The sequence below is a fragment of the Periplaneta americana genome, chromosome 6, assembly GCF_040183065.1.
Source record: "Periplaneta americana isolate PAMFEO1 chromosome 6, P.americana_PAMFEO1_priV1, whole genome shotgun sequence".
NCBI lineage: Eukaryota > Metazoa > Arthropoda > Insecta > Blattodea > Blattidae > Periplaneta > Periplaneta americana.
Window position 1 is genome coordinate 144,003,429 of NC_091122.1, and position 288,358 is coordinate 144,291,786.

A 288,358-nucleotide genomic window follows, 5' to 3' on the forward strand; every position below is an offset into this window, starting at 1 on the left:
TCTGATCCATAGACTAAAGTAGGTCGTGTTAAAATGTTGTACATCTTTAATCTTGTATGTTTCTGTACTAAATTAGGTTTGAAAACTGAATTGATAATGCCGATAATTTTTACAAAATTAGTTATTTTAGAGTCGATATCCTTTCCTTTTTCATATGAAAGACGGTACCCTAGATAGTTAAGTTTGTTCACTTGTTCTAGAATTCTGTTTTCAATACAGATTTTACCCTTACTGGATATTTACCTTTAAACGCCATAACTTCTGACTTTTCTACAGAAAAGGTCATATTATAGTCTTTTGCGTGTTTAATGAATATATTGACTTTTGGAAATCATCTTCTGAAGTGGCCAATAGTACCTGGTCATCTGCGAAGAGTATTGTATCTATTTTGTTTGGGTTTTGAAAATGCCATTTACATATCATAGAGTTCATGTAGATTGTAAAAAGCAGAGGCAAGAGAGGACATCCCTGTCGTACACATCTGTTAATAGTTTTAAAATCAGTTAGTTGATTATTTACTCTAACGGAATTTCTTGTACATATTATAAATAGATTGTAATATTTGGTTTGGGATCTCGTTTTTTTTTTAATATAATTAATAATTTTTTCTGTGTTTCATTTGTCTAAAGCTTTTTCATAATCTCTGAAAGCCGTATGTAGTCCTATATTAAATTGTCGTCGTTTTTCTAATATAATCTTTAAAATGAAGTAAGAATAATATCATAAATTAATAATTATAAAGCTGACGATAAAAGAAGAGTAACAACGTATTAACTTAGGCCTAAATATTATCACCGTTTACAAGCATATGATATTCGACCAATTGTAAAGCTCTATATAGGCTACTCAGACTATGTCCTACAATAAAGTCCAGTCTCGTAATTGGCATCGGATTTATTTTTTATTCGGTTATTTAACGACGATGTATCAACTACTAGATTATTTAGCATCATGGAATTGGCGATAGTGAAATGAGGCAGGGAGGATTCGTTATGGGATTGCCTGAAATTTGCCTTACAATTATAAAAGATCTCTTGAAAAATCCGACAAGATATGAACCCAAGCAGATATCGAACTCACATCCGAGTGCAATTCCGGATCATAAGGCAAATGCGCCTACCGCCTCAACTAACGCCGGTGGCTCCATCGGACCTAATTTCAGTAATAATTGTATACTTTAACAGAACTGGAGATATAGGATTTGCCGGCAGAAACTTCTCGTATTTGGTGGATCATTAATTCCAGTGTTGTTTGCAGTATTTTGTAAAAATCTGGAAGAGAACGTCTTGTTAAATGAAGCGAAACAAATGAAGGTCTGAGCTACAACGGCCAATTAGTAAACAGGAAACCCTGCCTTAAAATTTCATGCATGGCTACAGTTTCCGACTCTTTCAGTCTTGATATTCAAATAGGTGATTACGTACAAAATTTGTATCCGACATTTTGTAAAAATTTCCATGTCTGGTAATTATTGCCATAAATACATATAAGCTTACTGCACATAATGTCACTGCTGTGTCTAGAAGCTTGGCCGACGCATATGGCTTCCATTCTGTCACATTAGTAAAAACTGTGGTAAACTCAGATTTAAAAAAAAGGACAAAAACTATCGAATCCTTCACCTAGCTGCTATCAACTCATAAAATACACTGAAGACGTCGTAAGGATGGAAGTGTTATGGGACATCCTTATATCGCTGTGGGTTTTTCTTGACCATAAAAAGTGGTCCGCCCCTGCCAAACTATCGCCCCCTTTCCTTACCATTTAAGGATAACATTAAATAGATATAGAACACACACCTTTCCTTCAACTTCTTTTGTGTCTCCGTGTTATAAAATAGGGTGGAGTATCAGTTGCATTTCCATGTGGGTGTTTTCATTTTTTGTTTATCCTACTCACAGACATAGCAACGGTCTGAGCTGCTTCAGTCAAGACATTTCCATTATCCAAACCTTTTCGAGGCGACGCGACGGTCTTACGACCTCACTTGAAGCACTTCAATGCTCGTAAGTAGGTACTGAAACAGGAGCTGTAACAGGCAGAGTTTAAGTGGCAATTTTATTGAAATGACTTGAATTCTTTCTTTCTCTTGTACATGTCCATCCGCTCCTTTTTAGTCTGATGCCTTTCGAAGTCATGAATCGTTTATAATGCTCCTTTTTTGGCTAATTTAGGACGCTTTATCAACTTACTATTGTGGTTATCTAACGTCTGAATGAGACTACTACTACTACTACTACTACGATGGCATCACAGCCCAAAGTCGAGCCTTAGCCTCCTCAATTTTCTTCCTCCAACTCTCCCTGTCCTGTGCTAATCTTCTCCAGGCAGTTGTTCCGATATAGTCCTGAGAATCGATCGTTACCGCATCTATCCATCTATTTTTGGGTCTTCCAATTGGTCTTTTACCATGTATTTTCCCTTCTGAGATCTTCTTTGGTTTTCTGTTCCCTTCCATCCGATAGACATGTCCGGCCCATTCAAGCCTCCTTAATTTGATGAAAGTAACAATATCGAAACTTCTATATAATTTATATAGCTCGCTATTATAGCGTATTCTCCACTGGATATTTTCTTGCACTGGTCCAAAAATTCTTCTGAGTATTTTGCGTTCATATATACCTAGTTTAGCTTCTGTCTACTTAGATAATGTCCAAGTTTCGCTTGCATAACAGAGAATACTTCTGAATGAGATAGAGGTGATAATTTTAGCGAAATTAATCTGGGGACCAGCGCCGAAAGTTACCCAGTATTTCCTCTTAATGGGTTAATGGATTTGAACCCGGGCCCGCTCGTTTCACCGTCAGGTAGACTAACCGTTTCTCTAGAGCGGTAGACTGTAATGCTCTTCAAGAAATGTTTTTTTTTCACTTCACATTAACGTAAAAATTGTAGAACAGGTGTATCGATAGTCGATCACCTGAAGAGTAAGCTTTATACGCTGGAGAACCGAGTTGAAGTTCCAATTAGACTTGCTCTAATTTGTGAACAAAACATCTGTTCCTTGCGGTGTAAATACTGGACAGTGAAATCCCTCTAATTCGGACTTCACTAATTCGAAATTCGCGATAATTCGGACATCTCTCTATCTCTCTCTCTCTCTCTTAGACAAAATACTTGGAGATAAATATTCCACACATTGAAGATAGTAGCAAGAAAAATGTGGTAATAAATTCAAATTATCCAAGGTACCGTAAGATTCATTTAGACACATTAATTGTATTTGTGGACTGTAATCCGAACTATCACAAACTGCCTTGAAATAAACTCGTCATCTCATGATGTACAATTTCGGAAAAAAGAAATGGGCCGCCTAATTCTATCAAGTTTCAGATACAACGCATTGCGCATGTGTATTATTACTTAAGTAGGTTATTTTACAACGCTGTATCAACATCTCGGGTTATTTAGCGTCTGAATGAGGTGAAGGTGATAATGCCGGTGAAATGAGTCCGGGGTCCAGCACCGAAAGTTACCCAGCATTTGCTCAAATTGAGTTGAGGGAAAACCCTGGAAAAAAAACCTCAACCAGGTAACTTGTCCCGACCGGGATTTGAACTCGGGCCACCTGGTTTCGCGGCCAGACGCGCTAACCGATGTGCAGTAAACAAGAGTGCCTATAACCATGCAACTTCTGGACAGTCGTGCGAAACTTGTTGCCTACATACAAGTGGAGTAACACCAAGACTCTGCCCATTACTTTTTCTGGTTCTATACATAAAGAAAGGCTGATAACATTTACCACTTTAAATCACAATCTGAAAATTCCAATAGTAGTGCTTGTGCAGTAATTCACTTTGAGCAAAGAACTTCAAACACTTTTCAGTTTATGTTTTGTGTTAAATATGTTTGTAATTGTCCGTCGCTGTGGATTAATGATTAGCACGTCTGACCGTGAAACAATGCAGAATTAGTACAAATTTAATTCACCCTTTTCAGAGATTAAATCAAATTTAAATAGCATCTAGCTAGCTTAATAAGCTTTGTAAGCAGTTACAGTTCTCTCTTTTATTTCTTCTTCTAACGAGTTCTCACCATTTAACAATAACTGACCCCAAATATAGCCTATACAGTAATTCAACTTGTTCAAAACGTAAATTGTTGATTTATTTACTTTGCCTAAAAAATCTTAAGTTCTCACAATTATTGCACTAGAAGAAAACACATAATAACCAATGTGTAAAACCACTAGATGAATAAAACATAGTGCAAATTTAGGCCCAAAATATGACAAAATCATGAAAGAATTTCCTCACCTTAGTAATGCTAATATTAATTATTTTAACACAAAAATAAAATTCATCTTTCGGACCAATCCAAACAGAAATATACTGCCAACGGCTTTTAAACTCAAGGCCCGTATTCACAGACATTCTTAGCGCGGCTTCCGGTGGATGATCAGCGAACTAAGTTTTTCGTATTCATAAACCAGTGTTATCGATATGATACGATGCGATGCGATGCGATGCGATGCGATGCGATGCGATACGATACGATACGATACGATACGATATGATATATGATATGAATCCTGTACAAGTAACCAGTCGATAGCTGGGGCTAGTTTAGCACGCTCGTAGCGAAATGTCTATGAATAGCAAATACGACAACAATCTTTTCTTATTCTTCTTTTGACACTCCAAGTCTGCTTTACAGATTTTTCTTTTTACTTTATCTCCGAACACGAGCTTTTCTCATTCGGTAGGTACTATTACTTTTTCATTCCTTTTATTATCAAGTCATAGGCTCTTTGTTATAGGCTATACATTTACTTAAGTTATCTATTTATCTATTTTGCTGCCATTTTTGTAACCACTTTTTGTATTGGAATATTGATTTCTCGCAAACAAATCTTCAATCTTGAATGTGTGTTAAATGAATAATTACGGATAAAAGAATTTGTTAAATTGTGATTTCTATTATTTAGATCTTAACATATTTAGTACTTTGATAATTAAAATTAGTCACAATTTACTGATTGATCTTTCAGTTCCTACAATGTTGCAATGATGTCTTTTTAAGTTCTTGTATGGAATTATTAATCGACATTTGTTTAACTGTATTGATATATCTGTTCTTAGATCAAGGTGTTTAATAATTGTACCTATAATATTGCGTGTTAGTAGGGCCTACCTCCATTTTATCTAGTATTCATCACGGTATACTAATTAACCATGAAACAAATATTTTACTACCTTTGTAACATAACACAAGATTCTCATATTCGCTTTTGAATGTAAAACGCTGATTTCTCCGCTTCATTTCCCATATGTCGGAGCCACGTCGAGGATTGCAATCTTCATTCAGGATGCCGATCACCCAGAAGCAGACGAGGTTAGAAAAAGAAAAGGAACTGTAAGAACAAGCTGAAGTGAGAGGAAAATAAAGACTCCACCTTTCTTCGAAAAATCCCCCCTCCCTCGCTTCAGGATTTATATCCTGGCGTAGGATGACATCGTAAAGAAGGAAAAAATAATCTTTGTTGTCGCCCACATTTTTATCGGCAGGGTTGGTACATAACCCATTGTGTCCCCGCAAAGTGAGGCTGTCTGGAGGTGATGAAGCACCGGGCACCAGATATTGTTATAGTCACGACAGCAACTGAAGCCATTAGCGTCGCCATTACAATTGTATGCGTAACAAAATGGAGCTCGACAAAGGTAACAGCACATCCCAAGAAGTATGTCCCGATTGGCATTTTTTATAAGCCACTAGTAGTACGCAGTAAAGTTTCTTTGTTAATCGGGCGGAAACGTTACAAAAGATTTAATCAAGTGCGGGATAAAAAGAAGCTCTATTTAGGCTACCAAACTCGAATGTCAAGAGTTGACATTAATATGACATTCTACAATGTTTAAACAAGCTTGGAATTGTTAAAAAAAGCTCGGAATTGTTGAACGATGTTGTTATGTTCGTTTGAAATACATATATGTTCTGTAGTAGACCCAAACAATGGATCCGTTCTTCTGACGCAAAATGCAAACAAAATTTCGATAGCGCTTTCCGCATACAATTTTTGTAACTCGGACATCATTATAATTTTAGTGACCTCTAATGCACATACTAAAACTCTGAACACTATTTGAACTTAATGTAGGAAACTCTCAGTCACATTTAATATGAGGTAAAGGTAGAAGAGCAGAAGAGCATTTCAACACACAGTTCTATATCCAATTACTACAAGAAACATACTGATAAAACTATATTCGAAAATAGTAATAAATAGAGTAGATATTTGAAAGTCTTTAAAATATACATCATTTCCCATCTTCTTCAGGGATAGAGCAGACAACGCACTATGGGTGGGAGAGACTCCACAGGAGTTAGGCTACTATACAGGATGTTAAGAAAAAAGTATCCAATATTTTAGGAAGTGCTAGTATGCATCAAAACAAGAAAAAAAGTATAATAAACATGGGTCCTACAACACATACTTTCTGAGATCTGAACACTTGTCCATAGGAGGTGCTCAATGTGACGTCCATTCATGGCAACGCATTCCTTTGTCCTTCGGCGTAAGGAATCACACACTCTTTGAACTGGACCTGGTTGTTCTTGATAACCAAAAGTCTAGGGGATTTAGATTTGAGGAACGTGCAGGCCAAGGTGTGGGGCCTCCCCAATCAATCCAGCAGTCCTGAAATGTCAGCGTCAGGTGTTAACGCTTATTGCGGAAAAAATGTGCTGGTGTGCCATCATGCATGAACCACATCTGTAGTCTTTGTTGACATAGCACATACTCCAGCAAGGTAGGCAATACATTAATTAGAAAATCCTGATAACGAGCGCCAGTTAATTAATCTCTGTGGTAACACGTATGACCCTTAATCTATCGTCAAGAACGCCTGCCAATACGTTGATTGAGAATCGGTGCTGATGCCTTGTTTCTTCCAAGTGCATGGGAATTTTCATCAGCCCACACATGCTGATTACGAAAATTCACAACACCATCTCTGCTCAAGCTCAACCCCGCTCATATCCGCAACACAACTTTTGTTTTCAGTATTCCTTGCGACGTATCAGTATTCCATGTCAGGGGTGTCAACTACGGTATGATTATCTGTTAGTCTCTATTGTAGGGCAGAAAAATGCATTGCCATAAATGGACGTCACATTGAGCACCTCCTTTGAACAAGTGTTCAGATCTCAGAAAGTATGTGCTGTAGGATCATGTTTATTAGACTTTTTCTTCTTGTTTTTATGCATACTATCACCTCCTAAAATATTGGATACTTTTTCTTAACACCCTGTACATGGTGGATGATAACCTCTGCACCAAAATGAAAATGGTAATAGACCTTGAGGAGAGATTTGAAAAATCTAAATAAGTTTTTTCTTTAACATTCACCGTTTTAGAGGAAATCGTTATGTTTCTATGAAGCATTTTGCAACATCAAGACTGCTGCAATAACTCTAAGCAAGCGCGGCCTGCACTTTTTACTTTCCCTCCCCCTCTGTTGTACACAATCGGTAACACGCGACGTGCGCTGCGTTGCAAGATCTATTTCAACGATTTTCGTTATTATTCAGTTCAAATTCATAGCTAAACGGTTTAATTTGCAGAAAAAGTAAACATTTGAAATATATAAAAAAAGGAAAGAGGCTTCATTATGTGTTTAATTCTGTGTGTTTGCTGTGAACTACGTAATATTAAAACAAATTAACGACAAAGCCATTTTACCAAATCTTACCACTGTTTAATGCAGCAATATTTTTAATGTTAGGCATTATTCAGAAATGTATTTTAATGCTTTCCCCTGCATCTAATAAAATTGCCAATATTAGATCAAATTGGATTACATTAGATTAGATTGAAGGAGTCGGGTTAATCGCCCTAACTTAGGCTTATTGTATTATTCTCCTGCCTCCATTTTTCTATGTGCATAGGCCTATTTCTTGTGAAAGGATTATGAGCTATTCACTAGATTTTTTCTCGGTAGTTTCTCCTTTGGATTAACAATTCCTAGGAGTTTATATCGCCTGCTAGCTAGAGATTCACATTCGAAAATCAGTTTATGGAAATTAGAAGGTTGTAAAATGTTGAAAAGCTTAGAACAGTCGCTCTCTATAGCAAACCCAATGTTGCCTAACCCAACACATACAACGGTCAGCATTGCGTAGCAAACGTATAAAAAGACACCAAACATTTTATCTGAGAAGGATTCTGTGTTCCCCGGCACGTGAACGGAGTACTCGTATCCACTGATTGCACAGGGCTGTACAGAAAGTAATATCATGGTTCGTGTTGCTTCAAAACAATCTTCGAATTTATTCTATTTTCTAAAGATCAGAGGGGGCCACAACCCAGTGCTGATAACATGATAACTCTATCTTCGAAACTCTCTTAATAAGAACTAGTTATTCGTAAGCAGTGTGTCGAGTATCAGACTCCTGCTAAAAGAATGATTGCCGGCAGTAAATTTATGTTAGTTGTTCGAAAAAAAGACTTTATATTTCCTGCTCGATATCTTGCTTCTTTATTAGCGCCTTTATAAAGAAATAGGCCGTTTTATTCTGTGTGAATTCAAATCACATTACAAGCCAATCTTTTCTTCACGCACAAACCGGCGCGGCGGTTTCTTGCACTCCAGTACCGGTTGTTCCGTGAAATGACATACATGCATGCATGCATGCATACATACATACATACATACATACATACATACATACATACATACATAGTGTTCTGCCCATGGGCAGGTCTTTCACTGCAAACCCAGCATTTTCCAATCTTTCCTATTTTCTGTCTTCCTCTTAATCTCCGCATATGATCCACATTGTGAAATGACGTGGCCATGTAGTTCTAACCATGCTTCATCCGAAAATATGATTAATTCAGAATCCCTATTTCTATCACTAGTATCCACACCTGTGGAGTAACGGCTAGCGCGTCTGGCCGTGAAACCAGGTGGCCCGGGTTCGATTCCCGGTTGGGGTAAGTTACCTGGTTGAGGTTTTTTCCGGGGTTTTCCCTCAACCCAATAGGAGCAAATGCTGGGTAACTTTAGGTGCTGGAGCCCGGACTCATTTCACCGGCATTATCACCTTCATCTCATTCAGACGCTAAATAACCTGAGATGTTGATAAAGCGTCGTAAAATAACCTACTAAAAAAATTCCTATCACTAGTCACTGGCAATTATTGCTGAGGATTTTGAAACGTCAATTTCCTGAGCAAGCCGACGAAGTGACATTTTGCTGTATGTTCCAGTCTTTCACCTGTTTCATCTAATTTTTCTTCCGTAAGAACTCTGCGTCTGGTAACATGTTTTTTGTTGTCAAAAGATCCTGTTTTGTTGTAACTTTTTAACAAGTTGACGAACTCTCACTTTAAGGGGCCGCGTTCTGACGGTCCCGGAAGTTACTAAGCATTCTCTATGATTATAACAGGCAAAATCCAGATCAATTGTTGTTGTTGTTGTTGTTCTTCTTCTTCTTCTTCTTCTTACATCCCTTATGCTGTCAAGCGTCGGGGAAACCTCGGTCTATCCATCTCTGCCACTCCTGTCTATTAATACTCAATCTCTTCATTTCTCCCACTGTCTTCCCACGTTTCTGTCCAATTCTCTCAATTCTATCCTCCTCCCATGTTATACGTGGTCTTCCTCTTCCATATCTTCCTTCCACTCGCATTTCAAAAACCTGTTTTGCTTTCCTTTCCTCTCTCATTCTTTTAACTTGACCATACCACTTCAATTGGCGTTCTTCCACTACCATGCTCACAGCTTTCCTTGTCCAGCCTCTTCTCGGATTCTTTCATTTCTGATTCTATCTCCTCTGGTTTTCCCTACCACTTTCCTTACAAATTTCATTTCCGTAGCAGTAATCTTACTCATGTGTTTGTCTTGTAATGCAAGGCCCTCCATACCATACAACGTAATCGGGTCATTATCGAGTTGTAAATCTGCATTTTTGTTTTCTTGCTGATCTCTGACTTTCCTATGATACGAGGCGCATCCAGAAAGTAATTTTCCCTATTATTTTAAAAAAAAGAACACACTTTCAGGAAAACATTTATTGGCAACAGGTACAGCAATGTTTCAGCTATTTTTCAACATAGCCACCATCAGAATTGAGACACTTGTTGTATCGTGGGATCAACTGTCGTAGAACTCTGCCGCCTGTGAATGGAACCAGCGCACAGTGGGGCCAAACCCACTTATTCTTGGCAAAAAAGATTTTATTGTCTCAATGTCATTTACATAATAAGAAAAGTAGTTTTTGGTTTTTGTAAAGCTATTCTATCAACGAAAAGTGCGATTTCAAATCACAAAGCAGAAAAAGCAGAAAATTAGGACGTAATTACAAAAAGCTAACATCGGGACTCTTAAGCCTCGTTCGCACTGTCAGTGTCGTCGCTGCTGTCGGTAACTGCAGAACGAACATCCGGTGCCCGAAGCATGTCCAGGACCTCCTTGTCAAATTGTGTGGCGTTTTTCTTCGTCATCTTCCTGAGAGAAAAAATAATCGGATCCGAGGATATCAACAGCACGTTGAGGTCATCTTCATTTGTTTTTGTTCGGGACACCTTCCGGGAGAAACCTTCTTGTACTTTTTAAATTCCTTGTTTCTAGCCTCTTGGCCTTCCTCACTTAGTTGACCAATGGGAACTATAGCGTGACGGATAATTTCTGGACCATGGATTAGGATTTTATGAATTGTTGGAGGCATGACGTACCATGAGCATTTCCGTACAAAGAGCTGGGCTGTCTCGAACGCATACGCGCGAAACTTTTCCACATCTATTTCATGGCCACAAGAGATCACTTGCAAAATTATATTTAATCTTCTGATGATTTCAATGTCAACACCAGTGATGCTTGCAGATAATGCCGGATTCTCAAAAAATCACCTTCATGTATTCCCATCATTTGTATTGCCGAAGCCTGGTTTTGGCTTGTTTATCTGCAATGCCATATCTTTTTTAAATCTGTCTTGAATGGTTTTCTTTGTGTTTGAGACAACATTCTTCTGCTCGATGCCCCGAGCTTGCCATTTCTCAAGGGAAAGTTTATATGCAAGATGGAGCAAACACTCAAAGAACTTAATGCGTGCGTGAAGGACGGAAAAGCCGAAGCTGAGTCTAGATGTATCGACTATCTGCGTAGTCAGCACTTTCTCCAGATTGTTGAAGTCTTTAGAGGTGCTTCGTTGGTGGACTACAACATCTTTTGTAAGCTTCTTGATATTTCGAAGGTCGCATTGGTGATGTTGCTGTCACATCTTTTACAATGTTTGAGGCTTTCACTTTGCCAGAAGAGCGCAAGCTCATTTCAGCGGCAAAGGAGAGCTCATCACTTGAATATGTGGCTCGCAAGTTTTCTGTTTTCTGTCGTTTTGTCCTATCAGATGATTCATGGAAACTCTTCGTAGGTCTACCCATACATTTTCTAGTAGCGTCCCTATCGTAGTTTCGAAACCTCACTGATGAGTCTAACCAGTCCTTGTTCTTCTCTAAAAATATTTCTTCTATCCTACGAGCTTGCTGCCATCTCTTCTTAAAATCGGACACGAGAAATGAAATTTGCTTGTAGAGAGCCATAAGATATTCGTCTGTGCATTTTGTCTTCATCCGGACGAAGTCTTTCATAACCGTAATTTGCTCCTGTAATTTTAAACGTCCTGTATCATAAAGCTCTCTTCTAGTTATAAAAACACCATCGTTGCAACCCGATCCTGCAAAGAAGAAAATGTATACGCATGCTTTGGGTGTTTAGGTCAAGCGTACTTGGCTATCTAATTTTTAGAAGCTGTCAATGTTTTAACCGCTGCTGTTCCAAAATGAGCAAATATGAGCAGGGTTTGTTTCCATTTACGGCAAGTATAATGTGTGAAATAAACATAAATGTCAAGATGCAGAACATGATATGCCCTGATATACACTAAAACCTTAAAAAAACTTACCCCTTTTTCACATTTTCGGTTCATTTCCTTATCGTCCCATAAACCACTACTAAATCCACAAAACCTATATGTAATTTCATTAAAATGTTCTTACCTGATGGTAAAGACATCATGTTAAGCCTCACTTCGTAGTTCCACCAGCACACGACAATATGACGCATTTAACTACTTCCCGTGCACAAGCTTCCCTCTCACTGACTCAGCTAGGCTCAGGTTCTGACATTCGCCGTGACGTCAGCTGCACCCCAGTGACCTTGTCACTATCAAAAACGTATAGTTCAGGGATTTATCTATCGTTAGAATATAAAATATTGCTACTTTTGTAAGATTCGTTTTTTGTTTTTTTGCCAAGAATAACGCCGTTTGGCCCCACTGTGCAGCGTATGACAGTCGTCTTCAGCTCTTCATCGTTGCCAAAACGCTCACCGGAGGACAGGAATTTCTTGAGGTGCAAGAAAACGTGAAAATCGCTGGGAGCAAGATCAGGACTGTAGGGTGGATGATGAAACAACTCTCAGCCAAATTCCGTCAAAACAGCTGCTCTGCGCCGAGCCGTATGTGGACGAGCATTGTCATGCAGTAATCATTCCACGCCTCTTGTTTTGAATGGCACGTCGCAATTTTCGCAGTGTTTCACAGTAACGGTCAGCGTTCACTGTTTCACCTCTTGGAAGGAAGTCAATGAGCAGAATGCCCTTCCTGTCCCAGAACACCGTGCACATCACTTTCCGTACCGACAGAGTCTGTTTGAATTTCGTCCTGACCGGAGATCCACTATGCCGCCAATGCATTGACTGCTGCTTGGTTTCCGGGGTGAAGTGCGAAATCCAAGTCTCATCGCCCGTGACGATCCTGTCGAGGAACTCGTCGCCGTCATCGTGATACCGTTGCAGAAATGTCAGTGCTGCTCCTAAACGTTGCATTTTGTGTTCGGGTGTCAGGTTTTTCGGCACCCACAACCGTCGGGTAGAGTTCCCGGGTAGCTCAGTTGGTAGAGCGTTGGTACGTTAAACCAAAGGTCCCGGGTTCGATACCCGGCCCCGGAACAATTTTTCCCTCGAAATTATTCAAATCAACTTTACAGGGAGTTATACCTGAAATCTTGATTTGCATAATACACGTCACTGTTCGTTAACAGAAAACCACAATGTAAGTCACACGGAGTTAGTGTGCACTCGAAGTTGGTTGCTTGACGGTTGTCAGCCCACTTTGAGGTATGTGGATATAGAGGGAGGAATTGGATCGGTGTCGGGTAGAGTTCCCGGGTAGCTCAGTTGGTAGAGCGTTGGTACGTTAAACCAAAGGTCCCGGGTTCGATACCCGGCCCCGGAACAATTTTTCCCTCGAAATTATTCAAATCAACTTTACAGGGAGTTATACCTGAAATCTTGATTTGCTTAACGCTTCTTGTTCAATTTTCCCATCACTACTTATAACAGTACCGAGACATTCAAAAGTTTCTACTTTCTCTAGAGGCATTCCATCACAGACCATATTCAATTCTTCTTCCTTTCTATCCTGCTTTGATACCCACATTACTTTACTCTTATCTATGTTCGCTACCATTTCTTTTCTCTTCACTTCTTCACTCCATTCCAATATTGCATACTGAAGTCTCTCCGGTGTATCCGCTATTAACATGATGTCATCTGCATATAACAGTGTTTGAAGATAAAATGGTCTCATCCAGATCAATTCACTCTGAATATTTTTAAAGTTGGCACCCATGAAAACACATTAGAATGCTGTAATCCGAATGTAATTAGTAGGGAGCGGATTTTTATGTGCTAAAAAATTTAAATATATTTATTTTTATGTGCTAAAAAGTACGAAAATATTTGCTAAAAATAAAAAAAATAAATATTTGCTAAAAATAAAAAATATATATATTTTTTAAATATGACAAAAAATACCTTACTTAGCTTGGAAAAAAAAATCTTACTAGGTACTCACCAACCACACTTGAGTGCTAGTAGTTGGCCGAGAATTGCAGTGAACAACAAAGGCCATCTCCAAATTCTCCATCATAAATGCATGCCGATTATCTCTAAGCAACGACTTATACTGTGAAAACGATCTTTCCACATCACAGGACGTCAGACGTGCATATTTAAAGAGAGGAATGTCACAAACACAAACACCGTCAATTTCACTTACAGGCACACCCTCCAATATTTGAGCAACTTTACACTTTTTTTTTTTTTTATATACACTGTTTTTCCCAAACACATTCTGGAATTTGTCCCTTCGTACTTATACTTCTGAACCTGATAGCGAGTCTAGTTTAATTTTCACGGCACTCACCGCCCTGTTTCAGACAACAGGTTTTTGGATGTTTCGAGTTTTTTTATGGTGTCACACAAAAAGCTTAGATTTGCTAATAGGAAAGCCAAATCGTTTTTCAAATAACCATCTTTCAATATATCTTGAAGGATATCGATTGACGAAGCCCGATAACAGGGAATCACAACAAGACGTATTGCCTTACTTGATGGACATGAGCGAGAGGCGAGAGATTTGTTTATATTAAATAATGTTCATACCAGAGCTCTTATCTGTTCTGTTACACAAACAAAGCGTGGAATGAAATCATCTTCAGCAACAATAAACATTCCTAATTATGTGTTGCAAGATCTCTCCTCCTTGTCCATGTTAATTTATTCTCTAATAATAACATTGATATGCTGTCTAGCAGTTCTCAGAACTTGAGGTGATACTATTACAAAAATGGATCACGGATACACCACACAGCGCTTAGAAACACGAAGCAACCAAGAATTCTTAAAAAGATAACGTACTTCTGAGTGACATAATTGATTTAGTTTTAAAATGTTTAAAAGTTCTTGTAAAAAAATTATTTAAGTAAAAAACCCCAAGATTTATGTGTTTATAATAGATTTCCTGAAAATATGTATTTACATAAGTTTTTTGTGAAAATATGTGTTTTATGTTAAATGAAATTCGGGTTTTAAACTTGAAACTTCATGTTCGGAATTTTTAACTTTGTTAATTGTGTTTTATCACACGCAAAAATAATATTTAATTACATAGGAATCCGCTTCTTAGTAATTAATCAAGCATACACTACTACACCTTTGGTTGAAATTCCCCTTCCTCAACACTACTTCTACAACAGGAGGCTAACATATCTGTGGATGATACTCCGAAAGCTGGATTCTGGGCACCCCTGGTTACCAGAAGCAGAGAGAGGTCATCATGGCTTCTGAATCACGGCTCATCCATTTACAAATACTCTAATTTATGTCTTTTGATCCCCGTTTCAGGTTTTATTACCGCGTTACTGCCTGAGAACCGAAAGGTGTGAAATATATATGATAACAACGTTTTAGAAAACCTTTCCATTGGAAGTAAATGTTGCTTAAATCTAAAGTTTTATAACCCCCGTAACAGAAAGGTGTTCCTGGCTTGTTATCTGAAACTGGACTAATTTGACTACTACAGCCATCTGCGCTCTTCTTTCCGTGAGGAATCTACACCTAATGCTTTGCTTTTCTCTCCTTCTTTGAAGGATTTAAATTACATTGTTTATCGGTTGACAGAGCTTGTAACCTTAGATTCTTTTCTCTTTTTATGGCCATAAAAACTGACACGCTTAACGTTGATTTTCAGATAAGAGCAATGGTGCATACATGCTAAAAGTTCTTAAAGGCTTATCGAAAATATTAAATATGGAACTCAGCGAAGGAACAAAATACTACATGCATTCGAGGCCATTCAAAGTTCTAGTTTAAAATTTCTCAAGATTAACGAAAAGTTGCATAGCGCAATATGGTCTTAATGTCAGTTTTCATATTTTCGTCGTAGAACTAAATAGAAAAGTTATTGTATTTTATAATTGACAACATAGTGTAATAAAAACTGTAAAATGAAAAATAAATTCTTACTTCTTTTTGTTGTTATACCACTGCGGCCTATTTATCAACAGTAATCTCACTAGAGGTTCTGATTTATCTAGAGAAAATCATAACTCGACTGGGATTTAATTGATTATTACACGATTAGAAGAAAGTATATAAAGATTAGAAGTAACGAAGTACTCCAATACAATAAAATATTAATTGACTTACGAAAATACAACTGTCTTCAAATTTGTACCATCTCAACATTATAAATATTACGCTAGTAGATGGCAGTAGTACGTTATGAATAGCTGTTTTCTTATCAGTTTTGCCAACTATGGAATCTTCATTGAACTCTGTGGACGGTTACTGGTCAAGAAGGCTTTGTTGATTCAGTTTAATTTTTATTAAAACAGTTCCATTCCACTTCAATTATCCCGATCCCAGTAAACAACGTCACTTAACAGATGATTTTCAATAAATCTTAGTATTAAACAATCTCTGATACGTGACTATTCATAATATCATATAGCAGAAGCTATAACATAACCTAAATAATATAAACGAGTGTTAGAAAAGTTTTAATTAGGGATGATGACATAAACAAGAAACATTTTAATTAACGACGATGAAATAAAAAATAAACAAGAATAATTTTAAAAGAAACAATTATTGAAAGTAGGTACAATTTTCAAATTTGAATGTTTTAGTGTTTGGTGGTTCATTTGATGTTATATTAGACGTGTGCGTAAAAGAAGTGAACTGGGTGATGTACATGGTGTCTCCCTCAACTTATTCAGGATTTCCGAATGGTGCTCTTCACTTATTTGTAAATAGGGTTTCAGGGAAAATGCATAGCTATGGCCAGTGATCTTTATTAATTCTTGTTCTTGAATGCCACATGAGTCATATTTGAAAGTGCTGTGCGTCGACTGGAGTGGTTTGTAATTTTCTGTTTTTTGACGTCCAGACCAGTGCAGTTTGAAATGTTGGCAAACAAAGAAACAAATGCTAGGGTAGTGATAAAAATAAACAAGTGCTAGGGACGCGATAAAATTAAACAAATGCTAGGGACGCTATAAAATTGTGCGATAAGCAGCCATGATTGGTTGAAAGACGTCCTTTCGTACCGTTTTATTGGTCAAAAGTAGAGTGACGTAGTAAAAGTGTAATAGTCAACAGTAATCTCACTAGAGGTTTTGATTTATCTAGAGAAAATCAAAACTCGAGTGGGATTTAATTGACTATTACACGATCAGAAGAAAGTATATAAAGATTAGAAGAAATAAAGTATTCTAACACAATTAAATATTAATTGGCATACTGAAATTCTATTTCACTAATGTTAGCTTCACCAAAACGTTTGAACGGAGCAGCCATTTTCATTCGACTATCTATCCGGGAAACAAATTACGATCGCAAAGCATGTTTTATAGTACCGTAAAGAATTTGCAGTTTGAAATGTTGGCAAACAAAGAAACAAATACTATGGTAGTGATAAAAACAAACAAATGCTAGGGAAGCGGTAAAATTAAACAAATGCTAGGGAAGCGATAAAATTGTGCGATAAGTAGCTGTAGTTGAAAGACGTCCTTTCGTACCGTTTTATTGGTCAAAAGTAATATGACGTAGTAAAAGTGTAATAGTCTAATATAAATGTTTGTACATTCAAACGAGGATGTCTAGTTTTCCTTGTAACATTTTGAATAACTTGACTTAGCAGACTCTTTCTTTATTTCTTTTTTTTTTAACTATCATACCTTTTTGGTACTAAGTTTATATCTAGATATATCTCTTTCATTTCCTCGGAATTACGCTCATTTGACAGTATGTTGCATGTTGTTTCAGTTTTTTCCCCTTATTTACCGTTTCTTACTTTATCACCTATGTAGAGTTTCAGCGTGCAATTTATTCCTTATATTACTTTGATATTGTCAGACTTTCCTGTTGTTTAGATTTCAATAATAAGTACAATGATGTAATAAAAATGCCTTTATCTCTGGAATAGAAAACTGCGTGCTTCTAAATTAGGAGATGTGGTTAGGGTTATTTTTTGTTTACGACGCTGTATCAACATCTCAGGTTATTTAGCTTCTGAATGAAATGAAGGTGATAATGCCGGTGAAATGAGTCCGAAGTCCAGTACCGATAGTTAGGCCTACTCAGCATTTGCTCATATAGGGTTGAGGAAAAATCACGGGAAAAACCTCAACCAAGTAACTTTTCCCGACCGAGATTCGAACCCGGGCCACCTGATTTCGCGGTCAGAAGCGCTAACCGTTACTCCATAGGTATGAATATGTAGTTAGGTATGGTATGGTATCATATGGTGTGAAATAGTATATCATGGTGTGGTATGATATGGCATGTTTTGGTATAGTATGATGTGAAATAGTATGTCATGGTGTGGTATTATATGGTATGATATAATATCGACTGATATGGTATAGTGTATTACAAGATGTAGTGTAGTATGATGTGTGGTATGGTATTGCCTGTTAGATTATGATATGATTATGGTATGGTAATAGCCAGAAATTTGCAAGCTTTTTGTCTCATGTTCTCACTTAGCATTCAAAAAATTTCAAGATTCGATAATTCATAATCAAAGGCAGAATAGATCTATTCCTCACACATAATGACGGTTTTATTAAAATGGTAACAAAAGAAAGATAAGATTGTAATTCTGTTATAGAGTTTGTATGTGAGTGCGTGTTTGTTAGTAGAAAGTTACTACCAACTAACGAAAGAAGTGAAGCTAATGAAGCTGGTCCATTTTAAATTCCTTGTCGATTTCGGCAGCTTGACATTTACGAATTTTCAACAAGATAAATCTGTACACGTTTTACACAGAAAACAGGACAGCTACTGTGGAGCGAATTAAGATGCTTATCTAGGCGAAATCTGCTATAAAAGAATATATACTAATAATTCCAAACATTTACGCATTCTATGTAGGAGAAATCTTTTATCGATTCGTAGGACTATAGGATAAGGTGTAGCTACTTTTGGCAGTAGCTGCTGTTGCTGCTTTTATCTGCCACTGAAGCATCTCGGCCTGGAGTTTGCTATTGCCGCAGTCCAGTTTCTGATTGGAAGGATTTTCCAAACAAGTTCATTGAAACCAGCGTGAAGTTGGTTAAGAATTTAAAAGTGTAATTGGGCTGAGAAGCATTCCGAACGCTCGCGGTATCTCTCGGTTCATCAGCTCGCAGCTATTTCTGTTCCAGGGCTGGACTTTTTTTGAGTAGACGATAAACTGGGCACTTCTTAATAGCAACTTCTCCCCTTTACACACCTTTTCTATGTATCAATTCAAATAATATTACTGTGATTAAGTAAAGAATATTAAACTGTAATTTATGAATTATCATAATCGTCATCATTACTTATCTCCAAGCGTTAGGAGGCCTTTTGGCCAGTGTGTACTCGTTCTCGTCATTAACATGAACCAACACTAATCATTTACACGCAGCGACGTTTCCTGGTATCGTTGTCAGCATGAAGAAAGAACGTCGCTTAAGCATATGGAAAGGGCTAAAGGCCTTAACTCTACAGTCTACAGGATAAATAAAACATTTACTCAAGTGTACTCATATTATTATTATTATTATTATTATTATTATTATTATTATTATTATTATTATTAATAGTAGTAGTAGTAGTAGTAGTAGTAGTGGTAGTTGTAGTAGTAGTAGTAGTAGTAGTAGTAGTGGTAGTGGTGGCGGTAGCAGTAGTAGCAGCAATAGTACAGCACGTATGTAGCACGTCTGGGAGAATCCAGAAATGCATATAGAGTGTTAGTTGGGAGGCTGGAGGGAAAAAGACCTTTGGGGAGGCGAAGACGTATATGGGAGGATAATATTAAAATGGATTTGAGGGAGGTGGGATATGATGATAAAGACTGGATTAATGTTGCACAGGATAAGGACCGATGGCGGGCTTACAGTACGTGAGGGCGGCAATGAACCTGCGAATTCCTTAAAAGCCTTTGTAAGTTGTAAGTAGTAGCCGCAGTAGCAGTAGTAGTAGTAGCAGTAATAGTAGTACCAGCAGTAGTAGTATTAGTATAGTAGTAGCAGCATTAGTAGTGGTAGTAGTAGTCATAGTAGTATTAGTAGTAGTAGCAGTAATAGTAGTAGTAATAGTAGTACCAGCAGTAGTAGTATTAGTATGGTAGTAGCAGCTTTAGCAGTGGTGGTAGTAGTAGTAGCAGTAGTAGTAGTAGTAGTCGTAGTAGTAGGAGTAGCAGTAGCAGTAGCGGTAGTAGTATAGTAGTAGTAGCAGCAATAGTAGTACCAGCAGTAGTAGTATTGGTATAGTAGTAGCAGCATTAGTAGTGGTAGTAGTAGTCGTAGCAGTAATAGTATTAGTAGTAGTAGTAGGAGTAGCAGTAGTAATAGCAGTAGCAATAGTAGTGGTAGAAGTAGGAGTAGCAGTAGTAATGCTGTAGTATAGTAGTAGTAGTAGTAGTAGTAGTAGTAGTAGACAACGGGCTCATATCCAATCTCTGGTTGGGACAAACTTTTCGACTTTCCTACTGGAAATCGAACAAATTTCTCCTGTATTAGTAACTTATGCAGAAACGCTATCACTTGAACAAAATTAATATTCAGTATGAAATTTAAGCATTTATAACAAATATCTACCTGTGAGAGGCTGATATGGATTATGTAAGAACCGTTCTAATGTTAAAACTTCAGTGGTTAAGAACTTTATTAATATACAGTATTAAGTCTAATTGTACTGTACGATCAATGAATGTATTTATTCTTTTTTCTAATTCCTTAATTAATGTTTCATTTTCATACAATCTCTTTAAAACTCCAATGTTTAACACTTTATCTTTCCAGAAAAAAATTTAACATTCTGTATCAATCCACATTTCCGCGACTTCTAAACGATTATTTTCTTGTTTTCCAACTTTCCACCTTTCGCTTTCGTATAACGATAGACCTACACTTCAGGTAAAATTGTTCATAAATGTTTTTCATATTCGAATGTTTATTGGCGTAGGTCAGAACTTTTTTTTTTAATTAATGAAAACTTTCATGAGCTTTTAGGCTTTCACGATGAATGTGTGCAGAGTAGACTTTTGGGTATTTCACCGTGTCCTGGAACTTGACATGTCCAACGTTTCGGAACTATGTACATACAGATTCCATCATGAGGGCAGATGATGGGCTTGTTATGCCTCAGATGCTTGAAGTAGCCAGACATAAGGAGCCCAATAAAGTCTGCCCTAATGACGAAACCTTTATTTATGCGGTTCAGTAGAGTGAGAAACGTTACGCTCCAGGACGAAGTCTGTATCTGAGTAATGAATGCTTCTTTAGCTAAAGCAATTCCTCTAGGTGTAATTTCGACTCTATCGTCTAATGTCGTAAATGTGAAGTAATCATCATAACGAAACTAGATGTTTTAATTGGTTTATTTTACGACGCTTTATCAACTGCTAGGCCTATGCTATTTAGCGTCTGAGTGACAATAAGGTGATAATTCCAGCGAAATGAGTCTAGGATCCAGCGCCGAAAGTTACCCAACATTTGCTCTTATGGGTTGAGGGAAAACCCCGGAAAAAATTACAACCAGACAACTTATCCCAACCAGGATTTGAACCTGGAATCGCTCGTTTAATGATCAGACATGTTAACTGTTAAGTCTCATTCACAATGAAAATTAAGCATAACGTAAGCGTTAACTTCAAAATGTAAACATTACGGTAAAATCAAAATCATTCACGATGGGAACATAAACATAACCGCAAAGATACTTGGTAACCGTGGAAACATAAAAACGACGCCATTTCCTCATATTCTGTCGTATACTTCAGCGCTCCACGATTGTGTACCGTTTGTAAATCACGTAAGCATAAGCATGAACGTTTGGAGTTTGCAAACTTTCATGTTAACGTCTAACGGCAATGTTTATGTCAATGTTTATGTGAATCATTGTGAATGATCCCATTTGGTATCCTGGGCGCAAACGTCTGTGTTTTATGTTACGGTTATGTTTAATTTTCATTGTGAATGGGCCTTTACTCCACAGCGGTGGACATCAGATGAGGTCCAATATACTATTCTCCAACCAGGAGATTAACCGTGAAAGGAATGTGCTTACTATTGCATCATCTATTGGAGCGAAGTAGATAGATAACATTAACGTTTGAACGTCAGTTTAAAAACATGCGCTCTCCTGCATATGTTATTTCCTGTATGGAGGGATTAAAAGACCAGGAGATTATCCGTGATCTAATTTCGTAACTAGGGCAGTATAAGTATGTGTGTATCAGTGTTATCGTTTGTGCTTTGAGAGTTAGCCAATGGAGATACGAGTACCCCACGTGTGTGACCTTATGACATCTTATGACATCAACATTCATTCATAGCATTACCCTGCTGCGTCTCATTCCCCTGAGACTTTCTCGTGGTTGGAATACAGTATAGCCCTCCTGTTTAGGTCTCAGTTATGGAATGGTGATAAAAAAAAAACATGGAAATCTTTAAGAGAACTGAGACTCGTAACTTATGTTTGTATGAGCATACGTCTGTATGTGTGTGTATGTATGTATGTATGTATGTATGTATGTATGTATGTATGTATGTATTGCTGACAGCGGAGAAGAGAAGTATAATCTATGCTTATCTTGAAGTTGGGTGGGGGTAAAACGCTTCAGTCCGCCCTACTTCAAAACAAGCGTGGAATGAGACCTCTGCCATTGGTAGAGTAGCAATTATACTTCTCTCCACCTCTCCCGGCAATGTTTAAATCTCTTGTCAGACATTAAGGATCGAAGTATAGTATATAGAGCATACCTGCACAAACAGCGCTCAACGAGCGCGCGCGCTACTTCGGAGCGGGAGAGCGGTGTTTACCGCTCGCTGAAACGGAGAGGAAGATATGTAGAATGACACAGACTTGCCATAGGTAGAGGAGAGGGAAACGACCACTCTATTATCTAGTGGAGTGCAGTGTGTAGGCTATTCTCAGTAACTGTTTCACATTGCTTACCTACTGCTACAGTTACAGTATGGAGGAATCTAAAAGACGGAACATAACATTTAACATTTAACGAACTTATTGATCTTCAATGTGACCTAAGGGCTAAAGATCGTTTGAATAATACAACTAGCCTGGTTGAATTTTACAAGACTAAACATTAGCAATAATATCCACGACTACACAGGCTGGTGTGAAAATTATTGCTACGTTTGGCTCAACATTTAGGTATTTGTGAGCAACTGTTTTCTATAATCAACTTTAATAGAGGCAGACATCGAACATCTGTAACTTATGTGTCATTACGATCAGTATGCTACTGTTCCTTTCAGCTGCCAACAGCATAAAACTTCGTTTTGATGTACTGATAAATAAAAATATAACAAAATGATATTGTACAGTACATTTAAGTAGCTATAGAATTTCTATTATTTCTGCATATGCATGCATCTACGTACAGTGTGTCTATGTATATAAATATATACCTAGTATGTTGTATGTAGGCCTATTTATTTACTACACACATTTTTATGTTCATCTGTGTATTTATGCTGTAACTTATATTATAACACCATTTAAATGACATTAGTTCGAAATGAGCTAGTAAATTAGACAGCACAAATCTTCAGTCAAATGGACCCGAAATCTTCATCTGAACTTTATCAAGTTACGCACAAAAACACGCAATTGCTTGCATTATTTTCGTAATATCATAGTCCTCATTCTAAAATTTCTACCTTCATATTTATACTTTCCTCGACTCTGTTTTATTTAATAGCTGCACAGATGTTTTTGTCTCTAACCCCTCTTTCTGTTTTACATTAGGACTTTTCTCCAGACTCTATAACGTGAGCTAGACATATACACAAAAACCCTTTATGTAAGCTGACACCCTTAGCTTCTGCAGTCACCCTCCTGGAGCATATTTTCAGATGGAGTAATAAAAACTACGAGCAGACTTAAAAAAGATGCCATTTAAGTATTTTCTTTTTATTCTTGTACTCTTTGGAATTCTGAAATGAAGTGTCATTGTAAAAAAGAGGGTTGCTTGGTGTTGTACGAGTAATACGTGCTATTTCACGAAGGGTTGAAGTTAATCTATTCCTCACTTAAAACACTTCCGCGGGTCTATTTGTTTTTTCTGGTTCCTCGATTTCCTTACAAAAATTATTAGCCTCTCCATATTCATTCGGTGTTGGGATATATTAAGCGTAAATATGACCTTAAATGTAAGCAATCCACCTTTTTTATACTCATCAAATCTTGGCGGTGTTTCGGCTACAGCAAAAATAAAGACCGCTCAAATTAATTTTTTGTGGATAGCAGGAAATGAAGTTCTGGTCTCTATGAGGTAGGCCTACATTTATCTGAACCCCAATTTTCAATCTAGTAATTTGACCACTTCCGACACAAATAATCGCATTTTGCAATGGCCTTTGTTTTGAATTTTGTGATTCATGATCAAACAATCCGTCCGCCCTATTGAACGGATTTCTGTTTTGAAACAGGACGAGTTTTAAGTTTATAAACATCATCTAAAGAATCGATATCACAACATTATTTTTTTCGAAGAACAGCTAGAATAACATTGTAAAAAATAATGTATAATCAATAAGGAAAAACTTAATGAGATTGGAAGTAGAAGTCGGCATAGTAGAAGTCTCATGTTGAGGACTAATGAAGCAATTTGGCTATGTTGGATCATCGCTTTTCAAATTTCAATCTATAGCGGACCAACAAATACACTTTTGATTGCCTCGTGGATTGAATATCAAAGCTATTGGTAGGGTGCATAAATTCGTGGCGTTTTTGTTTCGCGTGTTGGTACTCCGTTTGCTATGGGTTTATTTATCGATTGCCAATTTTTATTTGAAGTTCAATAATGTGTTTGAGTTTACATATTGAAGTTTTCATTTTTGGCAGATAGTGAGTGGAGCCATGGACGCTAGAAAATGGAGGGTCAAGTTGAGAAAGTGGAACATTTCCTACATATTCTTCTTTTTGAGTTCAATAGAGAGCCGAAAGCAGCGGAGGCGGCCAGAAACATTTGTGCCGTGTATAGGAACAATGCTATCGGAGAGAGCACAGCAAGAAAATGGTTTTCTCGTTTTAAGGAGGGTCGTTTTGACATTAGTGACAATCCATGTTCAGGACGACCTTCGGGGTTTGATGAAGACCGTTTAAACACATTAATCCACAATGATCCACGTCAGTGTACCCGAGAATTAGCAAATGTGATGAACTGTGACCATTCCACCATCATGCGACATTTATTGCCACCAACTGAGACGTCTTGCACACGCAATCCAAGGAAAACGACCAACAAGACTGCGAGAAGTGATGCTACTCCACGATAACGTCTATCCGCACTCAGCTAACCTGACAGAAAACACTATCCTGGAGTTGGGTTAGGAAGTCATTCCGCATCCACCTTATCTGGTCTTGCGCCCCCAGATTTTTACCTTTTCCGCTCTCTATCGAAAACCTTCAACGATCTTCCTTTCCGGATGAAAATCTTTCCAAACATGGCTTGACGACTTCTTTAACTCAAAACCACGCGATTTCTACAGGCGTAGAATCGAAAAACTACTCCACCGTTTGCAGACTTGTAAATAGTGAAGAAGAATATATTGTTGATGATTAACTTCTCTCTTATGTGTAGCTGATGTGTTTAATAAACTTACGAAAAAACTCTACGAATTTAGCCCATGCACCAACCTAATAGATTTCTTCTCTGTCATATTATTTATATGGCCACTTCGGATCTAGTCTATGACTCAACGCTAGCACACTGATCTTCCATTCAGGCGGCACGGGTTCGATCCTCAGCGTGGTCGTGTTTGAATTTGTGGTGAACAAAGCTGATGTTGTAGAGGATATTTCTACCAACACACTCCATCTCCCCGTAATTTTAGTTATCATCTGCAATAGAGTTAGGATGGGTAAATTCTTGAGGGTCTATAAATTACAAGGCGTTGGGATGTTTTAAAGCCGACCAAGAGAGGCGTATTTATAAGACAACTGAACTATGGAAAGTGAATGATAACCATAACGATGACAACACCGAAATATTTGCATAAATAATTATTGATCCTTTTGTCGTAATTATCAACATTACGGATATCTTCCTAGGATTTCTGATCGGAACAATCTCAGTAACTTAATCAGTATTAGTGTGTGTAAGCCACTTAAATTTTAGGAATGACACCATATTTTATCACTTGTTTCATACGCACATGTGACTATTTATGAATTTTCAATTCGCCAGGGTTTGCGCCACGACTGAACCGCAAATTTTTCATAAAAGTTACACCGATAAGTTTTTCCCTAATGAGGATTCCGTATCGCTATCTAAGGCATGATGCTTTAAACCACGTGGCTACGTAGATGTATAACGCCTCAAAAATTTATAATAATAATAATAATAATAATAATAATAATAATAATAATAATAATAATAATAATAATAATAATGGCTTTATTTAACCTGGCAGAGTTAAGGCCGTAAGGTCTTCTCTTACACTCAACCAGGATTAAACCTTGCTTACATAGTTGAACATACAACTGGATCGGAATTAAGTAATTACATACTGATACAATTTAGGTACACAATGAGATCAAAAGAGGTAGTTGCATAAAAATTTACCTCATAAAATAAAAATAAACATAGTGGAATACATATTAATGTTGTTAGAATCAAATACGAATCACATAAAAACAGAAGCCGATAATACAATAAAAAATGTACACAGTAAAAATAAAAATAAACACATTAGTATACATATTAGTATTAGATTAGGCCTACAATTAAGTAGGATTCACATAATTAAACCAGAAACCGACAATTGAATAAACTGTACACAAAAAATAGATTAATAATAATAAAAAAACAACACAGAGGGTACATATTGGCGTTAAGTGATAAATAAACACGATTTACATGATTACACAATAAAAATAAGAAACAAAAAAATAAATAAATAAATACGTGGAACACATTCCATTAAATATTTGCAACGCGTTAGGTCTGGCAACTCATCATAAAATATTTTTCTAATTTACATTAATTAAAGTAAATTAAAGTTCGGCAGCCCTTGACTTCAGGCAGCAGAGAATTCCAGCGACGAGAAGTAGCAACAGTTAAATGATGAAGAATAAAGAGATGATGTGTGGAGTGGTATTTCTAGCGTGTTATCATATTGTGACCGAGTATTTAAGTTATGAGACCGAGAAAGACTGTGGAATCGGACAGATAAGTAAGAGGGGGAGTAGAGGTGTGCAAAATTCGGTATAAGAGAGAAAGGGAATGTAACTTTCTCCTCTCATTTAACCTGAGCCACAATAATTTTTCGAAAGAAGGCGAAATGTGATCGTAGAGCGGACATTACAAATGAAATGAACACACGCATTATGAACAGGTTGCAGTTTCTGGGATAAATCCACCCTGAGATCACTGAATAAAGCGTCACAATAATCGAAATGAGGCATAATAAGAGTCTGTACAAGGGTCTGCTTTAATTTAGCTGGATAGTGGTACAATCTTATGGTCCCGTGTAATGTTCTGTGTTGTATTAGGCCTCATTCACACCTGCGTCATAGGAATCCCTTCTCAAGCCTGTCTAGTGTGTATTGTTTAAATTGTCTTAAAGGACAAAAAGACAAACACTAAACATTAAAATGCCCAATAAAGTTAAAAAAGAAAAAAAACTTAATGCTTGCCAATAAGTTCTCGCTGACTACTTGACAATAATTATTAACCGGCCCCCTAGCAACACTTTGTATGCATGAAGCCTTTGGACGGAACAAAAGAACACGAGCTCCAACCTAGCATAGGCGTTGGGTGAAAGACAGGGACACACCTATACTCTACAGGCGCCAGCAGTAGGAAGTCGTCTGTATGCAAGCTTTGCTCTTTCTGAGAGGTAACTTCTGAAGACGTGGCTTAGCCAGTGTGTGCTTACTATAGTCAGAGGCAAGAGTTTGTTACTAGCGAATAATGGGAAAATTATTTAAATGAAAAAAAAAATCTGAAAGTAATTTAGTGTACTTTTGAACTCGTTTACAGCATGTATTTTGTCACAGATATTTGAGAACTTGTTTTATTTATAAAAAAAAAAAAAAAAAAACGATAAATGAGGAATGCAGTATTTTCTTTCGCCGGTAAAACGTAATCTCGCCTTTAAGAACATACCGGGACTTACAATCTTCATTCAGAACTTTAGCAAGATAAGAACTTTTACCATAAAAAGAGAAAAATGCGCAAAATAAACTAGTCACTTCTCGCCTATTCGAACGTAACGTTGAGACAGTAAGTTATGCACGGAGCAGTTAATAAATCAACTCTATCAAATGAAATTAGTGCACCACACGGATTGCATTAAGTGCCAGGGCCTCGAACCCGGATCTATTGTGTGGGAGATCACAAGGTCGACTGCCGGTGAGTTCTTACAAGTTAGACGTTTTCCAGGGTGTGGTCTGCCGAGATGGGGAGGGGAACAGCGGAACGATTTTCGCCTGGAGGAGCCACTTCGATCCTGGATGAACTCATGCTGCTTTTGTCACTCTGCCCCAAGTTAATTCACGTACTTGCTTGACGTGAACTGTAGAAGATTGACAAGTTGAGTTTTAGATGTGTGTGTGAATGTGTATTTCCACAAATGTTAATGACACTGAACAACAAGAATTTTGCTCCGACTTAAAACAATGTGTTTCTTATGGTTTGGTATGTGCTGAATTCGAAAATGCATCTCTTTTCTTCGTATCACGTAAGATTTTTAAGATATACTATGATTTCACTTTTCGATAAACGCTCCCCCAGGAAACATCTGACGTGGGTTAGGGGTTGTAAATCAAAACAAAAGTTAATGCATTTTATGAGTTTATGACTTATTTCCGGTTTCTTATGGTTGTTGGCATGCTTTTTGTACTTATAATAAATAAAAATATATTGGTCCCTTCTATATCGTAACAGTTTAAAGTCAGGTCTACGCAATGAACAAACAAGGATGTGGTTTTCAGTATTTAAAATAAATATTTACCAGTTTGAGTGAATGAAAATTAAAAGAGGGCATTTTCATCGGTCCACAAATTCACAAAGTTATTGCTGACTCTTTGTTTGAGGAAAAACTCTCCGTTACAGAAAAAATGGCATGATGCGCTTTCAAATATGTTTTGTTCAAATTTCCTTCGAAATTCTAGGGCAGACAACTACATAGAACTTGTTGTGGAAATCATGTTAAGTGCATATGAGAAAATGGGGTATAATATGTCTCTCAAAATACACTTTTTACATTCTCATTTGGATTTCTTTCCTCTTAACTTTGGAGCGGTAAGCGACAAGCATGGGGAAAGATTTCATCAAGAAATATCTGAAATGGAAAGGCGATATAAAGAAAGATCATCATCCAGCATGCTTGCAGACTATTATTGGTTCCTTGCAAAAAATATTCCCGGGTCTAGTTATAAATGGAAGTCATCCAAAATTCTTTTAAATGGTAAGTTCAAATTCCGAGATTTTTCTCACTATACACATGAAATATTTATATTGTTGTTGTGTTTTAAACTACGTAACACAATTTTTGTATTTACTACATATTTTTCAAGTATTTTAAGCATTTTGAATCCCTACTCTGTTGTAATTTTACCATTAGCAGTGAAAAATAAAAACAAAGAAGTTTTTTCATAAAAACTTCAATTCACTTTCCCCGGAAAGTGGTACATGATGGGGCAATTTGGATTTTAAATTCAGATTTAGGGCACACATATTAGTAATATTCACCTATTTTTATTTCGGAGCAAGACAAAAAGTAAAATTTTGTTGTTCAGTATGATTGGAGAGAGTGGTCACTGTATTTTCCCCTGATTCCAACCAAATTTCTTGGCTTAAAAATCGATAATGTGTTAAATTGGAAAAATCATATTAAAGAAATTACCCCCAAACTAAATTCAGCTTGTTTTGCTATTAGATCTATGCAAAAGATAGTAAATATCAATACCTTAAAAACAATATACTTTGCATACTTCCACTCGGTAATGAGTTTTGGAATAATATTCTGGGGAAATTCCACAGATAGTAACAATATATTTCTATTACAAAAAAGAGTAATTGGAATAATAGTAGGTGCGAAATCTAGGGAGTCGTGTAGGACTATTTTCAAAAAACTACAAATAATGCCCATGGCTTGTCAGCATATCTTTTCATTAATAGTCTTCCTCGTATGTAATCGTGAAAACTTTGTAACTAATTCAACAGTTCATAGCATAAATACACGTCAAAAAAATGACTTTCATACTCCATCGGCAAGTCTATCGTGCTATCAAAAAGGAGTGCGTTATATGGCAGTAAAAATTTTTAATAGCCTCCCTATCGATATAAAAAATGAAACTCAAAACATAAAATTATTTAGGGCCAAATTAAAGAAGTACCTAATTTCTCACGCCTTCTATTCTGTAGGTGAATTCATGACATTCAATAAAACTTCATGAAATTGATACTAAAACTATGTGTTGTACTAGTAGACTATATTGTAAATCTCGTCTGTATATATTTCATCTAGACTGTGACTATAAATTAAGATTTTATAATAGTATTAAGTTTTTTGACTTGTTCCATATTCTAGCTGTAAGCAATGTGTGAATACCATGGAATGTTAATAAATACAATACAATACAATACAATTCCAAAGTACTCGAGTTAAATTCAGTTTAAATTGATGCATTTTTAGGGGAGGGAAATTTGAAGTGGTGCTTCCTTCGAATGAGAAAATTAAGTCAATGACCTCTGCCACCATTCCATCTATAAAAAAAAATCAGAAATGTGTCCATTCAAAATCTCAGTAGTCTAGTACACAGCCGTCTTTGTACAAATGATAACAGTCGACAGGACAACAGTTAAGCCTAATGTGGCAGGAGAAAGTACGTGACAATTTCTAAGAACGTGCTTGCCAACACACTCTCTCTCACTGCACTCTGCCTCAAGTTAACAGCAGCAAATGGAAAAACCAGCAGCTTATTCTTAGAACTAAAATTCGCACTGCATTCTTTTAGGTTGTCACGGAAACGGGCGTTGTTGCCGACTACTTGTAAGTAATTACTGTATGGGCACACTTCGCTACGTGAAGGTGATTTAGTTTTTATTTTTTTCCTTCTTGATCTTTTTGTTTTTGTATTTCTTGCCCTGTGGAAAAATTCAAATATCTTGGAGCAACAGTAACAAATATAAATGACACTCGGGAGGAAATTAAACACAGAATAAATATGGGAAATGCGTGTTATTATTCGGTTGAGAAGGTTTTGTCATCTAGTGTGCTGTCAAAAAATCTGGACAGTTAGAATTTATAAAACAGTTATATTACTGGTTGTTATGTATGGCTGTGAAACTTGGACTCTCACTTTGAGAGAGGAACAGAGATTAATGGTGTTTGAGAATAAGGTTCTTAGGAAAATATTTGGGGCTAAGAAGGATGAGGTTATAGGAGAATGGAGATAGTTACACAACTCAGAGCTGCACGCATTGTATTCTTCACCTGACATAATTAGGAACATTAAATCCAGACGTTTGAGATGGGCAGGGCATGTAGCACGTATGGGCGAATCCAGAAATGCATATAGTGTTAGTTGGGAGGCCGGATGGAAAAAGACTTTTGGGGAGGCCGAGACGTAGATGGGAAGATAATATTAAAATGGATTTGAGGGAGATGGGATATGATGATAGAGACTGGACTAATCTTGCTCAGGATAGGGATCAATGGCGGGCTTATGTGAGGGCGGCAATGAACCTCCGGGTTCCTTAAAAGCCAGTAAGTAAGTGAGCATTACTTGCCCTTGCCATTGCTATTGTCTTTTTCTCTTTTTTTCTCGTTTTTATAATAATGTTTCTTTAAATCACGTTCTCCCTCTTCTTTTTCCCGTTATTCTTATTTTATTTTGTTTTCTTCATTCACATTCTTCTAAATTTTACTTTTTGTTCTTGTTCTTGTTATTCTTTTTGCTTGCCTTTTTTGTTCTTATATTTTGGTTCGTATTGCTTCGTTCTCGTTGTTGCTTTAATCATTCATGTTTCAATATTTTTGTCCTTGTTATTCTTTTGTTTTTGTTTTCCTTGCTTTTATACTTTGTTGTCTTGTTTAGGTTTCTCTGTTCTTTCCCCAGTTTATGGGTCTTCTTTGTTTTCCTCGTTATTCTGTTATTTATTTCTATAACAAAAATAAAATACAGCACTAACTAAATAAGGTTTTTGATTATCACAGTATCGACATTTCTAATAAGTGATTTAAATAATGGCATTTTGGGATAAAATAATGGTTCTATCCAAAATAATTTTGTAAGATTACTCTTTGGAAAAAGTGTATAAAAAAATGTGCTTAGCCCTTAACTTGGCGAAGCTTCATTTCTCACACTAGTTTATTAAACCTTGTCGGACCGTAAAGAAAACAACTATAGCAATGTCCATATTTTTATATGTTGTGCAACATGAGACAATTATTACACAAAAATAAGAAACAAAAGTTATTAATAAATAGATGTAACAAACAATAAATATTGTAACAATAATAATTCACAATATTATAGTATTGTGAAATTTTAATTTTCCTATCATTTTTTTTTTCTATTGTTCTATTAAAATTATAGCATATAGCCTATTAACCTGTTGTATCCTATAGGATACTTTGTGAATTTAAGTATTAGGCTATGAAATAAAGCTAAAAATGAATAAAACAAAAATTACCTCAATTTCAATCAATTCGTGAACCCATACATAAAGCCTTAACAAATGAAATAAGAAATAAATACGAGTAAAGTTATATAAAAAATAGCAAAGCTAATCTTATTATAATTATGGAAGTGAAACTTGGTCCAAAACAAAAAAAAAAGTCCTAAGTACCCCTAGATTAGAAGGAGGAGAAATTAAATTTTAAGGAGAACTGAAGGTTTCACAAAATTAGAGAATAGTAACAATGAAATAGTGACACAAGAACTGAACGTAAAATCTACTATTAGTTATGAATAAAAATGTGAAGATACAGATAAATCCCTTTACAATTCCGGATATTAGTGACGAAACTTACGAATACACTTTTAACTCATTTTTACATAGGCTAGTTTTATCCTGCAAAATTTTTTTCCTTACATTTTATCGAACCACTGAGTTAGAATGACAGACACTCATGCGCTGCTTCCCCTTAATGTTGGCACAGCTTCTACGGGAGGAGGAATCGTAAGTGGCGATAACTTTTTGCATCGTTGAGCGCTTCATCCTCTCTCAAGTTGTAAATGGATTTTTCTGCATAAACATTATGGGCCATATTCATAGACATTCTTAGCGCGGGCTTCCGGTGGATGATCAGCGAACTAGCGTTTATCGTATTCATAAACCAGTGTTATCGATATGATATATGAATCCTGTACAGTGTTGCCAATTCAGCGGTTTTCCCGCTAAATCTAGCTTTTTTGGATAACCGTCTCGCTTAGCGGGAATACTAGCGGTTTTTAATATCTGAAGTTTCTGTGAAATTTAAACTTGTGCGCTATATCACTTTTATTATTATTATTATTATTATTATTATTATTATTATTATTATTATTATTATTATTATTATGGTGAACGTTACTTATATACCTGACACTATATGATATTGCTAAAATACCTTAGAAATACCTTAGATTTATAGTATGGAGTACTGGAAATTAGATGTGATTACTGGTAAAGCTAGGCCTATATGTCCACCCAACTCGTCCCAAATGCATATCTTACTTATATAATAAAAAGTATGTGCGTGAATGAAGAACACGGTCATATTTCGTGAATGTGACGTATTTGAAAGAGAAAATGGAGGGGGTTTCAGTGTCGCCAAATAGTAATAATACTACACACCTAATCTAACCTAACCTAACCTCTCACATAATACTACACACCTAACTAAACCTAACCTAACCAGACACATAATACACACCTAATCTAACCTAACCTAACCTAACCTGTCACATAATAGGCCTATCACACATCTGTAGTAATATTCCTCAAGTTTAGTATCATTTCGTTTGCATATATTGCCATCCCTGCTAGATGCCGTGTCGGGTGCCACCTAGTGGAAGTGGATCGTGATGTCGGGGAGAAACTTTCATCATTACATTTAATTCGTTCAGTGTGTGTTTTGTAAAATAACGAATGTGTTGATGTAGTGGTAAACTTATGTGCAATAAGAACTGAAATGTGTTGTGACTGTGACAAAAGTGTTCAAAATTGCTTTATAGCGCCACATTGGCAATGATAAAAGTGTGCAATATTCGTTACATTGGCGGGTGAATGCTCTACCTTGACCTATGGTTGTTATTATTGTTGTTATTATTATTATTACTCGTATTATTATTATTATTATTATTATTATTATTATTATTATTATTATTATTATTATTATAGATAATAAATACGGATTAAAATCTAGAGATTTTTGTTAGAAAATCGCGGGTTTTCGAAAGCCATCTAGCGGGATTATATGAACAAGTGTTGGCAACACTGATCCTGTACAAGTAATCAGTCGATAGCCGGGGCTAGTTTAGCACGCTCGTAGCGCGGGCTAGCGAAATGTCTATGCATAGCACCCAAAATGACTTAATCAAAGAATGGATATACAGATACACTTAGTGTAAGAAGCGATGTTAGTGGACCACAAAAGAGATGGTGGAGTTCACTGTGAAGATGGAACAAGCAATTTGCCTAATACTTGGAGTGGAGAAGAAGAAAAAGTTTATAATTTCTTACTGTCCACCTCATAGTCATCTTTCCCTTCTATTTACACAATTCTGTCTTCTTCTTTCCTGCTCTTTTCGTTTGTTTTCATTTGTTCTTTTTTTTTTCTTTTTTTTTTTCAATTCTATTCTTGTTCGTCTCTACGTTAATCTACTATTCTCGTTTTATATCTATTTTATTATTTAATTATAATAATCATTTTTATTCTCCCACCATTCTATATCGCATAATAAAATTTACGTATTTTATAACACTATTTCTTAAGACTTTGGCAGACTTAGCTTATGGAGATCGTCATGCTAAGCATGCATTACTTTTTTTTTTTACTTTGGTTATTTAATGACGCTGTATAAACTACTAGGTTATTTAGCGTCGATGGGATTGGTGATAGCGAGATGGTACTGTATTTGGAGAGAAGAGGCCGAGGATTTTCCATAAATTATCTGACATTCGCCTTATGGTTGGTGAAAACCTTGGAAAAAAACCCGATCAGGTATAAGCCTAAGAGGGAATCGAACACACGCCCGAGCGCAACTCCGAATCGGCAGGCAAGCGCCTCAGTCGACTGATAAGCAAACATTCTGATGGGAGCAGATAAAAAAAGTTATTCTTTTTTCTTTCACAATGTTAATAATGCCAAAAGAAGTGCTTATAGAAATTTTGGCCACTCGACCATAATTACTAGGCCATCCAGAAAGTGATTTTCCCTGAGGCCGTTTACAGAAAAAAAGCACAATTGCGTGAAAAGATTTATTGAAACAATTACAGCAATTGTTGCGCTATTTGTCAACATATCCCCCATTGGAACTGAGACATTTGTCATACCATGGGATCAATTTTTGTATCCTTGTGTAGTAGAAGTCAGCCGCCTGGGATCGGAACCATCGTTTGACAGCCGTCTGCACCTCTCTGTCGATCCCATGACATGACAAATGTCTCAATTCCGGTGGGGAATGTGTTGAAAAATAGCTCAACAATTGCTGTCTGTTCCAATAATTTTTTTCCAATGGAATTGTGTTGTCTTTCTGTTAACGGCCCCTGGCGAACTTATTTTTTACGGCCCTCGTAATTGCGGTCGAGTGGCCAAAATTTGTATAAGCACTTCTTTTTGATATTATTAACATGGTGAAAGAAAAATGAATAACTTTTTTATCTGCTCCCATCAGAATGTTTGCTTGTCAGCTACGCCGGTGGCTAACATGCGTTATCTCCGTACTGGTTTGATGATCGTTCATCTCTGCTTAGGCACGGGTACGTAAGGCCAGCAGACAGGCCTTGACCGTTCATGGGCTGTCGCGCAACGGATTTTTATAGATTCTTATTATACACACATTTAATTGTCAGTGTTGCCAATTCAGTGGTTTTCCCGCTAAATCTAGCTTTTTTGGATAACCATCTCGCGGGTAAAATTATGTCATCCCACTTAGCGGGAATACTAGCGGTTTTTAATCTTTAAAATTTCTGAAATGGAATTCATATTAGCATTATAAGCGGCTTTCACAATTACGTTTAATTCGTTCAGTGTGTGTTCTGTGAAATAATGGATGTGTTAATGTAGTGATAATTCCATATTATGATATGTTACCGTTAAAACCCGAAATCCGTCAAAACCAGTTTCAGCTAGTAAAAACTAGTTTAATCAAATAAAGATAGAAAGTGAGTTTTCGTATAATCTAGAATCAATGTCAGGTTAGGTTCGGTTTGTTTAGATTTTTGTTTGGTAAAAGCCTAAAAAAACCTATACAAACCAAACTTAACCTGTCATTGATTCTAGATCTTACGAAAATTCGGTTTCTATCTATCAATATTTTAAAATTACTTTTTAGTAGTTGAAACTGGTTTTGTCGAATTTTGGATTTTAACGGTAACATATATACTGTAGTGCAATAAGAATTTAAATATGTTGTGTCTATGATAAAAGTGTTCAAAATTGCCTTATAGCGCCACATTGGCAGTGAAAAAAGTATGCAATATTCGTTAAATTGGCGAGTGGATGCTCTATCTTGACCATTATTATTATTATTATTATTATTATTATTATTATTATTATTATTATTATTGTTATTATTATTATTATTGAATAATAAGTATACACTAAAATCTAGAGATATTTGCTAGAAAATTGCGGGTTTTCGAAAGTCATCTAGCGCGATTATACAAACAACTGTTGGCAACACTGTTAATTGTTAACTCTAGTCATTTGTCTTGGAGATGTCTTCCGCGAATCACTATATTGGTCATTTCACTCTTAAGCATGCCTGTTCGATGCATTATTTTCATGTCATCAATGCAACGAAATGCATCCGTAATTGGTTCAGTTCTTACGAGTATCTATCGGAGACGTCCGTAAATAGTGCTGGTACATAAACGGAGCACAAAACCATGTACGATGCATACAGACCGCTTTGTTCAACAGAAATAAAACTTGTGCAACTCTACTCGCTCGATCTGACATTTTCTGAGTGCCCCAACCTTGTTACAGAGTGCTAAGAGGCAGATGTATCTCTTGTTCTATTTTACAGCGTAATAAAATTAATTGTATTAATGAATAACTCTTTCATTTTTAAGAGAATAGAAGCATTAAGAGAGATCTGATAGCGCGCGTCTGAGTTGTATTACTGAATTGAAAGTCGTAATGTTTGAAAGATCGACCGGGATAGATCAGAGATATCGTAAAATGACAATATTTGGGAGGTAGCAGTTTTAATTCTAGGTATCAGGTACTGTTGATGGAAAAGTTTTCTTCTTTTTCCTCTTTTCTTCTTCTTTGGTTTCCTTTATTTTTTGCAGGAAACAATTCCTTCCTCCCGTTCCCAAATGATAAATGATCTGCTACTGCTTCACTTTCAGTCCTCGACTTTTAGCACCCTCTCATTCATTCTTGCTATAGTTTATTTGGAACAAGTTGGGCGCTTCACTGACAGAAGTTAAAAGCGGAGTTCACAAACTGTGAAATCACGACATTCTCTTTATGTCAAGTTAAAAAACATGAAATGGATATTATTGTTGTTGTTGTTGTTCAGTCAACTGTCCGAAGACAGGTCTGGACTCCACAAGTGACACCAACAAGGCATTACTCATGAAGTGACTAGGTCAGCAGATAATGGTGTAGGGTGGCCAGTTTTTTTCCTCCTCCATTGCATACATCGCTGACTAGGTACATGTTACACTAATAAGACTTCAGATACATACAAACAATTCAAATGAAAAAAAAAAAAAAAACATGCAAATGTTCAGTCTTTTGAGTTATTTTAATGTAAAATACTAAAATAGTTATTTTACGATTACATTATTAGTGTTAACGTTTTCGCCAAATTGTGGGCATCTTCAGACATAAAATTCGATATCTATGTGAAAAATAAGCAATACTTACTTACTTACTGGCTTTTAAGGAACCCGGAGGTTTATTGCCGCCCTCACATAAGCCCGCCATTGGTCCCTATCCTGAGCAAGATTAATCCATTCTCTATCATCATATCCCACCTCCCTCAAATCCATTTTAATATTATCTTCCCATCTACGTCTCGGCTTCCCTAAAGGTCTTTTTCCCTCCGGCCTCTCAACTAACATTAAAAATAAGCAATACATATTAAATATATTGACAAACATGAAGATACAGTATGTCCAAGGTTAAAATAGTGGAAAATGATAAAAGTTTAAAAAAGTACAAATGGCATCGTTACATGTGGTGTACATAATTATGCATATTTAAAACGGTATATGAAAAATAATGCGTATGATTACTATTAATTGTTGAAAAAGTGAACAGGAATAGAATCAACTCATTTGTAGGAATGACACCGTTATGAATTAAGAAATTTCTAAATACGCATAATTGTAGGAATGACACGGTGTCATTCCTACAAATCAGTTGATTCTATTCCTGTTCACTTTTTCAACAATTAATAGTAATAATACGCATTATTTTTCATATACCGTTTTAAATATGCATAATTATATACATCACATGTAACGATGCCATTTGTAATGTTTTAAACTTTTATGATTTTCCACTATTTTAACCTTGTACATGCTTTCATATATATATATATATATATATATATAATATGTATTGCTTATTTTCCACATAGATATCGAATTTTATGTCTGAAGATGCCCACAATTGGGCGAAAACGTTAACACTAATTGTAAAATAACTATTTTATTATTTTGCATTAAAATAAGCCAAAAGATTGAACATTTGCATGTTTTTTTATTTGAATATACTTGACTTAGGGGAACTCAAAAATGAATTCAAAGTATACAAACGTTGTTCTTCCTCTGACACATATCGTCAAGTGAGATGTACTGCCTGATAATAGATGTACATAATATCAGCCAGAGCCTTAACCACAAGTAAAATGTATATTAAAAGGTTAAAATTAATGTAAGTATATTAACATAACATAACATAACGTGAGAAGGAAAATTTCCCGCAGAAAATTTTCTAAAATGGAAAATTTTCCATTATATTTTTTCCGCCTTAGCAATTTGTTGCTTTTTTTCTCTCCCTTGCTTCCAACATTTGACGCTCAATCAGCACAGCCCTCGGTTTTCTCATTAGTCATCCGCTTATCAAAACGAAATCGTGAGTCGTTTAACCTTTGTTGGCTGGGTCAATAGCTATAGATTTCAAAACAACGCCAGTGTCACGTTTGTTTTGTTTTGCTGTAACAATTCATTTACTCGTAGAAACAAATGCTGACGAATATCATACTGTGAGAACTTTATTTATCTAATTTATTAGCAGGGAAAGGATTTATATGTAAATACATATTTACTTATAAAGCTAATATAATTTATATTTTGCATTATCTTTATGTTTCACAATGTGTAGGGTTGAAAAATCCTACTTTTATTTTCCATATTTTTCCATATTTTAGAGTTTAGTACATATTTTCGTTAATTTCCATATATTTTCCATATTTCATATAAAACAGTCCATATTATATTAGGTTTAACAATAAAACAAAACAAAATTCCATTAACTTTTAAAAATACATTTCAACAATAGAGATTTAAACACATGTTCAGTAATCCCTTTAACATCAGAGTTATTTGAAAATTAGCAGTCCTATCAACAATGGGAAAGTAAGTTACAAAACTGTATTAATTTAATTTAAAATTTTTAACAGACTTCAGTTGTGCAGCTCAACAGTTAAATGCCAGTAAGAGTACACATAGGTTCAGTTTTGTAAATCATACTATAAAGACGGTAAATATGCCAAAAGTACGTCATTCAGTCAATTTAAAATCAAAACTAACAAGTTACATTTCAGAATTTAAAGAAGATGGTTTATCAACTGACAATAAAATATTATTTTGTAATTTGTGTCAGTGTGCAGTATCATCTACACAAAAGTTCCTGGTGCAACAACACATTACAACTAGTAAACATCAGGCCAACAAACAACTAAATTCCAAGCAGAGACAATTGTTTTTAACACAACCAACAACATCGAATGTAAGATCTGAGTTTAACATCGACCTGTGCCGTTCTCTCATCTCTGCTGATATTCCTCTCTACAAACTAAAGAATAAGGTCTTCAGGGAATTCCTTGAAAAATATACTCAACATACAATCCCGGATGAGTCAACACTTAGGAAGACGTATGCTCCATCCATCTTCGATGAGACAATACAGAAGATAAGAGATGAAATTAAAGATAGTTCAATTTGGGTTTCCATTGATGAGACTCCCGACAAAGAAGGTAGACTTGTTGGTAATGTAGTTATCGGTTTGTTAAGTGAACAATATTCTGAACGAATTCTTTTACATTGTGATGTTCTAGAAAAGTGCAATAACAAAACTATAGTTAAACTGTTCAACGAAGCTATGGGTATCCTGTGGCCAAAGGGTATTATGTACGATAATGTGTTATTCTTTATTAGCGATGCTGCCCCTTATATGGTCAAAGCTGGACAAGTATTATCTGTTGTATATCCTAAATTGACTCATTTTACTTGTGTGGCGCATGCATTTCATCGTGTGGCAGAAGTGGTCAGAGACAATTTCCCTAAAGTAGATTTGTTGATTTCATCAGTGAAAAAAGTATTTCTCAAAGTTCCCAGTAGAGTTAACGTGTTGAAAGAAATGTACCCTGAAATTCCATTGCCACCAAAGCCAATTTTAACTAGATGGGGTACATGGCTAGAAGCAGTTGAATATTATGCCGAACATATAGACTCTATTAACAATGTTCTCCTTGCATTGGACTCTGAAGATGCAGTCTCAATTGATACTGCGAAAACAGTTACCTGTGACATAAGTGTGAAGAATGACTTAGCTCACATTCAGCATACATTTTCATGCATCATAAAAACGCTCAAAAGTCTCCAAAATAGGCACTTTTCACTATCTGAAAGTTTTGAAATTATAAATAGTACTGTGGAACAACTGAATCGTGGTAGAGGTAAAGTTGCAGATGCAGTAAGAGCTAAGGTGGACACTGTACTTTCAAAAAACCCTGGATATGAAGAACTACAAAAGGTTGTTGCTGTGATGAGTGGTGAATCAACAGTGAAGATTAACTTGGACTTATCCCCAGCAGACATTGTGAAATTGAATTATGTACCAGTTACTTCTTGTGACGTCGAACGCTCTTTTAGTCAGTATAAATCTATCCTCAGAGACAATAGAAGAAGATTCACTTTTCAGCACTTGAAAGAAATGTTTGTAACCTATTGTTATGGTAACAGACAATAAAAATTGTGTTTTGTTGAAACTACATTGGAAGATAAGGTACGTCCATTATATTTTTTGTTTAGTTTGATTAAAATGTACCAATATTTAACGTACATAGTCATTTTTTTATAATTTTAAGTCCATATTTAATTCCATATTTTGGTAAAAATCCATATTTAATTCCATATTTTGGTAAAAATAACTACATATATATTTACATATTTCATATATTTTTAGTCCATATAAATCCGTTCCCTGTTTATTAGTGTGTCACAACACTATTAGCTCTACATGGGCTGATGCAAGGCTATCATTTTAAAATAATTAATTATTGTTCACTGAGAAAAACATTGTATAATTATGTTCTGTGATTCCCTGTCTTCGTTATATTTTGTGGACTCCTCACTTTATTTTTCGTAACGCATTCATAGCTCAATCTATAACATTTAAAATGTTAAAATCTTAAAACAGTTATTTGATCACTTTCGAAATTAAATCAGTTACACATTAAAAACCTTCATATTATTATAATATACAGTTGTTTAATGTAGAAGCTATGCATATTTCAAGGCTTGCTGCAAGCAATCACCCAAGTCATGTTGGAGGAAGGACTACAATAGCTGCTGTCAGAGGACGAACTGCGCTGATTTTTATAATCGCCGTAACTGTTATGATCAAAATATGAATTAATACAGATGTCAACATGTGTTTCTTTAATAAAGTTCATTACGACGGTATTATTATTATTATTATTATTATTATTATTATTATTATTATTATTATTAGTAACTTTCTTACTTACTTACAAATGGCTTTTAAGGAACCCGAAGGTTCATTGCCGCCCTCATATAAGTCCGCCAGCGGTCCCTATCTTGTGCAAGATTAATCCAGTCTCTATCATCATACCCCACCTCCTTCAAATCCATTTTAATATTATCCTCCCATCTACGTCTCGGCCTCCCTAAAGGTCTTTTTCCCTCCGGTCTCCCAACTAACACTCTATATCATTTCTGGATTCGCCCATACGTGCTACATACCCTGCCCATCTCAAACGTCTGTATTTAATGTTCCTAATTATGTCAGGTGAACAATACAATGCGTGCAGTTCTGTGTTGTGTAACTTTCTCCATTCTCCTGTAACTTCATCCCGCTTAACCCCAAATATTTTCCTAAGCACCTTATTCTCAAACACCCTTAAACTATGTTCCTCTCTCAGAGTGAGAGTCCAAGTTTCACAGCCATACAGAAGAACCGGTAATTATTATTATTACTATTATTACCAGTGGCGTACGCAGAATTTTGCCTAGGTATTTTAAATTTTGTGTATTATTATTATTATTATTATTATTATTATTATTATTATTATTATGTTACGGTGTATTTATTAATACGAGTATTAGTAGTACTTGTGTTCTAGTAGAACATGAATATTCTTATAAAATCTTTCAAACGTAATTTTTTCACAGCCATCCAATTTTAACAAATTTTAACTTCTGTTTAATTTTGTATAATAAAAAAGGCTTGTGTCATTACTACACTTACAGAATAATCATATATATATATATATATATGTATATACATATATATAAACTTATATATAATATATTGAACAGTTATTTGTATATGATAAGTAAGACACTTGACATAATAGGAAAATCCATGGAAACAATCAAATAAATTGAAATAAATTTAACTAAACATAATAACGGAATACGGAACTCATCAAGGATGAAGAATGAAACTGACATGATGAAAATATTGAAGGAGAGTTAGGAGGATTACGTCTTTTGTTCTTGTGGATTTTGTTACTCCGATAGTTAAAAATTAGAGAAGGGAAAACTATTATGGATAAAAAAATACTCAAATCTAAATGTTATTTTTTTTTTAGATCAAGAGGGGTTTAAACCACGTAGCCTCTCCTTGCGTCCGCGATTACTTCTATTACTACTACTGATTTACATACAAAATGATTTTCCCCCATATAATCTAAAAAAGAAGAAACTCTAAAAATCCTTTAAATGTATTATATCACCGAAAATCTGTGAACGTGTCAAAGACGACCTTTAGAATATATTTGCACCTATTAAAAATAAATTCTAAAAAAAAAAATAATGCGAAACCCTTTACAAATAACATCAATTTAAAAAATGGGACGAAAAATGCAGGTTCCTAAACATATTACCACAGTCTAGTATATACAGTCACGAAGCTCAATACGTAGTAAATATGCATCCATAGATAGTTGCTAACCACTAGGTTCGCTAATATCGGCTCATTACAGACAATGCGAAATAGTACAAGCACAGTCTACTGTTCCTAGCACCCTCACAACTCAAGCTTCGTGACTGCATATACTAGGCTGTGATATTACTGTGTAATTGTAGAGCAAGGCACACAGTCGATATAAACACGCTGTATTGCGGTCGTCGACATTGAGAGTAATATGCAAGCGGTCAGCCAGTTGGAATATATGAGAGCATTGTGTTTTGTAAATGCAGTCTCCTCCATATGGAAAGTGGTGGAAGCTGCTGGATTCCCGGTTATAGGAAGAAGACGCTCGTTTACTGGCTCTGCTTCCAAACTGGGAGAATAAGCCGTTCGATAGTTCATGTCAACCTCTTTCTGTCTCACGTCAAGAACCTGCAACACCGGCTTCATTATCCCACGATATTTCACTTTGTTTTTCAATACGACTGAGAATTGTGAGAAAAGTGTATAGTTTATACATTTCCTAAACTACGAAAATTGACGATTACTAACATTCAATAACTTCTTCCTCTTCTTTTTTTCCCCTTTCTTTTTCCCTCCCCTCCACATTCATTTTACAACTTCTCTTTCAACGGTCTGATGTCGCACTACTGGTTATTTGACAATAAAAACTACATCCTTAGAAACTGAATATAATTCAGTAATATTTATGAGACTTCTCCCACTACTGGTGAGAAATACAAAAGACGTTTCGAAAGTCTAGTGATCTAGTGGCTAGGACGCTGGACTTATAGACCTAATTCTGAGGACTCCGGTTCGATCCCCGGGATACCCACAATTTATAATTTGCATTGGGCAAGCCCGTAGTCCAGATAACATAGAGGTTTTCTCCGGAAACTCCGGTTGCCCTGTGGCATCCAAACAAATCTCCATCATCATCTCATATCATCGCGGGTATAGCGTAGACCAGCCTTCTATGGCGCACCCTGGGCAACGACTCTGTCGGTAAATTGGTATACATAGCTGGCTTCAGGTGGGTGAATGACGAAAGTCAGGTACCCGCTATTAGCATATTAGCAAAAGAAAGAAGTTCCGAACGTTGTATCTAACTTAGTCTTCAGGATAAGAAAAGAGTTAAGACAAAACCAATACCACATCATTGCTAATAGTACGTTATAAAATTATAATTTAACCATGTTTATCCATTTGAACACATTGTTTTGTTAATTGTTATTGTTTAAGTGTACTTTGTATGTAGGTATATTGTTTGTTATCCCATGTCATTAAAGCAGAAGGATTTGCTACTTTTGGAATTGAAAATAAAATATGGTTATGTTAAAATAACTTATCACGTTAATTTATTCATTAACTTGCTCGCTCACTCATTTATTTATTTATTTATTTATTTATTTATTTATTTATTTATTTATTTATTATGGTGCATAGGAAAGCACACAGGCTTGATGCCCATCAAAGTATCTTCTTCACATAAATATAAATTAACAATTTAACTTACAATTATTGATTATTTACTACATTTGTGGTAGTTATAAAATAAGCATATGCAATCCACAGCTGTGGAGTAACGGTTAGCATGTCAAATTATAGTTGGGACAAGGTACGTGGTTAAGATTTTTTCCGGATTTTTCCTCAACCCAATAAGAGCAAATGCTGGGTAACTTTCGGCGCTGGATGCTGGACTCATTTAGCTGGCATTATCAACTTCAGATGCTAGATAACCATAACAGTTGATAAAGCGTTGTAAAATAACCAATAAAAAAGGAATATGCAGCTCATTAACAACATAAATAAAATAAATGAAAACATAGAGGAGAGATGTTGCTTATAATGAATCAGTGAGTAATGCCCTTCTCACTCTTTTCTTAGCTGAAGAGAAGAGTAAATCCAACCTTTGAAGTGCTTAGAGTTTATTTTTGTATGTTTCAACAGCAATGGAAAAGTTCAAGCTACATACATTTTTTTCTAAATAATCAAACCTTGTTCGTTTTAAATCTGCTTATCGTAAACATAAAAATGACAGGGAATTGATAGAATCTCTATAATTACGTGTAACGTTTATGCTGTTCGCGACTGTTATTGTATGCGTTTCAGTGATAATTCAAGAAAATACATCATAAACAAAAATGTTATTTGCAACACGAGACGATTTTTTCGAAATGCTTTAAACATCTAATCGACATGAATATCGTACTCGAAGACAAAAGTCTACTTTCCTATTAATTGAGCCTAAATGTCATACAAGTGCACCTCTTAAACATGGTGTTAGTTTCGGTCCAAGACTTTATAATAAAATTACAAACCATTTTCCAAATTTGATATATTTTAAAATTGAATCTTTCAAAAAAGAAATTTATAAAATTATTCATGATATATAATATTAACAAATGTGTGTTTTTTTTACCTTTTTATTTCTGTCGACTATATTCACGTTTTTATTGAATATCATTGGCTTCTGTCTGATTGTCATTTTATAGTAAATGTGTTTTTTCTCTCTTTTTCTCTTTCTTCTTCTTTTCTCTCTCTCTCTCTCTCTCTCTCTCTCTCTTTGTGTATTAGTTACTTACTGTATTTAGTAAACTGTCTTTGTAAATTTTATGCTATATTATTGGCTAAGACCACACCATACACGAGCCTGGCTCTTACGGTAGTGGCTAGAAATACTTTTGTTTTATAATTTTAATTTGTACTCACTAGCTAGCTAGTTAAATATATTAAAAAGAAATAAAGAAAGTATGTGTCATTTTATGACACCGATTTTTTTTTTTCGTTGGTGTGTTTGTAATGCTGCATCTTATGTAGAAGAAATCGTACATCATACATAAAATACGGTAGTATTTTCTTCCATTTCAATGGAAAAGACATATTGCTGAGTGTCTACGTGATCAATGAATCTTTCTTGTTACACGATCTCTCTCTCTGGTAGCGACCACGAGGTGATTGTTTTCACGGACACAAGAACGTCGACACCGGAGCTTCTTCTTTTAGTTACCATGGTGATAGATGCACTGCCTGTCCTCAGACCTGGATGAGTTATGTGCGAGATACGGAATGATCGCGGACTGGAAAAAGTAGCGTTGCTCTCGTAACAAATAGTGATCAAGTAGAAAGCGTACAGTCTCAGCAGAAGATTACACTTCAAGTGTCTAGACACTCTTCGCTCATATTAAAATTGCATATTTATAGTGGAAAAGATGCTTAAAGAAGACGGGAACGTAACTCGCACATAATATTTATCGATTAGGAAAAGGCTTCTTACAGACTGTCACAGAAGGAACTGTAGAAAATTAGAACAAGAAAGATCATATTACAATAGGCCAAAGAGTCGTAATTCAAATCTGTATTTAAGAACAATCACATCTATCGACAAAGAAGTTAATAAATAAAAACATGATTGGGTTTTAAGATTAACGTTCAATAGCGTTAAATGTTAGGTTTTGTACTAAAACAACTTCACATTGTAAACATCTACTGAAACATTGTATTTATGTTATTTATGAGTTGCGTCAATGAGTTTATTGAATATGAAATTATCTCTCTTTTCACGTTATATTTTCCCTTAAAGTATTATACTGTAAGTTATATTCTGTGCGACTGCTTACTGTTTTATCTGTGAGTGACGTCAAGAGATAGATCATAACGAATTACACTTTTGTACAAGTCGCATTTCACTTACAATATGTCAGGATCCATCTTTCACGGTTTACCCGTAGCTAGCGGTGGAAAGTCTGTAAAATTGGGAATAGTACTACATGCTTTTTTGTGTTATTGTTTGAAACCATTGTATTCTGGGAATAAAATATACATCATTTTTGGATAGATCAGTACTTATTTTTTCATTTATATATAACATGTTTCTGTAAATACGGTATAGGCCTAGCTATTAAATTAAGGCGATGCGCTACTGAAATTTCTAAAATCGATAATTTTTTAGCTAAAGAGTTGAAATTTTTACTGAATATGTATATCAATATCATAATCACACATTGTAAATTTCAATACTTTTTCATAAACACTTAAAAACCCTTATTCTGTTTTTTTCTTTTTTTAATTTTCTTAGTGAAAATCCTGTTGCTAAAAGATTTAAAAAAATCATGACTTTCTCTTAAAGGTAACACTTCATATTGTGCAATAGAGCATTAGTAATGCCCTTCTCTAATTCGTTCATTTAAAACAATATATATATATATATATAATACCTTTAATGTTCAAACATTAATAAAATAATATTATTTGACATACAATTCCGTAGCAATAAAACTATGCTGATGCAACCAATCAAATGTCTCATTTCACATCAGAGATATTAATGAATAAGTATGCCAAGTTTCAATAATTATTAATTTAACCACTGAGAAATAAAATTAATATTAAGTAGTTGAAAACGAAGAAAATTTATTTTATGAGATAATCAAATTTGAACTTTTGATTACACATAACTCGTAGATTAGCACAATTTCTACCAATTATATAAAAGTATACTTATAATAGATATTGAGAAAAAATTTTCATGAAACCGTAAATTTTTAGCGTGAAAATATATTTAAAAAAATGATAAAATTTGTCAAAATTCGACTACTTATTTTTAATAGCGCATCGCCTTACAACCATCCAAAGACGGAGTTGCTTCAATTTTAAGCGAAAATCTATCCGTTTCATTCAGTGACTCTCGAATAATACGTAGAAGAAGGGATTGCTCTTATGGTCTATTATTTATCGATTACGAAAAGTCTTTTGATATACACTCGCAAAAGAAACTGGAAAATTATTAAACGAGGAATGCTTTACAGATCATTTAGGCTAATAAGATTAACATAATTCAAAATCTGTATTTCGGAACAAACATAACTAGCCAGTTTTGCCTGTTAATCCGCAGTTGCGCTCGGGCGTGGGTTCGACTCCCGCTTGGGCTAATTATATGAATGATTTTTCTCCGAGGTTTTTCTCTACCATAAAGCGAATGTCAGGTAATCTATGGCGAATTCTCGGTCTTATCTCTCCAAATACTATCTCGCTACCCTCAATTCCAACGACGCTAAATAACTCAGTAGTTCATACAGCGTCGTTAAAATAATCAAGTAAGGCCCAATTGTATAAAACTCACTGACTAAAGATCAACTTTGATCGAAGATCGAAAAGTGAACCGAGTTCAGACACTTCTTCTATTGTATAAAACTTTTCTGCGATCAAATTACCTTGGTTCAAATGCAATCTAAGTTCACGTGAAAAGGATTTGGCAACATCGCTTAAACAGGTGAAATACGTGATGCGCGGACCATGTTATACAGTTTTTTTCAGTGTTGCCAATCTAACGACTTTAACTCTTTTTCAACAACAATTTCTTTTAACTTTTATATTGCTTAAATAGGGATTTAGTGACCTTTTTAGCACCCCATAGTGACAAAATTTAATCTTTCTTTGTTGGTAATGAGAAATCTAGCAACTTTACAACTACTTTTTGGCGACTTTCCGTACACTCTGTTGGAGACACTGGTTTTTTGTGCAATGTAAATAATGGCGGACAATAAGAAAAAGGTTGACTGTTCTCCGAGTTGTTATCATGTTATGGTGTTTGATACTGCTAAACATAATAAAGCTTTATAAAACGACAATTTTCGTTTAGTAGTACAGTTAATTGAAAATTTATGAATGTACCTATCATATCCATTAATAATTAATGGTTGTTATAAACATAATATAATTATAGGTTATGTTATTTGATACTGCTGAACACGATAGAGCCTTATAAATATAAGATTGTTTGTGTATTAAGGCAAGAAATTGAAAGAAATATATATAAATGTACCTATCATATCTATTAATATTAATAATAATGGATATTTTATTTGCACAATCTGTCACTCGTATATTTCAAACAGAAAAGAAATAACTGAACTTGGATCATCTAACTTAATCGGAGAAATTTCTTCAGTCAAAGTTGACTTTAGTTTGAGACAAATTAATCTCAGATTAGACTTTATACAACACAAAATTCCAAGTTCAGCTGAAACAAGGATCAATTTAGCCTCTGATCTAAGATTAAATGGTTTATACAATCGGGCCTAAATAAAACAAAAAATATAATTATCGACAACAGAGTTAAAGTTAGTAAGAAATCAATAACGGCATAGTTTAAAAAAGGTTGCTGAAAGTTTCCTGTATTGTAACCAGTTTGTCCTCAAAAGATTTCATGCAGTCAAAGAAATCGCCAAGGTCTAGCTTCCACAAACGCAAAGAACGTAAGTTGAACGTCATCCAATCACGAATCAGAAGTGTGGCGACGCGCTTCATTTACTTTCACCTCTTCTTTCATTGTAGATGCGGCCATATTGCTACTGAAATATTAAATAAAATAATATTAATTAAAAATTACATAATATGAGGAACGATCTTTGATTGAATATGTCAGGTCACATGAATATATTTCCTCATATGGCATAAAACATATTTCTGTTTAAAATTCAACATAATAGGCAGCAACATGAAAGTATACATAACACCTAATTCAGCAAGACAGTGTAGTACGTAGTTCTCTTTAACATATTGCTAAACTCAAAAGTCGTGGTGGGATGGGACCAGATTCGAACTTGAGGTTAATTTATTCTTTTTTTATCTTTTTGATAATTATTTATTTACATAATTTTATATTCGTTATTTCATTTTAACCCGAAATAAAGGGGATTTTAGTACATAAATAATATATCGTAATTCGCACTAGTCCATCTATTTAGTAGTAAATGGTTTTATTATTATTATTATTATTATTATTATTATTATTATTATTATTATTATTATTATTATTATTATTATTAAGTTATTATTATTATTATTATTATTATTATTATTATTATTATTATTATTATTAATTCACTGCGGACTAAAGCAAGGAGATGCTTTACTTTACCTACCTTTACTTTTTAACTTCGCTTTAGAATATGCCATTAGGAAAGTTCATGATAACAGGGTTTGGAATTGAAAGGGTTACATCAGCTTCTTGTCTATGCGGATGACGTGAATATGTTAGGAGAAAATCCACAAACAATTAGGGAAAACGCGGAAATTCTTGTTGAAGCAAGTAGAGCAATAGGGTTGGAAGTAAATCCCGAAAAGACTAAGTATATGATTATGTCTCGTGATCAGAATATTGTACGAAATGGAAATATAAAAATTGGAGATTTATCCTTCGAAGAGGTGGAAAAATTGAAATATCTTGGAGCAGCAGTAACAAATATAAATGACACTCGGGAGGTAATTAAACACAGAATAAATATGGGAAATGCGTGTTATCATTCGGTTGAGAAGCTTTTATCATCCAGTCTGCTGTCAAAAAATCTGAAAGTTAGAATTTATAAAACAGTTATATTACCGGTAGTTCTGTATGGTTGTGAAACTTGGACTCTCACTTTGAGAGAGGAACAGAGATTAAGGGTGTTTGAGAATAAGGTTATTAGGAAAATATTTGGGCCTAAGTTACAGGAGAATGGAGAAAGTTACACAACGCAGAACTGTACGCATTGTATTCTTCACCTGACATAATTAGGAACATTAAATCCAGACGTTTGAGATGGGCAGGGCATGTAGCACGTATGGGCGAATCCAGAAATGTATATAGAGTGTTAGTTGAGAGACCGGAGGGAAAAAGACCTTTAGGGAGGCCGAGACGTAGATGGGAGGATAATATTAAAATGGATTTGAGGGAGGTGGGATATGACGGTAGGGACTGGTTTAATCTTGCTCAGGATAGGGACCGATGGCGGGCTTATGTGAGGGCGGCAATGAACCTCCGGGTTCCTTAAAAGGCATTTGTAAGTAAGTATTATTATTATTATTATTATTATTATTATTATTATTATTATTATTATTATTATTGCTTTATCATTATCGTCATTCTATATTATTCTAACGTAACATATTTTTGTAACACCGGTATCTTATTTATGTTGTCTCAAACAAAGTTACCATAAAATTCAATGTTTGTCACGAACAGCTAACTGTCCGGCGTGTGCATTTCAGTACTCATTATGGCCGGCAGAGTGTTACAGTTGTCACGAATGTCAATCATAACACACAACCTCTGAACGTTCGGTAGAAGTTCAACGTACGGACGAAAGCAATGTAACGTAACGCAAACGAACGTTGATCGTAATCCCAGCCTTATACTATAAATATATCAAATATATGGTGTGTACATTCAAGTGTTACATACTCTTCTGTCTTCACAACAAAGAGCACACATTGAAATTGACCATCTGTTCGCAAGAATACTTCTACAAAACCCTGTAATAAATTTCTAAAAATATCCACGATCAACAAGAATTCCATTTTCCTTCGTGAACTAACAAAACAGATGTGAATGACTTTTCAGAGAGGTGTGTAGCCTCAGAGATGATTATCATTTTCTGACGTATTTAAAGTCCTGCGGAGGACCAGTCTGTTTGGAAAGTATCTGTACGTAACATACGAACTGGTAGAGGATAATGCATAACCTTTTGTATGATAGAGAAAGGAAAAAAAAGAGGTCTTGAAAACATGGCACCTCCTGCAATGCATTCAGGCGGTCAGAAGAAGAGGACAACAAGAAGGATACAATCCTCTGGCTGCCGTCCGACAAATCATTCCATAGGGATTTGCAGCAACCCTTCTATCGCCACCGTAACCACCTTGCAGTGACGGCTAGTAATATTGCACAAATGAAGACATAAATCCACACAATCTAGAATATAGGAAATTCTATATTATGCTGGCGAAAAATGTAAAGATATAGGTTATTTGTCATTCTATCTTTACACTGTAACGTCAGAAGGTTAAGGCAAAAGCCACCTATTTTCACAGCAAACATTATGAAAATCCAACGTAAAGAACTTTAATGCAACTAAGTATAGTACAACTCATTGTAAACACAAACTAGGCTCACCGGTAACTCAGTACTTAAGTGTTGCTCGTACTTGAAATCGATTCTCGATGCTGATGCTAAATGAAGTGATAATGATAATAATTGTGAACAAAATAGAAGAATTAAGTTTATTCAGTGTTCATTAATATCACAAATTCAGTTTCACCAACAAGCCTATTCTTATTTTCAACCAACTGTGCGCTTCATTTCATATTATTTAAAAATATGTTTTCAGGGTAAATTGTACAAGCTTCAGTGATAACGGGTGTAGAATAGTCAATTTACTGCTTCTCGTTGAAATGTTCAGGACTGTGTTCCCGATGCTATATGAAGACGTTCAATGGACGATATTCGATGGCACACAGTGGTACGTTTCCGATATTTATCTAGGATGCCTTACAACAGCACTCTCTGGCACCCAAGAGATGATTCAGCTAGTTAGAACAGGCCAAGTGACATCAGGATCTGTAGGTGAGAATACTAGAAGTGTAATTTTATAGTTCGTCCCTGATATTTTCGTAATCTACTTCTCCTTTGACGCAACAGACCGATGTGAGATCCTGGCCTCCATCATCAAGACGGCCACCGGCGTGGCTCAGTCGACGGCGCTTGCCTGCCGATCCAGAATTAGGCTTGGACGCAGGTTCAATTCCCGTTGGGTATTTTCCTAGGTTTTCCCCAACCGTGAAGCAAATGTCAGGTAATCTATGGCGAATCCTCGGTCTCACCTCGCCAAATATAATTTCGTTATCACCAATCCATCGACGATAAATAACCTCGTAGTTGATACAGCGTCATTAAATAACTAAGTTTAAAAAAAAAGTATCGCTGGTGAGATAAATATCATTACTTAAATCAAAGTAGCACACGCATTTCTTTACCTACAACAATAGAGTTTATAAGTTCACACTGCTATCATTCCAAACTCACACTTCTTGCCCTGAATCTATGTATTTCTTAATGCTATGATGTCAAGAATTAAATTGTTCTCTGCAATGTTTTCTTGGTCTGCCAATTTTCCTTTAACTTTTAGTTCATAATCTCATATTAATTTCAGCATACGGTTTTCGGACATTCTTTTAACATGCTCGTTCCATCTATTTCTATATTGTTTTATTTTATCAGTTGATTCGAAAATTTTCTACTTAATCTTGATATCTGCACTTCTTCTTTTTATCCAATCAGGCGTATCAAGCGACACTTTTAGAAATGTAATTTCAGCTGCTTCTATCATTTTCTCTTCTTTCTTTGCCGAAGTCTAGAATTCAGAGCCACACAGCAATCACTGGACAGCTATTATTTTATAAAATGTTAATATAGTTTCTCAGCCACCGGTGTAGCTCAGTCGGCTAAGGCATTTGCGTTAGGGCGCGGGTTCGATTCCCGCTTGGGCTGATTACCTGGTTGGGTTTTTTCCGAGGTTTCCCCAACCCTAAAGCACATGTCAGGTAATCTATGGCGAATCCTCGGCCTCATCTCACCAAATATAATTTCGCTATCACCAATCCCATCGACGCTAAATAACCTCGTAGTTGATACAGCGTCGTTAAAAAACCAAGTAAAAATATTTTTTTCTCTTCTGGTATTCTTCAGGTATGCTTTTATTGCATTGCATATATTATTTAATTTATTAATTTTATTATAGATATAATTTTTAATGTAAAAAATATTGCAGCCAAGGTAATTTTAAAAGTTTACTTGTTCAATGACCTATCCTTCCATGATAATTTCGACTCTCAGGATATCCAATCTTTTAAAAGCTAAGATGCAGGAAATTGTATTAAAATTATATAAAACGCAAAGAAAAGGATGAAATGGAGGTTGTTGTTATCCGGGCTAAAGGTCCGTGGTCTGTTGGAGCTGTTGCTAACAGATGAAACGTATGGTAGCAACAGCTCAACAAACCACGACCCTTTAGCCCGGATAACATTGATCCCTATGACGCCGACCGTGAAAGCCAACATTCCAAGAAATGAAGGTTGTTGCTGCAGTGAAGTCAGCAACGTTAAGGGAAACAGGAGACTCCCAGAAAAACCCCTCAGCCTCCGACCTTGTTCACCAAAAGTATCAATCCAGTCAGGTCGAAAATTTATCCCAAATTCGCGGAATGGTAATTCCGCGCTGTAACATTGAACTAGCCTACCTGAGAGACTATGCAGCTCTCAAAAATTTACAGACCTTCTCTGAATTTAAAGCCACCAATCTCGGATTCAGCGATAGATTGGTAACTAACATTAGTAACATTAGGTCACCAAAAGAAAAATATATATTTTAGTTCGTTTAGTGTAATAAACACTATAATTTAATGTAGTACCGTACCGGCACATGAATAAAAAGTAACAAGAATGTAGGTTAATAGTACATTATGCAACGAGCTTATAATGGTAGTAATTAAGACGCAAGTATGTTTGTTTATGAAACGAGCGCAAGCGAGTTTCATAATTTTCATGCGAGCATCTTAATTACCATTATAGGCAAGTTTCATACGACTTTTTATGCTCGACCATATTTCTAACTTGAAATTATTCAAAATTAGGTCATGTTACGGTTATGTGCGAACTGACCTGAATTGTGAGATGTGCGCAGACGCGAAAGTATTGATTTTTTCCGAGGCCGAATGTCACTGACCTTGATATAACGTAGAGAATAAGATGAACATTAGTCTGATATAACCTGGAAATTGATTTAGAATTGAAAAACGAGATGACAAATTGAATTTATTTGAATATTATTTACAGTTAACGCTAATTATTATAGTAAAAGAACATAAACTTCTGCGACAGTATTGGATTTCCAGCCTCCGTTACTTTTCGCTAATTGTCTTTCGATTGCATATCCGAGAAAAATCGATACTTGGGGTTTTATAATAGTACAAAGGTGATTTGTCATTGGCTGAATACCTGAACTTTAATGAATAGGTGTACTTTAATGAGGTCCATTAAAGGGCTACTACCAGGTGTATAATTACTACATTTCGGCATGGTCGAGCATAAAATGTGGAATGAATGTGGAGGACTGCAACAGCACGCTAGGGATGCCTTGAGCGAGGAAACTATTTCGGATGAATGTAGTCTCGCAAAATACGTACCTACATGTTTCCTAATATGACTCGCTTGTTGTGAACTTTCCCCGCCCATTCTTCACAGAGTCACAGTCACGTCCACTAGCATTCTGGTCATGTCAGATCTTAAAGGTCGAGCAGATCTAATACTTCAATCACCTTTCAAAATAATCGTCCACATTTTTCGCTTTCTGTTCAGCATATGGCGGAGTGTGGGAATAGCACAACTGACCAAAAGAGAAATTAAGGTTTGCTATTTCCCCTCCTTCAAAATATTCAGACACCTACTTACAACGCAGTATGTGCGTACGAGTCACACACTCATTCGAAGCCTTTTCTCTTTCACAAATTATCTTTCATGACTTTCATTGAAGTTTTACAATCATTCGGACAGAAAACAAATTATTATTAGCAGTGAAGAAGCATTTTAGAAGCCTTCCTGCAAGAATGGCACAAAAGATTTAGTCTACAACGAACAATAATAGAAAAAATGTCACTAATATGCTTCCTAATTAACACACCTTTCACACATTTCGTAATGATGTAGTTGGTTTATTATGTTCAGAATTATACTACAGCTTATAGTTTCCTATTTTAAACAAAACAACAAGCGCAAATAAAATCTTGTTTCAATTGTGTGCTGAAACAATATAACAAATTTTATTACTAGGAACGATAATAGCGGTCAGCGCGTCTGGCCGCGAAACCAGGTAGCCCGGGTTCGAATCCTGGTCGGGGCAAGTTACCTGGTTGAGGTTTTTTCCGGGGTTTTCCCTCAACCCAATACAAGCAAATGCTGGGTAACTTTCGGTGCTGGACCCCGGATTCATTTCACCGGCATTATCACCTTCATTTCATTCAGACGCTAAGTAACCTAGATGTTGATACAGCGTCGTAAAATAGCCCAATTAAAAAAAACGATAATAGTTTTAATAAATAACAAGGAGCCTTCCTCTTTTACCTGCTCTGTGTAGACTTCACAAATTCGCAATGGAAAATAGACATAATTATATGTATGTAAAGTAGGATAAGCGCATTATCTAGCGAAATTTATAAGCTTGTGCTTGCTATTTGGGAAAAGGAAATTGTACCAGAACAATGGAAGGAGTCCATAATTGTACCTATTTTTAAGAAGGGGGACAAGACTAACTGTAGTAAATTTCGAGGAATATCACTTTTGTTGACGTCGTACAAAACTTTGTTCAATATTTTTTTGAGAAGATTAACTCCGTATGTGGATGAAATTATTGAAGATCAGTGTGCTTTTAGGCGTAATAGATTGACTATTGATCAGATTTTTTTTTCGTATTCGACAGATATTGGAGAAAAATAGGAGTATAAGGGTACAGTATATCAGTTATTCATACTTACTTACTTACTGGCTTTTAAGGAACCCGGAGGTTCATTGCCGCCCTCACATAAGCCCGCCATTGGTCCCTATCCTGAGCAAGATTAATCCATTCTCTATTATCATATCCCACCTCCCTCAAATCCATTTTAATATTATCTTCCCATCTACGTCTCGGCCTCCCTAAAGGTCTTTTTCCCTCCGGTCTCCCAACTAACATTCTATATGCATTTCTGGATTCGCCCATACGTGCTAAATGCCCTGCCCATCTCAAACGTCAGGATTTAATGTTCCTAATTATGTCAGGTGAAGAATACAATGCGTGCAGTTCTGTGTTGTGTAACTTTCTCCATTCTCCTGTAACTTCATCCCTCTTAACCCCAAATATTTTCCTAAGCACCTTATTCTCAAACACCCTTAACCTATGTTCCTCTCTCAAAGTGAGACTCCAAGTTTCACAACCATAAAGAACAACCGGTAATATAAATGTTTTATAAATTCTAAATTTCAGATTTTTTGATAGCAGACTGGATGATAAAAGCTTCTCTACCGAATAATAACACGCATTTCCCATATTTATTCCGTGTTTAATTTCCTCCCGAGTATCATTTATATTTCTTACTGTTGCTTCAAGATATTTGAACTTCTCCACCTCTTCAAAAGATAAATTTCCAATTTTTATATTTTCATTTCGTACAATATTCTCGTCACGAGACATAATCATATACTTTGTCTTTTCGGGATTTACTTCCAAACCTATCTCTTTACTTGCTTCCAGTAAAATTCCCGTGTTTTCCCTAATCGTTTGTGAATTTTCTCCTAACATATTCATGTCATCCGCATAGACAAGCAGCTGATGTAACCCGTTCAATTCCAAACTTTCTCTACATCAGTTATTCATAGATTTCAAAAAGGCATAAGTAAGTAAATGATTTCAGCAGTACACCCTTAAGCTACTGCCATCGAGTCGCGAAACATACTATACCTATATACTGTCGTGATAATTTTGATTTTTAATAATAATTTTCTCTTTGACCCTAATGCTGTAATAGTGGAGGAAAATCCGTAGTAGTGGGCACCTGGAAGGAAGTACATACTATATGAAAAAGTTGTGCGAACGGGTTAACAACGAGCCGCCACTGGTTGCTCTATGATTTCTGTTTGAGGATCCACACAAAAACCGCATCGGCGGTGGTCAGCATTACTCGGACCTGGCAGCAATTGTTCAGGTGCGTACAGGACAAAGGACGAGGCAGCACAACAAACACGCTATTTGCTTGTAACGTCCTGTAACCTGGCACCGACCTGGATGCACGCAAGTCCGGCAGAGGAGTGAGGTGGGCAAAATATTATTTATCATTTCAAGCTGACAAAAATATGGAAGGGGACGTGCTATAGAAATTCAACAGCCTCCGTGATATATGACCGTATTTTTTATGCTCAATTTCTGTCATGCAGAGAAATGGGTTTCGTGGACCTCCTGCATCCACTGAATACTAAATTGCCCTGGACGTTACTGTATGGTGTATTTGGAACAGCCTCCACTACTTGTGTAAATAGTCACAAATCTCCGGAAATGTGTGTCTCCATAATTATGACGTACGGCAATTCCTCTTATTCTGCTAACAAACAAGTTCTATTTTAAGCCGTGCGTCAGACTTCAAATCACATTATTTCTTGTGGCAGTAAGGGGTTACGCAGTATAAACCGATTTCAGCCGTCTCAAGAAGACTATTCCATTCATTTAATATAGACAGATAAACATTTAAGATTGTTCTTTATATAAAGCAAACACAACCGTCATTCTTTTTAAGTACCTAGTATTTATCGTTGTTTAATTATCTGGTCAACATGATTCTTTCACAAGACAACTGAACAGTGGCCCAAAAAAGACACAAAATTTAAACGGTTATATTCCAGTAGCTGATGATTTCACTTGAAACTTTATTTCACAGGCAAATTTCATAGTCCTTGTAGACCGGGAAAGTACTGTAATATTTAATTTTTTACCATTTATTAAACATTAGTTTTTATTTTTTTTGGAAGGCAGTGCAAAATCGATCGTTTATGCCGAACTAAGCATTATGGTCTTATGGGTTCAGCAGGCCAAGCCGTTTGTTGTGCTATCATCATTTGTTTTCTTCCGTTTTGAGTTCTCATTTTATGAATAATGGGATGCTTAACGAATGAAGACAAGATTTTCATTAAACATTTGCACCGATATGATAATTCATCTGCTCGTCAAATTGTAAGGAACTACGTTCAGCGAGAATGGTCTGTTTCAAATGTACAACGATTGATTAGCAAGATACGGACATGATATCCTTCCTGAGAGATTATTGCGTGAAAGATCGCATTTCTCAGATTCTCTGATAGTTTCCGCTGGAGTTTCAAATGAGATCTTAATCCTTTGAAGTCAACTATAAAAAGCAGTTTGTCATAAAACAAGAATTCGTAATATTGAACATTTAAGACAACGCCTTCTTGAATGTTGGGACCGGCTTGATCAAAGACAGATAGGCTATCCAGTGCTATTGGGCAATGGAGAAGACACCTACAAATGGTTGTGCGGGCAAATGGCGGTCACATGGAGCATCATTTTTAATTTTGATTATTTGAAAAATCATTAATTATTATTAATTTTACCAACATTCAGTTTCTCCATTTTGAAGTAATAAATTGTCTTCAAAAACCACATTTTTCGCATCATTGTGTATTGACCTCCATAAGATTTTAATTGAGCCTAAAAAAATATAATAAAAAGTTCTGCTCATCTTTAAAATCTACTCTTTCCAACAGTGTATTCATTATAAATTAATGTTAAGTATTTTCGAAAATAGAGTATTTCTACTTTTGTTCCCTTTTTTGGCCCACTGTGCAGTGCAGTTTTATCCTCAATTTTATTCAAATGTGTAGGCCTAATCAAAATAAATTTGTCTATCAGGTATAGTTTTTTCGTGAGTCACTGTTTATATAACATAGAGCTACTTCTATGTATCGGGATTCTTTGTTATAATTTTAATAAGTTATAATAAGTGAGAATTGTTTATCAAATGTGGAGATTTTATTCAGAATGGGTTGGCAACATTGTGCAGTCTTATCCATGTTCAGAAATCAAAACCAGCCAGATGAGTGGCGATTCATCATAGAATCGTCGAAAGTTAGTCAAGGCTGTATTTCTGCATAATGGCAATGATATGAAAGAGACATATGAAAATTTGAAATTGTTGCTAGAAAAAATTCAATATACAAAATATAACTGGAATATATGCGGAGACTTGAAGGTGATAGTTTTATCGCTGGGGTTGTAACTGTGATACATTAAATTCTGCTGTTTGTTGTGTGAAAGGAACAGCTGGGATAGAAAGTCTCACTACATTAGGAAATAATGGCCTAAAGGTAAATCTGTCATTCCTGGGCATAGAAATATGTCAAATAACTCATTAGTAAATTCTGAAAAAGTAGTATTTATCTCTCCTGCATATAAAACTGGTACTTACGAAAAATTTTGTAACATAGTTGATAAAAATTCTGCAGCATTTATGTAGGCCTACATATTTAAAATCTGTATTTCCCGACGTTAGTGATGCAAAACTGAAGGAAGGAATTTTTAATTTTTATAGAACCACTAATAAGGTCACTAATATTGGATGATGAAAGTTTTGAGAAACTGTTAATTCCACTGGAAAAAGCAGCCTGAAAATCATTAAGAAATATCTATTGTGGTTTTCTCGGAAATCACAAAGTACAAAACTGTTGTGAAATAGTGATCTTGTAAATTCATACAAAGCATATGTCTTTAAAAATGCACTCTCGGACTCCATCTAGACTTCTTCCAGAAAATTTTGGGGCTTATAATGGTGAACATGGAGAGTGTTTTCATTAGCAGATTTCTACGATGGACTGGAGATACCAATCCAACTAGTATGCTGACCAAGTAGGCCTCCTATTGGACCATGAAGAGAGACATCCCAAAGGCAAAATATGGCCGAAAATCTTCATATACAACTTTTCTGTATGAGATGTATATTTATCATTTAGCATTATGTAAGTACTAATTCTATAAAAACTTTAAACGTGTGTCACAAACAAATTCTGGCTGATGGAAAAGATCTGAAAGCATATTTGAACTCACTTGGATTCAGTTAATTTAGTTCTTGTGGAAGAAAAAAGTTTTATTTTGTTGACCAGTGATTATCGCTCTACTATCACTTACTCATTACAGAAGAGCCGTATAGTAAAAATCGGTGTGCAGAGAAAATACTTAGCCCAAGTACTCCATTGTGTTAGTTGAAAACAACAAAGTTCGTTCACAATTTAATTTGGAAGTTGGGTATTTACCTGAAATTTAACTAATTACAGTTCACGTTTTTATATGGCTCGCTCCTTTCTCTATTTAATGTGTATCAAGGTTTTCCATACAATTCAAAATTATCTTAAGTTCTTCAGCAAAACGGTAAAAAATGTAGGAGACAAGTGGTCAATAGGCTTGGAGCTCACATAGATTCTTCCTCACAGCCCCATGTTTCGCTATACAAACGCACGTACGTTTGAATTGTTTCTCGTCCCATTTTCCCTTCTATCACCATCATTCCACAAGAGCCAAGGCCGACCAGCCGAATGCTGGCCTCATGTCCACATGCGTCAGCAAAGGTGAATTATTATCATCTAACCAGTACGACGATAACGTGTGTTCAAGCACGATGATCCCCCCCCCCCCCAGCAGTTACAGTTCGTTTTCGATACCGGATTTCGCTACCTACCGTAGTTTCCTCAGTTCACCACGATTCGGAATAGGCACCGGTCCCATACACTAGCCAAAATTTCATGACAATCATGACAAAATTTCTTAAATAGGCATTTAACGACATTTTCAGCAGACTCCAACTACAAAATAAAACCTTCGCTGTTGATAATAAGTAGACTTCGTGGAATTGCCACGAGAATCGTAAGGTTTACTGCGCACGCAGTATAGACTGTATGATAAGGGGACGTGCAACGGATGGAGTATGCCTCTTATGTAAACACTGAGCAGTATACTGCGGTTACAATAAAACCTGTATCCTGCATTCAAGAATTGAAGTAGGAAATGTCTAAACAATTATTTTATAGTGAGATATATTAACTCTTAAAATTTAATGTAAGATACTCACATCATCCTTGAATATGTGCATTGCAGTGAAGAGTTACGTACATTTTGAGCGACTGCAAAGTGAACTTCCTCCGATGGTCACTCAAACAGTTTTTCTATTGGGAAAATGTACGTTCAACATCATACGATGTAATAGGTGCACATTTGAAGAATGGAAAGCCACTACTTTTTGGTACACAAACTTCAGACGTCTTGTTATGACCTGATAGTACATCATTTATAATACGAAGTTGTGAATAGGCAGAATTTTTAGCAATAATGTTTCTCAACTTACATTTCACTTTTTCTGAAATTAGTGAATTGTTATTTTGGATAACGGTTTGTGATACTTTATACACTATATTAAGGACTTCTGAGAATTGTTGTTTAGACGATTCTAACAGGGTGATGCTTTTGGACACGATTTTAAAATTAGAATCAGTGAACAGAATATCTTCCAATAGCTTTCAGAAGGCAATGATTTTACAGCTGCAACAGCGGAACTGTCTGTGCTATCCAATGCATAAATTACCTCCATTACTTTGCCGTAATATTCTGCATAACAATTAACAGCATCCAACCACGTTCCCCAACGGGTCAAAACTGGCTACGGGGGTAAGGGTATTCCAGGGGCAATTGTTTGAAACAGCAACACTCTCAATGTAGTATGTTTGATTGAATTCTTGTCTGCACTGAACAAATGTTAAGCTTTGACTATTCCAACCACAGTAATGCAAAAACAAGTGCTTACATAGGTATACATTAGCTGTAGCTGCTCTATCTATTTGGACCTGTCACATCTCTTAACATGAACTGCTTATACTACGAGATCGGGAGGTCGCTCACCTCTTCTATACTACCGTACATCGGCAACCTGTTTGCAAGCTGCGTGTGGCAATTCAACGAAGTCTAATAATAAGGAATCTAACGACTTTTGATCATCTTTTTGGCGACTTTCCGTACACTTCAGTTTGCAACATTGTCTGAGGGTGAGAGGATAGAGGTAATGAGTCAGAGAGGTCAGAGTGGAAGAAAATGTTTGAGATGACCAATACCACCCTGGGTTGTGAAGCCAATAGAAGAGGAGGAGAAGATAATTGTTATAGTAGTAGTAGTAGTAGTAGTAGTAGTAGTAGTAGTAGTAGTAGTAGTAGTAGTAGTAGTAGTAGTAGAGTAGTAGTATAGCAGTAAGTTTATCGCTTTCAACTGCAGAATTTATTTCAGGCGTCGAAATTGCATATATAAATTATAAATGTACACAATATACTCATGTTCTTCTCAGTTTTAGTCACTTTACTTCGTCCTCTTTTTATTCCAATTCTTAAACTTGAATTGCGATATAGCTCAAGTTGTTGTATGCACTTCCCTGCATCCATCGTTCACGCCATTGCATTATGTGATTGGCGGCAAAGATTATTTTTATTGCACCATTCTCTTTTTCTTAATCTGTATAAATGCTTTCCTAACATTCCGTGATCTATTTAGATTTTCGTGACCCCCTCAAGGGTTAAAACCTTATAGCAAATCCATAAAGTAAACCAAGGCACTTAAAGATTCGCATCTACGAATATAAAACATTGGCCTACAAGAAAAGAGTGAATTTGCTTTCAGAAAGAAATGTTTTGCATCTATAAAAGTCCCGGAGGGCACTGTATATAATGCAAGAGACACAGATGGTTATTTCTGACCCATATGGCTTTGTTCGGAACAGTCAAGCTTGACTAATTCGATAACATCTTAATATAGTGTTGAGGTTTATAATCAACCTTTGAAATCTTCACACTTAAAACTCAGGCATAGCTTTCTTTTTTTCGCTTTGCTCTATACATAACCCGAAGATATACATTAATTCTGTAAATTATTGTATTCCCAACTAGAAACTTAGCTTACGTATATCAAAATGTGGGTTCTCCTGTACTTGAAATATGAGTACAACGGCGGGATGTGAGGGGGATGTTTGGGATGAAATATTACACAAGGGTCCAAACTAAATGACCGTCCCTCAGGCAAAAAGGATTGCAGAGGGTGAAGGAAAGGTCTATTTATGAGTAATAGTCCACCAGGATGTTGGTCGTCATAGACAACCAAAGAAAGATCGTTGCCATGACGTGTTTTTAGGGACACCTGTCGATTGAAGTTCGTCGTCTTTGTAAGGAATGCAAAGGAAAAGAGATTACATCATTACAGGTCAGTCCATGTGTCAAAATTAGTTGGCTCGTTACACCAAACAAGCTACTTTCGTTGACAAAATTTCAAAAGATCATAGATCTCTCCAAAATCCGGATATTCTTTTTTTTTTTACGTAGAGGTAAGAACATGGGTGTGAATATGTTAACATTTCTTTGGAACCTCTTATCTATTCGAGTGTGAAAGCTGATAGCATACAGGTAAGTAGGCCTATACGTTATGCCTTTAAAACTATTATGTGCATTTTGAAATTTCAAGTTTTAAATGGAATTTCAAAATGAGAAGTTTATTGTAGCTAATTTAAACACAATTCCAAACGAAAATCATTATTAATTCATTAATTTATTTAACTTATTTATTTTACTTATCTACTTATTTATTTGTTTATTTATTTATTCGCCTGGTAGAGTTAAGACGCCTTTAGGCCTTCTCTTCCACTTAATCCGAACTAACTACTACGAACAATAGGTTTGTTCGTAAAGCAAGTTTGTGATGGTTTGAGAATTGTTCCAACCTCATCTATTGCGCATGATCGGTTTGAAAACTAATTTCAAACCATCCGTGATTTCAGCTGTACGAACGCATTTTCAAACTGGTTGGAACCACTGCCGTCTAGATAAGTGTTTGAACTTACGACAGCAGAATCAATTAATTAAAATGTTGCGATATTTCAAATTGTGGAGAGAGATTCTCTGCTACATGGCGGGTTACACGGAAATAATAAATCCGCTGTTACTGTACCTAGGAATATGTTGGAAATAAGTTTCATTTTTGGGCCTGTTTCTTTCCTCAAATAATTCCAGCAAGTCTAACTCATCCCCACTGGACATACACTACTGTCTGTGAAAATTGCAACACCATGAAGGAATCATGAGAATTGAATCAAATTATTTATTTTACATATTACTAATATTGATGTACACAAATGATTAACGTTTCAGACCAATACATATGAGTACATCAGTATTTTGTGAAACCTCCATGAGCTGCAATCAGAACTGCTATACGGTGTGGCATTGAATCAAAGAGGTTTTGGATCTCTTCCTGGGAAATGACCTGCCAGTCTGCATGTATACGTGCCCACAGCAGTTCATTGCAGTTGGTTGCTGGAGATTGTTGACGGACCACTTGTACACAAACCATATCCCATACATGCTCAATAGGGACATTTCTGGTGAACAGGTAGGCCACTGAAGAAGGTGAATATTCTGTGCTTTGAAGAGAGTTTGAACTTTCCTGGCAACATGTGGTCGGGCATTGTCTTGCTGGAATATATCATCAGGAGTGCGCTGAAGGAAGAGTATGACTTCTACTTCTACTACGTCTTCGATGTACCGGTTGCTGTTGAGTCTACCCTCAATACGTAGTAGCCGAGATCGTGAATGATACCCAATGCCACCCCACACCATCACGCCTGGCGTTCGGCCAGTATGACGCTGGACAATGCAGTCTGGATGACACCGCTGACCACGATATCGTCTAATGCGTATATGACCATCATTGTAGTCCAAGTTGAAACGGGATTCGTCCGAAAACACCACGTGTTGCCAATCTGCACGCAACTTTGTGTCTTCACGAGCTTATTGTAGCCTGAGACGTCGATAAACTATGGTCAAGGGACAGATGCAACCAGCTCTCTGTGAAGCAGACACCGTCGAAGAGTGGAAGCAGACAATGCTACACCTGTTACAGTGCTCCACCGTTGTGTTAACACTTGTGATGAAGCTGAACATTCCGTCATTACCATGTGGACGAGATGTCTGTCATCCCGTGGTGTCGTCACAGATTGTGATCCACTGCCGTATTTTCGATGTGTCCGATTCTCTTCGGTCCACTGCTTCCACATTCGTATCACTGTAGTGGCATGATGTCCTACACGAGCAGCAATATCGCAATACGAAAATCCATCTTCACGCAGACCACTCATTCGTCCAAGTTCAAACTCTGTTGTTTGTTTATATTGCGCCCTTTTAGCACGACTAAGCATAGTGACTCTGGAGAAAGGTTTACTGCCTGTTGACTCTAATACACTGCTCGTCTGGCTCACAACAGCCCTCTATTTATGCGCCTACCACGACAGTTCAGAGGGCACTGCTGGGTTCAGGGATGCAAAATAATTTTGAAATTCTAATCATTTATTTGTGATACTCTGCATTATATTTGGTATAATTTTCATACGCCTATCTACGTTCCTTCATGGTGCTTCACTTTTTACAGAGAGTAGTGTATATTCCATATCGTTATCACTAGAAATGTTTGAATCAGGCATCTGAAAGAACAGTTACAGACCTAAATTAGGCTAACTTCTATTTTAAAACACATTTGGAAAATAATTTTATTACAATTAATCTGGAAACGACTTCAGAATAATACCGCGTAAGTACATATAGCCTATGCCGTTATTTCATCACTGAATTATTTATTTTTGGTGCAAAAGAGATTTCTTTTTTATGAACTTATTTATTTATCTACCCTTGTACCATCAATAAAAAACATGTTTTTAAATATTTTCGATTTGCCCAGTCTTGCTACATAAATAAGTTACGCGGTATTCTGAAGAACAGCGTTATTTTTAATTGACACAGTACTTACGCGGCATTCTGGCTTATATATATATATATATATAAGTAGCGGCCCGCGGTTACAAAGGTTGGCAGTTCTGCATGAAAAATAGTGTATTTAGCAAACGAATGCTGTTTATTGCATCTAAATCGGATAACGCATGTAATTACAGCCCCTTCTCGAAGTTGACTGTGCAGCCGAAATTGTACTCCAACAATACGTGCGCTACAACTCTCCCACAACTAGTCACGTATATATATATATATATATATATATATATATTCGTCTCTAAGTTAATAGATAAATACATAAATAAATACTTCCCGAAATAAATAGGCAAATATGTAGACTGACGGGTAGACAGAAAGACAGACCAACAGATGGAAAGACGAACAGACAGATGGATGAGTGGATGGCTGGATGGATAGAAGTGAAAGGATAGATTTCTATATGAATTGTGCCTCTTCACAGTACAGTATACGCAGAAGGACGTGGTATGTAACCTTCGAAGAAACGCGTGTCCAAAGAAACAGATACGGTTTGTCTTATCCCTCTAATATTTCCAGTTTTTTACGACGCTAAAGCGTGGAAAGGAAGTAAGAACACGTCTACAAAGCCTATTTGCAGCACACCTGAAAAATTGACCGCCGCCGTTGGGTCAGCATGCGTAACGAACTACCGAGACCTTCGGTATTTTTGGAAACAGCCAAGCCACTATCCATATAAAGGGTCGTTCTAATCCTCTTAGAAAAAGACAAGAAGAGTAGGAAACCTGTTTTCGGCGACATTTATATTGGAAGGTTAAATTTCTACCGAAGAAAGATGGCTAAGGTTGTGTTTCTTTCGTAACTGAAGGGACAGACGATTCTTCTTGAAGACTTTCAGTGGGCGGAGAAGCAAAGGGAAGCGGGAGGTCGGTTGTACACCCGCAAGGGGGCACGTGAAACCCCTCAAACTGGAGTCTGTAGTCCATCACTCAGCCGGAACAGCAGGTGGAAAGTTAGGTGCACGGGACAAAAACTGAGGCTTGTCTTGAGGTTTATGGATAAATGCTGTCCTGCGGTTCACTCTTCTGCCGTGTCTTCCACTTCGAATACCGACGCTGTTTGTTTCAGTTCTTTTCCATTACATAATTCGCACCCCAAGTAAAATAATGTCGTACGTATAGGGGAAGGTCTCCAGTACCGGACACTTTTCAAGAATTGTGGAAAATTTAAGTAATTGATTGCAATAATAGTACTGCAAATATGATCAACTGACTTTTACTCTCACAATCTCCATGAATTTAATTACCTACACTTACAACAAATTACATAGACAATTAAAGTTAAACAGCCTTGATATTACAGTACAGAAAAAAATGGATACCAGTATCGGACATACAGTAAACACCATTTGTGATACAATTTAAAACAAACACAAACAATTAAAAAGAAGGAATCACTAGCATGAAAGCATTTTGAATCGAAAGTGAATATTTTTTATACCAAAACTATCCTTTGCCACACTACTTGAAGACATTGATTATATGGGACAATTATTGGATTTACTGACAATGATCACATACAAAACAATCAATGTTATCTGAATTGGTACAGTCCAAATGCACCCAATTTGCACATAACGTTCACCATACCCAGGATTCATCACTTGCTTCCAGATCATGCATTCTGTTTCATCTTATATTAAAGTCGATAGTTTCCTTTTATGATTCCATTTGCTTTGCCAGATTTGCACTGTAGTAATTGAATTCCTTGATTTTACGAGTAGTTACTTAACTATGTCTACTAAGGTACTTTCAGGAACAGAGACATAAGCAGCTGCCTCTCTGATAGTGATCCTCTCTTCCGTAACTTTTTGCAATGAACATTTCATATTATTGTCTTCCCATTTGCCTCTCTTATTATTTTCCACGTCAGAATAGAGGCATTGAAATAAGAAATAGGCTATGAAATCTTATCCTTAATGAAATTCTCTTGTCCTGTTCTGGGGGAACAGTTACTGTCCCATACTGGGTGACTTGCGTGCTTGATTAAATTATCTTCAAACAGCGTTACAGTACGTGTGGGTAAATAAATAACTTCTTAGGACGTGCTTCAAAGTCAACTGCTGTAAAATGAAAAGTCCAGCAGATTCTTAGAACCAATATACTCATTGGATTCTTTTAGGTTACCATGGAAACAGGCGCAGTTGCCAGTTCTTTTGTAAGTACAATAAAACCTGTCTGAAAGATCACCCCTATTGAGAGACCACTCCTCCTAAAGACAAATTTTTTAAAGAACCGAATTAAACATCCATAAAACCAATGTAAATCACACCCCTTTTAAGAGACCACCTCTCTTCCCGACCACCGACCAGTGATTCAATAGCCATTTTCTTAATTTTATCCCTTTTAAAAGACCATACTGTCTTTTAAAATTTACAATTTAGTATTTTATTACATTGTTGTAGCCTAAATAAACTGCAAAAATTCGTTACAGTACTAGAAGTTAAAATGATGTTTGACAAAGTTATTAAGTGATACCGTATTCACGTTGAATGCCCATCTCTGTCCTTAATCCCTTAAGGAATGTTGGGTACTGCTAGGAAAAAGGTACAATGACCGCTTGCAAACGGCTTCCGACGTATGAGGAAGGGTTATTTGCACCGCTGTGTAACAGTTTCTTGGAAGGTAAGATTTCTCATGCCGTATGACGGTTTTACTTTTCGTTTTGTATAAGAAAAATCAAATCGTTACTTGTTAATTACAGTACAATAATTTATTATTTCTTCCTCCTACCTATTAGAAAAATCCGGTGATCATCCCACCGATGACGAGGTTGAAGTCAAGAGAGAATTTCAACTGAAAAAACGTCACTAGAAGAAGCGTTATGTAATATTCAGCTAATTCCACAATCGGCACCACTGAAAGACTGTATGAATGGAGAACACATAAATGAACATTTTTAAGATGTTAGAGGATAGTTTTGGAAATTAGGTTGTAAAAAATGAAATCAAAAAAGAAAAAAAAATAAGCAGAGTCCAATTTATGATTTTGTGAAGCGGAGTATGTATTGAATCAAAGGAGAAAACTGTATAAATAACGTAAAATAAATAAAGTTCTTATCTGAAGGCTTTTTGGTAGCAATATTCCCCATGTTTTTATTTGATTAACATAGAAACGTTTTAACCAATTATTTCTGTAAAAAAAACTACCCCTATTGAGAGACCACTCCTCTAAAAGACCAATTTTTCATGGAACCAGCAGTGCTCGTTTAATACAGGTTTTACTCCACATAGGCACACTTCGCTATGTGATCGTGAGGGTAATTTAGATGGAGTGGCAGCACTCTTAGCAGCGAGTTAAAAGACAGGCACTTTCTCTTATATACTACAAGGTCTGCAGAACAAAACATAACTTTTAAACGAATATGATTTGAGACTAACAAGACATCATTGCTTACGTCTAATTTCCACCGCCCCATTGAAAACGGGCCGAGGCACTAGGGATTATTGTGATCAGTCGATCGTTTACACACACGACCTTCTAGGGAATAAGTTATCAGATGAATGAAACATTACTAGAACTGATATGTTTTAACCAGAAAATAGAATAAAGACACTTGGAACAGGCTCCTAACTGTCACCATATTTGTTAATCAACCGTATACCAACTGGTTAATGTGATAATATAGTATGAAAGGTAAGATAAAATGGAAGGATGTGTGGAATGAAATTGATAAATTTGAGGAAAACTGAATATCAATCGGAAAACCATATTCCTGCGAACTTATTATATTTCTTTTCTCAATCGTACTATCAGGGATTGGAATGCTTTACCTGCAGACTTACTAAAGGCTTTACCAATAATCAAAAATGTATTTGAAAGTAGGATTAAGGATTTACTAATAGACGGTAGTACATTATACACACTATTTAAAGGGTGAAATTGATATTTTGTAATTGAAGTGTTGTATCAGTGAAGAAGTGTGTTGTGTCAGTGAAGTGTGTTGTGTAAGTGAAGTGTGTTTCTGTTAGTGAAGCTTTATAGTTTATGGTGGCAATGCAAAGTATTTGAACAGTGAAATGTTTATGAAGTGTTAATGAAATCAGGATAGAATCAGTGAAATGTGTCGCAGTTCCAGTGCAGTGAGTGAGTCGTAAGCGAAATGAGTGTAGTACTGAGAGGTACTTGTGCAACTATGAACATATCATATTCGTGGGTTTTAGTTCGAACTTAGGGTTAAGATACAAATTAGATTTACTTTAAATGTTATTTTAAGTGCTCGTGCTTCATTTAATTTAGGATGCTCCCTGTTGTTATTATTATTATTATTAATGTATTATTAATTGTATTTTTATTAATTGTGTTTATTATTGTCATTATTGAGTGTAATTAGTTACCACTGCCACCGGGTATATACCCATTTGCAGTGTGAATAAATACATACATAGGCCTACACAAGTATGTCCCCAGCCAACGCCTGGGACCGAACTCCAGTTGCAGAACTATAATAATATGTCGCTCAAACAATGAACTACTGGCATTATTTTCTCTCAGTAATAACTGATTCTCGGGAAAAATGTTAAGTTTCAAGCAAGTCTTGTTCAGCCATTTTTACCGTTAGGCAAAGACAGAGATAACCTTCCTGTGGAAGAGTTATGGCAAAAACCTCTCCTTATATTGCATCCAGAAGCAAAACCTACCCATTAATAGTTGTTGCGGCGGCTTTAATTTTATTGGACGATGACAAGCATGAGGCAAACATGCCCCGTCGCTTTACAATCTATCAGCAACAAGCGCTACAATAACTCTGTGTATGTACCGCTGTCTCAGGTACTTCGCTAAGCAATTACTGGCAAATTTCAAGGAGCCACCAGCAGGTACAATGGTGGCGACAGGTAGATCTGTCTATCTGAAAAGCAAGCAGCGGTGAAATTGAGAGGTCCCCGTATGGGAATTGAACTTATGGCCCTGCCTGCTGTTTAAGTTATTCCGGTAATAGGCATAATGGAAAACTGTAATCTTTTACAGAGGTGGTCCAATACAATAGAAGCAGAATCATATACCCAGAACATAGGTAATAGGCCTATTTTTATTATAACTGTCATACATTAAGGTTATCAGACGTTTCCGTTTCCTGGGGACAGTCCCCGAATTTTGTTTTCCGGGACAAAGTCCCCGGATTTAATAATTTGCTCCCGAATATTCCCGATTTTCGAAATTTATTATAATTTTATGAAAATGCTGTTGAGTATCTCAGTGGCTGGTGAATTCATTCACACGATAATATATCTGTGGACTGTATACTACTGAGATCTCTTCTAGAAATACTCAACAATTTGAAGAGATAGTGCATTATGAACTTGACTTGATGAAGATGACTTATTTTATGAAATTTTTCATTTGAAAAAATATGACTTCAAAGGAAAAATTAGCAAGTGGAATGAAGGAAATGCTACTCTTTGCTCAAAATGCAGTGAATTTTTTTTATTTTTTCCTCCGCAAAAATGATTCCCTGTAAAACTCCAGAAGTTGATTAAACTCTGTGTCTTCCTGGAAGTAATGCTTCAGTGAAGAGAATTTATTTCTTCTTCGGTGAACATGATGTGGACATCATATAAATCCAGAATGAGTTTGAAACTGTTCGATCCATGCTTGATATCTTAACCAACTTCAAAATGACCTGTCAGGATTTGCTGCAAAATTGGGAATCCAGAAAATACCTGCTTAAAAAATAAATCTTCTGAAAAATACCAGTAGTTTAAGTAGTAGTTAACTAGAATGAATATTCTGTAAATGGAATCAGTATTTTAATTCTTTAACGTGTGTAAGAACAATATAAGTGAATAGCAAACTAACAGCAATGTCAAACAAAAGTAATTTAGTATTTTCATATGTCGATTCCCGTCCCCTGAAATTGTGAAAAAAATGTAGTAACCTTATCGTAAATTGTAAAATGAAAGTGTCTGATACTTCTTTACATCATAAGTAGGATATGAAATTCACCAACACAACATAGGCCTACATAAGGCTGTACTGCATATTTATTTATTTTGTCACGCCACTCTTTCCACTGCAGTTGGGAAACCTCATTCTCAAGACGCTAGTAAAATTCCAGTGGCTTAATCAGACAGGCCGGCACAAAATATTCATTAAAAACAGCCGCGTGACATGCTATACAATTAAAAACAGAAAACTAGTTTAAATAGTGTACAGTATCTAACAAAAGTTTAAGACCGTTGGTTTATTGCAAGTGAAAATGTTCTGGTTTTACATCTATGATAGTAAGGTAACCTCTTTATGAATAGATTGTGAACATTTTAGACTCTGACATATCTATGTATGTAATGAGTGGGGCTAGGATTTTGATGAAATTGCATCTTTTTTCTAGTAAGCCAGAAACTTTGCTGCTTTAGTATTTATATGTTATGTGATAAACTGAGTTTTAAGACATATTTGTTAGGGCATTTTTTTTGCATTTTTTGCCTGTTTCAACTCATAAGAGCATCTTTTGTTTTATTCGATCATTTTTAGGCATTTTCCTTTAATTTTGGCCATAAATCCCCATTATTAATGTATAATAATGTTTATTTCCTTTGATTTATTCTTTACATATTTTGTCCAATAATACCCATTATTTTGTATGATATTTTAATAGTTTTTCTATACAAATATTGCCATTTTAACGTAGTACACCCCATGTAATGGATCAGTCCAACCACTCCTTCAATATAGACTCCTCGATACTTGCTAATTCCGGATAAGAGTGGCCTTGTGGTAGACTACATGAAAACTAAATGTAAAGTAAATCCATGGCGCTACAGCCCATGAAGGGCCAAGACAGACCAGCCGACTGCTGATCTCACATCCACATACCGACGATGTGAACGATCATACATGGAAACTACATGAAGTAAAATAATTAATTAAAGTGTACTACTTATAAAAATTATGTAAAATTTAATTTAATTACTAGTCTAAATATTAAGTAGTACAAAACCTCTTTTACTACTAAGCCAATTATGTAAGATCAATTTTTAGGGGATTTTAAGGGCATTTTTGAAAGATTTTTAGGTCATAAATGCACTGTTTTAGGACATTTTTTCATGATTTATAGGTCATCAAAATCCTAGCCCTAGTAATGAGCATTGGGGTACGCAATTTCTATTAAATGTCTGTCACCAAAAATCCTGCATTTTAAATTATGGATTAATTTGTAGACAATAATTAATATAGTTTATTTTAGTAATAATTTACCAGTATTATTGAAGGTGAAGGATAAAACTGAAACAAGAAAAAAACGTTCTAAAAGAATTTGCCGTTTTAATTTTGTACTTTTTCACAATAAGACATGCTTAGACAACAATATTTTCGAAGAACGTGTTTTGTGGTCAAAATGAAAACCTAAAACGTAAAATTAGCAAGAAATAACGTAAAACCTTTGGGAAAAAATACTTTTTAGGCGTACCAGAAGTGCGAAATTTGATTGGAAGTACGATGAAGGCAGCATGATACATAGATAACGCTTATTTTTATTTCTAGTAGATTATTTAATGACGCAGTATCAACTACTAGATTATTTAGCGTCGATGGATATTATGATGGGGAAATGGTACCTATATGGCGAGGTAAGGCCGAGGAATCGAAATGGGTTTTACCTGATATTCACCTTACACGTGTGAAAAATCCAACCAGGTAATCAGTCCTAGCGGGGATACAACCCACGATCGAGTGCAGCTCAGGATCACTACAATAGCTGCGCCGGTGATTTCGATAACGCTTGTTGATTAAAAATTTTGGCATCTATAAAAACCGACGTTTCTCGAAACGAATGAATGTAGAAAGAACCCTAAAGGAAGCAAGGCATAAAAGTTGTCCCTTTGTGTACCCTTCTACACGCCAACTTTGCCTCAATATTGGGGATAGAAAATCATTATTTATGGCCCCTCCGCTTGTATAGCCGGCGACTTGTTTATTACAAGGAGATCTTGCAGGGGGTCGCTTTACAAACCCCAGCGTCTCAAGTGAGGATAGAAAGTGGATGCCAAGTTTCAAGAGTGGGAATATCGCCACAGTGTTTGTTGTATCCTGATAGGTTTCAATGCCACTTAAGAGGATTAGAAAGTTAAATTGAAACATATGGTTGCAGAGTTTGCTTTAGCTATTCTTCAGAATTTAACTGTTGAAGGGACTCGGTTGAATGACTGATGATGATGACTAGCTGAATGCTTGGGAAATTATAAAAGCAGTTTAGATGTAGATTTCAAGTAGTTTAAAAAGCTCTTCTAATGGCATTTCATATTTAGCATACTTACTTACTTACTTACTAGCTTTCAAGGAACCCGGAGGTTCATTGCCGCCCTCACATAATCCCGCCATTGGTCCCTATCCTGAGCAAGATTAATCCATTCTCTATCATCATATCCCACCTCCCTCAAATCCATTTTAATATTATCTTCCCATCTACGTCTCGGCCTCCCTAAAGGTCTTGTTCCCTCCGGTCTCCCAACTAACAGTCTATATGCATTTCTGGATTCGCCCATACGTGCTACATGCCCTGCCCATCTCAAACGTCTGGATTTAATGTTCCTAATTACATATTTAGCATAGTAAGTACTATAATTTTATATAGAAGGAAGTGGATGAAGAAATACCCAGTTTGTCGTGAAATATTCGTATAATTAATATGAAGCGTCATCAATTAAAATTTTGTGACTATAGGCCTTTTACACAGAATATTCATCAAGCGACACGATATATTTAAGTATAATCACCAATTTGACTTTCCAGTTTCAAGTAATGTAGTTGTGTAAATCAAAATTTTGTGCTTTTATCTAGTGTTACGGAGAAGGAAGTGGATATTACGTTTGTATCAAGATCAGCAAAAATACTGTAGAAACTGCAGAAATGGCGTAATGGTATTTATAAAAGTGTAAAATGAATTCGTAAAATTAGTTACAGATGGTGCGCTCTCTGCCTTTCGGGGGGGGGGGGGATGCTTTGAAAGACGAAGCCAAAAGAGACCGCTCTTGGACGGCATGAGTCAAAAGAAACGTTAACTTCCTCGATGCGCATGCTTGTTCTTGAGGGTAAAAATGTTACTTCGCTTTCCCAGAGACGCATTAAAATGTGCAATCTCTATAAAAGAGAAATGTATTTCAGTTCTCACCAGTTATAAGCATATAGTGAGTGCTTTGTGTAATGAGCAATTTTCGAAACAGGAGCACGACACATCTAATGAAATCATAACTGTAAATAACAGTAAACTTCAACTGTTCATACAGGAAATATTTTACAATTTCTTAACAATTATGAAAAATTATTTCACGATGTAAAATCTGCCTCAAAATACTTTTAATTTAAGCCTGTGTAAGTCAGAATAGAGCTGTTATTTAGTAACTGAACTGAATAATTTGTAAAATTGTTATGCAAGAGCTGGCCTTCTATGCCCAAGGTTGCGGGTTCGATCCCGGGCCAGGTCGATGGCATTTAAGTGTGCTTAAATGCGACAGGCTCATGTCAGTAGATTTACTGGCATGTAAAAGAATTCCTGCAGGACAAAATTCCGACACATCCGGCGACGCTGATATAACCTCTGCAGTTGCGAGCGTCGTTAAATAAAACATAACATTTTATGCAAGATTTTGATGATTTCTTAGTTAGCCATATTTTCTTCAAATAAAGTTGGCAATACTAGTCTCACGCGCTTGTGGCTTTTACCCCGGTGAAAAACCTTTCTCATACTCATTTCTGTTAGAGCTTGAATGAACCTCAGGAACATAATGCGGCAGGAAGAAATAGATCAATGGAGAAAAAAAAACCTTGATTCCATCGGGAATTTAACCAGCGACCTTTCGGCTTGTAGCGCAACAACTTAACCGCGACGGTACCGCGAGCACCAACATTAATGAATTAGTAGCCTGCCTATATTTAGTTATATCTTATTCAGCCTGTGCAGTCGTTTTCTTCTATCACCGCTGAGGTCTGCTCTGTCTGTAGTCACAGACGATTGCAAGGGATGATTAGTATGGGAAGAGGTAATATTCCTCAACCACATGCTTGGCGGTCACGAAATGTGTAAGTAAAATATGGTTAAAATAGAGCACTGGCAGTGTTTTCTAAATGTTATGCAAGAATAGTAAAAGAGAGGGCAAACGAAAGATATTTTTAGTAATATTAAAGACCTAGGATCACTAAAAAACTATAGGGAGGTTAAACAGTTTTGGAAACAGGAATAATAATATTAGACTAAATTCAAGGGAAGAGAGAACAGGAATGGCATGGTGGAGATTAGGTATCTGGAGGCTCAAGAATAGGAGAGGGAACGTACAGAAGGATAAATGTCCTTTGTGTGGACTAGCGGAAGACGCAATGCATATTGCGTTAAAGTGTCAGGCAACGAATGATTTGAGAAATAGTTGCGTGGATAAAGAATTTATACAAATAAAAGCTACAGTAGCTTATAAAAGAATTAATGGTGGTCCTCTAAACGCCAGCAATCTGCAATTAGGAAACTTTATTTTTAGAGTTAAATTAGATGGGAAGAGAAAGTCAAAGCTCTAACGGAGATGGAATTATAAATGTTGAGTAGTCGGACACGATAGGAAACTACGGAGAGTAGTCAATGAAGTTAACAGAATAATTTTTAAGAGATTGAGTATAGAAGTGAAAAAGCTAAAGTAAGTGTTTTAAATACAAGAGCTATACTTATCAGGCCCTATTAGTTTATTATTATTATCATTATTATTATTATTATTATTATTATTATTATTATTATTATTATTAATATTGTGTGTAGAGGATACTTATAGGTTCAATATGTATTAGTTTTTGTAATATTTGTATAGAGTGATGGCGGATTAAGAACTGGAATACATCTAATCCGCCATGACGTGAACAAAGATTGATGAAATAAACAAATAAACAAATAAATAAATAAATAAATAAGTAAATAAATAAATAAATAAATAAATAAATAAATAAATAAATAAATAAATAAATAAATAAATAAATAAAATGTTATTCAAGCATAGCGTTAACAAAAGTAATAACTTGATGGCACCATATTACTGTTTCGTTTGGAAAAACACCAGATCTTCGACATGTAGCAAGATTAAAAATCGACATTGCATAGCCAAAAAGGCCCTAGAAATCATAGAAGCAACAATGGCAAGATTCTTAAAGAAAACTCTAGGTCTATCTTTAGGGTACGGCCACACGAGCTAGATTTGTAGCAAGTTTCCTGCTACAAATGTAGCTGCCGTAATTGTCGCAAAATGGATGGCCACTTTTACACTTACCATCACGCTTAGTACACGAGCTTGCAAGGAAACCTTTCTCATCGAGGATCTACGCTCGCAACTACAGTACTGTCGTGTCCGTAGCCCTCGGGTTGACAAACAGACTAGAGTTTGTAGGTTCATTGCAGAAACTAAGTTCTCGATGTGAAGTGACAATACTGCTTTATTACCTTTACTTCACCAAGTAAGCACGTTTACACTGTGTTGATTGTTTAAGTAGATTTCCAGCAGGCCATTATGGTATGGAAGGGCTAAACCTCTTGACCGTATTAACATCTTAGACTGGTCGTTATATTTAATGAGTTCTTCAAATGAGGTGATTCCGTTAATTAATGTAAAGCATTTTATTTCAAGCGAGACAACTTAAATGAAGCAAGACTTGACTTTAAGAGGGCAAATAATTGGAATATAGATTTGGAAGTTCATTTACCGGTCCGATGGAAATCTTTACATTACACACTCCATTGGAACGATGAGTTCAATATTACTAGTACATTTCAGTTATGCAAGTAAAATTGTTAATTATCATTACAGTAGTCTACTATTGCCATTAACGGAAAAATCAGAAGTTCTACACGAACGGCGGAGAAAGAGAGTCGAAATTTGAGAGGATTCTACCACAGTTTAATATATACAGTTGCGAAGCTTGGGATGATTTTTTGCATTTCTCGTGATAGTTGCTAGCCGCTTGGAGCGCTGTGAGTACTATGAACAATAGACTGTGTCACTGCCATCGTGATCTAATACAGGCCGTAAGGCAGACCATATAACTCGCTTAACCTGATCACGAAGGGCGGCGTTTCAACCATATAAATTAGTTGGAATGCATAAAGAGTAACATATATTTCTCTAAAATGTAGTGTAATTGCATTAATAAAATTTGAAACAATGATTATGAGACACTTCAGACATAAATCACTTGCGAGTTAAGATGAAATATTTTTGGTGTGAAAATTACGTTGTTCGTATGTGTAATACCTGCCTTTACTTCGATTAAATACTGCGAAATTCTTGTACATTCATTTATGCACGATTCAATAAATTTCAGTTGCACCGCACGGATATTTAGATATGTTGAAATTATAGGTTATGTTTACTGTACCAGTTGCCTCTTTCTGTCTAATTTTAGTGGTCTCCAATGCCCTGCCATTCATATGGAAATATTACAGGTTATGTTAGTATATCTTATATTCCTAAATTCGCAATTATACATTATAATTAAGCATAATGTCATGTATGATACTCCGCACATTCAATTTGTCTGTATTTTAATCCTACAATTGAGTATTGAATTATTGTACACTCAGGGACAAAAAAAACCGGACACTTCTATATTTGCTTGTATTTTGTTGCCAATTATTTAAAAATGAAACAAAACCCATTTAAACAAAATAATGTTTCATTTAGCACCTTATACGACAACATTAGAAAAAAAATCTCTGATGAGAAAATTTACAAAAAATTACAAAGGGCGTATAACTATGGCATCGTTTGATCTAACTGTTTTTTTTTTTTTTCATTTTATGGTGCCTTAAACATTAAAAACTCTTTTTAGTAACGGGTATTACCCCCTCTGGCTTGAATAACTGCATCCATACGTCTTGGCATGCTCTCAATTTGGTTAGCAATGTCTTCTTGAGGAATAAATTCCCATTCTTCGCCAAGTGCTCGCCTCAACTCTTGTAACGATTCTGGTCTCGGTCGTCTATTCTTAACACGCCGTCCCAGCATGTCCCACACGTGTTCAATTGGGTTCATGTCTGGAATCCTTGCAGGCCATGGAAGAACATGGATTCCCACTTCTTGGAGATAATCTCCGACCGCATGGGCAATATGCGGCCGTGCATTATCATGCATTAAAACAAAATTATCGCCTACAAATTGGCCAAATGGCACAACATGATCAGCCAAACATTCATTTATATACCTATCAGCTGTTAGTCTTCCATTTTCAACAAAAACCAACTCTGTACGAGCATCCGTACACACTCCTGCCCAAACCATCACTCCACCACCTCCATACGGCACATTTTCGGAAATGCAACACTGTGAAAATCGTTCTCGCCTCCTTCTCCAAACTCTTTCACGTCCATCAGGTGAGCACAGATTGAAACGGGACTCATCGGTGAACAGAACACAGCTCCACTGTCCATTTCTCCAATCCCTGTGATCATTTGCAAAACGCAGTCGTTCAACTCGATGCATCCTGAGAAGTCTGGGACAGTTGCAGGTCTACTTGATATCAGTCCACTTGCTTTCAACCTCCTTCTAACTGTTTTGGCCGAAATTGGGCGTCCATGCATGTTACCAAATTGTTGGGCTACACTAGTAGCTGGCAGGTTGCGCTCCCTAAGAACTCTCAACACCATATACCTGTCTTCACATGGATTTGTAGCTCTTGGACGACCCGAACCTGGTCTTCTGGTATATTCTAGGGCTTCTCTATACCGTTTTATGGCATCATGGGTTGTGCTTCTAGCCATATTCATAACATTTGCAATGTAACGTACACTGCGTCCATCATCGTAAAGGGCCACAGCTCGAGCCACATCTTCAGGTCGCATCTTGTTTTAAGACAAATGTTACAACCCCACTTAAACTCAGAAAATGTAAAAATAAAGAAATAACGAATGATAACGATAATGAAGCACAAAATGGTTGACACAAAATTGTTATAGCTGAGACTCCGAAAGCAAAATTGGAATATTTGGTTGTAATGGCTTGTTTATAAAACAAAAAACAATCAACAATGTATACACGTCTCCATAACAACAGATGGCTACCATAATATTGTATGAGAAGATAATGTTTTGCAAAATACCAGCAAATATTAAAGTGTCCGGTTTTTTTTGTCCCTGAGTGTATTTATCTACTACCTAAGAGATGAAGTAACAATCGTACGTATACTGATTTCATAGCAGTGGTAAGATACATTTTCTGTCTTTATTAAGGAAGGTAGATGTGCTATATTAAATCACAATATAAATTATTTTTTATTAAACCTCAAAATAGCTTCCATTCTAAACGTAAAATGTTCATGCGAAAGATTATGTTATCATGTAAAATTCTCTTCACGTTAAAATAACACAGTTTTGTAATTATTTCTGCAACATAGGCTATTATGCAACAAGAAGTAAAGGGTACTTATGGACACATTACACTAAATAAAACTTAGCTATGATACGCAATAAAGTTATAATATAATAATTCACTGAGCTCCATACACTGAAATAGAAAACCCAACATATATTACGGCCTGGTCTACTGTCTTCGCGCTACGAGTTGGCGCGGGGAGTAGATAGGCGGGACGGGGGAACTTTACGCTACACTCTGACCTGAAAACTTCAGTCCACTTACTTGGCTACACGGGAACGGAGTCAGACATAAAAGATTCCGCATCTTCGGTGCTGTCGCTATGACTATCATCACATTTTTCAAAATTTCTGGAGTATGATCTGTCCATGATAATCGTCTGTTTATGTTCCAGCCGTGTATATTAATTCGAATCTCTCAACAAAGCCATTAGCCCCACCGCCCCCATCCTGATGAACAACAATGAGTGTTCTGGACACATTTACGGTAGTCAAAACTCCCGTAACATTTTTTATCATGCCAGAACTTGGAAAACGTTAAATTGGTAGGCCTATCTAACCGCATTTCGTCCAGATACAAAATCGGTTTTTCCACTTTCCTAAACTTTCTTATTTGCTGTAGATATCTTCACGTATTCTAATTTACAGTGTTTTCCTCAATTTTTTTTTTTTTTTTTTTTTGCTGCACACTTCTTCCACCAGAAATACTTTTTCTTCAGTATTCGTCTTAATGTTGTCTTTCATTTCAAATCAGCTTTCTCTTGTAAAAGGGTGGACGTTTGTTGCAGCTTGGTACTATTTTTTACTTTTTATTTAACGACACTGTAATAACTACTAGCTTCTTCAGTGTCGATTGAATTGATGATGGCGAGATGGTATTTGGCGAAATGAAACCAAGGATACGCCATAGATTACCTGACATTCGCCTTCCGTTTGGGAAAACCTCGGAAAAACCCAACCAGGTAGTCAGCGCAAACGGAAATCAAACTCACTCCCGAGCACAACTGCAGATCAGCAGGCAAACGCGCTACCACCTGAGCTACGCCGGTGGCCCTCTTTCTTTTTTAAATAAAAATTTTCAATAATATCTTTTTTGTCAATCTCCCGTCGAAGTCATCTATATTTGCGTTTCGGTAGTCTGGACGTTTACATTTTTTTTCTCCCTCAGGTGTTGACAACGCACTTTCTTCTGTGCAGTCTTTCATTTCATTCCTTATACGCTGTATTGTTCTTGTGGATAGGTTAGAGTACTTTTCTACCTTTGCTGTAGGTTTCGTAAGAGGAATGCAAAGGCACTGTTGTTCTTTTTTTTTCATCACAGAATTAGTTTGCACTTCTGATAATATTCATTTCTTCGCTATAGATTCTCAATCCTTGTTTCCTCTTTGTCGACATATTTACAATAAACAAAAAACTTCTATAAACCTAAATAACAGTGTACAATAACATAATTTCTATTAACTATATTATTATCAACACTATTAACACGAAAAGCAAAGGATAACTAAAGCAATACAAGATTTGTTGTATACTGAAAACAATTGTCTTGTTGAAACTAATAAAACACTACAGTAAAAACCCCAATATTATTTTCACAAAGTCGCAAAGATTCATAGACACATGCAGTAGATGTTTGTGAAACAGGAATATTTCAGTGAACAGCGCGGTGCGCATGCGCGACTGTTTCCCCTCCGCCCCGTCTAAGTACTTCAGCCGCCTTCTCCTGGCGTGACAACAGTAGATCGAAAAGGCATTGACTGTGCCGTATTTCGCATTGTTGTGAAAATTTGTGTAAACTGTGAAATGTTCGTTATCGGTTGTAATAACTGTAAACGGCTAAAATACAAGAATTTGAATAATAATATGGGACAAGGAGACGTTTGTTGCACTATAAATTCTAATAAAAAGAGGTCAGAGTTATCTTTCTTCCGAAAGATCCGGGAAGGTGAGTTTATAAAATATAATACATACTTTATGAAAATAATATATAAACCTTATGTATTTCGTATTTCAATAGTGGAAGGAAGGTTTAATTTTTCAAAAGACCACGATATCAAAAGTGCAATACATTTTATCGTCTGCTAGGGAAAGAGTCTGTGATGAGGCGATAGTAGCGATCCTAGTGGCTAGCAACTATCTATGGATGCATATTTCAACTGTTCATGTTTGCATATTTAGTAAGTATTGAGCTTCGCAACTGTATGTACTAAACTGTGATTCTACTCCACGGATGCCATGGTCGATCAAAGTTGGACGAGACCAAACCAGGAATTACTCAGCGCCCTAACAAGACTGTTAGTACATGGTTTCCACCACAAGCTGTGTATCAAGAAAGGATAGCATGAGCCAGCGGACATTTGTGTGTGCAACCTGTGCGGGAAACAACTTGAACGATACCATTTCTTGATCTGCACTAAAAGAACATTATCCCTGACAGACTATAGTAGGGAACAGTCGATAGCCCACCTCATTAACGCGTTTTTCGTTTATTATAGCTTTACTGCGCTACATATCTTTACGTAGAACTACGTGGTGCGATCACCTACTGGCAAGTGCATAACTTCGTTATGCTGGATATATTTACGTAGAACTACGTGTGGTGGAACGAGACATGAAACAAGAATAATGGGAAGACAAGGATAACATGGGGAATACAAGGAGAGCAAGGAGAACAAAGGGAACACAGCGAGAAGGAGAGGTATGCAAAGAGAATTAGAAGAATATAAGGAGAACAACGCGAAGACAAGAAGAACAAGGGGAACACAAGGGAGAACAAGGAGGACACAAAAAGAGCAAGGGTAGACCGTCTACCCAAGATGAATGAGGAGAATACATGAGAACAAGGGGAAGACAATGAGAAGAAAGGGAGGGCAATGACAACAAGGGGAATACAAAGATAAAAAATGGGGAATACAAGGAGACCAAAATAAAGACAAAGAGAACCAGGAGAAGACAAGAAAAACAGGGGGAATAGAAGGTGAACAAGGGGGACATAAGAAGAACAATGGGCATACAAGTATAATAAGGGGAAGAGAAGCATAACAACGAGAAGACAAAGAAAACAAGGGAAATACAAGGAGAACAAGGGGAATACAAAGAGAGCAAGGGAAGGGATTGCATTTTTATGTGACGGTGAATTTCTAAGGTACTCATCTGGTCTATTGAGGAGAAAGACGTAGTTGTACTTCAAGAAAATTGGCGACAGATAATATCTCGAAACACCAGAAAATGTACCAAAAGTAACAGATTTGTGATATTGGCAGCCAGTCACTGCTCTCAGCGCGACGTCCGAGACTGTGGACTATTCTTGGTGCTAGTATCCTTAGGATAACCACGATGATCGAGAACGCCTAGTTGTCGTTCCGGGGGTGCTCGGGGAACGGTTTGTGTTATCGGGTGACCGTTATGGACCTGCCTGTGTTGTTTCTACAGTCTTTTCGAGACTTCAAAGTCACCCGCAGGATCTTTAACTCATCTCATCCTTACCTTCTACCGCTTACACGGATAACGGACCTGTGTGCAAGATCTATGTGCAAAATGAGAATCGTCCGTCCATTTTCTTCACTCACATACACACATATAAATAAAATTGTCAGTCAAAAGCTTAGGAAACCCAGTTCATTACGTTAACATTCTGCAATTAATTTTCGTATCTCATTGTTGATAATATTTTTTTTAATATTTAAATAATATTTGTTCCTCTGAAAGTCACAACAAAGAAATAAAAAAGAATTGAGGGATAGTAAAATATTGAAGTTACTTATTTTTTAAAATTGATTAAGCATTAGAGCATTTTCAAAACAATTTATCTTCGTAGACGTTAATCGCTAATTTACATCTCCATATTGTCTTAATTTTTTGTTACAGTATGTATTAAGATACTTTCAAAAATTAATTTAAATATTCAGAAACATTTTGCAATAATTAATGCATTACCTGCTTTAAAAAATGAAGTTTTCAAAATCAAAAGAGGTAATTGTAAAAACCTAAACATCTGGAAACCTATGAGATTTATAGAAGTCGGATTACTTGCAGATTTTTTCTTTTTTCCTAAAGGAGTAGAATTTTAAAAAGATCCCTACCATTCTCACATGCCTTTGTTTTCCACGATCGAGTTAACGTCATTAAGGGTTTTTTATAAGTTTCCTCTTTTTCGTTGTAAATTTTATCTGCTAAAGCACATGACAAATTAATCCCAAAATATTTCTGAGTACTGAAACTTATTTACAAAGGCATCTTAGCCCATTCTTAAAGAAAAAAAAAGAAAGAAAGAAAATAGAAAAAAAAATTTAAATATATATTATTTGTCTTTTTATATACTGATTTCAAAGGAACAATTCACTCTCAACAATATCGTCGCCTGAATGCAAGAACTAGGTTACTCGAAATTTGCGTTTTTTAGTTACCGCTTTTATAGCATAGCAAAAATCGCACAAAATGTAATCCAGGATCTGGGTAACTGATTGAACGATACCAGCGACATCTATTTTCCAATATAACAAATAGGTAAAAGAAAACGAGACATATTCCGTGGTGCAATAAATAAGTAAATAGGCGATGTCACAAAATATGAAAAATCAAGTTACCTAGTTCTTGCATTCAGGCGACAATTTACAATTATTGTAAAAGAGTTTATAAAAATTAGTTACAGAATGTAATGTAATAACCTGAGGTTCCGAACTTTTGACACTGTAGACTGTAGAATATTCATACAGGGACATAATATGCATATATAGCATTTAAAAATACACCAACATCATCAGGAAGAAGCGCAAATAAATTGCGAGTTCTCAATTGTGACAACATGTTGAGTTAGATAGAAATAAAATAAATGTATTTGTATATTTTCCAAAGTTTCTAGATCGCTGTAGTATAAGTATTAAAGTAAGATTTCATATCCAACATTTTTTCTCCATAAAGATTTAACGTAATATCGCTTTCATTCCCTCTACAGCTTGAAGTTAATTGTTGGTAATGTAACTATGGAAACTAGGGGAATGTAAACAACGATGAAAATCCGACTTCCAACTTATTGCAAAGAAATCTAATGTCTAAAATTATACAAACGGATGCAAAGATATAACTGACATTAAGAAAAATGGCTCAACACTCGGATAAATTACCTTTCAGGAGTGATACCGCAGTAAGTTTCTAACATTTCTCTTTATTTCTTTAACTTAATAAGAATTGCATAGTCCATACAATTTCTGGTTACATATAGGCTACATTTCACTATTTATTATAGATGCATTATAGGGACCACTCATCACACGTTATACGCAAAAGAAGATCAGTGGAAGTAATGGTTCCAAATTTTATTTACCAAATATATGAAAACAACATAATATAATTCATAAATGTGTACTTAAGCCTGATAGCATGCACATGGATATCGAGAAATTTCGTCTTTACTTCATGCATGTACTATTTTAAAATTCATTGCGTATGATTACTCCTGTAAGTTAACATTATTTCGAAGTGTTCATTGATCATTTTATTATCACGTTATAACTAAGGCTTCAATCTTTTACTCAATGGATCTCAAGGAACTTCTTGGCGGTTATGATGTATGTACCACAAAATTAGCAATCCATCTTATTTATTTACAATTTTAAGATAATTCCGCACTTTCATTGTTTCCCCAGTGTACGAATTCACAGCCTACCAACAAAAACATTTAAGCATTTTTAACTGAAATTTACCTCTAACAGTTAATGAGTTATGACTAATAAAATAATTTCTTGATTTATCACAACAAACTGGATCTATTATTCAAATTAATCAGGTACAGAATGAAAGTTCTTGAAGGATTACGGCACAGTAGATTCTGTATCGAATTAACTTGTTCCAGTACAGTATTTTACAGAGAATCTATTGATGAAGCTAAGGAATTTTAGCCTAATATTAACTACAGTTCAGAAGTGTTAATGATATAATCCATTGATCACAGAATTATGGGGATTCTATGTCTTCTGCTTTCTACAGGAGATGAATAGAGCCCAACTGCAGGCAGGTGTATACTTGCAATCTAGAAAGATCTACGACCTTTTCAACTTTTTGATTGGACATCTGTTAGTCGAAGAACCCGGTGAGTAATAATTTTATTGAGGCTGATTCTAGGCATTTTTCGAGGAGGAAAAGAGACTAAATAATCCATCGTTGAAGATTTTCCATTGCTCGTAGATAATAAGGTGTTCAAAGAAATTTAAATTTTAGTAGTTATTTATATAACATGTGAAAAGTAGAATTTTTCTCCACAAGTGGAGGGAATGAGTGAAAGAATAATTAAATAATAACTATTATTATTATTATTATTATTATTATTATTATTATTATTATTATTATTATTAAAAAGGATATCCCCTATTAAATTCCTCCCGCGCTTAATTTCTCATCGATTCGTAGGTCTAATATTACATGCGCTCTGCAATTGTCAAGTATGACATTTCAGTAGGCCTATAATAAGTTCTTCCAACAACAGTCAGGAACCGTCCGTAACTATCGTGAGCATGCGCAGTACAGAAAAAGCGTTCCAACACACTCCAAACCAGTCCTGAACCGGAAACATGTACTGCAGTCGGGCGTTCCAACAAACTTTAGACACGAGTTCGGAACGATCAGAAGTAGTCCGCGGAATGAGCATGCACAGTCCGCGTCACCATTTTTGGCGTGTGAAAAAGTAATGGAAATGTTAAGTTCGAGTGTTTTACATTTACCGCAGTCAGTCTGACAACTGTATTTAGCAAATGACTGATGTGACGTGTATAGGAAGTGGTACAATTCTCAGCTGCACTTGCAACATGCTCACAAACTGGGCACTATATATCTAGGACACACGCCAAAAACGCTGGCGCCGGCTTTTTTATACTGAAGAGTACGCGAGACGCGCATGCGCATAAGTTCACCAATGTCTCCTGGATACTGAAGAAAGACATGATCACATCAATGAAGTTGAGATGAAAAGTGACAGTGCAGACGAATAATAAAACTAGAGATTTAATTTAAATTTTCGTCAAAAGGAAAGAGAATGAAAATTATTTGGGTATTGAAATAGTTAATTACAATTTCAACATGCAACTTCGATTAAAAGTATAATAAATAACGAACATAAATTAATAAAAAAAAACTATTTTTATATGAGAGTCCCCCAGTACACGACATTGAATTAGCGGAATTCTTGCCTTCCATATTTTTTGTCATCTTTTTATATAAAATGATCGAAATTCTATTTTCTGCAATTAGAATTAGCTGCGAAACGATAATAATTAAGCGTCCCGTTCTTAGCAAAGATGATCACAGTTATAGCATCTCTGGATTTAGTACATAACGATCCGTGAAAGCGTTCCAACAGCGTCCAGTCCAGTTTCACTCCCATAGTAGATGCTCAACTAGCGCATGCGCATAAGATAGTACAGGAACCGCACATGAACTGATCTATGAACCGTTTGTTAGAACTTGGAACGAACCTAATATATCACGAGAGGTTCTAAGATCGTTCTCTTCCCGCCAAGATGATCAGAGATTTGTCAGGGACATTGCGCTATCTTGAACATATATTATAACCTTCACTATTGCGACAATCATATATGAGTGCACAGCACAAACTCACCTCGAGCGAAAATTATCTATTACTCGGCAGATGACGATTATGCATACAATGTCAGAGCTGGGGTATATTTGTACGTTTAGAACAGGTGCATAATAAAATGCAGTTCTTCTATTGAAACTTGTCTTTCAATGAAAGGACGTGTGGATGTCTAGACCCAATCCACTGACCCTTATTGTTTTTTTTTTATTCCAGAGGATCCTGTTGAGTTTATGGTGAACTTGCTCGACAAGTGTATGCTTTTCAGAGCAGGCCTTTGTGAACCACCTCTGCTTTTCAACACCCAACACATTGAATCAATGTTCAGGGCACTAGATCCCTCAGGGACCGGTGCTATAACAATGGTTCAGTACCGTACAGGTAACCAGAATGTCATCTTTATCTCGCTCTGTTTCTAGTCTTGCGACGTCATGCCTGTGCAGAATTATTCCTGGTAGATGATGAGGATGTATCTTATGTACATACACACCAGCTTTACACAGATTAGAAATAGGCTATAACAGTATCAACGCAGAAGAGTTGGTAAAAATAATGAGGAAATTTGGTATTCCAAGTAAATTGATGAAGCTGGTTAAAATGGCGTTGGAGGACACTCATAACAAAGTTAATATTAGAAGTAATTTATAACCCAGCTTCGAAATCACAGTGGGCTGGAGACAGGGCAGTAGGCCTACATAAACTGGCCTTAAAGAAAGTGACGGTACGCAACTAATGTGAGTAAATGAGTCGTTCAGAGTTAAAGTAAACATTCTGTAAAATACAGCGCAAAGAAGCAATTAATATTCAATTTATTTAAACTATTAATAGCCAGTGGATAGCAAGAAGGACATACTGTATTAATTGCTGCTTTGCGCTGTATTTTACAGAATTTTTACTTTAAACCTCATTACCCAATTTTGGCTTACATCACTTTTGCTCTGAACGGCTCAAATACAGGAAGGGTGGTGGCGATAACTTCAACAATCAATAATCATTTAGAAAAATCAATTTCAAAATGGAATAGGATATACAGTGTAATTCACGAGGATTTACCATCCCTTGCGGAGCTTATTTTCGAAGACATTGAGCAAAAAATGTCATATAAACATTTGTCCTAATCTCGATATTTTCAGAGTTACACTAATTTGAAGTTGTTAGTAAAATACCTTTTTTCTTTAGTTTTAAGGGCAAAAAAATATTACAAATAGAGAAAAAAACTATTCAGAAGAGTCATTTCTTTAATTGACTAGTGTTCTGAAGCTAAAAATGTGTTGTTAATTGTTTTGTACAGATTCTGTTTTTCAATTTTTAACTAAAAATGACACCATTCTTACGCACTTATCACAAAATCATACGATTTTAGGAACTTGATTCTTTACAGTTTAATTATGCATCCTAATGTACAGTCTTAAAGAATTTACAAGAGTGGCGTGATTTGTAACAAATATTGTGATATATGAGTAAGAAAATGTAATTTTGTAGTTAAAAGTCGAAAAAAAAATCTGTACGAAGCAACTATGGAATTCACAACACATTTTTAGCTTCAGAATACTAGCTAATTAAAGAAATGATACTCCTGAATAGTTAATTCTTTACCTGTAATATTCTTTTATCCTTAAAACTAAAGAATAATAATATTTTAGTAACAACTTCAAATTAGTGTAACTCTGAAAATATTGAGATTTGGATAAATGTTTATATGAAATTTTTTGCTCAGAATGTCTTCGGAAATAAGCTCCGTAAGGGACGGTAAATTCTCGTGAATTACTCTGGATAACATAGGACCTGTTTAGAAACTTCTTATCGCTCTTATGAGTTTCGCATAACAACGTTATTTTCAGTGTCTTACGCTTTAAATAAATGTAGTAACATACGAATAACTTTCTATTACTACAGTCTAGTATATACAGTCACGAAGCTTGAGTTGTGAGAGTACTAGAAACAATAGACTGTGCTAGTAGGCCTACTATTTCGCATTGTCTATAATGAGGCGATATTAGCGATCCTAGTGGTTAGCAACTGTCTATGGATGCATATTTACTACGTATTGAACTTCGTGACTGTATATACTAGACTGTGCTATTATTATAGGCTATACTTTTTAAATTAATTTACATGCTAAGAGGTTATAAATTGTAATTGTTATAATTATTAGCAAGCAAAATATGCATATTTTAAAAAATTCCAAATATATTATAAGGTACTTTATATTCTTGGAGAAATATTTCTTCTCAACAAAATTATTTTTAGAATACTGTTTTATCACTTAGTCCTATTACACAGTATGTTTCTTATAGTACTTGGATACTGGACTGTATATCGAAATCGCGTCTTCTGTCCTACCTTCTTCTTTTTCTTCTTCTGCTTCTCCCATTCACGGGATAGGCGCATTAGCCTGTTCCGGATTCACAGTTTCTCCTTGCAACGTCTCTTCGGCTGTCCCACGTCTCTTGTCCCTGTTGCTTTGGATTGAAACACTATTTTGGGTAGTCCTGTGTCCATGTGCTGAAACCAGTTCTCCCGATAGCCTATTTCTTTATTTTATCATTAAGGCTATAAATCTGTAGTTCTTTCCGTATGTCTTCATTCTTTATGGGATATAATTTTGTGTATTTTTTTTTCTTAAAAAGCCATTTCAACATCTGTACTTTATTAAGAATACTCTTCAAATGAACCCAGGTTTCTGAACCATATAAGAGGACAGGTGTAGCCATAGTTTTGTAGAACTTCATTCTAGTCGCTTTCCTTTTTTTATTTTTCAGTGTTCGATGAATGGTGCCGTAGAACATTTGAAATGTTGATACTTCTTTGTCAACGTCATCTTTCGTTTCATTTTTTATATTCGCAACCCATATAGTTAAAAGGCTTCACTTGTTCCAAATTATGACCCTCCAGCGTAATTTTTGAGCATATTAATGATTTCCCCCAAAATTCCATTATTATTTTTTTTGCAGTGAAATTTTAAAATTGAAACATTGCGGCAAATAACGGTCTATTTTACAATCTGCTAACTGTGCAGGAGGACCAAAAATGTTACATCGTAATTCCGCTCATAAATTTACTATAGGACGGGTAACATAGACCGTTATTCCATCAATATATTTTGTACACTAAGCGAAGTATACGATTGTATGTTATTGAGAGTCATATTACACATCACAGAAGAATGTAAGATTTCGCGGGCTCAGAATGACAAGGTACTATCTGACATTTTTTTTTTTTTTTTAGCAAAATTGAGATTTTTGTTGCATTGAATTCTACTACGTCGCAGCTATCTACCATATAAATTATATGTTGATATCTCAATTATTGTCCGTGATAAAGTAAGTTTGAAAAGGTTCTTATCTGCATTGATTTTATTAACAACCAAACTTTTAAAATACTCTCCTGTCAGATTTACTAAACACTAGATAGAACCTTGTCATTCTGATCCCTCGATTTTTAACTCCATAGAATTGCTACTGGGGAATACAGACAAAAAACAGTTTTATACAATCAAAATATTATGAAATATACAATAGTAGCCTACATTATGCAACGAGCCTATAATGGTAGTAATTAAGACGCGAGGATGTTTATGAAATGAGCGCAAGCGAGTTTCATAATTTTCATACGAGCGTCTTAATTACCATTATAGGCAAGTTTCATACGACTTTTTATGCTCGACCATATTTCTAACTTGAAATTATTCATAAGTATTCATGTTATTGTTATGTGAGTGCAATAGCCTACCTCATGAATTGTGAGATGTGCGCAGACGCGAAAGTATTGATTTTTTCCGGGAAACGAATGTCGACGACTTTGATATAATCTAGAAAGTAAGATAAACATGTCTTGATATAACCTTGAAATTGAAGTCGACATTGAAAAGCGAGATGACAAATTGAATTTATTTGAATATTATTTACAATTAACGCTAATTATTATAGTAACAGAACATAACCTTCTGCGACAGTATTGGATTTCCAGCCTCCGTGACCTTTCGATAGTTGTCTTTCGATTGCATATCCGAGAATAATCGAAAACCTGAACTTTAATGAATAGGTGTACTTTAATGACATGCATTAAAGGAGTGCTACCAGGTGTATAATTACTACATTTCGGCATGGTCGAGCATAAAATCAATAAAAAGGTTGACTAGTAAATGTTGTAGCTAAATTAATTATATATTTCTTAATGAAAGGTTTGATGACGTTGGGTATTACGAGGTTTGAAGAGTCACCCCCAACTAATAAAGACGGAAATGTTGAGAAGCAGACATTCATACAAGAAGCGTAAGTAATTATTTACTTTTATATATAAATTAACATAAAATCTCCATTTTGCAACAGTGAAATTACTTATGCAACAGCCTTCTTAATCTATACAGTGTTTTAAATATTTTATTTTTTTAACGGAACTTTCTGTAAATAGGAGGCAGAGCGGGTTCTTCTTTAGTGGCAACGAGGCCTAATTAATGAAGTGGTTAAATTCGCGAGGCTCTTGTTCTGTTCCTATTCGGAAGATTATTTAGTTCTACAGTGTTTATCTCAAGGAATTATGTACAGCCTACTAACAATACCCAAAGAAAACATTGATTTTAATTTAGTTTTTTTTTTTTTTTTTGCGCACTATAGAAAATTTAATACATATCGGTATAGCAAGGATTTGACACAAAATATTTCTGTAGTTCATAAATGCACTAATTTCACTGCTTCATGTTACTAATACAACCACGCTGTTTCAGTTACATATCCTAGTAATACACGGGAGGCAGATGGGCTGTGTGCGTTTGTGCGATTTAGTTTCACCTCAAGTAGAATAGTATAACCAATAAATACGTATTAACAGTTACACTGGCCGGAGACGGTAAATTGCCTCCCTATGTCAAAAAATCACGTAAATTGCCTCCTGTTTGTCTGAGCTATGATATGTAAATTACCTTCTCTTTACCTGAGAGGGTGAACTTATTTCTCGTTTGTAAATATGCCACTGCAACCAGCATTCTCCTTCCCATTTGCAGACTTAGAACTGTCAGTAATGTAGGATTACGTGCACACTTTGCACAAATTACTAGTAGCTCCGTTTTCTGTGTGCCGTGAGTTGAAAACCGCTAATCTAGTAAATGGAATCGCTTTAAAGGATAATAGAAATACAGTAGAACTTGGTTATAGCGACCTCGTTTTGTGCGACACCTCGCCTATAACGTCAAATATTCTGTGGTTCCAACTAATTCCCCATAAGACATATGCTTTTCTACCTTGCTTAATACGACAAACGTATATGCGTCTACCTCGCATATAACATAATTTTCAACTTCAGTTTAGAATACGATTTTCTAAGAACCAAAGTATTTTAAGAAATATTTTGTTGAAATCTAGTAATCTGGCACATTCTTTACTCTCTCCTTTTGTCATAGATTTCTGGAAGACAGGCAGGTTCCCTATCCCTTTGTAATCTGTCCAAATTCATGTCGTATTAACTGTATCCGTGTGCGGTCAGTATCGACAGGAAGTTTTCACTAAGTCCACGCATTTTAACGCAGTATGGCACTAAAAGAAAGGTTTTAACGTTGGAAGAAAAGGTTGACGTAATTCATCAAATTGAGAATGGAATTAAAAAAGCTGTCGTGGGTTTGGCCTAATTAATTCCACAGTCCAAATGATTTGGAAGAGCAAGGATAAAACTGTTGCTGCATTTGAACAGAATGGATCGAAGGTAGGGAAGGGAGCAGTGAAATTGTAACTGAAATAATGAACATACTCGTAGAACGTAATTTAGAAAGTGTGTATTGGGCAAATAGGAGACAACAGAGTAAAATGACTGATTACTTCACTCCTAAGTAAAAAAGTTTGGTGAGTAGGCCTACTGAACAAACTATTTTAATACAGAATACTGTATTTATAAGTGCACGTGTATTTTATTAAGTTCATGGTAGGCTTAAAAACGAATACATAAATCTGAAATAAGCCTATTTGTAATTTTTCATTTTCCACCTCATTAGACTGATAATATGAAACTCTGTTACTACGACACTCGTTTATAACAACATAATTTTTAAGGTCCCTTGGATGTCGTTATAACCAAGTTCTACTGTAAACCTTAAATTACCTTGAACGATAGAAGAAAATATATCCCAATTATATACTACGACAAATCCATTACATAAATTACTTATACAAAAATTAAATTATCTCAGTTTCTAGTCGCTACTCTTCACTTCGTCGTAATGTCCATGTTTCTGCCCCATACAATCCCAAACTCCACACAAAGATGGAGCATTTGTGCTGTTGACGTTCGTGGTGTTGTTGTATGACAGAGTGAATACAACAGCATAGATTTTTTAGTATGAGATCATAAAATTGTCGTTCATATAATGTGCTGTTGGCGCGACATGAAATATGAATCGCACTTTATTGTGAATCCATTAGATATACGGAAGGAACAAATTTATATTTGAGGGCGCGGAGAAAGAAGACTAAAATTATCGTAAAAATTTCTCCGGTCAAGATGTGGATAATGCTTAGTAGGCGTTACATACTGACTTGTTAATATTAGCCTTTAATTTAATTGTATCAACCTAGGAAACCCTATGAAGGTCGGTGTTATTCATATTTCGAAAAGAAATTTATAGATCCAGTAATAACATGCATTGTGATTTTCTGTTCTTTTTCTCCAGGAGGCAGCGTCTGGTAGCCATGTTGGCGGAGATGTTGGAGAAACATTAAGTTAGATACAACGGCGGTCACTTTTCTAAGATATGAATACTTTATAGAAAATTTAACTGTGAGCCAAGAATCTTTTTACTTGTGTAACTGCTATTTTGTAATAAGATTACTCCTTTCTAATGCTTCCGCATTTTCTATGAAATTCTAATTATCAGAGTCATAAATATAGCTACTTTAATCTCCAGACCTCCTCCTTCACCCTCCGCCGCAACGATAAAAAAGAAGGGAAGCGAAGCGACCGAACAACCTTCCACTACCCCCGTGGAGACAAAAATCAGCATGAATACAACAATACCTTCAAATCGAGAAAGAAAATAAGCATCCCACTGCGAGATCTATACGATTATATGAATGATGTTTTTACACGTAACAACTTACAAGAGTATTGATTCGGGATGAAGCGAAAATATAATTAAACAGAATTTAATCGCAGCTGGAAGCATCGCATGAGGGTGCTGTCAATATAAAGTTGATATCTATCAAATACTTTTTACGTAATTATCTTTGGCTTAGCAAGAAACAAGTTAAAAAGAAGGTCGAAACGAAGATAAAAAATATTTGGCGGCAACGTGAATCGAAATAATGTCCATGCCATTACTAGATTCATTTGTTACAACTTCCCATTCTCTTTCTCCAGTCCACAGATACGATTAGTGTTCATCTACTAATAGAGTATAGGCCTACATACTGTAAAGTAATAGTAATATGCGTTACAAGAGCGATATGTTGAAGTTTTCATGTTCGAGGGAAAGTTTGAAAAAGCGATACGTAGTTAAGCTTTTTTAATTTCCGAGAATTGAAAGAAAACATACCGCTCGTGTATCGTACATTATTTTGTGCGAAGATCGTTTATTACATACCTGAAAGACGAATTTCTAATTAGTTGCAATGAAATCTCCATCTTGGTTTCTGTTCAATGACGGCAAATTTGCAAAACAAAAATATCTATCTTCAACATTGTTGCTTTAAAATGTTTTCTGTGTTTACTGTACTCCAGCAGGCCGTGATATACGTCTGTTTCCCCCCCCCCCGGCCTATAAATGCGAACTTAAAACAAACGGTAAGATTATGTAATGATTTATTTTTCATTTTAATATTTTAACAATATTATTTATATAACATATTGCAGTAATAACATCGGCATCTGGAATCTTGATGATTTTTTCACGGCTTCCTTAATGTTACTTGCATCACGAATGCAGTAACTGTAGTGGAGTTGTAGAGTTTACTTAATTTTTGCAAATATTTAAAACAATAATTAACAGTGCAATTTAGGTGAAATTGCAGTGGTAAGTTTCCAATTTATAATTATTACTATATTGAACGTCTCTAAAATAATATGTTAAAAGCCTAAAGCAGTAAAATCAATATGTCACTTAAGCGGTAAGAAGAGGGAAATTGTTATGTGTGTTAGGTTGGGAATACTGAATGTGGAATTTTAAACTTTCCGCGGATTGGTTTTGTGCGGAAACCAAGCAAATACGCACGATCTCGCTCAAAAGTAAATCCATGGCGCTACAGCCCATGAAGCGCCAAGACCACCAGCCGGCTGCTGGCCTCACGTCCACATGCCGAAGCAGAGTTGGACGATCATTCAATCAGAATGGAGCTATCGTATGGTTAGCACGATGATCCCCAGCCGTTATAACTGGTTTGCGAAACCGGATTTTCGCTACTTATCGTAGCTCCCCAAGTGCATCACGATGCACGGCAACGGTCCCATACACTGGCCGAAATTTCATGAGAAAATTTCTTCCCCCATGAGGACTCGAACCAGCGCACATTCCGTAACGCGAGTTCTAGGCAGGATGATTTAGACCACGACGCCATGGAACGGGACATACTGTAAGGTAAGTCGGGGAAAAATGCTACACATGAAGGCTTTTCGAATATAACTCGAAACTATAGCTACAACAAACATATATTAAATAAAACTTCTTATATTCCTCAATATTTTTTTCACGCATCAAATTTACCTATAGAATTCACTTGAAGCATGCATTCAATAGAAGTTTATTCAATAGACTCTTAAAATTAAAAAAGATGCCACCAGGGATGGAAAAGATCCGACAAGATAAGAAATGAGAAAGGTTAAGAATCTTTGCAATATTTCATTTATATTTCCAAAAGTAGCATATGGAAACTCAATTACACAGGGTGGAAGTAATATAGAGACTTTGCAGATTTTAACAGCTTACATCATTTCGAAATGGTCATTGATGATTCTATTGGGTTTGCATTTCTCTAGATTTTTTACTAAACAATGCCTATATTTAATGTTTTTGTCTTTCTAAATTATTCTGTAGTGCTTTTATTCTGGATCTTTATGGTCACCCTCTTTGAAGGCAGATTATTTTGTTAAAAATTAATACAACGAATTTCACTTCAATCGTCACTAAGAAAAAGGATGTGGATGCGCCGTTAACACAGTTTAACAGCGAATACATTCAAACAGTGAGTCACTCCACCTATCTAGGTGTTATAATTGATAGTCGTATGCTAATCAGGCTACACTTCGATAATCTGGCTAAGAGAGCCAGTAAATTTGATTCATCTCTTCTTAGGAATGCCAAACTAACTTGAGGACTAAATTCTGATATTTTACGTGTTATTTATCATGAAGAATTTGAACCTTTAATGCTCTACTGTGCTTCGGCCATCCGAAGCATTTTAGAAAAAAAAAATGGGCTCAGATAAAAAATACTGCACATTCAACGTGGATTCATTTTACGTTTCACACGGACCTACCGCACCATCTCAACAGATGCAGACTTTATTATAGCAGTCATGAGCTACTTAGTCATGAACAGGGTAAACTATTTCTTGACCAAGGTGATAACTATGAAATTGAACAAAGAGCTAATTTTCTATCAGCGGTTCATCTTGTAGTTGTATTGTATTTCTGGTGGTGTGGAAGAGAAGGCCTGGTAGCCTAACTCCACAAGAGTAAATAAATAAATAAATAAATAAATAAATAAATAAATAAATAAATAAATAAATAAATAAATAAATAAATAAATAAATAAATAAATAAATAAATAAATAAATAACATCCAAGGAAACATCTTCATCTTGTTGTAAATTCAAGATGCATTTTCAAGCACGATGTGTACAGAAACGGAATTAAAATTTGAAGCCATATTCACAAGTATCATACACGTATATACAGGGGCTCTTGTTTACTGCACATGTGCAGTGTGTTGTAAGCGAAACTCTTACAATAAGGGAGCTCCAAATTTTATTTCCGTATCTGCATATATATATACAGATGGTTCTCGAATTCAGGGAGAAGATGGCAAGAGTCTTGTAGATTGTGCCTTTGCTGTTTTTAATAATGGTACAGAAGTATTTTCTTAGAAATAACGACTAGCACCAGTGTGCAGTGTGTACCAATCTGAACTATTTGCCATACTTCAAGCAATAAGATGGAGTACTATCAATAAAATGAACTCCTGCATACAATCTGAGTCACAACCAGCACTTCAGTCAGTTAAAAGCATTAAGAATCTTCACCCCTATTGCTTTGGAAGTAAAAAAGTAATGAGATGATTAATGCACTCACAATCCTTAACACAAGTGTGGATACGTACGCATTACTTGAGGCTCGTGAATAAAAATGTATTTTCGAAATTTTCATGGAGATACAAATTTTCAGCATTCTTGACACAAAAGAATGGTTTTCGACATTGAATGTAATTTGATCAAGAAACGACAGAAGTGCACCTCCACAGGTGGCTGGCAGACAGACAACATGTCAAAAAATGAAACTTTTATGGAGCATTTTAGAACAAGTTGTTTCTTTGAAATCCTATAATTAATTCTTCAGCGTTGGAATATTTTTGTTTTATAGGCTATTTCAAATAATAATAATAATAATAATAATAATAATAATAATAATAATAATAATAATAATAATAAATTATGGTTTACTTAACGACGCTCACAACTGTCGTGATTATATCAGCGTCGCCGGTGTTCCGGAATTTTGTCCCGCAGGAGTTCTTTTACATGCCGGTAAATCTACTGACATGAGCCTATCGCATTTAAGCACACTTAGGCCCAATTGTATAAAACTCCCTGACTAAAGATCAACTTTGATCGAAAATCGGAAAGTGAACCGAGTTCAGACACTTCTTCTATTGTATAAAACTTTTCTGCCACCAAATTACCTTGGTTCAAATGCAATCTAAGTTCACGAGAAAAGGATTTGGCAACATCGCATAAACAGGTGAAGTATGTGATGAGCGAGCCATGTTGTATAGGTTTGTTCAGTGTTGCCAATGTAGCGACTTTAACTCTTTTTCAATGACAATTTCTTTTAACTGTTATATGGCTTAAATAGGGATTTAGCGACCTTTTTAGCATCCCACAGTGACAAAATTTAATCTTCCTTTGTTGATAATGAGAAATCTAGCGACTTTCCAATTACTTTTTGGCGACTTTCCGTACACTCTGTTGGAGACACTGGTTTGTTTTCTGCATTGTAAATAATGGCGGACAATAAGAAGAAGGTTGACCGTTCTCCAAATTGTTATCATGTTATGGTGTTGATACTGCTGCACATGATAAAGCTTTATAAAACGACAATTTTCGTTTAGTAATACAGTTAATTGAAGATGTATGAATGTACCTTTCATAACCATTAATAATTAATGGTTGTTATGAACATAATATAATTATAGGTTATGTTATTTGATACTGCTGAACACGATAAAACCTTATAAAATACAAGAATGTTTGTGTATTAAGGCAAGAAATGGAAATATATATATATATATATATATATATATATATATATATATATATATATATATAAATGTAGTTACCATATCTATTAATATTAATAATAATGGTTATTCTTTTTGCACAATCTGCCACTCGTATATTTCAAACAGAAAAGAAATAACTGAACTTGGATCATCTAACTTAAGCGGACAAATTTCTTCAGTCAAAGTTGACTTTAGTTTGAGACAAATTAATCTCAGATTAGACTTTATACAACACAAAATTCCAAGTTCAGCTAGAACGAGGATCAATTTAACGTCTGATCTAAGATTAAATGATTTATACAATCGGCCCTTAAATGCCATCGATTTGGGCCGCGAACGAACCCGCAACCTCGAGCACAGAAGGTCAGCGCTATACCGACTGCTCTACCCAGGCCGACTGATAATAATGTGTTGCGTACATGTGTAAGGTTAAATGGATATCAGCTTCATAGATATTTATTCAGATTTATGCTGTTCTCGTGTCTTCAGTAAAGTAAAATTGCCTGCGAAGTCCTCGAAAACTTCTGCAGCGTCTGAACTTCCTACTCAACAGCAAAGTGTCCTCATGGTTTGCTCTGATTGGCTGTTGCTGCAAGCAGAGGGGAAGTCATAGATGGCAGCACACGCAGCATCAGTAACGCTGCTCGGTATCGCAGGGTTGCCGCACTCAGTCGGAGTTTGCACGGCAAGGTGTGATGTGATGTGGTAGGAAGGAGTTTGTGTGGGTCCGGACTAGGTGCAAACCGAACTCGTGAACAGGTGGATTTTTTTTCGGACACTTGTCGTTGTGCTTCATTACCAAGTGGTTCTTCGCTTACACCAATGTGCTCTACTGTTGTGAAATATAATTTTAATCTTTTTCTTACTAATGCATCATTGTTTGAAGGAACTTGAAGAAATCTTATTGCCTAGTGACATGCATTGTGGCGCGAAATCGTTCGGATCTCTCTGTAGTATCCTACTAGAAAATGTTGACCATGTACTTTCCTCTGGTTTTACCAATGAGGAAGCAGGAGACGAACTATAGACGATTTATTTTAAATAGCACAGACTCCTGTAGGAATTGTGATTGTGGGTGTGATAGCAGTGGTGAATGTTGTGGTTGTAGCACATACTTACATAGACGTCGTGTAGATCCAAGGAATAAAACTGATATCACTAGCTTCTTGGTCATCTTCAGCCTTCTCTTTGTGTCTCAAATTACCATGACAGCGGCGAATATTATGGGAGACGAGTGTGACTGGTTCGGAAGGTAAGTGCAACATTATAATAATATTGCCCTGAATTATGGAGCAATGAGTGAGCGAGTGAGTGCTCTTTGATGAAAAAGTTAGAGATTATGTGTTGGTCATTTTGCTGTCCAGATGTGATGTTTATGAGGGAAAGTTTACATCCATCACTTCCAAGGATGCTGTTCGTGAAACATTTTACAACTCTGAAAGATAACATAATATTTCAATTGCTTTCACAAAACGGAAAAAGGTAACTGAATTTTAATGCGACATTCATTCAATCAAAATTTTATAACTGTGTTATGAAGTTTATCCTACTACTTTTTATTATACAGTATTACGTTTCAGCAGCTTTAACAAACTACTTGTGAAAAAGAAATCTAGGCCTGTATAATCAGTCCCCGGGGATGAAGTATTACTAATCTCTGGCAAGATTCAAGACGGATATAACATTTTCATTTTATTAATGTTTTCAAGAACAATAAAGTGGTTATTGTAAACTCTCTCTCTCTCTCTCTCTCTGTATGTGTGTATAGAAAAAGTGCACAATCCGAGGCAATATGCATTTTTTTGGTGCAAGAGAAAGTACAATTTTTTGGTCCAGGCAAAATACTCTTCTTAATTTGCCGTTTTGTTTTTTTTTTTTTTTTTCATACCTTGTTTTCATAGCTACTTCACAGCAAAAATGACATATGCTAACTGCTAACGCCTCGGATTCTGCAATTCAGTCATCAATGTTGCTACGCACAATACTGTAGATTGGCTCTTACGATTAGCTTTATATGAATTATTCAAACTGAAACTATCATCATATTCGCGAAATAGTAAGACAAAAATATACTTTGTTTTATATAAGAATAGAGAATAAATATGTCGACATCATTTTCTAAATTTGGTCATCAATTTATAGTCTATATTAATTTATAGGACGTTTCCACATATTCACATAAAATTTGTAAAACATACATGTCCTGACGTAAGGGGTGAAGGTGATGTGTATTATTAATTAAATAGGATATGCTGTTTTCTTAAATGGTTTAATTTTAAGTAGTTTGATTTAGTTATCCGCCATATTCACTACATTCACATTGTAAGGGTATTTTGTTCAGTAATCTCTCAGTCGAGCATGTAAAATAATATGGATATTAAGATCGAATCGTCAAAGAACACCAAATATAATTAAACTAGTGTCATATATACACGCGTGAGTTAAAATTATGGAGTTATAAGAGTAAGATTAGATGCTGTATTTAGAGTGATACGTGTTCTGCAAAACGCTCAGCATCACCGAGAGATGTAATTCCTGGAATATAGACTGTCCTCACAACAGCCTGGGCGAATGGTTTGACTAGTCTACAGAGAAGTTATGTTGCTATTTCCCTCAGCAGTGGTGTGATTGATGAATTAATAATAATAATAATAATAATAATAATAATAATAATCGTATACATAAAACGTTTCTGCTCCACGGTAAAATACTAATTTTTAGTCAATTTGTATTGTATTTTTAGTCCACTTGAAAACAGTGTAATTTTACGAAAATGCTCGTCTTTTATTCACTGATTTATAATGCCAAGAATCTTTTGCTCACTGAAGGATAGCTAATAATAATAATAATAATAATAATAATAATAATAATAATAATAATAATGGAACTGCACGCATTGTATTCTTCACCTGACATAATTATGAATATTAAACCCAAACGTTTGAGATAGGCAGGGCATGTAGCAAGTATGAGTGAATCCAGAAATGTGTATAGCGTGTTAGGGAAAAGATCTTTGGGGAGGCCGAGACGTAGATGGGGGGATAATATTAAAATGGATTTGAGGGAGGTGGGATATGATTGTAGAGACTGGATTAATCTTGTTCAGGATAGGGACCGATGGCGGGCTTTTGTGAGGACGGCAATGAACCTCCGGATTCCTTGAAAGCCTACGTAATAACAATAATGATGAAAAGTTATTTTTTTAGTAGATTATTTTACGATGCTTTATCAACATCTTAAGTTATTCAGCGTCTGAATGAGATGAAGGTGATTATGCCGGTGAAATGAGTTCGAGGTCCATCACCGATAGTTACCCAGCATTTGGTCGTATTGGGTGAAAAAACCTCAACCAGGTAACTTGCCCCAACCGGGAATCGAACCCGGGCCACCTGGTTTCGCAGCCAGACGCGCTAACAGTTACTCCACAGGTGTAGACTGAAAAGTTAATAATAATCCCAAAGTTGTAACTTACAAAATCGTTCCACAAAACTAGGAAAAGTGTGAATGTATAGATAGAGCCTACGCCTGAGTCACAAGGAATAGTGTATTACGATACAAGGTTCAGAAATGCTTTTTACAAAATCGAGGAAAAGTTTGAAAAACGAGCAGAGCGAGTTTCTCAATTTCCGAGATTTTGTACTTAACAAATGTATATTGTACTGTATTTTTTTTTGCAAGATAATATATTTTGAAAATAATAGTTTTAAAAAACTTAATATATACTATGAACAGCTGACTAAAGGTTAACAGTCTAGCCAACGTACAAACTTCACCATCAACTTCAATGTGAAGGAGTAAAAATAATTCAGGTACTTTTAATATTTCGTGTTCAATAGGAACAATTCTTATTTCTGTTAAGTGAAGTTTAAATTGTTATAAATAAAGTTCAGTACATTTCAAATGCAGTGATTTGTTTCGTATAATGTATATTAATTAATATTGCATTTTGCGTATGAATTTTACATGCATTGTAGGACTGTAGCATACATAGAATGCAGTGGTTTTCTTTACAACTATAGAGCAGTTATTTGTAATATTTCAACATACTTATTTAGGTTGGCAACGCTGAATTCAGTGAAATCAACTCTTAATTGTGGCAACCGTTTGCTGTAACGACTAACGTGCAAAAATTATTTCAAAACCATTCACTAAAGCAATGCATTTAATATCGCAATTATCCCGTGAAGTAGGTTTATTATGCATTTCCAAGTATAATAATAATAATAATAATAATAATAATAATAATAATAATATAGATAGATAGACAGACAGATAGATAAAATCTTATCCTAGAAATCATCTCATGAGTCAATTCGAGCAAGGGCTATAGAAGGTGTATTAGGGTGCTAAAATTTTCAAGTGGAGCTTGCTTGAAAAGAATTAAGCTCAGAATCCAATGTTGATTTAAGACATGAAAAAGAAGCTCCTGAATATGGATCCCAGGCGAAATTGCCAGCTATCATTTCTCTTAAGTTTTCTGCTTCGTGCATACTTGCCCCGTGAAACTACAGGAAAATATAAAATATAAATCAGATCGTAAGACTGTTGCAAAGGTTCTGACGACTTCAAGGACATTGGAACATGCTGGTTGTATGTCAAAGCACGTACAAAAAAAAAAAAAATCAAAAGACTTACTCTTCATTTCAATCCACGAAAGATTAGGAGCACAGGAAAGGACGTCCGAAACGGGTAATTTTTCATGTAAATACCTACATTTTGAATTAAAGAAAATATCTGAAGAACTAGACATAACGGGAAACATGCATTAAATCTCGATGTCTACCGCGAATCGTAAACGTGGGAATTTCACTATCATGGCGGAAAATCTTTTCGCATTTACGAAGCATAAATAAGCAAGTTTGGAAAGATTTCTGTAAAAGGTTCTCAAAGTGTATGTAGTTAACATTAATTAAGACCTGTAGTAACTTTATCAAGACGGGATTTCTTGTACGTGTTAATTCACAACACATGCTCGTAAATTCACACCGTTGTACAGTAGCGCTTATGTTCCATGTAAAGCTGCAGTTCATTTCTGTGGTAATCCATGTCAAATGTGCTTCATTCAATTATTGAATCCAGCTTCCTGGTAGTAAATGTTAAGAATCCATTCATAACTACATTTGTATGGGAAAAGATGATACAGCATATTCCCGAACGGTATTTTTGCTCAATTTTTCTCGTGATACATGACATAGCGAATTATAGCGAAAAAGCTTAATTTTACTGAACTAATAAAGTACATATGCAAATTGAATTATAAGTTATTTATGTCACGTTATGAATTTTGAAATAACTCTGCATTTAACTGCATTTTTCTAATTTATTGTCACGCCCGAAATTTACTGTATGAATATTACCATCCCTGCAATACTTTCAAAGTATACAAGACAGAGAGGGAAGTGGGGATAAAGCTAGAAGCGGTATGCTACTTCAAAATTTTCTCCTGGCATACCTCGATTTAAAAAAAAGACATCCCTCCTTTGCAACATACACATACGTGATGTATACAATAAATTTTTTTCGGTGCAGTCAGTAACGCGAATCTTTGAAGTTTACGCAACACATTAAATTTCTTAATAAAATAATTTCAAGTTATTTACTAGATTATTTTGCAATGTCCACTGAGACTTATTATTTAAAATAATGTTAAAGCTTCAAAGTGCCTTACTTTATTATTAATAAAAAGTGCAACAACAAAAATGACACAGTCAATAAATTGGCAACAATGGTCACCACAAGCTACAGACCACAGCCTTCTTTATATACTTGAAATACTACTAGCACAGTCTAGTATGTACAGTCACGAAGCTTGAGTTTATGAGGGTACTAGGAACAATAGACTGTGCAGGTACTCTTTCGCATTGTCTGTAATGAGGCGATAGTAGCGATCCTAGTGGTTACCAACTATCTATGGATGCATATATACTACGTATTGAGCTTCGTGACTGTATATACTAGACTGATACTACAGTTGTAAGCATTCCAGGGGTTGACTTATCAAATAAACGTGTCTAAATACACGTTGAATACAGTTCCAGAAGACTGTGGTTTAGATTTACGAAGCAAACACATAGTACTCTTTGCTGTGAAGAAAAATGTATAATAAATGTTTACGGATCATATTTTTTCAGTGAGGGTATGTCATTCTTCACTAACGGTATGTTTTCTGGCTACAGAAACCAGTGGCGGTATTCCATACCGGCGCATGGCGTCTCACTTCCCTCACTGATACAAGAGTTTTGTGGCAATATTGTATTTAAAATTCCAGAACCATTAAGTAATACATCAGGGATGTCAAAACGCCTAAATTTTAGACATCTCTGTAATACATGGTCACCTGCATAAATTAGCGACAAGATGAGCTGACTCTATAATCAGGCTGAGGTCGTCTAAGTTTGGAGAGAGTCTTAATAAAAATATAATTATTACGTAAGTTTTCACAGAAATTAGTTTCTCTAAAGAAAATTTATACCTGATAAGGTTTATCTTGTCTCAGTAGCAATAAAACCAAGTCCCTTCAAATGAGGGTGGAGATTATAGGAGGGTTGTAAATTTTCAGGATTCCTTTCAAAATCTTATTGTACAGGCTACCGGAACTCAGTTTCATGAAAGACGAGCTCAGTGACGGAACTACACAGTACGAAGAGAGATATTTTGTTATTTTATTTTGTGCTACAGAATGTATCAACTAGTCCCTTCCGCCACTGAATGAATGGACGGCACTGCTCCACTCCCCCATCGCCATAACAACACAGACGAAGTAAGACATATCTCATTTCTCTCTCTTTTCATAGTGAGACAAGATACATCACACAGCCTTTAGTTCGAATTACAGTTTTGAGTGTCGTGCGATCGTTTCGTAAGTTTCTTTCTGCAGAATGTCATACAATTGAACTTAAGATGCATTAACAGAACAGACTGGTTTAGAAATGTTTTGTTTAACAGTAGGAGAGAAAAAAAGGATAGGAAGCAAACGACTAACTTGTCCCTTACGGTTGCAATGAGCGACTGTTGATAAATTACAGATAATAACAGTCTACACTTATGATTGACTGGAACGTTACAATGTTGTTTCAATTAACAGCGAATTATGTTACTGCAGGGTATATACTGGCGCCTCACTCGCTTGATTACAGACTTACACCAACATACTGTATGTACTAGCTTGAGTAAAGGGGACAGGGTGGGGCTCAAACATTTGTGCCCCAAGCATATTCTTCGTTCCGTGACAGTCTTTGCTTATTATAAACTCAACTTCCTACTTTAGCTTGTTTCATAGTCACTTCGCATATTGCTTACAATAGCGAATCTGACTGCATCTCGGATGACACATTCAAGGAATTTATATATATGTAAGAGTAGACAAATCCCAGACGCCAGGTCGCCATGACATCTAAAAATGTTTGTGGCGCCTGGGCTTTGTTATTCGTCATCATCGGTATGTCTCGCAACCACCGATTACCGACGGAGTCCACACCTGTGGAGTAACGGTCAGCATATCTGGCCGAGAAACCAGGTGGCCCGGGTTCGAATCCCGGTCGGGGCAAGTTACCTGGTTGAGGTTTTTTCCGGGGTTTTCCCTCAACCCAATATGAGCAAATGCTGGGTAACTTTCGGTGCTGGACCCCGGACTCATTTCACCGTCATTATCACCTTCATCTCATTCAGACGTTAAATAACCTTAGATGTTGATACAGCGTCGTAAAATAACCTAATAAAACAAACAAACCGACGGAAGGAATGCGAATCAAACACTGCGATAAGGAAGAGCGGGCGAGAGGAAAGGTCACGAGATAACTTGAATGATATTCAAGAGTACAGTCGGAAGAGAAATGACATCGATAGAATCAGTCTTGCATTGTGATAGTTACATTACGACTTTAGTTTGTTCCATTGCATGTGAATACGTGTCTTGTATCGCACGGTATTATTATTTCATTCGTAAACATATGTTGTGCGTTTAATCAGCTTCGAATTTTTTTCTTGCTACGTTCTTTATTTCCACAGCGATGCCCTCATTTGTTCATCTTCTTGGAAGAGACAGTACTTCTATCGGCTCGCACCTCTCCTCCCTCGGCGTGCCTACATACACACGTCAAAACAGACAGCAACGCCACCATTGGTTTTCGGTATAGGTCTCGCAAGTACGGATTACCGACGGAAGGAATGCGAATCAAACACTGCGAAAAGGAAGAGCAGGCGAGAGGAAAGGTCACGAGATAACTTGAATGATATTCAAGAGTACAGTCGGAAGAGAAATGACATCGATAGAATCAGTCTTGCGTTGTGATAGTTACATTACGACTGTAGTATGTTCCATTGCATGTGAATGCGTGTCTTGTAACGCACGGTATTATTATTTCATTCGTAAACATATGTTGCGCGTTTAATTAGCTTCGAATTTTTTTCTTGCCACGTTCTTTATTTTCACAGCGATGTCCTCATTTGTTCATCTTCTTGGAAGAGACAGTACTTTCATCGGCTAGCACCTCTCCCCCCTCGGCGTGCCTACATACACACGTCAAAAAACAAACAGCAACGTCACCATTGGTTTTCGGTAATCGTTTCTTGCGCGAGCTATAGCACTACAGCCCGGGTCGAGCCTCGGCTTCTTTCAGGATTCTTCGCCATTTGTCCCTATCTCTAGTTACAATCCACCAATTCTTCACTCCAAGCCTTTGAACATATTTCCGTATGCAGTCCTCCCATCGAAGCTTGGGTCGTCCTGCTCTCCTCCTTCCCTCGACTTTGTACTCCAATACTCTTCTGGGTATCTCGTTCTCTTCCATCCTCCTTATATGCCCTGCCCATCTTAGTCTTGAAATCCTGATCGATTGTATGTCAGGGGATTTGTAGAGTTTATATAACGCATTATTATATCTTAGTCTCTATCAATTACCATCGTTAATAGGGCAAACAATTCTACGTAATATCTTCCTTTCAAATATATAAAGGCAGTTTGTGTCATAGCCGAAGTTTCGGAGACATACATAAGAGTTGGCTTAATTAATGTTTTATAGATTTTGCATTTAGTTCCACGAGAGAGCAATTTAGATTTAAATTGTTTTTTTAAACCGAAGTAACTTACTTACTTTACTTTTGAGGGCAGTTACCCTGTATTTCCATCTTCCACACTTCACGGTCCTCCCAGTCCCCTTCCTTCAGATTATGTTGCTTCATCATTTGGACTACACCAGACTTCCATGATGCTCTCGGCCGTCCACGCTTTCTTCTTCCAGAAGGTGACCAATGGAGGAAAGTCTTAGGAAGTCTTTCACAACCCATTCTATTGACGTGCCCATACCATTGCAGAGTTCGTATTTCTCGGTAACAGTTTCCTCCATTTCCATCAGCTGTCTTACATCTTCATTTCTCCTTCTTTCAAACCTAGATATCCTAGCCCCTCTCCGGATTCCATCCATCTCTACTGCCAATATTCTACTTTTCTGCCTCTCTACTAACGTCCAACCCTCAGCACCCTAAGTTAAAATACTCTGAATGACTATTTGAAGGATTATCTTCTTTGTTTGTTTACTAAGATTCCTACTCCATAGAATCCATTCAGCATTTTTATCGAGCTTCTTGCCTGGAATATTCTTCAATCTACATCAGCATTGCAGCTACCTGATTCATGGATTACTGATCCCAAATATTTAAAATGCATAACAGCCTTGATGGTCCCTTGAGGCAATATAATATCTTTCCCAAAGTAACTTCTATTGTCTATTTGGATTCTTCTCTTAATTTCTTCTGTGGTGTCACTGTTATTGTTTACTAATGATCCAAGGTAGATAAAGCTTTGCACTTTCTCGAATTTATACCCATCAATAACAATGTGTGTCTCAGATTCTCCATGGTTACCATATTTACCACTTACTATCATATATTTAGTTTTGTCTTCATTCATTTTGAGACCCATTGATTCTGCTGAATTTTTGATGTCCCTGAACGTGCGTCTAGTTTCTCTCTCTGATCTGGCTACAATATCTATATCATCAGCAAAGGCTAATAGCTGTAGAGATTTATAAAAAAATATGCCCACGAGCTTGGATATCAGCATCTCGAGGGCTTTGTTATTGAGTTCAAATATTTTTAAAACTTCGATTTCTTTTATGTCGCTATGACTAACATAATGTTGACAAAAGCTGTTAGTGTGTATGTAAAATGCTTTATTAATAGACCAATTAATTACGATATTGTTTAATATATTTTAGTAAATGTATCACTATTTCAGCTCGAATGGATTTTTCATTGAATGTGGGTGAAAATTTTAGAGTTTTATGTATCTGTTCAGGCGCCAGCCCCCCTCCCCTTTTTTCCAGGAGCCACCACATTTTACCCATATATGCAATGAAAAATTCATTCGAGTTAAGATAAAGGTCCATTACTAAAATATATATGAATTTTACAAGAAAAGTGAATCGCCTATTGAGAAACTGGTCAGTGCAGTGCAGGAAGACACGAAAGGCAGAGATTATATTAATTAATCCGGCCGAAATCCGTTTTGTGGAGACTTAAAAGTGTTTTATGTCATTACCCTTTCACCCGTGAAAACGTAAAAAGAATGGAAAGTAGGTTAAGACTAAATGCATTGAGTAAGGCTAAAAATGATAGCTAGCTTATAAGTTTTTATTCGGTTGGATTTCACTTCATGTGCCCCCTTCCACCAACGAGATCAGCAGCCTCTCCCTTTCACTAAATTTCAAACGTATCCGCAACAATTTTGTTACGCAATACGATCGAAGGCAGCTCGTTTATTTGAAAATTACACACCCGCCCTTCAGAGCGAGTCATGATCAAAACTGTATCCAACTAGGGAATTGCTGGGGCACGAAAGTGCAATTGGTTCTGTACAAATGTCGGTCCTTCCCTCCCGTTACTCACGAAACTGAGGACTGTGACAGGTATTTGTTTATTTATTGCGTGGTCGTGAATAGATAATTCAGTGGTGGATTGACCAACATAGTATTATTCCCACATTTCAAGGAAATTGACATTGCCTCGTATTCTGAGTTATTTACATTTTATATGTCGAGTAGAAAACGGACATTTAACAGCATTTTGCACAAGAAACAATTGGAAATACTCTCTCGTTTTCTTGTAAAATTATTTTCCATCGTAAGTGTAAGAAAACAATGATCACAATATAATAAACAATACATAGTCGGTAAAAAATGTTAATTATATAGCGCTTGGTATTCTTTGTGCCAATTCTCTTTATAATCACTCTTACAGAGTTCGCACACTTACGTGTGATTTATCGGAAGGGAGGAATAATAATAGTAATAAAATAGTAATAATAATAGTAATAATAATAATAATAATAATAATAATAACAGAACAATGACGTGAATATGTTGGGACAAAATTCACAAACGATTAGGGAAAACACGGATATTTTACTTGAAGCAAGTAAAGCGATAGGTTTGGAAGTAAACCCCGAAAAGAAAAAATATAAGTCTCGTGACCAGAATATTGTACGAAATGGAAACATAGAAATTGGAGATTTATCCTTTGAAGAGCAATTCAAATATCTTGGAGCAACGGTAACAAATATAAATGACATTCGGGAGGAAATTAAACGCAGAAAAAATTTGGAAAATGCATGTTATTATTCGGTTGAGAAGCTTTTGTCATCTATTCTGCTGTCAAAAAATCTGAAAGTTAGAATTTATAAAACGGTTATATTACCGGTTGTTCTGTATGGTTGTGAAACTTGGACTCTCACTTTGAGAGAGGAACAGAGATTGAGAATAAGGTTCTTAGGAAAATATTTGGGACTGCCTTGGTCAGTATGCTGGCTTCCAGATCGGGAGGTCCCGGGTTTGATTCCCGGGCTGGGCTCTCGGTGAATTTTTCTTGAAGAAGAATAATTCCCTGCGTGTCTAGAGTCTGGAAATTTGTATGAATGTGAGTGTGATTGTGAGTGTGCCGGGTTAATATTAATTAACCAATCATCACATATATAAAAATACATCAGGACTGTCGCTGGGCAGTAACCTGAACACACGTTTCAGCGTCACATTGTTGACCAGTAACTCCATCTGTTAGCACAACCATAAAGCATCTAATAGATGCTATAGAGTTACCAACAACGAAATATATATATATATATATATATATATATATATATATATATATATATATATATATATTTTTTTTTTTGGGGGGGCTAAGAGAGAGTTTGAGATGGGCAGGGCATGTAGCACGTATGGGCGAATCTAGAAATGCATGTAGAGTGTTAGTTGGGAGACCAGAGGGAAAAAGACCTTTGGGGAGGCCGAGACATAGATGGGAGGATAATATTAAAATGGATTTGAGGGAGGTAGGGTATGATGATAGAGACTGGATTAATCTTGCACAGGATAGGGACTGATGGCGAGCTTATGTGAGGACGGCAATGAACCTGCGGGTTCCTTAAAAGCCATTTGTAAGTAAGTTGTAATAGAACAATTTATTTGTGAATTATTTAATATTAAAATGCATTTTGTTTGGCAACATGAAATTAATTGGTTTGACCAAAGAGTTTGTGATTCATGAGACCTAACCTAAAAAAATATTTCGTTTGACCAATGAAATGATTAATTCTTATGAATTCCGAAAACCGAAAAATACTTTAAAATAGATACTGTTTATTTATGCATTGTTACTATATTATTTATTAATTTAAAATAAAACTCTAATAACTTTCGTTTCATGAATGTTGGCAACTTCTTCAAAGATAAACGATGTTGTCAGCATAACAGTAGCCTAAGTGAACGCGAGTTATATTCGTTAGTACTGAAATTTGAAGCGAAGTGGCAAAAGAAAATTCAACCTAGGTACTAGAAAATCACTATAATTCACTAGCACATGTAGTAATAGGGGGAAAATGTTAGGTTTCATACCTAGCATGAAGTAAAAAGACTCGGACTGTAATTACATACAACGCAAGTAGAAGTGCCGACATTATTTAAAGACACCAGCATATTATATGCATTTATTGCACTCCATGAAGAGGAACACAGGGACTTCGTAATAGTTACCGTTATTCGAATATCTACATCATCTTCTCACGCCGTTTATCAAGTTGAGGGTGAAAATTAATTGCAGTTGTATTATGACATTATTTATCACGTATTCCCGTTTACCCTGATATCAGTTCCAAGACTATCCGTTTCTTATCTATAGTAATGTCACGAGAGGTCTGAGACCTGCCGATAAATCCACGAGCGAAGCGAGTGGATTTATCTGGGAAATCTCAGACCTCGAGTGACATTTATTAGGACTATTTCGTGAATAAAATAAAAATTTAAATAATATATCCCTAAAATTCGATCACAAAATGTTAATAATTGTATATTAACGAATACTTAACCTATTCAGACACTGTGAAGTTGAAATACTCGTAGGCGAATATCGATTATTGCAATAAAGAAATTCGATGTTGTTATTCAGTAATGCCAATTGCGAAAAGCGAAATACAGGTTTAACAATGTTAATTACATGTACTGCACTTTTCTCTTATTATTATAACAAATAAATTTTCATTATCTGTTGAAATCATAATTTAATTTAACAGTAACAGTGGGGACAACTATATACCAATGCTTATGTATTCACAGCGAGACATGTTGCTACACAGTGAAGCCATATCTGTATAGATAGGCCTAATTAAAACACGAATTTTATTACGCCATACGAAAGGCAGTTTGATCAAAGACATTATTATTACTATGCAAGGTCTTTGAGTTTGATATGCGATGATGTTATATAAATTTGAACGTCTATTAATTGTTTAATTTCAATACAAATGTTATAGGCTACAATTTTATAGAAGCAGAACCAATGTCAGCTGTGCCTTGTTTCGACCGTTACAATCAGTGCTACACGAAATCATTTTTTATAGCTCGACAAACTCATTCTCGCTGTAGTGTGTAACGGAACTAAAGCTGCATCTACACAGTTCAATATTCCAATCGCGTATGCGTGCAATCTGGGAAGAATATTGAAAGAATAAAGTTTAAAAGGTACATTCAATTAAGATGCATGAAGATTTTGTGTCTACATGGTGCGCCGTTTTGAACGTCGTCTTCACTGCGTAAATATATTAATTAATATTAAATATCAATCTTGCATTCATTGCTTTAAAGTTGAAAGAAAAGTTTAACCGTGTAGTTGCATCTTAATGTATTCATGATCATCAATTTACGGGGAAACAGTTGTCGGCAACGACTAAACAAAAGAACGACCATGCGATAAATTGATAGCGATAAATCTAGCTGCAGAAATTATCGCAAAGTCTGACTGTGATTGGTTGGAATTCAAAATTTCATTACACTTCATCGGTCGAAAATGGAATGACATCATATAAACGAAATAGTCCATAAAAATTTGACTAGTAATCCTGACACTGTGATGTTTCCTGTGATCTGATAATAAACTGGGGCTGCAACACTTACTATCCATGAAGAACACATGTGCATCTTGTCCGACAACTAGACAGTAATAAAATAAGATCTTTATTTATACATGTAGCACGCCACGGAAGTTGCTGGGTGATGAGACTGCAAAGATTTCGCTGTTTTAACAATGAAGTGCAGGGATAAACAGCATCATGACTGGAAAACATGTATACACGAAGGTGGGAAGTGTTAAATTATGTTTACATACAAACACATGTTCACCTCAATACAATTTACCTCCGCCTACATCTTCACAGCTCGGATTGACCTGTGTGGCTTTTGATTAATAATACAGAAAGCTCAGTAATGTTCCTTGCAAAAAAAAAAAAAGAGTGATTTATTTTTCACTACAACTGATGTAACATTCTTGTTATAGAATTGCATGCATTATAGATTTGGCTTCAATACTTTAAATGGTTAGATGATGTTAGCTTAATAGAAAACCGGTTTTCGGAGGGGCACCATGAAGCAAGGCGCCGATTTTTAGATCCTGTTTCACACGCTTGTGCTCGAAGCAGTATGGCACCGCATCAAGGCATTGCCTTTTATTATAGCTCCATCTCCTTCTCTCAAATTTACAGACGGACGGACAAGATCCCTGCATCAGAAGATGTCATACCAAAGAAATCCCACTCCATGTTCAATGCTGTAATATTGTCTAAGAAGAGACAAGGGCATAAGGAGTTCTCTGTCTAAGTCTTCTTAAGGCGTATCTAGGCAACGCCCTGGTTTTAAGAGTTGGGAGGGAGGAATAGTCTGCATCCATGATAATACAACCTCTCTCCACAAAAGACGACTTCACATGTAGCCCGGCTAGCCTGTGTACATTGCTGTGTCATGCTTTTTTCTTTGAGTCATTATATTCAGCTCTGTAAACTTTACTTGTAATGTGCGACGCGTGTTTTATGAAATGGAGTTCAATCCTTTGTTTCTTCTTGCGCTAGTAATAAAATTGTTAGTTGGTGGCGGATGACTGTCAAGTATACAAACATAAAGGACACACTTTTTGTAGACCTCTACTAAAACAGCAAGATTACATTTTATGATATATGCCTATGAAGTGCCTGGATTTTTACATTACTTTCAAATAGGCCTAGGCCTACTCCATAAGATTGTCTACACCAACCTGTAACTCAGGCGGTCCGAGTTCGTGCCCCGGTTAGCCCGGAAATTTTTCTTTGGAAAATCAGTAGTGATAAAATTATGGCAGGCAAGGTCGAAGTTGGAATTTTCGCGGTGTTCTCCTGTTTCCCCAATGGAGGCCTTAACATCATTTTGTCAACATCGCTCCATTCCATTATTTCTTCGAGGCAGGTCCATGGGCATGTGGGGTTGCCTGCAGACATCCTAGATCAGTGGTCGTCAGCACTCGCTGAAATGTGCAAAGGGTAAGCGGTGCCGTCTCGTGTGCACAGTCGTGCACCAAGAAGAGATAGAGAGCATACCCGCAAGCAACTACGAGTGCACCATGGTGCACTGCGTTTTCCGCGGTTAAGAGACGCTAGCCCCAGGGTGCTCTGTGCTGACGACCCCTGCCCTAGATTCTTGTAGCGAACCTTAGGACAATCGACAAGTGTGAGGGAAAAATGCATATCATTGGGATTTGGTACAGTGCATGATGTAATCCTCAGTGTTATTGTCGGACCATCGGATCTGTGCCCCCGTAAGATAAGCGAACTGAACCCTAATTCCTTCTCGGCCTCGGCAATTCATTTCTCTCCCTGCATTCCTATCTCTCTCCCTTTCCCTCCCCCACTATTCACAATTTTTAGCCTTCTTGCGGGACAGTTTATTTGCACTTGCAGTCCAGTGTTGTCAACTCAACATGAACACTGTAGCACGAAGTGGCGAAAGAAATATTATTAAGCAAGTACGTAATATAATTTTGCGATAAAGAGAAACAAACAGGTCAGTGTCTGTTTCCTATAAATCAGGGAAAGAAAAGAGCAGCTGCGATCATAGGTGAGGCTTATTTTATTTCAATTGAGTACGTATTAAAATTACTTACTTAACTAATACTAATAATACAACATTTTATGTAATTTATTTAGGAGAACAGAGCTCCTAATTAAGAAAATCAAGAGAGAGGGAGTCTGTGCAGATGAAAAGCTAGAATCACCAGGGAAGAACAGACCAAGGGAACCTTTAATTCTTGTAGATGATATGAACCGTTGTATTTTAAGAAGAAAGATGCAAGAATTTTATACCGTGCAGAAAGAATTTCCAGCATTGAAGAAATTACAGAAGTTTGCGAGAGAGAGAATAATTTCCAAGGTTGGAGAGAAACGCTACGGAAAGTGATTCGAGACTTGGGATTTAGGTTTAAAAATGTAGAAATACAAGATGTATTTTGATTGAAAGAAATGATATTGTAACATGGATTGACCTGTTATTTATGACACAGTTTGACGGAAGTATGACAACATCCCTATTCGGCAAAGTTCTTGGCCTGCTGTTTAACGTGGTGGGAGGAAAGCGAGTGGAATGGAGTGAGTACAGGCGTTAACTTTTCCAAGAACGACGACAGCGCTGAAGGGGCACAGATCCGATGGTCCGACAATAGATCGTCATGACCATATCAATCAATCAATCAATCAATCAATCCCTTCTTTATCAAGGTTAGTACGATGTTTCTAACGATGAACTTTGCTCAGATGGTTTACATAACCAGGAAGATCATTGTTATTTTATGAACTACGTAATAGACCTTACATGTCGCCAACATTACCTTAACAACCGGCATGCGAACTCAGAGATAAAGAGTGCAGAAGACTATAACGTATAGCTTGTTACAGTTACTATGTAATTTATATTGCTATAGTTACTACATATTACATAATTTGTAATATAAGTTCGTTTTCATTTTATCTTGAAATATGCGTTGATATTCATCGAAGTGAAATTTTATTAGTATTGCATAAACACCATTCTATCGCACTGAAGTCGAATAGCCGTTTGCGGTAGTGTGTGAACTGCTCGCTATCGTGAGCGAAACTCCTGCGTGAGGCTCTGGAAAGTCATCATCGCTCGAGAGGGAGGGCCGCTGACGATCGGCCGCAAGGTAGTTCGACGCCCTTGATCTTCTCGAGAAAACCCCCACGCACAAGAACAAAGCAGGGAAAGGAAATTCCTTCAGATCTTGTTTACGGTTCGACTTACCTTCCACGTGTAGACATCAAGGAAAACACATTAGGCGAAGTTCAATATATTGGTCAGTGGTGTCCTCTTTTTCTCCAAAGGAAGACCTCAGCACTGTCGTGCACTGAAATTCAAAATATAATAAATTGTTAATAATAGTTTGTCAAACCTGCCGTGATTTGTCTTTCCAAAAGGTTGCTATCACTATCACAGATTTCATTGGGAATTTATTTGGTGAAAATACATCGAAAATGACGGTCCTGTATTTCTCATACGTCGGAATTCAACCGGAAAAGAGACTTATTTCCGAATTTTAACTATTTCTTTGGGTATCAACACTTTCGATAATACAACTTGGATTGGGTAAGAACTGAATCCAATAGATTCAAAATCCCCTATATCCACTTTCACAAATTAAAGGATTTTGACAGTAACTGGTGGCAAATAGAGGGAATTTTCAACCTAACAGTGACTTTTAACAAACCTTTTGCTTTAAATTTATTGGCTTTTGAATTCAAACTATATAAATCATTAGAATTCATTCTTAGCAAGCAGTATGTAGACATAACTCAGTTCTGAACAAAATGGTCTTTAGGGGGTTTTGAATCTAGAGGATTCAATTGTTTAAACAGTATTTCACCGCTGTATTTAGTCCCAGCCTCGATTTATATTCACGCGCCCAAATTAGTGTGACAGGGTCTATCGCGGATACTTAACAAAGTCTAGTCTTGTATTATTGATATATTATTTCAATGTACCGAAGTACATATGATATTTCCATGCAGATATTCTGCGTCATCATACGATGAAAGAGTAATGGAACGGAGAAAAATTCTCTCCGGCGTCGGGACTTGAACCCGGGTTTTCAGCTCTACGTGCTGATGCTTTATCCACTAAGCCACACCGGATACAACCCCGGCGTCGAACAGAATTGTCTCTGATTGAGTTCCAACTCTTGGGTTCCCTCTAGTGGCCGCCCTCTCCCGGGTTCAAGTCCCGGCGCCGGAGAGAATTTTTCTCCGTTCCATTACTCTTTCATCGTATGATGACGCAGAATATCTGCATGGAAATATCATATGTACTTCGGTACATTGAAATAATATATGATATGCGTAAATCACGAAGTGATTTAAGACGGCGCTTATTCCGTCGGATCCCGGCCAACTAGTCACTCATAACGAGTGCACCTCAGCACATGTGTGGACTTCGGATCTATGTTCATAGACATCTATGACGTAGTGCAGAGGGCGGCCACTAGAGGGAACCCAAGAGTTGGAACTCAATCAGAGACAATTCTGTTCGACGCCGGGGTTGTATCCGGTGTGGCTTAGTGGATAAAGCATCAGCACGTAGAGCTGAAAACCCGGGTTCAAGTCCCGGCGCCGGAGAGAATTTTTCTCCGTTCCATTACTCTTTCATCGTATCTTGTATTATTGAGTTATTTGTTATAGTGTGATGATTCTAGTAGTGTTTTTGAGGTAATTATTGAGAACCTAGCTATTTTTTTACACGAAAAAGCATATTTTTATACTATCTAGCATTTTTAACAAGTTGGTAACATTGCATGTTACGAGTAGTTAACGACGATTTCAGCTGAGTTTATTCATAAATAGAGATCGTAGATTTTCGCAATCACGATAAATACGAAATATACCCAAATGCTATCAAAATAAATAATTTTATGTTTAAAACATGTTAAGTATATTAATGTAGTTTTTAAACTGCAATAAAATGCGAAAATAATCTACGTGTTTCTCTGCGAAATAAGAACGAAATTACACTTCACGAGATATTTTTGTGTTTACAAAAAAATCACAATTCATCATCTAAAGGCTCCGTCACATACAGGTTCTTACATTTTTTTCGAATAAGTAATTTGGTCACTTCCCCCCCCCCCTTCATTGTTAGCTTTTACAGTATGAGTAGCACAGGAATATGACCTACCGGAAACAAAATTTGTTGTTATCTGTACCGTTATCTCCAGTTTTCAACTAATCTGTCTAGTGCCGGTTCTAGATCATTGGCTGCCTATACGATTTCATTAGGTGCAGTGTTCACTCACAAACAAGTTGTGTATAGAAGCGGGTGATTGTGATTGAGTAACAGGATGGCGCGGGATAGAATCACACCATATTTATTTATTTTATTGGGTTATTTTACGACGCTGTATCAACATCTAGGTTATTTAGCGTCTGGAAAAAATGAAGGTGATAGTGCCGGTGAAATGAGTCCGGATCCAGCACCGAAAGTTACCCAGCATTTGCTCGTATTGGGTTGAGGGAAAACCCCCGGAAAAAACCTCAACCAGGTAATTTGCCCCGACCGGGATTCGAACCCGGGGCACCTGGTTTCGCGACCAGACGCGCTGACCGTCACTCCACAGGTGTGGACACTCACCATATCTTTTGGCATGTTTATTAATGTTAACAATTTCACTACTTGTGTTCCTTTATTTGTTTATTATTTCAAGAATTTAAGCTGGAAAATGCACCTGTTAACACACTGATGACATTGAATTTCTTCCACCATACTTTCCTTAAAATAAGTTCCAGCCCAAAACGCTGCAAACTGCTCAATTATATCATTAAAAGTGCTATAAAGTGCTAAATCTGATTTTTAAAGTGCTAACTTTTTACTTTTAAGTTGCTAAAATCTACCACCTCTATTTATGATACATGATTCGCAGTGTTGCCAACTCCAATTAGCGAAAAATCACTGCAAGGTTACAAAAACTCACCAAATGTCATAAAACCCACCAGATTTTCGCTCTGGATGTGCAGTATTTCCATGTCTACAGAGACATCAACACAGACATGGAAATACTGCATATCCAACCAAAAAGCCAGAAACTTAACACACTAAAACAATATGAAATATACAGACACATGAAAACACACCCCAACGATATTTTCAACACACATCTCAATTCAAAACACATACACTCTTTGACTCTACACTACGAACGCATCCACACAGAAAACAAGAGGCGCCAAGACCAACAACGACCAGTTCTGAAGATGACCGAAAATAGGTCGAAACATGTTAACAAGGTACGTTAAAATTTAACACAAGAAAGTTCATATCATACATATTCCGTAAAAAAAAACTATATTTAGTGGGTAAACCACCGTGTTGGCAACACTGACCATAAGATGTGGTGGAGAGAGTAGAGCAATCAGTCGCGGGCAAATTTTGTTTGTCATTCAAGAACAGGATTGTGTGAAGTGCTGTAAATCTGTTCAGGTTTGCTTTTTTTTTCACGGAGAAAGTACGCTATGAATTTTGATTGCTCTTTGCCTGGTTTAATCCGCCGGATATGAAGACAAACATGTTATCCACGCGACAACCGATTATGACAGTACTCAAGCGAAACAGATGAATCAACTGTGTACTTCCCGCTGTGCCAATCGGCCCCGTCGTGAGGCGCCAACCCTTGTGTCGCTGTAAGTGTACTACTTCTTCACAGTATTGTGCTGACTCAACACTCGGGCCGGCCACTCAACAGAATATCAGCGCCGCTCGTTGAAAAGCGTACCCGCCCCCGGCTGTTTCGCCCCTACCTTTTATACATCACGACCCCTATACATGCATGTAAAAACAGAGTCTGGTGAGATGCATCAGCAACCATACCGAATTAAAATTAAGAAGGCAGTGGGTAAGAAAAAGTTGTCCTATATATAGCACGTAGTAGTGGGTGTAAAAGGGGAAGGAAGCATGGAGAAATTCACGCATGGACTAATGGTAGGCGGGTGAGAATTATCTCCTTGTTGAAGAGGCACGAAACACTCTTTGACCCTGCCACTACGACACATTACAAAAACTCTCAGCGAGACGCAACAATTATGCAGGCTTATCCAACGGAGGAGAGACTTCACAAGGCTCTCTGTGTTACAGAGAGAGAGCTTCTGACCTTTCTGAGGAAAACTAAGATGTTAATGCTTATTATGTTTTAAATACAAAGCGATGAGTTGACAGATGAGGGAAGCAGAAGTGATCGAACACCATCTACTCAACAAGTACAATCTGGGGATGGAACCCTATCTCTTTGTCCACAAATGTATCTGTATTATCTCACTCCCAAACACTAGTTAATGATGTAGTTCAGGCGGCAGGCGTATTTATCTGCTGATCTGAAATTCCACTCGAGCGCGGATTCGTTTCCTGTTTGGACTGGTTACCTGATTGGGTTTTTACCGAGGTTTTCCCCGACTATTAAGAGAATACCAGATAATTTTCGACCTCATTTGGACAAATACCACCTCTGTATTATTTTCACTGACGCTAAATAACCTAGTAGTTGATACAGAGTCGTTAAATAACCAACTAAAAATATTCATTGTTTAAAACTACTATGAATTCTTTTATAGAAAGGATCTAATGCTGTAAGTTAAATGAGGTCTATTATTCTTCCACAGGCGAAAGTATGGACTACTTCATTCGTTGGTATTTGGAACTATTTTTTAATTTTTTGTAAGTTTTGACGTGATACGTTCATGTCCTAGTACAAATCAGAAAAATTGTATTATTTTTACGTGAAAAGTTTACTCTGTCACTCGTGGTATAATGGAAACAACTTCACTGTTTTCCTACGTGGTCCATCCCGCTCTAGTCTCTATAATATGCCTCGAGGACTCACCAATAAACATTTCGGATTTCCAAATTTTCTCGTTTACTTCGCTCGACGATTGGGCTGGTGATACCATGAGATGCGGCGATAGTAGCTGTCAGTGTTGTTGCAGGTACCCGTGCCCGGCTGGCCTAACTGCCCAGCGTAGGTGGCTATTCTATTCTTTACAGACTTTTCGGCTTTTTACTCCTGGAAAATTTACCGAAGTCCCTGCAGGAGACATGACCTCTAGGCTAGGAGCTCACATAAAAATTAAGATGTGTTCCAAGTGTCCTTTCAAGGACGTCAGTTTCATCCTGTACCTTTCACTCGATATTTCCTTCTTTCTTCCTCTTTTGACTGATTCCACACAAGTCATGGAAATATTGGAGTATACGAGTAATGTACCTAGGCCTATATACATTAATATCAAATAAAATACAGTGTAAAAGAAATTACATATTGTATTTTATTACTTTAGTGCGAGTATAAACATTTCATACAACCACTGTCAACTTTCTTTAGATAGGTAATACAATTGAAGTTAGGCCTACAGTTGTATTAGGAAGTTGAAGTTCAACCTTGGAACTAACCGAATTATTCTTAATTCTATTAGACAGGCTTAAACTATGCTTCTTACTTACAAAACACGATTGTACTATAGCCGTTCAGAAGAATATTTCTGAGTTCTTAAATCAGTGTAACTAAATTCGTGATAGTCTCTTTATGTGAATTATTCGTATGTTGAAATATAGCTGATTATTTTGTGTGTGCGTGTGAGTGTTTAGAAAACTACAAGTTCATTATCATATCTATCATCATTAGTCATAAGTAGGGAAAGGAAGTTCATGCATTTGCATATTTATTCTCTATCGTTGTGTGAATATGCTGAAAGATTATCTACATGAATCACAAATTTCTGAATACAATGATATTACTTTTATTGTGCATAAAAGTGCATATTTTGCCTTTATTTATAAAAGCATCATATTTTAACATTTATGCAGGGAAACTGCATATTATATACGTTTATTTGTCTTTCCCTCATTTTTAAAAGTGTGTAACACGACTAATTTAAGTTCATGAATTATGAACGTAACGATGACGCCCTCATATGGAGCCTCTCAAGTTAGCAATCGGCATTCCTTTACTGCAGTCTTTAGCAGATTTCGATAGAACAATATCCAGTTTAACAGGAAATGTAGGAGATAAAGTGAACGAGAAAACAGCAAATATTCTTCCCAAAAACTCTGGCTATTATCAACTTAAAGAAATTCAAGATATTCTCGAAGGAAAAACGCCCCAAAAACCAACAAAATTTTCTATAGAACAGCTTACAACTTTTGTGCAAGCCCCTCTTACTTCTTGTGATGTAGAAAGACGTTTTTCGCGCTACAAAGCAATGCAGATAGACAACAGGCGAAGAATGACAACAGAAAACATACGTCACTGCTTAGATGTGAACTGTAACAGCATAAATGGAGCATTGAGCAATGAGGCAAGCACTTCAAAATCCATAGACTAAACGTAAGTTACCTACACCTTATTATTCTGTTAAAATAATCTCAGACTGATAATGTATATTTTGTAGCATATTTATCTATTTTTACGGCATAAATGCATACTTATTCTTCACGTTTTTAGGGCATGAACTTCCTTTCCCTGGCCATAAGACTTCGTTTTATGTTCGTTCATACTTACGTACCCTACGTATTAAAATACTGTACTGTAACCTGAAATTTTGGAGTCGTAGAAGTTATGTCGTTTGCATGACTAGTATAGCTAGGTATATTAGTGATCGTAAGGACATGTAAGAGAATTAATATGATTGCTCCTTCCACTTGCATAAAAATTACAGCTCCATACACAGCTACATATCATTTTCCTCATATTCCTGGAATTACTCTTCCATATACCCACCCGCACGTTCGCTCTGAATGAATTTGGCAGCCAGTAGGAAATGAATTGCTTAACCTGAAAGTGTTGTAATACTTCCTGACCACAAGGTCAGGTAAACAGCATGCGCGGGAGTAGCGGAAATGTAATAACAGCACCGCAATTAGGTGAAGTACTGATGCTGATGCTGCAGATTGAAACACACTCACGAGCAAACAGGAACTGGTGGAAATACATTCTAAATCCACAAGAAATCACCCCGCATGTCTATCTGATGGACTGAGTCATACTGGCTGCGGTGAGGTTAGAACCTTGGTCGTCTAGTCTCAAGTATGCTGCCGCAACCGGTTTGACTGCTACCAGGCGGAGTCATTAGAATGAAGCTAATTGAAATTAGAAAGATTTAGTTGTTCAGATTATTGTGGCGAAGCAAGTTACTCCTTGATTCACCTAGTGTAATTTACAATCAGATGTGTGTCGGTTGGAGACTTTCGGAAGAAAAGAGGCCATCCACTGACGTGGTCTGGAGTTATCGAGCGAGACTCGTGCATGTGTTCGAATTACGTTTGAGCTGAGTATCTGGTTGGGTTTTTTTTATTCCAAAGTTTTCCCAAATTCAAAGGAATTTTGCTATCTTAGTAAAAAGCAAGAACAAATAAGGACCTACCATTCTAAATGTGCTAAGTGCCAGAAACAACTTTCTGAGATACTCTGGATAAACACACTACGAAATGCATATTGAGATACCTACAACACCGTCTTTTGGCGCACGAATGAGTCACTTACGGTTCAGCTACGAAAAGAAAAATGTAGTATGGTATTCTCATATGGATGTACTTACTTACTGGCTTTTAAGAAACCCGGAGGTTCATTACCGCCCTCACATAAGCCCGCCATCGGCACCTATCCTGAGCAAGATTAATCCATTCTCTATCATCATATCCCACCTCCCTTAAATCCATGTTAATATTATATACCCATCTACGTCTCGGCCTCCCTAGAGGTCTTTTTCCCTCCGGCCTCCCAACTAACACACTATATGAATTTCTGAATTCGCCCATACGTGCTACATGCCCTGCCCATCTCAAACGTCTGGATTTAATGTTCCTAATTATGTCAGGTGAAGAATACAATGCGTGCAGTTCTGTGTTGTGTAACTTTCTCCATTCTCCTGTAACTCCATCCCTCTTAGCCCCAAATATTTTCCTGAGAACCTTATTCTCAAACACCCTTAACCTATGTTCCTCTCTCAAAGTGAGAGTCCAAGTTTCACAACCATAAAGAACAACCGGTAATATAACTGTTTTATAAATTCTAACTTTCAGATTTTTTAACAGGAGACTGGATGATAAAAGCTTCTCAACCGAATAATAACAGGCATTTCCCATATTTATTCTGTGTTTAATTTCCTCCCGAGTATCATTTATATTTGTTACTGTTGCTCCAAGATATTTGAACTTCTACACCTCTTCGAAAGATAAATTTCCAATTTTTATATTTCCATTTCGTACAATATTCTCGTCACGAGACATAATCATATACTTTGTCTTTTCGGGATTTACTTCCAAACCTATCTCTTTATTTGCTTCCAGTAAAATCCCAGTGTTTTCCCTAATCGTTTGTGGATTTTCTCCCAACATATTCACGTCATCCGCATAGACAAGCAGCTGATGTAACCCGTTCAATTCCAAACCCTCTCTGTTATCCTAGATTTTCCTAATGGCATATCTCATATGGATGTTCCTCCCTTAAACTGAATAAAACGAAATTTAAAAAATTGGCACTTAGCACATTTTGGACGTCCTCGACCAATCCATCGCCCATTAAACCTCCGGGTTAGGTATTTTCACACGAGGCGTAGAAAATGGGATGGTATCCCGTCAGAATACTAACACAAATGAAATGATATTAGACTTCGTAGTAGACCTTTGTTTACTACATTCTCTGTTTACTTCAGTTGAGGGATGCTATCCACTCTCAAAACATGCATCATTGTTTTGTGTTGTAAACGAATGACGATCACAAGCCACAATACAGCATGGCCCATATCTTAACAGATATTTGTTTCCGGACACATGCTTATAGGAACTTTTTTCTAGTTTCGACCTATGCTATAGCTCGCGCAAGGAACGATTACCGAAAAGCAATGGTGACGTTGCTGTCTGTTTTGACGTGTGTATGTAGGCACACCAAGGGGGCGAGAGGTGCGAGCCGATGGAAGTACTGTTTCTTCCAAGAAGATGAACAGATGACATCGCTGTGGAAATAAAGAACGTAGCAAGAGAAAAATTCGAAGCTAATTAATCGCGCAACATATGTTTACGAATGAAATAATAATACCGTGCGATACAAGACACGTATTCACATGCAATGGAACAAACTAAAGTCGTAATGTAACTATCACAACGCAGACTGATTCTATCGATGTCATTTCTCTTTCGGCTATATACTCTTGATGAATATCATTCGAGCTATCTCGTGACCTTTTCTGTCGCCCGCTCTTCCTTATCGCATTGTTTCATTCGCATTTCTTCCGTAGGTACTCCCTGCTAGCGAGACCTATACCCCCTGTAAAAATATGCGACACTTTTAAAACATCCTCTGTGTGTGTGTTGCTTTATAGAATTTTTCAGCACGGCCATAATGTAGACGAAGTTTCAAACTCTATGGAATTACGCAAATATAATTCATTAATAGAGACATTTGTGTCTTTACGATGATATGAACGTCAGTTTTATATACAGTATTTACGGTATAACATAAAGGTAGAGAAGATACAACCCATACCATGACAAAGCAGAAAGTTGCATCTCTATGTAAAGGAAGTGATCTGGAAAATCTCTAGTACTACTGCACGAGGCCCATAAGACCATAATCACGTGCGTCATCACGGAGTAATATAGACGTTGTCGGCTTCACAACAATCAAGGCTCCTAGTAGCAGTATTTAAAAAGATATTAACGAATTGGAAGTCACGTTGAAGAATATCGTAGCAAAGGTTTTACCACGAAAGCGATTTGTTGTCTCCATTCTCCGTCTCTGTCTTTCTGCTGTCTTCCCCTCCTCGCTATGTTTTCATATCTTCAAGCTAAGTTATAAATTACTATTCTGCATGTAAGTGTAGTCGTGACTTGAAAACAAAAAAAAGTGATATCAACTTGTCCATCTCACAATACATTGACCCCTGCTTTTGAAATTATTTCTACATGTAATCCGATAAAAAAAAAGTGAAGGTGTATTGAAATTCGGAGCATGACGAGGTAAAAACGGATTATTGTTCCGTCTTGTTGCTCTTAAATAGCGGAATTCGTCGAGACAATTTGTATAGAAGGATGCATAATAAGATAAATGCTCTTTCTTTCCTTCCAGGAATCGATAAGCGACAAGAAATCGTTTAATATTATATAGAAAATTACAATTAACGTATAACTCGGGTCAGTAATTGAATAAATGCTTTTCACAGAAGTGTCCTGGATTCAATATTACCAGCTGGTTGCGAAATTCGCTGTACAAGTGGCTGTAGAAAAATTGTCATAACATTAATTAAGAACGTTTGCTGAATGGATCGTGTGTTAAGGCGAGTGACTGTTTTTAATAGATTAGTCAAAAATTGTTCCGGGGACGGGAATCGATCCCGGGACCCTTCGCTTAGCACACTTATGCTCTCCCGACTGAGCTACCCCAGGAACTATGCACGACACCGTCACAATTTTTCCTTTATATCCACACACTCAAATGGGCTGACAAGACGCCAGAAACCCATCTTCAGCGAGTCTGGCCGCGAAACCAGGTGGCCCGGGTTCGAATCCCGGTCGGGGCAAGTTACCTGGTTGAGGTTTTTTCCGGGTTTTCCCTCAACCCAATACGAGCAAATGCTGGGTAACTTTCGGTGCTGGACCCCGGACTCATTTCACCGGCATTATCACCTTCATATCATTCAGACGCTAAATAACCTAGATGTTGATACAGTGTCGTAAAATAACCCAATAAAATAAAAAAATAAAAACCCATCTTTGACTGCACACAATTCTGTGTGATTTAAATTGTGGCTTCCTGTTAACGTACCTTCAGTAACGAATATATTATGCAAATCTGGCTTTCAGGTAGAAGCTCCCTGTAAATTAGGTTTGAATAATTTCAAGGAAAAATTGTTCCGGGGCCGGGTATCGATCCGGGACCCTTCGCTTAGCGCACGAATGCTCTCCCGACTGAGCTACCCCAAGAACTATACACGACACCGTCACAATGTTTCCTTTATATCTACACAACTCAAATTTGCTGACAAGACGCCATAACCCAACTTTGAGTGCACACAAATTATAAAAGAAAGTGTGATTCTGGAGTCGTAATTAGTACAAAGATGACACTTTTCTCAACAAACCCTTTACAAAGGACTCGTTATAAATTAACAGTGATAATGATCCAAGCTCTCCGAGTGGGACAAATTGACCGTTATACAAACACCTGATCATGTTTTGAAAAAGACCATGTCTGAGAAATGCGATTTAGTCTTCTCCTTTCTTTACATGGGAAGACGACAGGGAAAACCACTTGGAGCAGATAACAGACCCTCCCTCACATCCTCATTCCGGTAAAGAACAGCATCCAGCATTCCATAGGAGTTATCTCAGACGCGCTGCAGCCTCGACACAAAAAATGGAACCTGTCTGAGTTCCCAACTAATCTGCCACATTTGTTAGTACCAGCATCTAAAAGCTGCATTCTTGTGAGCACTCAGCTCCACAGGGCCACTAGATGGCGCGGACTGTGACAAATATTAGCCATTTCGGGATAGACACTTCTTAGCCGTTGGATCTCGTATTTCTGACTGGAAGGAGACGCTCGACAAATTTCGGGGCTGTATCTTCAAATATAGTTCAAAACAATCAAACCGATAGCAAGTAGTAATTATTGTAATGTAGTATTTATTGGTGGCAGTAATATTAATCACGTTTTTTAAAGTACATCTTTTAACGTTAGGTGAGCGTTTTCAAAATTCACTGTTAATGCTGTAGAGTACGAATAGTAGACTACTTTTAACGCTAATGCGAAAAGTATTTTTAACACTGACTTTTAACTGTTTGCGCCGATTGTCTGTTTTCCCCCAGATGTCACTTGGCAGCATTGCAACTGATCAATAAAGCGGTTCAAACAGTGCCAGTCTATTTTTTTAGTTGGTTATTTAACGACGCTGTATCAACTACTAGGTTATTTAGCGTCGATGAGATTGGTGATAGCGAGATGGTATTTGGTGATATAAGGCCGAGGATTCGCTATAAATTACCTGGAATTCTCCTTACGCTTGGGGAAAACCTCGGAAAAAACCCAATACAGGTAATCAGCCCTAGCGGGGATCGAACCCGCGCCCTAACGCAACTTCAGACCGGCAGGCAAGCGCCTTAACCGACTGAGCCGCGCTGGTGGCCATGCCAGTCTAAGAACATATTTTCGCTGTACTTTGAATATTCTAACTTGCACCATTCCATAAACTTGTATGATATATCATATTGCTTCCTTGATTTGGCTGGTAATAATTAGAATGCTACTCTCTCTCTCTCTCCCCGCATCTCCTTTTATTTCTTCCGGTTCACTTTCAGAATTCATTTTCGAACGCGAGTATAAAACTCCAGTCATAATGTTTCATAAATTTACCGCCAGATGGATGGCATTCAATGCGACGCCTGTAATGCGGTTCAATAGCTTACTGTAAACCACAGTTCATGAATTTTCCTCTAGGTGGCAGATCCAACAATTTCAAAGAAATCATTAAATTATAGTCCCGTCGCTCTAATTTCCGGCAGCCAATCACGTTGCAGGTCGGCTACATTTAAACGTGTGCGTCTTGTGATTCGCTGTTGATGACGTTATGCATTTCCTAAGGCTCAATAAATACTTAATATAATCGCCCGCCATTTTGGCTCTTTCGTTGGCGTTCGCAGAAAGCACACGAGGATGTTATTTGCCGCTCAATTATTTGCTCAATTACAGTGCGTTTGATTTATTATCATAGGAGCTACGACATGATAATGTTTAACGGTGCGGAAAATAGATTCCTCGTCTAGTAGCTCGGTAACGAAAGAACAAAAATGGCGAACGATACTACTACGTAGACTTTATAGAGCCTTCACTTCCTAAGGCGTAAGCAAAGAGGAGGAGTGACGCCGGGAATAACAGCGTCGCGACTATAGGTAATGTAGGTATTTATAAATACTGAACGGCTGTCTAAAAATAATGTAAGACATAATATGTTAAAGTGATTTTGTTTTGTTTGTAAGTTTTCTACACTCGGCCTGCGGCTTTCCTCCGCTGACATGCTTACTCACAAGAAAAATGACACTTTTAATACTTGTGTATTGTAACTATCTATTATTTAACGAGTTTATTCAGCTTAGAAATTTAACGTGGATGAGATTGACCAACAAATTTTGCCTGTAGCCCTCTGTCAGGGACGTGCCGTAAATCTACCACACGTAGGTAGTAGCCACTAGGACTAGACCAACGACTACGACAATATTTGTGGTAATATAAATTTTTGGGTCTGTAAATCGGAGCGATATGTGCTACTGCTACAAACATTGTATGTGTTATTTCCGTAACTAACACCACATTTTTTGTTATTTTCATAGAGAACAGGGGATAACAAGTTCGAGGTAGCCGGTCTTGAACTTCGAACCCTGAGCTACCAGAATACCAAGATGTAGGTTTGATGGCGCGTGTTAAAAAGACATGGGCTCGCACCAGTAAAACTATTTGAAACGGGTTTAACTCGTTTACGGTTCGTCAATTACTCTGTTGGTTGGCCTAGCAACTTGGGATGCATAATGAACTGGATGCTATGCCTTTCAGTATTCTTCCATTGGGATAGTTTTCCAGGGTTTAGCCTTCTATTACGTTTGGTGTCTCCACTATAATCTATGAGCACTATTTTGCGCCTACTAAGAAATCACTCAGAACACGAGAGATTACTTCTAGAAATAGGACCAAGATTCCACGCTAAGTGGTAGATAGCCAGAGAAGGAAACTATGGAGAGGTAGGAGTTAAATATTAATGATAGTATAAAATTAGGGATGTCGAAAATGTTAATATAGCCACACAGAAAATACTGTAGAAGCTGTTATGGAACGAGTCAAAGTCAGGACAGGCGAAGAAATGTCAGAAGGAAGTGAAATAGGGAGAGGAGTACAAGAAAGCCTTTATCACCTATCCTGTTCAACATCTAGTACTAGGAGGATTTAGTGAAGAACTGTTTTTGGAACATGGGAGGAGTGATAATAGAGGGAAGAAGAATAAAGTGCACTAGATTTGCTGATGATACGGCATTGTTAGCAGAAGAGGAGACGATACTAAAGGATATGCTACTGGAGCTAAATGACAAGCTGTCAGCAGTATGGGATGGAGATTAATGAAAACAAAACGAAGACCATGATCATAAGAAGAAAAATAAAGAAGGTAGTTTTAGTAAACGTGCGAATTCTAAATGAGGCAGTAGAGCAAGTGGACAGCTTGAAATATTTGGAGTATACTATAAGCAGCAACATGAGCTGCTGCCAGGAAGTCAAAAGGAGGATAGGAATTTCAAAGGAAGCTTTTAACAGAAAAAGGAGCATCTTGTGCGGGCCTCTGGAAAGAGCTTAGGAAGATACAAGTAAAGTGCTTTGTATGGAGTGTGGAACTGTATATGCGAAATGGAGAGAAACGACTAGAAACATTTGAAATGTGGATATGGAGAAGAATGGAGTGTGTGGAATGGACAGAAGAGAGTAAGAAACGAAGCTATGTTGGAAAGAGTGGGTGAAGAAAAAATGATACTGAAACTGATCAGAAAGACAAAAAGGATTGGTTGGGTCACTGGCTGAGAAGAAACTGCCTACTGAAAGATGCACTGGAAGGAATGACGAATGGGAGAGGAGTTCGAGGCAGAAGAAAATATCAGATGATAGACGACATTAAGATAGATATGGATCATATGCGAAGACTAAGAGAAAGGCAGAAAATAGGAAAGATTGGAGAATGCTGGGTTTGCAGTGAAAGACCTGTCCTTAGACAAAACACTATGAATGAAGAAATTACAGAAAATAATGCATGATAATAGTAATTCTCATTCAAGTATGCCTGAATCAGCAATCTCTTATTTATGTGCATTTTGAGCAAGTTTCAGTGTTCTACGTCGCTTGACGCATAAAAATTACGTTGTATTTAAATAGTTGTGTTCTTGAATTTGAATTACATGCGAAGTTTAGGCCTACTGTATAAGCTGTTTTCTCACTTTTTTTTTCAGCACATTTTGTCATGTTCAAAGTGTAAATGCTCTCATAATTTTGATGCTAGAAAGAAAATTTTACTGCATGTGCATGTAGCTTACTATGGTTAACAATATGCAGTATCATTTCTTTGATGAACAAAATACTTTAGAAATTAAAAAAATAAAATATATTCAGTAGATACTAAAAATTTTAATTTCGAAGTTACATGCATTTTTTAAAACAATTCCATCTATAGACGTAAATATAAAATTATAGATACTTAGATCTTTTTAAAACCATATCAAAATAGTACATTATGCAACGAGCCTATAATGTTAGTAATTAAGACGCAAGTATGTTTGTTTATGAAACGTGCGCAAGCGAGTTTCATAATTTTTAATACGAGCGTCTTAATTACCATTATAGGCAAGTTTCATACGACTTTTTATGCTCGACCATATTTCTAACTTGAAATTATTCAAAAGTAGGTCATGTTATGATTATGTAAGTGAGTAGCGAATTGACCTGAATTGTGAGATGTGCGCAGACGCGAAAGTATTGATTTTTTCCGAGGCCGAATGTCATTGACCTTGATATAACGTAGAGAATAAGATGAACATTAGTCTTGATATAACATGGAAATTGATTTAGGATTGAGAAACGAGATGACAGATTGAATTTATTTGAATATTATTTACAATTAACGCTAATTATTATAGTAACAGAACATAACCTTCTGCGACAGTATTGGATTTCCAGCCTCCGTGACTTTTCGCTAATTGTCTTTCGATTGCATATCCGAGAATAATCGATACTTGAGGTTTTATAATGGTACAAAGGTGATTTGGCATTGGCTGAACACCTGAACTTTAATGAATAGGTGTACTTTAATGAGGTGCATTAAAGGGCTACTACCAGATGTATAATTACTACATTTCGGCATGGTCGAGGTTAAATGTATTAAAAAGTAGTGCACTAATTTGAATCTTTTAAGAGGAGATAGGCTTTGAAAATATGCATTTTCTTTTTAATTTGATATAATATCTAATCATAATGAAACTTATATAGAAAGTTATATACAGGAAGAGGATAAAGTGTACAAAATAAAAAATATCCACCTTAAAAATCGTAGAAAATAGACATTTTACTCATCGTTCTCCTCAAATAAATAATTAACATCAACCAGTAGTATACATTTGGTGCCAATCAGGGACGGGACATCTTATCAGCGAACTGCAACTCTCCATTATATATATATATATATAAAGAGCGAATGTTCCACCGCGAAGGAATGAAGCGTGAGGAAGGGGGGTGGGTTAAAAGGCGGACACGCTGAGATGGTTGTGTGGAGCCCCGAGGTGATTCGTCTTGTGTCTGCCCGGCCTAGAAGTGAAGTCACTAACCATAATAATTTGTAATTCAGTATCTGTCTGTCCGCTCGTTTTATGTCCCAAAGTATAGGGTGCTTCATCGGCAAGTATGCGAGTACAAATAATGATAGTACGGTGGAATATCTTAATGACCTTGTACGGAGCCAGGTAACAGTTCCATTAAACTGAGACAAAATCCAGGTATCTTGCTTGGTTTCTCTCCTTTCATTTCCTCTCAGATATTAATCGGATACCGACTGCATTAAACGCTTTGAAACCTCAAACAAAGAGAAATCAATTGAGGCTTGCTGCTTCCTTTTGGGGAATTCTCGAAAGTTGTATTTCCAATCATAGCCGTAAACGATTGTTCTAACCTACCATCATTTTATTAAAGATTTTTCCAAATAATTTTATTTGTTCCCAATCTCTTTATTCCCCAATGATTTATCTCCTCCAGTTCTGAACATGTTATTAACTAAGTAGTAGATGGAACTATAACTCAAACGTAAATCTTTAGATTACAATTATTGACGTAACATCTGAATATAATTTAATCTCAGCTTTTATTTTAGGTCTTTGCAATATTGTCACTCAATAAAGCTAATGAGATAGGTAACAGGTTCAACGTATGCAGAGTTATCAGCACAACTTTAATATGTTAAAACTGACATTCAGTTCCGAGAACTTTTGTTACAAGAAATAGAAATGTGCGGATATTGGTAAGCAAGATAAATATAATATATAGAGTAGACTATGGTTATTTAAAAGTTACGAAAGATTTGAAAGCCCTCTGATTTTGTTAAGGGGTAAGTTTAGAGACGACACCGGCGTAGGTTAGTCGACTAAGGCAATTACCTGACGATCCAGAGTTGCGAGTGAGAAGGTATTCGGCGAGATGACGGCGAGGATTCGCCATATTTTACTTGACATTCGCCTTACGGTTGGGAAAACTAGGAAAAAATTCAACCAGGTAATCAGTTCAGGCGGAAATCGAACCCGCGCCCTAGCGAAACTCCAGTTCGGCAGGCAAGCGCCTTAGTCGACTGAGCTACGCCGGTGGCTACTTCTTAACAATGAGGACTTTAAAATATATTTGTAATTTGCGTAACACTTGCAAGTCATGGAATGAAGACGGGCTAAAACCATGCGCACTTGTACAGTACGAGTCCTTTACTTCCAAATTTTGACGTAGACGATAGATTTGAAAATGTATTTTATGTGAATTTCTTTACTTCCTACCTACAGGAAACCTGGAAGCGACGTTAAACATTTTTATCATTCTCTTATTGCTCGGTCGGACTGAAACCGTGATCCTCGGATGCAACAATTACCATAGTAACCACCAGACAACGGACGATAACTACATCTACGAGTATTTACAATTTGGCAACTATTATTGGGAAGCATTTGAAATTGTACAAGAAAAATGACACCTCACAAAGAAATTGTAATACTACACTTCATAAGTCTAGAGGGTAAAGTTGCCTAATTCCGTGATACGTTTTTTTTTTCACTGAATTTCACGGGATTGGGTATCTTGCTAGGAAGTTCACCGATGTCTCAAAAGTAGGCGAAAGATGTCTGGCGCTATGGTCGAACGGCAAAGCTTTGACTGACCAGCGGCGGTTCCTCTATATGAGCACAGGAGCACGTGAACACCTTAAAAACCGACAATAATCATACGTATTACTGTATTAATATTATTAGCGGTACATCTATTACTTTCCAATACGCAATGACGTTCCTACATTTTTCGTCTCGAGAGAATGCCCTGTTCGTGCGTCGTGTGCCTTTAAATCTCCATTGGACTGCAAGGAACTTAGAATATTGGATTGGTTGACAGCAGTTCGCACAATTTTTCTCTAGTAGGGTGAAATAGCCTGAGGCGAGAATATTTTCTGGTTTGTTACAATGGTTGCAACAGCTCTGGCTCGCACAAGTCTTAACGTGCTAGTGTCAGAGAAAGAGAGATGCTCCATCTCTCTTGGGTCTGGCATCCTGTTCCTTTCTCCCTCTTTCCTCGTTTTCTCTCTTTACTTTTTCTTTTCAAAATACCATTATGCGCGGGGGCTGATTCTGTTGTCTTTTGTTCAGCAAAGTAAGGAAAATACAAGCTGCATTGGTGCGTATTGAGAGTTGAAACAGTAACATTTCAAGTTTGGAAACGGACGTGTGTGAAATTGTGACTGTGTGGAATTTAAAGAGGATTAAAACATTCCTCCGTAACACCATGGCAGAAGACCGATAAAGTACATTGGCTATGTTGGCAGTGGAAAAAAAACTTGCTAACAAGATTAGAGACTACAATAATAAGTTATTGATAAGTTTGCATCTCTCAAAACCAGGCGCATGGAGCTTCTCTACAAATAAATCTAGATCTTCAACACCATCTACAACAGCAGTGAAGATGAGTCCTATGAATTAATTTTACTCTACTTTTGTTTAATGGTTTTAATTTTGGTTTCATATGCGTAGATTTTGTGCATGAATATTAGAACTCGTTTATCTCTGACGCGTGATTCAGCTATACGAGGATATATCAGTGTGTTCATTACTCATGTTTTTTGTGAACACCCATTCAAGAAAGGCACGAGCCGCCACTGTGACTGACAATCAGTTTTAAAAAAAAGTATCACGGGGATAGGGGTATCACGGAAATAGGCAACTTTCCCCTACTATGACATTGAGATTCTTCACTGAACTTATATTATTACCTAATTAATATATAGGTAAGCATTTTATTCCAGGTAGACTACGCGAGTGAAATTCAGCTTGGAATTTGATCGGATAGAAGCGCTGAGATATTTTCGTTGCTTATTCGGTTTCTTTTTTTTTTTATCCTAATTCCCTTGCGGGTTCTATTAACCAAAACTGACCTCAGCATATCTAACGGAATACCATAATGTACGAGTAGTTAACAGATCCGTCCAAAAATCAAAACAAAGGCAATTTTATCTGAAGAATTTCTTATTAATAGATCTCGGAGATCTTTCCATGTCCTCGAATTGATATTATATTTTGTCAAAGACCCGATTGATTGGAAATAGATAAATAAACATATTTATCAAATAATTAAGTAATAAATTCAACGTTCTGGAGCATTCTCTCACCTTCGTTACCATAAAAGTAGAAGGTTTTTATACAAAACACCGAAAAAGAAAAATGTAGCTGGTCTTGGAGAGCCTCCAGAATGCGCTGGCCAGTTTTTATTGCCTCTGGTTTCTGCAGTTCTCGTTTTTTGTACAAATGAAAGCAATGCACCAAGGATAATGACATGGGCGATGAGAATTAAGGCAGAAGGCGGGTGCATTAAATTCCTCCACAATACGGGTTGGGTTAGTATAAATTTATAAGTATCAAGCAATTATTACTTCTCTGGCGAAATGATGTAGTTTTTTTAGCGACAAAGTGAAAGTTTATGGCCCGTATCCGACTGTTCCGTATCCACTCAACCGGATCCCTTGTTTGAGATGTGAAATATCACATACGCTCTAGCGTTCTGCTAATAGTAAATAAAACTAACGTTTTTGTTTGTAATTAAACATGACTATAATACACGACTAGGAGATTTTTTCCTTCGTTGCGTTTAAGTTTTTTTTATCGATTTACACTCCAATTCGATGTAGGGGAGGCCATATCTTTGGACCAAGATTATACTCTCTTTACAATGCCGATGACGATGTCCATGGGACAGTGTATTTGTCTCTTATTTTGTCCTGTCCTATGACACCTCTGCGGTGGCACTACTCGTTATCAGCCGTACTTGAAGGCTATATATTATTTAGTACGGTGCTCTTAAGTCAATGAGATATAAAAACCTGTAATTATCTGTAGTAATGTCACGAGAGGACTGAGATTTATCTGAGAAATCTCAGACCTCGAGTGACATTTATTAGGACTATTTCGTCAATAAAATAAAAATGTAAGTAATATATCCCTAAATTCGATTACAAAATGTTAATAATTGTATATTTATGAATAGTTAACCTATTCAGACATTGTGAATTTGAAATAGATGAATATCGATTACTGCAATAAAGAAATTCGATGTTATTATTCAGTAATGCCAATTGCGAAAAGCGAAATACAGGTTTAACAATGTTAATTACATGTACTGCACTTTTCTCTTATTATTATAACATAAATACATTTTCTTTATCTGCGAAATCATAATTTAATTTAAAATTGTATAATATAATTACAGTAACCTGATTAATACATTAATTAAATGAATTGTTGAAAACGCAGTTACCAAATCTGAATGAAGGAGTGTAATTTTCTTCAGATAGGCCTAGCCTATAATGGACATGGAATTAGAACATGAAGATGTAGATGTGGAAGTAGAATTTCGTACTTAGTACTTCATCGTTACATTGCACACTACACCGAGAACTAAGAACTGTGTAATATGTGTGGAGACAGTTATATCTCACTGTAGTGTGTAACAGGACTAAAGCTGCATCTACACAGTTCAGTTTTCCATGCGCGTATACATGCAATCTGAGAAGAATATTGAAATAATCAAGTTTAAAACATACGTTCAATCCTAGATCATATTTACATATATGATCTAGGGTTCAATTAAGATGCATGAAGATTTTGTGTCTACATGGTGCGCCGTTTTAAACGTCGTCTTCACTGCGTAAATATATTAATATTACATATCAATCTTGCATTCATTGCTTTAATGCGTAAAGTTGAGAGAAAAGATTAACCATGTAGATGCATCTTAATGGATTCATGCTCATCGATTTAAGAGGAAACAGTTGGGGACACCAACTAAACAAAAGAACGACCATGCGATAAATTGATAGCGATAAATCTAGCTGCAGAAATTATCGCGATGTTTGACTGTGATTGATTGGAATTCAAAATTTCATTACACTTCATTGCTCGAAAATGGAATGACGTCATATAAACGAAATAGTCAACAATAGATATTAAATATGGTTACCAATCGGCTTCCTACCCAATCTCAATCCTGCATTATTACTCTCCGTAAGTCATCATCCATCTTTCGCGACAGACAAACCATCTGTCCGTCAAGTATTTAGGGTTGCATGTAATCGAGAGAGGAAGAATATGGGAAGTGAGGAGGTAGAAGGTGTGTGCAAGTAGTGAGAGTGAACCGTAAAAGTTATCCAATAAAGTGAAAAAGTGATAAGTGAATTGAACAAGTAATACCAAGAAAGTATTACAAACATTAGAACATTGGAACAATAAATGAGGCAAATAATATAATACGGTAATGTAGATGAGAAAGTAGAAAAATTAGTGAATACTAGTCAGAGATAAAAAGGTTTTTTTAAAGATAAACAGAAAATTAGGGATAACAGTAATGAAAGATGACAATGATAGTAGTAGAGATGGAGGAGTAGACGTAGACGAGAATGTTTCTATATAAGAGAAATGTAGACAGTATTTCATAGTTTTCGGGAATGGGATTGAGGGAAGATAAAGAAGTTAAAGAGTTGAAAATACTGTACATTAGAAAGAATGGAGGAAGAAATAGACAGAAATAGGGTTTAACTTTAGGTAACTGGAAGATATGGGGAGATATATATGATATTAGGATATGTGATTGAATGTAATCAAGGGTAGTGGTGGACCGTATGCAGAAATGTGAGGGAAACCACTACCTGAAAGTCGTATGATGATAAATATGAATGTGAATAATATGAGCAAATCATCTGTCCGGCAAGTAAGGAAAAATGATCGAAGATATCATCCTCTGTCGAAAGACGAGAGGTAGTTATGTGGCAACCACTAAGTGGAAACGCCCAGAAAAAAATAACTGACTTTGAAACCAATAACGCCTTTAAGATGTTATTCTATAGGCCTATATAAATCCAAAATAATTAACTTATATTGTATGTGCTGGACGTAGTCCGTCGTTATGTTACCTGTAACTGCTGTACAACGTTTCATGAAAATCTGTTAGATACGGAAAAGGTTTATAATAATAAAAAAATTAAATAGAAAAAAATTGTCCCGCTAGATTTACGTTTTGGATCACAGATGTCCAATTGTAACTCGTACGAGGTAACCCCTGGCGTAAGCAATCCGCAGCGCATATTCTTCAAGGTCGTTTTTCCTATTTTATAATGGTAAGTTATTGACCTTAGCAGGACATATTTGTCGTGCAATATCTCCTGGTTCTATAGGCATTTGGACACCCATGTTTTGAATCACTGACTGCGAAGCGCCTCGAGGTTAGGCAATTTTCAGAGCGATAGACACGAGTGATGCCAGACTCATTTCTCACTCAACACTGTCGCGGACCACCTACCGCTATTTCCTAATATATCGGTAATTTTATTTTTCTGCCTCCTCCTTTCGAATAGTCGCCTTCGGTAGCGCAGTTGGTTTGCGCTGGCCTTCTATGCTCGAGATTGCGGGTTCGATCCCGACCGAGGTCGATGGCGTTTAAGTGTGTGTAAATGCGACATGCTCACGTCAGCAGATTTACTGGCATGTAAAAGAACTCCTGCGGGACAAATTCCGGCACACCGGCGACAATGATATTACCTCGGCAGTTGCGAGCGTCGTTAAATAAACCATAATTTATTTTCCTTTCGAATACGTTTGCTGTTTTTAAATTATATCGATTAATTTACTTCACCGAATGTATTATATATGTATATACAAGATGAACCGTAAGTGATGTCGTTAATTGCAAGGTGTTATTTCTTGAGATATTTAAAACAAAACAAAAAATTAATACAATTTTGCTTGTTTTTGCTTACTTTCCGAGAAAAAAATTATGTGACACACTTCATAATGTGTTTTGGGAAAGGAACTGAATTATTTTCCAATATGTTCAGTCAATTTAAGAGAATAGTGTATTATGATAGTAAATGACTGAAAGAATTTTAGTTTTGTCCTTATATGTAGCAATTTGATCCGAACCAATATAACTTTTCGTTCTCAAAAGGAATTTTAAAATGTTACATTTGTTCGTATCAAATTTCTGCACATTTAAAGGACAAACTAAAATTCTTTCAATCATTTATTATCATAATACACTACACGGCTTTCCCAAAACACGCTATGAAATGTTTCATATAAAACAATTTTTATCTCGGGAAGGAAGTAAAAACGAGCAAAATTGTATTGTATCCGATGGTTTGAAATGTCTCACAGAATAACCCCCTGAAATTAATGATATTACGGTTCACTCAATAAATGCGACTTTTAATGACAACTTCCTCATTCTCCATAATTTACTACACTCGTCAGAAGAGGAACTAGCCGACGATTTGTGTGTATAATCAATACATTAAGATGTTGCAAGAAAACGTGAAATATTTTTCAGCGCCAGATGCAACGAAGGAATGGTTTAGAAATCCGTTTGCTATTACGGATTTTGAGTCATTCATTCTTTCACCTTGCGAAGTTGACACGCTCGTCAACCTTGCATCGGATGATATTGGGAGAGTAAATTTCGATGAAAAACCTCTCTCAGAATTTTTGTTACTAATGCAATCAGAATAGTTTATTCAATGCTCAGGCCTTTGAAATACTTACTACCATTCAAATTATGAATCTGGTTTCTTACATTTAGTAAAAATCGAAAGTAGAGAGAGAAATAAACTAAAATTGTAGCAAGACCTTCGCCTGAGCAGAGACAATACCATAGACTATGCCTCATTGATGATTAACATATTAACATTACCCGGAAGTAGGTAGCATGTGATCCTCTCTGGCAAATATAATAAATATGCCATTTTCAAATGTATAGTCTACATAGTTACATACTTTGTTTACAGTGGTGTTTAACTTAAAATTTGAGCCTGTTGTGAAGACATCTCCCTCAATTATTAGTTATATTTTAGTCAACAATACAGGCAATACAATTTTACAATGCAGGCAAAGTTGGAGGAAACATTTGCATAGAATGGAAGAAATCCGTGTCCCGAAAATGGCCTCGAATTAGCAGCAATCTTTAGGTAGAAGAAATGTGGGAAGACATAGAAAAAATGGAAATATAACAGTAACTTGACAGGATGATGATGATGATGGTGGTGGTGATGATGGTGATTATGAATTTAGCCAACAGAACGGACCACCCATCCGGCGGATCCTCGTGAACCACAGTTTGGGAACCACTGGCTTATCCTAATGGATCCGCTCTCCATCCAGTATGCGTTTTGCGTAACAACAGACTTTCCGTAGTCTATACATTTCTACACGTTACTGTACATCCATCATATCTAACGGTACGGTTATTAAAGCTCTGGAACATGCAAGTGAGAAGACTTTAATGTTTGTATAATTAAGATTAATTACAATCTATGACCAGATTATACTCCATAGTGTATATAAAACAACTGTAAAAAAATGGAATTCCTGTTTTTCCAGCCCGGTTGTACACATGAACAAGTTAGTTTCGTGCATGTAAACACGATCTGTCCAAGCAACATGGACTTACTTCTTAGTTATATAAAATAAATGGTGTCAACTTTATTCGTCATGATCCCGACACTTAACGAGATGGGTGGCAGCACTATGTTCCGATCGCTTTTACCTCGAAAGAAAAAAAAAAAAGTTGAGAGAATCTCGGTACCGTTCTGAATCTGGAAGTTTTAGCAATGAGGAAAATCCTACCGCCTGAGACTCAGCCCAGGATCTAGAAGTCCACAGCCAGTCACATCAAGAATAGTAACAGCAATAATTAAATATAGTGAAACCTCTCTAAAAGACCACTCCTATTAGACCACCCCTCTTTAGAGACATTTTTCTTAGAACCCATGTTATATTTTACCCAAATTTATTTTTACCTCTATTTAAGGATCACCTCTCTCCCCGACCACCGATCAGACATTGAATAGCCGTTTCCTTAATTTTACCCCTTTTAAGAGACCAGATTTCAGAATTGAGGGGCTCGGGCGTAAAACACGGTAAATGACATTTTGGTAAAAAAATGAGGTATGTAGCGTATAATATGGCATCTTACATTCTGCGTCTAATGCACTAAGTTGTCCAATATCTCAACAGATGGCAGAAGTATATAAATTTTACTTTCCTGGTAACTATACAAATTGTTGCATGTATAATGTTTACCTACCTATTAACTTCAAAACACTAGGACGTCACTTACCATGATTTACTTCCGAATCCCTTAATTAAAGTACAGTATTATAATTTTACAATGTACTAGTTTAATACATTAAATACGTCTTGAGAACTTTGTAAGAATACGGCACTGTATCTTCCAAAATTAAAATGAAATTTGACAAAGTTGTCAACTATTAATGTTGAATGTCCAATCCTTTAATCATCTATCTAAGGAACTGGAAATTTCTAGCTAGAAATAGATTGTTACGACCGCTGCACACGCTTTCAGGGTCTGACCTGTAATGTATTTGCTCCCTTGTTGGACAGTTTAATTTCTTCTGGCATTGTGTAAAGTTGTTGCGAGAAAAAATATATTTAGTAAAGTCAGAAGCGTATTATCGTTGGAGGATCGAGTTCAATGACGTTATATAGTTACATACCGATCGAGTCAAAGTGATTCACGAAAGTTAAATGTTACGTTTTATTTAACGACGCTCGAAACTGCCGAAGTTATATCAGCGTCGCCGGTGTACCGGAATTTTGTCCCGCAGGAGTTCTTTTACATGCCAGTAAATCTATTGACATGAGCCTGTCGTATTTAAGCACACTTAAATGTCATCGACCTGGCTCGGGATCGAATCCGCAACCTCGGGCATAGAAGGCCAGCGCTATACCAACTGCGCCAACCAGGCCGACTTTCGCGAAAGTGAAAGTGGTTTATCAGATAGAATATTGGCGGAAAATTTAAATATGTGTATACTCAGATTAATTCAGTTTTAAAATCGGAAAAAAAAAAAAAAAAAAATAAAAGTAATAAAATGACACAATTCAATTCATGATCTTCTAAAGAGAAGTAAACGGACGATAAATTCTGTACACAACGTAGCTACTACATGTAATTAACAATACATTCCAAGTTTTTTATTTTATATAAGTTACGTAGTTTAACTCATTATTTGTGTAAAAGAAACCACTCTCTAATAAATAACTACCCCTCTAAAATACCAGTTTTACATGGAACTATCTCAGTAGTCTTTCAATAGAATTTTCACTGTACAAGAGGAAAAAAAGCACGTTGCTTTTGAACGGATTATAAAACTAATAGTTACCAAAATTATAGAATAACTGAAAATAGTACTAGTATTAAAAAAATTGAAAATCATTAAATAAAATGGCTTCAACATGTAAACATAATGACACTATACTACCCAGAATTTTAAAGAACTACTATGTACTGAAAGAGATAAAGACGGGCGAAACCTGTAAAACTACGTTTGTAAAAGGGAGGCTGGAACGGGCCAACAGGTGGCCTAACCCTATGTAAGCATAATGATAATAATAATAGTAATAATGATAATGATATTATTATTATTATTATTATCTTAAACCAGGTCACCCTCTGTAGCATCGTTGGTATAGCGCTGGCCTTCTATGCTCGAGGTTGCGGGTTCAATCCCGGCCGAGGTCGATGGCATTTGAGTGTGTTTCAATGCGACAGGCTTATGTCTGTAGATTTACTGGCATGTAAAAGAACTCCTGCAGGACAAAATTCCGGCACACCGGCGACGCTGATATAACCTCTGCAGTTGCGAGCGTCGTTAAAAAAACTATAATTCTTTTTATCTTAAACCAGTCCAGCATAATTTTAAAGCTCTACATAATGTTAATTGATAAATTTCTTACACAGGGTTTCACCATCATTATGATTTTTGTGGTGTCCCTGCATCAGTTTGCGGTACTGTTAACCAAAAAAGTTGATACTTGTCTAAGAGCCAGTTCTGCAGTTTGAAAAATTCATCCTCTGCTAATTAAGAAATAAGAACATCTTTCTTGTTATGCAAACATTTTAATGATTCTTGGAACTTGTACTGATACTGTCCTGCATCAAACAAAAGAATAAGGAACGAAGAGTAGAGAAAAACAGCCACCCAGTAAGAGGTATTGTCGGTGTTACGGCTGCAAAATGTATCGGATTCCATAGCCTACCATAAGAAGTAGATCGTGACCGTGGAGTACTGGGTGATCACCATTTTATTTTCGACCGTTCACTTCAACGCAGTGTAATACGATTCCAATCCGATTTCGGTTCTATAATTTTAAAACTTATTAGTAATCATGCCACGTCTTTGTCTCAACCCTAGAGCTCTGGTCTTCCATCCAAACGACACGAGTTCTATTCCCGCCTGGTAGTGATGGAATTTTTAGTGGACAAAGGCGTTGCAGAGTGTTTTTCTCGAGATACTCCTATTTCCTTCCATTCTATCAACACTGCATTCCACCCTCATTTCAGCTACAATCTGCAGTAGTTAAAAATAGCCTGCGGATGACGTCATGGGGGTAGTACGGTAGTGTTGAGGTCTGTAAGGGCATGAAACTGCGGTCTTCGGAATTTATCAAGTATTCATCTGGACATAGAACCTGACTCTATCAGGTCTGAGAGAGGATGGTCCGTCTGTCAAAATCGGGTTCATAAATGCCATTCGATTCACCCGTCGGACTGAATCATCGCTTATATAGGGCGCAAAAGGGACTCTTGAAAAGCGAAGCCTAACTACCCAATTGCCAAGTTATGAGATTAATGTACAGTATATCATAAAAATTTTACTCAGAATGTCAGTTTTATCTGGGATCATTTTTCATTAAAACACAATAATTGTCAGCCTAGCACTGTAATAACAAAACAAAACTTCTGAAACTTTTGGACATAATGAATTCTATTCAAAACCTACAAAATCTTTTCTTTAATAAGTACTGTAGTTATTTAATTTAATTTAAAATAACTAAATGCCCTAGGTTTGGGAAAATAATGTCGCCTTCGGTTGAGTGAAATAATAATAATAATAATAATAATAATAATAATAATAATAATGTTATAATAATAAATTATAATAATTCTGTACTATATTTATACATATTGTTGAACATTAGCGATATTTCAGCTTTTAGAATTCATGTACTTATTTTTTTAAAGTTATAATTTCAAGTAGACATACAGTTACATTAACTAAACATATTCGCAATTTCTGAAGGAACTGATGTTTGCATTTATATTAATTATAGACGACATTTTAAATAAATGATTTTATCGTGTTTTTTACACACTATTTTGCCAATTATTAAACAATTTTGAGGCATGAACTTATGTATATGAGAGGTGATCCTCCTGTTCCGAATTGTATATAAAAATAGTAATAGTTTCTTAAATTATTCAAATACAGTACCTCAGTAACCATTACTTCGACTAATAGACTTAAGTGGGAAACCAGAAGCTATGCAAAACTTATATAAACGGAAGTTAACAATAATAATAATAATAATAATAATAATAATAATAATAATAATAATAATAATAATAATAATAATAATAATAATAATAATAATATCGCTAACCTTGATGAAACACATGACGCAAAAGACTGAGGTTCTGGCTGATATGTACATCTATTATTATCAGGCAGTACGTCTCATTTGACGTTATGTGTCAGAGGAAAACAACTGTTTGTATAGGCTACATCTGAAGTCTGATTAGTGAAATATGTTACTAGTCAGTGATGTATACAATGGAAGAGATAGGAACTGGCCACCCTACCCTTTTATCACCTGGCTTAATTATTGCTTCATGAGTGATGCCTTGTTGGTGTTACTTAAGAGATGAAAGAGTACGATACTTAAGAGATGAAAGAGTACGATGAAAGAGTAATGGAACGGAGAAAAATTCTCTCCGGCGCCGGGATTTGAACCCGGGTTTTCAGCTCTACGTGCTGATGCTTTATCCACTAAGCCACACCGGATACAACCCCGACGCCGGTTAGAATCGTCTCAGATTAAGCTCCAACTCTTGGGTTCCCTCTAGTGGCCGCCCTCTGCACTACGTCATAGATGTCTATGAACGCAGGACCGAAGTCCACACATGTGCTGAGGTGCACTCGATATGAGTGACTAGTTGGCCGGGATCCGACGGAATAAGCGCCGTCTTAAATCACGAAGTGATTTACGCATATCATATATATTATTTTAATGTACCGAAGTACATATGATATTTCCATGCAGATATTCTGCGTCATCATACGATGAAAGAGTAATGGAACGGAGAAAAATTCTCTCCGGCGCCGGGATTTGAACCCGGGTTTTCAGCTCTACGTGCTGATGCTTTATCCACTAAGCCACACCGGATACAACCCCGACGCCGGTTAGAATCGTCTCAGATTAAGCTCCAACTCTTGGGTTCCCTCTAGTGGCCGCCCTCTGCACTACGTCATAGATGTCCATTACTCTTTCATCGTATGATGACGCAGAATATCTGCATGGAAATAAACAATATATATGTTACTTAAGAGGTTCAAGACCTGTCTTCGGACATTGATTAAACAACAACAATATAAGATAATAGCCTTCAAGAATGGCTGATGATACTAAAACAAGTTATGGCCTATTTAGTAAAGAAATAATAATAATAATAATAATAATAATAATAATAATAATAATATAACTATCTTAATGAAAGATATGACAAACGCAAAAGAGGTTAACATCCATTGTCTACCGGAAACGGGATCCAAAATTGGGTTCACTTGGTTTATAAACAGTTTACTGGAAGAATGTTCTCGATAGCTGTACTGTTAGCTTTCCATCAGTGATCTGTTACTACATTTTGACAAGCTTGTGAACTCATATCTGAACTTCATGCAAGAAAACCGCTACATCAGTTTGTAGTAGTGAACTTTATTTTGAATCACCCTACGGTATAACATAAAAGTTAAGGAGGGCTTGAAACTAAAAAGTACAACCGTGGAGGATTTTTCTAAAGAAATCGCCTGCAGCCTTGCACGGGATAACGAATGAATAACTAGCCGCGTTTCGAATAGGCTCGCTGCGTATGTATATCGCCCACCCGTACGCCGCCCGGCCGGCCGTGGCTAATGCCATGCTTTTATTTTTCATTTTCACGTCATGTGTCTCGAATCCATTATGGGAGTTGGATGTAAAGTGCATATTCTTTAATGTCTCAAGATACTTGATTAAGTTTTCATTTTTAACGAAAAGGGGTCAGGGAATCCCCATCGTTTCCACATCCCACTCTAATGATGCCTTCCAAGCGCAGAGTTTTGAGTTACTGTAAGAATAAAGGAATGCTGAGTTCTTTACTACTGTAAGTAGCATCGGTGCGAACAATGCTTAAGGACAACATCTAATTACTTTAAATGTTATTTTAGTAGTATTTAGTAGTAGTATTTATTTATTTAACCTGGTAGAGATAAGGCCGTCAGGCCTTCTCTGCCCCTCTACCAGGGGATTACAACTATAATATGAACAATAAAATTACAATTAACGTTAAATTTACAATTACAATTACAATAAAAATTAAAGTACGACAAGATTACCTGATTAATGAAAGCTAGACATTTTATCATAGAAGTTAAGAACAAAGAATATTTTTGTATTTACTGAATTACAAATTAAACCTACAATAACAAAAATCTATAGTAATGAAATTACCGGATATTGAAATACAGTATTTTGTGATAGATTAAGAGAACTATTTACAAGAAACCATGTCTGAACGAGTCTCAATTACTGACCAAGTGCCTAGTAAGTTTGCGTTTGAATTCAATTTTATTTCGACAATCCCTGATTCTAGCAGGTAACGAATTCCAGAGTCTTGACAGGGCTATTGTGAAAGAGGATGAGTATGAGGAGGTGCGATGGGATGGTATTGTTAGTATTGTTTCATGGCGAGAGCGTGTGTTCAGATTGTGGTGGGAAGAAAGGTAAGTGAAGCGAGACGACAGGTACGGAGGAATAGAAGAGTTCAAGATTTCGAAGAGAAGAAGAAGTGAATGTAAATGATGGAGTAATATGATCATATTTACGAACATTGCTTACAAAACGTACACACAAGTTATGAGCACGTTGAAGTTTCGTTTTGTTGTCGCTGGAAAGCTCAGTCAGTAAAATGTCAGCATAGTCAAAATAGGGAAATACAAGCGTCTGCACAAGGGACTTTTTTAAGCAAGAGGGAAGATGAACATTATTACTTATTATTACTTCTTTCCCCAAGGTTTAAGCTATTAAGACCTGCACCGATCTCAAGAGTTAAATTCATCTTCCCTTCTTCTAATAGATCTTCCAGGAAATCTAGTTTCTATTGGTTTGTCATTTAGGAACACTTTAGAAACGCTGGATTCTGGCATTCTTAGCATGTATCCCTACCAGTTTATTTTATACCTGTAGCTATACAGGGTAAAGTAAATCCATGGCGCTACAGCCCATGAAGTGCCAAGACCGGCCAGCCGGCTGCTGGCCTCAAGTCCACATGCCGAAGCAGAGGTGGACGATCATCCAACCAGTATCGAGGTATCGTGTGGTTAGCACGATGATCCTCCCAGCCCTAGCTGGTTTGCGAAACCGGATTTTTGCTACCTATCGAAGTTCCCCAAGTGCATCACGATGCTGGGTGGGCACCGGGCCCATACACTGGCCGAAATTTCATGAGAAAATTTCTTCCCCCATGAGGACTCGAACCAGCGCACATTCCGTAATGCGAGTCCTAGGCAGGATGTCTTAGACCGCGACGCCACAGCGCGGGACAGCTATGCAGGGTGGGAAGGGTATAGTGCAAATATTTTTATATTTGTTTCAGAAATATTGCAAGTGAAATAATGTCCTATTTACTTTTTACCTTGCCCTTATAGTTTTTCCATAAATGTGTCGCGTATTTTACAGTATGATGTTTTATGAATGGTAGTACTGTAGAACGCCTGTCATTTTAGACTATACGCACGTCCTTCGATATCATTATTATACTCCAGCATAAACAGTTAAGAGTGAAATTCGAACGTATTAACAGTACAAAATAAATCATCACTGAAACCCATGTGTTAATGTATAAAGAGGTGATTGTCTTTGGATAAAATTATTTGATAAGCTGTTACATTACAAAAACCTTCATGGTAAGAATGGACAGTAGACAACCCCCACAAGCTTAGGCCACCGCGTAACTAGTGAGGCGTTCGTAAAGAAAACAAATCGCCTGGAAGTATTTACTAACCTAAAAATTGATGTTTTTCATGTCTAAAAAAATAATTTCAAAGATTGAGTAATTTGTTACATAATGTGGTTTTATATACATAATGTACTATCCCCGATTACCTCTACAATATTTGCACACATACCCCTCCTACCTTGTATGTATGTAGGTATTTATTTATTTCTGGTAATGAGAATACATTTAATTCTTCTCTAATCTTTGACCTATTTTGGTCCGTAAACAGTATATCCTGCCAACTGCCTTAAGAATTTCATTTCAATTGTTTTCTGTTTTTCTCTCTGACCTATTTTATTTATCTTCTTTACACAACTATATAATACGGAGTGTTGGAAAAAAAAAGTAACTTAATGTAACCAGAGCAAGATCAAAAGTTTCTGCATATCCATCCTTACTCAATTATATGCTCCACATGGCGTCTGTCATTGTTCACTACATACTCGATGTGGTCTATGATCTGTGCAACCATTAATAGCAAAATGATATAAACACATATTACCCTTTTCCAACAATTTGTAGTACTACGGCCTACTACTCCCTTTCCGATACATTCATCTAATTAATTTTTAATTTTCAACGGTAATACATTATCAAATTTGTATTTCTCAAAAGATTTTTTGTTCTCATTTTTTATAGTAGCCTACGTATATAATTTATTATTATTATTATTATTATTATTATTATTATTACTACTACTACTACTACTACTACTACTACTACTACTACTACTACTACTACTACTACTACTACTGTATGGAGGTCGAGTACCTCAATTGGTAGAACAGGGTAGTGACGTTGCCAAACTTCCTGGACAGCCCCGAGATAAAGTGAGCCTCCTATCAAATTCATTACAGGCTCTTTCCCGGGGATAAAATGCGGTCGGGGAGCGTAGTGCCGACCACACCACTTAATTCTAGTGCCGAGGTCTGCTCTACCTTCATTGCAATGACCTATATAGCGGATACCTTTACATTTTTACTGTTACGCAGATTACATTAGGCCTACTAACATTTAGCTATTTGGAAATAAGTAGAGTATAAAGGATTAATTCGGCTTATAAACTTTTCTTGAAGATATGTATTAATCCCGAGGCGTTTTTCTTTATGATTGCTAATAAAAAAGGACAAAATTTTTCTCCCACGTCCCTGATGTTTTGGAGCAAGCACGAGATTTTTTGTGAATGTCTTTTTTTAAAAGAAAACTGCTATTTGAAGATAAGCCTCAAGGCATAAGTGACGTCATAACCACCTGTTATACATGCACCAAGAACACACCCACCAAGCAAGTTGAGAACTAAATAATTCCTTTCTCTGTAATCCGGTTCCGTCTGTAATGACGATGCCAGTTCTGCTTGATTACCATTGCTGACACATCTTGAAACAAAACGAGTAGCGATATGCACGTATAGTATGCATTGTTACATTTTCGTCTTGTATTTAACACCAAAAGGGCCGACACTCGGAGTGAGAAACAACCTGTATGAAATTACTTATTTAATGTAAAACAATGCTAGCCGAAGTCCACGCTTCCGTGTGGGGCACTGATGATTAATTTACATTTCTTATTACTAGAGCCTGGATGTTTAGGCGTTTATTTTGGTTAAAATAGGCAGGCATATAGGCACTAAAATAGTAAAAATAGGCAGTGAAATAGGCATTTATTATTCATGGAAACAGACAAAAAATAGACAAATACTTAATAAACTATCCATACGGTACTCACTTTCCTTGGTTACATGTCACAACAAGATGCTTTTTGAAGATGTCAACTGTCATAGTGAGCAGCCTGTCAGAGAGGAAAAAGATCTTTCTACTTCTACTGAAGTGACTGGAGCAAACTTAAAACAACTTATTTCAGAAGGACTGTCTCTACTTTCTTTCAGAGATCGGAAAAAACCGACAGTGTATTGTCTCAAAAAGAGGGGTGTGAGAAGGGATTAGAGACTTCAAAGTACGCGTGACTTGTGCGTACAAGCGACAACAGTAACGGGACCTGGAGACTTGCTTTTAATGCTTCTCTCATCCCCTTTCTTTCGCTGGTAAACCCCGAAGTGACCTCAGCACTGAGGGTTATACTGTTCAAACATCTTTGTTAAGTGATGTAAAAGGTGGAATCGGTTGGGGAGAAAAGTTTATGACTTCTAGGAAACTTATGTAATGGTGGAGAATAAGATTCTCAGCAAATGTTTGTGCGAGGTGAATATATATTTTTAATTTGTACAACCGTTCTTTTTTATATAATTTATGTGCGGTTTATTTTAAATGCATTAAAATATAGAAAATGTACAATAACGATGTAAAAAAGCTAAAAAGGCATTTAACCTTAAAAGAGGCAACGGGAGCTAAAATAGGAAAAAAAAAGGCAAAATAAAAATTGGGCCTATCGTCCCCAAATGTGTGGAAACGTGTTTATCTCTAATAGGTCTTTCATACATACACTCAGTTTAAAAAAGGCATTTTGCCTAACATCCGGGCTCTACTTATTACAGTTCTTTCATTCAGAACGTGGACAAAATCCAAGATATCGCTGTCACATGAAACGTCACTTACGTCACTTCGGTATTGCACTACTTCGTGTCTTTATACACCATAGTTTATTAATATAGGCCTACTTATTTTTACTCTTGTTTAATTTCGTCTATTCTTCAGAATCAGTCAACAACACAATATTTTCACAGAAAAGTTTAATTTCTGCAGCACAACATATTGTTCTATTCTCTACGTAGACCTACCACATGGGAACAAAATTTAACGTTATTTTCTTTCCGTCATTAATATGTTAATTCTTTTAATTTGTCTCTTAGATTTTAACTTGCTTATGTGACACCATCTTTATTTTTATTGGGTTATTTTACTACGCTATATCAACATCTCAGGTTATTTAGCGTCTGAATGAAATGAAGGTGATAATGGCGGTGAAATGAGTCCAGAGTCCAGCATCGAAAGTTTCCCAGTATTTTCTCGTATTGGGTTGAGGGAAAACCCCGGAAAAAACCTCAACCAGGTAACCTGCCCCGACCGGGATTCGAACCCGGGTCACCTGGTTTCGCGGCCAGACGCGCTGACCGTTACTCCACAGGTGTGGATGACACCATTTTATTGGATTAATAATAATAATAATAATAATAATAATAATAATAATAATAATACCCATTAATGTGTATGAACTAGGAGACGGGCGGAAGTCCTGTATGTATACCATTTATATAGGTTATTTATAGTAATATCTCCAGGTGGTATGTGTGAAGTGAATTACAAATCCTACGAGTAACTATTCAACACCTGCTATATGGTGAGATGAATCAGGCAAGTTATAACCTGTTACCCAATTTCACCATCCGTGCATGCCAACCTAAAATCCAGTTGGTTCATGTTGGCACAGGATTTTTAGAGACAGAAGGAAATACTTTTGGGAGGCCGAGACTTTAATGGGAAGATATTATAAAAATGGATTTGAGGGAGGTGGGATATGATGATAGAGACTGGATTAATCTTGCTCAGGATAGGGACCGATGGTGGGCTTATGAGGGCGGCAATGAACCATTTGTAAGTAATTATTTTCAATTTGTGAATCCATCTAAATATATATATAAATGAATCTGTCCACTCATTCATTCATTCTTCCAACAATTAATCCATACAGACGTATATCTATAATCCATTCGTAAATGCATACATCTGTTTATTTACTTTTTATTTATTGTGGCAGAGTTTTGGCCATAAGGCCGATCTATAATTCATCCATAAATGCGTCCATCCAACTATCGATCCATTCTTTTGTCCACCCATCCATCCTTTATACCGTCCGTCCAGCAATTAATCCATAAATACATACAGTGCATCTATCATCCACCCGCAAATGAATACTTTTTCAGTCATCCATAAATGCATCCGTTCGAACATTCATCCATCCCCCCATCCGTCAAATCCTTCCATTAATGTATCCGTCAAACCATCATTCCATAAATACATTTATGCTCGACCATGCCGAAATGTAGTAATTATACACCTGGTAGCAGTCTTTTAATGCATGTCATTAAAGTTCAGGTTTTCGATTATTCTCGGATATGCAATCGAAAGACAACTATCGAAAGGTCATGGAGGCTGGAAATCCAATACTGTCGCAGAAGGTTATGTTCTATTACTATAATAATTAGCGTTAATTGTAAATAATATTCAAATAAATTCAATTTGTCATCTCGTTTTTTAATGTTGAATTCAATTTCAAGGTTATATCAAGACTAATATTTATCTTACTCTCTAGATTATATCAAGGTCGTCGACATTCGTTTCTCGAAAAAAAATCAATACTTTCGCGTCTGCGCACATCTCACAATTCATGAGGTAGGCTATTGCACTCACTCACATAACAATAACATGAATACTTATGAATAATTTCAAGTTAGAAATATGGTCGAGCATAAAAAGTCGTATGAAACTTGCCTATAATGGTAATTAAGACGCTCGTATGAAAATTATGAAACTCGCACTCGCTTGCGCTCGTTTCATAAACATCCTCGCGTCTTAATTACTACCAGTATAGATTCGTTGCATAATGTACTATTATATCATTTTTTCCCCATCTAAAAAGCGTCTGTGAAATTTAAATCCTCGATACTTTGGTTCAGAGGCTAACACAATAGACCGTTAGGCCCGGAATATCAAAATGTGGTAACTTGCATGTTAACAGAGGAGTTGCCGGACTTAAGTTCTTAATCTCATGTTGCTCCTTTTCATCCCCTTTACCAGCTCCAGAAGTTTGAATTGTAAAAAGAGAAACACTATACAACTGGTTTTATACAAATATGGGCTGCGTGTGTGGAGTTCGTTAGGAAATGTGGCCCAGGAGCCTTACAAAACCGGCCAACTCGTCCACAATATGTGGGGCTGTTGTGGATTTTTATGCCACGTGTGCGAGATCGTTATGGAACTTTTCCTGCAGTAATAACTTTTGTCTGTTGGAACAGGCTTCGATGCTGTGCATACATTTGGCATCCCCGAGCCTAGTGTTCCTTTCTGTGAGTAGCGAGATAACGAACTACATCCGCGTGTCTTAAGAGCTAATGATTTAAGAGATTCTAATGAATGATGCTTGACGACCTTGGAGGAATGAAAAGTTCACCGGACAGGATAACTATGGCGACTGCTTGCCTTGTAGTCATCTTTTTGTAGCAACAAAGAGAACAAGGTAACGCACTTGCACGGCTACTCTCGGAGCCCCTGGTCACCCCAGTAACCACCATCCGTTTTAATAAAGTTGCTATCCACATGATAAAGTGCACCAGTAAGCGAGGGTCATTTAACAACGCTCGGCGGAAAAGTACAAACTCTTGTGTACTGGGTATAGAGTTTCTAGGTCAATGCCCGGGACACGATATTGGATGGCATCTGATCGCGTTTGTATGCTAAAGCTATTTACAGTCGCAGTAAAGCAGTGTTTGCATTTTAACACTGATTTGTATGTAAGGAAGGAAAGTAACATAAATGTCGTAATTATTTTAAAATTATTTTTGACAGGATAAATGAAGACTGGACATAAAAAGGTTGTAAGGCCAAAGAGACAAACCGTAGAAAACAGAGCTTTCTTGTGCTCTTAGTAATGTAATACGAGTACAATACCTTTTGCACTTCTATGGTAGACGCTAGGGCCTAAATAAAATTACAAGAGGCTTATCATTTTTCTTAGAGGATTGAGCCAGAGACATAGACACAAAAAAAGTCATTTTCAAGGATATTGGTATAGTCTGGATCAGCTTACTTACTACCCTGAGGGTGAAACCTAACCATCTTTCCCCCATTACTACATACGCTAGTGGATTATGGTGATTTTCTAGTGTACAGGTTGAATTTTCTTTTGCCAACTTCGTTTCGAACATCGATACTGAGAAATACTACAACTGGTAGTGATTTTCTGTTACGTTGGCAGCAGGAACGGTAGTGCAAATTTTGAAAATTCAAATTGTTCTAGATTTCTGAGCCGATTACTGGAAGCTAGTGAAATTCGAACATATTAATAATTAATAACAGTATTATATTAATAAACAGTAGTTATTTTATGTGTTGTGTTACGTTGTGGTTACAATTCAAGATTATAGTCAGATAAGTGTAAATAAATATAAAATACGGTGTGATACATACACTTGCGTGATCGATAGAAAATGCGCGTGGATACAGCAATTATAACTAGAATAGCAAATTATTAGGAGTAAGTAAGTATTCTTACGCATACATTTCAAAGTGGCATTCGGTTTTCAGAATTTGTATTAATCATTTCACGTGATCAAACAAAATATATTTTTAGGTTAGGTCTCATGAATCGTAAAGTTTTTAGTCAAAGCAATGAATTTCATGTTGTCAGAAAAAATACATTTCATTATTAGATCATATTAATCTACTAATTTCCAACAATGTGCGAGAGGTCCAGGACGAAAATATAGGCCTACAAATTATTGAACCATTTATAAAACACCTCAACATAAAGATGAGCTGTAGGTAGCAAATACGTAAATAAGCGAGACATTGTTATTGTTAATAGTATATTATTATTATTATTATTATTATTATTATTATTATTATTGTACTACATGACATTGTGATTTTACCCTCTTTAGTGATGTCTAGTATTAGTTGGTAACACTGAAGAGACGGTCAAATTAGCCTTTTAGGAACTGCTATTACGTGATCCTCACTATACTTATAGCCTTTTTCATGTCCAGTCTTCAAATGTATAAACATTCTTTTTGGAAAACATGGATCAAGAAAGTTACTGGAAAGTATGTGTGGCTCGACACTGGCGAGCTGGTCTTCAATCCAGATGATCGGGTTAGATATCCGACATGGTCGTGAAGGAATTTGTGGTGTACACTGCTGACATTGCTGAAGGTTTTTCTCGGGATACTCCCATTTCCATCTTTCATTCCACCTATCGTCTACAGTAGTTTAAGACAGGCTGGGATGAAGTCTTGTGTGGTAGCACGGGTCTCCGTTGCTGTTACAGGATTATTAAAACTCCTGGTCCTGGGGTGAATGTCAGTTCCAAGGCTATCTGTTGGACTGACTGGAACAATCATCGGATATACATATAGGGGCAGAAAGGGCCAGTGTTAGTTCAAGTACGTGAATTCACCTTGGGTCTGGTCCTCAAAGAGCCAGGCAGCCAGCATACATTAAGTAGACTATTTATTTGTTACCAGTCTTCAGAACGCTTAAACCAGAAGTAATGTGTTCACCTCAAGTTGGGACTCTTGTTACTGTATGGCATAGTGACCCAAGATTTAAAGATTTGTCAGTCATAATTAAAATTTGATTATTACGTAAGTTTGATACAATTTCACACTAATAACAGATAAATTTAACGACATACAAAATTATTGTCGGCCTCCAAAAGCGACATTTAACTCACGTGATCTAACACACGTTTTGGTGCACTATATCCTAGAATATGTCACCAATTTTTCGCTAGGAAAATAGATTTTACACGAGGAATCCTAGTGAATTTGTTGGTCTCCCTCATTGTGTCAACGCTGTACCCGCTACTTCCATAACATTGTTTTTTTTTTCCACCTATAGATATATTGTTTCATCTTAAACCTTCTATTATACTGGGAATCATCAATAGAAGGAGGCTGCATCGGATTAAAAGGATATTCGATGACAGAACATGGCGATCTTCCCTCATATCACTCCATTACACCTCGTGATTTACTTCGACGTACAATGTATCAGTATTATAAGAAAGAGGTGTTGCCCACAGTAAAAACGCTTACAAAAATAATGCAGGGATGAGTATTTATGACTTTCCTTCCAGGAAGGAAATATGTAGGTGAATAGAGAACCATCTTTAAATTATTTATTACTTTCTGTTTCGTCGGTTAAAGAACTGACACTAGTATAATAGCCTCTTGGTCGGTTATTTCAAATTTCTGTATTCTTTTCGGCCTACAATTATGAAGGCATAATCCAAGTACATCTTTCTGTACATGGTCTATTCATATCTTTCTGAGCAGCCTATCATTTCCTTAAAAAATGAACTTTCAAATTGACTTGCTCTATGTGATCTATTTTTGTAAAATGCAGTGCATATCTGACTTCAACTCCCCGTAATGTATTTTTATTTTAAAAACCTAAAATTATTATCAAATTATTGATGCACGTGTTTCGTGATTGTGTATTTGGAATATATTAGGCTTACAGCTTAGCCTATTTGCTGCCTCTGTACTCTGTGAGTTGAAATCATTTTTTTTTTTTTCAGTTTGGCGTAAATGTTTTGAAGTTTGCTTCAGATTAGCGACTTCATTTGCTGTATTACGCAGTTAGGAAAAAATTACCTAGGAATGAATCAGTGGTCTGTTATTAAGTTGAAGGTCGTTCCATTTCTAGATCTCTGGAGGGAAACCGTTGGGTCTTTGCTCTATGTATCTTAGAGAGAAAAACTACTGAACATTCTGTCCGAGAGAATATATTCGACATCAGCTATGACATTAAAGTTTTCAGCAGTCATAAAATGAAAGTTTGACTTTTATCATTACTGCGAAGTGTTGTAATTGTTATAAATAAAAACATGTCGAAAGTCCTTGTATCGAACACTAAGTACACCCCTGCATTCACCGTGAGAACACGGATGAATACAGGACAACACAAGGTTCCATTTTTTATTTTAAGACTATTAAAATGTCCATTGCGATATAAGCTACCGAAAATTCTGTACATGTCCAGAAGACGACTAAGCTTGTATCCGTGTCTCGTATTAAAAAGAAAGAAACGAAGAACATAAAGGTACGACAAAACGCTATCTCCTCACTTCGCAAGACTCCATTAAGAAAGGTCTGAAAAAGCTTTCGGTCTCCATCAACTTGAAGATGATAATCTGCCCAACAAAAAATAGTATTCGTCCATCGGTCATCACGACAAGAACACCGCAAACAAAAAAAAGAATAACTTTTAAAAGCCATTAAAGTGTGTAATTCACTACTGATTGATATTTGGAGAAGTGTTTCTCAAGGCTGGCCTCTCCTGATCACACAAAACAATGCAAGTCGCGAATTGAAAAGAGGTAATATTTCTCTCATGAGATAAGAATGTACCTGTATATTGTGGGAAAGGGAATTTCATTTTTGCCACCTCGCAGTTTATCTTATTCCTCAGGTTAAAAGGCGTGACAAATGAAACTACGAGTATGTACGCTTTGTGTCTAGACTTTATGTATAGGCTAGTTTTTAAAGCATCACGTTGCACTTAAGTAGGGATCTTAGGCATTGTTTAGAATAACGCTAACTATTCAATCAAACGACCGTAGCTAAATAAAACGATATCTTCATGGTGTTTAAGTGGAATCTGTGCTTCCATATCTTACAATGTTAAATTCCTCAATTTTGGGTACACTTTTCTCAGAAGTTATAAAAGATACAAATGTAGAAAAAAAATAGGGCACATGTAACATACCTTTATGTATACAACCGATTAAATAAATTTAAAATTCCAGTAAGCCGTTGGCAAAAAAAATCATTGAAAACATTTTTTTGTATTTATTTTTGCTGAAGATAGAAATAAACTTAATTTTTTTAACCTACTGTATAAAATAATTTCATATAGGCCTATTAATTTCAGCCTTCTGGGTACAATAATTTCTGAGAAAAATGTACCAATGTCACAAAAAATAAGAAAATACAGAAAAATGGTGTGGAAGTTTCCATATCCTGCAATGTTAAAGTCTCCAATTTTGGATGCACTTTTGTCAGAAATGATAAAAGATCCAATTGTACAAAAAAATAGGGCATATGTAAGATAATTTTATGTATACAACCAGCTGAATAAATTTAAAATTCAACTGAGCGGAAAAAAATTTTTCATTGATAACAGTTTTGCATTAAGAATTACTACAATATTTCTGCTGAAGATGCAGCTAAAAACTGACAATTAGAAGAAATAAAATCATATTATCATGTAACGCATATTAAACTACCGAAAAACGATAAAACCCAAAATTTCATTTTTTTTTTGTCAAAATTCGGTGTACAGACTCCCCTTAAGTATTCTTTACTGAGAGCGCAATTTCGAAAGATGATAAATTAGTTTCTAAAAGTAACGTTTGTAGCGCATTGTGATTTGTGAGCGATAATATAACAGTTAAAGCTTTTTTGCTTTTCCTGTCTTCATTTCATGCTAAAAAAGTTGTGTATTTAGTGAGCTCCTTAAGGAGAACTCAGTATTTCTCATGTTCTACTAGGTCTTTCATTAATAAATTATTATTCGAAAAATGTATAATCGCATCCTGAAATGAGGTCAGACAAAGTTTATCTCTCACGTTTGCTGATAAATGGTAGTGATACTGAGTTCTAGACGACTTGAAAATCTACAGACAGGAAACAGAGCCCCATAATCGCAAAGAATCATCTGAACACAATCACACTAACAAAATCGCTATTATCACAGCGATTTTTTTCGGAGCTGTGACGGCGAAATGCTGTCACACCCCGCCTCTTGTACAGAGCGAGTCAAACCTAAATTGCCGACATTCTTTAATGAGTCACGAGGACGGGTTTAAGCGGGCAACTCGTTGAGTTTTCCCGGCGAGTTAAGACCGACGCAGGACACAATACGTAGGTTTTTCTTATTAATTATTTACACTAAGCCGGCGACACAATTCTGCTGGCACTTCGCATTGTTAATCTCCGTTAGTGAATTGTCTGAACTGTATTGAGAAAGACGTATTTTTTTACCATTGTTAGGTACGGTACACAGTATAACAACGCATTAATGCAAATATTAACGAACAAAATGCACACATTGTGTCCTGCTCCGAGATTAGAGGAAACTAACCGGTAAAAACCCAACGCACTGTGCGTCAAAAATCAACAACGTGACTCGGTAAGAATGTCAGTATCTTAGGTTTGACTCGCTCTGTATTATTCTTTACATGTTCTATTTTAAATGTAGTTTTACTATTTACACGTTGTTTACATTTTAGGCAATATTTAAAACTGCTGGAAAATATAATTTTAACTCGTCTCAAAATGCAAAATAAATTGCTCAGGGGTCGACTCTTGCTCATTTATGATATACGATAGCTTAAAAACACATTCCATGCACCGAACATCTGCGATGAATAATTCTACGGTTATGAGACACAAAATAAGAATATATTCAGAACAGAACAATAGGTATACCTCGACTTATAGATAGTTTTTGAATGGGCGGGAGGTCTCCAAGCCTGTGTACTGTATGCAAATGTACTAAAATCCTACCAATAGGTATGACAATATCAGGATCAGAGAAAGAAGAATTGTTTGACTTAAATACTGGTGATATATTTTTAAGATATGCAAATCACGACACACATGAATATCCGTCGATACAATAGTAGCATTACAATCGATGTACGTGCAGTGGGAAGGAGGTGCAAGAGAAGGATTGTGAAGCACAATGGAATATTATGGCAAAAGGAAAAACTGTGACAAATTTATGTACCAGTGGAACAACAATGGGGAAGACTACATAGTAAAATAACACCACTCCAGGTAAGGAACCCGTGTGCGCGATGTTTTATCAAGTGAATCGTATTCTAGCTACTTTCTTATTCCATTCCTTTTCCCAAACCGATGGGAGGTTGGTTTCAGATTTCAGTAAGGTTCATCGGCTTCGCTGTAGTTCCCGTTATCAGTGTCTTCAATTTATAGGCGACCGCCCTCCCCTCCCCCGGACGTTTGACACCGCAAGGGTTGCTGCAGAAACAATAAAATGCCAGTTAGGGTTAATGTGGTCCGTTAGTCGAAAGGTTAGGGGACGTCTTTCCAAGTCGGAGACCCGAGCACAATTCTCGGCTGTCTATATGAAATTGTTGGAGATTTTTTTTTTTTAACTATTTCGGTTACTTCTGCTATTCCACAGTTCACTGTTAATTCTTCCCGTCAATATAGATCTCCTTCCTTCGGAAGGGGGGAGGAAGGCTAGGAGATTCATTTTGTAGATTTTCTCGCTCACGTCAAGATCTGATGATAATAGGTACTATGTGTTCATATATTACTCGTTGCACGAATGATTGCCGGAGGCCAGTAGGAAAACTAATCATAAACACTTCGTAGGAGATAGATAACGCAGCGCCAATGTCTCTCTCGAAATCGGGAATCATTCATGCAACGAGTAATACGTGGCCTAATTACACTTCGATTTGTCCCATTTTCGGTTCCAATGCATTCAGAATGGAACGGGCGGGAAACCGCTGCAGTGATCCAGATGATCTCTATGGGATTCAGGGCGAACCTCCGCGGAGCAAATAATCGTAAAAATTAAATGAATATTCCATTTACAAGATATTTATAGTAAAAATAAAAGTGACAAGGAATTTAAGGAAAGCCCAATAATTGCGTCAAACGTCTATTCTCGAATTAAGTACTACAATAGATTATGTATTTTCCTTTATTTAAAACTCTACTGTAGTGTACTGATTTGATACTCGTGTATATACACCGTGTCCGAAATGAAACCTACCGATAAATAAATGAACTAATTAGACATCCATAAAAGTTTCATACGGCCAGCTTGCACTAAAATGTAGAGAAACTCAAGTTTTTATGTCGTAAAAGTGACGAACCTGTTATTCCTATTGTTGTGTATACACAGATTGTTTTCCAAAATGGCTTCATTCACACCGCAAGAAAAAGTGCAGTGCTGTTATTAGTTAGTAGAGTTTAAGTTTCCGGTTACAGTTCAGTGAAGATTTCGTGAAAAATACGGCCGTGCAGCTCCTGAGAGGCACACCATTGTTCAGTGGCACAAACATTTGCTAGAAAATGGAGACTTTCAGCGACATGGTGACGGCGGGAGGAAAAGTACGTCGGATGAAAACCTCGAATCCAATCGTGAAGCATTCACACGAAGTCCACGGAAATCTGTCAGACAAGCAAGTCGTTATTTTTTAACATGAACGATGGATTGGTCGTGGTGGTCTATTGCATGGCCCCCACGATCTCCTGATCGTACATCATTGGACTTTTTTCTTTGGGGATTCGTGAAGGACAGTGTCTACAACACCAGAGTGGATAACCTTCAAGTGTTACGCCAAAGGATTATCGACACAGTAAGATCTGTAACTCCGCAGATGTTAGACAATGCCTGGAGAGAGATTGAATACAGGTTAGATGTGTGTCGTGCTACTAGAAGGGGACATGTTGGGATTTACTGATGGTGACATAAACTTGTTGCATTGATTAATATTTTCCCCTAATTTGTTTTTGTGTGTCATAATTAAGGAATAAATTATTTAGTATGTTTATCGGTAGGTTTCATTTCGAACATGGTGTACATACAGTAATCCATATAGCTAATATTTCCATGACTACTGCGTGGAAAACACGAGGCACATTAAATCGAGAAAAGAGCGAGACGGACCGCTTGGAAAACCACTTACCAGTTCACTTCTGTTTCCATGGTACGAGTGGCGTCATCGTATTACAAGAAAATGGGACAATTTTATTCATATAGGATTCCTGCTTAAATGTTTCACGTCAAAAAAGAAAGCAAGCAATGTATTTCTTCTCCTCTGTCACTATTTTTGCTCATTTGAATGAAGTCATAGGATCAAAGAAATACCCAGATATGTAACAACATATTTTTTGCAGACGTCTGAGATTGAATACAAATGTAAGAATAAGAGTATGACAGCAAGCGAAACACTCATCATGATATCATCGTCAGAAAATCATATCCAAGCGCTTGTAGAGAGATTGCTACAGTCAGCCTACACGTGATCTTCTTAATAACATATAAATTTATACTGATACAGAGACTGGTTTTTGAAACGTCACAAAAACTTAAACTAATTTCTACGAACTTCACGTTCATAAGAAACAGGTTACGCTGTAAAATTAAGATTTAATTAAATTCGTGCGTAGTTAATTTTATCTTGACAGTCCGGGTTTGAATACTGTCTTTTATGAATCCGTGGATTAGGTCCAGGCAAAAAATAGGAAATGTTTTTATTGTCAATTAGCACATAATATACATATGTTCCATTTCCAAACTTTTATTGCTTCATGTTTTTACAAAGAACTTTTGATGATGCAGCAATAACAGCTGTGATAGCATGACAGTGAAAGAGAAAACGAAGTACTCAAAGAGAATTTGACCTGTTCACCGGCTTCGTGTAGTAGTAGTAATATTGCTAATAATAATAATAATAATAATAATAATAATAATAATAATAATAATAATAATAATAATAATAATGGATTACTCATTAGTGTAAGTAAAATACTCGCTGTAATAATTCGTTCCATGGTGGGAAAAATATAATTTTTTTTCTGTGAATACACTGCTCTTGATCTAATTCGTTTCGACAGTACGCCTTAACGAAAACAGGAACCTTCATAGTCCTTTCACTGAAACATTATAGAACATCCTGCTTACAGCCCGGATTTAGACCCATCCGATTTTCACTTCTTTGAGAATTGTGGATGATGCAACTGTAGAGGATACTGTCCAAGATTGACTGAAACATCAAAGGCCGAGGGAATCTTAAAGCTTGTGTCACGATTAGATAAGGAGACTATGTAGAAAAGTAACTCCGCCAATGGAATAGAGGTTAATCCATTTTCAATGTGTTGTCCTTGTCGACTCGCTTATCCCACTTCACGTAAGATCTATTGTGTCTAATCCAATATAAAAAAATAAAATAATATGTGCTCTAAAGGGTTAACCCACTTGGAATATGAAAACCCTCGAAGAAGATTATTAATTCTAAGGTTTAATATCTTACCACAATATTTCCATCGCACCCCAGATGTTACGACATGCCAAATTAATATCCAGATAAACAATTGCTTCTCCAGCAAAAACAAGCACATAAAAAATTCTCATTTTTTATAGGGGATGCCCTTGTTTTGTGGGTATTCAGAGCGTCAAGGACAAAAACCAACTCATTAGTTTATTATATAACTGATACAATCGGCCTTTTTATAACGAAAAAAAAAAATTAATGGTGTGTTTAACCATGTGAAAATGATATGTTTTTTATACTTGGAACAAAGGGAAAGTATACGATTTAAGAATGTTAGAGCGTTTTAATAACCATGAGATGAGAAAGATGTCCAGTTTTAATTTAAATCATTTCAGTGGACTGGCTGAATATATTTCGTTCCACAGGACTGTTATTATCCCTTTTCATTCAAACGTGACTGAAACTGGGAGTGGATGGAGGTGAAAAGATACCTGTGGGTTATCAACACCGGTTCTAGTAGATAACAGATTATCTAAAGCACATCGCACACATGGTGGCTATAAATATGCGATGGGGCTTAGAATAAACAAAGGATGTAACTATTGTTCATGTTAATGAGCCAAGCTATTGAATGTGTATAGATATCGTAGATTTTTAAATATATGTCATCAAATAAATTATTATGTAGTAGTGGAAGCATTTCGTGCAGCAGAGCATATTCTAGATTATCTTTGTGTATGGGGAAAGGAACAAGACGTCCCCTTTCATTATCTGTGTAGCTGATCCTTAGAAATACAACTTTCACGTTATTTGTCAATATCCATCCTTTTTTAAAACGAAACCTGAGGAAATGAAGAAGCGATTGTGTTAAATGTTGTGTTGCGACAGAACTGAAAGTACAGTTAAGAGTCACAAAATAATTTCCGAAATACAAACATCTTACCGCTTTTCCTGGCAAAATTTAGTAAGACGATATTTACGATAAAATATCCGAACTAGGCATTATAATGGTAGTGGTGGTGGTGGTGGTAGTAATAGAAGTAGACACTTCTACAGTAAGGCAAATTTTATAGCAATGTAATATGTATTTAGTAACAAGATATAGAGTTTCATATTTTATGATTTGAAGAAAGCATATGATAGTGTGTCAATAAAGTTCTTATGGCAAGCGTTGGAAACAGCAAATTTTAACAAATTAATAAATCATATTATCAATATATTTTAAGGCTGTGCGACGTTACCAACGTCTCATCGTCCGAAATATATTAATGGTGTATTAAATTCCAAATGATGCAGTAGAGGAAGTGGACAGCTTCAAATACTTGGGGTGCACTATAAGCAGTAACATGGAGCTGCTGCCAAGAAGTCAAAAGGAGAATAGCAATGGCAAAGGAAGCTTTTTAATAGAAAAAGAAAAATCTTCTGCGGACCTCTGAAGAAAGAACTAAGGAAGAGGCTAGTGAAGTGCTTCGTGTGGAGTGTGGCATTGTATAGGGCAGAAACATGGACAATAAGACGAAGTGAAGAGAAGCGAATAGGAGCATTTGAAATGTGGATATGGAAAAGGATGGAGCGCGTGAAATGGACAGAGTAAGAAACGAAGCTGTGTTGAAAAGAGTGGATGAAGAAAGAATGATGCTGAAACTGATCAGAAAGAAAAAAAGGAATTGGCGGGTTCACTTCAGAAGAAACTGCCTGCTGAAGGATGCACTGAAAGGAATGGTAAATCGGGAGAAAAGTTCGTGGCAGAAGATATGAGATGATAGACGACATTAAGGTATATGGATCATATGAGGAAACAAAGAGGAAGGCAGAAAATAGGAACGACTGAATAATGCTGAGTTTGCAGTGAAAGACCTGCCCTTGAGCAGAACACTATATATTGTACTCTATGTATAAGTTAAAAGTCCAATAAATGTAAACCAATTTATTATTATTATTATTATTATTATTATTATTATTATTATTATTATTATTATTATTATTATTATTATTGAACTATAAAAATAAATATTTGGACAATGCAATTGGTTGTACTACCTCATATAGGCGCCGAACTGTAGACTTTAGAAGTCATCGCCGTATTTCCTTAATAGACACATAATTAGTAATTACATGTAATTAACAGCAGTAAATATACGTACAGTAACGCGCAATATCTGTAATTAGTGATCCCAATGGAATGTATAGCTCATCCATTTTGTCAAGACACTCCCACTCTTCCTACAGAGCTGCGCACGAGATCGGATGAGTCCACTTACGAATTATAGGGGAATGGGTTAGCCTTTGCCTTGAACTCGGTAGAATACGCCCGACCAGGCTCTTTTACTCCTATCCCCTCTACAGAAACGTTGTTCCCGTACTGCACATCGCGAGTGTCTTGACAAAATGCATGAGCTGTAGGTGTATTGTGAGGTGTTAACATGTCTCGATACGAGAAGTACAAATACCTACAAATGCTGCGCCCTTTTATATAGTTTTTATTCATATTCTGAACAAGTGTCTTCTTTTTTTTAATCTCTTTTAGCAGTTATCGTCACGCCCTGTTCGTTCTGGATTGTTAAATACATAAAAAGGTATTTTTATAAGAAGTGTATTAATACATTCCTTCAACTTTTGCCACACCACTTGACTCGTCCACATAAAACTCGCACTTCGGTTGTGATTTGCATATTGGCACATTCTAATTAAAGAATTTGAGATGTTTCTAGGTAATGATAATTGCCACTAGCCAAGTTTGTGCATGATTTGTATTTAATTTCTTGTATTTTAAAGACCGTAACAATTAAATTAAAGACCCTAGTACCATGGTGCATGCCCACATTAGTCTAAATCTTCTTTCCCATTAATGATATAAGGCGATAGTGCCAGTAAGATTTATCACTAAAAACTTCAAAGAGTCGCGACTTCACGTCATTGTTATTGCAACTCGGATATTCTTTTTGCAGGACCGACACGCCTTCGAGGTGCTCTCTCTGATTGCACCAATAAAATTGTAAATAGCAAGACGCTCCGATCTGGGCATCGCAGCGTCATTACCGATGGGGGTGATTGTTAACGTGGTTTTGTTTCGGTTGGGTTGGCGCTCGCTGTTCTAATAGCGGAGGCATGGGTTTACTTTATTCCAGACAGGTTCGCTGTATAACCCCGAGGGTAGGCGGGTTCTCTGGACGACTATGAAAATTCTCAGAGCATTTCCTAACAAGTGCCAGGCTTCAACAAAGACCACAAGAGCGCCGTGTAGGGTAAAGTGGTGGGCGGGTGGACCTCGACAGCCATCATGCTGCACAAGGGAAGACACGTTAGCAGCGGGGGACAGACGCATGTGTGTTCAAGAGTTTGGATTTTAATCACTGGAACTTTCACAGACACTCAATACTAGTGATTCTCAATTATTTAAGGACTGCGGACCCAAACCAAACCACAAGAATACCTCTGCTTTTGAAAATGTCGATATCTGTGTGGTATTTCCTATGCGGAACATTGTTTTGGAGAAAATATACGGTACAGTCGAGATTAATTCGAAGTTGAAGGGACCATTAAAAATCGAATACCGATATCCAAGATTCCGAATTAGAAGAGTTTCAATTCTGTGGTTACTGTATTTGCTAAAATCTGATGTTCACAATGCACGTTAAAACTCTTTGTGCCCCCCCCCCCAAAAAAAAAAGATTTGACAAGTTCTGGAAAAGACAAATTTTCAAGTTTTTCTTTATCTCTTTTTGAATTAAAGAGCGATATCCAGTCCTTTCATCTAAGCACACTGTATGTGAGAAATATTGGAGGGCAAGATCTTTACACGTCTTATTAACTTCTGTCAACTAAACAAGAATCATTCAAGACGTATCAGAAACGAAAGAAGTGAAAATCGTAAAAACCTGGCATCACCTTTTGGCAAATAACCACATAAAATCGTTTTCTTACTTTCTAAACTAGATGCATTTCCATTGAAGTAGGTATACTAACGTTTTTTGAGAGAAACGGTCCAAACCAACAAAATAACTTTGAGTCCCCATTGAAATCGTACGTACCTGGATGTAATATAGTAAGTATGAACTATGTATTCATTCATTCAAGATTCTCTACAACACTGTCAGATGCAAGACAGTCAAAGTTTTCTTGAAAAATCTTGATCCAAAAATAAATAGAAAATTAATCTATTAAGCCCCCTGCTACCAAGAGGGGTAATAGGATTACCCCACTGATGATTTTTCGATACTATTTTCGTTTTCCTCCATATTTATTTTTGAAATTCCACGTATTTGTCTGTTATATGTCTAGGCCTACTAACAATTTGAATTAAGTTAGCATAAATAATTAATCTGTTTTATGATGTAATTCGCGTTATTCATGTTTAGTAATCTTATTACCCCCTTTGGTAGTCTGTGTCATAAAAATTTCTGGGTATAAAATTCAGTCTGTAGCTTAATTGTCTTAATTTCTGAGTTTTTTGATTCCAAATTATTTTATTTTGTCTTATTTATGACAATTTTTTTATTTTTATTTATATTATCAAGACCTGTTGTTCCCAATTTTTTATTTTTTATTTCTGTGTGTTATGGTCTTTTCTAAAAGTGATTTTGTTAGAAATAATTATTATTAATGGAGTCTTTTTTGAGATGCTCTTTGTAGTATAGGTCGTGTTTGAACATTTTAATTTCAACCAAGAAATAAAATTTATTTTATTAGGTGTATATATTTATTTATTTACTTTTAGAACGTATTTTTATTTTATTTTATTATAAACAAATATTTTTGAGATGCTCATGGTTGTATAGAAAGTATTCGAATATTTAAATTAAAAAAAAATCAACTGAAATGATTTCCAATTTATGTTATATTACTGGAACTTTCTGGTGTTTTCCACCATGTCAAAACTATATAGCGTTGATGAATTTGTCTTGAAATTGAAGGAAGACAAATTCAAATTTACTCTATATTACCTCATAGTGTCACTAGTAACTTAGCTAAAGTTCATTAAATTTGATATATGTTTTCAACAAAATGGAAGAGGACTTTGAAACATCCTGTATTTTTAAAAATAGGATGATTATTTTATGTTTTTACATTTCTTGTAAGTATGCAGTCAATAATACATAAATTGTTTATATTCCAAATGCTTAACAAAGATCGGCATATGATTTTGATGCGGGTAATTGTATTATCCCCCTTTGTAGTAGTAAGTTGTGAACATCTTTGGTAGCAGGTGGGTTAAAGATATTAAACAATCAAACACACACTATCATTAAATGTAACATATGACTTATCTATTCATACTTTATTTACTTTCTCTTTTAATAATTTTACTATTTGTGTGTAATTTCTAGGCTTAATATAGTTAATTACTGAGTACTTTAATTCTTAGGGTAGCTTACATTTTTAAGTTGAGGATATATGTACGTGAACGACCACAATTATTATCAGAAAATGCAGGCTCTAAATTTCTAAAATTTTTTTAAGAAAATGAACTCACAATTGGACAAAAATTATAAGGTACCACAACAAGACTTATTAGAACTTAAATATCTGATAAAAGTGTAAAAAAGGTTACCAATAATATTCTTAAGAATTCACTTTTTACTTCAAATTAAATGTTCCAAATTTGAAAGTTTTCACACATATAGCCAAATTTCATAACTCCACAACCATTAGAGATAGAATTCTGAAATGTTGTATACTGATTTAACATGAATTTATGCAAAAGGTAGACTACAATAATGACCATATCTCTGAAAATAGAAAAATTAGATCACAAAACATTATGTAAATTTTAATATATTTTACATAGGACAAATAAACAATTAATTGTATTAAAGTAAACAACTCTAAATATCTGAGAGTAGTCTACTTTTCAGAAATAAGTAACTGCAGATTTTTTTTCATACCCTGATAAAACTGGTTTGAAAACTATTATTAGTAACCTTTTTTATACTTTATTAGATATTTAAGTTCTAATAAATCTTGTGTTACCTTGTAATTTTTGTCCAGTGTGAGTTCTTTTCTTATACAATTTTAGAAATTTAGAGCCTGCATTTTCTGACAATAATTGTGATCGTTCATGTACATATACCCTTAAATGCATTATTTGAATCTTTATGTGACATTACTATCATGTAAAATAATTTTTTTGTATTCATTTCAGTTTATCATATTATTCTCGTATTTTATATTGTTTATAATTCTGGTTCAGTGGAAGAGAAGGCCTGAATGCCTTACCTCTATCCTGCGAATAAATAAATAAATAAATAAATAAATAAATAAATAATACAACGTTTGAAAAACCCATAACCTCTTCAACACAACTCAGCCACCTTTGAAACTTTAAATATCACAAGATGTAGTTTATCAGTTCCGAAATGAACTACGGCGTTAAAGCGAGTTGGAGTCTGCGATAGGCAGAGAATAAGACTAAAGGCAAATGTAAAAATGTCAATTAGAAAGGCAGAACTCGGAAACAATAAAAACGAACTCGCAAGGACAAGAACGGTAACTCAGCAGCAGAGCTGATATTGCGTGATGAGAGGCTTGGCAAGGACCCGAGACGGCGATCAGATATGCAGGACGTGATGCCGCGCCTCGCTGGCCCGCAGGCACAAAACACTGTCGAACCTGAGCCCTCAGAAAACACGACCGCATTCTGTGGTTGAGAGGAGAGGCAACAACACCGCACGGCTCGACAACCGGGACCAACCTGCCCGCTGACAAGTGCAGAACAGATATGGGGTGAAGATTGAAATTCTACATCACCCCTCTTTTCCCCTGGCAAAGAGGAAAGAAGTATAGGTTTTCACATTTTCTATCCAGTTTCCTCCCTTTTGACCCCTCTGAACAACCACTTCGCTGCGGCATAGTTGCCGGTTCTCCTCCAGCGTCCGAAAATAGATCATTGCAAACAAAACCCTCTCCTCAGAACTTCTACTTCACTTTTCAGGCTTCTTTCTTCTTGCTTTTGTCATACTCCTACTATTTCTTTTCCATCTCGAATTTTTTCTTATATTGTAACTTGCAATTTCTTCTCCATCCTCTCTTTGTATTTCTCTTTTACGTATCTGTTATCCCCCTTTGCTCCCACATCTAGTTTTTTCATGTTTCCTTTCTTTCCATTGTTTTTATCGTCATTCTTAATTCAGTGCCTGCTTCGATTTCTGTTTTTCAAATAATGAAAGTGAGAGATGAAGTTAGCCTGTGTGTAATTGAAGGGACAATTCACTTGAATAATTTCGTTTCTCAGTAAGCTTTGATTTCGAAATCTGTTGCTACACTGGGGAACCCTAATGATTAGATTACACGCAGCACTAAGTTAACATACAGCGTATTCCGAATCTCACCGGTCCGGTGGCATCAATGACGTCACGTTGCAGCGAAATAAGGAACAAAACTGCTGGAAGGATCGATGGCTGTCATGGCGACTGTACAAGTTGTCTGTGCTACGCTAGCAAAATTTTGCGAAATTTTCGTACTCCCATCTCGTTCAAAGAAAAGATAGCATAGACAATTTATTTCTTGAACCGGTAGTAATAACGGGTCATTGACATGTTCTCTCATAACCCATTAACATATTGTTTTTACGTTGTGCTCATTACAAACAATACAGCAGAACTAAAGCAGAACACACCGCCATGACACAACAGTGCACGATGTTATTCGTCTGCTAATTCCCGCCCTATACAAGAACCAATCAGATTCACTGATGGCGACTGATGGAGACTGCCACCACCTCTGCAAGTTGATGGAACCGGTGCGACACCGGTGGAGCATCAATGACGTCATCGGTGGAATTCTGAACACCGTGATGCCATCGGATTGCTCACCGGTGAGATTTGCAATACGCTCATAGAAATCTCTGAAATGCAAAATAATCGAACTCTTGTTTTGTAAAGTAGTTCTTGATACGGACCCGAGAGTTAAGTTACCTTCCCTAACAGTGGCGCAACCAGATTTTTAATCTGGGTGTGCTAAAATAAAATATCGTGCTTGCTACAAATTAAAAAAAAATAATTTAATAAGTTATTATCAGATAGTATGTGATTAAACCATGGTATGTTTATGTTTTCAATTGTCTTTAAAATCTCGCTCAAATTTAATAAAGTTATTACTAATACCACCACCACCACCACCCCGTTATATTTATGAAAGATCTGATATTATTAAATTTTAACACACTATGATATAAAGCACTTTATTATTTTGTTTTATTTTATCTTTAAATCTACAATGAAACACAGCAGTAATCACAAACTGGATATCGCGCAGGCGCAAGTAGAGACAACATGACACGGCTTAGATCACGGTCGTTAATAAATCTTGTGTATCGGATCACGGAAGCTGTGATCGGATTGATCAGTTTCAAATCTTTGATGGTAGGTAACAATACAATACAATGAACTCTTCAATAGTTGTTTTCTTCAAACTTTTACATGAAATGCTTTAGAGTAAACTATATTGTGTACGTTATCACTTGTACTACAGTGAATATTAGCCATTAATTGCACAAATAAAAGTACTTACATCTGGAGGGGACTTCGTAGTCTCTTAACTCCCTCCCCTCCCGGGCTGTGCAATTGTTCCCCGATAATGGAACTGATATGTAGTTTTAACTCCTAAACGCTGGATGTACTGTTTTTACATTTACAACATGGCGCAAATACCCAGGAACCTTGTATCATAATCGAACACACATTTTAACCAAATATACAAGACATCAGGTCTGCTCTTATGGTGACTTCTCCGAAAGCACGTGGGCTTACCATTCGAATTCGAATCCAGGCGCTGGCTGCAGTGATTAACTCTGCGTCTTTGTGGTAATGCACGAAAGTGAAAAACGAATATCTTTGGTTCTATTATCGGGTAAAAATGTTCTTCCAATACGTCGTGACACTTCGGCTGAAATCTTAATCCCGCATTTTGTGGACGTCTATTATCTGCAGTGCGTTGAATGGAGACAGAGAACATAAGAAGAGAAGAAGAAAAAGAAGATATGAAAGCAAGGAGGCACGAAAAGTTATCAAAAGTAATCTAGAATCTAGAATAATTGCTTCTTTGGAAATAAAATATATGTTTTGCCAATGTTCTATTAATCAGATATCTGAAATTTCATAATATGTCGGTGTACGGATTTCCGCTTACTGCAGGGCTGGGCAGCAAGAGCGGATTCTAATCTCTCACGGGGAGCCATATGATTTCTCTTCCTCCCCTTTCTTCCCCGCCGAACACCGCGCAGCGTTGATTCAGTGACGGATGAATATTAAGTGTCTCCGTTTAGAGATTGGTTTCGCTCCCGATGCCCAGCCCTGGCTTACTGTATTGGACTTTGGATGTGTATATTGATTGATGGTAGTGATGGTCATTATATCCCAACCAACCCTGGGCCATAAGCATGAAATGGTTGAACCAAAAAGGTGTACTAGTATGGCCGTCAAATTACCCATAGTTCATCTCTTCTTCCGGTGTGTTTATCAGCTGTTTTGTTCATATTATTACGATTACAAAATGTTTCGTGTTACTGTGAATATTTCAAAAGTGTAGTCAAGTTCAGCAAGTGTTATTATTTTTTTATAAATAGGCTAATATTCTGTTCGGCTCAACTGTAGCATATGTCCGTTGATATGTCCCCCTATGCTTTAACATAATATGAAGGAGTGCCAATATCATTCTTGATAAAAGAAAGAATGTGGAAATGAATATTCAGTCCATGTCACAACCATAACACTTTTAATAAATATACAGTGAAATGTGCATTGATATAATACTCTGCGAATATTCCTGTTACCTTCACATGCATTATAAACCGTTTACGTATGGCCAAAACCGATAGCAGCAATTGAATATTTGGCGATTGGTGGTATTTCGCGGAGGATTATGGGCCATAGAAGGTGTAGTTTGACGTCATATCCGTCGCACCGATTTCAAGCATATTTGCCCGGATTGCTCCTTCCTCTCTTCTCAGATCCCAACACTGTGGGTTTTCACATGTTGGCAACGCTGTTAATTCCCCGAGAGGCCACCATGAATCGCAAGCACCACGGACCTGACCAATAAAAGGCTATTTATTTGTGAACGGACAGTCAAGGCTTTCGTTCCAATTGTTGTGGTGCGATGGACTGGAGAGAAAGAGGATACGACAGTTCCTAGGTATTTGAAAATAGAAGGGAAGAAAATAAAGGTTGAAAAGAAGCTGTCGAAAATGTACAACATAGTTTCGAAATTGTAAAACCACACGAAGCTTCTTGTCTCTTTCTTTTTTGTTGCTTACAACTTGATTCATTGTTACGTATACAGAATTAAGGATGGCGAGGCAGTTTTCTATATCCCTGTCAGTTGTATGTATCGCAGGGTCGACTTTCGATTCGCTATGAGCTATTATATCGAACGAGAACAGACTGTAACATATTGATAGAGATCACAATGTTGGAAAATACGAGTGTCAGATGACTGGCCTAAAACGAAGTGGGCATTTTTCACGGCTAATGCACTGAAATACGACCAAGTCTATCGCAGAACTGGTTATTATATGCTCCTGGGAGAGGAGTTAACGCTCAAGTGTCATGATTTAACATTAACTAGGCATTATCAGTGACTTAGGTGTTCTTGCGCACAAATAAAATACAACATTCGTACGTAGGAAGAGATTTTAACTTCAAGTATACAAGCAGTCTAGAGTAAGCCACATTTAATTTGTAGCACAGAGCTGCGTGGAGGCCGCTGGCTGTCGTGAGTTTAATCCCACCCAGAACGAGAGTCATTCTTTATCATTCCATTCCGTCGTATGTTGTATTAGGTGGAGGCTGGGCTTTGTGCCTTCTCCACAATGCGGAAGTCTAATCACAGGCAGAGTAGGCGAGAGTTCGATTTTTGGGGTATATTATACTGATGATGAAAACTGTAAATGGTTCCGCAGCGCTAGAAATATCATGTACCAACAAACTGGAAAACCACAACGTTTTCTAATGCACATGGCTTGTGTATAGATAGATTAGTCAGCGTATAGATAATTATACAGTATGGACACTTCGCGTCGGTACCTTTGATGTAGCAGGACTAATTTCAATGATCTTCAAACCAGTTTGAGCGTGAGGTTCTGCTTTCTCCCTGGAGTTGGCACTGTCATCACACCAGCTATAGTCCCGTCGCTCTAATTTCCAGCAGCCAATCACGTTGCAGGTCTGCTACATTTAAACGTGTGCGTCTTGTGATTCGCTGATGAAGATGTTAAGCATTTATTAAGGCTGAATAAATACTTAATATAATCGCCCGCCATTTTGGCTCTTTCGTTGGCGTTCGCAGAAAGCACACGAGGACGTTATTTGCCGCTCAATTATTTGCTGAATCACAGTGCGTTTGATTTATTATCATAGGAGCTACGACATGATAATGTTTAACGGTGTGGCAAAGAGATCCCTCGTCTGGTAGCTCGGCAACGAAAGAACAAAAATGGCGAACGATACTACCTACCTAGACTTTATAGAGCCGTGACTTCCTAAGACGTAAGCAAAGAGAAGGAGTCACGCCGGGAATAACAGCGTCACGACTATAGCAGTCGACACAGCGGAAATATAACACATACAATTAATACAGCTAAGTACATTATGTACTCAAAATAAATTGGACCGATGAAATAATAAATCCGTCATTAACTGTAATGTCTAGACTTTTTAGAGTTCCTTTATAATGAGTGTTGAGACGTTGACCCCAACAACAATTAAAATATGTAATGATTTGATAGCGCTGAAAATGGAAAAACAAAACTCTTATGAGAAGTAAAACCATATACCTATATTACATTGCATACAAATATTAAACGAATTTGAAACATAATTTTATAATATAACTTATTATATCTAAAATATAAAAAAATTATTATTACAACTAGTTTGTCACTGAGAAATATGGAAAAGCTGTTAACTTGAATTTATTTGAAGCAAAGTGTTACTAGATTATGCAATAAGGTAGGCGATGTTTGGATCCTGTGTCTCAACTCTATACTCAATTATTATCTTAGCGTGAGCTCGATTACACTAACCTCTAGCGCTTGAAAGTGGAACTAAACGCCAGCGCACAGAGAAACAAAACACAGGAAAATTCGCTCAGTGTCCATTCTATATAATCCCAATTAGCTGGGTTAGTGGTGTAGCTGTTACGTATGTTCATCCTCAAATGCATTAATTGAGAAGTTCATTTTCAAAATGTCTCTTGTTCACCTGATAACGAAAATGAGCTCCTTGTGTCCATGCATTCTTCAGATATAACTCTACATACAACTGTCATGATTTGACTTCAGAACGCCCTCTAAACCACTAAAATCTTGCGTTAAAAGTGACTATTGGAATCAAACTGACTCTTGTCCACTGCAAAATTGTGACAGAATATTAGTTCCAGCTTTGGAATCAAAGAGTCTCATGCTCCCATTTGATTCTAAATGCACCCAACCACTTTGGTTTCATAATGCTTCTTGCCTAGCTGGTAAGAAATTTTAAATCTAAAAACGTTTTTCGTGATTGCCCACAAAGTTATAGGAATGGACAAGGATCGTTTTGGTAATAACTTCCTCAGTTTATTTATTTAGCGATAGTCTAAACAGCAATTTTCTCTCATCGATATAAGAGTAAGTGAGAATGCAAGGGAACTATTGAAGACTACTGAAGTAAATTTTGAAATAATCTGATTGTGGCGATTTTCAAGTTACATCCCGGCATTTTCTTATTATATGAGAAGAACTGCGAACATTTCAGTCAAAATAGTTAACAAAAACTATGGCACTTCCGGTAGGATTAAATGTAGATGGTAGATTTTTAGCAATTTAAAATTTAGCGCTTCAAAAATCAAATTATTTTCAAGCTCATCGTCCCGCGCCGTGGCGTCGTAGTCTAAGGCATTCTGCCTAGGACTCGCGTTAACGGAATGCACGCTGGTTCGAGTCCTCATAGGGGAAGAAATTTTCTCCTGAAATTTCGGCCAGTGTATGGAACCGGTGTCCACCCAGCATCATGATGCACTTGGGGAGCTGCGATAGCGAAATACGGTTACGCAAACGAGCTATAACGGCTGGAGGGCTCATCGTGCTAACCACATGATACCTGCATTCTGGTTGGATGATCGTCCACCTCTGCTTCGGCATGTGGCCGTGAGGCCAGCAGCTGGCTAGTCGGTCTTGGCCCTTCGTGGGCTGTAGCGCCACCGATTTTTTTATTTTTTATTTTTTTATTTTATTTATTTATTTATTTTTATTTTTATTTATTTATTTTTTTTTTTCCAAGCTCATCCCTGATTTGCAGACGAAGGTTCTGCAGAACGTCTCGTCAGACTTCAGAGTGTTTTATTCTTGAAAGAAGGAACGGGACTTTATTCTAGAGGACTTAAAGAGGAGGCCACTAGAAAATGAATCTACATACTGTATACGTATTTATTCACATTTTATTTATGAAAGAAAATACCGACATGAAGGAGAACAAATGAGGCATTGACACGGGAAAGGTCGAAACTGCCAAAAATTCTAATTTTTAGGTTTTTTATTGAGAAGGTAGTAAATGGCCATGCCAATGGCACAGAGAAGGTAGTATGTCCGTATGTAATGAAACGAAGTTGGAAACGTAGTCACTAGATGTTGTAAGTTGTATGTGCACAGCTGTTGGCGCGGAGAAGGTAGTAACTCTTTTACAACATCAGAGTGTGTCTAGACAAATACGGGCTGATAACTGTGCAGGGCAGATTAAGAATCGGTTGATTCTAATGGTCCAGATTTACATTATTGCCAAGAAACATTTTGATTCAGAGGACTTGAAATTCCTGGTTTCAGAAAATTCCTACATGCCATGTGATAGGGAATTTGGCATCATAGAGAAAAGAAAAAAAAAGATACAAGACCATGGTTCCAGAAGAGGTAAGGCCTAATAATGTAATAATGATGAAGAATGAGGATTTCTTCGACTTTTCTGCAGAATGTGACAAGTTTTTGAATACAACTCCTATCAAAATCAGCACCCTCAATTGGATTAGACTCTCAAGAGCTGATTTTCCTCTAATAAAAACAAGACAGTCATTTAATGACCTCGAAATGTGGACAGAGCACAGGATTTTTAAGAAAGGACAGTTATTAACGTCAATAACTAACTTGCAGTGCTTGCAACGCCTTGAAAGAAGACCAGTCGTCCCTGATGCCGAAAAGAGAGACTTGTTATCTATGTTAGACTTCCTCGATGAAAAGTATCATGCATTTTACAGACAAATTTGTGCATAATGTATAAATAACGTTAATTCTCAGTTTGGCTAAGGAGTGATTTCAATGTTGTGTTTTCATAAAATAGGATTTCACAGATAAATCTGTGCCAGACTTTTCAAATTTCATATGTAACACAAACATGAGTGTATGCCTTTCATTTAAAGCAGTTTCTGTAATAATGTAAGTGAGAAAGTGTTCATAAACTTGTTTTTTGCTTCCCCTGAAAAATTTTCTTTTTGGCAGTTACAACCTTTCCCATGTCAGCGCCTCAAATAAGCCTGCAATTATAGCTATCTATTGCGACGGTCTTGTCAACACAGTCCCCGTTGTGAAAAACTCGTTGAAATCGGGGAGATTCAATTCTGAAAACTGTGAACACGCGCGGGCAATTGAGTCGAGTTCAAAAGTGTAAATAAACTAATTAATCTATGGTTGCAGGAATTGGATGGAATTCAGCGGTCACTATGTCAGATGCTTCTTGTATACAGTGCAGCTGCGTTTTAAGTGTCGAGGGTAATTGACTATAATAATAATAAATATGCGAGGACCAATCAGCTTCGAAGACTGATTAAAGAATCCCCACCCCTCTTCTTTCCCCTTGAACTGAAGGTCGCAATGTGCCACAGTCCGTCAATTGTGAGTCCGATCAGTGCAATAGAGCGAGATGGAGAGGGTCAAAGTTTAATACATGAAACCCGTGTTTGAACTCGTAAAAGCTTCTTTGTTCTAGACGAGCGACGTCACTATTAAACTACTTTGTAAATATGTCTTCAGAGTGTTAAAGACGTAAAAGGTCTTATTATTATTGTTGTTATTATTATTATTATTATTATTATTATTATTATTATTATTATTATTATTATTATTATTACGGTATTATTATAGGACACTCGATTATCCGTGCTAATGACCGGGAAGAGGTATTCGGAGAATGTAAAAAACGGATAATACGAAAGTTTATTATTTTATGCAGACATTAGGGTTTGAGCAGTCTAGTTAAATTTAAATTTATTTATTTATCTAAATTTAAATATACAGAATAAAGAATATAATTACAAACAAAAAAGAGAAATAGAAATAAAATAATACAAACAATATAAAACAGGAGATACAGTAAGTAGTATTAACAAAATTTGAGACCGAATGAGCAGCGCTTGTGTTCGGTCGCAGTTCAGATATAATATTAATAGGCCTATAAGAGAATATACAATAAAATAAAAGAGGAAATAGAATTAAAATTACAGTTACAGAAATTATATAATGCAATATTTATTTGAGAAATATAGAAAATAAAAAAAATTATAATAATAAAAATAAATAAGTAAAATAAAATAGGAACTAAAATTTAAATTACAGCAGTAATGGAATTATATAATATATTAACACTAGAGAAGAATAATATCGCACGTGAAAAGTAGTCTACTACATCATTACAGTCAACCATTATTGCAGTAAGATTGTGTTTACATTAATTTCTGCATTGTATTCTGTGAAAGAAATTATAAACCTCCAAATAAAAAAAAACATATTTTGGAAACAAATCTAATAAAGGATTACCTATAATGTTTCATTTAATTGTTCTTATTCTATATTTAATAATTTGTATTATTATTTCCATATATTTTCACCAGAAAGCAGTCATATATTCTTAACACTGAATAACATTAGCCTTACTAGTAAGATTTATGTTATTTTGTTGAATCTACATAGGCCTCTTATGTTTTACACCGAAATTCGGGTATGGAAACGAATTCTCGGAATAAAAAGAGAAATTTTACCGAAAGGACTTACTACTATTGTCTCACGTAAGGAGAAGATCCACTGAGTTTTGGCCAATTTTGGTAATTGTCTTCATGTTTTTAAATATGGTGCCAAAAAATCTACAGTTTCTTGAAGAATACCCCACTGACGATTTCACCGCGATACCATTATTCTAAGTTAGAAATTCAGTTTATCCCATAAGTGGCTGTTATATTCAGAATGCATATTATAAATTTTGAGTGATTTTACCGCAAATCAGTTTTTTTAAGCATAGCAGAAATAAGATATCTCCCAATTGATTACAGTTGGAGTAATGAAACTTTGTACAAATTCACAATAGGTATGTTGTCCACACCTGTGGAGTAACGGTTAGAACGTCTAGCCGCGAAACCAGGTGGCCCGGGTTCGATTCCCGGTCGGGGCAAGTTACCTGGTTGAGGTTTTTTCCGGGGTTTTCCCTCAACCCAATATGAGCAAATGCTGGGTAACTTTCGGTGCTGGACCCCGGACTCATTTCACCGGCATTATCACCTTCGTCTCATTCAGACGCTAAATAACCTGAGATGTTGATAAAGCGTCGTAAAATAACTCATTAAAAAAAACAATTGGTATGTTCAGGAAATACCGCATTCATGTACACGCATGATCGTTAAGAAACCTGTGATTTTTATGTCGGACAGTGAAGTTAAAAAACAAAACATAAAAGACATTCAAAGTTATTTTACTTGTGAAGTACAGTGCGTTCGTAGCTCGGCCAGACCGTTATAACATAACCTAAATAATATGAACAAGTGTTAGAAAAGTTTTAATTAGGGATGATGAAATAAACAGGAAAACTTTTAATTAAGGATGATGAAATAAAAAATAAACATGAATAATTTTAAAAGGAACAGTATTATTGAAAGTACAATTTTTAAATTTGAATGTTCTAGTGGTCCGGCCGAGCTACGGACGCACTGTATATTGACCAGAAATAAATGCACCTTTTATTATAGAATGTCTTAGCTTTATTTTAAACTTTTAGGAAATTGATTATCTTTATATGATGCCCAGATAAATTGTTTACTAAAAATAGAAATTATTTTTAAATATAAAAGATAAAAAATTTCTGGGCAATAAAATATATATATATATATATATATATATATATAAATCATGTATTTGAGCAATATCTGATGTAAAACAACTAAGATGCACTGAAAATTGCAGAATTACAAAAACTCAGTAGCAGTCATCAGCACAGTGCAACCTTGGGTTAGCGTTTCTTACCCGCAGATAAGAGACTGCACCATCGTGCATCCGTGGCTGCTGGCGGGTATGCTTTCTTTCTCTCTCTCTTCTATACGATGGTGAATATTGCGATACACAACTTACCCGTTACCCATTTCAATGAATGCTGAAGACCACTGCCTTTAACGTTCAACTTAAACCAGGGAGTTTCATGACGTCCAACTAATCAGTTAGGTCTAAATAAAAGTGAAATACTTGTCTGAAGTGTTGCTGTTCACGTATATGTATGAAATATGATTCTGTGGAAACCGAGCCTTCCAACACCTGCAGCTAATAAAGTGCTAAGGAATAACAGTTAGCCCGGCAACTTGAGCCACGTGGGCTCCACGGCGACACGCACACACATAATTGCCGCCCGTTACCGGCAGCCTATGAGTCTTGAATTTCTCTGCCCACATGGAACAAGGTGAACGGAGTGTCCTGTTGGGCATTACTTTTTGCGTTGCACGCGGACATGCTCCTTTCTAATGTCATTACCAGGGAAAGGATTTATATGTAAATACATATTTACTTATAAAGCTAATATAATTTATATTTTGCATTATCTTTATGTTTCACAATGTGTAGGGTTGAAAAATCCTACTTTTATTTTCCATATTTTTCCATATTTTAGAGTTTAGTACATATTTTCGTTAATTTCCATATATTTTCCATATTTCATATAAAACAGTCCATATTATATTAGGTTTAACAATAAAACAAAACAAAATTCCATTAACTTTTAAAAATACATTTCAACAATAGAGATTTAAACACATGTTCAGTAATCCCTTTAACATCAGAGTTATTTGAAAATTAGCAGTCCTATCAACAATGGGAAAGTAAGTTACAAAACTGTATTAATTTAATTTAAAATTTTTAACAGACTTCAGTTGTGCAGCTCAACAGTTAAATGCCAGTCAGAGTACACATAGGTTCAGTTTTGTAAATCATACTATAAAGACGGTAAATATGCCAAAAGTACGTCATTCAGTCAATTTAAAATCAAAACTAACAAGTTACATTTCAGAATTTAAAGAAGATGGTTTATCAACTGACAATAAAATCTTATTTTGTAATTTGTGTCAGTGTGCAGTATCATCTACACAAAAGTTCCTGGTGCAACAACACATTACAACTAGTAAACATCAGGCCAACAAACAACTAAATTCCAAGCAGAGACAATTGTTTTTAACACAACCAACAACATCGAATGTAAGATCTGAGTTTAACATCGACCTGTGCCGTTCTCTCATCTCTGCTGATATTCCTCTCTACAAACTAAAGAATAAGGTCTTCAGGGAATTCCTTGAAAAATATACTCAACATACAATCCCGGATGAGTCAACACTTAGGAAGACGTATGCTCCATCCATCTACGATGAGACAATACAGAAGATAAGAGATGAAATTAAAGATAGTTCAATTTGGGTTTCCATTGATGAGACTCCCGACAAAGAAGGTAGACTTGTTGGTAATGTAGTTATCGGTTTGTTAAGTGAACAATATTCTGAACGAATTCTTTTACATTGTGATGTTCTAGAAAAGTGCAATAACAAAACTATAGTTAAACTGTTCAACGAAGCTATGGGTATCCTGTGGCCAAAGGGTATTATGTACGATAATGTGTTATTCTTTATTAGCGATGCTGCCCCTTATATGGTCAAAGCTGGACAAGCATTATCTGTTGTATATCCTAAATTGACTCATTTTACTTGTGTGGCGCATGCATTTCATCGTGTGGCAGAAGTGGTCAGAGACAATTTCCCTAAAGTAGATTTGTTGATTTCATCAGTGAAAAAAGTATTTCTCAAAGCTCCCAGTAGAGTTAACGTGTTGAAAGAAATGTACCCTGAAATTCCATTGCCACCAAAGCCAATTTTAACTAGATGGGGTACATGGCTAGAAGCAGTTGAATATTATGCCGAACATATAGACTCTATTAACAATGTTCTCCTTGCATTGGACTCTGAAGATGCAGTCTCAATTGATACTGCGAAAACAGTTACCTGTGACATAAGTGTGAAGAATGACTTAGCTCACATTCAGCATACATTTTCATGCATCATAAAAACGCTCAAAAGTCTCCAAAATAGGCACCTTTCACTATCTGAAAGTTTTGAAATTATAAATAGTACTGTGGAACAACTGAATCGTGGTAGAGGTAAAGTTGCAGATGCAGTAAGAGCTAAGGTGGACACTGTACTTTCAAAAAACCCTGGATATGAAGAACTACAAAAGGTTGTTGCTGTGATGAGTGGTGAATCAACAGTGAAGATTAACTTGGACTTATCCCCAGCAGACATTGTGAAATTGAATTATGTACCAGTTACTTCTTGTGACGTCGAACGCTCTTTTAGTCAGTATAAATCTATCCTCAGAGACAATAGAAGAAGATTCACTTTTCAGCACTTGAAAGAAATGTTTGTAACCTATTGTTATGGTAACAGACAATAAAAATTGTGTTTTGTTGAAACTACATTGGAAGATAAGGTACGTCCATTATATTTTTTGTTTAGTTTGATTAAAATGTACCAATATTTAACGTACATAGTCATTTTTTTATAATTTTAAGTCCATATTTAATTCCATATTTTGGTAAAAATCCATATTTAATTCCATATTTTGGTAAAAATAACTACATATATATTTACATATTTCATATATTTTTAGTCCATATAAATCCGTTCCCTGGTCATTACGCTCTTACGACGGATTTATATGCGAAATGCACATCCCAGTCTATCACGATTATAGATATAAGATGGAACAGACAGTCATGTAACTGTGAGGAAGACAATCGACTATTTTCGTGATAGACTGGGATATCTTTTGGCTGTGAATAGTTCTCATTTTAAGTATCTGTCTTAAAGTTTCATTAGTTATAGTGTTTTGTTTAGTTTTATGGGTTACTGAACATGGTTTTACACCTACTTGTCTCAAGTTTTAAGTTTACGAAACAAGTTTAATAAACTGTTAAAAGATATGAAACAGGCGAATGGGTAAGTTTCTATGGATTCATACGTAAAATTTAATGGAGATTCGGAATATGTAAATTTTAATATGGGTGCCATTTAAAAAAACGGTTTACTGTCACAACCTACATGTCTGAATAACTTTTAGTAGTAGTAGTAGTAGTAGTAGTAGTAGTAGTAGTAGTAGTAATTTATTTCTACTGGCAGAGTTAAGGCCATAAAGCCTTCGCTTCCACTCAACCAGTATTAGAACAATAACAATACAATATCAGAAATACAGGAACAATGTACAATTAATAACAATAATAATAATAATAATAATAATAATAATAATAATAATAATAATAATAATAACAACAAAATGAAAACAAGTTTAGTTGCATGTAATTCTAAAAATCGGATTATAGTAATGTGAATCGAATTGTTAAAATAATAAAGAAAATTTATATGTTAAAAATAAAAATCATATATTAGAGAAAATTATATTTTAGGTAAGCTCACAGTCTAAGCAGTCTATTTGACAACCGGGTTTTGAAATTAGTAAATGTTTGACAGCCCCTTAAGGTATGAGATAGGGCGATCCAATGACGAGAAACTGAAACAGTGAATTATGAAGAGTATCGGGAAGTGTTATGATGAGGTATACTCAATGTACTGGTGATCTGAGATCCAGTATTTAGGTTATGGTTTTAGCATAAATACACAAGGCAAGACGACAGATAACTTGGGGCTGAGGTGCGCAGAATTTGAAATAGAGAGGACGTTAGTGTAAAGTTCTGCGATCGTTGAGCCGGAGCCAAGATAAGGATTGGAAAAATGGTGAAATATGATCGTATCATCGGACATTGCACACATATCTTACACACACATTATGAAAAAGGCATAATATTGTATGGTTTATCTTGAACAGTTTTTGTATAGCCTAAAACTTATTGTTTGCATGGCGCGGCCTCAGGTTGCGGATCGAGGAGACAGCCTCCAGATATGGAGGGTAGCTGTGAATATATTGAATAAGCAGTCGCGGACAGCCGATGAGGGATGGTCCTCCAGCTTGGGAGTTGGGCGAAAGGCTAACAACCCATCACCGTAAAAAAACAGCTTGTTACGAAACGTTCAAATAAGCCTCGGAATGGGACTGATTCTCTGGCGCGACCACAGCAAAGGAATAAGGTTTTGAGATTTGGTACTTGTTACAGGAGAATGGAGAAAGTTACACAACACAGAACTGCACGCATTGTATTCTTCACCTGACATAATTAGGAACATTAAATCCAGACGTTTTCAATTTTCTAGGATGTGATATTAGTTTTAATTATGATAAAGATATTGAGAAGAAAGTTAATAGATTTCAGATAATATGTGGAACAATTGGAAGAACTTTAGGAAGAAAAACTAGAAAAGAAACTCAAATGAAATTTTATTAAGTTATGGCTCTACCTACTCTTATATATGGCTCTGAATCATGGACAATAACAAAAAAAGAAGAATCACGTATAGCAGAGATGAAATTTATGAGATACGTAAGAAGATGCACTAAAGCCGATAAAATGAAAAAATGAAACAATAAGATCAGACCTCAATATTTTCTCAGTACACGACATGGTAGAAGAAAATAAAACAAAATAGAAAGATCATGTTGACAGAATGGCAGAGAATAGGTTACCAAGAAGATAATGAATTATCGCCCGATCGGGAAAAGGGATCTGGGTAGACCTCGCAAGAGGTGGCTGGACGATAGAGACCGGAACAGGTGATATCACCTAATCCTTGAAGGGAGAAGAAGAAGAAGAAGAAGAAATCCAGACGTTTGAGATTGACAGGGCATGTAGCACGTATGGGCGAATCCAGAAATGTATATATAGAGTGTGAGTTGGGAGGCCGGAGGGAAAAAGATCTTTAGGGAGGCCGAGACGTAGATGGGAGGATAATATTAAAATGGATTTGAGCGAGGTGGGTTATGATGATAGAGACTGGATTAATCTTGCTCAGGATAGGGACCAATAGCGGGCTTATGTGAGGGCGGCAATGAACCTTCAGGTTCTTTAAAAGCCAGTAAGTAAGTATCGGGAAGTGTTATGATGAGGTGATCTGAGATCGATTATTCAGGTTATGGTTGGAGCACTATACACAAGACAAGACGAGAGATAACTTGGGGCTGAGGTGCGCAGAATTTGAAATAGAGAAAGACAGTGTGAAGTTCTGCGATCGTTGAGCTGGAGCCAAGATAGGGATTCGAAAAATGGTGAAATATGATCGTATCGTCGGACTCTGCACATATATCTTATACACATATTATGAACAATGGCATAATATTGTATGGTTTATCTCCAACAGCGTTTGTATAAAACTTAAAATTTAAGAAGTTATTAACAATATTCAATACTTATTGTTCATCCTGTATAGCAGCTACATGATTGAGTTTATTTTCATAGTACAGTTAATTTAAATCAGACTTCAGCGTCTAATCTGGTGCCTACAAAACTTCAGCGACATGCACAAAGAATTATGTATTTACTTCGTGGTCCAACACCTTTTTCATGGCTGCTAATGAGTCTTTCTTTTAACCCTGTTTGGTGCAACTGACCTCCTCGAATGCTAGCTACACATATACATGAAGGCGCCCCAGGCATTTCTCTTGAATACGGTTTTGTAGTGTGTTTGGAATGAGAGACACAGCGAGGAAGAATTAATTAAGGACGAACACCACTTACGGGCTTGAACATAAACCAGAAAACCCCAGCACCCACACCCTGTTAAAGCACTAACAACACTCCCCCTTCATCTCATGATGTACATATATGCTTATCACAAAAAAGAACCTTGACTTTGTTTCTGTCCGCGTTTTCTCATGAATTTCGTTGCTGGTGGTGCTATTTATATTACCCCTGAACCCTCGGTCATAAATATAATATGACTAATTTGACTGCAGCCCCCGCACGGCGACCATATTCATTTACATTTTCAAGAAAAATAAACTTACGTTTCTATACTGAATATTTCATTGTTGACATTTTATTATATTTGAGCTTCGTTTAAGACTTTCTCTACAAAGTTGATACAGAGATTGTAGTACCGACAAGATAGTAGTTGCTGGCAAGTTTTTTTTCTTGGGGGGGGGGGGGGTCGTAAACATGTTGGTGGAAGGGTAGGCTGAGATATTTAGGGAGATGTCTAGACGTATCGTAAAATATTATAAACATGAATATGTTAAATATACTCGGGGATATGTCTCATCACTAGTGACGCCAGTATTTACACCACGCAGGAAAAATCGGTAGAGCGTCTCCATTACTCTGAATATTACGTCTATTATGTATAATTTTACTGTCGTGCAACTTGCTTCCTACTTAAAGTTTAGTTTTCGTTCTGTATAAAAAGTCGCTAGCTCTTATCTTATTTCTTTTACATCTTAAGAAATGCTACCTGTCTATTTATTAATACATCCGCCTGCCATAACAGGTGGCCATGTAGGTCCGGAAAACAATTTAAAAACAATGCATATATGGAAAAGAGAAACAAATCAATACATAGGTAGTAATCATAGTACAATATGCAATTTAGAAAGTTTACAAATTAACATTATATAAATGATTATGTAAAATGCTTATGGCTTTCTGGAAGATATTTAAACAAATATTTTTAATATCTTGGCATGTTATATCATACTGCTTTAAAATTTCAGTAGTATATTTTTATATGCCGATCCGCGGGCACCAAAAAGCAAACCTCTCACCTCCCATGTGTAATAATTGCATTATACCTCTCTCTCAAGTGAGGAACACATGGGCGGTAAATGAGTTATGACTATTCGTTATCATTTGTTTCTTTTCTACATCCTCATATGATGTATAGTAGTGGCAAAAAAAAAAAAAAAACCGGACCGACCCTTGTAGCTGATTTCAGAGCCTTGTTCACTCCAGAGCATGATAGACTGGTAACTAAGACTTTCGTGGTTCGAATCCTTTCTGGGAAGGAAACTTTTTTTATGTTCCTTATTCAAATTTAATCCCAATACAGTACTTTTCGATTGCTGCTAAAATTCATGTTCTGGGAATAATAAGTTAATTAAGTAGTAAAATATCGCTACTATACTACTATATCATTATTATTATTATTATTATTATTATTATTATTATTATTACGCAATCATACGGATTTTCTCAAACTGTGTCATATTTATATGGCTTTTAAATGATGTATTGAGGAAAATTAACTAGAAATTTAATGACAATATATCGATAAAGTAGGTGAATTGCTGCGAAACACTTATTAACGTATGTATGTCTTAATTTGGTGACGATCATTTTTATACAAATAGAGTGGCTGACGTGTGTTTCATCCCCAGTATAAAGAGAAATAACCAGCACACCGCTGCGAACTGCTGACATTTAAACAGTTTCCGAGTTGACATTTTTTCGTAAAATGTAGCTGAACATGCTCGAACGAACAACCGAAGGCGTAATGTAATTTCACAATGTGCTTTATACCATGCGACAGTTTATTTGTCGCCATTTTGTTTGCTCAAGATAAAACGACGCAGGTTTCGCGCGCTTTTCCGCTATAATCTCGGATATGTGCACTGGAACAGGTTCTGGATTGTCAGAATTAAAGAATTACTTGTTTGTGTATCTCATGCATCTTGTAAGCGACCGCTCCTTTGTGCACATTTGCGTCTGGCGCAGTGTCCACGTTTAATGGAGACAGGAAACTAGTATGTTTGACTATTTTACTTTGCAGAGTAACAGTATTTCCTCTTCTGACAATGTTCTAGTGTTCGGAATGGCCAATTAAAAGTTACGGTCAACTAAAGGCTACATGTACATTCATTTACGAAAAATGTCTGACAGTGGCCATTGCAAACGATATAGGAAGCTCAGTGAGAGAAACCGAAGGCCACGAGCTCGGCATCCTTGATAATCACAACATGGTTTCTATTACAAATGTTTCTTAAAAAAAACCTTTGTGCGAGATCGTGCGTATTTGCTTGGTTTCCGCACAAAACCAATCCGCGGAAAGTATAAAATTCCACATTCAGTATTACCAACCTAACACACACAACAATTTCCCTCTTCTTACCGCTTAAGTGACATATTGATTTTACTGCTTTAGGCTTTTAACATATTTTTAGAGACGTTCAATATAGTAATAATTATAAATTGGAAACTTACCACTGCAATTTCACCTAAATTGCACTGTTAATTATTGTTTTTAAATATTTGCAAAAATTAAGTAAACTCTACAACTAAAGTTAGTGCATTCGTGATGCAAGTAACATTAAGGAAGCCGTGAAAAAATCAACAAGATTCCAAACTCATCATAGACTGGGGGGAAAAAAAAGACAGACGTATATCACGGCCTGCTGGAGTATAGTAAACACAGAAAACATTTTAAAGCAACAATGTTGAAGATAGATATTTTTGTTTTGCAAATTTGCCGTCATTGAACAGAAACCAAGATGCAGATTTCATTGCAACTAATTAGAAATTCCTCTTTCAGGTATGTAATAAACGATCTTCGCACAAAATAATGTACGATACACGAGCGGTATGTTTTCTTTCAATTCTCGAAAATTAAAAAAGCTCAACTACGTTTCGCTTTTTCAAACTTTTCCTCAAACATGAAAACTTCAACATACCGCTCTTGTAACGCATATTACTATTAAATCTACATGGAACGTATGAGCAGATTGTTTAAAACCCTTTAAAAACAGTATCATGCAAGATCTAGGAGTTTAGGGGAATTCGTTACAATTTTTCGTCATTGTTACAACTAGTCACACTTAATTCGTATCAAATTCATATTCGCCACAGATGTAATATTTGTCACATGCGATTTATAGGTCAAAAGTGATTGATTTGTTGGCCACAATTTGAATGGGTGAAATTTAATAGTGGTTTCACATTTCCTTCTCTTGACACTCTTTGTAATTTATTTTCAAGGAATGGAGGAAAATGGTTCTCTGGAAGTAACTCCTGCTTCCTTCTTGGACACCAAGCACTCTTTCGTCTTGATTCTTTTCCAGTCAGCAGTACGGCTGCTGAAATGATCTGAAAGTCCCCTTTATGATTCTGGTCCCATCGTGCGTTGCTGTTAACAATGAGTTACACTCACCACGTAAACCACAACGCCATACTATCCCATTTTGACGGTTCTACGTTTGGTAAATATGAAACTACAGTAAAGTTTACGCCGGCCTCTTTCGGTTTGTATCTAATTTCATCACATCACTTATCATCACTTATAATTTTGAAAGTATTGCGAAATTACAATAGAAGAAGCTGTGAAAATACTTTGGATTTGGAAAATTGAAGGGTTCATAGCCATAGTGGGCCAAGAGCCATTTATTAAAAACGGGGAAATCAAGTTGAAGTGAAGTGAATACCATAGGTTAATGAAAATTGGCATATAATTTAGTGTTAATGTGCATACTTTATGTCACTTGCTATATGTTTAATTGAATTATGGTAATAACTTAATTTTAACCCTTGTTTTCTCCGTTTTCAATAATAGTTCTGACCTTCCAAACATTCTGTTAGTGCAGAAAAAGGCAGTTCGTATTATAACAATGTCACCACCCAGACTATCATGTAGATCTCTTTTCAAAAATGAAAAGATTATGACAGTCTACAATCTATATATTTTTGTACTTATAATGTATGTAAACAAGAATATTACTAATTATACAAGTATAGTAGATCTGCATCGCTATGAAAACAGAAATAATCATCAATTAAATGTACCACATGTCAGGTTGCAAAAAAACACAATCAAGCTATGTAATTACTGCAATAAAAGTATATAATAAAATACCTACAAATATAAAGGCACTTAACGAAACACAACTTAAATTTCAGATTAAGAGATGGCTACAAAATAATTCCTTTTATAATATGAATGAATTTTTTGAAAATGATGTATTTTAGTTAAATTTTATTATTTTTTACTCTTTTAATATTTTAAATATTGACACATTGTTTTTTATATTATCACATTGACGATGCCTCTTGTATTCTTGTACCTTCAGGCAAATAAAGAATATGAATATGAATATGGCGCTTGGCCCACTATGGCTCTGAACTCTTCAATTGTAGAAAATATAGAAACAATACATTATTGTGGAAAGGAAAAAGTTTAAAGTAGGCCAAGTATATAACATAATACATTATTGTGGGAAGGAAGAAGTTAAAAAATGTAAGATAAATAAACTGATGCTCTATATATGGCTAAACAACTGAAAACTTAATTTATTTTACAAAATATAAAGTTTAATTTAGCCTTTGGTGTTATTGGTGATCATTTTGGCTGTCAATCGTCATTGCATATTTCAATTGAAAAACGGGTAACATTTCAAGTAACATAAACAGACAATGTTCTATTGTTACAAAAATCCAAAACAATTTTATTGATATACAGCAGTTTAGGTAACTGATAAAGACAAAACTCCGAACTTTCAACTTAATGAAATAAGTTATATCTTTATAAAAGATAAGGAGGTTGGCCTCTTTGGCTGTAATTCCTTACAACATTGGCCTTAAAAGTACAAACTTCTTTTGCAATCTCTGACCCAATGTTTTAAAGAAAACGTTCATTCTTCCGTCAGAACGTGTATCACAACTAGAGAATTTGTCCCATTATCATAACTCAGTTTCGTAAAAAATGTGATATTCTTTTTGAGACCTTTATGATATTTCGCGAATATCATTATTGTCATTATTATTATTATTATTATTATTATTATTATTATTATTATTATTATTATTATTATTATTACCACTACTACTCCTACTACTACTACTACTACTACTACTACTACTACTACTACTACTACTACTACTACTACTACTACTGCTGCTGCTGTTGAATCTCCAGGCACATAGGAACCCTACTTCACCATGAGATATGTTTCTATATTTTTAGTACATACCTTTAACATATCATATCTTATTTCACAGTATTGGATACACTTTGAATTGTGTCTTTTGCCACCAGAAATAGGGGTTGTGCTCTTGCACAAGTTTACAGTTCTTAAGGAAGAGCAGACCACCCTTGTGTTGTTTATGCATTCTATAGGGCGAAATGTTTAGTTCTGGAGAGGAAGCGTCGGAAGCTTCCACAAATTGGCGTCAATGACTGCATGGGAGTGACTATCACTTGGCGAGTCAACAAGTGGCAAACGTTTCTTCAGCTGCCTCTGCAAGAGATAAGCCATCCCCTCGCCACGCCAAACGTGTGCACCTTATCAGTCAACAGGGAGGGTTCCAAAGAAACGGGAAACTTGTTTAAGGTTTTCTAGCGAGACAAATTATGCCAAGAAAGACGAACGCTAAATTGTTTAGGTAAAGATTTGGGTTGGGCTTTTTGTCGAACGGCTTGTTTATGTAATGTTGCGAACTTCTCTACAAATGGAAGACCATCGACCGGTTTCACCAACGGTTGTCATATCTTGCTTAACTTAAACGTCGCTTTTCTAACGTTCGATTAACACAAACTAACAATCTTAACTCCCCGTCGATACTCCATTACACAAAGTAAAAACAGTGAAAAAAGGCACCAGCTATGAAATAGGCCTACTTACACGTTCAAGGAAGTAAAGTCAGATATAAACGTACAGTATTTACGTAAATTAACCTGTTAGTCAAAACCACAGTCTAGTATATACAGTCACGAAGCTTGAGTTGTGAGGGTGCTAGGAACAATAGACTGTGCCGCTACTATTTCGCATTGTCTGTAATGAGGCGATATTAGCGATCCTAGTGGTTAGCAACTATCTATGGATGCATATTTACTACGTATTGAGCTTCGTGACTGTATATACTAGACTGTGGTCAAAACCTTCAAACAAGAAAAGTGTTTGTTAACTATAAATTGAACGATTTCTATAACTGGATATTATACTTTCCTATTTTCTTTATAGTTTTAATACCACTATTTTGACGGTTGATTTTCACCTTAAAAGATATATCTACGAAATTTGTGTACTATAGGAAGGAAACCACTTGCATTCATTATATTCAAGACCTCTAATTCCATAATATTTTTTAAATAATTTAATGACAAAAAAAATTAACAATCGTCAACGAGTTTTCATCGTGCTTGGTTAAACCTGCCACACGACTTACAAGGGAACGAATCTCTTCATGACGAGACAAATGCACACTTTTTTTTAAACGTTGATGTCTGAAGAAAACTTGGACGTCATGCATCGGAGAGTTATTCTTTTTTTCCATACCTGAGCCTTCATGATCTAAGTAAGACTGGGAATGTAACAAGACATTAAACGAAATACTCAAGAAAAGCCTAAGTGCGACGAGTCTTAATTAAAAAGAAATAAGCTAACGTGGCAATGGTAAGATAATGTGGAATTAAAATGTCAAATATGAATATAACGATGTAATTGCCTATTGCGTTAAGGGCATATTTGTCCTTGGCCAAAATAGTTTTGTTTTTATAAGCGTAACTTAGAACACCGTTAATTTCAGCTTCCTTCACAAGACAACAGATCACGTCGTTAGTAGGTATATCGATAGTTCTGTCACTTTAAGGAGCAAGAAAAAGTTCTATTTTAGAAGTAGAATAGCCTGTTTTTACACGAGCTTCCTGTAGATCGTTGAAAATCTATATGACCATGATGCAAGTGTCCTGTTATGTTGTTAATTTTATACCGTAAAAAACATATTGAAGTAGTTCGGTTTTATAAATATGACTTTTTGTTCAGACATGGAAGGAAACTCCTGTCGAAATGAAGGCAGGCGGGTTCTTGAGTTATGAATGTCAGTTTTTCTTAAGGTCAGAACATTTTGTCTGTCAATTGATGGCGAAATTTATGGACGACAAAGAGATTAGTAAGATGTTCACTCCCCCTTTAATAACTCCGTTACAGGTCTATTCTTTACATGTTAGAAATTAAATGAATGAACAAAGCCATACAGCTCCTCTTATATATGCCATTTAATCACGTATACGGGACCCGGAGTTTCGTTGCCGCCCTCAACTAAGCCCATCGGTCACTATCCCGAGCAAGATTAATCCAGTCTCTACCATCATATCCCACCTCCCTCAAATTCATTTTAATATTATTCTCCCATCTACATCTCGGCCTACCCAAAGGTTTTTTCCCCTCAGATCTTCCAACTAACTCACTATATGCATTTCTGGATTCACCCATACGTGTTACATGCCCTGCCCATCTCAAACGTATGGATTTAATGTTTCTAATTGTATTAGGTGAAGAATACAATGCGTGCAGTTCTGCGTTGTGTAACTTTTTCCACTCTCCTTTAACTTCACCCCTCTTAGCCCCAAATATTTTCCTATGCACCTTATTCTCGAAGACCCTTAACCCTGTTAACACCACGTGGATTAGTTTTTGACGTGAAAATGTCTTTCTACTCACTAGGTAGCCTATGAGAGATAATTTGGAAATTGACCGCCACATAAAATTGCAACCTCCTCTCCTTATATTCCCCTTGTTATTCTTGCATTTACTTTGTTTTTGTCTCCCACTTGCTTTCCTTGTATTCCCCTTGTTTTTCTCCTATTTCACTTCTCTTTCTATTCCCCTTGTTTTCCTTCTATTCCCCTTGTTCTCTTTCTATTCCCAATGTTCTCTTTATCTTCCTCTTGTCCCTGTATTCCTTCTGTTCCCCTTGATCTCCCTTTATTCGTCTTGTTCTCCTTGTCTTCCCCTTTTTTGTCCTTCCCTTGTTCCTTTTATTCACCCTGGTTTCCTTATATTTCCCTTGCTTATCTTGTACTTCACTTGTTCTTGTGTATTCCCCTTGTTCTCCTTGTATTCATTTTGTCTTTAAGTCAACACCTGTGGAGTAACGGCTAGCGCGTCTGGCCGCGAAACCAGGTGGCCCGGGTTCGAATCCCGGTCGGGGTGAGTTACCTGGTTGAGGTTTTTTCCGGGGTTTTCCCTCAACCCATTATAAGCAAATGCTTGGTAACCATTATCAACTTCACTTCATTCAGACGCTACATAACCTGAGATGTTGAAACAGCGTCGTAAAATACTTACTTACTTACTGGCTTTTAAGGAACCCGGAGGTTAATTGCCGCCCTCACATAAGCCCGCCATTGGTCTCTATCCTGAGCAAAATTAATCCATTCTCTATCATCATATCCCACCTCCCTCAAATCCATTTTAATATTATCTTCCCATCTACGTCTCGGCTTTCCTAAAGGTCTTTTTCCCTCCGGCCTCCCAACTAACACTCTATATGCATTTCTGGATTCGCCCATATGTGCTACATGCCCTGCCCATCTCAAACGTCTGGATTTAATGTTCCTAATTATGCCAGGTGAAGAATACAATGCGTGCAGTTCTGCGTTGTGTAACTTTCTCCATTCTCCTGTAACTTCATCACTCTTAGCCCCAAATATTTTCCTAAGAATCTTATTCTACCAAATCTCAAAACCTTATTCCTTTGCTGTGGTCGTGCCAGAGAATCAGTCCCATTCCGAGGCTTATTTGAAGGATTCGTAACAAGCTGTTTTTTACGGTGAAGGGTTGTTAGCCCTTCGCCCAATCCCCAAGCTGGAGGACCACCCCTCATCGGCTGTCCTCGTCGTAAAATAACCCACTAAAAATTGTCTTTAATGTATCAACCTTTTCATTGTCTTCCCCTTGTTCTCCTTTTTCTTGACCCCGGCTTCCTTGTATTCCCTTCTTCTCCTTGTATTTCCCCTTTTCACCTGGTATTTTCCCCTTTTACCCCAGTCTCCCCTTGTGTGATCGCATCCACGAGTAATTCTGCTTAAAGATATGCAGCATGGTGCAGCTAATACACCAGTAGATTTTTCTTCTCTCATTTTCACTCTCTGGTAAACATTTATCACTTCGGGAACACCTTCCTCCTCGTTTTAGAAGGAGCTCACTTTTAGAAGCTCGTCAATTTAAAAGCGTATTCGCTGCCGTGTGTATTACGTAACTAAATTCCGGACAAGGTGATGAACAATCAGTAAATGAAGTGCTTCTCCCTGGGGGTCGGGTAGGCTACTTGGTATCTGTACCATGACTGGATTGGCTAACTAGCACCTGCCGCCGACTTGCCGACTTGTTCGGCCCATGATAATGACTTCCGGTCCTCAGTCCGGTATACGCGATTTCCACTAGACCCGAGCGTATCTTCCGATTAGATATGTGGCTTGTCTTTTCAAACCGACACCCTCGTCGAGAACAGGTGTTCCAAATGAGGGACCCTCCAACAACATGTGGAAACAAATTTACATTTCCAGTCCTATTCAGTTGTGATTTTTCACCAATACCACCTGTGCCAGAGTTTGTCTCGTATTATAGTGTCAATATGCTATGTTGTTGTTCAAACACGGCTTTCACATAGAAGAAAAGGTTTATTTTTAGTATACCGTACTTTTACGTAGCATGTTTACTGAGTTATTTAACGATGATGTATCAATCACTAGATTACTTAGAGTTGATGGAATTAGTGATAGCGAGTTGGTATTTGACGAAATGCCGAACATTCGCCGAAGCTTATGTTACTCCTATAGATATTTTTGTTGACCGATATTAAGGGAATAAATGCTGATAAATTTTCTATTCTTACTCCTAATCATAAATTTGATTATGCAGTAGAGATAAAAATCCATAAATTTCATATAAAGTAGCAAGAATCGTGTGTTCATGGGCCTGTATGCATAATGGTTCTTCCTTATTCTGCTTTACTTCCCTCTTTATGCAACTTAAACACCATTGCGCGTAAGGGAGGAAGATTCATTGGATCGCATACTAGACATCTCACAAATGCGGGAATCCCTGATCATGGCACCGGTCTCTCCAAACGTCTTTTCCCCTCAGGTCTTCCAATTAACAAACTATATGCATTTCTGGATTCACCCATACGTGCTACATGCCCTATCCATCTCAAACGTCTGGATTTAATGTTTCTAATTGTGTTAGGTGAAGAATACAATGCGTGCAGTTCTACGTTGTGTAACGTTCTCTATTCTCCTGTAACTTCATCCCTCTTAGCCCCAAATATGTTCCTAAGCACCTTATTCTCGAACACAAACCTCTGTTTCTCCCTCAAATTGACAGTCCAAGTTTCACAGCCATACAGAACAACCGGTAATATAATTTTCAGCTTTTTTGAGAGCAGACTGGATGACAAAAGCTTCTCAACTGAATAATAACAGACATTTCCCATATTTATTCTGCGTTTAATTTCCTCTGGAGTGTCATTTATATTTGATATATACTGTTACTCCAAGGTATTTATAATAATAATAATAATAATAATAATAATAATAATAATAATAATAATAATAATAATAATCTGTAAATTGAAAGTAAATCATTAATACATTCATTCATACGTTGTGTTCTGCTCAAGGACAGGTTATTCACTGCAAACCCAGCATTCTCTAATCTTTCCTATTTTCTGCCTTCCTCTTAGTCTCCGAATACGATCCGTGTACAATACATTATATTAATAAATTGTAGCTCATTAACTCTACACAATCTCCCTTCCTCCTCACTGTTACACGCAACGCTGAAGACAATAGTAATTGCTCCCGTTGTATGTGCTTCAGTTTTAAGATATTACAGTATCTGTTATGTGAAGAATTGTCAACAGGACATCATATATGAAGAGTCCACTGCAAGAATGATGGATGTCATTTGGAATACATTTTGCAGGAGAAGCAATTGAAAGTTTGAAATGCTTAGCGCTCAAAGCTTAACTGATTTTCCGATCATTACTGGACAATGACTATCAGTGTTAATGCCATATAACTCTCTTTGTACATTCTATATGTCTTACGCTATGCATTGACAGTCTTGGTTCATTTTCGACAAGAAAGTGACATCCATCATTCTTGCAGTGGACTCTTCATATATTAGCTTTTTAATTTACATTTTTCACCTGTACTACATTGGAAATTTAAATTCAGAATTGGACATTGCAACCTTTGCCTCATGGTCCTCGCAGGCTGCAGTATTATTTCAAGTAATTAGCGTTGTGTTTTGACATACTTTCCAGGAAATTTATGTTTTACTCTTTCGAAACATTATTAGAATGACTGTCATGCTTTTTGCTCCAAGCAGTAGTAGCCATTTTAAGCATAGTAAGCATTTTATTTGTCATTAAACGCAAAACACATAGTATTCATTACTTTGTTGTAGAGTTTGAACTTGCATTTAAGGCGGTCGTATTAATACCCAAGAGAAACTCTTATCATTGCTGTGTATGTTTTCTTTACATTAGGAAAAATAAATGTTTGTTTAGCATCTTTCTACAACGCTTGAATACATAAACTCTCTATACGAAATTCTGCAGTAACGGAACCCTGCTATGCTTTACTGTTTACTTCAGACTCCTTGTCTTTTTAAGATTTTTTTTTTTGTGGAACGTACTACACTCAACCCACAGAGGATAGCGAGCTATTACCGTCTGGAAATATAATCATCCCCTTATAAGAAAATCAAACATAGACCCTAACCACATAGAGTGGTGTGGGCGCCACATGATCTGAAGACGTCTGTTAACAAAGAGACGCACTGTTCCCAAGACGACGAAAGAGAAATATGTATATGACAGCAGATACTGATGTTTGAAGAGAGATGTTGTGGTGTGTGCAAGGTTTTTATGCTCCAAAGACTGTGAGGCGGAAAGTGACTATCATAAATTGTCCTTCTCTGACTTCACTAATAGGTAGATGGTTTTCACTATGTTAACTCAACACGGGTTGTACTTATTGAAATCTATTTTTTTTTCTAAGTTCTGATCGAATGCTAAAGAGTAGAACTTAAAACTTAGTTGCTTTTGCTCTCCGAAAATATATGTTGCTAATTTACATTTTATTATCCACTGTCTCCTCGATTCTGGAGACATCCAGTTCACCTATGCCTCAAAATTGAGGGGCGCTCTTCAATAACAAGGTATATACACATACCTCGGTATAGTCACCAGAATTACTTGCTTACAAATGGCTTTTAAGGAACCCGCAGGTTCATTGCCGCCCTCAAATAAGCCCGCCATTGGTCCCTATCCTGTGCAAAATTAATCCGCTTTCTATCACCATACCCCACCTCCCTCAAATCAATTTTAATATTATCCTCCCATCTACGTCTCGGCCTCCCCAAAGGTCTTTTTACCTCCGGTCTCCCACTAACACACTCTATGCGTTTCTGGATTCGCCCATACGTGCTACATGCCCTGCCCATTTTAAACGTCTGGATTTAATGTTCCTAATTATGTCAGGTGAAAAATACAATGCGTGCAGTTCTCCGTTGTATAAGTTTCTCCATTATCCTATAACTTCATCCCTTTTAGCCTCAGATATTTTCCTAAGAACCTTATTCTCAAACACCCTTAATCTCTGTTCTTCTCTCAAAGTGAGAGTCCAAGTTTCACAACCATATAGAGGGATCGGTAATATAGGCCTAACTGTTTTATAAGTTCTATCTTTCAGATTTTTTGACAGCAGACTAGATGACAAAGCTTCTCAACCGAATAATAACAGGCATTTCCCATATTTATTCTGGGTTTAATTTCCTCCCGAGTGCCATTTATATTTGTTACTGTTGCTCCAAAATATTTTGGAATTTTTCCACCTCTTCGAAGGATAAATCTCCAATTTTTATGTTTGCATTTCGTACAGTATTTTGATCACGAGACATAATCATATACTTTGTCTTTTCGGGATTTACTTCCAAACCTATCGCTTTACTTGCTTCAAGTAAAATTTCCGTGTTTTCCCTAATCGTTTGTGGATTTTCTCCTAACATAGACAAGAAGCTGAAAATTAATGTATCAAAATAACAAATTCAATAACGAGATTTTGACGAATAATACATGAAACTCATACATATAAACTATCAATAATACTAATTCAAAAACGCAGATTTGCAAGGGTCTTTCTTTATTAATGAAAACAATGTTACTTTTACTCATTAACAAACACCCACTTCTTACACATACCTTTTTATTGCAGAGCACCCCTCAATTACAAGATGTGAGGAAATTTTAGCTAATCATAGCGAAGACATACGGTCTTCGTCACTGGGTCCTAGAATAACGTTTATGACATAGAGTCATGGACTACCCCACTCTAACTTTCTACTTCCGTAGAAGCTCAGAAGCGTACTAAAGGCTGTATTTTTAATTTCTTTAAGCATTAAAGCTACCTTTCCTAGGTAACAACCTTGGACGACCAGATGAAAGTACAGTAGTGGCAAAAAAACCGGACCGAACTTGTAGCTGTTACAAAAGAATCCTGTGCTGTGTATTGTGTCAAACTGTGGTATTTTCAATATGGATAGTGAAGCTAGAGGTATGTACTGCTATTTAATGTAAAAATACGCAGTTATCTTTGCCGAATAGAGGTAGAAATGTAATATTGATCCCAGATGAAAATAAAACCCTCAAAGTTTTTTCGTCTGTCAGTTTGAGACACTGAAGGAAACAAAAGACGGTAAGAATCGAACAAATGCAATAAATTTCAGTGTTACAATTAATTATACAAGATGGATGTGTTTTGTGACTAGCAAAATTTAAATCTGTGACTCTGAAATCAGCTACAAGGGTCGTTCCGGTTTTTTTTCTTTTTTTTTCCCCCACTACTGTACATAGATCTCGTGAGTTTTTTTAATTTATTTAGATCCTATATACGTTTTAACATCTGTGGTCATATCGCGTGTTTAGGATGTGGGTATATCGGTAGACCGTGGTTACTATTGCTGAGTTCCTGTTTGTATTGTGTGTTGTAGATGGCTTGTGTTCATGTAACTGATTTTAGATTTTGATTAATGTTATGATATTGATGATTGAGGCGTTCATAAATAATGGTATGTAGATGTCCAACTATAAAAGACCAAGGCTGACCTCACGTTGACACGTCTCAGCAGAGGAGAACGATCATCCAACCAATATGAGGGTAATATGTCGTCAGCACGATGAGCCTCCCATCCAGTGTAGTAGGCCTAAGTGTAAAATACTCTTCCAAAAATGGGTTGTGTTAAGGTCAATGAAAGAACCCCATAGATCGATTCTCAGAGAATTGCCAATAAATAATTATTATCTCTTTTATGGGCTAGGAAAACCTTTTGAGAAGGTGAATCATGCATTTTAGATTTTTTTTGTACAACCCGCCAGTGAAGAGCCGTGTTTTTTTGTGCGGTTTTGTGACGTCAGATAAGACGTCTCATCGTGAAGGAATGCATGCAACAGGTGCTGGATGATTGCAGCTCTGTGCAGTCCATTCACACACCACGCATGTTAACGCAGTTACGTAGCTCCTCCCAGGTCGGCGTTGCAATAAATAGCTGCCCTGTGTTGACACCTTGGGTAGTTATAATTTTATTATGAGCATCATTATCAATTGTATTAATCATCACCATTATCAGTAACCTCTATTTTTCTCAATATGGACTATCGAAGTTGGTTCAAGTGTTTTTTCCTCCTCCTGGAAATGCCAAACACAATTTTAATTTGAGTTACTTCAATAATTCATTACTATAAATAAATGCATAAAATCTCTTTCTGTTCTATGTATTCATTCATAGTTTCCTGCCCAAGGGCAGGGCCTTTCGCTGAAAAACCAGCATTCTCCATACGATCCATATATCTTAATGTTGTTTGTCATATAATATCTTCTTCTACCTATAACTTTTCTCTCGTTCACCATTCCTTTCAGTTCATCCTTCAGTAAATTTAGCCAGTTATCCAGCCAATTTCTTTTTCACTTCCTGATCAGTTTCAGCATCATTCTTGTTCATTCATTCTTTCCAACAAAGCTTCATTTCACATTCTGTCTGTCCTTTTCACACGCTCCATTCTTTTCCATATCCACATTTCAAATGCTTTCTCTTCACTTCGTCGTGTCCACGTTTCTGCCCCATACAATCATACTCCACAAGAGTACTTCACTAGTCTCTTAGTTGTATTTTTTCTAGGGGTCCGCAGAAGATGCTAATTGCTATTCTACTTTTGGCTCTATGTACGTAGCCGATGTATGTCCCCAGAATTTCAAGTTTGTTCCCTACCGAACAATGTAAGTAGAAGTTATGGCATATCACTCAGATTTAAATTCTGACTGCTACTAAATATTTGAAGCGTCGGCTGGAACACCGTTATAAGTTACATTTGGTCAAATTTACAGGAGCTGCAAAAATGTGTACACGTACACGTTGTTGTTATAGGGTAGCAAACTTTTGAGTGGACAAATTTCACGTACTGCATTGATGGACAGTTGCAAGCCAAGGAGTATAGCAAAGTAATATGACATACAATATTATTACACAGAAATACGCCAAATGAAAATTTTGTAACTTACAACGTTGTTCCAGTCGACGCTTCATTTAATATAACCCGACAAAAAAAAAAAAAAAAATATATATATATATATATATATATATATATATATATATATATATATATATATATATATATATATTGAGCTGTATCATCTTGTAGGATAGTGTCAGCTGGAGTCTTCCTGCTGCGAAAGGAACCTAAATTAGAAATAGCCAGTGCAAAGTCAGCGCCTAATTAAGACAATAATAATAATAATAATAATACAGAACCTCTTATCCGTGATAATGAAGGGGTGGACTGAATGGTTAATCGAAAATAATCGGATAATCAGTACCATTAATGATATTCATCAATTAAGTGTACAATACAGTTTCGTACGTAATTTAAAGTTCCTGCCATGCTGCAACCACTGATGTCTTCATACTAGACACTACGTTGTGCAATATTATGCTCATAATAAGTAACAAACACAAGGAATATGTAGCACTTTATCCTTGTTTTCTATTAAGTCGCGCACAGTTGTAACCCCAATCTCGTACCTGATGCGACATGTACCACAGTTTCTCTTTTCCAAAGCAGCTCAATTATTTGAACTTTTTTTTTTCGATAATTAGCACAACAAGTTTCCTTTAGATATTCGTGGAAGGTATTTTGCATATAAGTAATACAGTACGGCCACTCGAACAGGACAATACTGAATGTTGCATGGGTTTGCAGTTGTGTGGAAGTTCGGGGGGAGATTTCTCTGAAAGTATATTGTGACTATTTTACAATTTGGGAAAACACCCCCTCCCACAAGTAACTGTTTATATGATTGTCGACAATGACAGAAGCATTCCTACTATAAACTGTGTAGTGATAGTGGTAAAGAATTGAATACGTACAGAACTAACGTAATGTGCTGAACTTCGTATTTTTTTGCAAGAAAAGAAAAAGCGCGATGAAGACAATCGGATAATCCGCCGATCGGTTAATAGGGTGACGGATAAAGGGGGTTCTACTGTAATAAATAATGTCTCGATGGATCTGAAGGCAAGAATTAAAACTTGGTTTATGACGCATTTTTAAAAGGTGTTATTATTTCTTAGTATGGCTACCTTTGCAATGAAAGTAAAACCAGATTTCCATTTACGAAACATAAGAAAACTCTGATTCATCGAAAACTTAACGGCTGGCAGTTCCTCGGTTCACCCAGTTCCCTACTTTGCGAACAGATGTTTCTGCAGAACATCTCGTGAGACTGAAGAAATTTCTGACGAAAACAGCTCACTAAATAAAAAAAAAAAAAAAAATTAGAGATCAAATCCGTATTAGCACAATTGAAGGGTTGAGAGCCATAGTGGGCCAAGCGCCATTTATTAAAAACGGAGAAAGCAAGGGTTAAAGTTAAGTGAATACCATAGTTTAATGAAGATCGACATATTATTTAGTTTTAATGTGTATATTTTATATTACTTGCTATATGTTTCCATTGAATTATGGTAATAACTTCATTTTAACTCTTGTTTTCTACGGTTTTAGTAAATGATGCTTGGCCCACTATGGTTCTGAACCCTTCAATTTAGCATTGATATTTTAGATTTCCATGTCTTCCTTTCAACTGTAGTATTTCAGCTAGATAGTGACGTTTAATGCCATAGCTTCCAAATAAAGCAACTTTCACGATTCGGTTCATACAAGACTAATGATGTGAATGCAAAGTTTAACATTTGCAAAGTCCGCCATCACTTCCAATTTTTCCCAGAGATAATGTTTTGATCTTAAATTAAGAAGTGCAGAATCTACGCTGTTCGAAAATATATGGTTGCTACACACAAGCGTAATCAGAAATTACAGATACAAACTAACGACGAATGGAATTAACAATTTGAAACGGACAGAGCACACTGACATATTTCAGAGAATTGTAACCAGAGTTGGGCAATATGTGCATACGCCCAGAACACTTTCCGCGGGTTATTTTAGAGTAATAATGTTCGCAGACAATAAAATTGCTCAGACCTTTAGATGGAAGATTATTAGATTAATTTTACTAAGGACGTATCGAATCGTTAATCACGAAACAAATCGTAATAAATTTCAGTCGTCTCATATTAACTTAATATGCATACGTAATGTGCATAAAAATAAACGTGCATTTACTCCGTATGGCCGTCTAATAGCTGAGATAAAAAGCCACCTGTAAGGCGGAACTACTCACATTTCCTCTTTCTTGGTGTAGCGCAATTACACCAGAAAGTTACCGTTGTTTTATGAAGAACATAATTAACGTTGCAAGCGCGAAAAACTACACGACATGCATAAATAATGAGTGTCCTCAAGGTGACATGTATACTTTTTTTTTCCTTATTTGTTTTAAGTCTTCTGCAACAATTCAGTTCTTGTACCATGTTGAGAACGGTATTACCATTTATTTTCATCTATTATTCCGAAGACATACATACATGAAATCATTTAATATGTACACAAATAAAAAGACGAATTTTCATTTTCTGGATTACACAAAAAGGACATTCTCTACAATTGCAAAATTGAGACGTTTGACTTCCATTTAAGAATTGTATGGTATTTTAATAAATATATGTAACTAATTTCTCACGGTTTTACATAAAAATAAGCTATCTGTACTATATTGTAATCACGTCTAACGAAAATTACTTAAAAGCGATATACATGATAGTGGCATATCTTTTTTTAAGTGTACAATACTGTATATTCTTTTAAGACCTTGCTTCTGTTATTCATACGCGTAAAATGGAGTTTAAAAGTCTTTTTTGTAGTAGTTATATATGCAACTAATGGGATAAGTATATCGCTGGAAAATGGCTTTGAAGAACAGGTCGCTAGCCAAGTTCTTTATTTACACAAAACCGATAATAATACATATCCCACAAGCAGAATACAGTATTTATTAACGATCGTTTGATGTTTTTATTAGGATTCGTAATCATTATTTTAAAATAAAAGTACCATCATTCAATATAGCTAAATTATCCATAGACCATGGCAAGTCATTGACTGCCATCAATTGCGTACGCAGAATTTTGTCAAGGGGGAGGGGGGTCATTATTAAAATTGTTTACAGTTTACATTATCGATATTTTAAATGTTGTGTATTATCACTTATTATTATTGTTGTTATTATATTATTATTATTATTATTATTATTATTATTATTATTATTATTATTATTATTATGTTAGGTATAACCTATTTATTAATATTACACCATGTTCTAACAGAAAATATTCATGGATATTTTTATAAAATCTGTGAAACGTAACATTTAACATTTAACATTTTAACGTCTGTTTGATTTTGTATAATAAAAAATGCTTGTCATTATTACACTTACACAATACTTATATACATATATATTATATACTTTACATAACAGTAAAATCCATAGAAATAGACCTATGTGTAATCAGTTTATAAAACTTCAAAGGGGTGTTTATACCCGGTAACCCCCCCCTTGCCCTGATTGTCATGACAACCAATAATGTTAATGATATTATTCTTACCCATTTTTACAATTGATATATGCCTAGCTGTAGGCCAAGTCAAAAATATTAATTCTTTCGTCGAAATACTTGTTTACGTTTGCATTCATGGACATATTCCGAAACATGGAATAAGAGACGAAGGTTTATAGGATTAGCTAGCAAAATCTCATTAGTAATATTACCTACTTTCTTACCTTCGCACAATTTCAGGAAGCGTTCATATTTAACTATGGATTTTTCTGGTAAAATGTATGAAATAACAGTTGATTCTGCTTCTTCAATATCGGAAGGACAGCTTTCTTCAGAATTACTCATTTCAGTAAAAGAATTAATATTTTCGACAGTTGATCACTGCACTCATTGCGGTAATGATTTGATTACTACACTCAGTGCGGTAATCATTGTCGTTAACATAGTTAAATAAGTGACTGTTAAATAATCGTGAATAAATGTTTTTAATGTCGTTTTGAGGATTTTTATATTGTCCGTACTGATGTGTAAATCAGTGAACGGAGGAGAAAGTGAGTATTAATACATAGGAAGACTACAGTTGCAAAGGAAATAATATATACAGTAAAATACATATAAATTGCACAATATAAGTGAACTAGTTTTCATAAAACGTACAGCCACCGGCATAGCACAGAAGTAAGGAACAGGTCTTCCGGTCGGAAGCTGTGCTTGGACATTGGTTCGAATTCTGTTTGAACTTTTCCGAAGCTTGTCCAACTTTAAGGCGAATGCCAGGCAATCCATCGCTAATCTTCTGCATCATGTCACCAAACTATGTTCTTGCTATCACAATTCAACCGACGCCGGTTAACCTTGTAGTTGGAAGAGAGACGTTAAATAACAGATTTAAACTCATACGCACATATATAGGCTTAGGTCTATATAGCCTATATATGAGAGAGAATAAAAAGAGTTTCTCAACATACTCTACTACGATAATCTTGTGGGTATAACGTGTGTTTTCTCTTTTGCACAAACAAAACTATTTGGCAGATATTTGTATAAAATTTTGATCATCTCATACAACGAATTAAGAACAAAATTACGCAAATATCGCCTCAGTTCATAAACCTCTCAATCCATTGCAGTATGTAGGAGGACGGAGGAAGGAAGTTTCTTTGCCATACATGTTGAAACATGTTGAAAGTTGGGCCCAAACGACTGATAACAGAGGAAGGAAATGGGAAGTTATGTAGGAACAAATAACTACGTGGAAATAATTAGTTGCTATTGCAGTGCGAGATAAATAAATGTTTAATTTGGATACTCTACGCCTTTATTTGTGTTTGCGGTTTTGCAATCTAAGTAAAAGAAGATAAAATAAATAGACTCGGAGATAAGGGAAGGAAATCCCTCCTCCATGTCGGCGTGTGCTGCCTACACGCCAGGGGCAACCTACACTCAATTTACTGATAGCTACGCCTTGCCTTTCGTCTTGAGAGGGAAGTCCGAAACAGTTTCCTGTGGCAACAGACGGTATTGCCAGCGTTGCCGCCCAGATCATTGACATACAAGCAATAAAATATGTTAATGTTTTTATGTTGATTGAGACATAGGCGTCTGTATGTAGGATTCTAGTTTCAAAGTCACTTCTTAGTTTGGGTCATAGGTAAAGGGGTACAATATGAAGAGAATTTTGCCAAAATATTTATTTATTTAAATTTAAATATACAGAAGAATATAATTACAAACAAACAAGAGAAATAGACATAAAATAATAGAAACGATATAAAAAAAGGAGATACAGTAGTATTAACAAAATTTGAGACCGAATGAGCAGCGCTCGTGTTCGGTCGCAGTTCAGATATAATATTAATAAGCCTATAAGAGAATATAAAATAAAATAAAATTGGAAATAGAATTAAAACTAGTTACAGAAATTATATAATACAATATTAATATAAGAGAAATATAGAAAATAAAAAAATAACAATATTAAAAATGAATAAGTATAATAAAATAGGAACTAAAATTTAAATTACAGCGGCAATGGAATTATATAATATAATATTAACACTAGAGAAGAATAATATCGCACGTGAAAAGTAGGACTAGGGGAGAGTCGGGTAATATCGGACATCGGGTAATATCGGACAGTGAGTTTCTTTCATCTACCACACCATGAAAGTACCTGATTGAAATGGTTACGTTTCTGTGATGTCGCATAGAGAAACGTAACCATGTCATTCAGGTACTACCATATGGTGGTAGATGAAAGAAACGCACTGTCCGATACTACCCGATGTCCGATACTACCCGACTCTCCCCTATATATTTCAAAATTATAGAATACAAATGTAATATAGGTTGATTAATTCATACACATAGGCTATAAATTTATTTAATCAAGTTGAAGATATTAATACGTTTCTAATATTCTTGTTATATGTTAGTGGGTTACATGTTAGAAGTTCTGAAATAATTATTTCAGTACTAAAATATCTTCGTTCCTAAACCATTTGGAAGCTGTGTTGGAAAGAGTGGGTGAAGAAAGAATGATACTGAAACTGATCAGGAAGAAGAAAAGGAATTGGTTGGGTCACTGGCTGAGAAGAAACTGCCTAGTGAAGAATGCACTGGAAGGAATGGTGAAAGGGAGAAGAGTTCGGAGCAGAAGAAGATATCAGATGATAGACGACATTAAGATATATGGATCATATGAGGAGACAAAGAGGAAGGCAGAAAATAGGAAAGATTGGAGAAAGCTGAGTTTGCAGTGAAAGACCTTTCCTTGGCAGAACACTGAATGAATGAATGAATGAATGAATGAATGAATGAATGAATGAATGAATTAGATAATTAATACATTAGTGCATTTAAGGCTATAATGCAAGTAGCTACTTTGTCGTCATTGAGATTTCCTTTTCTAAGAAACACTTATGAATTTGCACGTACAGAATTCCTTATACTTTTCTCGTCAGCAAATATGTAATGAGATACGCCTAAGCGAGATAAAAAAAGAACATAAAATTCTCTGCTTAAACGAAACGCGACAACCTGCATACGAGTAAGGAGGCGTTCATTAAAGAACTTGTTCGCTGGAGAACGTTATAGGGGTTCATTCACTTGCTTTAAATTTGACCTGCTTTACTGCTTCGCTATTATAAGGCAATGTACTTGTATAATTTGTCAAATTCTACTCTATATACTGCACAAGAAACAGAGGATAACGTCCGTTCTTGTAAGACCTGTACGAATAATTAATTTCCACATTTAACCTGTGGAATAAAAAAAAAGTTGCTTTTACTTGCCTGAAGCTATTATGCATAGGGGCAGCAAAACTTAATAAAACGAAGATAATAGGATAATTTCTGAACTTGTTAGTTCAGACCATAAATTAAAATTGCAAGGTATTTTCTGTGGATTATATGAAAGCCTGTACTAGAATTCATTTGTTTAATAGACACTTGCAACAGCAATTTTCTAAAAACCGATTTCGCATGCACTTTTATTTCATAAACCAAATTTATTTATTCTAACTTGCTTTCATGTGAATTCATACCTAAGTTTATAACAGGTTTTCAGAAACCTTATATCTTGTCTTAGAAAGGGAAATTTCAACCACTGTGGAGGGAAAAAGTCGTGCAATCGTCTGACAGCACTGCTTCACATGAAGACAAAATAACGCCAGTCTCCGAAGCGTCGTGAATTCCTTGTTTCAGGGTCTTTCTTTTTCCTACCCTCGTTTTTGGAGTTACTATGAATTTATTGAATATAGGTGGGTGGTATTTCCTCTAGGTAAATTAATAGGACTCCAGTTCTTAATCCCTTTTATTTCAGATAGAAAGCGATTACGTCTGGTTTCTTTCCAAGACAAAATATATGTTCATTGTGCCTATGGTCATACTTTATAACTCGAATGTACGTACTTTCACCGCTCTGTGAGGCAATTATATTAGGCGAACAGGTTCCAGCGAGGTTCTTTAATACGGATAATTTATTACTTTTTGTGCTCTCCTTGAACGTGAATTCTCTCGGATCAGATCATGTAGAATGCTCAACTTTCGTCGTTAACAAACCGTGACAATTTCGGTGCCTAAGGCGCACAGAACGAATATTACTAAACTATCGTAATCTGTTTCCTATTCTGGTTTTAAAGTTCTAACGTCTGTGTACAACCTCGTTTGTTATAGCCAATCCAGTGATTTTTTTCAGTACAGTGAAATCTTTTTAGTTCTCACTCCTAAGGATATCTTTTTTTTTGTAGGTTATTTTACTACGCTTTATCAACATCTAAGGTTATTTAGCGTCTGAATGAGATGAAGGTGATAATGCCGGTGAAATGAGTCCGGGGTCCAACACTGAAAGTTACCCAGCATTTGCTCATATTGGGTTGAGGGAAACCCCCGGAAAAAACCTCAACCAGGTAACTTGTCCCGACAGGGAATCGAACCCGGGCCACCTGGTTTCGCAGCCAGACGCTCTAGCCGTTACTTCACAGGTGTGGACAAGGATATCTAGAAAAATATATATATTAACCGTAAACTGAGCCAAAATTAACGTACCGCTACTGTACTTTTTATGCTTAAACATTGCAATGAATTACAAATGCTTCTGTACTGTATCCACACACCAAGTCAATTATCATTAACATGTTGATAAATTTGTTCACTCTTCACACGATGCCAGTAAGCTTGGAAGACCTGTAGCAGGTACGCTTCAGGTATTTATGTAAACTGCAATAACGTTGGACAATATCACCTTTTTATTTTATATGTAAAATAAATAAATGAAGTGTGGACTAAGTAAAATTTGTAAAACTTTAACGTAGCAGTGATCAGCACAGTACATAATCAGTTTCCCATGTACCTGTGCATCTCAAATAATAAACTTTGTAAGAGAAGCCATTTATTGCCCGTTTAATTTATTAGCAATTACAATTTCATTTTGAATTCTCCAACATCGAATTTACCAGTCTCCACTGTACTTGCATTTCCTGGATATCGTACAATTAATAACTGTGACCACTATTAAATAATTGTAATGGTAATAAACAGGGTCTGTAATGACTCAAAGCACATTTGGTTTCTATATTCGATTTACACTAAGAGTTATGGCTCTTTTACTTTTTGCAAAGTAATTGATTGAACTTTTGCTAAATATAATTAAAAAGGTTTTAATTCTATTTAGTTATTTTAATTTTCTGAAATCGTATAAGCAAGTAGTAGCACTATGACTTTCTGGAGCTTCTACAACTTTCTTTAACATGCTGGAACTTTCTGGAACATTCAGAATGTTTCCACAAGTTTCTGGATTGTAAAACCTTCTAGAGCCTTGAACATTCTGGAACCTTCTAGAACTTATTAGAAGTCTGTAGATGGCGTAATGATATGAGATTTCTATTTACTTCAACTCGAGGTTTCCGTTTTTTTTTAAGAAACTGTAAAAATTACGCAAGTGAAGTTTCAGAATATACCTAATTTAAGTAATGCAAGATGGAATTCTCAAGCAATACTAGCTCTCTTTTGGCATTTGATCTTATACCAGAGAGAAGAGACTCACTACTCGAAATTTGTAGATTCATCTCTTACAGATGGGCGGACCATTGGTTTGCTGACCAAATGTACAATGCAGCTGATTATCAGAAGCTTGCAGGCTCATGAAAAGACATTGAAGTCTGTGAGAAAGTTTTGCAATCAAGACTGGAAATTCCCAGAACAAAATCAGTGTGCAGAACGGGCAATCAAGTGCCTTCAAGATCTTTATGACGTCTGTAAAAAGAAGAAGAAACTTGTGCTTAGATTTATTTTGTCTAACAAAACATAACAGTTGTATATTATGCTGTAATTATGCTAAATACACCACAAATTTTTTGTTATATAGCAGTTTCATAGTAGGTGTAATAATGCGATACCGGCATTACAATATAACTATGCAGCTGAACACTTTCCTTTTACTCTCGCCACGACCACGACAATGCGATAACAATACAATATCCGACTTCCACAAGGTGTTTAAGAACAAACTTAAGAAAAGATTTACCAAGAAGTGTTTTAAAAACAAATTTCACTGTAAAAAGAGAAGAGAAAATGAGAGAGAAAATACGGCCCCCCTGGAAATTGCCGCCATAGGCATTTGCCTAGGTTGTCTAGGCCTAAATCCGGCACTGTAATTACGGGGTATTCCGAAGTGCATGTATATTGTATACCAGTTAATTTATTTTTTGCGATTCAGAAATAGTTAGTAGTTATTTACTTGTCCTCTTAGTAGTACATTCTGTTTTAACTGCACTATTATTATTGGAGGATTGATATTCATAGTTTATTTCAATCCGTTCATTAGAGACACCTAAATCTTACAGCAAATATCATTTGTTTATCCTAATTCCATTACCCAATTCTTCTTCATAGACGTTACACGTAATCATAAGGATTTCCTCAACTCCCCTTCTGCTCTTCTATTTAGTTTCTAACAGAGTTCTCGAGTTCCGTTGTATCATCATATCAAACACCGTGCCAGTAATGACAGATAGACACACTCTACCAACTATTGGTCAAGATTTTGCAGGGTTAGAAATTTATTACCATGTTCGCACAACTGCCATTCAAAATCCTTTGCAGTGCCAGACACCAGTGCCTTCTGAATCATAGGTTCAACTTTTTTGCCAGGATCCTCTCGGGCTAATTAATATTAGTTTAATTTCTCTGCTATTAAAAGTATCTCAAGACACCTGTTCATTCAGAATGTGGAACTCTATGCAAGCTCCGTGACAACTCAGTGCTGGTATGGGGCATCATTCTGAACACGTGTTTATACAACAAAGGAAGATCTGTATTGAAAGAAAAAAAAACCATATATACGAGCAGGGGGACAGATAAGGAGATATATGACACTTTATGAAGGAGAATATAAGAGAAATACAAAAGACGCGCACTCTATAGGATGTTTCCCAAGACACAATTCCAGGTCCGTATCTCATCATTATCTTTTATACCCCCTACGACCGACATATCTCGAAATACAAATCAAAACGAGTAGTCATCAGCACGCACCGTTTCTTACTGATAATCCTTAAATAATTTGCCTTACATTGAACCCAGCTTACTACTGCTTCAGAGTCAAATTTTTATGACTGTGAAATAGTATATTTTGAAGCAAAGCGTATTTTCTGTTCTATAATAGAGACATAAAACTATTCAGGCAAACAATTTAAGGGTTTAGAGCCGCGCCATTTATTAAAAACGGAGAAAGCCAGGGTTAAAGTTAAGTGAATACCATAGTTGAATGAAGATTGATATATCATTCAGTTTTAATGTGTATACTTTATATTACTTGCTATATGTCTCCATTGAATTATGGCAATAACTTCATTTTAACCCGTGTTTTCTACGGTTTTAGTAAATGGCGCTTGGCCCACTATGGTCCTGAACCCTTCAATTATACCCTCCTGAGTCCTGAGACATTTTTGTTTTATTTTTAAAGTTCAATATAAGTCACTGAAATGAGGAAAAATTCTGCAGGTTACATTTAGTGTACAAATGCAGGTATGTTATACTATACTTCGGGTCTCTGCACATACATCTTATATCATAATCATTATGCAATGTTGTATAGTATATTATACTATACTCTCAGGCCTCTGAAGGTTGTTGAAGTATCATACAATCATACAATACAACAGGAGACTGTCAAACTTAATGATCTGACACAAACAATTCAGCAGATTTCTATGAAATCACCTACTACTGCACTATATGCTATGGATGAAATTAGCTATTGCTACTCTACTAGTAGTCAGAAAAAAAATTCACTCACTAGAGATCATAAAGAAAGGAAGTCGTTGCTTCAAAAGCAATTGAATGCAGCGGACACAAATTTAATGTATTATCACAGATGATGATACGAGAAGTTTTAATTTTACCGGTAGATTTACGAGCAACCTTAGTTGTGAGTAAAGTCATGTAGGTAGGGAAAATCAGAACCTGGAGTGATATATTTTATTATGGTCATTTAGTGAATAGAATAGTAAGTAATAAAAATGATAACGCATGTATTATTCCTATTATTACATAGTATATTTATTAACCCAGTACTATAATCCATTGACTGGAATCGCCTACTATATTCTTAAAGAAAGAGTGAACACAAATGCTACTGGTACCAGAAATGTATAGCGTTAACTGTCACAACTACAGCTGACAAACAAATGAATAAATGAAAATACTGTTTCTTTTTTTAATAAATATAATGACATTTACGCATAAACAACGAAATTATTGCATAGATATTACAGAAGAACCTTCTGCCATTGTGAAAATATTAATTTTACATTAGGCCTACATAGGTAACTTGTTAATGTTACAATTATTGTTTCGCTGTTCACAAAGACTTTTCGTTTTAAAATATAGGTCACCATTAATTACTAGTACTTCTGACAATACGTTAATATTCCAGAGATGTTTCTTCCAATCATCGCATCGACCGAATTGTATTGTTCATTTTGTGTTCTATTAAAACACAATGGAGGCGGTGCATTTTCAAGCGCCATGAGCAGACGTTTTATTTCCTTCTTTGTTCATGCTGGTCAGTGGTAGATTCTGATTGTCCTCATGATTAATGGCATTCCTGTGGATTCCTTCCCCTTTTAGTATGTATGACTTAGTGAACTTCTCCCTGCAATCCTAAATGACTTCACCTGTACTTTATTCTTTTCAAACAGAATGAAAAATCGATGTTTGACGTTCTCTTTTTTATCACTTCGACTTCTGAAATGCCATTTCCTTTAGTGACCTTGTAAGGAATTATTAAGCAGAAATGAGTGCCCGTGATTGTGTGTGTGGTATTCATCTCCTTATAAGCACATACTAATGTTGTCGGAAAGGTAAGGATATGTGATCATTAACTTACGATACCTGTTAATAGCTGTAATGTTCACACTATTCACTGCATGTATACAGGCCTACAGTTTAAAATCAATGGCTCCATCTTCAGTAATAATATAAATGTGAAGTGGTGCAGTATTAATTTTCAGAATACCACCAAAAGCACAGCACGTTTGTGTGTCAAGTTGTTTTGTCTGTTTTGCTGGTTGGTTACGGAGTATCCACTGACATGTGTCATTGTGGATTAATGTGTTTAAACGGTCTTCATCAAACCACGGAGGTCTTCCTGAACGTGGAGTGTCACTAATGTCAAAACGACCCTCCTTAAGAGGTTAGGTACAGCTTACACCAGTAAAATTTTCGGAAATACTCAACATTTTTTTCCTCCATTACTGTATTATCGCCGCGGCCTCATGCTTAACATGTCGGCATCATACAATAACGTGCGGTGTCCTTTTAAAACATAATTTTGCCGACCGATTGTTGCTCTGTAGGCTTCACTCTAAGCGTCACGTTGTTACGTCTACTTCCTCGATAAGAATAAGCACTAGTTTGTTATATTGTTCAATGGCTATAATAATAATAATAATAATAATAATAATAATAATAATAATAATAATTATAATAATAATAATTATAATTATAATAATAATAATTATTATTATTATTTTAATTATAATAATAATTATAGTAATAATAATAATTATTATTATTATTTCATAATATACGAGTACGTTGACATTCTTAACTCTTTAATAATAATTTTTAATAATAATAATAATAATAATAATTATTATTATTATTATTATTTCATATACGAGTACGTTGACATTCTTAACTCTTTAATAATAATTTTTAATCACATACCTTAATGTTCGTTCTCAGCACAAGACATTGCAACCTCGGTTTTAGTCCACGTGGATTAGACAAGTAGGTGTCATTTAATAATGGAAGCATCTTATTGGTTGCAATATTGAAATTGACGCGAGTGATTGGAGCGGCGACACAAGAAATTGAAAACAATAATACAATTCAATTTCAAAGACCTGCCGAATGTTATGCACGAGGCCGCTCAAAGACCTGCCGAATGTGAACTATGAGAGCGCGGCGATAATATTTTGTACATTGATAACAATTGGTATGTGTAAAACACTATGCTTCTCCTATATGAAAAACATACTTTTACGATTTAAAAAAAGTTATTTATATATATACATATTTTTTCAAAATTCAAAACTGTGACAGTTCGCTATGCAGTGATGAAGCGTTTCCCTCATGACTCAAACTTGTTAAATTTGTCATGTTCTCTTTCTTTTATTTTATTGCCCAGACTCATGCTTGCTCTTTCAACTACATTCCTTAATAAATAATATCTTTACACAAAAAATGTCATCATAGAATGGTGGATATTTTTTTTGAGTTATGAAGGAAACGCTTCATCACTGCACAGTGAATTTTGAATTTTGAAAAATATATATATATACATATATATTTTTTGTTTTATTTTTTTTTTAATCGTAAAAATATTTTTATCATATAGCAGAAGGACAGTATTTTACACATACCAATTTTCATTATTGTAGAAGATACAGTAATGGAGAAACAAAAAATGTTGAATATTTCCAAAATTTTACTCCTTTAAGCTGTACCTAACCTCTTAAGACGAGAAAACCATTTCCTTTCCGTGCTCTCACCGATAGCATTGTCCCCATACACGGCGCAAATGTTTCTGGCCGCCTCCGCTGCTTTCGCCCCTCTATTGAACTCAAAAAGAAGAGTATGTAGGAAATGCTTCTCTTTCTCCACTTGACACTCCATTGTCTAGTGTCCACGGCTCCACTCACTATTTGCAAAAATGAAAACTTCAATATGTAAACTCAACAAGTGAACTTCAAATAAAAAATGGCAGTCGATAAATAAACCCATAGCAACCAGAGTATCAACACGCGAAACAAAAACGCTACGAACTTATGCACCAACCTAACATTTATACCTATATTAAACTACACGAAAGGTTTTACACAGTCAGAAGTAGCTCTACAGTTTGCAATTATGCAAATAATGTAACTTAACACAATCACTAGATTCACGCCTACGGTGCATTTCTAGATGTATTGTCCAGTATCAAAACTTGTGCATTAAAAAAATTATGCTTCTAAAGGGTGAATTTATGATGTTGAGATAGAGAATTATATCCGAGCAGTGTACAACCACACCCAGAGTCCAGAAAGTACTGTAAGACGAGCTATTGTTATGGCAGGCAGCGTAACAAGAATCGAAGTGTGCCTGAGGCCTGGGCGAGGTGAAACCGGACTTGACGTGTAGTTGTGGGAGTGCTGTTACATTTTAAATCGTATTGTAAGTCGGTATGACTGGCTCCAGTCCAGGCATTTAGCTGCATTGCTCCATCACGTCCTACTTTCACTTCAGCGAATCTAATAAAAATTCAGCAATATGCATGTAAAAACCAGCGACTTTACGACAATGTACAGTATGTTGTGCCAAGCCGTCCATAATACAAGAACAGTCCGTTATTCATCGGGTGGAGATAATAAATAATGGAAAGCGTGTTTCAGTGCTTGATAAATTCTTAGGTTTACGTCTTTTCAGTTTTTAGAAAAACACGATAAAAATCCTCAAAACGACACGGTCTACTTCCATTTCCTTGTGTTCATTTCCTTTGTCGCGTATGGTCAGCAATTTTCAGACATACACTCTAGGTACTGAATATTGCAAATACAGTAATAGAACAAGTTCTAACAATGTGAAATTTATTAAACTACAGTTTTTGCAACGTGATACGTACATTTAAGCGGAACTCTATAACGTATAAAATAAATTGTCCCATTTTTCTTATACGATGACGTCACTCGTGTTACCACGGAAACAAGTGCAAGTGGTTTTCCACTCGGTCCGACTCGCTCTGTCCATTATTTAATGCTCTCGAATATCTCCATGTCAATTAATCAATCATTACACTCTAGCATCAAGCTGGTCCTAATGAGTGCACTGATTAATTAACATGGAGACATGAGATAATTGCTCTGCCATTACAATTGCTGACTCCATCCCCCTCCCCCGTATGTGTTTGTTTTGTTTTCTACACAATAGTCCTGGAAATATAGGGTGTATAGGTTATTTATTGTACACGAATAGCAAATAAAATACACTACAGTACCTACAGTATTAAAAGTATTATTGTATTTTATTACTTGAAATCGAGTATAGTTATTTAACGACGAGTATCAACTACTAGGTTATTTGGAGTCGATGAGATTGGTGATAGCGAGATAGTATTTGGAGATCCGAGGCTGAGGATTCGCTATAGATTACCTAACATTCGCCTTACGGTTGGGGAAAATCTCGGGGGAGGGGGGAATCCTACCAGGTAATCAGTCCAGGGGGCATCGAACCCATGCGCGAGCGCAACTCCGAATCGGCAGGCAAGCGCCTCAGCTGACTGAGCTACGCCGGTGGCCTTCGAAGGTTTTCTGAAACTACAAACCGAATATCACGTGTAATAATAGAGCTCATCTATAGTTATACTTCCTCTTATTGCCATTCCCCCGTCGACCTGGTTGGCGAGTTGGTATAGCGCTGGCCTTCTATGCCCAAGGTTGCGGGTTCGATCCCGGCCCAGGTCGATGGCATTTAAGTGTGCTTAAATGCGACAGGCCCATGACAGTAGATTTACTGGCATGCAAAAGAACTGCGGGACAAAATTCCGGCACATCCGGCGACGCTGATATAACCTCTGCAGTTGCGAGCGTCGTTAAATAAAACATAACATTAAACATTACCAATCCCATTGACGTTACATAAAAATTGTTATCTTTTTTATAACAAAAAAAAAAGCTCTATGAATTTATAGTAACTTAGTGTTCACAAGGAATGATTTGTAAAACAGCAGAATGCAACAAATGTGTGAGGAACTCTGTAGTGCACGAATGGCGACTGCACTGAGTGCATTGGCAGCCAGCAGACAGCTCATCGAGTTTTGCTCTCCTTGTTTCAGCGGACTGTCGACGGCCGCTCCAGACGGACTGGGCCGAGGCGTGACTCCAGTGTACCTGCGCTGCTCACAAGGACATCTGGAGTGGGTGTACCCGCGCGGAGCCCTCAGGGTGCTGCTCAGGCTGGGGGCTTCTGGAAGAGACTTCAGGGGGTGCGTGAAAGTGGGCTCCAATTTCGGGGGAGCACGGATATTCCTAGAAGGACCAAGATCTCTGGTTCCACTCTTCTCCGTGGAGGACGGGGCGCCGGCGCAGCTGGTGCGGTGCTTCCACAGCCGAGGGGGCCAGGCCGCCCTGTACGTGGAGGCCGCCAGCTCCAAGACCGACTTCACGAAAGAGGTGGCGTCGCTGACGTACGACCTGGAGGCGTTACCGCGAGGAGGCGCAGCTTACGACCCGACAGAAGGTGAGCATTAGCATTTTTATGAAGGGCTCTAACTGCATTATGAAGTCGTTATCGTGGCTAATTGGAAAGGAGGCATGGAGAGGTGAGTGGGATGGACGCCGAAGCAGACAGATATTCCAAACTCATTAGAATTTACGCACAGACTTTCTACTTCTAAACGTTTTCTCAAAACTAAAGTGTCCTCTTCCATTACTCCTACATACATGGGCTAGTTTTCTGCCCGGTGGCAGATCTTTCACTGCAAACCCAGCATTTTCCAATCTTTCCTGTTTTCCGTCTTCCTCTTAGTCCCCGCATACGAATCCATATATTTTAATATCGTCTATCATCTGATATCTTCTTCTGCCCTGAACTTCTTTCCCGTTCACCATTCCCTCCAGTGCATCCTTCAGTAGATAGTTTCTTTTTATCTTTCATTTTTCTCTTCCTGAGCAGAAGGGAAAGGAAGTTCATGCCTTAAAAACGTGAAGAATATGTATGCATTTATGCTGTAAAATAGATAAATATGCTACAAAATACGCATTATCAGTCTGAGATTATTTTAACAGAATAATAAGGTATAGTTAACTTACGTTTAGTCTATGGATTTTGAAGTGCTTGCCTCATTGCTGAATGCTCCATTTATGCTCCTACAGTTCACAACTAAGCAGTGACGTATGTTTTCTGTTGTCATTCTTCGCCTGTTTTCTCTCAGCATAGCTTTGTAGCGCGAAAAACTTCGTTCTACGCCACAAGAAGCAAGAGGGGCTTGCACGAAAGCTGCGAGCTGTTCTATAGAAAACTTTGTTGGCTTTTGGGGTGTTCTCCCTTCTTTAAGTTGATAATAGCCAGGGTTTTTGGAAAGAATATTTGCTGTTTTCTCGTTCACTTTATCTCCTACATTTCCTGTTAAACTGGATATTGTTCTATCGAAATCTGCTAAAGACTGCAGTGAAGGCATACCAATTGCTGACTTGATAGGCTCGCTATGAGGGCGTCATCGTTACGTTCAAAATTCATAAACACAAATTAGTCGTGTTTACGAGGTTACACACTTTAAAAATGAGAAAAAGACAAATAAACATACATAATATGCAGTTTCTCTGCATAAATGTTAAAATATGATTCTTTTATAAATAAAGGCAAAAATATGTATTTTTATGTACAATAAAAGTAATATCATTGTATTCAGAAATTTGTGATTCATGTAGACAATCTTTCAGCATATTCACACAACGATAGAGAACAAATATGCAAATGCATAAACTTCCTTTTCCTACTGATCCGTTTCAGCGATCTTCTTTCTTCACACGTTCCATTTTTCTCCATATTCAATAGGCATATTTTATAGCGGTGCTAACATTTTATGGAAGCCAAACATTGTAGTGCATTAAAAACTTTATTTTCTGTCCATCTTAGCCATAAAATTAAGGTAAGGTAAAGTTAACTCCCTTTAGGCCTACAGGTCAAATTGGCCGAGATGATGGCGCGAGGTTAAGAATTCCCCACCTTTACAGACAGTCGGCATTAATGGCAGGAGGGATGTCAGTCCTACGTACTCCACAAGGAAATGCCCCTGGCACTATTTCTGTTAGATGCTGAGTAAACCCCAGGTTCATAATGCGGCCTAAAGAATTAGGCAGATCAATGGTGAAAAACCATAACGCGCAACCTTCGGGCTTTGCAGCACTACTACGCTATCAAGCGCTGTCGATAAAATTAATTTGTATGATTAAGTCACACTATAGCTGAGTGGTCTAAGGCGTAATGCCTTGGACTAGGAATGTGGAATGCGCGCCGGTTCGAGTGATGACCGGGTTAATGGAATTTTCTCAAGAAATTACGGCTAGTGTATGGGACCTGTGCCCACCTAGCATCGTGATGAATTTGGACTCGAGCAGTGTTCGAAATCCCAGAGTTAAAGAGTAATACTGTTAAACGATCTGGACGGTAGATCAGATCATTGCCGCGTCCAAGCATGACTGGACTACATGGTGATACTCCGGTTTTGATAAGAAAACAAAAAAAAAGGCTTCCACTTTGTACCTCGCACTACATATTCGTTCTATTGCTTGTGGCACAGCCATGTTGATCAAAATCCTCACTGGTATGGAAACTGTTCCAGAGAAATAGCTCATTACTGCTTTGCGTTGTGGTGGTGGTGGTGGTGGTGGTGGTGGTGGTGGTGGTGGTGGTGGTGGTGGTGGTGGTGGTGGTGGTGGCGGCGGCGGCGGCGGCGGCGGCGGCGTAGTACTACTGCATTTTTCTAAGTCTGAAAAAAGCTTAATTAGGGGAACGACGAGTGGAAGAAGACTTGTAATCAGATCGTTTGGCGAGGAGTTAAGACTTCGCCGCCAGGCCTATATTCGGCCCAGATCCACGCGGAAGCAAGAACCTGTCAATGACTAAATTACCTGTAGAACTACATTACACCGCGACATGTAGAAGCAGACTTGTCAGTTTATTTCACTTTTTAAAGATGTGGTCAGTCACGCGGAATCGTCCTGGGAAGATACAGAAATAACGAAGGATGATTAATTAACGCTCAAACTTTAATTTATACATGACAGCATATTAATGCTATATTAATTGACATGTAGGATTCTCGGATCATTTTGACAAGAATCAGTTATTATTATTTCAATCAAGACTGAGCGCATTGACCCAGTTCTCGTGTTAACACGCACTTCCACTTTCTTCGTCGAATCCAGTTGTTGGCACCGACGACTCGTGTGAAAAGTCTATCGAGCGGAAGAATACTAGTCCATAAAAATATAGCACTTGCAGGAAATTGATTAACTCTACATCAAGAAAGAGGTCAATGAATAATTGGGAACTGTCAATGGCTATTCTTTAATATTACCAGTTGTAGTTTTGGTTTCCTCCCATCCGCGCATTTGGCTCCTACGCCCTCTTCCTGAGAAGCCCGTGGCGAAATTATGTTTGTTTCTATAAGTAGGAGGAGGGAACTGGCAACAGTTGTGAGCAGGGTGTAGGAGGCGGGTACTATGAACGTCCTACAAGACCTTAAGAAAGAAATGAAACACATTAAATATGCCTTTAGTTCTTAATCTTCGAAGAATTTTAGAATATTGGCATTGAACTGATTTTGTTCATATTCATTGAGTCACTTCAATCGAAAATAATATACATGACACATAGGCTATTCCCGTTCCTAGGACGATAGTCCATGGAGGGCCATGGCCGACTAACTCATTGCTAGCCTCATGTCCACGTGCCTCAGCAGAGATGAAAGAACGGGAGTAACGTGTGGTTACCACGATGACCCCTCCTAGCCGTCATACCTGGTTTACAAAACCGAATTTCGCTAACTATACTAGTTCCCCAAATTAGTCACGATGCTAGGTGGACACAGGTCCCATTCACTAGCCGAAATTTAATGAGGAAATTCCTTGCCCATAAGGACTCGGAACAAACGCGTATTCCATAACGCGAATCCAAGCAGGAACACAAATTGGCTACTTATTCGAAAAGGCTCTAAAATGCGTTTATTTTTCTTTTTCGCGTAGCGTTAAAATCTTTGAAGAACCAAGGCCAACTGTTGGCCTCACGTCAACATATCTCGGCAGAGGTGAACGATCATCCAACCAGTACATAGGTAACGTGTGGTCAGCATGATCTCCTCCCGCAGAAGATTATTTTCATTAATAATCGTGGCGTTATAGCCCTTTAAGGGCCCAGACCGACCAGCACGCTGTTGACTTCGAGGACATATGCCGAAGCAGAAGTGGACGATCATTCAACCACAATGAAGGTGTCGTGTTGTTAGGATAATGATTTCCCTAGCCATTACAGCTGGCTTTCGTAATCGGATTTCACTACCTATCATAGCTCCCAAAGTGCACCACGATGCTGGGTAGGCACCGGTCCCATAAACTGGCCGAGAAAATTTCTTGCCCCGTGAGGACTCGAACCAGCGCGCATTCCGCAACGTGTGTTCTAGACAGGATGCCTTAGATCACGACGCTGGACGTTTATTTTCCTTACATAAGATAAAGTGATCAATGGAATTATATAGGAACTATTTTAAACAAAAAAAAAAATTCATTTAAAATATCTGTAAAGTGCTCTGAAAATTTAACATAGGCTTAACGCTAACCATTATTCCCCCTCATACGTGAGGAGAAAGACGTAGTTCTGCGTCAAAATTGTTCGTGTGCAATGCAGAAAATGAAATTTTGATTTTCGTATTTAGATAAACAGTATATGATTTAATTTCTGTGTTTGTTGTAAATGATGGTTCTATAAAATTAACATCAAATAGGAATATAATAACTGTCAACATGGTAAAGAAATGAGGTGTAAAACGTATAGTGAGAAACTATGTATCACTTTCATGCAGGGGCGTACGCAAGGGGGGAGGTTAGAGGGTTAGAAACCCCCTCCCTTGAACTTTAAAAAAATGACGTATTTATATTTAAGTTTTTTTACCCATAATCATTGTCCCTTCTCTAAGTTTTCATGTGGGAGTAAGAAAATTTACATCGACATAAGGCATAGTCCTCCTACCTCTCCTTCAATATATTCATCATGCAAGTTTTATTCTTCATCCTTCGTGAGTTCTATGTTCCATTAGAGTGTTTAATTAAATTTATTTCAATATATTTGATTGTTTCCATGTACAATATTTTCCTGTTATGTAAAGTCTTATCTATCATAATACAAATAACTATATATATATATATATATATATATATATAATATGAAATGATTATTGTGTAAGTGTAATGACACAAGCATTTTTATTATAGAAAATTAAACAAATTAAAATTTGTTAAAAAATGGATGGCTGTGAAAATATTACATTACAAAGATTTTATAAGGATATTTATGAATATAATATTAAATAAATATACGGTACGTTAATAATAATAATAATAATAATAATAATAATAATAATAATAATAATAATAATAAAATACCGATATTGTAAATTGTAAACAATTTTAATAATAACTATCTCCTCCTCGAATGACAAAATCCTGCGTACGCCACTGCCTTCATGGCATTTATTTTATTTCTCTTCCTGCAGTACCGTATTTGCTGCCCATTGGTTGCTATGCCATCACACCCCTGCACTCGTTCAGCGTTAATGCCTTGCCCACGGTTGAATAGAGCATTGTGCGAGATGTTGTATTCTTGTTGTCTTCGCACACAAATGCCATGCTCTGCCCCCTTCATTTTACTGGACCAAGTGTCCGAGCTCTGTCTCTGTCTTCTCCAGCGTTCAGGTCACTGACATCCTCCGCGAATACCTTCCGACCGGAGCAACACCGCGAGATAAAGTCTTTGCTTGTGTCGAGCCGCCAGGCCAGCCTCTCCACACATGTGCGAAATATTTCATCTGGATGTGGGCAATATTTTGAAAATTCTTCCTCTTCTAGTGCGATAAAATTAATTTCCGACGAAAATTTCTGGCAGCAGCATTTTAAACATTTGGCATAAAAGTATGAGGATTTAATAGTGTGGAGTCGGTTGCGGGTGGCAGAGATATTGCATAAACATTTTTATTATTGTTTCGGTGTTCGTAGAAGAAGTTTTCAATATTGTACCATTTAAAGCAGCGTTTTTCAACCTTTTTTTCAACATGTGGCACACTAAAATTGTAATTTAAAATCCTGCGGCACATATCATCTAAATCAGCCGTGGCGAAAATGTAACTCGCGAGCACATTGTGACTCGCAATGATAGCTATGCATTTCTCTTGCTTCCTACCTCCCACAACCCCACCATCTCATTGAGTGGTGTCAAATTCCGTTCCATTTCTATTTGTCTCTGACCTGCGAGTGGCGTATCGTTGCAATGTCTCTCTCAAAACCACGTACCTCTACAAAAACGAAAGTTTCAAGTAGGATGGGAGGACGCATTTTTTCTGCCAATATGATGAGAATATTAAATGTATGATTTGTTCTCAAGTATTACGAGGAAAACTGTTGTATAACATAAAACGGCATTATACTACATGTTCCTGATGAAACATTAAAAGGTTAAGTAGGATTATTATTATTATTATTATCATCATCATCATCATCTCTGTACGTTGGCCCTTTTTTTTAGTGGGTTATTTTACGACGTTTTATCAACATCTTATGTTATTTAGCGTCTGAATGATATGAAGGTGATAATGCCAGTGAAATGAGTCCGGGGTCCAGCACCGAAAGTTACCCAGCATTTGCTCATATTGAGTTGAGGGAAAACCCCGGAAAAAACCTCAACCAGGTAACATGCCCCGACCGGGAATCGAACCCGGGCCACCTGATTTCGCGGCCAGACGAGCTAGCCGTTACTCCACAGGTGTGGACTCGGTCCTTTTTCTGCAGATGTACGAATAATGAGGTTAGATCTTCAATTTAAACTCACAGATTTACAACGTGATGTTAACTGAAAGCTAGATATAAGGACTTAGCAAATGTTGAACCTTTCAAATCTTTGCCAAAAAATAAATATCCGAACCTTCGTTCTTTCGCTTGCTTTGTTGAAGCTAACTTACGTTTGTGAAAAATCATTTTCAACAATGAAAATAGTAAAAACCAAATTTAGATCACGACTGACAGACAAATACCTTCGTGGTCAACTACGACTGGCAGTGACATAATTCCTGATTTGGAAACTCTGTCGCAGAGACATTCTGAAGACGGTTGATTTTAGGTTGTGATAATGTGTCCTATGTTTTATTGTTCATTTTTTTCTTCGTTACACGTACTAAATATTAGTTTATAGCCTTGTACTGTATAAAATTATATTTAAGTGCTTGACGTAATGAAAATGAAAATCTGTTAATAAGGCAGACAGTTGCTTCACTTCCTCTTGGGGTGACCGTCTCCCTTCACAGGTGCTATGCACTTGCAGGTTACACAGTGGCTCGGCGCATGATCACATTTTCGCCACGGTTGATCTAAATCATTGGTTTCTAACGGGGGGGGGATTTTTTCATAAAAACAAGTAAAGTACGATATTTTGTAAGATTGGTCCATAGTGACACTTGTGGCGGAAATGGTCGCAGTTGGGATCTTTCTCGAGATTTTTCCGTTTCCCCGTACAAGGCATCTACATTATTCCGTCATCATTCCATAGCATTCACCCGAACGCCGCCGTCTGGCGACATGAGGGACTGGGGCTTAGGACGAGTGGGGTTGCCTGCTAGGAACCTGGGTACGCGCGAACCTTAGTGTAGTCAGCCGGTGTGGGTTGGGAATGCGCCTAACTTGAAGGTTAGCACAATAGATCTAATAAGATTCCAGTGATAAGTCGTAGTGTCCCTTGCATTAAATTCAATTTTGGTACAATATTCTAAGTTTACTGAACTGTCAAACTTGGCTGCGCGTCAGTCATTGTCTTCTCACATCTGCACTGTGTTTACTGAATGTTGAATTGTGTTGCGTGCACTGAAAGTTGACTCTTGTGGACTCACTTTTTTGTACTAATATTTTCACTTTTTATTTTTCCAATTTTGCTACCACAGTCTTTACAATTTTCATTTTCTTGCGGTACATCAGCGGATCATTCGCGGCACACCGGTTGAAAATGGCTGGTTTAAAGTAGAAAATAAATAATTGTCGCAAAAATGCACAAATGAACAATTATATCTGTGCAAATTGCGAAAAGCTTGTGCAATATTCTAAATACTGTAATTGCATAAAAAATTATAAAATTAATAGGATTTGCAGAAACATAAAGTTATGTAATTTGTTTCTTGGAGTTTTATTACTTTCAATCCATTTTATCACACTCTAGACATGCTTATGTAAGTAAATCATTATTAGACATAGGATGTTTAGAATCAATTACTACCGAATTTACATCACATTAAAATGTTATTTTATGGGCACTCTAAACATTGAAATTCTTTACGAACAAGCTCTTAAAGATTTATTGTTAGCAGAATGCTAACTCTTTTCACTGAAGGACGGTTTCCAATATTACAGTTTTTACAAGATTCATGCAACTATATCCTAGCTCACAGTTTACAGAATGCAATGGAATTGTATAAATCAATTAGAAGAAATTGTTCACTAAACTTGTTAAGTTACTTTTTTTTTTTTTAATTGGGGAATTTTATTGAAGTGAATTTATTATGGCAGGCAGAGTAACTATCTCATGCCCCCATGTTTATATTGCTGCCTATGCACTTCATTAGAACCAGGCACCCAGCTTCGAAGCCGTTAGCCCTGTGAACGGTTAAGTTACATGAATTGTACAACTCTTTGAAATCCATTCTTGAACATCTATTGCTCAATACCTTCTTGAACATTGCCCATGCCATTAGCATTTAATTTAAATTCAGATTCTCCAGAACTGATTAGTTGATACACATATCTGATTTCATTTTCTCCATTACCATCTTCGTTTCTGAAGTCGAATGTGATTGTCGCATTTTTGCACATTTATATTGAAAGTTTGTTGAATTTTTAAAAGTCGAGTAGCAAAATGTGACAAATGCGACTGTGGTTTAAACTCCGGTTTAAAGGCAACGTAAATAATACACTTGGTCGTTTTATTTATTTATATATATGCATGCTTTCAACTGTAGATGTTCTTCCCCTTCCTCTGTGAGGGCGTATACATCTATTAAAGCACTTAGGCAAGAATGACCCTTTGTGAACCCCATAAACTGAAGACCAACCCAAAAGTTATCTTCAATAAGGAGTTTAGTCTGTCTCATAGGAGATATATATCTCCAGGCTCCAGCAAACCTTTCATCAGGTTGTCTTCTATAGCCTGTTTGATTATGCATGCACTTACACATACCGACACAAAGTTCTGGGCCATAGCATTGGATGGTAGTTCCATGCTTGGCCAGTAAATCGGATTGTTCACTGTCGTACCCCCCACTGTGCCCTGGAACCCAAACTCATTACTTCTGGCTAAGTTTTTAGGATAATTATGCATTCTTCAACCAGCCTGGAGTGCACTTACACATCCAGAGTGGCCCAGCTATCAGAATGAAGGTAGATATTCGTGCCTTTACATGCGTGGTTGTCGATTCAGTGTATCGTGATATACTACATTGCAACTTCAACTCCCCATAGTTGATCGTCTGCTTAAATTGAGGGATTTTCTGTTAGGTTCACTTCACTAATGACAACACTTCCTCGCATGTTACAGATATCACGATAGTTAGTCATTCTGTAACTGTTGGGTTGTCACTATTTGAGATTAATTACATCAAGCTACTGTAGGAAATTAAATTAATTAATTTAGACGAATAATAATAATAATAATAATAATAATAATAATAATAATAATAATAATAATAGCTTTCAATGTAATGTAATTTTACGAAGAAAAGTAACTTTAGGCCATTAATATTATTTAGTAATATTTAGTGTTTTATAATAAGGTTGATGGCAATGCTGTGCCAGCCATCTTTGATTTTCTGTACTCCATTGTTTTGAGTGTAAAGGTTTTCCTGAGCGCAAGCTAATATAGCAAACACTTCGTCTTGGAAAACCGTAGTATACTGACAGAGAGAAATAGAAATTAATAATTCTAACCCTCGTACATCCCTGCCCCAATATTGTTGTTAGTTCTGGAGCCATTTGTAAACCTTGCCAGACTACCAGGTGGGAATTGGGTGAGAATTGGTCAATACATTTTTTTTGCCTGCAATCCTTTATGCTGACAGGTTTATTCCTACGAGCCGTAAATCTACGACACGAGATCCAAGCTTTACTTCCATGTACCACGAAGAGAACTGTGCGAGCGTATGTACGAATTACGTGGGTTATGTATGCATGCAAGCATTTATGTAGACTTTAACAAGGAAGTGTCCCTGAGTGTCATGGCTCAGTCAAAGGTGTCGGTTTTTACACCAGTCAAATCATATGAAACTGTTGGCTGTACGAGGTTTTGGAATAGGTTTGCTTCGATTACTGGTTTCCTTGGCATTCCATCTTCGTTTCATTATTGTTATATTCCACCACGTTTCTAAATATCGTTTGTGGATCAATAGCAGTGCTGAATATGTAACTCTCCGAGTAGGTATACTTACGTCTCATCCATTCATTCATAGTGTTCTGCCCAAAGGGAAGTCTTTCACTGCAAACCCAGCATTCTTCAGTCTTTCCTATTTTCTGCCTTCTTCTTAGTCTTCGCATATGATCCATATATTTTAATGTCGTCTATTATTTGATATCTTCTTCTGCCCCGAACTCTCTCCCGTTCACCAGTGCATCCTTCAGTAGCAGTTTCTTCTCAGCCAGTAACCCAGCCAATTCCTTTTTCTCTTCCTGATCAGTTTCAGCATTATTCTTTCTTCACTCCCTCTTTTCAACACAGCTCATCCATAAAGCGTTGCAAATCCTAAGACCATTCCAGATACTTACAATAATTTACCGAAAAAGAATCGCAGTCATGTCTTTTGAAAACTAAGAGACAGGCTTTTATTTTAATTGTCAAGATAAATTATAATAAATTTAAAACAATAGAAAATTAAATGCAAAAATAAATAAAGATGAAGAAAATGAAAATAAATGTTGGATCCAAACGTAACTTTGGTACCTTTCAACTGTAAAACTTACCCGCTAGTAAACGAATTGAGACACCGATGTAGCTCAGGCAGTAGCGCGTTTGCCTGCTGAACCGGAGCTGCGTTCGGACGTGGTTTCGATTCCAGACTGGGCTGATCACCTGATTGGGCTTTTTCCGGGGTTTTCTCCAACTGTAAAGTGAATGTCAGATAAGCTATGGCGAACTCTCAGCCTCATCTCGCTATCAACATTTCATCGACGCTAAATAGCCTATAATTGATACGGCGACGTTAAATAACCGACTAAAAGAATAACAAATTCCAAAACAAATACTACATTATAATCCCAAAGAGCGACGCGATCCTGGTGGAAAAGTTGAAACGAGAGCAGTCGAAACACGCGATAGCCTAATTCAGCATTGGCCTTCGTAGGGGAAATTATATTTAGCACTGAGAGAGTTCTGGTAAAATTTCAAGACAAACCTACTTTTAACGTGTTCTCAAAGGCCTGATCTCTGAGATCACTGGTCACAGACATCATTTAAAGATTACAAATCAGTGAAAGTAATTCACGTTAAAATCAATCTGTCTCAAAAATCAAAATAATGTTTACTTACTTAGTGAAGGCGTAACTTGTTACAGAAACTCTGTACCTACATAGTGGACATTGTAATGATAGAAAATAATCGAATAAGACTTTGGATAGCTTGTACGAGTAGTTATTAGTTCCTCGAGCGTAACATGTGGGGAAAGTTGGTTGTAGTGAAAGAAGATTTCGAGATTTTGAAGGATAAGCTCGATTTCTACCAACGACTTGGAATTAAGAGAGCAAGTTTTTCAACGAGCTCATGAAAACTGGATACGAACAACGAAAACGCTAATTCCTAGGGCTCCCTGCCAACGATCGGAACAAACGGGTATTACATTCAGGCGTGGGCTCCCGCCCATGCGCACACACACGACGACGGCAATTTTCTAACTTTATGGAGGACGTTAACCTTTTGCTGAATATTTTCTGAATTGGAATATTTCACGCATGGCGTGCTGTGAATGATCTGAGTAGCCTCCTTTAGATTGTTAAAGTTTGCCAACATGTGCTATAAGGCTCTGATTGATCACAGTTTCTCCTTAAAGCTTCCTTCTGTAATAATTCCTTTCAGGAAAGTTGGCTCTTTATTGCACTTGGAAGGGTCGTCTGTATACTCGTAGGGCCATGTGAAAAGGAGCATAGTTACGATGGGTCACTTCACCTGTGGCTTTCTGAAGACTTAACTCCCCTCTCCCCTATCCCTATCTACCACCAACAATTCGGCAGTGGTTTATTTTTCGAAAAGAAGTAGGTCACGTGTCGACCCACAAGTGAAGAACTCTTCGTAGTAGGTATCCTAGCAACCCTCCCAAGCACCACCTGAAATTTCTCTCTCTTTTCTTTAGTAGCAAAGTCTGAAGGAATGTACCTGTAACTCCTAAGAAATGTAAGTCTTGCAACGTCAATAATAATTTGATAATTCGTCGTAATGGATATTGAATGATTGTAGAAACTCACCCTTTAAAAATGTCTCTATTATGGCTGTATTTACGTTACGTTAGAGCAGCGGCCATCAGCACAGTGCACCCTCAGGCTAGCGTCTCTTACCCGCGGATAAAACATTGCACTAGCGTGCATCCGTGGCTGCTGGCGGGTATGCTTTCTGCCTCGCCCTTCTGCACGACGCGACGAAGCATATTACGATACACTCGTTCGTTACCCTTTACCCATTTCAGCGAGTGCTGACGACCACTGCATTAGAGGTCTACACGGTTACATGCCAAGCCCGGAATCTTTTATTATATAATATCTACAGTGCCTGGGGAAAGTGACATAAGTCAGTTTCCACAAACCTTTTTTGATAATAATTTATTGACAACTTACGGAACATCTGCTCGCTTGGAAAAAGAGACATAAGTATTTCTCCCATTACAATAATTCATACAGAAAAAAAATCAAATCGACATAAACCAGTGTAATTTGTCAATAAATTATCAAAAAAGGTTTGTGGAAACTGACTTATGTCACTTTTCCCAGGCACTGCAGATATTCACAGGAAACTATATATACATAGAGGCCTAATACCTGAGGACCTACATTTTCGCTTTTAGAATGAAACCTACATTTATTAAATATACCCCAAAATGCTTGGAAATTGTTTCTAAGCATTAGGGCCTATGTATGTTTAGTAATCCGAAATTATGTTTTTCTAGCAAAATAATACGAAATCGAACAATAATTTGTGAATTTATGAAAAATGTAAACTTTTTTTCGAATGACAGCGTGAAATCAAATTTCTGATGTCTAAGGCCCAACATTTTTCGCTTCTACAATAAAACCGATATCTATTAAATATACCCCTAAATGCTTGGAAATTGTTTCTAAGCATTATGTATGTTTAGTAATCCGAAATTATGTTTTTCTAGCGAAATAATGCAAAATCGAACAATAATTTGTGAATTTATGAAAACTGTGAACTTTATTCGAATGACAGCGTGAAATCACTTTTTTTTTTTAAGTGTTCATTCCAGGATTCATTGATACTTCCCTAGTGGGAAAATTGAAGTTTATTATGTTTTTTTTTTTTTTAATAAAAGGCTACAGTGAACTTCAAAAGAAAATCAGTCAAATTATGTTGCGAGATGGAAAGTTAAATAATGTTAAAGTTCTTACTAGTTTCCTTATAACAGTCACCGTGAATTTAAAATAGCAGAGCTCTTTAGCCAGTTTGGTATCCGTGTGCCAATGTTGACAGTGAACGTTTATTTACTTCCTGCTTGAGAGTTTTGAATGACTTGCGTTGCAGTGAAAGAAGCTAATATGAACACTACGGCAATGTTCGGCATGAAGTCCTAAAACAAATCTCTAAAATACCAAAAAGAATCCTTCAAATATATCATATGACCAAGTACCTGTAACAATGACATAGACGTCCCCTAAAAAGCACCTAAATCCGTTAAAAAAAGAAGTGAAAGTTTTACAAATAACACCGATCTTTAAAAAAAACGCAGATCCCTATTTAATAACTAAAGCACAATATGTTTATAGTTCCGACTTATTACCACAGCATATTATTTTCCTTTTAATTCTTTCAATCATTTTTTTTTCCAATAAAGAGAACGTATCATCCAAGGTTGTTGAGTGTTAAAACACCTTAGATTCTTATTCGGAAGGTCCCGGTTCAAATCCTGGGATTGGACAATCTGGGCGGGATTTTTAGTGGTTTCCACGATCATAGATAACTAGAAATAGGCCGTAGTTCTTTCAAAAGACAGATACCGGATTGATTCCTCATTTCATTACAATAAAGTTACAGTTAAAATTATATTATTGATTCGATAGGACTGAATCCAGAGTTGTAGAGAGTGGCTGGTAGATGCAGCAAAATGGAACCTCATTCATTACAAACAGACAGCAACTGTATGACGAAACAGTTAACGACTGCAAATCAAACACAAATAAAAAAAGAGGAAAGTGCGAAATTCGAAATCATGTATTTCGGGAACATTATCAGAAACAGTGCAGTTGTCCGTTTATTATATCCACTGCAATAACCATACTTTTAGTCGTTCATTGCATCGAAAATAAATCAATAAAATACTACAAATGAATTGATTATTGTTGAAAGGAACTAAGTCCATTTTTTTTAAGTTTTGAGCTAATCGAAAAAAAAAACTGTTTTGTGGATAATCCATCGAAGATTAAACCAACATATATTGTACACATATTTTTTATGTGTACAATATATGTTGGTTTAATCTTCGATAGAATATCCACAAAATAGTTTTTTTTTCGTTTATCTCAAAACTTTAAAAAATGGACTTAGTTCCTTTCAACAATAACCGATTCAAATATAGAAATAATGAATATATATTTTGAGTTGCAGTAGTGTCCGGGATTTTACCCATAATATATACTATCTTGGGATTTTGTATGTGTTATTTAAAAAAATTATATTTGAGAGATTTTAAGTTTGTCATTGAAATATAACAGTTATTTATGCAACAAGTGGATAATCTTGATGATTATGACACGAGTGAATATTTGTCGCACAAACGATTATGAGTGTGACAATTTTCACGGGTGTCATAATAAGATTATCCACGAGTTGGATACAACATTTTATAGCATCTTAGCATTATAAACTGTAGGAAAGAAATTCAATTCGGGACAAATTGTCTTCATATGTTCGTATCGATTAGTTGCGCCTGGCCTTGGCATTGAGTAAAGGGTAATGGATGACCTTGCAGGTTATGTTACAAATGCTCCTTCATTTTGTTAATATAGTTTCTCTGAACCACAGAACTGTTTGATGTGATATTACAAAAGTGTTATAGATTGGAAATAAATGATACATTACTTTCTGTCCTGCATTCCATTTCTTGTTACGGCGCGTAGGAGATAATCAGAAGATCTGCATGCATCCCGATCCAAGCGTTCCGGTATTGCACCATATAGTGAATACGTCATTGCTTTTATTGGCACGCGTGCCATAAGGCGATTATGAACGACATTCGATGTAGTAACAACCTGTTTTAATGCTAGAATGTCATAACACTTATATGATGCATTTATTTATTTATTTATTTATGTGTGACATTCAGTAATTAAAGAGACTAATCACTTTTATTAACAATATACATGTAAAATAACATGCATTTGTAGGTTGTCCAGGTATACATAAATTAATACAGTGCGATCGAAAAGTCCCTCCGCAGCTCCATTAGTTCTAGTAATTCTGTAGAAAGTTGGCACGTAATCGTATAAAAATTTGGCACTTTCCCATTAATTCCGATTTGACAACCTCACATCCCCAGTCCATCATATGCTTAGCTGCCAATGTTGCCACTTGAATTCTCTGGCTAATGAATTCTCGGCTACACCGTGGCTACACAAGCACTGCGGAGAGACTTCTCGATCGCACTGTATAATTATTCCTTAATTACAAGTATGTTGGTGTATTATCAGCTAACATGTTTAAAATTGAGGTTATTGACGGCGTCTTTTCATCCCATACCCACAAAATGATACCGATAATAATAATGGTTTCTTTTGTTACAGAATGTCGACCTTGCACTAAAGAAGAAATGGCCCATTCCTTCTGTACAAGTGATTTAGGTGAGTATGAATATATTAAATCGCCCTTTACAGTCTTTTAGACTCTTCTTGCCCTAAGGTCAAACTAGCGCTTCTTTATGTGCAGCATACCTAAACTTGTGGTCACCAGCTTTAGATCTAGGTCCGGTATTTGGGAGTCGATGAGTAATATTGTTTCTAAGTACTGGTTCAGAGAGGGAACATAGATGAGTCTTACATAAGAAAGTGCTCGAAGAGGGTGGTCCCTGTCCTAAACACATCCTCATTTCCATATTTATAACTATTTTATTAACATATTAATACGGTCTTGTAACTAGGAGATAAATACATCTCTCAACGCTTATAAATATGTATCTTCTTTTTAATGGCTACAGATATTAGTCGTACAGAGGTATGTTATTAAACTACATTATCTTAACACCCAAGAAATTTATAATATAAGAGAATGGTTTCTTCAAGGCAGGTACATGATCTTTTTTCGTGATTGGTGGGATGAATATATTATTTTACTTGTAAAAATTATATTTTATTGAATCTTCCTGAAGTATCTTCGATTACTATCATTTCTAAAACTTTCAATTGAGATTTTTAATTAAAGGACATTTTTAAGAGACTGTAAACCTAACCCCAGTTGTCAAATTTGTGTGTGTGTGCATGTATATATATATATATATATATATATATATATATATATATATATATATATATATATCGTCGTTCCTGCAATAACTATGTGCAAAATATATAATTTTTCAGTAGGAAGAAAAAACACATTTATTCATCCTGTGGCAGCCGTACATAGGAGACTGTAAATTCTTACATTTTCGAAACAAAGAAATATAATTACATACAGGAGATTTTATTATTTGCTGTATCACTATTTAAGTCATTTAATAGAGCAAAAATCTGAAAATCGATAAATATGTCACATAGGAGTTATTGCAGGAACAACGACGATATATATATGGTTATTTAACGACGCTGTATCAACTACAAGGTTATTTAGCGTCGATGGGATTGATGCTATAGAGATGATATTTGCAAGATGAGACCGAGGATTTGCTATAGATTACCTGACATTTGCTTTATGGTTAGGGAAAACCTCGGAAAGAGCCCAACCAAGCAAGCGCCTTAGGCGACTGAGCTACGCCGGTGGCTCATATTTATATTTAATTTAAAATAACTTCAAGTCATTATCTGTAATGTTTTAATGCCGTGCATTTATTTTAAACATCTTGGAACAACTGGAGAATGTATGTGATACAGCAGTCCTGACTATGTTCGCTAAAAAGCAACAGAGGCTACTGTATTCCTTTTCACTCGACTACATTTATAGAGGTCTTGGCTTTTTAGCCTCCCGGCTTAAGCAACGTTGCCTAGTTGTAATATTAAGACTCAGTCGCTGTTAAATATTACATGCGCCCAGATGAAATATTGTAGCCACGAAGAAAAAGAGGCGTATGAACTAAGTCGCGTGAAAAGTATTATAGTAACCGTGCCGTACCGAGCCATGTCAAATAAAAGACAAGCGATATATTGCTAGTAAAATTCGTGACTATATTCTTCAAAATTTGATTGCAGTAATCAAGTGCAAGGTTCATCGAATATAGTGGCGGATTTTTAATGCCGTGAAAGATAATACATTTTGAAGTAGCCTATATTAAGTTATCAGAGCGAAATGGAGGGAAAATGTCATGTGGTTCAAGGAATATCGTTGAAATCGACGAAGACAAATTTGGGGGTAATCTTCGCCATTCGTTCATTTATTCATGCCCAAAGACAGGCCTTTCGCTGCAAACCCAACATTCTTCAATCTTCCCTCTTTACCGCCTTCCTCTTAGTCTCCGCATATGATCCAAAATTACTGATGCTTACACACTATCTACCAAAAAGTAATTGGGCACTGTTTTTGCCCCTTAAGAACCTCGTGGCAGCACCTCTTGTTGTTATAAAAGCAGCCACGCAGTCAGGCATGCTCTCCACTAGTTTGTGTAGGATATCCACTGGAATGCGTCGCCATTCCTCTTGCAACATGGCACTCAGTTGGACAATGGAAGTTGGCCCCATGTTTCAGCGGCTACTATGCAGTGATATGCAGACAATAATGTTCACTGATTGGACTGGCCTGCACAGAGTCCTGATCTCAATCTCATAGAGCACCTTTGGGACGAATTGGACCGGCGTTTGAGGTCTCGGGAGATGCGGCCAACTTCCATTGTCCAACTGAGTGACATGTTGCAAGAGGAATGGCGACGCATTCCAGTGGACATCCTACACAAACTAGTGGAGAGCATGCCTGACAGGGTGGCTGCTGTTATAGCAACAAGAAGTGATACCACGAGGTTCTAAAGGGGCAAAGCAGTGCCTAATTACTTTTTGATAGATGGTGTACTATTATTGGAAGGGGATCGCTATGACTCAATACTGCGACTCTGTAGATCTTTGTGTTAAAGTTTCTGAATATAACAGGTTTCAAAGCAAGAAATTTATCGAATATGACGTAAGCATTTCCATGGTAACCAAAGTCGATTTCCGTTCCATAAAATACTATATTTTTTATGATTATATGTCGAATACTATATTTTAAGGACCAGGGGTCACTTTCAAACATAGAAGCTGCTAAGCCATTGCATATGTTGTGCGAACTGTTACGTTCAAATGTGTTTAATAAGTAATTTTTTTCTTCTGTTGCAGTTACGCGAGGCATTATCAGAAGCATAGAAAACAAAGACGAGCTTGAAGTGGCACAAGTTACTGTGAAAGTGACGAAAGTGCTCAGACAATCAACAGAAGACAATTTATCTGTTCCGTCTTCAACTGATGGTGATTCAAATAGTGTCGTTATGAATGACAGTGACGGACAAGTGTTACTGAATGTGGCTCGTCACTGCGGAGCGAGACACGGGACAGGTGAATTTGTGTTCATGGCAAGGCGGAAACTCGGTGACTTTGCGTTGTCATGTGCTCCAAGACTTGAAGACTGGGTTAGCATTGTTCGGAAGATAAATAAAGAAGGCACTGCACATTGTGTGTTAAAAAGTTAGCGTATGTAAGTAACTACGCTATTTTCTGTTGAAAAACTAGTTTACAAGAATAAATGGTGACGCTTTTTGTTACAAGTTAATTGGTTATTTCAAAAGTTATTGGAATGTGGTAAAGTCAAGAATTATAAACAATATGGTGACTGTTTACTGGCGACAATGTTATTGTGATGTTTCTTGATAATCTGGCATGAGTATTTTTACGTGCCACTTGCGTTATCCAATTTATTATTCGTCAGACTCCAACAACACGACTAAATTATTTCAACTTTAAGTGACTTTTCTTTACACAATGTTTTACCATGAAGGCAGCGATATCTTGTGCTGGCTTGGTTTTTGTTGTTATTGGAATTCCCTCTTATATTCATACCGTGCTGACAGTTATTATACACTGAGCACGCTCACAATAATTATAATTATTATAATGTTTCTTCTTTATTTTGTGTTCGTAATATTCTGATCTTTCTGGTATTGTTCTTGCCGCAAAAAGTGACTTTTCACCAGAAGAAACAAAACATTTGTGTAACAAGTACATCGGATACGTGATGCTGGAAAAATTCTCGCAAAAGAATCAGGGTTGCGGTCTTTGCACTTTTAAATGCAGGGACAAACGAATAAGACCTCTTTTATTTCTAAATTAAATTTCCAACTATCTAGATGATCCTGTATTTAATGGTAAAACTATATAGCTATTGTTTCCGTAGTAGTTGCTGCTTTTAATGTCTATCAAATACCGTGTGCGGCATAAATCGCACCCCGCTACGTTCGATTGACTGTTATGTTCTTTGAAATAATATACGGTGGACACTTTGAGCAGTTAGACTAGCCATATGGATGTAAGTTGTAGGCCTGTTATGTGCATGTAAGTTAGGTCACCTCAGTACGCATTTTTGGGATAGGACTTATGCCGCATCCGGTATATACTTCTAGTTACTAAGGTGTTTTCAAAAAAATAATTTTCAATGGACTAAACTGAAAGGTCTTATAATTTACTGAAAAGTATAACAAATAAGAAGCAATTATTATTTGTCTTCCTATAGCTAAAATAAAACATTCGAGACAAAAAACGTGATAACTTAATTAATACGAACGCAAAGTCTGGATATGTAAAAATCAGATATCACGTATTACTGAATTTCACAAGATGATTTTAAGTGACAGACACTGTATTTTTTATAAATTGATATTTGAAAGGTTCAGAACCATAGTGGGCCAAGCGTCATTTACTAAAACCACAGAAAACAGGGGTTAAAATGAAGTTATTACCATAATTCAATCGAAACATATAGCAAGTAATATAAAGTATACACATTCAAACTAAATGATATGTTTTCTCCGTTTTTAATAAATGGCGCTTGGCCCACTATGGCTCTGAACCCTTCATTTCTATTGTATGTACACATGAGAACTGTGTAAGATTAATTTAAGTGCAATAATTATTGAGATGTGCCAGTTTTTGCAAAGTGTTTGCAGTTAATTGTCTTTATATGTGAATATGTATGATCAAGACTTTTTGTGCATTTGGATTTGGAGGTCAGAAGGTATAACGTGCTTTCCCATTAATAATTCTGTTTTAACATCCTCTTGCAATGTTTCATACTCCCATTTTCCTATTTTGTTCTCTTACATTCCTATCCAACCCGTAATACTCGCCACAGTCGCATAAATCTGTACTAAATTTGACCTCAACCGTCCAGACTGCAAGTGAGAGGTGCGTCATTTTGTATATAGTGTATAAGAAGGTAAATCTTCATTTCTCCATATTGGAGACGTAGTTAATGATCAGAATGGGGGAAGAATCTTGCAGGATCTCAATGCAGTTAGTGAAATAATTAAAATGTTATCGTATGAAACTGGCACAAATATAACATGAAGCTGCTCAGGATTATCAAGAACAATTGGTTGTTTAATTGTAGCCTATTTGTTTAAAAAATATATAAATTACATTATTTGAATAAGACGGAAACATTACCAGTTTGTAATTACATACGCAATTTATCATATATATTTTTAATTAAGATTCTGTGAGATTTTTTTTACCAAGTTATCTTTCTTAGTGATATAGTTGTAAATGTATTTAGAATCGTATTTTTTCAACATTACAGACTTGCGATTCCCAGTAAACAATATTCTCCTGGTGGAGGAATAAAACATATGTACAGCAATGTCAAATAAACCTGGCATTAAATTCCCTGTTCCATGTACCATAATCATTCCTTACATCTTGTACATATATTTGAAAACAAAATTGTTTTAAAACCAGCTATATCACTGCTACAGTATTTTTCTAAACAATTTTATTTAATTAACAAATAAATTAACTATTATTCAGATACGAAATGTCTTCCTTGTGAATTCATTGTGCCAAAATGTCTACTGTCTAAATGTAGGCCTACATTTTTATGCTCTTTTTACTTCGAAATTTGTTTCATATTTCTCTGTCATTTATTGTATCATTTATTATTTGTTCATTTTCATTACCTTTTAATTTCTCCCTTTTTAAAAATCGAACTAAACAGTTTCCAAAATTTCGTACCAAGCTTATTAATATTACACTTACAAACTTTTATACTATTTTAAGTTCCCATTAATGGCATCGACAGTTTTTGTGACAATGCTTGTAAATTTTGTATAATACTGTACATTCTTAGAGGATATATGTACAAAAATATGAAGTGCAGATAACAATATTTAATATTCTTGTGCCATTATTTCGTAATGATAAACTTATCGTATATATATTTTTGTTGGCATGAACAGTATGTAGTCATGTAAAAGAAAACGATCTCAAAAACTTTAGGCACTCTTTACTGAGTGCTTTGATTATAAATATATATATATAAGATGGTTTCTGTTAATTTTATGGGGTACAAGCTACAAATAATAAGTATTATTTGTAAAAGTTGGCATTTGAAAATATATTTTTAATGTATCTTACTCCAGTAAGAGATACAGAAATTATTTTATTTAGGAGAACGATTTAGTTCACAGATACCACAGCTTTTCTGAAATAACAAAGAGATTTACCTAATAGTATGTATGATGCTACCACACCTCTTAATGTAAGATATTTCCTTTATTAGCTGCTAATACATTTCCTCAAACGTTCTAAATTTAGCTTTCATGTTACATGTTACTTGTGTATGAGAGTAATTCTGTGTGTTTCGAATATGCTTTGTTGAGACAATGTCACATATGCTGGTCAACTTTAATTTGGCGTTAATTTTGTGTCCAGAAATTTGGTGTTATGTGACAGCTGTGTTACACCTTAAGTAAATATATGCCTTACTTGCGCTGCTCTTGTACTAACATATCACATACATGGAGTAGGTGGTAAATCGACATAAGTAACACTGCAAGACCAATATAATGTGGGTACCACAGGACTGTGATTATTTCCGCTAATAGAATCAATAGGGATGAGGAGGAGAAGATACACTAAATAGTACGTGAGCGTCTATGTGAGCTCTGGGCCTGTTGGTCACTTATCCCACTCTGAAGGAACTAGGGGAAAAATTGAAAAGAAAAAGCTAAGAGATAGTTACCCCTTAGATTAATAATTTGGGAGCGAGACGGTACAGAACTCTAGAAGAGAGGTTTAGCAGCAGGGGGAGGGGCTCGCCTAAACCAGTTTGCTAATGGTAAGCATGGCAGTCCTTAATGGTCCAAAGTAAAGACTTAGTGCATGGATGAATATATAATAGGATGCGAAACTTACCGAGTTTCCCGTAACACATACTACAGGCGCTGTTGTAGAAAATTATCTTGCTGCCACCTGTTAGAGAGGGGCGTTATTGCATTTAGCAGCGCAACTGGTGACGAAAATGTTAAACTGTACAGAAAGTATTGCTTCCCACCCTCATAGATATTCAAAACTAACCCAATTTAAAATAAAACATTTACATTTTTATCCCTCACAGCATCTTCTACTGAAAATTCTTACCGGAGCCAACAGGAAGATAAAAGAGACGATCTATTTTACACTACCCAATTAAAATATAACCAGACACAGACAAAAAAAAATAAAGCAAAAGGTTAGATAATTGGGATTGTATTCTTTGGGTAATTATTGTACGGCGCAATTGAAAAGTCTGCAAGAACTACTTAGATAGTTCAATTTATTATATTACTATTACTTTACAATACATTCTACAACACTATTTTTACAACGTCCATAAACATCACTGTTTAACATACGCTGCTTATACACATACGTAATATCACTATATGTTCACTTATTTGCCAGTTTCTGTCTGCCATCTTGGCTCCTCGTCGAGTCCTCGAGCAATATCTCGAACGGATAGAGAACTCTGGGTAATGTATCCAACACGTAGTTCTAATGTTCACCACCTACGACGTTGGGCGCTGATCATCTTATTTCAGCCCCCCACTGCCAGATGGTGCTGACCGCAGTTTCGCAACCTATTATATATTTATCCATGACTTAGTGTGTTCTATTAGAAACCCGCGAAATCAAGAGAAAACCAAGACTTCATGACTGGCAAGTAAACGCTTAAAATGTGAAAAATGTCTGTGTAGGTTCGCGCCTATTTCTTTTGTGTCTCAGGCCCATAGGAAAACCACGGGAATCACAGACAGGATAAGATCGTTGACTCACATACGTACAGTTATTTGCGCCATTATTGAATGAGAGCTATTTGCGATGCGTTTTTATGTCATTTATATAAATTAGAAATTATGAAGTACCATATATCTCTGTTGTTGATACATGATTGCGTTTGTTAAATGCCACTTTACTGCTGCTGGAATAACTTCTATAATTGTGCGAGAAAAGTTATGTCTAGAGTTTTACTATCTCTGGACCTATAATTGAAAGTATTTTTCATTACCACACGAGTTTATACATTTCAAATATTCTCAAAACTACTACTGATTTACACATTCGAAAGTCATCCACGATTGTGACGAGAGACACTACATTAATTTCTCAATGTACAAGTGCACACAAATTGGGAGCTGAAAATCTAACATGAGTTACATGTAACTTAATACCCCAGTTCCTTATTGTGCTGTAACTTAATTTACGTTTACAATCTTTGAACTTTTAACCATTTTCTATTAGTCTTGCATTGTTCTTGTAATTTCCTTGTTTAATAGTTCAAATAGAATTAAGTTGTATCTTATTATGTTTAGGTAAGATAGTTTCTCTGTTCATTATATCAGTCATATGTAAGACATGAGGTTCCTTACATTTAACCAGATGGCAGTATATACCTTGGCCAAGGAGAGACGAGAGAGAATGGACATTATCACCTTCGATTCATATTTTCTCATTTAAGAATCATCAATCATCACACAGAGAAGTAAGTCCAGTTTGGTATTTACTCAACACTGCATATTCAGAAGCTTATTATGTCATTTTTGTTTTAGACAATATATGATTATAATTTGTTTTCTGTAAAAATCAGAAGACTGTGATAAAAATTACGTTTATGTGACAGATATATTGCTAAAAATATAAATTTGCTCTTAGATATATCATGTTGTTTTATTTCTTTTAGAATTAATTCCTAGCATGATAGCAGAGAGAAATAATATACATCAAACATCTGTTCCTTTAATTCCTTCCTAAACCGTCCCCTTTAAGGCATATTGCAGACTTGAAAAGTCGACTACTTTTAAAAGAATACTAATAAGGTATGATGATAAAAAGAAACCAAAAATATATGCACTTTGGATACAATGGCGTGACCGAATTCCAGTCACCCCCTTCAGCTATTCTGTGTTTTCTTAGGTTAATCTGAACAAGATCAAGTAAGAAAGAATTTGACTGAGATCCTTCTAGGCATTGTTTAAAGAAATTGGACAGGGTTTGAGAATATGTAATAAACTTCTAAAACCGAACGAATGTCTCCTCGAGGCATAATTGTACCTCCTCCTTTGTTTCTCGCCTACCTTCCGAGATGGCCACTCCGAGTATTTGTTTTACTGTGAAATCATCTCGCTGCTGTTGTAAACGGAATAAAAATGGGTTGAAAATTGGATTCATACTCCAAATTCTTTATTCCATATTAAATTAGCTTTTATAGGAAAATATATTCACATTCAGGTGGAATATGTGTAGAATTTTATTTTATATTAAACATTTAATTATTATACAGATGTAACAGAAAGATAACTTATGCCAAAATTTTCGGAAAACATTTTTCACATGTAGAGGATGAAAATATATGATCATGGATCCGGAAACGTTTTTTTTTTCTAGTAAACCGGAAACATAGCTTCTTTAGTATTTATATGTTATGTGATAAACTGTTTTAAGACATATTTGTTAGGGCATTTTTTTTTTTGCATTTTTTGCCTGTTTCAACTCATAAGAGCATTTTTTGTTTTATTCGGTCATTCTTTAGGCATTTTCATTTAATTTTGGCCATAAATTCCCATTATTATTGTAAAATAATGTTTATTTCCTTTGATATTTTCTTTTGTCCATTACTACCCATTATTTTGTATAATATTTTAATCGTTTTTCTACACAAATATTGCCATTTTATTGCCACCTCATGTAATGGATCAGTCCAACCACCCCTTCAATATAGACTCCTCTATACCTGCTAATTCCGGATAAGAGTGGTCTTGTGGTATACTACATGGAAACTAAAAGTAAAGTAAATCCATGGCGCTACAGCCAATGAAGGGCCAAGCCCGACCAGCTGACCTCACGTCCACATGCCGACGCAGAGATGAACATCATACATGGAAACTACATGAGGTAAAATAATTAAAGTGTACTACTTAGAAAAAATTATGTAAAATTTAATTTAATTGCTAATCTAAATATTAAGTACCGTAGTACAAAACCTCTTTTCCTACTAAGCCAATTATATAAGATCAATTTTTAGGGCATTTCGAAAGATTTTTACGTCATAAATGCATTGTTTTTAGGACATTTTGTCATGCTTTATAGGTCATCAAAATCCTAGCCTGTAGTCCGCAGTCAGATAAGCAACAGTCTACATCGGCATCGGAAACCCGTACTGCCCCCGGTCTTCACTTCAGCCTATTTTTACTATTGCAAATTATGTATGAAATGAGGGGAAATGGAGAGTGTTGGTCGATTGATTAAAACGAGAGTACCCCGAAAAAAACCCTCTGGAACGTCTTTCTCCACTTTGTCCACAAATTCCACCACAATTGGCCGGGGACCGAACCCGGGCTGCCTGGATGGAAGACCAGCGCTCTTGCGCTTGTCACAGACGCAGCTCGATTTACCCTTGTTAGTGCATATCTAGATTGAAAGAATTACGACTTAAACATATTCTCTTGCGAACTGAGCTGAGGCCTTCCCTCACTTTCTGAGACAGAGAATTCCATCGGCCTGTTTTGAGAAGAGGGGGCAACCGGTATGGCATAGTTGCGCCCCGCGGTCAATTGGGAGACCTAGGCATGGCATAATTGCGCCCCGAAGAAATCAGGTAGCAGAAGGGACATGGCATAGTTGCGCCCCGAAAAAATCAGGTAGCAGAATGGACATGGCATAGTTGCACCCCGATGGGCATAGTACACACGAAAGTGACTGTCATAAAATAAATAAATTACTTTAAAATATTACAGTGATAGCTGCATTAAAATCAGGTAGGCCTAGCATATGATCAATTTTGCTATTTAAAATAACACTTTTTTATTGATCACACACAATAAATGAACTGCATTTTTTGTTTCTACATCGATATCTTAACCCTACGGTACAGGGTTTCGAAAATTGAAACTTAGAACCATTGTGAATTATTAACTCTTTACTCTTTTCACTAAACTTAACATTAATTTTAAATTAACGTCACTATACGCCACAGACGGTGTGAAAATCACTAATAAAATGTCAAGACTGCTAAGGTCCCATATTCCAACGGCTCACTTATTTGAATAATTATGTCAGTTAATAAAGTACTGCCAACTTCATGGTGTTCATTTTAACAGTAGGCTATTGATAATTACTGCATAGACAGTAGAAAAACAGTTAATAAAGTACTGCCAACTTCGTGTTCATTTTAATAAATATTAAATCGAATAAGAAATCAAGAAGGTTGGTTGATAATGAGACTCAAGTTTCCGTAGTGTCTTTTTCTCTACCTATTTCATCGGGACGCAATTATGCCATGCTCCTTTCTCTACCTGATGGGAACGGGGCGCAACTATGCCCACAAAACAGGGACCCTTTTTTATCTGCTGCATCTTATCTGACAGTGGGGCGCAACTATGCCCTGCCCGGGGTAACTGTACAAGAGAGAAAAATATTATAAAGACAGAAAACACAGGTTCCAAATTAACTGTATGCCTGATTTTACCGCTGATTTGGCTAATTTATCAGGGCTTCCGTTTTCTAAAACACCTACATAGCTCTTTGTTACAATTTACCCAACATACCACAATCCTTGGACCTGCAATACCTCTGAAGCCCCGCATATATTTTTGAAGGTAACATTTAGTGCTGATTTATCTATACCGAAATTAAATTTCAAGCATTACAAGACCGACACTTAACCACGAATCCCCCTCCTTCTCGACGATCACAACAGACTTGAAGAGGATTCCTCACAAAGACATCCCGTATAATGGAGAAGGGCCATCTTCAGTACCCACATCTCTTGAGCTGACAACCATTTCTTAGTTGATGGCGTCTCGGAGATAATATGACATTGCATCCATTCAGACTTCCGATAAAATCGACTTTATGATCCTTGGCTTTCATGAAAGGATTCCCTTCATTGATAATTCCTAGAGGAGGATTGTTAATTGGAGTCTGTTCCAACAGGCGCGTCATTTTCCCCTGGGAGTCATTTTGACGCCGCATACTGTACTGGTATGAGGTAATTTAAGATGTGTTTTATTTTGATAAGTGATGTAATATGTAGGCGCCTTGATATTTGACAGCTTTTAATAACTCAATACTTTTAATTGTGTGGTATCACGGTTCTGTTTATGTTTTTATAAGATTCATTTCAGAATGCTATGTTTAGAGTTGCGTGCTTGTCGACTGGGCTTAGCAGCACCCTCTTGGAAGCGTACATACAAGGACGTTTAGTTCAGGCACATATTTCTGTATTTGTGTTCTTTGTCTTTATATTTTCAAAAAGTTTTAAATTCTATTATTATATATAATTGTATTCAAGTGAGGACCGTGGTGTTAACAAGTTTTCTGGAATTTATGGAATACTGCAATCTTTTTGTAACATTTTTACTACTTGAATAATTAACCCAAATTGTGTTATTTAACTTCTGTTGTGCTAATCGTGTCTTCTCTAGTAATTATCATGTGACAAGTATTAATTTCTCAAACAATAAAATAGTCATTTTTTAATTAGGATAATTTTCTGTAATAATTTGAATGGTTGTTATTGGTGTTGGTTTTGCAGCTGCAGTGTAGCCTATATATTTTAAATAAAAGTACCATTTTTTGTTAACTGAAATTAATATGCCTTTATCAGTAAAACTGTGTTCATTTGTTCGCACCTACGTTTTATTAACATCAAGTGTATATAAATTATGTTTCGTATAAGTAGGTTAAGAAGTTAAAACTAGGCTTATGTTTGGAAACTGAAAATTTATTGCTAAAGTGGGGTAAACATCGCCATAAAACAGACATAAAGAAATAAATACACCTTGATAATAGCGCTAGCTATAAGTGACAAAATAATAAAAAGTACTTAAGAAACACAAAATGTAATGAATTTTAAAAATATGTTCAGTTCATTCGATATTTTTTAAGTCCTCTTTTTCTATGATTAAGTTTAGCCCAGTTTACGGTATGGGAAATATTTCAATTCAGAGGAAATAGAGCTTTTAATAGAAAAAGGAGCGTCTTCTGTGGACCTCTGGAAAAAAAAAAAACTAAGGAAGAAGACTAGTGAAGTGCTTTGTGTAGAGTGTAACATTGTATGCTGGCAGAAACATGGACATCACGAAAGTGAAGAGAATCGACTAGAAGTTTTAAAATATGGATATGGAGGAGAATGAAACGTTTGAAATGAACAGACAGAATAAGAAACGAAGCTGTGTTGGAAAGAGTGGGTGAAGAAGGAATAATGCTGAAACTGATCAGGAAGAGAAAAAGGAATTAGCTGAGAAGAAACTGCCTACTGAAGGATGCACTGGAAGGAATGGAGAAGAGTTTGGCGCAGAAGAAGATATCAAATAATAGACGACATTAAGATATATGGATCATATGCGGAGACTAAGAGGAAGGCAGGAAATAAGAAAGACTGGAGAATGCTGGATTTGCAGTGAAATATCTGCCCTTGGGCAGAACACTATAAATGAAAGAGGGGGAGGGAGAACGCCACACGATATAGGCCTACTCTATAAGATCTTCCCTAAAAAATCTTGCTCCCCCCCCCCCAAGCAAAAACTGAAATTAATCCCTGATGGGAAAACAAGGAGAACAAGAAAAACACAAGGTGAACAAGGGAAATACAAGGAAAATAAAGGAAAGACAAGGAGAAAAGGGAAATATAAGGAGAAAATGGGAATACAAGAAAGACAGAGAGAATACAACGAGAACAAGGGGATTACAAAGGGAGAGGGAGTTGCATTTTTATGTGACAAGTCAATTTCCAAGTTATCCTCCCTATACCTAGTTACGTAGTTCAACGTAAAAAATTATAGACCTAGTACTGCCAGGGAGCAACATGAAAGATGGACGTCAGAAGTGACAAAAGATACACTGACTGGTTTGTTTTCCCATGCATAATTATACGTTTACAGTGTCACGAAGCTGCAGGTCTTGCAGGATTGAATATTTCCTCAACACTATTAAAACAGTCTAATGGAAAATAAATATTAAATGTATATCTGGTTTATGCTTTGGCACACGCTAATGATGTAGCCCTGCAGGAATGTAGTTGTCAAGTTGTGTATCTTATGCAAAACAGACAACCCATTTCAGTAAATCAGCAGCATTTGTATTCCACTTTCAGGCAATAACGGGGAGCATCAAAATTATTACCTTTTAAAGGATTCCAATATTAGCAAGTTGTTAACAACTGGTATCTCATAAGACAGACCTCCAGCTCCTCAGAGCGACTGCCTTCGTACCTCTTCTACCCCACCCATCTTTTCTACCATTGTGGTCATAGCATTCTAGTTGCGCTCAACTATATCAACATTCATTCTCGCATCAGCAGGTACACAATATGCTATCAAGAATTACAAATAATTAAAAATAAATCCTTAGGAACATACCATTGGAAAGTGAGAGAAAAACGAATGAGGGAAATAAATAAGTTAAAAGACATGTAAAATAAATTTTAAAACGTATGTGTGCGTATAATGTAAGAAAGTCTACCTATGTAGGCTATATATAAAAATTGTATGTTAATAACTATAAAGCAAAACTCTAAGTATAAAAAAAAATCTTTTCAGACTTATGTTTTACCACATTTGTATTATACAATAATTGTATTGTCTTGATTTTATAATACGCAATAATCGTATAGGCCTATAAAACACGGAACGTGCTTGCTTAGGTGTGTCAAATTCAGTGACGTAGCGTCAATGTAAGCTAAAAAGTTCAGCTTCCCCAGTTAATAATAATTTCATAATAAACCTGCAGCCTATGGACAAAATTATTTATTAATTTTAACAGAATTTATATTTACGCCTTAAATATTGTGATGTGGCAGCTCAGGATGATTTGTGATGCAGTAGTAAATAAGAAGCCTGCACACACCAGCTTCCATTCTTCTGTGTAACCCACCCCGCAGATTTTCCATCCCTTTCTAACTTAACTATCCTGGTCGCAAGGCTCGCAAGAAGCTAGCTTTGACATTGAAAGTAAGTAGTTTCCGAGTTATCCCTTTTCGTCAGTTGTGTTCAGTTGAAGTGTTAGTGTGCACTGTGGCTGATATAATAAATAATGAGTGAAATAACAGTTCCTGACACCAGTTTACTTGAATTTTTTAGGACAATTCTATTATCAAGAATGACTTATATACGAACAAAAGTGTGATTTAAAAACAAATGACCGACTCCCTTGCTGTCAATGAAGGACACAACTAAAAGACAGATGCATACTTACGTAATGATACTAATACTGTATCTATTGCCCAGGGGCGTATTTTGTGGACTACCGGGGCTACCGGCGGTAGCCCAAGGAAATTACAAAAGAAAAAGTTTATAATATAACATAATGTAATAATTTTGTATTATTAGTTTTACCATGGTAATTAAAATTAAAGTAATTGTTAGATTTATATGCGCTCTCTGCTCTCGAAAAGACACAAGTTGTCAAGGCGGCATCGCTGGAGAAACCGCTTGCTACGTGAGGTAGCCTGTGACCGTTCCGCTCATGCTGTCCTTCGCACAACTGCCCGTCCCCCGCTCCCTACTATTTCTATCGTGCAGTGTAGGCCGTATGAGTTGCCGCTCTCGTGATCGGTTTCTTCGCAGGCGCGAAGCAACGATACGCTTAATACGCTAGCTCTGAATGTGATTGTGTTCTTGCAGTGCATTATTTTAAATCTGTGATTTGTTCGAGTTTTTAAGAGTTATATTAATTGTGAATTATTAAGTTTTTAATTTCCCAATTAAGTGATATTGTGAAAAATATGGCAGAACAAGTTTCTGGAGAGGTTTGTGTTGAAAATGACTGTGTAATAGAAGGTATATTAAAAGTGTCTTTTAACCGTCGTACATAACAACGAGAAAGTTGAAATTGTGAAAATGGAAAGACCAACTCCTGAGTTAAATTTGTCCATGGACGTGAAAGAAAAACAGCGTGAGTACACACGCCATTTCACTTCAACATCATATGGTAAGTGGAATTGGTTGTGTGGTACTTCTAAACTGTCTAAACTATTTTGCTGGCCATGTTTGTTATTTAGCCGCGAAACTAATGTGTGGTCAAAAGAGGGGTTTTCTAATATGAACTCCCTTCGAACGGCAGTCCTAGAATACGACAAATCAAAAGCTCATATTTGTAGTAGCATGAACTTTGCAAACTTTGGAAAGACAATAATTGATTTACAGCTAGATAAGCAAAAAGCTCTACACATCAACCAACACAATGCTCTTGTGAAAAAAAAAAAAAAATCGGGAGATTTTACTGCGTCTTATTAACGCAGTCTGCTTTCTAGGAAAACAAGAATTGGCTTTTCGGGATCATAATGAGAGTGTGGAATCAGACAATATAGGAAATTATATTGAATATTTAAGTTCCTTAAGTGAATTTGACCATTTACTGGCCAATCATCTTGAGAGTTCAACAGTATTTCGTGGTACTTCTCCCGCAATTCAGAATGACAATATTTGATATAAGTGGGGTTATGATAAAGAACATAAAACCTTTTGTGGCCATTGTTGTTGATGAAACAAGTGACTGCTCTAATCAGGGTCAATTGTCCACTGTTTTAAGATACGTCGACAGTACTGCCAATGTTCAAGAACGGTTTATAGGATTCACAAATGTCAGTTCGGACAAAACTGCTGCTGCTTTGTTTCAGCACGTGGAAGGTGTTACAGCAGAATACAATGTCGGTAATAAATTAATTGCACAGACATACGATGGTGCTTCAGTTATGGCGGGAAATATTAATGGCTTGAAAACAAAAGTTCAAGAAAAGTATCCTCAAGCACTATTTGTCCATTGTTACAGCCATGTTCTCAATTTAGTTTTGCAACAAACTACTTCATCCATTCCAGAATGCCGCATTTTTTTCAAAACACTGTCGGGTTTAACTGCATTTTTCTCATCATCTCCTAAAAGATCAGAAAACTCAAGGAATTTATGAACAAGAAACTCCCAAAAGTAGCACCAACTAGATGGAATTTTACATCTCGGCTTGTAAATACAGTAAAGGAATACAGAGAAAAACGGACTGCTTTCTTTAAAAATATCATTTGTAATGACTCTGAAGAAAACTGGGATGATGCTGTAATTGTACAGGCTCAAGGATATTTGAATTTTTTCACACAGTTTCAGAATATATTTCTTCTTGAAGTCTATGCTAGAGTGTTCGCACATACAGATGTGCTCTACAATATTCTTCAGACAAAAAGTCTAGACATAGCATACTACTTGCAAGAGGTATCAAAGTTAAAAAAATACTATATCCGAGTTCAGACGTAATGGGTTTCCGTCCATATGGAGTAATATGGAAAATGAAAATTCTTCAGCCAATACAATGGAACCACCATTAAAGCGAAGAAAAGGAGATGATGAATTGAAATACAGGCAGCTGTACTACAGCATACTAGATCGTATGCACATGGAAATTACTGACAGATTTTCTGATTATGGAAAGCTTCAGTTCACACATCTTCTAGATTCTCATGTTCTGCTTATAGAGAAAACTTCTCGAATGAGGCACTAAACAAATTATTTCAGTCCTATAACAGTCACTTTGATCAAATACGTTTGAAAAATGAATTAAGTGTAATATATTCAGCAGAAGTCTTTGATTTTTCGAACAAACCTATCCGTGAAATATTATCTGCCATATATGAAAACCAGCTGAACCAAGTTATTCCTGAAGTCCTTCAATTGGCAACATTAATTGTGACAATACCAGCTACGTCAGCATCGGTAGAAAGAACATTTTCTGCGTTGAAGAGAATAAAATCCTACTGTAGATCAACTCATACACAAGAACGTTTATCCGGCTTGGCACTGATGTCCATTGAAAAATAATTTCTACAGAAACTTTGCAAGTGGCCCAACTGTAATTTCAATGACGAAGTCATCAACGTATTTTCGTCCCAATCAAGACGTCTGGAATTCACATAAATATGTAAGGAATTTTATTATAGGGATTTTAAAATATATTTTGTGTAATAATTGGGTCAGTGGTAGCCCAAACCCTTTAACCAGTATACGCCACTGCTATTGCCCGTTAATATTGTGATCTCTCTATGACAGGGAGTGAGCTAATGTTATACGTATAGTGTCTATTTGTTAGAGATATGTGTAAACCGTGAAATCATATTTTACTAAGGTACGTACCATTTGAGGTCATGCCTTATTGGTGTTACTTACTCCCTGTCTTTATTGTACTATGTCTATACAGGTTCACAAAATTTCCTTTATACTTCTCCCAGAATTTTCTAGAATATCCCGTTTTTTTGTTTTCTTTTTAAATCTAGGAGCGCTATAGAGGATGTTCTTAGCAGACATCCCCCCTTCTTTCTACTACAATGCAAATAAGTTGCTTATGTATTTTCTAATTTAGTAAATATATTTAATTTATTCGGTTCCTGGAAATAGAAATAAACTAATATAGGCCTATAAAGTTATTTTATAAGCAATATAAAACGTTTGTAATTGGAACAATGTTTAGTTACAGCAATCAGATTTGCTTTTGTTATTTTATATAGGTTAGAAAATACGTCAATGACTTATTTAGTTACGTTACAAAGAGGAGGAACTCCGAATGCTCTATACAGTATGCGCAACTTCACGTCAAGGCTTGTTGAAACTATCCTGTTGTACTGGAAATTTAAAATGTGTTTGCTGTTACAAAGAGAGACAAAAAACTAAAGTTCTTCGTTTCATTAAATACGAATTCGCTAATTCAAGAAACCGCAAGACTAAAACGAATAGTATGTTTTACTTGTATTTATTATTTAATTCAGTGTTCTAGACTCCTGGTACATTTGCCATTAGTGTACAGGCTTCCCAATACAGTTATCCATTCGTTCCATTCCGGAACTTCTGAAGAGCACTACATTCCCGAAGATAGTCCCAATTCATGACAGCGTCACCGTTGCCACATAGCTTACTGTACGGTGAAATTCAAGCGATGGAGCCCGGCATGAAACACGCTACATTTATAATTTGAAAATATAATACGGAATAAGAAACTAAAGAGGGTTGTCGTGTCACTCACCCGATTCCGCAGCAACTCAGAACAGAGGCTCCATAGATGTCTCGAGTTCGGATGGTAGAAGACTGTCTCAGGGAAGATCTCAGATTAGTTATCCTGGCGCGCGATGTAGTTAGTGTAGGGAACTGAATTAAAAGATATAAATAGGATAGAGAGCTCTGTAAGTGAATAAAAGAAATGGAATGTGGTAGTGGTAGTGGTAGTAGTAGTAGTAGTAGTAGTAGTAGTAGTAGTACAGTAAAACTTTAGTAAAACGTACCCTCTATAAAAAGGAAACCTGCACAAACGAAAAATAAATTTGGGAACGGAATGATTTCCTATATAAAATAATATTTTAAAACGGAAAACTGACTAACGCGAAAACGGAATTATTTTTGGGCACCATTTAGGTAAAAAAAACCTGACTAAAACAGATAATTTTAAGCGCAACTGTTGCTAAATTCTTTCAAATTATTTTAATTTTGCGATAATACTGTACGAAGTATGACATAACTTTGTGTGTGACTGTACATGCCATGATCTGGAAGATTTTCGCTATTCTTTGCCAGGCGTTGGGGTGAAGCTTCTCTAATCATATCACTATTCTATGCTTACTATCAAGGACCCGGGCAGGTTACTGACCTGTACCGTTACTTCTTCCAACCCTCTTGCATTTTCTTTCATTTATTCTCAGTTTTGTGCTAACAAGCCAATACAGTGATAAAGGACAGTGCGAGTAGAATAAAACTGTGAATAATTGTAGTGTAGTGTCAATTTAGTTTCACAGTTCCTTTTATGTATTCTGAGTTTTATGTTAATATGCCAATACAGTGTTAAGTAACAGTGCGAATAAAGTAAAACTGTGCGATTTAATGAAAAAGCCTAGATGACCAGTTCTATTATGGAAGAGTGGCTTCATAATTTTAATGGAGCAATGAAACGTCAAAGTCGTAAGGTCATACTGTTTTTAGACAATGCTACCTGCCATCCAAGGATTGATTTATCTAACGTGAAATTAATCTATTTTTTCCACCAAACATAACTTCAGTTACACAACCGATGGATCAGGGCGCAGTTTACACTCTGAATTGATGCAGGACGCGAAGGAAATCCCATAACGTTTCCTTAAAAAAGTCGCGGCAATGCGCTTTTAAAGAAATGTGGGGGCCAAGAAACTAGGGCGCAGAGAGAGGGAGAGAGAGAGGCTGCAATTACGTAAGTTAAGGGGAGAGGATGGTATTTTTTAAAACTTTTTTCCTATTTGGTGTAAAATATTAATTTTTTGTATTTAGAGAGCTCATAGCTGTAGGAACTCAACCAAATAAAAATATTTTGAAAAAAAAAATTATTTGGGGGCCCAAATTTGAAAAAATATACCCAATGCAGGATTGTACTAAAACCGATATATCTAAACCCTTTTTAAAGATAGATTCAAACAGTTTTGTGCAATGTATTTGCAAAAGCATGTTCTACAAACTGTCTGTAACAGAATTTTGATATTAGTCCTTACGTTTGTAAAATAAACAATTAAAATTTAATAACAATTTTCTGATTTCCTTTCTTGCAAACAGACGGACGTATTTTTAAAATGAAATCAATTAACAAAATTCTGTTACAGAGAAAAGTTTCCTAATAGTCTAAAGAATGTGTTTTCTAAATTCCATGCATGTATCTTTAATATTTCAGAAATTATATCCATTTTTGCCTGGCAATGTAGCAAAAAAAAAAAAAAAAAATGAAGTTACTAGAAACCGATAAAAGCGGGCGTGTGATTTAAAAATCCATAGCGCAGAAAGTTTAAAAATGACGTCTCAACATCCGATAAGGGCACAAATACCCACAAAATGTTATGCAATGCATTCCACACATATCAAAGGGTATTTTAAAGATTTTTTTTTTAATTTAATTTACCGGAAACAACAAAAAAAGTGGGCGAGTGATTTAAAAATCCATAATGCAGGAAGTTTAAAAATGGCGACTCAGCATCCGATAAGGGCACAAATACCCACAAAATGTTATGCTATGTATTCCACACACATATCACAGGGTATTTTTAAGAATTTCTTTTTTTGAAAATTTACTCATTTTTCACCAAAAAATACTATCCTCTCCCCTTCATAACTATGAAAATAAAATTCACTTTGCATGTACTGTAGTAACTTTTATTTCAGATTATGTCTTCATTGTATTCTTTCTACAGTGAGCATATTGCAGTAGTCTATTCTTAGTTTTGCCAAAACTCAACCCTCTGCTGTAAAACGAAAACCTGTGGGGGGGGGGGAAAGAAAAAAAAAAAATCTGGAACGATCCCGTTTCGTTTTAGGGAGGTTTTACTGTAGTAGTAGTAGTAGTAGTAGTAGTAGTAAAAGAAGATGGTATTTATGGTGATGACGATTGTGATTATATTTCAGGTTTGAGCCGTGAACAACTTTCGACAATACTGAAATATCCTAGGTCCGGCGCTTTCAAGTATTACTGTACGAAGTCACTCATGCTGAACACGTCAGAATGTACGTCAAAGACGGCAGCGTGAAGAAAATCACGACTGCATTTGCGGTGGTGTGAAACAGCTGTTTTCGTGGCTGTGCGTGTCATGAGTTTTTGTAAGCATGTGCTCGAAGATGAGTAATGAGTAGCGCCGGATATTTATGCAAATGCACGTTTTTCTTACAATGACGAGATACTGTAGGCATATATTGTGGCTTCCCCTATTAGAACGGCAGGCGTAAGGCAGCGCATTGAATGCAGTTAGCATTAGACAAATGTTACACTTATGTCTACATGAAGGTGTTCAGGTAAGTAGCTTTTACTAAGCGCCTGGTTTCACTTTCTTTATCTGCTGCCGTCATCGCCACCACCACCACTATTAGTAGTAGTAATAATAATAATAATAATAATAATAATAATAATAATAATAATAATAATAACAGTACCGTCAACCGGGTATACTTTACACAAGGGGGGGGGGTAATTTTACACATTTCTAGAAAAATGGTGTATAACAGTTTTAATAATGGTACTCACTTCAGTCTACCACACATATGTGCTGTTGTCACATAGAATCAGTTCCACGGAGTTGCTACACATTATCTGTAATGTGCTGCCTTCTAAACATTTTTCTAGAAATGTGTAAAGTTACCCCCCTTGTGTAAAGTATACCCGGTTGACGGTACCCTTTGTAAATCAGCCATAATGTTCTTAACTAATTTTCACACAAAAACCCAGTCAAAAATGGTCCTGTAGGATACTAAAGAGAATAATAGAATTCAGAAGTAATTTTATCTCCCTATTCTTTTCAGTTGAAATCTTAAAAACCAATAAGTTATAAGTTATTTCTTTAAATTAATTATACATATATTTTTTTTCGTTTTTATCACGTAAATGAAAATGTTTGCGTACATCAGTTATTCATAGTTTTCAAAAAGGCATATGACTTGGTAAAGAGAGAAGTTTTATATAATATTCTTATTGAATTTGGTATTCCCAAGAACCTAGTTCGATTAATTAAAATGTGTCTCAGTGAAACTTACAGCAGAGTCCGTATAGGCCAGTTTCTATCTGATGCTTTTCCAATTCACTGCGGGCTAAAACAAGGCGATGCACTATCACCTTTACTTTTTAACTTTGTTCTAGAGTATGCCATTAGGAAAGTTCAGGATAACAGACAAAGTTTGGAATTGAACGGGTTACATCAGCTTCTTGTATATGCGGATGACGTGAATATGTTAGGAGAAAATCCACAAACGATTAGGGAAAACATTGAAGTTTTCCTTGAAGCAAGTAAAGCGATAGGGTTGGAAGTAAATCCCGAAAAGACACAGTATATGATTATGTCTCGTGACCAGAATACTGTACGAAATGGAAATATAAAAATTGGAGATTTATCCTTCGAAAAGGTGGAAAAATTCAAATATCTTGGAGCAACAGTAACAAATATAAATGACACTCGGGATGAAATTAAACGCAGAATAAATATGGGAAATGCCTGTTATTGGGTTGAGAAGCTTTTGTCATCTAGTCTGCTACCAAAAAATCTTTAAGTTAGAATTTATAAAACAGTTATATTACCTGTTGTTCTGTATGGTTGTGAAACTTGGACTCTCACTTTGAGAGAGGAACAGAGATTAAGGGTGTTTGAGAATAAGGTGCTTAGGAAAATATTTGGGGCTAAGAGGGATGAAGTGACAGGAGAATGGAGAAAGTTACACAACGCAGAACTGCACGCATTACATTCTTCACCTGACATAATTACTTACTTACTTACTTACTTACTTACTTACTTACTTACTTACTTACTTACTTACTGGCTTTTAAGGAACCCGGAGGTTTATTGCCGTCCTCACATAAGCCCGCCATTGGTCCCTATCCTGAGCAAGATTAATCCAGTCTCTATCATCATATTCCACCTCCCTCAAATCCATTTTAATATTATCTTTCCATCTACGTCTCGGCCTCCCCAAAGGTCTTTTCCCATCTGGCCTCCCAACTAACACTCTATATGCTTTTTCTGGGTTCGCCCATACGTGCTACATGCCCTGCCCATCTCAAACGTCTGGATTTAATGTTCCTAATTATGTCAGGTGAAGGATACAATGCATGCAGCTCTGCGTTGTGTAACTTTCTCCATTCTTCTGTAACTTCATCCCTTTTAACCCCAAATATTTTCTTAAGAACCTTATTCTCAAAAACCCTCAATCTCTGTTCCTCTCTCAAAGTGAGAGTCCAAGTTTCACAGCCATAAAGAACAACCGGTAATATAACTGTTTTATAAATTCTAACTTTCAGATTTTTTGACAGCAGACTAGATGACAAAAGCTTCTCAACTGAATAATAACAGGCATTTCCCATATTTATTCTGCGTTTAATTTCCTCCCGAGTGTCATTTATATTTGTTACTGTTGCTCCAAGACATTTGAATTTTTCCACCTCTTCGAAGGATAAATCTCCAACTTTTATAGTTGCATTTCGTACAATATTCTGTCACCTGACATAATTAGGAACATTAAATCCTGACGTTTGAGATGGGCAGGGCATGTAGCACGTGTGGGCAAATCGAGAAATGCATATAGAGTGTTAGTTGGGAGACCGGAGGGAAAAATACCTTTGGGGAGGCCGAGACGTAGATGGGAGGATAATATTAAAATGGATTTAAGGGAGGTGGGATATGATGATAGAGACTGGATTAATCTTGCACAGGATAGGGACCGATGGCGGGCTTATGTGAGGGCGGCAATGAACCTGCGGGTTCCTTAAAAGCCATCTGTAAGTAAGTAATTTACTGTTATAAATAATCACATTTATGATAAAATCAACAGATACTCCTTGATACGCCTATCCGTCACAATACACGTTCATAAAAAAAACTGACCCTCTTTAAAGAGTGTCTTATTCGATTTGTAGTTCTATGCTTTGTTCCATAATGTCTGACAGGAGACGTAAACAGTGCCGGCACAGATAGAGAGAGAAGTATAATTGCTATTTAACCAATGGCAGAGGTCTCATTCTACACTTGTCTTGAAGTTGGGCGGTGTGAAGCGTTCTACCACAGTCTAGTATATACAGTCACAAAGCTTGAGTTGTGAGGGTGCTAGAAACAATAGAGTGTGCCGGTACTATTTCGCATTGTCTGTAATGAGGCGATATTAGCGATCCTAGTAGTTAACAACTATCTATGGATGCATATTTACTGCGTATTGAGCTTCGTGACTGTATATACTAGACTGAGGTTCTACCTCTATTTTTATTGGAATGCAGACCTCTAAGTCAAAGCTGCCACAGCAGTCTAGAGGCTGGAGCGTTGGACTTATATTCCTGTGGACTCGGGTTCTATTCCAGCGTATCCCTGATTTATAACTTGTGTTGGGCAGGGTCCAGGTAACACATGGGTTTTTTCTCTGGGAGCTCCGATTTCCCTGTGGCATTCCAAAAAATCTCCATCATCATCTCATCTCATCGTGGTTGTAGCGTAGACCAGCCTCCTATGGCGCATCCTGGGCAACGACTCTGTCGGTAATTTGATCTACTCAATTGGCTTCATATGGGTGAATGACGAACAGTTAAGTGTTCGCCATTAGTCGTCACGAATAAAAAAAAAATTGTAGTCATGTTACTTTGAGTAACTCCTATAAACTCAATTGCGACCTTGTTTTTCACAAGCGTCACTATGGAGTTTCCAATGAAAAATTTCAGGCCTGTCCGGTACGCTCAGACCTCTTCCGTGACAGGCCGGAGGTCTAGTCCACTCAGACAACGCCTCCTCAGCTACCACAGGAACTAGTCTCAATTAAGTTCCCAATGAATTGAGTCAACGACCAGGTAAGATGTATAGCAGCACAAGGTGTGACCCGGACTTAAGTATTTGATTCAAGATAAGGACGAGAAATGGCTGTATAAGAGGGCGGCAATGACCTTTGTGTTTCCTAAAAGCAGGATTCCTTTTAACAGCATGAGGAACCCTCCACCAATTAAGACAGATTTCTGGATCAGAGTACAAGATATAAATGAAGTTGTTCTTGCAAGATGAACTAGGAAATGAAGAAGAACTTGTTTCTTCCGCGCGTGGGCTTCAGCTTAACATAAATTACAGTTATTTGCTGCACCAAACGACGGCCTGCACGTTATCAGTAACAATATCTACTGCGTAAAGTGTTAATTAACTCGTTCGTTATTTTACAAAAGCTTTCTAATATCTTTTAATCTCGCCAAGGATTTTTCGTTACTCTTTCCCATTCTTCTTTTTTCGATTTAGTTTTAAGACAACATCAAACATTGGCCTAATTCACTTCGTAAAGAACTTCACACACTTCTTTTCCAAAGCCATATAGACCCTATAGTACTTCGTCCCAATATTTCATTCGGTTAACTAATAAACATGTTCATACACTTGATATGTACAGCAGTGGCAAAAAAAAAAAAAAGAAAAAAAAAAAACCGGACCGACCCTTGTAGCTGATTTCAGAGCCTTCTTCGCTCCAGAGCACGATAGACTGGTAACTAAGACTTTCGTGGTTCGAATCCTGGATGGGAAGAAAACTTTTTTTGTTCCTTATTCAAATTTATTCCCAATACTTTTCGATTGCAGCCATATTTTACTACTTAATTAACTTATTATTCCTAGAAAATGAATTTTACCTGCAATCGAAAAGTATTGGGAATAAATTTGAATAAGGAACAAAAAAAAGTTTCCTTCACAGGCAAGTTTCGAACCACGAAAGTCTTAGTTACCAGTCTATCGTGCTCTGGAGTAAACAAGGCTCTGAAATCAGCTACAAGGGTCGGTCCGGTTTTTTTATGCCACTATTGTAGTAGACCTATATCAATTGGAACGGAAACCACTGTGCGGACAAGGGACGAGCCTCATCGAAAGCACGTCGCTACTGTAGGTTTATCACCAATTTGTCAAATTACAGACCTACCAACTTTGATGGATAATGCGCGAGTCATCCGCAAATAGCTAAATCTCCAAGCGCCTACCTTCCCCCCCCCCCGCATATTCACTAAACAGCAGACCTCAATTATGTAGTAGAGTCGGGTGCCTACAATCTATACTCCATACATACCTACACTGTTGCGGGTAACCAGTGGCGGTGCGTACTATGCGTTCCATGGTTCAGAAAACCCCCAGAAAAAACAACGAAAAACAATTTAATTATTTTTTAATAAATTGATTTATAATTTACACTGTCATTCTTTGTTTCTTGCTGATCTTTAATAAGTTTTCTTGCGGATCTGATGTATTTTTGTCGTATGAAAACCTATGAATCGCAGAGATCGAATATATTCGATTCAATAGGTTCAATTTCTCCTTTGAACCTTGCCGAACCAGCTTCATGACTCGCGTGCGGGGCGAGAGGGAAGGAGAAATGCTGCAGGGAAAAAGACCAGCACACTGCGCTGAGCACAGGTATCCAGTGACGTAATAGTGAGACAACCGACACCCTATGGCGGAAACCTAAGAATGGTCGTTCTTGGTATTTTAGTCTTAATATATTCATCTGAGTGTGACCAGTGTTCGTTTTTAAAGAAAATGAATAGTGTTCAATATATTTTACAAACAAATTGTTTAAGCTTTAATCTTGGAAGATAAGAGTAAAATAAAGAAGCTTGGAAGGCCGTTACCTCAATTCGATTTAAAGCAAGCACAAATAATCTGAGAAAAGACATTTTGCAGAGCTTTTACTGTAAAAAATATATTAAAGAAACAGCTGGATTTGCGGTTGTGAATCTACAAATAAATTATTTTATTTCCCGTGACTGCTATTTGCTAAGAGTAAAGATACGAGCTGGACATGCACTGGTGTGTCAGATTTAAGCCATTTGACAAAGAAAATTAAGAAGCATGAGGAATCTATTGCTCATAAGAATGCTTGCCTAGATTTATCAGTCCTTGGGAGAATAGAAATTAGGCAACAGCTTAGCTCAGCTTTGAGGCAGAATATTGAAAGACAGAATGATAACGTAAGGAAAAATCGCTATGCTTTTTCAAAGGAAATTGATCATCATCATCATCATCATCATCATCATCATCAGGATCAATTTAAGTAATTATCTACTTTAAGGAGTTAGATATAGCTTACACCAGTAAGATTTTTGGAAATAGTCAACATTTTTTCCTCCATTACTGTATCTTGTACAATAATGAAAATTGGTATGTGTGAGACACTGTCCTTCTGCTATATGTAAAAAATATTTTTACGATTTAAAAAAATTATTTATATATATTTTTTGTCAAAATTCAAAATGTTGGCAGTTCACGTGCAGTGATGAAGCGTTTCCTTCATAACTAAAAAACTTGTAAATTTTTTCATGTTCTCTCTCCTTTATTTTATTGCTCAAAATCATTTTTACAATATCATGCTCTTTCAACTACATTCCTTAATACATAATATTTTTTTTTTATTTTGTGTAATAGAAAATACTGATATTTGACCATTTTTAAAATGAATTTATTTTTTAGTAGACAATCTATCAAATACGGAGAAGTGATCTTGCATCATATTGTAGATATGAAATGCATAAATACACACAAAAAATTTCATCACAGAATGTTGGATAGTTTTTGAGTTATGTGGGAAACGCTTCATCACTCCACAGTGAACTGAATTTTGACAAAAAAAAATGTAAATAATTTTTTTAAATCATAAAAATACTTTTTTTCATATAGCAGAATGACAGTGTTTTACACATACTAATTTTCATTATTGTACAAGATATAGTAATGGAGGAAAAAAATGTTGACTATTTGCAAAATTTTACTGCTGTAAGCTGTACCTAACCCCTTAAAGAAGGGTAGACCTAGTATTTTTTTAATTTTTCAGAAATGAAATATTGTTTAAATTGGTATAAAACTACGTAATATCAAAAGTAGTGAACTCCTTGTGATTTTAGGCACGAACCGCCAATGCGGGAAACTAAACGAAGGACTCTGCTAATAAGACACAATATGGGCACAATATTACGACAGTGATAGTGGGATATCACGTGAGACTTAATACGAGCTGAAAAAGAAAAACAAAACAAAGAACGAAAGGAAATCGAATACAGTACGGCAACTTCTGTTTCATAGATAGTCAAACATTATACCACTGAGCTACGACACACTTCGACAAACCTTTGCCAAAATCTTCTTTCCACATGTATGCGCAGAGAACAAATGGGATAAACCTGGAATTTTATTTGTTGCTAAATTCGTGCATTTGGAAGTTTCGTGAGTTATGTAACGATCTAAATCAAAAGCAGATAACGGTAGAATAGAGTTGGGTTCGTTCTAATGGCGTGGGAGGGAAAACAATAAGTGGAATCAGCAAGATAGAACGATGCAAAATTTCGATACAGCTGCACTGCATGGTCGTCATGAAAACGTTTCTAAGCCGGCCATTTTTTCTTGCCATGAGAATACCTACGCCCGTTTGAAATATTTTTTATCTTAGAAAGTACTTTCTGCCAGGAAAGTCTTGTGACCTTTTTATAACACCCTATGTGTAGAGGAGAGTTGGGTAGTATCGGACATTGGGTAATATCGGACAATGCGTTTCTTTCATTTACCATCAGAAGGTAGTACCTGAATGACATGGTTGCGTTTCTGTATGTGACATCACAGAAACGTAACCATGTCATTCAGGTACTATCATCTGGTGGTAGATGAAAGAAAGTCACTGTCCGATATTACCCGATGTCCGATACTACCCAACTTTCTCCTACGTATTTTATCGATATATTGGTAGACGACTTTAAGCAACGTAGGCGGCTTTATAAATACTGTACATAACGGAGATGGCATGCAGTGCTGAATAACAAACGCTTTATATTCACGGGACCGTAAACATTTTCTGCAGAAAAGAACATCTGCCTTTGTACAGCCTACATACTGCTTAATATAAAATAGTACCAGCATTATAATAGCAGATATACAAAAATGGAATATATGCCACGAAAAAACTGATACCATTCTTAGTGGTTAACGAATAAAATACACAGTGTATATCGCTAGCTAACTGCAGGCGGACATGTTCCAACGTCACGTGCATAGCTGGAGATCTATCTCTACCGCATTGATGCCTCTGAAACTGCAGGAGTTCACGTAGAGATGTGTTGATTTGTTTAGATGATAAATTAATGATAAATGATGAATAGAGTTGTGGTGATTTATGTAAATTTTATAAATTATATCTTTAAATGATAAATTAATATTAATAGTGAGTTTTCTCTCTGACAAAACCTGTTGCTTATTTATATTTCATACTTTTCACAGACAATTGATGTTAGGTACGTTTCATAACCGCCTAGCACTGGCTTACAACCACCGTAACCCGTGTTTGTGGTTGAAAAAACTAAAGTTGTGAGGGTTTTTCTCGAGATTCTCCTGTTTTTCCTCGTCATTCTCAACACTCTCCACAAATCCCCTTTCATTACAACGTCTGTTTCGAAAAATAGGTCACCATATTAGTTTGTATGACGTCGAATCGATCGTCCTCACGGTTCATTTAAAGATGGCAGCAGTAGTTAATTTTGGGTGACTCATAAGTAGAGCTCTGCGTTTGGTACTTTGAATATAAGTTACTTATACGGCGATCATAACTAGCTTCGCTTGGTATATATGAAGAGCACTGTGAGACTCAACACAATTCAATCTACAGTGAACTCTTCGAAACCGACATCAAGCACTTCTTTCTATCCCTCATCATAGAACGTCTTTATACTCATCTTCCTATAATGTAGAAATACCTCGCTTCTGGAATTCGTTACCTAATGACGTCAGGGACTGCCGGACTTTATCACAATTCAAAATTAAATTGGAAAATTTTGTCTTAGTTAATGTCTTTAGGTATTGCTAGAAGTATTGATTTGAGTTTTTTTTCTCTTTCTTTTTTAATCTAGATTAAAATTCCAAGTTTCTTGTTTATGTTAGTTAATTAGTTAGGATACAATTAATTATGATACTTAATCATTCATTTAACGTTTGTGTGACTGCAACCTGTGTATATTTTTGTGTGGCTTTACTTTGTTTATAGTATTTTTTTCTCTCGCCCTCTTTATTTCTTGTGTAGCTTTATTTTGTATGTAGTGTATTTTTATTCTGTTTATTTCTGTTATTGTATTTGTATTCCTGGTGTTGTGTAAGAGAAGGCCTGATGGCCTTAACTACACCAGAATAAATAAATAAATAGTATTCTCCGGTACTGTGTGTTTACATCTGTTTATTAGTGTGCCTGTCTGTATAAGTCGGCGAACAACAGAAATAGTACTCATGTATAAAATACCACTTAGATTAATAATAACAACAAAGTATTTACTTAGAAGCAGCTTATATTTATACAATAAAATATTATTTTTACGAGAGATGGATAAAACTCCTAAATTTTCAAGAACTAATACATTTTTCCCACACATGCAATACGAAAATTATCCGAGCTAAGATGAGGACACATTTACTGAACTATATTAAACAATATCAAATATTATACAATGCAAACACACGTTCTCAGAGACGTCTTGTGCTCTTCACTGAAAATACATATGTAATGATAATCCACGTTCAGGAAGACCTTCGGGGTTTGATGACCGTTTAAACACATTAATCCACAATGATCCACGTCAGTGTACCCGATAACTGGCAAATGTGATGAACTGTGACCATTCCACCATCGTGCGACATTTATTGCCATCAACTGAGACGCCTTGTACACGCAATCCAAGGAAAACGACCAACAATACTGCGTGAAATGATGCTACTCCACAATAACGCCTGTCCGCACTCAACTAACCTGACACAAAACACTATCCAGGAGTTGGGTTGGGACGTCATTCCGCATCCATCTTATTCCCTGATCTTGCGCCCCCAGATTTTCACCTTTTCCTCTCTCTATCGAACAACCTTTAAGGAACTTCCTTTCCAGATGAAAATGTGCTCCGAACATGGCTTGACGGCTTCTTTAACTCAAAACCACGCGATTTCTACAGGCGTGGAATCGAAAAAAAACTACTTCAGCGTTGTCAGGCTGTTGTAAATAGTGAAGGAGAATGTATTGTTGATGATCAACTTCTCTCTTATGTGTATAAGATGTGTTTAATAAACTTATGAAAAAAACGCTAAGGAATTGTGCACCAACCTAATAAATTACGCGACATATCTTATTTATTTGTTTTAAGTACCGATATCATAAACTTTTTAAATCCAAACCTTTAAGTTGAGTAAGGTTGACGTTTTCTTTTATTTTTAAATTTGACAGAGTTGGAATGGGGTAATTTTCATAAATGTGTAGACTTCGATCGCCGCCCATACATTAATTTACATGAGTACAACATTTTTATAGCTCTCAGCTACATGTGTCTGTTTACCGTTAAAAATTTAAAAATTTCAAGCCGAATCACGGAAGTTGCCTGTCTTAACTGCGGTTTCAGTACGACTTTAAGAACGTTGGAGGCAGACATAATGATAATCCTATAGAGAAACAGATGAGAAACGCGACCTTCTAGAATCACCCTATGATCATCTGAAACTGCCATCTATTTGCCTTGCAGGGAAACTGTGCGTGGCTGAACGAAAACTGAGCATATTTGAGTGTCACAGAGTTAAGGACCGAATCAAACTATATCCTTCGGGGGGCTAAAACGCCATTAAATGATAGCGCTCGGTTTGGGTAAAGGATTCCACAATGGCAATCCCTGGAGGCTTGAATCAAATGAACCAAACACAAAAATAATTCTATAGGTTTCATTGGACATTCTCAGTTTTTTCTTCTCCATCCCTAAATTTCTTTTGTCTGGCCTAGTGTTTTCACCTGTCGAGGAAGAACTAATAAGAACATTTCGCTTTTAGAAATGTTGCTTAACTACAGTTATTATTGCTTCTCCTATTATTGGCGTTTAGTTTCCATTGACTCAGGGTTAACCAACAATAAACCGCAGCTCTGTAAGAATGGATATTTCTTCCACAACAAGATACTATTAAATTATTTTACAGTAGGGTTTGCAACCCAGTATTAACAGGCTGCATTTCGAATTTGCTGCTCCCAATATGATGATCTTCATATGTTGTGTTCGGCGCCATAATACCTCAATCCCCAAAGTAGTTTTTTTTTTAAGTAGAGGCCTTCCTGCTATTTCGCCTGATTAACTTCACACATACTCGTTATCGAAGTTTTTATATATCACAGTTACTTTGCTCCAAAGGAGCTAGGGAGACATTTATGAATTATATCTTAGCAGGAAAACTTCCAAAAATCATCATAATGTCCTTGGATTTTAACGGGAGATGTAATACTTGCATGACATTCTCCGGCAGGCAAGTAGAGATGTGGGTCCTGTGTCGTAGATTTTCGGCACCCTAACAGAATCCTGTACGTGATAGAGGGGGCCAGAAAAATGTACCAGTAATTTTTGTCTACTTTGAATTTTGATGTTGAATAGCTTCTGCAGCTAAAAGCGTCGTTAAATAAAATATTATCACTGTCTCTACTAGTATCGTGCAATGTTCCAGCATGAAAGGGGATATCAAGATACTACAAACTTCGCCCTACCCCATAGGCATCCCAACAGTACGTGGAAATGAAGCATGTAAACTAATATAACCGGTCAGAGGCCTATGTTCGGTTCATGTTTGCCGAGTCTCTGTAGAACCGAAGCTCCCTTTGCATTTATTCAATCTTTCCCTTTTCTTATATATGTTCGGTGCCTTTCTCCTTAGTTCCTCCTCTCCCTGCGTCTTTATGCTTTAGCTGCATAAGGATGTCAGACACATATCTTGCGAAGTTATGCATAGTAATGAATAATATGTTATTAATACGACTAAACATTTATAAAAATATACGTATAATTAAGGGGAGAGGATATTTTTTTGGTGAAAAATGAGTAAATTTTCAAAAAACAATTTCTTTTCTTTAAAATACTCTGTGATACGTGTGGAATGCATCGCATAACATTTTGTGGGTATTTGTGCCCTTATCGGATGTTGAGTCGCCATTTTTAAACTTCCTGCATTATGGATTTTTAAATCACTCGCCCACTTTTATTGTTGTTTCCGGTAAATTAAAAAAAAATCTTTAAAATACCCTTTGATATGTGTGGAATGCATTGCATAACATTTTGTGGGTATTTGTGCCCTTGTCGGATGTTGAGACGTCATTTTTAAACTTCCTGCGCTATGGATTTTTAAATCACACGCCCGCTTTTATCGGTTTCTAGTAACTTCATTTTTTTTTTGCTACATTGCCAGACAAAACTGGATATAATTTCTGAAATATTAAAGATACATGCATGAAATTTAGAACACACATTCTTTAGACTATTAGGAAACTTTTCTCTGTAACAGAATTTTGTTAATTGATTTCATTTTAAAAATACGTCCGTCTGTTTGCAAGAAAGGCAATCAGAAAATTGTTATTAAATTTTAATTGTTTATTTTACAAACGTAGGGACTAATATCAAAATTCTGTTACAGACAGTTTGTAGAACATGCTTTTGCAAATACATTGCACAAAACTGTTTGAATCTATCTTTAAAAAGGGTTTAGATATATCGGTTTAGTACAATCCTGCATTGGGTATATTTTTTCAAATTTGGGCCCCCAAATAATTTTTTTTTTTCAAAATATTTTTATTTGGTTGAGTTCCTACAGCTATGAGCTCTCTAAATACAAAAAATTAATATTTTACACCAAACAGGAAAAAAAGTTTTAAAAAATACCATCCTCTCCCCTTAAATGAAACAAAAAATATATAAAAACGCATGTGCTCATAATACCGACCAGAATTGTGCAATGTTCAAACATGAGAGAAGAAACCAAGACATTACAGTACAAACTTCGGCCTATTTCATATGAAAATCGAATCGCAAGATATGTGCTCAAATTCTCAATAAGTTTAAAATAGTATCCTTACAATGTTCGAACATGAGAGAAGCAACCAAGACATTACAAACTTCGTCTTATTTTATATGAAAAACTAATCGCAATATCTATGCTAAAACATGAAATGGTGGGAGTGGAGGACAGCGAATATTTTATAACAAAATGGAACAAACACGACAGACCTACTTCTGCAGAGCAAACATCGACGAATGTCGAACTTCGTCATACTCGACCAACTTGAATCGAACATAGCGCCTGTAATGCACGTCGCTAATAATTTAATCATCTGTATAGTCACAGATATAATGTTACCAAGAAACAGTGATTTATTTGAATATTACGTTAAGAATGTAATTATATCTGTTTTCTGCCAGTAGGCCTAATTGGTATAGTAACAAATATGTAATGTATTTTTTAAATATAATGTGATGTACCTATATGCACGTATATTTTTGTTCATGTTTAATCACATTTGTGTAATAAAAATTACCTGTCCTTACATACATATAAATAAAACTTCACAAGATGTTCTAAAAATCCTTACTCAACTGAAAGCGTAAAGGGATGGGAGGGGAGGGTAGGAGAGGCCAGCGAACTTCTAGGGCACGTAATATAGAAGACGCAAGTTCAAACGAGCTGTGACAGATCCGCTTCTTCAAAGCAGACTTCGGTTCTTGTCACGCTCGACAAACTTGAACCGAACATAATTGAACTTGAAATGCACGACACTAGTCCCTACTACTGCTGCTTTTAAGACCGTACATAGTGAAGTACTGCAAATGTTAGGCTATATACACAGAAAAAGCTGCCATGCGAACTGTAAGAGTAGAAAAGCTTCCAAAAAACAGACCTCTCTTAAAACTTATGAGTAGCCTTTCTACGTGAACTACGTCTCTGTCCTGATTAGACCTAATTGTGAAGACAGAGGTACCTTGAGAATTGAACGCCACATATAAATGCAACCCCCTCTCCTTATATTCCCTTAGTTCACATTCTACACTCCATATTCTTTCTGAATTTCCCTTGTTCTCCTTGTCGTCTACTCGTTTTTCTTGTATTTCCTTGTTTTCATTGCAGTCCCCTTGTTTCCCTTGCCATTCCCTTGTTCTTCTTGTATTCTCCTTGCTTCCTCTGCTCTCCTCGTATGTCCTTTGTTCTCCTTGTCTTCCCCATTTTTCCTTGTATTCGTTTGTTCTCCTTGTTCTCTTTGCCTTCCTTTAGTTCACCTTGTCTTCTCATTGTCCTCATTGTATTTTTCTTTTCTTCTTGTATCCCCTTATACTCATTGTATTGTCCTTGTTTTTCTTGTATCCCCATACATTAAAGTGGCACTGAGTTCTATTCCTTTGGTCTTAAGGATTTTCTATGCGGATTTACTATCATTAAACACCTACTCTGTATATTATGGTAGGCCGAACTGCATTGACCTACTTTCATTATAACGACTTAATGGGTTAATAATTCGTGCCGTGAACACAATCGACATATTCTGTAAGGCTTTTTATAAAAACAAGTGCAGCCTAAAATATTATAACATATTTACATAAGTAACACAAAATTGCAATAGAAAAGTCACTCAAAAATATGCGTTATAGCACATACAGTAGTAAGGAGGAGGGTCAACGAATTAATACATTTTATTATGTCTAGACATTAGAAAATCAGGACACTTGGGGAGTTTGGTGGGAAGGGGGCGTACAAAAAGTTATGGCTTACGAATCGCACGAGATCAAGATCGCTCACGCAAGCGGTTTTCAGGGGGTGGAATGGTTTATTGCTCTCAGCTATGTAAAAGGCAGGCGGTCGGCGCCTACGAGTACGTGGCCCGTGGCACCTTGTCTCCAGGTATTTCTGTGGGCTTGGGGTGTGGTGCGCCGCGACGACATTGTTCCTTTTTTGGCAGGTGAACCCAAGTAGGTACTGCTTCAGGGAGAAATAAAAATTTCTTCACGTTATATTGTAACAGTGCTCAAGTCTATATTACATTTATTGCTATTAAATATACTAAACAAAATCCGCATATATTATCAGCATTTGCTAGTCACAAACTATGGTTTGTCCCACAACAGGAAAGCGTTTGTTTGTTTGCCATATATCCTTGCTTATATTTGTTTCTATTTACTTACTTTCCACACGCATTTAGCTATTTCCAGTACTTCTTCATCTATTACTTACTTACTGGCTTTTAAGGAACCCGGAGGTTCATTGCCGCCCTCACATAAGCCCGCCATCGGTCCCTGTTCTGTACAAGATTAATCCAGTCTCTATCATCATATCCCATCTCCCTCAAATCCATTTTAATATTATCCTCCCATCTACGTCTCGGCCTCCCCAAAAGTCTTTTTCCCTCCAGCCTCCAACTAACACTCTATATGAATTTCTGGATTCGCCCATGCGTGCTACATGCCCTGCCCATCTCAAACATCTGGATTTAATGTTCCTAATTATGTCAGGTGAAGAATACAATGCGTGCAGTTCTGCGTTGAGTAACGTTCTCCATTCTCCTGTAACTTCATCTCTTTTAGCCCCAAATATTTTCCCAAGAACCTTATTCTCAAACACCCTTAATCTCTGTTCCTCTCTCAAAGTGAGAGTCCATAATTTTGACTATATAACACAAACTGGCCACCCTATCTTATTATCTCCTGGTCCAGTTGCCTCATAAGTGGTACCTCGTTGGTATCACTTGTGAGGTTCAGATCTGTATTCGGATAGTTGACTGATCAACAACAACAACACATAAACATAAGCAATCGTTTTAACGTTTAATGGTTCCATGACCATTACAGAACTAGAAGTTAGTACTTATTCATATACGTTGACGAACTGATATATACCGAAAGATGAAGGAAAGAGATATAACTTATGTGTTTATATTTACAGTACGGTATGTTTATGTTAAAGGTAAACAAAAGAAATCTAAGGTACAATCTTTCAAAGAATTATCGTGTACTGGTACTAATGTTTCTCAATTTTGTTAGATATTTTATAAAAATTAGGGTTAGGTAATAAAAAATGATTTTGAAAAAGTTGTGTGTTTTTGTACGTAAAATCAGAATCTAATGAAAAAGTCTGGTTTTCCATTAAAACAAACAAATTGATCTTAAAATGACCTTAATAATGTCAACTAAAACAAAAGTAATGCCAGTGTTTTTCAACTTCAAATGAAGAAACGTTTATATAAAATTGTATTCTCATACATCCGTTGTTTTCGTGATAAGCAGTTGAAAATAAACACACACATAACGTAAGTTTTAAGAAATATTAATTCTTAAAGATCTGAATTAATAGTCAGCATGATATGAAAGCCTTTGTTGTTCAAACTCTTGGCTTAAGATGAATATTTATTCACATGGCGACAACCTCTCACCTTGTCACAATCAGTATTGCCATGTTTTAACGTTACTCTTCCAAGACTGGTATACCGCTACAAAAGCGTAGAGAACAGAGCAGAAGTGGTAACAGATTTTTAATTAACTCATTCACACACAACTCTCCCTTGAATACGTCATACTGTATATCAGATGCTGCATTAGTTACTGCAGCTAAGCGTACCAGTATTAAGCAATCGCTTTCATATGGAACGAAAAATACCTACAGTATACCCCTCCTATAATTTGGATTGGCTTTTCGAGGGCTGGACCCAAAATTATTGGTCCATTTTGTGCCCTCTATATGCGATGGTTTTCCAAGTCCGACAGGTGATCTAAGTGACATTTTGTGAAACTGACGCTGACAGGTGGACCATCCTGTCATAGCCCCTGATAGAGCCAGATCCTATCTGCATACGAGTAGCCTCAGAAACCTCAAGCCCTTCTTATATGAGCATGGGGATACATGTGCGAATGCAGAAAAATTGCAACAAGGCCATTGTGGGAAACATGATTTTTAAGCCTGAGTCAGAAAATAATAACAAACAGCTTCCCTTCTTCTTTGATGGACGAACTATTTTTTGTCACACAGAAGGGTTTTCACCCAATTGTTTTTTTTAATTGCAGGAAGGAAAATATTCCCTTAATTTTAATGTTAATAAATCACGATGTTCTTCATACTCCCAACGATACTGGTCAAGGGTTCATCACTATTTGTCGCTAGGAAGTTACTTAGAGTGGGAAATTAATCGAATTCTCGATTGACAACACAGCTAGACCACCGGTATAATTTCTTTATTATTGCTTCAATCTTATCCTGAACGGTGAACACCTAAAGCTGGACCTTGAAAATTGTAAAGTAACAGATAGGTAGGCTACACTTGCAAGCTAAGAGAAGTCCCTCAGGGGATCTCATTCCTGGTAAATTCCGTATCTCACAAGTCTGACACAAGCAAACATATATTCCTTCAAGCTTAGGAGAATCAGAGAATGCGATGAAGTTGCCATTGAAATGCCATTTGAAAAATATATCTTGTTGCTGCGGACCCCTTTCGAATTACTCGCGGACCCCTGGAGGTCCGCGTAGCACAGGTTGGGAACCACTGCTATAGACTATAGAGCAGTGATGTCAAAGCAAGCGCATTTTTCTGACCTTGACGTCGTGCGCGGGCAGCAAGCGCTAAGTATGGAAAGAGGAAGGGTTGTGTATATGAATAAGCAACCTGTCGGATTAAGAAAACAGTGGTGCACAAACTTCAAACGGAACGTGAAATTTTATGTCGTTATTTTTATATGGCTTCTTTCTGTTTAATAGTATCTATATTGTCTGAAAAACAAAAGTACTAACACTGATTTCTTAATATTGCACTTGTGTTTTAAATCTTAATAACATAATAGAGAGTTAAGAAGGAATATTCACTTAAATTCTATAGTAGTATAATTATACTGTACTAAATGAATGAAACACATCATTCATAAAGAAAGTGATATTCCGAAGAAAGAGCTTGAGTATGACATGATAAGTCGGAATTTATGTTGATGGTATTTTAGCCTTACAAAAGTAATCAATAAACTAATCAAAACAATATTACAGTACAAAGCAAAGTTACCTAGGTACTGTATCTGTTTTAAGTGTAACTAATATTCCATAACAAAACTCATATCGCATTATGCTTTTAAGGTGATATTTGAGAGCAACTTCCTATCATCAGAATATTAAATTATTTTCTCGAAATCTGCTGAAGCTATAGAGCTGACATTTTTACAACACATGGGCACATATATTTTGCTTGTGATGTAACAGTAGTTACTTTGTTAATTCATTTCCTTACAAACAATTTCCATGGGAATATTTTCAAAATTTTCAATACACTATCTCAGTAATACGTATATACGGTGTATTAGATTTACGAAAACATTCTGTAAAGCTACTAAATAAATAGGCCTATACATAAAAATTTCACTTTTCTATACGAAAAGTTGAGAAAATATTTCTTTTGAATAAAAAAATCAAACTTATGAAAAATGAGCATTAAAATTAAAACTTACATTCTTATAATGCATTTATACTTCTCAGGCAAATCTAAAAATTAACATAATACAGTTTTAATAAGTTCTCTTACCTTTATCTATTGAATCAGTGCTGGCCATCCCTGAATATAGCTCGATCAAACGGCATATACTACCTGTTTCGTCTGTCTCTTTCCTTTCCGTTGTAAAGCGCTCAGGCTCTCCTAAGCTCTAAAGCGCGCGCTTGCTCCTATGGGCATCAATTGACATGCCTGCTATAGAGGACAACATGCTTCCATCTGAGGGACTAGAAACAAGTCTAAAACTCCACAGCAGTAGACCACACAAAGTTAATTTTTAATACAAATTTGATGTTTAGCAGGGTGGTCGAACGAAGTGAACTGCTTGTGTTCAATATGGTGTGATGAAACTGAAACAAGCTGCGTGGAAGCCCAGCGCCTCGTGGTCAACTAATGGGCAGATATTTCTCTGTTTCGTTCTGGTTTTTGCGGTGGAGGTGTAGAATGGCTGTATAATGCTCACAGCCTGTGAGCATTGACCACCAGACCGCCCGAGGCGTGTTGAAAGTCATTATGAACCATTTCATGGCATTGATGAACTGTAACTTCGATTAAGATTTACAGATCTACCGCACATGTAGAAAAAATACCACGGAATCCCACGAAGAAAATATCCGGAGAAAAAAAAACATTAAACACTAAATTTGTGGTTTCGATAGTTTTTGTAGATGGAAAGAAATAAAACTCCGACGTAACAAGGGGGATTTCAACCGTTTCTGACACAACTAATTTTCCGATTGCAGGTATATTCTTAAAATAAAGGCCATTTTATTTCATCCAGAATTACAGAGAAAAACACAGCTACAAAACAACCACTTATAAATATACAGCGGTATGTAATCCCATATAATCTATAAATTTATCTTTCAAACGAGAGTTAAAATGTTGCATTCTTTCCTTAGCTAGGCCTACATATTAAATTTTTTACGAAATCGAACATCTGAATCTTTTATTGTTGTGTAACCAGCACGAAAATAATCCGCAATTACACGTTCATAAAATTCCAATCATAATGAATGGGTTGCGTTAAAATTTTATCTACGATTCACATTTAGCTACACTTGAACATGAACAAACATTTCTCACTTTGAGAGAGGAACAGAGATTAAGGGTGTTTGAGAATAATGTTCTTAGGAAAATATTTGGGGCTAAGAGGGATGAAGTTACAGGAGAACGGAGAAAGTTACACAACGCAGAACTGCACTCATTGTATTCTTCACCTGACATAATTAGGAACATTAAATCCAGACGTTTGAGATGGGCAGGGCATGTAGCACGTATGGACGAATCCAGAAATTCATATAAAGTGTTAGTTGGGAGACCGGAGGGAAAAAGACCTTTGGGGAGGCCGAGACGTAGATGGGAGGATAATATAAAAATGGATTTGAGGGAGGTGGGATATGATGATAGAGACTGGATTGGTCTTGCACAGGATAGGGACGGATGGCGGGCTTATGTGAGGAAAGCAATGAACCTCCGGGTTCCTTAAAAGCCATTTGAAGTAAGTAAGTATTCACATATAGCAAGTTAGTGTACAAAGCAGGAGTACATACATAACGTAATTAATACAATTTTCATATTTTTTCATAGCATTAAAAACACACAATTTTCTGAAACCAATTGTTCAATGTGCATGAAATTTTGCACAAAATTTCTTCTGCAGTCCGCAGAGGTCGAACCACAATAATTAGCATACTGTGGCAAACAATCATTAATCATGAGAAATATGTGATAAAATTAGTTTTTAGTCCTAAAATTTGCAGAAAAATGCGTAAAATAATTATTAGTTCTGTACACTTCATAGTGGTTAACAATGTTTGTTATAATGTTAGCCACAAGGAAAGTTAAAGTTTATAATAATCGGATTTATTGTTTATAGATACCGGTACTGCGTTTCTTTTAAATGCTATGAAACATATGCAAATTTGATTTCCCTTTTGCTCATAACAATAAGTCTTAAATCATAATCCATATGCTAAAAAAACCCCATCGTGTGCACATTTTTCTAATCTGTGCAGAAAATTAAACGCACAATAAATATGGGAAATGCCTGTTATTATTCGGTTGAGAAGCTTTTGTCATCTAGTCTGCTGTCAAAAAACCTGAAAGTTGGAATTTATAAAAAAAAATTATATTACTGGTTGTTCTGCATGGTTGTGAAACTTGGCCTGTCACTTTGAGAGAGGAACAGAGATTAAGTGTGTTTGAGAATAAGGTTCTTAGGAAAATATTTGGAGCTAAGAGGGATGAAGTTACACGAGAACGGAGAAAGTTACACAACGCAGAACTGCACGCATTGTATTCTTCACCTGATATAATTAGGAACATTAAATCCAGACGTTTGAGATGGGCAGGGCATGTACAGGTAGCACGTATGGGCGAATCCAGAAATGCACATAGAGTGTTAGTTAGGAGGCCGGAGAGAAAACGACTTTCGGGGAGGCCGAGACGTAGATGGGAGGATAATATTAAAATGAATTTGAGGGAGGTGGAATATGATTGTAGAAACTGGATTAATCTTGCTCAGGATAGGGACCGATGGCGAGCTTATGTGAGGGCGGCAATGAACCTGCGGATTCTTTAAAAGTCATTTCTAAATAAATAAGTGTGTAATAGTTCCATAAATTTTGTTAATTAAAAAAAAATGTATGTTTGCAGCTCAGGAAGTGCATGATCCCCATTAACACAGCTCTACATTTCTTTCATTTTTATATCTTATATTTGTTTGTTTGATTCCATAAATAAATGTGTCGGGGCAGATTTTGTAAAAAAAAAAAGACGCATTTTCGTCGCCATGATGACTGCATCTATACATAAATCTACATGCCCTGGCAGGTTCCAGACTCAAGCTTTCGCCAGATCCACACATTCCTCAAAACCTAAAAACGCCATGTGTCTTCCATGTTCAAACAAAGACGACACAAGAAGCGGTCAAAAGCGTCAAATTTCACTCCCATATTCTTCATTTTATCTGAAGGGTCATTCGTTAAAAGTTTCCAGCACTGAAGCTAAAAGGGAAGGAAAGAATCTAATTAGTGTGTGTGACCCTTCTGGTCAAGGTGGTTCTGCTGAAGGGTAGGACACCCGCTGCGAGGTTGAAATAGAACTTCCAGAGGACCTTTCTTCTCTTCCTGTTGCAACCTAATCCTAGGCCTCCCAAAATTTAGGTCTAAGCAAAACACCATCAGCAGCTCACCTTGACGATGCATTCTTGGCATACGCTATACTTGAACAAGGTAATCCCGCTCGTGCTAGCTGTCCATTATAACAGTTGGGACGCAGTTTATACAAAATGCTGTCCGTTACCGTTACATTGCTTTACGGCGTTTCAAAATTAAAAAGCGAAGCACGCATCTGTCGTATTCAAATAAAACAGATATGTGACAATATTATCACTGAAAACCAAGACTATTTCGTTTATATGACGTCATTCCATCTTCGACCAATGAAGTGTAATGAAATTTGTAATTCCAACCAATCACAGTCATACATCGCGATAATTTTTGGAACTCGATTTACCACAGTCAATTTATCGCATGGTCGTTATTTTGTTTAGTCAGTGTCGCCAACTGTTTCCCCGTAAATCGATGAGTAGTCCATTATTGTAACAATGACGTAACAACTGACAGATGAACCAAAAACATACGGAAGTACTAAATAAAGTGCAAAATCCTACATCAACATAAAAGTCTTCATCTAATTCCATGTCCATTGTATCTAATGAAAATGACACTCATTCATTCAGATTTGATAAGTGTGTTTTCAACAATTATTCATTTAATTAATGTATAAATCAGGTTATTTGTAATTATATTATAAAATGTGTATTCTTGTATTCTTCACCTGACATAATTAGGAACATTAAATCCAGACGTTTGAGATGGGCAGGGCATGTAGCACGTATGGGCGAATCCAGAAATGCATATAGAGTGTTAGCTGGGAGACCGGAGGGAAAAAGACCTTTGGGGAGGCCGAGACGTAGATGGGAGGATAATATTAAAATGGATTTGAGGGAGGTGGGATATGATGATAAAGACTGGATTAATCTTGCACAGGATAGGGACCGATGGCGGGCTTATGTGAGGGCGGCAATGAACCTTCGGGTTCATTAAAAGTCATTTGTAAGTAAGTAAGTATTATAAAATGTGTAAATTAATTATGATTTCAGCAAATAATGAAAATGTATTTGTGTTATAATAAGAAGAGAAAAGCGCAGTAAATGTAATTAGCATTGTTAAACCTGTATTTCGCGTTTCTCAATTGGCGTTACTGAATAGCATTCAAATTCTTTGTTGTAGTAATCGATATTCATCTATTTCAACTTTACAATTTCTGAATATTCATAAATAGACCATTATTAACACTTTGTGAGTGAATTTTAGGGATACTGCCTATTATTTATATTTTTTATGCTATACCAGGCCGAAATGTAGTAATTATACACCTGGTAGCAGACCTTTAATGCATGTCATTACAGTACACCTACTCATTAAAGGTCAGGTCTTTCAGCCAATGACGATTCAGGTTACAACTGTTCAGCCAATGACAGGTCAGCTTTCTACAGTTATAAAACCGCAAGTATCGATTATTCTCGGATATGCAATCGAAAGAGAATTAGCGAAAAGTCACGGAGGCTGGAAATCCAATACTGTCGCAGAAGGTTATGTTCTGTTACTACAATAATTAGCGTTAATTGTAAATAATATTCAAATAAATTCAATTTGTCATCTCGTTTTTCAATGTCTAATTTAATTTCAATGTTATCTCTGTAGGTTCTTATGGCCTAGCAAGGTCAATGTGGACATCTGTTCCTCGGAAAAAATCAATACTTTCGCGTCTGCGCGCATCTCACAACATACGGGACATTGCTCAAAAATTAATATCAAGTTAGAAATATGGTCGAGCATAAAAAGTCGTATGAAACTCGCTTATAATGGTAATTAAGAAGCTCGTATGAAAATTATGAAACTCGCTTGCGCTCGTTTCATAAATATCCATACTCACTTCTTAATTACCTTCATTATAGGCTCGTTGCATAATGTACTATTATTTTATTCACAAATAGTCCTAATAAATGTCACTCGAGATCTGAGCTTTTCCAAATAAATCTCAGATTCTTGTGACATTACTATACACCATTCTTTGCCGTTTTAGACGAATCTTTTTCATTCTAGCCCACTACTTCTTAACACTTGTTAAATACATTTCACCTCAAACCGCAGTGATAGAGAAAACGGCCTTTTATGATAAAACGATAATTGTGCAACTTTTTGAATATTATTGTTCTTATAATAAGAATAAATATTTCCATTATTTCGTTGTAGTTGAAGTGGATAAAATTAGGACTTTGACTTGGGGAAGACATTTAATTTACGAAGCCTGTATTCTAGTCTTTTGTTTTTCGCCACTGTCCATAGTCCACTTCCGTAAGTCAGTATTGGTGCGACCACGACTTTACAGAACTTCATTCTTGTCTCTGAGCGTTTTCTTCAAAAGGATTCGGTTAACCGCTCCACAAATCATCTGAAACTCATTCAATTTCTCCTGTATACCAGTCTTACTCAAGTCAATATCGTTCCCAATGTAGCTGAAGCGACTGACTTGTTCTGTACTATTTTTGTTCGAACAGGTTCTATGCCTCGGAAGGCCGTAACTTTTGTCTTCGCAGTAGAAATCTTCATATTGCATTCTTCGCCAATCAGACTTAATTTGAAGATTGACTTTAGTATGGCATCTTCACTGTCTTGGATAATAAGCAAGCCATTAGCAAATACAAGCACATGTAAATATTTGTCTTGTGATATCTTCAATCCAGGGTCTATCAATTATTTACATTTTCTCATTAAGTCGTCAATATAAATGTTAAATAGAGTTAGTGATAAAGCCAATATCCATAAAATTATAATTAAATCCAATTTCATAACCTTTATTATTATTATTATTATTATTATTATTATTATTATTATTATTATTATTATTATTATTTCAATCTTTCTGTTATTCGTAGATTTTGAAAAAACCTACGAGCGACTAAATACAGTACAGCTATGCAACATCCTTCATGAAGCAGGCCATACAGAGTCTATATCATGTCAAAGGTGTGCATTAAATAGCCCATGAGAGTGATATAATTTCAAAACCTATTTTAACAAAATTAATATGGAAATCAGACAGGGCTATGGGCTTTCGCCTCTACTTCGAGTGTGACATGATATGATATGATATGATATGATATGATATGATATGATATGATATGATATGATATGATATGATATGATATGATATGATATGATATGATATGATATGATATGATATGAAAATAAAACTACAATAATCATAGAAAAGGAATTGTGATGAAGACTGGGAATGACTTTTGTCTGTTCCTTCAGAGAAGTAGTTTTTGTTATTCTCTGTGCAATTAGTTTAGGTCTGAACCTCACTCACAAGTGATATCAACATGGCACCACTTATGAGACAATTAGGCCAGGACATAATGGGGTAGGGTGACCAGTTCCTTTCCCCCTCCATTGAATACATCGCTGATTAGTAACATATTATACTAATCAGACTTCAGATGTATACAAACAATAAATTGTTCTTTCTCTGACACATATCAAGTGAGATTACTGCCTGATAAATCAGCCAGAACTTCAGTCAGAGGTAATTCAGAGATGTAATAACATTAAAACATGAAGTCCTCAGTGTCCTAAATTATTTATAAAAGAATTCACATCCCTTAGAAACTCATACAATCCACAGAATTTTTAACAACAAAATGTAACTTCCATCGCTGTCATTTCAAAGCATTTCCAACATAATACTTTAAATCCCCTTAAAGGACCCGCATTATACCATCTTTTATACTCAAGTACAGAAATCTCCCCAGAATATATCTGTACACGTGCTACTTCAACCTCCCTGCCATCCAAACTATTTTTTTCTATTAATTCCTCTCAATTTTATCCCGCCATCATTCTTAACTGTCAGATGACGTAATATTGTATGAGATCGGTTGGTTTTAACCTCTTGACCCTTCTTTCTAAACCGAGACCGGCTTAATTTCGTCACAGGACGGGGAGAAGATGGAAGCAAAATATTTCCAGCCCGGCCACACAGATTGGACATTCTCCACCCTCTCTAAATTCACGCCCAGCTTCCTCCTCGCTTCATTTTTTCTGTATAGATACGGGAACAGATGGTGGAATGGATACTCCACGTCTTTTGCAGTTAATTAAATTTACTAATTATTTATTGAGGGTGTTCTTGAATAGCATGCTGGTCTTGGCCTTAACATTTCTTCGATATTCATTAGTGGACGCAATAAAGACTAAAATGTAATAATTTGTTTGTTATTATTATTTTCTTCGACTTTGTTTATATTATTAATGACATTACTCTTAGAAAATTCATTCTTCCCGTATCTTGCTTCAGCTCCTCCATTTATACCGACTTACAAGCCAATGCTGTGTATGGCAGTGTAGGCCTATATCCTTGATACAACACTAGAATGTGGGCCTCCCTGACGGTGAGGTCAGCATTATGTAGGGCCACCGCAGAGACGCCACAGGACAAGTACAAGAGAACGGACAAACATTCAGTCTCGTGGTATGGTGACAAATCTCCTAATTATTCCTAATTTTCAGATGCTATAGAGGGCATGTAATCAAACTTTCTTTAAATCAAATAGTGTCTCAAAATGCTTCCGTGTCGAGGTAATACAATATTGTAAAAAATATTCTTTGACCTCATTATCGTCCATGACTCTTTAATTGTCTCAGCTATTCTCGTTATCATGGAAACAACTGAAGGTGATTTTTTTCGTTGTACGAGTATGTTACAAAACAACTTTTGTCAGATCTACGAGTATTTATAAATGCCCAGTCATTAAAAATGCATCGATTTACAAACACTGAATTATAGCAGACATGCATATGGCACATGGAGCTGCTTACGGCACTGCTAATGAGGCCGTAATTTTCAATAGTTTTTTTATGATTTTTTTCAATGCAATTTTCGTAACGTTTTAATAATTTGCTGTATAGCCGTCACAATTAAATAAACGAGGTTATTTACACGCTGAGATTCTTTGAAATCCTCATTTCTTTCATATCGTTATAACTCGATATGGAAGCATTTCCTAACGCTACTTTATTACAAAAAAAAAACTTCATTACATACCCTCTACTTGCCTATCACATTTGTAAATTAGAAATAAGCTTAGTTATTCTGAAACACACACACACACACACACACACACACACACACACACACACACACACACACACACATATATATATATATATATATATATATATATATATATCTGTGTGTACGTAGGCCCTACGATAGATATAATGTACTGTACATATGAGTCATTCCACGTCAAATCGCACAAAATTATACAAATTTTGACCTTCATATTTCTGATTGCGTTTATATTTTTTTTACCAACTCTATGGGTCTTATAAACCAACAAGTGTATTTTTATTTCCTCCTAAGTCCACTTGTTTTTAAAATATTACATGTTAAAATTCGTTAAAAATGTCGCACAATGCAACATTTAAAGCGTCATATTTCTGAAGATATTGATGTTAAAATTTTTTTTGAAAAATGCATTTAAAAGCTTAAAGTACTGTCTTTTATTAAATATTTACTAACTAATTTTAATATAATTATTTCAAATATTTTTTTATAATTCAATTTTTAAAACATATACATCAATGTGAAATAGCCCTATTAAAAATCTAAAAAAAAAATGCCTACTAGGTGCACTGAAGTATTCTTAATAATTCCAGAAAAAATCAGAATGGGATCTCCAATAGTTTAATGGAAATTTAATTACTTATGACAGAATGTGTAGCGGTCGGCGCAGCAGCAGTGGACGGGAAGCGTTAAAGCGCGCTAAGAGGTTTATCGGCGCTGGATAATTGACTGAACGCTGCAACATTACACCCAGTACGGATCAAGTTACTCGAGGAAACAGTGCTAATTTACTTATTATGATATCTTCAAATAATTGTACATTATGCTTTTCAAATGTTTCTTTTCATTCACATTTTAAATTTTCATTCGCCTACCTTCTTTCTTGAAAGAAAATTGTTTTACTAAATCTTCAGTTTTTGACAACGGAATGAAAGAATATAATTTTAATGTACCAGTTATTGGTTTTAGATTATGGTATCTGGCCTGCAAATTTTCAGTGTGGTTTTTGTACTTATTGAATGGACAAAATATAAATGACACGTTAGAAATGTTTTTTGTGACTAATCAAACAGTTTTTTTTTTTTTTTGGTGTTGTTATAGGATCTTGTATAGGCTAACTCTCGTGGCAAGTCTTTTAACAGTATCTCCAATGCCAACACATGGACCTTTACCATGCGACATTGCAAAGAAGTGTCATTCAGCACTAATTCCATAATCGTCTTCATGTAAGCAATTATTTTTAAAATTCTTTTTTTTTTTTTTTTTTTTTTTTGTATTGTGAACTTGATCCATTGGAAAAGTAGATGATTTTTTTCATATAGTTGAATTCTCGTTTTAAGAAATTGATTGCTTCGGATTGAAAAAAGTGAAAGGGATCGGTGTCATGTTTCATGGTTTCTGAGATGACATTACTTTTGTAACGAATTTCTGTATCTCCTTTGAAATATACTACGAAAGGATTTATTTATTTATTTATTTATTTATTTATTTATTTATTTATTTATTTATTTATTTATTTATTTATTTATTTATTTACTTATTTATTTATTTATTTATTTAAATATACAGAATAAAGAATATAATTACAAATAAGAGAAATAGAAATAAAATAATACAATCAATATAAAAAAAGGAGATGCAGTAGTATTAACAAAATTTGAGACCGAATGAGCAGCGCTTGTGTTCGGTCACAGTTCAGATATAATATTAATAGGCCTATAAGAGAATATAAAGTAAAATAAAGTAGGAACTAAAATTAAAATTGTACTGTATTGTGGCTTGGCTTAAGTTCCAATGCACACCTTGTATTGAATTTTGTATTACAAATGAATAATTTTCAGAAAAGTCTGCAATAACTATGTAATTTTCAGGTTGTACTTTCTTTGCATTCCGTCAAAAATAAAATATGGCTGACTTTTGAATGGATGATGATGCATCTTCTATATGAAAAACTTAACGTGCTAGGGAGCCTTATACTTTTTAAACTTTTCACGGGGGTATCGTTTTGTTGTATCTTTCTTTTCTTGATAGGGGATTCTATTGACATCAAACTCTTGTTTAATTCCTCAATATTACTGATTTCTAGCACTGTATCCATAGAACTGCTAGAAGAAATACTGGGATAATCACTTTCTCTGTCCGCACTTTCATTTGATTCATGTTTATTAATATCACAAGAACTACCGGCTTCACATATAATTTCACCTGACCTATGCGGAAATTGATTGATTTTTACGGAACAAATCACATATTTGCACACTCAAAGACTCCTTTATCAATAAGTCGCGACTTACGCGTCTTAGTGTACTTTTCTTTTTAAAATCGTGTTTAGGAAGGTAAATGGATTTAAACACTTGTTATATATTACGCGATCTTTACCATCACTCATGTTGTATAGAAGTCACGTCACTACGCGAAATTCAAACCCAAACTGATTATTTTTCTCTCATGCCATCTGTTTACTGCCATAAAGTTTACTGCCTTACCCAGTCTTGCTATCATCAAACACTTGGCTACATTACAGTATAAACTGTTAAGGGCTTCCTCCTGAGCTGACAATAATAAAATAATTTTAGATAAGATATTTACTGTTCCTTAAGGTATTAATCATTTGATGATTAGTATGGTGACATCAGATGCAACGGGAAATTTCCACGGGCAGCCTTCTAGCCTATGGCTGCAAGCATTTCATTTGCTGGGCATCGCGAGCGCGTGCATGCCTCCGGAAAATAAATTGTTACAAATGTATGGGTGCCGATCCCATATTTATAAATGCAGTAGTTTACAGAGAATACATCAGCGAACAAGTCTATATTTTTCAGATTTTTAACTTGGCTATTTAATATAGTAATTTTGCTTTGAAAAAGAAATGATTAAAAAAAATAGGCCAAATTTTAAATTTATTAGTGATAGGCCTAAAGTAATAAAAAGTGTTGTATTTCGTCTTTCAAATGCGCCAAACCGCAAGTCTCAATTATATGCAGACACAAAGTTCCAAGCGAGTTTATGTGACAGTGCGCGCATAATTTGCGTAACTTCAAATATTCATAACTACACAAATAATTAATAATTGTGAAAATAAAAAAATACGGGTCTCTTTATTTGATGTCTGGAATTCATGAAAAAAAATTCGACCATTTCCGAGAAGGTCGTGTTTTATTGCTGTGCGATTTGACGTGGAATGACTCATATACACACGAATTATACTTTCTTATTACAAGTGGTTTTGAACATACTGTACTGTCTGTGTCCAGCGTTTTCTTCCAAATTACTATATTGGTTGGATTTCGTTCATAATTCAGCACTTGCGAGTCATCTTATCCTTGAATTGTACGCATTTAATGTAATAGGGCCTAACTTTAGTAAGAAATTAATTAATATTTTAAAACAAAAAAAAAAATGGGAATCCACTTCAAGATTCGTTAGAGATCAGTTGAGTTTCTTCATATGATTTTTTCAATTACGTAAAAATAAAAGGAAAAATGAAACGGTCGTTAAAATAAATTATATAATAATAATAATAATAATAATAATAATAATAATAATAATAATATATTTATTTAATCTGCAGAGCTAAGGCCAGTAGGCCCAGCCAGACTCTAATTCTAATTGATTACAATTGGTTTTTATTACATTAATATCTAGACAGTAAAACAACATGAAAGTGAATTACTCTTAGAAAATTCATTCTTCCCATGTCTTATAGGCCTATAATACTTTTTAAATAGGAATTCAGACTAAGTTTCTATCCCCTCCGGTCAAAATCAAGCCGCCCTATAGCTAAAAGTTCACCTGTAACTGGTTGTAAACCCTTTTGTTATGTGTGGATAAACTACTGAAACATGATCTAATATAATTTAACGTTCATAGCACGTTTACCTATTTTTCGTTTAATACGAAAGTAAGATTAGAAATCATTGCAATAAAGGTATAATTGTTTTATATAAATTTGTATAAAATTATATGCAATAATTAAATACATATTCTTGAACTGTTTTCACCATTATGGAGTAACGGTTATGCCTGACTGTGAAGCAAGAGGGCCCGAGTTCAAATCCTGATTGAGACAAGTTACCTGGTTGAGGTTTTTTTCGGGGTTTACCCTCAACCCATTAAGATCGAATACTGGGTAACTTTCGGCGTTGGACCCTAGGCTCATTTCGCTGGTATTATCTTCACCTCATTCAGATGCTAGATAACCACAACAGTTGATAAAGCGTCGTAAAATGACCAATCTTCTTGAACCGTTCAATTTAGCCTATTTTAGAGTGAAGTATTTTACTTTTGGGAACGTAAAGAATGTGTTTCGTGCAATTGAGAAAAAGTAAATTCTTCCTCTTATTCTATTTGGGTGTTTTTTAAATAATAAATAGTACAATGTCATTCGCAACGTTATAAAGGAACTGAATTGTTGCGTTAAGTGTAAAACATGGTTTATAATGAGACACACATTTTTAATATAACTGTAAGGTTTTCTAGAAGAAAGTGCGTATTTCACACTGTATAGACTATAGACCTCCCTTAATGAGTACATCTCATTGGAAGAACTATTTAGATTTCGCAGCAGCTTCAACAGAAGTTCTACAACAAGTCATTAACAAAATGAGTGTCTGTTGTTTTCAAGAATGGAAACCTTGAGATACATTAACTGCCGACTGAAAAATAAAGGAAAGTAGTTAATGACTTCTTTAGTTTTAATAATAACACACATCTCGAAAAATGAGATTATGTGCCGACTTTTCACCTTCCGTGTCCCTAATTTTTAAAGAACCTAACCTTCTCAGGCAGCTGTTTTATTGATGACCGTCATGTCGGGACTTGGTAAACCTTATGCAGAATGAATAGCACTGATGTCAGAGGTGAAATTCTCGTGTAAAATTATTAGTATAATTCTTTATGGAACGCAAGAGGATCAAAAGGTTATAACTGGACAATGCACTGCAATTTTTTACAGTGCCGGCAAAGTTCTTTTATACCAAATCACCTCCCACCGTCCTGGAACATGTCCCGTAAGGAAATCCGTTGATCTGTCACCATGGCATCCCTCATGTCTGATTACCTATTTCTTTTACCAAGCATTCCCACATTTCA

At 36.2% G+C, this 288,358-nt stretch overlaps 2 protein-coding genes and 2 non-coding genes across 4 annotated transcripts; all 4 read left to right on the forward strand.

The window, feature by feature from the left end:
* Positions 1 to 12,876: 12,876 nt before the first annotated feature.
* On the forward strand, positions 12,877 to 12,949 carry TRNAN-GUU (transfer RNA asparagine (anticodon GUU)). Its single transcript has one exon. It is a non-coding gene; the product is annotated as a tRNA-Asn (tRNA).
* A 213-nt stretch (positions 12,950 to 13,162) lies between these two features.
* TRNAN-GUU (transfer RNA asparagine (anticodon GUU)) lies at positions 13,163 to 13,235 on the forward strand. The gene has a single exon. It is a non-coding gene; the product is annotated as a tRNA-Asn (tRNA).
* A 72,754-nt stretch (positions 13,236 to 85,989) lies between these two features.
* Positions 85,990 to 95,403, forward strand: LOC138702281 (EF-hand calcium-binding domain-containing protein 10-like). Its single transcript, XM_069829862.1, has 5 exons — positions 85,990 to 86,122; positions 86,965 to 87,067; positions 88,781 to 88,945; positions 92,748 to 92,838; positions 95,223 to 95,403. Exons 1-5 carry the CDS (start codon positions 86,078 to 86,080, stop codon positions 95,269 to 95,271), a joined length of 453 nt encoding a protein of 150 aa, XP_069685963.1. The 5' UTR covers positions 85,990 to 86,077; the 3' UTR covers positions 95,272 to 95,403.
* A 5,313-nt stretch (positions 95,404 to 100,716) lies between these two features.
* LOC138701877 (meteorin-like protein) lies at positions 100,717 to 238,526 on the forward strand. The gene is made up of 4 exons (XM_069829215.1): positions 100,717 to 101,292; positions 219,406 to 219,809; positions 235,367 to 235,423; positions 238,097 to 238,526. Exons 1-4 carry the CDS (start codon positions 101,009 to 101,011, stop codon positions 238,444 to 238,446), a joined length of 1,095 nt encoding a protein of 364 aa, XP_069685316.1. The 5' UTR covers positions 100,717 to 101,008; the 3' UTR covers positions 238,447 to 238,526.
* The last annotated feature ends 49,832 nt before the right edge of the window (positions 238,527 to 288,358 follow it).

Coding starts and splice junctions, on each gene's coding strand:
- LOC138702281 (XM_069829862.1), top strand. CDS start 86,078: ATGGCTCAACACTCGGATAAATTACCTTTCAGGAGTGATACCGCA. Junction 86,123..86,964: donor CTTTCAGGAGTGATACCGCA/GTAAGTTTCTAA, acceptor TGCTTTCTACAG/GAGATGAATAGAGCCCAACT. Junction 87,068..88,780: donor TCTGTTAGTCGAAGAACCCG/GTGAGTAATAAT, acceptor TTTTTATTCCAG/AGGATCCTGTTGAGTTTATG.
- LOC138701877 (XM_069829215.1), top strand. CDS start 101,009: ATGTTGACCATGTACTTTCCTCTGGTTTTACCAATGAGGAAGCAGGAG. Junction 101,293..219,405: donor GAGTGTGACTGGTTCGGAAG/GTAAGTGCAACA, acceptor TCCTTGTTTCAG/CGGACTGTCGACGGCCGCTC. Junction 235,424..238,096: donor CTTCTGTACAAGTGATTTAG/GTGAGTATGAAT, acceptor CTTCTGTTGCAG/TTACGCGAGGCATTATCAGA.